At 39.5% G+C, this 288358-nt stretch overlaps 11 protein-coding genes across 14 annotated transcripts in view; 7 read left to right on the forward strand and 4 right to left on the reverse strand.

The window, feature by feature from the left end:
• The window catches only part of LOC137589134 (copine-8), a 72757-nt gene extending 10367 nt beyond the window's left edge, over positions 1-62390 (reverse strand). Inside the window, exons 1-17 of the mRNA XM_068306645.1 lie at positions 61943-62390; positions 43652-43692; positions 41445-41491; positions 40020-40123; positions 36698-36737; positions 32134-32210; positions 19655-19718; positions 19286-19389; positions 18535-18639; positions 14550-14591; positions 13194-13269; positions 10933-10986; positions 10631-10692; positions 3822-3868; positions 3097-3278; positions 2777-2904; positions 550-652 (exon numbers count right to left, since the gene is read on the reverse strand). Of these exons, the coding sequence (XP_068162746.1) occupies positions 550-652; positions 2777-2904; positions 3097-3278; positions 3822-3868; positions 10631-10692; positions 10933-10986; positions 13194-13269; positions 14550-14591; positions 18535-18639; positions 19286-19389; positions 19655-19718; positions 32134-32210; positions 36698-36737; positions 40020-40123; positions 41445-41491; positions 43652-43692; positions 61943-62043 (1377 nt within the window). The 5' untranslated portion in view covers positions 62044-62390. The remainder of the gene's footprint in view (positions 1-549; positions 653-2776; positions 2905-3096; positions 3279-3821; positions 3869-10630; positions 10693-10932; positions 10987-13193; positions 13270-14549; positions 14592-18534; positions 18640-19285; positions 19390-19654; positions 19719-32133; positions 32211-36697; positions 36738-40019; positions 40124-41444; positions 41492-43651; positions 43693-61942) is intronic.
• Positions 62391-68594: 6204 nt separating this feature from the next.
• On the reverse strand, positions 68595-98663 carry LOC137589311 (kinesin-like protein KIF21A). Of its 3 annotated transcripts, XM_068306966.1 has the most exons (37): positions 98355-98663; positions 86522-86744; positions 85018-85200; positions 84467-84616; positions 83989-84123; positions 83742-83906; positions 83258-83373; positions 82813-83008; positions 82483-82672; positions 81960-82023; positions 81567-81770; positions 80777-80827; positions 80037-80097; positions 79841-79952; positions 79573-79761; positions 79292-79491; positions 79078-79185; positions 78824-78892; positions 78600-78745; positions 78363-78507; positions 77988-78182; positions 76398-76499; positions 75660-75825; positions 75405-75425; positions 74725-74782; positions 74087-74141; positions 73665-73879; positions 73415-73588; positions 73050-73082; positions 72817-72953; positions 72649-72733; positions 72458-72547; positions 72210-72368; positions 72016-72133; positions 71760-71930; positions 71453-71652; positions 68595-71349 (listed from the first exon to the last, which is right to left on the reverse strand). In XM_068306966.1, exons 1-37 carry the CDS (start codon positions 98396-98398, stop codon positions 71292-71294), a joined length of 4788 nt encoding a protein of 1595 aa, XP_068163067.1. In that variant the 5' UTR covers positions 98399-98663; the 3' UTR covers positions 68595-71291. The 3 variants fall into 3 exon arrangements, with proteins under 3 accessions (XP_068163067.1, XP_068163069.1, XP_068163068.1); XM_068306968.1 differs by lacking the exon at positions 80777-80827; XM_068306967.1 differs by lacking the exon at positions 75405-75425.
• Positions 98664-99889: 1226 nt separating this feature from the next.
• On the reverse strand, positions 99890-113956 carry LOC137589424 (ATP-binding cassette sub-family D member 2-like). 2 transcript variants are annotated; one of them, XR_011034174.1, is made up of 11 exons: positions 112762-113956; positions 112164-112344; positions 111613-111734; positions 108980-109139; positions 108418-108512; positions 107855-108000; positions 105599-105744; positions 104222-104306; positions 103497-103622; positions 102119-103412; positions 99890-101296 (listed from the first exon to the last, which is right to left on the reverse strand). XR_011034174.1 is itself a non-coding variant. In XM_068307193.1 (10 exons), exons 1-10 carry the CDS (start codon positions 113704-113706, stop codon positions 103208-103210), a joined length of 2211 nt encoding a protein of 736 aa, XP_068163294.1. In that variant the 5' UTR covers positions 113707-113956; the 3' UTR covers positions 99890-103207. The 2 variants fall into 2 exon arrangements, 1 of the variants encoding a protein (XP_068163294.1); XM_068307193.1 differs by having other exon boundaries at positions 99890-103412.
• A 796-nt stretch (positions 113957-114752) lies between these two features.
• On the forward strand, positions 114753-119838 carry LOC137589650 (uncharacterized). The gene is made up of 10 exons (XM_068307513.1): positions 114753-114946; positions 115039-115096; positions 115193-115489; positions 116049-116176; positions 116246-116394; positions 116470-116542; positions 116617-116650; positions 116877-116904; positions 117006-117100; positions 117352-119838. Exons 1-10 carry the CDS (start codon positions 114753-114755, stop codon positions 117922-117924), a joined length of 1629 nt encoding a protein of 542 aa, XP_068163614.1. The 3' UTR covers positions 117925-119838.
• Positions 119839-121044: 1206 nt separating this feature from the next.
• On the reverse strand, positions 121045-170974 carry LOC137589426 (proton myo-inositol cotransporter). Its single transcript, XM_068307194.1, has 10 exons — positions 170193-170974; positions 161105-161264; positions 159642-159844; positions 139638-139746; positions 126426-126589; positions 126221-126341; positions 123410-123535; positions 123153-123271; positions 122693-122845; positions 121045-121436 (listed from the first exon to the last, which is right to left on the reverse strand). Exons 1-10 carry the CDS (start codon positions 170758-170760, stop codon positions 121210-121212), a joined length of 1950 nt encoding a protein of 649 aa, XP_068163295.1. The 5' UTR covers positions 170761-170974; the 3' UTR covers positions 121045-121209.
• A 4200-nt stretch (positions 170975-175174) lies between these two features.
• Positions 175175-191365, forward strand: LOC137589651 (mucin-6). Its single transcript, XM_068307514.1, has 45 exons — positions 175175-175223; positions 176306-176531; positions 177069-177198; positions 177424-177487; positions 177772-177854; positions 177971-178166; positions 178270-178395; positions 178489-178609; positions 178943-179078; positions 179160-179237; positions 179328-179397; positions 179506-179643; positions 179734-179883; positions 180070-180164; positions 180257-180389; positions 180643-180886; positions 181044-181084; positions 181224-181312; positions 181495-181649; positions 181740-181878; positions 182176-182280; positions 182584-182778; positions 182962-183034; positions 183116-183285; positions 183507-183663; positions 183851-183961; positions 184195-184336; positions 184472-184504; positions 184848-184903; positions 184945-185445; positions 186530-186724; positions 186822-187025; positions 187187-187428; positions 187704-187890; positions 188216-188444; positions 188701-188867; positions 188985-189054; positions 189154-189263; positions 189378-189409; positions 189488-189638; positions 189737-189774; positions 190255-190362; positions 190531-190570; positions 190805-190913; positions 191026-191365. Exons 1-45 carry the CDS (start codon positions 175175-175177, stop codon positions 191192-191194), a joined length of 6057 nt encoding a protein of 2018 aa, XP_068163615.1. The 3' UTR covers positions 191195-191365.
• Positions 191366-192366: 1001 nt separating this feature from the next.
• Positions 192367-204921, forward strand: LOC137589406 (solute carrier organic anion transporter family member 1C1-like). The gene is made up of 15 exons (XM_068307155.1): positions 192367-192409; positions 193526-193631; positions 194922-195063; positions 195564-195696; positions 196819-196943; positions 197088-197234; positions 197625-197723; positions 198082-198348; positions 199032-199196; positions 200550-200745; positions 200867-201032; positions 201729-201913; positions 202774-202838; positions 202979-203096; positions 203285-204921. The coding sequence occupies exons 2-15, from the start codon at positions 193581-193583 to the stop codon at positions 203496-203498; spliced, it is 2073 nt and encodes a 690-aa protein (XP_068163256.1). The 5' UTR covers positions 192367-192409; positions 193526-193580; the 3' UTR covers positions 203499-204921.
• Positions 204922-206385: 1464 nt separating this feature from the next.
• On the forward strand, positions 206386-222144 carry LOC137589180 (solute carrier organic anion transporter family member 1C1-like). The gene is made up of 15 exons (XM_068306745.1): positions 206386-206558; positions 210696-210842; positions 212195-212336; positions 212494-212626; positions 212712-212839; positions 214097-214243; positions 214703-214801; positions 215340-215561; positions 215711-215875; positions 218500-218695; positions 218809-218974; positions 219721-219905; positions 220009-220073; positions 220311-220428; positions 220572-222144. The coding sequence occupies exons 2-15, from the start codon at positions 210744-210746 to the stop codon at positions 221092-221094; spliced, it is 2388 nt and encodes a 795-aa protein (XP_068162846.1). The 5' UTR covers positions 206386-206558; positions 210696-210743; the 3' UTR covers positions 221095-222144.
• A 3452-nt stretch (positions 222145-225596) lies between these two features.
• On the forward strand, positions 225597-226525 carry LOC137589617 (calcitonin gene-related peptide 2). Its single transcript, XM_068307474.1, has 3 exons — positions 225597-225676; positions 226109-226249; positions 226351-226525. Exons 1-3 carry the CDS (start codon positions 225597-225599, stop codon positions 226523-226525), a joined length of 396 nt encoding a protein of 131 aa, XP_068163575.1.
• A 4026-nt stretch (positions 226526-230551) lies between these two features.
• Positions 230552-237637, forward strand: pyroxd1 (pyridine nucleotide-disulphide oxidoreductase domain 1). Its single transcript, XM_068306977.1, has 13 exons — positions 230552-230855; positions 230954-231034; positions 231177-231296; positions 231573-231701; positions 232454-232527; positions 232724-232920; positions 233038-233135; positions 233926-234028; positions 234122-234237; positions 234698-234820; positions 235548-235685; positions 235869-235958; positions 236374-237637. Exons 1-13 carry the CDS (start codon positions 230778-230780, stop codon positions 236530-236532), a joined length of 1506 nt encoding a protein of 501 aa, XP_068163078.1. The 5' UTR covers positions 230552-230777; the 3' UTR covers positions 236533-237637.
• Positions 237638-238412: 775 nt separating this feature from the next.
• Positions 238413-252228, forward strand: etnk1 (ethanolamine kinase 1). Its single transcript, XM_068307578.1, has 8 exons — positions 238413-238911; positions 240008-240267; positions 240764-240904; positions 242708-242850; positions 247284-247367; positions 247454-247614; positions 248374-248447; positions 248854-252228. Exons 1-8 carry the CDS (start codon positions 238765-238767, stop codon positions 248924-248926), a joined length of 1083 nt encoding a protein of 360 aa, XP_068163679.1. The 5' UTR covers positions 238413-238764; the 3' UTR covers positions 248927-252228.
• Positions 252229-288358: the final 36130 nt, after the last annotated feature.

A 288358-nucleotide genomic window follows, 5' to 3' on the forward strand; every position in this document is an offset into this window, starting at 1 on the left:
GTGATCATACAAAGATGCTGGTAATAAAGTTGCATGCACATTTTGAATCATGTTTATTGCTATATTTGGAAAAAAACAACTGTTTTTTTTGTGATAGTCGTATCATTTTATTGTGTTGTATTACGTCCATGAAATTATAGTCAGATGCTCAACCAGTCCGTGGCGCAAAAAAGATTGTGGACCACTGCATTGTGGTACTACAGTATTTTATTCCATTTATATGTTGTTCTTTTGTCCTCTTATTGTTTCTGGTCACTCTTAAGGAATAACACTTTCTTATTTAGAGTAGTAATTAATTAACCTCAAATGGCTATTATAGATTAAAATTTAATAAATAACGACTTACATATAATTCAGCTTACAAACAATCTCTTGGAACTATTTGTGTTTGTAGGTTGAGGACTACCTGCATCAAGCTCCTGGAGCTAAGCACAAATCACCTATTTAAATCTTCATTGCCCAGTCAGTGAGATTTCATTTCCCAGTTGAGTCGAGTGTGTGAATCCTAGTATCCCCCCAGGTGCTAACAGCTACAGTGAACACACTTACATTGACAATAGACTCTTTAGCCTGGGCCATGTCTGAGATGACGCCGTCCGTGATGATGAGGAGCACAAAGTACTGGGAGCCATCCTTCACAGAAGCTGCATACCTATGTGAAAAAAACAAACACCAAAAAATATTTTATCAATCTATTTCTGTGTTGTTATCCTGTTGTTTACTATAATAATAATTCATTACATGAGAGGTTAATAGGTATTTCAATCTTTTGCTCTACTTTTAAGTTAAGTTGGTGAAGCCTGTTGAAGAAGTACACATTCTCATCTACTTGAATGTTTTCCCTTCTCACTGAATCAATGTTCCTTACCTCCCACTCTGGAGGATTTTTCTGTCATATATTTCTATCTATATGGAGATATGGAAATATCAAATAGATTCTCAGCTCAGTACAGCTTTCAATTGCTCTTGATGTTAAGTATGACCTTTTACTGTCATGTGAATCATGAACTTTGTTCATGATATTTACTTAACTTATTTTAATCACTTCAGCTTCTGCTATAGCTCACATATCTGCAACAGAAGTTTAGATCTGGCTGTATGTCTGCCTCCTCCTCACAAAAGATAGTTGACATTTTTAGGCCCAGTGTTTGGAATTTGGGATTATGAGGTAAAAATTAAATATAATTGTTTATTAAGATTTTGTTAATCCATAATAACATGAAAATAAGAAATGGTATGATTTCGGTGCCAGAGAATGACCCTTTTACAACTACAGAGGGAACAAGTCATCTTTCATGGAACCTGCCATGTCACACCTCCATGTTTCTACAGCAGTTAAACATGGACACTACACTACATCTAACTGTAGTTCAAGAGACAGTATACTTAACGGGTACTGTAAGGGACACTAAAGAATGGTTTATTAAAATGGTTGCAGTCTATATCTACAAAGCTAGATGCCGCTATATTCTATAAACTCACAACGCGCAGAGAGATGGTGGTGAAACGCAAACCGGGGAGGAGAAGGTAAGTGAATAGTTAGTAAGAAGCATAAAGAAATAACACAAAATACAAAAGAGAAAGGTTAGCTCCTAATAAAATATGAGGGTAGCAGATACACAAATGTTTCAAAGGAACACGCTCAGCACAGATTCAGTAAATCATCTTGTAAATGGAGCACCTCGATGAGAGGCTTCACTTGAGCGCTCGAATGAATAGTTACTTAATGTCTTTGATATTTCAAAACTTCCATGTAGATTTCTTGCAGCATAAATTATGTTCTCAATGACTCAATATGTAAACAAACATGCAATCAGCTGCCTGCTACTTTCTGTGTTTGTTTCTCCAGTTTTTTCTCTCTCCTTCAGAGTCTTACGGTAGCTACCTGGCAACACTCGCAGCAGGGAGCTTATTACAGAAAACCTGAGAACACCTGCCGACTGTCACTCGCAGACAGAAATGTACTTAGTGTTCTTATCTCATATGATATGTTCATCATAGAAAGAGTAAATGCAATTGTAGGTGTTAATCAGTGTATATATTGTAAACAACATTAGGAAAGCTGATCAAAAGGAAGCAATACAGGGGAGGAAATAAGTATTTGATCCCCTGCTGATTTTCAGAAGTTTTCATACTTAGAAATAAATGAACAATCCTTGATTTTTATGGCAGCTTTATTTTAACAGCAATAGAGAGAGAATATAAAAAAATTAAAGAAAATTAAATGAAAATAAAAATAAAAATTTCTTTGCTTTCCAAGAACGGAAATAATTATTCGACCCCCAAACAGAAGATGATTTAATACTTAGTGTCAAAAGCCTTGTCGGTAAACACGGCAGTCAGATGTTTCTTGTAGTTGCTAACTAGGTTGGCCCATTCCAGATGTTGGAGTGTCACAGAGTCTGTGGACAGGTGGCTTTTTATGCAGGTGACAATTTCGGACATGTGTCTCTAATACAGGTAATGACTTCAATGAGGGGAGCCAAAATTGTTCATTGTTGGTAGGGGATCAAATATTTATTTCAATCAATGAAATGCAGTGTTTTTAAAAAAAATGTGATTTTCAAGATTTTCTTTTTGATATTCTAACTCCCACTGTTAAAATAAAACTACCACAGAAATCATAGACTGTTTCATTATTCATCTGTGTGAAAACTTGCAGAATCAGTGGGGGATCAAATGCTTATTTTCTCCACTGTAACTGTAAGAACAGGTTGAGTACATTTAAAGAAGGCAGCAAAAAATGTATACGTTAAGCTCTTGTGTATGTGCTTACCTGGCCACGTGATTGATGACAGGGGAGAAGTTGGTGGGTCCGTACAGCTGAACTGACTTCAGACTGTTGTAGTAGGCTTCCATCACACCATCAATACCTGTACAGTATGGGTTCTGGGGGTTCCCATTCTACAGAGCAGAGTGGGATCAGGGAGGGGAGGATCAATAATATATATGATTAATTTTCCATACTATGAGGTTGAGTTAAAAATTGATGCTAGTTTTTATTAGTGAGAATATCAGTTTGAGTTTGGGTCACCCAATGGAGCAGATGGGTGGTTTAAACATCTCTATGTTTTATTCGTCTTTTATTCGTCATACCAGCGCAAATTCGTGGGAGACGCGTCCGTCTGGTGGCAGCTTAGCTCCGAACCCCAGAGCAGGAAACATTTTATCGCTGTCGTAGTCCTGAATGATTTCTCCTACTGCCTTCAGGGCCATGGCGTAGGCATTCAGCTGGTAGGGACTCATGTAGTGGAGTGATGTGGGCTGGGCTGGGTTACCTTTATATGACAAGAGAGTGAAACACCGTCAAAAAGTTTAGCCTGAAATTAATTACTTTTTTTTTCTTCTCATAATCAGTTCTTCAGTAATTCAACACTAGTGGCACCAACCAACATACATAGTTCTCCTGAGGTTTTGTGCATTATGTTAGGGAAACTAAATTGATAGATATCCTTTTAACCTAACAGTAATAATTCTGATCTTCATGTACATTGCACTGAGATACGTACAACCTCTATCACCACTGATGCTGTATTTTAGTTAACTGCACAAGTTTTTTGTGAGAGCTTCTAATATAAAATTAGAAGTCAATATTTAGCATTCCTAGCCAGTGCTCGTCCTGCATGTACCAAATTCAAGGATTGATGGATAACACAGTCCGTAATCACAGCCTTCAGAGCACTCAGCTATGACTGCCAGGTGTGGTGAAGAAGGTTATTAGGTAACTTTTGATACCCCATCTGCATATGTTTGATTAAATGTTCCCAAGGCACTCTGTGTATTTTTCAGTGCGTGCGCATTCAAAGTGTGTGTTGACTCACCATTTGAAGCTGTGAAATCAATGGCTACGGTGAAGTTAATTTGGGTGCTGAAAAGACAAAAGTAGATAAAATATTCATTAATCAACTATCATTTTCTTCTCGCTCTTTTCTTTCTCAAGCAAACACAAACACACATTTGAGAACCAATAAGAATCAATCAGAAGAAATTAACTGCAGACACAATCAGGTTTAAGTGGTTAGTGATTGACAGTGCCAAAAAACCCCCCAACTTCTCCTGTCTAGTGCTGGGCCTTCACATCAAATATGCATTAATGGCACTGCTCTGGGACAGGTCGGTGCTTTTACATGGAGCACATTTGCGGTCTGTTGATGTGCATGTGACATTAACATGTGAGTTGTATGAAAATAAATTAAAACCATCAGAAAACTTAAATCAATGGGCAAAAGCCATGCTTGTGGCTCTATGAAGTTGTACTGTGGGTCAATGGTGTTTTGAGCTATACGCTTATGTTAATTACCTTTAAAATCTTATTTTATTATACTAACATTGGCTAATTACTACTAAGTGTAAATAAATGTGGGATAAATAATACTCTGACATTATTAAAGCAGAGTATGAAATGTCAAGAGATCAGCAAAGCTCATATGATTGATCCTTAAACAAACCCATAAATGTGTGCAAAAAATAAAATACTCCATGAACTGCCATGCAAATAGTTATTGAGGTATTAACCAAAGAATGTCAACCTGGGTCAAACTGAAGGAAATGTCTTGGGTTTAAACAAATGGGAACAATGATGTCTATAGCAACAACAACATTCTATTGGTAAATATTTATCTGTTCTATAGAATGAGGGAAAACTTGCTACAGGAAAATTTCAAGGCATCTTATAAAATTTCAAAGAAAGCAACTGAATAATAATCAAACAAAAACATTCAGGACTAGAGTGGCGGATCAACTGACATTTCAGGTCTTTATATACTCCAAATGTTGATAATTTCTAATAACATTTAAAAAACAGCCTGAAAATAAAGAAAAGCTCTTCTGTATAATGATAAAATCTAAATACATCATTCATGTTGCATATGTCAATCACTAAGATGATGAAAAAGTGGCATCATCAAGGAGAGATGAAAAAAGACAATACACCACACCACCAAGGATGGGATTGAGTCACATCTGGCTCCATCAAAACATTTCCTGATTTGTTAACCTGATAGGAAAAAGACGTGGTTAGGTGAGATGCTGGCCGGTCACAGCTGTTTCAAACCAATCCTCACCCCCACTGCCACACAAAAATGCACACAAAAGTCTTTCAATGTACTATATTGTCAAACAGCAGGAAGCTCATCATCTTTGTCACCTTGGCGACAGCATATGAAGTGCAGAAACTGGGACAGAATAGAATGGAGAGACAGGGGTGGAACATTAACTTGAAGACATCCCTTAGACAATATCAGATAATTCAGAATATAAGGCTGTTCTCAACAGTTAAAAAGCAGTGAAAGCAATTTTAACTATGTTTTAAGTTTAATGATACAAGCCCAATAATTTTGTGGTTATAAGGTGTTTCATATCCTTACAAAATGAAAATCTTAAGAAAATACCAGGAAATAAGATTTTCTGGGGCACAGCTGCAAGGACAAGAGACCCAGAAGAGGAGATCAGAGTGACTTCTGTGTTGCTGCTCTAAGTTGTCACATACAAGATTTAGCAATCAAGTGTAAATTATGCATGCCATCTTTTTTTCTCTAAACCATATAACTCTCTGTCATGCACGCAAACAACATATAAAAGAGAAGAACTCCAATAGCGTGATTGCAAAAGCAAGGCTGGAGAAAGGAACTTGAAGCAGATAGCAACAAAGGAGAGAAGCTGAGAAATAGAGTGAGCCGTTGTGAATAAACACTACAGTGTCAGAACAAAAAGTAACAATGATCACACCATATCAGTAATATGATATGCAATTACAGACGTGAATGACATCACTTAGTGCACTGTGTAATGGGGCCATTGCTATCATTAGGAAATTTCTCTGAAAGTCAGTGTCTTACAAAGTGAACATCACTTCAAAAAGTCCTTTTAACTCCAAACAAAGACAAACTTACACTAGATTCTTGATTGTTATACTGTCAAATCTATAATGAAATTAGCTGATGCTCGTAAACTATTACGCATAAAACAAACTATTATAAGTTGTGAATTAAAAAAATTAAATAAAACGTTAAATGGTTTGTTAAACAAGAACAGAAGATATTATACTGACTGCTACTACTGCTGAGTATACTAGATATTATATCATGTGTAGATATTGCCTTTTGTTCATACTTTTGCTTAATTTTGAGCAAAAACAATTTATATACGTATATTATGAATTTGTTTCTATGATGTGTGTCCTGATAGAGAATTTAATTTGTTTCCGCGGACGTAAAAAGTGAAGCAAAACCAAATTTCAGAATACCTTCAGGATAATGAAGGAACAATATAGAATAAAAAACAACAGACAAAAATAAGCACTGACTGAATTCCTATTGGGTCTAACATTGAATACTTTTCAATACTGATTAGTATTGTAGATTCCTATATTAAATACATAGAAGTTGCCACAAACCGCCTGAGAAATAAAATGAGATCTGCAGAAAGGCAGCAAAATGTCCTGGAAGGACTGATAAGGGATTTTCCGTAGCAGCGGTCTAAACCATAACATCACATGGCTGAGCTTCAGCAGAGGGATGTATGATGTGAACTTATCCAGCCTTAAAAACCAAACCTTATCCTGCCGAGTCCTGAAGGTACAGGAATTTATCATAGTCCAGTTTTAAAAGGATTTAACACATTTTGCAGGTAGTCCTTCTTTACTTTTGGCAGTATCTAATTAATGTGGTAACAGTTGCATACAGGCTACAATGAAGTCCACTTAATTTGACTTGACAGCAAATTTCATTAATTTCATTTTATTCTACTAATTTCAGGTTAACACAGATAATTCCTATTCATGCTTCAGAAAAATGTTTAACAAATTAAAAACATAAATATTGCCTTTTAAAATGTTTGAATGAAATAAGATTAAATTGAAGCACCTCTAGCCGACAGTAAACCTGTCGGCTAGAGGTATACAAAGTATACTTCTCTGTACAAAAATCAAGAGGTGACCTTCACTTTGCTTGGTGGATATTGTACATGGGTCTTTAATGTGAGTCTGGTATCCACTCAGGCTTAATTTATGACATATATAATTACATATGCACTCTCTACTGCGTGTTAGTCTGACTTTTCAGGCAAAACTACTTTATCTGGGCAAGTGACCTCAGAGCTTGAAGACAAAACAACAAATGCAATGTGCTGTAGATTTGTGTTAAAAGAATATGACTGCACATTGTGAAGCGTGTGTCTAAGCCTGTGTACGAATTTCGAAGATATAATATTATATTTCAAGTAAAGGAGCAAGTGTCACTTATCATCCGTAACTGTCAAACCCATAGTGACACAGCTAGATACAGATATGCCTAAACTCCCTGCAGCATGGAGGTTTCTAGACCATGAATGAAAAGATCTTCAGCTCAAATTAGGTGATATTCTCAAGGCATGGCAACTTTTGGTAGAGTAAAGATCTTGAACACAATTTGAATCCATTTTTACCTTAACAAAATCCATTAGCGAATAAAGTGGAACCCAACAATAAAAAGATAAAATAAAAAATGCCATCCTCTACAGAGCAGCTTCAATTCTCCATTGTGTAATTTTGCGAAGACCAGTGATATTGAATATGCCGTTAATTATACTATTATTATATAACTGTAACTCCATTAAAAAATGTTGACCCCCAAACCACCCGCAGTGAAACCTTCTTAAAATATTTCTCTGTATTTAACAGCAGTCCAAAAATGAAGATACCTACAAAAAAGTTTATGTTTAAGTAGTTATGATTTGCTATGGCCTCTTTGGTGTTCTGATTTGTTTTAACAAATACTGATCTACTGTAAACTTGAGATTGTTAATTGTGCATCCATTTTCTGTCTGTTTGTGTGTTCTTGTAAGAATATTGGGCCAATATCCTGTCTATTAAGCGGGGGCACCCAGCCCCCCATCATAAGCTAGTTTCCTAGGGATGACCCTTTCACACATCAAATTACTGAAACATCTGTATGCAGCATAAACTGTATTATAATTGTGATGTGTTAAATAGGTACTTTGATATTGGCCTCATTGTTAGTTTATAGAAACAGAATATTTACTCAAGAACTGGCGAGACACGTTGTCTGTCAATTTTCTTATTGAAACAAGACAAATCTTAAAATTGTTGACTAGAAGTCCCCTCTTCTCTAATATGGAGCTGCCAGAGGGAAACATGCATGAACACACTCAGCGGCCTAAAAAAGCCATCTAAGGTTGTGCAATGTGACCTCTCCTGATGACATGACAGCAGATGTTGCTGGTTGGATGGAGCCCATCTGGCCAGAGGAGAGAGGAGAAGAGGTGAACAGCTCATACCTGCTTGAGTCAAATTTAGCTTATTATGCTGTTTTTAATACATTATGTAAAATAAAATGTATGTCCTTATAAAAGATGATTCCCCCCCCCCCCAAATTTTATTTCTCTGCTTCTCTATTTAATGACAACCTCTCAGAAACATTTCGATTCAAGCAGAGATCCCGATCATTTCTATTCTGGTTTCAATACTCAATTCACAAACCAAAACAAGGGGAAACAATATGTGTCAGCCTGAGTGACAGGACTGCCTTCAGAGGCGTATCTCAAAATGAAAGATATAGCCGACAATTCCTCATTTTTATCCTCATGTTCATAAATAGAGGCATCTTTGTTGAAATCCATGGGTGGTACTAATCCTTTTTCACAGTCAGTGAAAAGAGTAAGGACAGTGATGCTCTTGGATGAGATGGAAGCTTCTCAAATCAGTCATTTATGTTAATGCTGCCAGCAGATCATGTTCCTAATTAGGTCCAAATGAACAATTAGTTGATTGGGTTGAAGCGGCAAAAAGAGCTGTCAATCAGAAGATAAGAGAGCAGTGAGGAGGAGACAAGAAGGGAGGAGAGCGAAGAAGAAATGCCAGGAAATGGAGTGTGATGACTGGCAAACAATACAAAAATATCTCGACAAAAAGATTGACGCGCACAAGAGATTTGAAGGAAATGCAGTAATATTAAGGAGGTTATGTATGCATGGGTGTGGTTTTTCTGTGTGTGGGAGTGCATGCTTTAGTGTGTCTGCACACAAGTAAACTGTCTGCCCATTACGCAACAAAAATAGGTGTAACTCCATCATTACAGTGCATTTAGGTTTCAAACCTTCAGACAGTGCTTGCCACGTTTACCAAAACAACTGTGTAACAGTACTTGGGTCATACCCCCCAAAAAGCAAAAAAGAACAAAAAAAACCCTGCCTTTTCCTAAGTTTGAAATCTCGTTCTGACTGGGAACAGTTCAATGTGCACGGAGTCTCAAAGTTGGGAATTCTCCATTAGCAGCCAGTGATGGAGCATGGAAGCATATGCCAGTGCATGTGAGAAAAATACACACAGCATTTCAAAGCCAGATCTCACACATGCTGTCATTCTAATGGGCTCCACTGCAAATTGATCACGCAGAGCGCACAACTATTACATATATATGCACTAGTATATGAAGACGAAGGCTCGGCCGTCACACTGTGTTCTGCTTCGTTTTCATCTCCTTAACCATATACAGTAACTCCATCCAGCACTTAAATACGATATACACAAAGTGCATTCCATAATACCCTGTGGATCAATAGCATATTGATCTGTCTGCACAGTCATGAAGCAATTTTTGAGAGAGTTGAAGTTGTGAATAAAAAAAAAAAAAAGAGCCTCACACATTTTCTTTCTTCAGAATTTCAAAAACAAATGTTTTTCACGGATGTTAACATTTACATAACTACATGAACATTATTGAGTTGTCAAGTAAAGAATTCAATCCTTAATCCTGTCTGTAGTGAAGACACTGCCCCACAATGATCCCCTGCTCCATACTATATTTGTCTGTTGTTTCATGGCCTGATAGCTGATAGCAGTTTTACTGTGGAGGTTTTCAGTGTATCATGGTTAGAAGTTAAAGCACTTAAAATATTACTGGAGAAAGAGAAGACAGTTCAGTAAGTGATTGTGATAAGAAGAAAGTCTTGTTTTTGACTGTGTTTGTCAAAAGCACTGAATGTTGCTATGGAGTCCTGACTTTTACCTTGAAAGAACCCTTTAAATGCCACTTGACTCTACAGGATAACAATTGAGAATATCAGATACAGGGGCAGCAGGAACTCAGAAATACAAGAAGTTAGAGGAATATTTTTTCCCCAAAGGTGAACACATATTCTCCCCTGACAGTCACTGCTTCTGTGAGTCTAATGAAGCCAGAGTGTGTAGGCGAGGAGTCGCACCATGCCTGGTTGCACATACTCAACCCTCACGAGCAACATGCTTACACAAGCACTTATACACACACATATATTAGGACACATGACTGCACATGGTATGGGCGAGTGGCAGAACACAATATAAGATTACACCCAAGGCCAGACACACAAAGACTCTTCAGGGTCTAAGCCCTGAGTCCTTGACTGCAGGTCAGCCCATCTGTCAGTCTCTTTTCCTCCACCTTCCACTGCTGCTCCCTCACATACAGTACGAATGGGTACTCCTCCATTTGATTGGCTCACATAGAGATACTATTATCTTTGGTGTATTGGAGACATGGAGTCATGATGGGTTGTTATCGAGGCATGGACCAGCGCACACAGCATCTCACTTCTCATTTAAGGACTAAAAACTCAATCCCCCAGTGTGTTCAATGAATGGTCATCCACTTACCCTCCTTTGATGTAGTCCAGGAAAGTGACTTCAATGTCCACCAAGAATGACAGCAGCGTAACCTAAGTGGTCAGACAACAGCGAGCTTTGTCAGTTCTTGTACAGGGAGTTTGAAGTGTCACCTCTAACGGATGAAAATACAATTGACTCTCTGGTACAACAGATCCTGTTTTATTGACTAAATACTTCGCAGCATGAAACAGCTACTGATCTGAATCTACTTGAGTATAATAGTGCACTTCAAACATAGTCCATACAATGATAACTACACTGTCACATTAGATTTTTGATTATTTCCTCACCGTTCCAGAGTTTATGTATTTCTTTCTCTTTGCTTTCTTCTTTGGATTTATCACCTAAAAAAGACAAAGATAAATAAGTTACTTTATTCATTTTGACTTTAAATCAATATTTTTTATCTGCATTGAATACTGTTGGATTTTAATAAACAGTTCTGGACCAATGCCACATAGATATAGTCTAAGAAGAATGAATGCATCACTAGCAAACAGTATTTACACATCCCACAGAAATGTGCTATTTGAAGAAATTCAGTTTAATATTCACTCTCCTTAAAGCTTTAGGGTCTGTCTGGTCTCCTACTTAAGAAAATACCAAATGATAGTTTCTACATTTAAGTAGTGATGGTACTATTTAATAAAGATATTGATAATATCCACAGGATGTTTTTTAATTTCTAATTTATTCCTGAAATCAAACTTTTTGTACTTCTTAAAACATCAACAAATGTGTTGAAACTGATGTTGAGTTCATTAACACTCTATGTCACCCAATACTAAAACAAATTAATCTGCACAATATAGAGTATCCAGAATACATAGAAAACAGAATCATTAAATGTTTGAATGACAATAGTTTCGCAAAAGTGAAATTGGATTCAGTTTGAAAAATATCAACAATAATCTAACTGTGAGGACAAACGGAACCTGAAATTTATACATCTGTGGTTACCAAATCATACGCAGGGTAGTTATTACACCTCTCTCTCAGTCTCCATCATAAAATGCTCCTCCAATATATCTCAACACTAAACCTTCTCCTCAGACACCTTGTGTCTGAGGAGAAGGTGTCATATCTTGAAATGCATTCAAGATATGAATGCATTTAAAAGCTTGACTTGTTACTTGAGTCATTTGTGTACAGACTAGAGAAGAAACCTTGTTCTGTTGTGACCCTCAATTAATTTTGTCTCCTGTGGTACGACCTGAGGCTGTTAAACATAGAATTGCGTCTGTGATGTTGAGAGCAGCCAAAGACAGACCTGAAACTCCTTTTGAATTCCAAACACTGCACTAGAATTTTATGGTCTGAATAAATTGGGGCAAGGTCAAACGAACCCCAGGGAAACAACACACAAATGTGTGGATTTATGTTTCTCCTTGGTTCACATTGCAAAAAGTACACACAAGGACACCGTGGCCTCTGGAGGGCCAATGAATGTAATGTGAATGTCTAATGTCGGTGTAACACAAACTCACACTTACACACACAAACCAAGACCCTTTAGCAATACAAAGCCATCTAATCTCTTACTGCTTGAGGGAGAACAAGGGTCAAGGAACAGTCCAAATGACTGTGTGCGTGTGTGCATGCAGTTGTACGGTTTGTGTCTCTCATATACTTGACCACGTGCCTCTCTGTACACCTCTGCATGGGCACTTTTGAATACTTTCAAGGCAAAACAGCTGTTTAAAATGAGCCTATTCTCCATGTGGAATTCTCTCATCCAAAACTGCATGACATCTATCTATCTATCTATCTATCTATCTATCTATCTATCTATCTATCTATCTATCTATCTATCTATCTATCTATCTATCTATCTATCTATCTATCTATCTGTCTATCTGTCTATCTGTCTATCTGTCTATCTGTCTGTCTGTCTGTCTATCTAACTGATGGTCAAACTAAGGTAGAAATACACATATTATCTTCTTTGAGGCTCTAAAAGAAGTTGTGTGAAACTTCTTTTCACACAACTTCTTTTCAGACTTTAACTTCAATGATGAGACGTGAGTCAGTCTGTAGTGGCTAAAAAAAAAGTCTGGGGGTGTGGAAAGAGATAGACTTGAGATAGCTGATCTCAAGTGAATATATATCATTTTTATTTATATAAAGAAATACAATTATATTATGATGATGATTATTATTATAGAAATACAGTATTATTTTTAAAATTTTCATTTGACATTGCATCATTAATTGATATTTCAATTTACTACTGATGGATAAGTGTAGATTTTGAATAGTGGCAGTTAACAAAAAATGATGAAAAATGGAGAACTTGCTCCAAACTTATTGTAGTAGCTTCACACTGACTGTGTGTATGCATCCAGTCAGTTGGCTGGCTTGCTGTTGTGGACCCTTCTTTGCCCCAGTGTCATGCCAGTGATTAACGTGACAGGTTTCTGTTTCTCCCTGTGTTGTCCTACTGTTGTTAGCAGTGGACTAACTGTGTGAGGACCTGCCCACTGTCTAGACTGGAGAGTATTTAACAAACACTTTAACACACAAGCACACACACAGCTACACACAAACTCACCTCATAGACGTTAAACTGGCTCTGTCCTCTGGAGAGTTCTCTATAGCTGGTGCTGAATTCTCCAATAAAGTCATGGCTACAGAATGTGAACATGGCCAAAGAGAGTACATTAAAAACTTTATGATTGATGTCCAATTTGTCATTTAATTCATACAAAAGCATTCGTATGTTACTTTAAAAGACAATCATAATGATGAAGTACACCGTTAGTTATTGAAAAGAGAGAAAAGAAGACACCCAACATTTTAACGATCACACAGAAAAAGAGAAAAATCAACCCTGTTAAACCAAATTTTTCTCAATCCTATTGAAGAGCATTAAATCTAAATGTAACTGTGTCCTTCTATTCAGACTGATACAGATTAAATGATAAAGAGTAAAAAATAGTGAGCAACTCCCTGTTCAACTACAGCTTGACAGATGACTCTCCTTTTTGTCTAATGGCAGCCAATATCCAGATTCATCGTTAAGCAGTCATTCTGTGATGGTGCAGCACCCAGGTTCCTTACCTACTGGTAATATAGACCAGTGTTATTTAAGTGTTTCCACAGCAAGTTAACATATGCTGAACGTCAATGTAATCAAGATAAGAAATGATAAGGAAAAGAAATGCTGCACATTTGTTTGTCATAATTGCGGTAATCATTTCATACTGATTCATATCTCTACAATCACTAAAAAATGACTCCACGAACAAGGCAGGTTATCAGAAATGTTTTGTTATAATGATTATTGTTTTCACTGAATTAAATTGATGTTTCGACAGAAAGCCAATTCTAGAAGAAGTTCAAAAGAAGGTTCTTCATGTGTGAGACAAAGATAATCTGATAAAGGGAAATCTGTGCGGAATAAAACTCCACTGGTGTGAAAACTTAGTATTTATGAAAGGTGTCTGAAAAGTTATAATAAGGAATATGTTTTAAACTTATATAACTACTGGTAAAACAGTGTAAAAAGAATTCATGTTACAGAGTCATTTCTAATGAATGTACAGTTACGTATAGTTGACTGCCTGCACGGTCAATACTTTAGTATTTAAAGCTCTGATGCTACTCTACAGGATTGATTCGCTTGAAGAATATGTGTTTCTTTGCTATTGTCACATGAACCTCGCTAGTTTTTATGTATTATCAAGTAATTAACACAAGCAAAAGAGGCTTTCACACACATACACACACACTCTCTCACACATGCACTCATGACAAACCACATCATGCATCTCTATCAATTCAAACAAATTTCGTACTTAATGCCAATAGCTGAAAATGCAATATATTATGATGTACTTTTCTCTTTTAAAGGACTGTTCATATACGCCATAATTAGATAATCTGGTGGATAAAATAGAGGAATTACCTGCCATCTCTGTCCCAGTCATACACTTCCACCTTCATTGTTCTGTTGAGAGAAGCAAAAGATGAATATGAGGATTACAAACTAAGAAATTGCTGTCATTTGTCTCGTAGTCATTACTCGTTCACTCACTATCCGGTTTTACATCCACTGGCCACAACCCTGGGTTGGATATTGCATTATAGACTACGGTACGCCAACAATAAAATCTTGCTAATTCTTCTGAGGTCTGCCTGGATGTCTACAGCTTTCGATTTTTAGGCGGCACATGATTGATTATATGATTTATGATTGAAGTGCTTCGCTGAATATGGCCAAACCAAGGAAGTTGGCGACGCAGAAGAGTTGATTCAAGGTCAATGAGACCAAGAATCTCTCAGGACAGCTGTGCTTATACCTTTGTCTGGTTTTATGTGGCAGATCCGCCGCACCATGGCCTTAACATTTCTTTCTAGTCTACTGAAGTCACTACCTTCACTGGAAAACATTCACTAACATACAGCATTGCACTTTTTACACAACTGTCATATACTCTTCTACGATTTGACAGGGACAGGCTTCTACTCGTCTGGACTGAAAGAATTTATCTAAACTTGCCCCAAGCACATCTTGTTCTTGTGGTAGTTGCTGATACACAGCAACCACCAGGAGTCAGGGTATTCCCCAAATAGAAGATTAAATCAAGCAGTGACTGCCAAATGCCTAGTGTTCATAAGGTCTTTAAAGGGCAGATTGTTACCTACTACACCTTACGCTGGGATCAGCAGCAATCTTCCCTTTGATGCCATTACACCTCTAGTGTACCCAGTGAGAACAGCCTGTACAAAATATGGGATTGCTATCCACGCCACCATGACAGACACCACAAGGATAATTCTCACAGTCTTTCAGAGAGTCTACCACAGCACTTTTATCAATACTGTCTTGATTTCCGCCACCCCAACACAAAATGGTGTATGACAGCACAATGGAGACTACTGACTGATAAAACATGAGAAGGAGCTAAGGACAGATGTTGAAGGAGGCCAGCCTCCTCAGGAAGTACGTCCTGCTCTGCCTCTTCTTGCACACACAGTCCGAGTTGAGTGACCAGTCCAGTCTGCTGTCTAGCTGCAGTCCCAGGTACTTATAGTTACCTACCACCTCCACCTCACTGCCCTCGATGATCACTGGCTGTGGAGAGGGGGGTGTCCGCCGGAAATCCAGCACCATCTCCTTCGTCTTGGAGACGTTGAGCTGGAGCTGTTTTCTATCTATCTCCTTTCTTCTACTGCATAGCTCAAAGTCTCATCCCATCACAATGTTTCCTTTGTCAAAGCACCAGTCTATTTGCTCTTACCAACATTGGTTTTCCGGTACCTTCAACAGATTTAACTTTTAACATGTGCAATGTTTCTTCAACAGGGTCCTCCACTGGCTTCTTTAATAACAGTTCCTTGTCTACCTTCTTCTGGAATTTTGCCAGGATTTTAGGATCACAATGATTCCAAATACATTATTTTTTCATTAAGATCTTGCATTGATGATGGTGGAATCTGACTGCTGGGCAAGCCATCTCCACCACATCCAAAGATTCTCAAAGGGGTTAAGGTCTGGACTCTGTGGCGTCCACTTCATGTGTGAAAATGATGCCTCATGCTTCCTGAACCAGTCTTTCACAATTTCAGCCCAATGAATCCTGGTATTGTCATATTTGAATATGCCTGTACCATCGGGGAAGAAAAAAACATCCACTGATGGAATAACCTGACCATTCAGTATATTCAAGTAGTCAGCTGACCTCATTCTTTGAACACATGCTGTTGCTGAAACAAGACCAGACCTGACCTGACGGGTCATATTCCAAGATGACAATGCCAGGTTTCATTGGGCTGAAATTGTAAAAGACTGGTTCAGGGAGCATGAGAAACCGTTTTCATAGATGGATTGGCCGCCACAGAGTCCAGATCTTAAATCCATCGACAATCTTTGGGAGGTGCTGGAGATTCTTTTGCCCAGTGCTCAGACTCTACCATTATCAATGCAAGATCTGGATGAAAAAATGCATATGCATGACTGGATGGAAATAAATATTGCAGTACCTTATTGAAACAATGTTAGGGAATGCATGCTTTAATCAAAGCTCAAAGGCAGTCCAACAAAATATGGGAATGTGTGACTTTTTTTGGTGTCAACTTTTTTTTTGGCCAGGCATTGTATTTCCACATCAGTCATAAATCTGAGATGACTACTTTTGGTCAAAATGTAATCTACCTGAGTGGAGCTTTCACCAGACTTGTAGCTGACCAGATGGGACTTTCTCTACTTGAAAAGAGTGTAGCTCATTGGCTACGGAGAATTCTAATATCCTTTCACCTTCAAGGCTTGACTCACAGTGATCTTAATAACACAAATTCTGTCTGAGATTGATGTTCAACACATCCTCAACCCCCTTTTCAGCTAGGAGGATATTTACACCCTTTTTCATTAAAAGTTTGAAAAGAGTTTCATTCTTCAGCCTTCCGCTGAACTATTTTGTAGCTGTTTATTTCATAAAACCTCAGCTAAATCTGCACTTTTCCACCCTCCTCTTCTTTCAACACGAGTGGAGATGGAAAAGTAAGCATTAATGACATGATAAGATAGAACTTTATTAATCCCGAAGGAAATTCTGGAAATGCGGGCCTTAATGGGCCTTAGAGCTTCTTAGAGACTCACATGACAGCCACTGAATCAATAAATGTCAGCAGCGGGAAAGATGCTGGATGATGTTAATGGGACACAATGAGGATGAATATGTCCCCTGGTTTGCACAAAAAGATTTTCCTAAAGAGGAACCACTATGAGCAGAGGTGCATGAATGAGAGTATTATATGTGTTTATGTGCTTCCATCTTATTAAGTCATTGTTATGACACATCTCAGCAGGAAACTCCCCAGCACTCTGGGCTCTGATGATGTGTCAGGAAATTGGTAATGATTTCACTAGTTAATCTCCAAGTGCTGTACTGTCTTATGTTCATTCAGTTTTTGCAAATACCTAAAAGTGTGGATGTGAGTGTGTGTGCGTGTGTGTGTGTGTGTGTGTCTGCACACAGGACAATCGCAGAACCTATAAGACACAGTTCTCTATTGTTTGCCAGTTTGAGCTCCTTCTTATCTCTTCTCCCAGGTTGCAGAGGGACCGGCTCGGTGCATGAGTGTGTGTTTGTATGTGTATTGTATGTGGATTTCACCCATACTCCCATATTGATAAGAACTGTGTGGGTCAACTCCCATAATAAGCTTATTGGGCCAAACTTCAAATCTATACTGCTGTCAGCAGGCTTCGCTTAACTAAAAGCTCGTAGTCCACTTCTTTTCTCACAATGGAGTTGACATCGACACAACAGATGAACATGTGACATGAGACAAGCACTTATTATCTAAACTTGTCCTCTACATTTAATCGCCATGTACTCCACAAGGGGGCTTTCAGTGATATAAAATCCCGTACACAGCCACCCATACAATTTATAGTAACATTAGACAAATAAATAAAGCTGGAGATAGATATTCATTTGGTCTTCATTTTATAACACTTCCTGAAAAAAAAAAATCCAAAATACCCCCCCAAAACTAAGACAGCGGTCTCTCGTTGTGTCAGAGGATATATACTATAGACGTTAGGAGTACTGAAGGACAGCATGTTCTCGATACAGTTAAGCTTAATGAACACTTCCTAGAGCTCTCAATGTTTTGCTACTTGATGTTAACTGTTGTTCAAGTTAACTGAGATACTTACTTAAAATAAAACACAGTAATCAAGCTTGAAGTGGTGTGTCACACTTTTGATTACAAGGAAGTGCATCAGCGCGTCATTCACATAAGCGTGGTGGAATACCTCAGTGATTTAAAGCTTGGCTTAGCCTCTACATGCCCTCGAGGAAAAAAATTAAGTCGGTAGAGGTAAAAATGTAAAAAACCAGCGAGGGGGTGTGACATAAATCTGCATAAGGAATTATACTGACCGATCATAGTCTCCGTTGCAAAGAGCCCGCACAGGGATCTTAAAAGCCTGCCACACTGGGTTCAATGTATTCTTCACCACTTCTGTCTTGTGACAGATGGTAAACCTGAAGAGTGGCAAAGGGAACATGTGGAGAAACAAATACAAACAAACAAAAAACAATTCATAGATTTAAGGTGCACGTAGTATTTCAACTGCATGAGGAAGTTAGACTACTATCCTAACATACACAAACACGCTACAAAGTGGTGATTTCATCACTGTCTTTGTTGGCATGCGGCCTTGGTATCTTCTACCCTCAGAGCATAAGGCCTTATCTGGCCTCACACAGGAGAATATGAAAAAAGTTCATGGAATTGATCTCACGCTCACTCACTCACACACACTCACACACACACGCACGCACGCACGCACGCACGCACGCACACACACACACACACACACACACACACACACACACACACACACACACACACACACACACACACACACACACACACACACACACACGCACGCACACACACACTTTACTCCACTTGTTCAATGTTTGCTGCTTCTACTCAGATCATAACCAAAAACACTTCCATATGAACTGCACAAATGCCTAAATATGTGGCTTTTGATCTGAGTAATCTGAGTAAAATCAATGAGCCAATTTCCTCTAGATGCAGGACAGGACTAAAAGTGAACATGAAAGAGAATAAGAAAATGGAGGGTGAGTGAAGAGAAAGGGGAGGGCAGGTGGAACTCACGTTCCATCCTCGTTGCTCCTGTAGAAGACAAGGAACGGGTCTGACTTTCCAAAGAAATCCTTTTTGTCCAGTTTGTTCCCACAGAACTGCATCATTACAGATTCCTAATGAGACAGATGAAAATTTCCAATGAGACAGAAAAAAAAGACACAAACAGACACAAGAAACATGCAACCTGTGCATATATTTGCAACCTGTTTTATATTTATCAAGTGAAACGGTCAACAAATAAGGAAAATCTTTAGTATGTTTTAAATATACTTGAGGTTTTTGTTTTTAAAACCCATAAACACTCAAGATTTAAATTCATATTCAAATGTGAGATATAGAACATAGACAGAGAACGAAATAAAGGCAGAAAGAACTCACCCTGCAGTTGTTCAGTTCCTCAGCTTTCACTATGATGGTCCCACATTTCTTCCCTGGGATGCCTCTGAATAGACAACACAACAGAGCAAAGGCTAAGAGACCACCAGCAAATCATACTTGCATGACCACATTATTAACTGTGGTTGTGGTCTACTAATCCAGCCCAAAGGTGAAACGGATATGGAGGAAAAATCCCAAGACATCTCTAATTGCTGAGCTGTGAATACTAAGAGGGATGATTTATAAGTCCCTGCCCAATAGTATAAAGAGATGAGGTGATAACTTTCAAAAAAAGAATTACATGGCAGTACAATCTGAGAAAATGGGCAGTATCAGCTTTTTCTACAAAGGCTGACCACAAGTAAATATTGAGCACTTGCCCATAGCAAGCTGAGATCAGCTCGAGCATAACCCCTGGCCAGCAATGTGGATAAACTGCTGAAGACAAGATGAAATGTTAAGCAACATTTTGGGGCAAAGTTCCCTTGGAATTCTACTCTCGCCTAAAATTCTTTTGGTCCAAGAAACGGCTTCTACACACAGCAAACCCTGCATGAGTGAAATCTGAAACTAATCACAACCACTAGTTTCAGGATGTAGCTATATATTGTGTAATAGCCTTGGTTGTTGCCTCACAGATGCTCTGATCTGGTCTTTGTGTATGTTGTATAAAGAGATCAGTAAAGAAACAAAAAATAGGAATCAACACTTTAATTTTTCATTTGTGTTTGTGTATTTTGTGTTTGAGCCTGTTTCTGTTGAATTTAACACACCAAACAGATCTAATGAATGGGATTGTGTTGGCAAATCTTAATTATTGGTCATTCGTTAATTGCAACATCTATTTTATTCAGGTATTCACAAATGGAGATTTCAATGAATCAAGTAATGAACAAAAGTTGCAACTGATGCAAGTTGTGGATGTTTCCCTGTCCAGTATACTGGAGGTATGGAAGGTACTGAGGACTCTGACTAACATTTTATGAAATTCAACAGATCAGTGTTGAGAAGTCATCCTTAACTGTGAACAACATGTTGCAAGACCTAGTGGAAATATTTATGCACACACTACAATTGGACTCTGATCAGGAAAAACCATCATGGAAAGTTTTACGACAAACCACTTTGAAACAACAAACTGTGGAGCATGAGGTGTAGATGTTTGTGTTTGCAGGTGTGGGTGTGTTTAGGAGAAAAACGTTCTCCTGTTGGTCAGGAAATACGTATGATGTGCCTTTTAATAGTGATTTGTTTATGTACGTGTGCTTCACTAACTGGGTCGTGGGAACTGGTGAGGGTGGGGATGTGTGTGGTGTCAGCACTTTTTCTCAATCACCCTCAGACTCCTGAAAGAGAACTCAATGCCATCACACATCAACAGAAACACTGGGAGTTAGTCTCCATTATTACTCTCCTTTTAATGAAGTCTATTTCACATGTTTATGTTGTTCAGGTAAAATCACACTCTTAAAAGGCGTCTCATACTTTTCTTATCTGAAAATCTTTTCAAAATTGGTACACAGCCAAATCTTTACTTAAGCCCACATAAATGTTTTGGATGCAAACACAAGACTGATTATTCAATAAAAACATGGCTGATATGGGTGAAAATTGCAGCTTTTTTACACACTGTTCAGGCACAGTGCAGCATTTATGTTACCACACTCATTTGGAGCTGTTGTATTCCAAATATATTCTAATATTGAGTCTTCTTTTATGGGAGCATATGTGTCTTTAGCTGCTATATATTTTACTGTTTCATAAGTAACTTCTGCTAATAAGCTGAGGATGCAGTGAATTATCAGTCCTTTTCCCCTAGAAACAGCAGCTAATGTGGCCAGAAATACGTTTCATTAAATCTTTCAGAATGAAACTGAATATTTCTTGTTGTAGAATCAAAGCAATGATGTAAAAGATGCTAAAATGCTCTGTAGATCTGAGGAGTAGAAAGGTCAAATCTCATTTGGTGTAAATGAGAATCTACACCAACATACAGCCGAAGGATACTGTTGGTAACCTTCATTATCATTTGCAATTCTATAATAGTCACTACATGTGATCTCTTTCACTCAATGTAAACATGCATTTAAGTCAATGATTCTGTGAAAGCTTCAATTTATTTCTATTGGTCTGTATCACAACATACAGTGATAACAGTTTACACTTTATTTTACACTACATGTCACATTATAGTGATGTAATAAAAGGAGACCAAGACACATCTAAAAAAAAACAAGTGAGAAAATATGTTATGGTCTGATGAAACAAACATTGAATTATTAGGCCATAATTCCAAAAGGCATGTGTGGCGCAAAAACAGCGCCAAAAGAATACCATACCCACAGTGAAGCATGGTTACAACAGCATCAAGCTTTGAGGCTGTTTTTATTCCATTTGAACTGGGTTCTTAGTCATGGTAGAGGAAATTATAAACATGGACAAAATCTTCAGACTTTGGCTAGAAAGTTATAGATGAAAAAAGTGTACTTTCAAATCAACAAAAAAAATGAATTTAAAAAAATCGCTTCAGCAGGAAAACAACATTATGGAATCGTCCAGCTAGAGTCCAGACCTGAATCTGATTGAAAATTTGTGGGTTAACCTGGAAAGAGGTGTACACAGGAGGCCCACTCACAATATAACAGATTTGGCGTATTTTTACATAGAAGATTATGTGAACATTGCCAAGTCAAGACATGCCACGTTGATTGCTTCCCAAAAAGTCTGTAATAAAATGAAAAAAAAAAAAGCTTCTATTATTTAGTAATTTAAGGGTGTGCACGCTTATGCAAGCACATTATTTTAGTTTTTTATTTTTTACTTCTTCACCCTCAAAAACATATTAAAAGGTGGGAAAAGTTCGGAAATAAAAAAGAAAATAACAAAAAAACCTTCTTCTTTTTTTGCATCACAAAAACCTGGCATTTTAACAGGGGTGTGAGACCTTTTGTATCCACTGTAAAAATGTTAAAAAGACGGCTTAATTTCTTTTTCCACTTTGCAGTTTGTATACTGTGGGTAAAAACAGTGTATTATTTGTTTCAACACATCCTGTGCTTACACAGACAGTGATGTAACTACAGGCAGTCCTCAACAAATGAACACAATTGGTCCCCAGAGGTTGTAAGTTCAATTTTTGGCGAGTCACTATTTATCAAACTGTTATCCCCCTAATCGCCATTTGAGATGATTTGAAGGCAATAATTACTTAAAATACGAAAGTACTATTCCCCAAGGCTTACCAGAAACAATTAAATGACATGAAAGAACACATAATGCAACAAAATACAGGTACAGGTCGTTCCAACTTAGGTCGATCACGATTATATGTCGGCTTGGAAAAAAACACACAGAAAAATAACAATCCCATTAACATCATTTCACTCAACTTAATGACTGTCTACCACAAATATTGGACTCTTTAACTCACTACAAAACCATCCAAAGCAAATAATATGATATTACTGTACAATAAATAAGAATTAAAACATATAATCATATTATGTACAGTTCCAGTATCTACTGTGAAGTGTCACTCGTGATTCATGAAATTGCTTTCAATTCAGATTAATTTGCAGTCAGATTTTGCTCTTCATAATTAAAACCTTGAGTAGAAGAAGAAGAAGAAGAAGAAAAAAACACTTAAAGAAACCCTTGATTAATTTTTTTTAAGCACATCCATTAACAAGAGTTAGGGTCAGCCGTTGATGTTGACAATCCATTCTATGGTTCTGTAGTATTTAGCTTAACTTAAGAGCGAAGGAAGAGGAGAAGGAGGGGGGAGTTATTGTTGGTCAGAGGCAAATTTGTCATCAGAGAGATGCTTACTACTAGAACCATCTGCACTCGCCTTTTCTTTATCAGCCATGCTAAATAGTATACATGGTCTGAAGATTGACGTTCTGATATGCTCACAGAGAAAACAACCAACAACAAGAGGGGAGAGGAGTGTTGGAGATGCATGAACGCAGCGGGCTCAGCAGGGGTTGTGGCAGAAAGGCAAACTGCAGTAGAATAATCGCATTCGTTATATCTCTGAATGTTCGTAAGTTGAGGACTACCTGAAGTGAGATTTCAATCCTTGGTGGTAAAAAGGAAGTAAGAAGTAAGTGGCAAATGGAAACTATCCATGTGTGGAAGAAGAGCAGGGTAACATAATTTGACACAACGTTTGAGAGGACTTGCAATCTGACAAAGGCGCCTGTGGTCTGATGAGCTCCACTCTGACAGACCCACCTGGCAGAAATCGATTCAGGCAGTCATTTAGAGAGCATAGAATTGGGATCGAGGACCTCTGCAGGAATATAATTTAGGCCTTTTTTTTTTTTTTAACAATTGCCCAAAGAAATCTTAGACTTATCAAAATGAAAATGATCCTGGAATTCATGATTTGGATTTAAGGACCTTTCTTTCTTTTCTTTTTAAAAGCAAACCATTCTATCTGGAATCAGATGATGAGATGAACAGCAATATAGCACCTTCAGAATAAGGAGACCATTTTTTTCCCAGTTATTTTTTATTCACCTTATTTCCTTTTACTTCTATGCAGAACACGGACGCTGGGCCAGATGATTCCTATGCATTAGTTAAGCTAATAAGGAAAATGTATTCTGAAGTAGGCTGACTGAATAATGAAAAATGAGGATAAAAAGACAGTAAAAGCAATAGAAAATAAGTCAGACTTTATCACCTGTCTACAATCAAAAATGCAGTCTGAGTTTTACAGAAACACACTGTGACAACATGCTGCTGTGAGCAAAGGTGCAGGAAACTGTCATTTGATTTCATGTGTGGGATTTCTGAAACAGTCCCAATAAATTGTATCACACCTTGACAGCCAAATTTCCCGTATCCCTGCTTTCTGGAGCGATTATAGAGTGGTCTTTGCAGAAAGCCATAAAATGACCATGAATGGTGGTCAGAGAGGGGTAACATAAATCCATATATCAAGACCATACTGTCTATTTTTGCACCACAAGGACCCAGCACAGAGTAAATATGTCATTCAAATTATCGTAGTATCTCCAGGTATTTTATCTGACTTGAAATATCAGTAATGTCCTCAAAGTCTCAGTAGAGATTCCAGCTGAGGTGTCAATGTGGACTATGCAGTAAATGACTTTTAGTAATAGACTCACTCTCCTTCTCTGTGGGTGATGTTTGGCATTAAGTATTTACACAGCTCTGCGTCTTTCCTATGCTGTAATGCAGGTGAAAAGGTTCAGAAAACATAGTTATATTCAAGTGTCCACACGGTGGTAAAGAAGAGGTTTTGAACACCACAAAAGCCTCTTCAGTTCACAAGTAAAGTTTTTGTCCTTGGTTCTTTGCCAAATTCTGATAATATCCACAATTTCTCAATGTCTTTTAAGAGCTCTCTAAAATTTCTAACACTCACCTTCCAGTGAGGACCTCCATTACACATTCTCTCTGCTTTTACTCCTTTTTACACCCTGGTCTACGACTCTACAATAACTACATTTAAACATTACACATTTAAACATTTTGACCGCTGAATGCTGAATGTTTAATCTTAATTATTGTTTGACTTAACTGAGAAACTTAATGGAATTAAAACAGTACGGTAATCTCTCGCTTGTTTGCGCTTCAAGATGCGTGGCTTCGCTACATGACGATTATAGATTGAAATTTAATTAATAACAACTTATAAACAATTCAGCTTATGGACAGCCTCTCAGAACCAATTGCATTTGTAGGCTGAGGAATACTAGTACTATTACTGTATTTCATAGTAGAGTATTACAATTCTTATTTATATGCTTACAAAACTGTCATTCATTTAATAAAACTATTCACTTTACGTGAAGCATTTTTAATTTGACATTGGCATCACTTCACAGCCGCCGGGATGAGAATTTAATGTAAACATTGGTCACATTAAATAGTTCAATTATATAGTTGTTAAAAAGCCTTTAATCTCATGTTAGAAAAACCTGAAGCAGAAGAACAACAAAAATCTTAATTTATTCATTCCACAATAGGATTATTTCTGCAGCACACATACAATGAATATAATTAGTTTCACACAAAAGCCTGGACACACAAACACACACACACACACACACACACACACACACACACACACACACACACACACACACACTGGACAGAGAATGATGGACTGATGGAAAGCCAAATGATGGTGCTATTTTCCAGCTACCAGCCCACTCTCCTTTCTCTGGTCCATGCTGGGCTTCAACCAGTCACTCTCCAGTCACCATGCTAAATGCCCTCTGTGGACTGAGCTACTGTCGCCCTTTGTCAAGATGTATCAAGGTTTGTTCATGGTCTCACCATGACAACAGCTTGTACGTCATGTTTTCCTCAGTATTTGATGCTGTTTACAGTCTTGGTACACCCATAAAAACAAAACAAAATTTTAATGAAATATAGAAAAATACCTAAATTACAGTAGTAGAAGAAGAAGAAGAAGAAGAAGAAGAAGAAGAAGTGCTAAAACTGAAATTTGTGACATATGTTAGTTATAACTTTAAAAAGTCTTTTTATGTGAAAAGGATTAAAAAAAACAAATGCATCTCAGTGATCTGTATCCCCAGAACTGTTTCTGTAGAGGAACTTCAGTACAACTTTTGGACCATGAGAAAGGAAAACACTGTAAAAACCCTGTTTGTGTTTTTGTTTGTCATTCAATCAGTTTCAATCAAACCAACTCACCTGAACAATATGAAAGGGGAAGCAGCAATACACACACACACACATGCACGCACGCAAGCATGCACACACACACACACACACACACGCACAAACACCAGAGATAAGCACCCAGAATCCCTGTTGGCATGACAACTCTGCCGAGCTGGGACCTCCACAGTAGGATATCGACTGGAATTCTTCCGCTCATTATTTCCTCAAACGCTTTCTCTCACTTCTATTTTTTAGAAAGTTGCGGTCATTATTCTGGCTGAGAGATCAGCCCTAAAACCATACGTGGGTGGTTTCCAACAGAAAGCGTAGTTACCGGATGAATAATGTATCTCACAGCTTTGCTTTGCCTTTGCATGCATGCACACATACAGACATGTTAAGATTAAAAGAAAAGAAAATGTACCATACAAGGTTTCTTTCCAAACTTTGCAGAGTAACTCATAAATCATAAGAAAATCAGATGTCTACCTTGGAAAAGAAAAATACTCATTCATCTTCTGGAAGAGGGGACGATCGTAGTCATTCGGTCTTCAGCTGCTTACCTGCAATTACAAGTCATGGATCCTGCCAGAGCCTATCCTAGCTGGCTACAGTCGAGAAGTGGGGTACACCCTGGATGAGATGGCAGCTCATTGTAGGGCCACGTGAAAGAAAACCATTCCAATCACACTCACACCTACCGACAATTACAATATAGCAAGCAACTCATCTAGATTTTATGTTATTGATGTTGGGAGGCAGCGGAAGAACCCACAAAGAATGTGGAAAAAATACTAACTTCACACAGAAAAACCCAGGTGGAAATGAACATTGGAGCTTCTTGATGTCGGGTTACCCACTGTGCAGCCCGGAAATATATTTTAAGTCGGTAGTTTTAATAATAAATTGAGAAAACAACATTCAAGATGCAAAAGATGACTGAAAACAGAGTTGTAAACTGTTATATTTGTATGCTTCGAAATGACAGTGAAGTGAGGGAACTTGATGAGTGTTTGGCATAAAGAGACAGTGTTTGAAATACCTAAAAATTTTATAAACACAAGTTCATTTCCACTCTCAGGAAAATTGCTCTTCTCTTTTTCGTTTATTCATGACATACAAAAGCACTCAGAAGTTGAAAAGTGCATCAAGAATATCTTATGTCTGTGTCTGTAATAGTGTGTGTGTGTGTGTGTGTGTGTGTGTGTGCGTGCGTGCGTGCGTGCGTGCGTGCGTGCGTGCGTGCGTGTGTGTGTGAGAGAGAGGAAAGACTGTGAATCCTTTAATCAAGACACATGGATCTGCAATCAGCGTCTGCTAGGAGAGGGGTAATTAAGTCTGGGCCACTTCTGGAACACACATATATGCAAAAATACAGCAGACAAACACACATCATTTTCATTATATCACACATGGAGGAAGAATACCTGGATGAGTTATCATTTATAATTATAAAAGCATGAGAATCAAGCTATTCTTGGTCATGCCCTGGTACTGACAGTCACAATTACACACTTTTACCCCTCTAAGAGGCACATATTCATAACTCTCTGTCACAAAAGGAACACTGACAACAAATCCATGAAACAGCAGAAGAGAAATTATTTGTTCTCTTTTTGCAAATCCTTACAATCAAGCTAGTATTCAAAGCTATCAGCCTTTGTGTGCAAATGTGTGTATACCGTACGTGTGTGCATGTGTGTGTTATGCCTTCTTGAAGAACTTGAAAAATTTTCTGAAGCACACAGCATTAGAGTCAACATTTACACATCTGAGGCAATGGATCTATACCTCTGGGTTGCTCTTTTTAGGGTGCCTCAAATATGGAAGTTTAGTTATTGTGGGTTTTTCATCAGAAGTTAAAGACCGTGCGGTTTTCCTCCATGGGGCTTACTGTTATAGGGTGAGTAATGGTGACATTTGGATGGAGCTCCAAGTAAAGCCACTGCTCCTTGGCATCTAAAGGAGCCAATGTAGTTGGTTTGGGAATCTGATTAAGATGTCTCCAAGGTACATCCAAATGGCAGGTATAGAACAGACCCACAAGAAAAATAAAAATGAATGAGTGGATGGATAAATTAAATCTCAAATCTTACTAAAAATAACAGTAGGATAGTCTGTTGACCTGTCCTGCTGGTCGCGTCGTCGAGACATGTGAGACATGTGACACCAGATGTACCTTCGTGATTGTCTGCCAGGAATCATTCATCACAGGATACAATACTTGTCATTTTTTGCTTCATGTCTTGGTCTTTTTCTGTCACACTCATGTAGACACAGACAGAACTGAGTGCCCACTGGCATTTGACTGAACAATGTAATTATCTGTAATTAGCACTCATTAAAATTGTTAAAGATCTCCCCTGTTGTGTCAAGCTGCAGGTGTGTGTCTGACAAAGTCTTTTATATATATATATATATATATATATATATATATATATATATATATATATATATATATATATATATATATATATATATATATATATATATATATATATATATATATACACACACACACACACACACACATAGATAAACACACATCCTCAGCATGACAGCGGCAGCACCAGCTGTGGCCTCTAGCCTTTGTCTTAATAGAAGTTGACAGCATATCTACGTATACATCAAATCATCTGTCCTGAACAAAGGATCCATAGATGTGACGTGGGAAATATGAATCCAATAAAAGATTGAGTCCTATTTTTAGCTGAATTTATTTCAGTAAAATGGTCTGAAATGTAACAAATAAATTCTCCCAGTCCCTCACTGCAAGCCTCATATTCTATATTCAACTTTGCTTAACTCAATATCCACTCACTGATGGGCAGGAGACATTTCATCCAGACTTTCTGTTTAACCGAGACATGGCAACAGCCGGACGACTTTTCACATCTGTACGAATCTATTCTGAGTGGGTTATTTTCCAGACATTAATGTAAACAAGCCAGTATATCCATTTCCCCCCAAAAATGCCAATTATAGTGCAGTGCAACTAATCTGTTTCTTCTCCTTTGTAATGCAATGTTTTGGCCTGTGCAACTTATAATACAGACAGACTTATAGTGCGGAAAGCATGGTATTCATTTCATTATTAGTAATGATGATTTCTTATTTATTCAATCCTATTAAGTTCAGGGAGCAAAGTTATCACTAGACCCAGGACAAAAAGGAACAAGTTTTAAATTTATTATAAGTAGCAGTATATCTTTCAAATCATGCTATTTTATTTTTTATTAACCTCAGAATTATGTATTTTAATATGTGGCCTCTGCAGAAAAGAATAACAGCAGCCTAAAGGAGCAGCAGTAGTGTTGTTAGTGCTGCTTTTACTAAATGACAAAGTATGTGCACTGAGTCCATTTGTTTATGTGCATGTGTGGAAGAGTGAAGAGGAGGGAGGGGTTTCCTGAGTAGCCCCTCGATGTGGAAAACATAACTTTGCACTTAAGACCAGTACAAGGTGCACATATCAGGATGTGCACATACACATACTGTACATGGATGGATAGCTGCTCTTCCCCTCTGAGTGGGAAACCTGCCACTGCAATCAACATGTTGACTGTTGTTCAAGTGTATGACAGTTCTGGTTTGAAATGAAGAGAACACACACACACACACGCACGCACGCACGCACGCACACACACACACACACACACGACCAGAGTACCAGGTTGTTGACAATATTCACTAAAGGGAAAATAGTTATTTCCCCCACCATCCTGTTGAGATCTCAATGTTCATTAAGTTTTCAAACGAACAAGACCGTTGGATTAAAACAATAAAATTGTAAGAAAGGAAGCCAAGTGGGCTTCAACTGTCAGAGCGAGACCAAACAATACAGCCCACATAAGCAGCATCAGAGATAAATGTCGATGGTGGTAACTCTTGATTGGGGCTCCTGATGAAATTTGTATAGCTGATTAACAATCATACTATACTGGAATCCGCCTCACTATACTTTACATACTATGAAAAACATTCACCTGATCTACTTCTACTTGTCATGTGAGTTCCTGGGGGTCCAGGTAAGTAATTTCTCGACTTTGGTGCAATTTAATTCTGGGACACGCACAAGTGGAAAGCAGTCTGTGCAGCAGCAGGGGTGCAGCTTCAAACCAAGCAACACCACGACAAATAGTGGAGGGCAGAATTGCTGCAGTTCAAGCAAGCCGTGACAAATGTGTACAGAAACAGAGAAGAAAAAAATGAAGCCAAATAAAAACTTGTACAAAAGACTGCTTCCTCATGCACAAACAATTAAATTGTTGTCTATTTTTTACTGATTTGTATTTACTAGGTACATTATCACAATATCCTCTCCTATCACAACATTTGTTACTGATGAAACTTCTGACATTTCACAACATTGGAGAAGATAGAGACGGATCTGTTTCCATGCAATAACATAGTATATATATATATGTGCTCTTCCTTCTGCTGCCGGATGTGGGATATGGCATTACTATGCATGATAATTTTAAGATCAATCTTAAACTATGAGCATTTTTCAAATGTTACATATGAAGTATTTACATTGCAGATCACACTGACAGCAAAGATCATAAATGGAAAATAATTAATCTTGAATTTATGTGTTCCTTTATGACTTAATTCACTTGAATCCTCAAATAAGTTAATTATATTCAAATAAGTATAATTGGGCTCACACCTTTATGAATGTACATGTGTGATGAAACACATGTACACAGAGAGATAGAGATGAAATCTGCATGTGTTACTGCAGAGAGCGGGCTGCCTGACAAGTCTGATGAACATTTCTATTATAAAGATCCACTGTGCTTGTATATGCAACACTACATGGAATATATTGAGTGTGGGGGAGTGTTGGTGTATGGTTATTAAAAACCGAAAGTATGCACTGTTTCACAGCTTAGAAACAGACGTTGAAAAACACGTGCTGTACTGCTCAGGGACTCCAATTAACAGGCTGCAGGTATCTTCCATATGGAGTTAAATCTATTCCGGTTTGAAAGCTCAATGCCTGACATTTCATACACATGCTAGATTCTCATCTGCTGAACTACAATTCTGGCTTAGTTAGCTTACATGAATTTGGTGTTTTGCCAATGGATATACTGGCTATCAAACTGCTTGTTAGCGAGTCCCCTGTTATTCTGTTACTGTACAATTCCGGTGGATTTACATTACATCACAATAACAGGGAAAGGCTTTGTGAGATGGTGAGGAGGAAGAATACTGTAAACTTCTTTCAAACAACTTCCCTCTTCTTCTATTGCATTAAAAATGTATACAAAAATATCAATGAATAATGATGGTAAGAACGATAAGTGGATATGCAAGTCTACTACAGCTAAATTATTTTTTTTAACTTGAAAATGACATTGAATGCCAGGTCCGGGAATTACAGTCAGTAATGGATTGGTTTATTTTTTAGATTGAAGAAATCTTGAGCTTTATGACTAAAATGTCATTCAAATATTTAGGAACTAAATAAGTGCTGAATTGCACGTTTTATTAATTTGTTTTAGGTATATATATTTTTTATTTGAACCAATTCATGTGACAGTTTGATTCTAGGGTTTCGCTTTTGTAATAAATTGCAAGCTGTTTAATTTCACACTCACCCTTCCCACTAAACACTAGCAAACAACAAAAATAATGCTCAACTCACCTTCATCAGAAAATCAAAAGATTTCCACAGAATTGCACATTACAATATAGAATATTTTTGACATCTCCAAAATTTGACTTATTGTTACCACTGATCAATATTGGTTGATTAATTAATTAAATATTGATACATTCTCAGCAATGGGAAAATAACTCACCCAAGAGGTTTCTCTAATCGACTGCCCAACGATCCAACCACCTCTCCAAGAGTACAGTAGACCTGGCCCAGAAAGTCCTGCAGAACGAGAGAAAGAGTGTAAGATTAAAGAAAACAAAGAAAAAAAACCATCTGTCTATTCAGGCAAACAAAATTAAAGTTACTAAAATGCAACAACAACTAAATAAATAAAGAACGAACAGAATAAATTATACCAAACTAAGAACCTCCAGGTTCTACACCGACAGATAACATCGGCAAGTAGATTAAGTCTTCCTCCCAAGAGCCCTCACACCTGCCCCACACTGCTCCCTAGCCACCTTTCTGTTAAATTAAATCTAAACCACATAATGAAACTTTATAGCTCACACTGACAGAAACAAAGAGGCGCTGAAAAAGCTACATACACAAAACAAAAGTGTGTGTTAGTCATGTAATCTAAATGTGTTTCACTGCAATGTGGCATTAATGGTCCCTATCAGCGTGATATAACAGCAATCAGGTTACTCAGTGTAAGAAATCAGCCTTACAAAAACAAATTTACTTTCACAAAAAAAACTGTAACTGATCCCTCTCCTTTAACTGTATGAAAACTATTTCAGAAACAGGTACTCTTTCACCGTGGGCTCACAGCTCAGACACTTTGTCAACAGTGGACAGGGTCTCCAACATCCGACAGGAGCAGCTCCAAGCAGCACTAACAAATGGGTTCTCTTTGCTCCATTGATTGGCCTCGTCTATTATTCTGCCACTACCTACTTTACATCAGGATGTCCAGATCCTTAATCTCATCATACACACAGTTGCTTGACATTAGTTTGTCCTAAACAAATTTCTTCTGGCCATAATGTGTGTGCTAAAGCGATATTTGTTTGCAGTTTTCATGATATTTTCCATAGTCTGTGATCTACATGCTGTGCAGTATAGTCACAAGTCACCTAGCAACACCAGCTTAAAGTCGATGGGAGAAGTGGCTGTGCGCAGCTTATGGCCAAATACATAACAGAGTGAGGACTTAACATGAAAAACATATTGTATGAGTTCCATTAAGGAACGCTCCTGAAAAATCTGTTTGATAGATCAGGATGAGATCTGTAGTTGAGGACTTCAGGGGGATTGTGAACAGATGGAGAGAGCTAGATATTATATATTAACAGTACAAAAATAGCACTTCTCCTGAGTTCCCATGCATGATTTTAGCCTGTAGTAGCATAGGATCTCTCAACACATTATTAGTTTAATGCAATTTTCAGATATAATGTCTCAGAATGCCAACCTCAATTTAGTAGGTTGTTATTTTTTTTCTTTTCACAGAACTGCAGTATCGATGACACATTAACATCATTAACAGTGGAATGCCAGGTTGCAGGCTTGTGGATAAACTAGCCTTCTGTTAACTTATTGCACTGTGTTTTGGTCATTTTATAGCAAGAACCTTTTTAGAAAAACTGAACATCCAGAATGATCCCAGGACCTTTGATTTAGCAATCTGAACTCACAGAGGTGGCGCTATTTATAAGTCGGGGGGGGGGGAAACTACTTAAAAGAAGTAAAATATAGTTTAAAAATTGTTTTCACTTGCCTTGCTGGAACTGTCTTTAAGAAATTAAGCAAACATGATTCAGGGGAAAGGCACTACCAGGACCTCAAAAGCTCACAAATTAACATGATGTCTTCAAGACATCAGGTGTTTTGTGACTCACAAACACAGCAACCCAAACTGTTTCCCCCCTGCTTCTGGTTTTTATGATAAGCTAAGGTAGCATCCTCTTGGGTAATATTCAAAGCTGGCTGTTTGCCGCTCTTTTACCGTCTTTGTGCCAAGCTCAATGAGTTATATAATGCTAATATTGCTTTATATTTACCATACAGGAACAAGGCTGTCATTTACAACTACCACCCTTAACTAAAGGTGAAATTAAAAGGCAAGTACTACACACTTACATGTGTTTCAGAAAACTCAAAAGAGATTTTCTACACATTTGGTTTGTCATGCATTTCTGAAACATTCAAACATCAAGATCAGAGAGATTACAGAGACGAATAAGACATGAGTGTGAACTCATACAAAAAACAAGGTATTTCTTCCCTACTGTCTAGATTGGTCCTTTAAATTCCATTTGCTCTCACATGGTTCCCAGATGTGCATGAAGGATACAGATCCCCTGGGAACACACCATCTAACAGAATTGCTCTCTGACCCCCATCCCCCTACTCCTACCCTCCTTCCCTTGCAACATGCCCCTCTCTTCTCATAGGAGATTATTGATTATAAGACAGACAGGCAGAGGAAAGACTGAGGGAGAGAAATGGAATATGGAAAAATCATGATAGAGGGAAAGTGAGAAAACAAGGCTCTGGCAAAGAAATAAAAATAAAAGGTGTGAGAATGCCTTTCGTAGGGGAAAAACAAGAATAAACAAAGACAAATGGATTAGAAATTTATATAAATTTCTGTATTGCAGATATGGTTGAGAGACAACACCACAACTTCAGAATGAGAAAGAATTTCTAAGGGTAGACTGAGAGGAACTAAACTTTGCTAAAAGCATTACTCACTGTAGTTTTCAATATACCTGGATTTAGCTTCATACAATTGCTGACAAATGAAAAAGTACCAACACTATCGGTGACATTCACTCATCTGTTTCAAAACAGAAAAGTGACTGATTAAAAAAGTAAAGCTCACTATAAATTATTGTAACATTTAGTGACCATAATATAGTCTAGTTTGTTACATTTTTTAGCAGCCATGATGATTTATTATCTACTAACGTACTGATTATTCAGCGCAAAACAAAGAAAGTCAAGTAAATGAAATATATATGGTTTGTGATTGAAGGTCATAACATAAACCCCATCAGATGGTGCTGCACTGAACTTAATGTGACTGTACTTATTGTAATGTTCCCTTTGTATTCCCGTGTAGTCTAATGCTACATAATGATGCTGTGCAGCAATTTGCCGTCATCAAGCATAAAGGCTAATAAAACCATCTTCTTGATATTCGACAACACAGGACCTGATAAAAATGTAGAAAAAACAAGCTCGTGTCTTGCATCTCTACACAGGTCCTCAATTACAACCCGTATAATTGTTCCCCCATGGGCATGAAACAGCACTATGAAAATTTGTCAGGAAAATATAAATGCAATTTTTCCCAATTTCCAGACAGCTGTTGGCAAAGTAAAGTTAATAAGAGTCACATAATAGGAAAACTGGGGACATGTGGCTATTATGGTCTGAACAGACTGCTTTTGTCTTTTCTATGTTTCAGTTTCACAAGATCATTACTACTCAGCTTACAGTGTTTTGTATGAAGTAGCAGTTGTTTATTCTTCTTGAACAGCAGATGAACATCACCCTAGGACACAAAACATGTCCAACTGCTGTTCTATCGCTGCAAATGAGTTCAACTCTGTAATCTACAAAGAAGACCTTACAAATACAAATAAATAAAGTGATCTTTAAAGCCACAGGTTACATATCTCCCATCTGCTACTGTTTTTGCAATAATTCAAAATGTTGCCACTTGTTCATGACACCGGGGGTGTCATGTGACAGTGTGTTTCTAAATGCAGAATAGAAACAGGAAGAACACAAACACAAGGTACATATTATATCTTGCTGATATCAACACTATCTTTGATGCTATTATGTTTTTATCTAATTATTTCATTTTTTTAATCCATCATTTCTCGTATTGCAGTACATTCCATGTAGTGTACAGTAAATTTCCTGGTCAGTATTGACCAGGATATCAATGAAAGCCAATCCAAAGGGGTCTCAGATATCACTGAAAGAACAATTAACTCAAAATACTGTAGCTGCACAAACTATTACAGACACAGACTTTCAATATACTGCACAGCTCAGTGAATTGTTACTTTCCATATTGTTACACGACAAGTGTTAAGTCAAAATGCAAACGTTAGACCCATGCACTGATTTTAGTACTCGGTGAGTTAAATAAGTAGATCAATTCCTTCCTGTTTTTAATCACTAACTGCTTCTCTACCATTTCAAAAACCAATATATTAGTGGTTCAAAGTGATTGACTGACAGACTGACAATATATGAAAACCAATGAAAGAATATTTCATTGGGCTTTAATATCTGGTTAAACACTCAAAGTAAAACCTTTGGAAGTAAAAACTGCCTCAGACTATCTGAACAGCCGTAGCCAGGACACAGATGTCGTCACTGTTTGTAGGCAAGGACAAAGTTATCACATTGTTGTTCCTAATTACCATCATGCTAATCACTGCTATTAATGTAAAAAAAAAAAAAGGCAGGGCAGGCTAGGGGAAATCCATGTTTAATTTCTAACTTGACTACAATCCATTTAGGGAAGTACTATCAGTGAAGATGACAAAACAGATTACTGTTATGATGCAGAAATCTGGATAATAATAATAATAATAATGACAGCATTACACAAATACTCACATACACCCACATAATGAAGTCTGTTCAAGTGTGCAGAGGCAAAAATAACTGAAAACATTTGTGCTTGCATAAGCACACAAAAAATGGAAGACACAATAGCAAGTTTTGGTACTCACATGCTTTGACAGGTTGGCGCTCTTTGAGTCAACATCATACCTACAGAAAGAAGAAAACTATGGTGAGGCTCAAAGCATCAGGAGGGAATAGAGGGTGACAGAAACTCAGCTGGGAACACAACACAGTGAGTGCATCAGTGGTGGGCCAAGCAATTTGTCACCAACGATTTCACTGAGGGTATTTCCCTTCAAAGCGTCACATGTTCAAAATAATCCTCCATTAAAATTACAGTACATGACCGGTAAATGGTCTAACTGGCAGTCATGCAAATGATGACCCTCGTTTTTTTTTCATTTATACATACAAATTGTAATATAGAATACAAAAGTAGAAAGGAGCCAGTACTCACACATGCAGTATCAATCAGTCTCAGTGTGTTATTTTGATTTTCGGTAGGCTACCATGTCATAGTTTGTGTACTTGAACGTTAATTGAAAATCCAAGTTCAGCTCTTGAAGAAGTACAATATTTTCAGGAATGATAAAATGTCTAGAAATGGCCTTTCCGGTGCAAACGCTACTCCAAAGAATGGACAGCAATCAGACGAGGCATTCACTGAGCAGTCTGAGGACATTTTACAGCTCAGGTCATTTCACCCACTAGTATAAATGGATTGCCCTTTTGCTGGGTAATATTTTCAGGGGGGCAGTGAGGAGCCGTTTAGTTTGTTTATAAGAGTGTTCAGGACAATGTTCATCCCAGCATGTGTAAGTGTGTGCATGGAATGGAATTTGTAATGGTTAAATATAATCATAGGATATTGTGTGGTGGCACAAGAGGACATTTAAGAGATCATTGAGGTAAGGAAGGTTCATACAAAATTACACTTTAAGAACTAAAGTAAATTCAATGACAATCCCAGAAATAGCTTTTGAGATTTTTCACTGTGAATTGGAAATTTTAACATCATGTAGGATCGTGGCGGCACGGTGGGTAACGCTGTTGCCTCACAGCAAGCGGGTTCCCTGTCCAGTCCCTTTGTGTGTAGAGTTTGTATGTTCTCCTCGTGTCTGTGTAGTGATTTTCTGTATATGTGTGGCCCTGCAATGTGCTGGCGATGCATCCCGGGTGTACCCCGCCTCCTGCCCATAGCCAGCTAAGTTAGGCTCCTGTGTAATCCGATTATCTATAAGCAGCTGAAGACAATAACAATCAAATACAATTACGATCATTTCGTCTTTAGTAAGATGAAGGAATTAATGAAATTGTCCGTCGCATGAATGGTTGTTTGTCTTTTGTGTGGCCTTGCAATGAGCTGGCATCTCATCTAGGGTGTACCCCATACTTGGCCTCTAAGCCAGCTCAGATAGTCTCCTGCTCACCTGTTACCCGCATTGTGGATAAGCGGCTGAAGATGCGAAAACTGCAAGGTAAGATTTATTATCTCAGGACTATTAATGCTAGTTATTTAACCATCATACAGGACAAAGTTCTTAGTGTCACCTTTTGCATGCTTTCATACTGTAAAAGAAATCACTGGAGGCAGTGTTGGTGTTAGGAATATATGTTAAATTACAAGTGTTGCAATTCATATTCGGGCAAAAAGCCATTATCTGCAGTCTTTTATTAGGTTCCACACTGACACTATTTCACACACATCCTATCTACATGGGCCTGAGGGAGAAAATATTCTTTCATCTGTCGATATGTCAGACTGTTACCCTCTGCAGGCCAGCAGTACTTCTATCTATGGCTGTTAAATATGAGATGAGCAGCAAGCTGTACCTGCACTCATTTGCAAAAACAAAAACACATTTACAGAAAAAGTACCTACAGGTTTTAGGGATGGACAAACTTAACTGAGAACCGCCATATATTTATTGCTACCATTAAAAAATACTTGAATAAATCTCTTACATGTTTTTTTACATTTACGCTTCAAGAGAAAGTCAAATAAATGTGCTGAGTAGAAACAAAGGGTTAAATGCTTCTCTGTCCCTGAAGGAAATCTGTTCATTCCTATATCATACCCACCATCCCCCGAAATGCTGGTTGTTATGGTTACCATCTCTAAACTGGACACACAGCCACAAACTCATCGCGCACAAGAACACGTCATTGTCACCATGGCCACACACAGTATGTGCGTGCATTCACCAATTTTGTTTTGGTCTTGGAGTCCATGTGGTCCTGCAACACATTCCCCATGAGATGACAATAAGAGACTCTGTTGTGCACAAGAACCAGATAAATACCAAAACACTAAGGGGTGGTACCACTACTGCAAGAGAAGGCATACAATCTTCCACCGATACATGGCTCCAAACAGGCAACTGCTGAAAATGAGCCAAACTTCACAAATTCATCGATGATCTAATGCTATTTTACACATTTCAGATTAGAGCTACACAAGTGGCACTAGGGTGGATCACTACTGTACATCTGCCATCAAAGCATAGAGCAGGAGTGAACTGTATATTAGGATGCATTTAATTCAAGTTTGGATAAGCATAATTTCAGTACAATATGGTGTGCAACTAGACCATAACCAGTGCCAATACTCGGATACAGAAAACCCTGGACACATAGATGGACGTGCCTCCATCTACACAAAATATTCTGTATCTACTTTGGTGGTTTAGTTGTGCCCCATAAGGACAAAAATCACAGTGATGGTTGTAAACAATGAAATAAAAAAAAAATTCATCTTCAATCACAGCATTGGCTTTACATAAATACACTCATTCAACTTCTGATAAAATACCATACATCACATGAGATGTAGTCTCCTCAGGGTTCCTGATGACGGTCAAATTGACATGATCTCATTATGTCAAATAGTTATATGTGTATAAGTGCACTCATGATGTTATTTGAATCATCAGAGTAAAACTTGCAAAACATCTCTTGAAAAATTTCCAAAACCCATAACCGGAAGAACATGCATTTAAATGCCAAGTAATTGATGGATCACAGCCTACTACTGGGAGTTATTTCCTATAAACAAAGCATTACACTTACTGGAAAATTCCATTGAACTTCCTTACTGACTCACCCCTACTCTCCCTCCAACAGGACGGTCAGATATCCAATGTGGAAAATTACTGCAAACCGTCATGTGACAAAGCATTCAATGCATGAGTCCATTATTTAAACACACACACACACACACACACAGTCTAAAAATGACTTATCTAGCGGTGACTTTTGCCACCTCCCCCAAGTTCTACTGAAGGCCTGCAGTTAAGGAACTAATAATGCGAAAAAATAGCCTTTTAGAAAACGTCTCTTACTGTTGGCGAATCAAACACTGTTTTACCATACCATAACATAATATTATTAGTATGATAATACCAAAGCACAAGAGTAGACATAACTTACAAGTCAAATCGGAGGTTCTGTCGCTCTTCAAAGAAGTAGTCCAAAATGAATTTCCGCACAAAATCTGGGTTTAGTGTGTTGTCAATCACCTCAGTTCTGCCAAACTAGACATTGAGAGAAATGAAAGATAATGAATAAAACAAATCAAAGACAAGATACAAATACTGTCTGAACTGCAACAATTAACTCAACAAATTTCTGCTTTGGGAAATGCTGAACCAGAAAACTTGACCCGACTCCTCCTTATTTATGAAGATATTCATGATGATGGGAAAAATTCTTGTCAGTCTGATATATTTACTGGTCACCAGAGCTCAAAAATCTTACTCTAATTATAGATTTTACAGTATTTTGAAAAGGTGCAATGACTGTCGAGAGTAAGTAATTACCGGGTTTTTTCCTGAGCAGCTCCATCAGCCCACAGCTTTAGACTAATCAATGCAAAGCAGCTGAAGTATCAAGTCAATGGGGGTCAAGCAAGCCCCCGGTTTGGCATTTAACTTAGCTTATTAATAATGCATGCGGATGATGGGCTACTAAGAATTGCAGGTGAATGACTGCAACTGATTGGGGCTTTGATTGGGCATTTGCCCCTTCATTTACATTTATTAATATTTATTACAGTGTAACACAAGAGATCGCAGCGGAGTCCAGTGTGAGTACACACATGCTGAGTTGTAAGTGCTGGTTTTGCCTACTGGAGTAAAATAAGTTTATTTTTTATTATTATATTAGATATTGTGGTAATGAACAGTTGATCAAATTAACCAAACTTTATATTACACACTTTTTATTATCTCACGATTTTTATCTTAATTGTCAAAATCAAAAGCATTAAATATTATGATGTCTATTTTGAGCGTCATAGCATTATGATTTTAGAAGAAACACTCAAAGATCCAGAGAACACAAGAAGTGAGAGTGACTAAAGAGTTCATGTCCTGTCAAGGTAGAAGACAATGCTTTAGAAAACCCAGGCTATCAGTTTACCTTCAAAATGTCCAAACATAATACAGCAGTCATGGAGCATACACAGCCAATCTTTCTTTTAAATAGTGTAATTGACCTCCAGGAAGTAGTCCATACCAGAACTAATGTCATCATCACTTCATTTTTAGGAAAAGGTAGTATCCTTGGATTTGCCACTCTCCCCAGGTGTCTGGTCCTTATTAACCTCCTTGTGTGATAAGACTGAGGTGAGTGGATGACCGTACGAAAGCCATAATTGTTAATTTTATCAGACAGGGTTGACTTTTTCATTACAAAAAACAGAAATACTACTAAAGTTAATAAATTTATACTTCTTAATCAGTCTGAGAGTGGACCTGGCATGGACCCAAAAGCTTCCACTCTGAATCTCTTCATCTATCTCTACTTGATACTCTCCAAATGGAGACGAAGTATTATTTTATAAGAGACACTCACCTCTCTCCACTCTTTGTTGCCCATGGCTTGTGTGTAGAGAACACAAACTGTGAAGAACAAAAGAGACATCAAAGATCATTAACCTTCAAATGCTATACCCCATTCTAATACCATTTATAATTACTGTACTATGCTTTTATTTTTAAATTTTGTTCACAAATTTCACATATGGTTTACATCCCTTCCATCAGACAGTGAAAGATTCAACTTAAGGCTATTATCCAATTTCCTGAAACAAGACAGTTTACTAAAAGGCAAATTACTGAGGTCACTCTTCACACACGTGTTTTTCTGGAAGCCTTTGACGAAATAAAATAAGAGAAAGTAAGGATACAATTTGCATGTGCACACTTGCATTGGATATATATATTAGAGGTCTATGAAACAAATGTGATATGTTGGGAAAACAACCATAAAAAGTTAAATGTGGGATTCTCAGCCTTAGTTAGTGAAGTGAAAAGCTTTACTCCCACCCCCCATTTTTAACAGAAAGCCTTATTTTAAATGTACAGCTCCAAGTACTTGTAAATTTCCTTTTTTTACTGTCCCTCTTGGTCTTTCTAGAGCCCTGTCAAGCAGCTTCACATCAGGATGCCGAAAACACTGTGCTCAGCATAATCAAGTGCTACTCAGCACAAGAGCATGCCAAAAGTACAGATAAAGCTTCAACTCCTTCCACCTCCTCCACCTCCTCCTCATCATCATCATGCTAATCACTGTCATCCTCATCATGAGGTTGATCATCACAAACATCATCATCCGCATCATCAGTTAATCTCTGCTATGGTAAATGTGCTGACATCCTAAGTTTTGCAAAGACAGTATCTGAACGTGTATTGGCGTGTTACAGATAACCTGAAATCATTCTAATTCCAACTTGAAACACAAAGCTCAAGACAGACTAGACAGGTGAGACCTCCTCTAGGTGTGACAACCATCATCACCTCTGAGTGAGGTTTACTGGATGCTTTCAGATGTCTTGATAGGAATACATTTCTATCTGTGCTTAGCTTGCAGATTGTCCCGGACAAGATGCTAGAGTCTTCAGTGGAAGTCCTTGAATGCATCACAGTCAACTCTGGTAATGTCTAGTAGCTGAGCATTTGGAGGATCTGGGGGGTTTAATGTCCTTTCATTTGCACACACCAAAGGAACACAGACAGAGAAGGAGGTTTCTACCAAAGGCACAGGAAACAGAAAATTGCCTCTTGGTCTGCCTGTCACACACACACGCACGCACACACACACACACACACACACACAGACAAACTAGAAAGGTAGGGAACCATTAAGCATCCCTATAGTGGTTGAATACTTATACAATGCCTGCATTTAACATCATAAACTTTCCAAAAGTTTCTTAAAGTTTTCAAATTTGCAGTTCCAGGTAGATTCCAGGTCAAAAAGTCTCATTTACAGTATTATTGTGAGTATTTGTGTTTGCAGTTGTGAAGAGAAGAGAATCGCCAGCCTTCTGTGAATCTATAGGGAAAAGCTTCTTAGCTCGCTGTGTGCATTAGTCAGACCTGCCCCCAGACACGCTCACACTTTTAGAGAAAATAAAACACTTACACCCATGAGGAGTGACTCAGCTACATACCGCAAAAGAAAAGAACTTTCTTCTGTCCCTAATTGATTTCTCACACCTTTGCACTCGATTTCTTCACCTTATATTCTAAATGTTACCTCCACCAACAGAGTTGTTTGTTTTCTTTGTTTGTCCGTCTGAAAGACATTTCAAAAAGTTGTAATACATGATTTCTGAGACCTGGCGAGCGACAAGCCTATGGCCAAGGATAGGTTTATTAGAGCCTGAGGGAGACTCAAGCTCTAGTAAAAAAAATCAAGAAAAATCAGGCCTATTCAGTCAACTAATATTTTAGAAAATGAATAATTTAGCGAGGATCTGTAACCAGGAGCCCCAAACAGACAATACAAAAAAATGATAGCAAGGACAGCTGACCCAGTTCCCCAGTTTGCTATTTCTACTTTAATTCTAATCATATTAATTATTCAAAAAACAACTGCATTGGTGGAGGTATGCACACTCTGAAACCTTTCTAGTTTGGCACTGACCATTTTTTGTGCCTCAGTTTTCCTCCCTCTTCCATTTTTTCCTCACCTTGTCTCAATCTCTCTAGTTATTACTTATTTAATATATTTATTTTCCACTAATGTTGGACAAACAGAAGGGTGGTGAACCTTACTTGGGTCTGATTTGGAGAAGGTGTCCATGTCCAACAGGTTTCTGTGGAGACACAAAAGGCAAAGTGGTTAGAAATACAATTCTCTCGAGAAGAGAAAAAAGTCTAAGTCTCACGCATGTGACGCTATTGCTGTTAAGAAACTATTCATGTAGAGTATTCATTCTGTTGGCCATGAATCTGCCCACTACAAGAACACTGTCTCAACAGGCTTATTTTTAGGTTAATGGTAAGCTATGAGCCTAAACTTAAAAAGACATGAAACAGTTAACTTTCTGTGCTGGCCACGATGATGAAGATGAAGATGATGAAGTTGGCCTACTTAGGCTTCAGGACCCTTAATAAGGTTAGATTACACAAACACGGCAAGACGATTAAGCTTCATGCTCATCAAATATCAAACAAATTGAACAGTTTGTTCTGATGTGAGACGTCATGTGGACTTTTCTGCTTCCCTGTCAACACATCATTTGCAGCCTTTCATCCGTCTGTTATCCACATCTCTTTGAACTTCTGAACAGGGACACAATGTACTTATGTGCATGGATCAACATCGAAAACTGAAGACCATTCAGGTCAGGATGAAAGTTAGAGCCAGCAATGTAGACTATAGACTACCTGTAACAAAACTCTGTCACAACCTGCCTGTTATTTCATTTTTATTTAACTATTGACAGTGTTGTCCCCCTGAGCCAAATGATGTATTGGGTCTCCTGGGGAATTGGTGCTCAGATTTAAGTAGGAACCAATGATGGATGAGGTTTCTGCCCGAAAATATGAACAGTTTTTTGACAGCTGAACACAGAACCCTGAATGTTTTGCCATTTGTCATGTCATTCTATTGTTCAGGTTAACTGAGAAACTTCAGAATAAAACAGGATAATGAAGCATAAGGTGTCGTGTCAGACTTTTGATTACAAAGACCTGCATCAGCGCATCACTCACGTAAGTGTGGTGGAATACCTCAGTGGAATAAATCTTGGCATAGCCTGTACACCCCCAAGGATTAAAGTAATTCAGCAGAGCTAGAGATGTAAAAGTTCCATTATGTACTACATTATGTACTGTATTTTATTGCATTATGTGCTGGGTTTTTTTGGCCTGTAACTGTTTATATTAAGTTGTGGGCTATTCCCACAATTTACCCCAACACCCCACCACACCCCACTCCACCCCCAAAATCACACCCTGCTTACACTGAGTCCAAATCAGTGAGTATGCATTCACTGGCCATCTTTCTCTCCTCCTCTTCCTCCTCTGTCAACTTTCAGCAAACAGTCAGAAGCACCTTGGTGCATTTGTGAGAAAATTAAATCACATTTTTCTTATCCTCAACATTCACACAGCAAACAAGTAATGTTTCACCATATTTCTATAAACTGTGTACTGAAATACATTTTCAGGGATGAATGTCTGCAAATTGTTCACACTAGTAGCCAGTTCATTTCAGGGAAGCCAATGGTAGGAATATAAAAAATAAGCCTTTCATAATGAAGGACACATTCTTGACGAGGATCGACTTGCTTTTTAACACAATTTTTCTCTATAAAAAAAACAAGTAACGCATTTTGACCTGCCCCTCAAAGAACCATAATTGACAACTGTACAGCAATAATTCAAGTGAGAAAAAAAAATATGGTTAGCATACATAAGATTATTTTTCTCACATGGTCAAGGATCATTTGGTTCATCAGCTTAAGTATTGATCAATCATCTCTCTCAGCAAACCTCTGGGTTTCATCTCATTTAACATTAAAGTAAAATTGAGAAAAATTAGGGTTCCTCAAGAGGAGGAAATTGGAAGACTATTAAAAATTAAAGGAAACGTTGGTAGTAATTCTGATTTCTGAATAATTACCATACATGAAATATAATGGTGATGACTTTGGCGCCAAATGGTTTAGAGAGAAGTTAATTCCTTAATTCCTCTACTCTTAATATGTAAGGGTAGAGGACTTACACTACACTCTCGATTCCATATCTTTTTACTGGTGTAATGAATTTTAATGTTTCTGGGTGTAGAAAAGAAGTTGAAATTTGTGCCCGTTAAGCTTTCATTTATGGATTTCGGCTTAGGTTAAATGATTCAGGTGAGTTACATGGGTGAGTATCTGCCAAAATTCTAAAGATACATGTGATTTACAGCAAGCCAATCATTACCTTTAAGTGGTTCGGCTGTGAGAATTCCCATGATGCCAAAAATCCTTTTAGCCAATTTCTTGTCAAAATGGAACGAGAAGAGGTGAATGGAATTAGGGCACCACTTTCAACATCTAACACCACTATGAATAAACCTGGACATCAAAGGATCAATTTTCATTCATTTTCTGGATTTCCACTTCAGAGAATGATGTGAGTCATGGCTCTCTTTCCCTTTTTTATCCATCACTGTTTTCATCCAGCAGCAGGCAGAGGAAAGCTAAAAGCTGTAATCCAAGTCAGAGAGAGGTCTGTATATATGTGTTGTTGGTCATTTTAGCGGCTAGTTTCCCAAATCAATCATTTTATGATGGTAGTGATTGATACATCTTTTGGGTTTAGGCATTTTGGTCAAATAAAAGACAATCTATAAAAGAGTTCCTGCTGGAAAACAAATATAGCTTATTGGCCATTAGGACAACTACAGTAGTTGAAAGCAAAGCAACAGATGAATTTTCTTTAAAAATACTGATTTCTCCAAAATATTTTCCAGAGGTTTTCAACTCTGACATGATCTCTTGCTTTCTCTTCCTCACAAAGCCCCACCTTTAGTGGCTCTATAGGATCTCTCTCTCTATCTGCTGCACGTCAAGGGAGCAGATATTGACAGTAATCACAATCTAACACTCCTCAATGCAACCCCCCGCCCCCCGGTGTTTCTCTCTGTCTTTCCACAGGCACTCATTCACCTATACAGCTTTTATGACTAATAACAATAAAGAAAAGAAGAACAGAGACAATGTCAGGTGAAAAGTCGAGGATTACGACACGTGAGACATATTTTTACCCAGAAGCATCAACATATTTATGTTTCACTAACTACGGTTCACTCTAAATGACTAAAATCACAGACAGATTTAGGTACCTGAAAGCATGTTAAATGCATTACCCATGTTCATTCGGGAAGCATGGTAATGTAGCCGCAGAAGAAGAAGATTAGGGAAGCTTGGCATTGGACAAGCACTCGTCTCTACAAAGAAGCATCAAGAACTGATTCTAATTACATCCTGCGAAGAGGCGATCTATTGTAATTGTCAGTGTTTGTGTGTTCGACTGTCCACCAAATATCTCCACAACTGTTGCAGATAGAAAGATGAAAGAAAAAGCACATTACTCAGGTGGCAAAAGGGCATGAAAATAAGATGATGACCTTGACCTTGAGAAACTAGGTCAAGGTCAAATTTTCACCTTTATACCTTTGTAGGTACACATCTCTGAAACCTGATTAGACATAATCACAAAACAACAAAAACATTTTCAGGAAGCCAGAGGCACAAAAATGTGATGATTACCTTTGGAAAACTAGGACAATGTCATACTCGATAGTACAATACAGAATTCATTGCTGCGACCATCATGAAAGTAGGTCAGGGTAAATTTTGAATTCAGGGGTGTTTTTCCCCCTTTTTAAACATGATTTTTCTATTTCCCTTTTTTTATCCTAGATCTTTATAGAGCCTGAATCAAAAACCACCAAAAACTGAACCAAAAACCAGAATCAGAATTAGAACCAATGCCCAACCCACCAGATCTTCTGGTTCCTTGCCCATATATAGAGAAAATCCACTACTGGTCTTCTCTATATATGGACTTTTTAAATCTTTTTATCACTCAACATTTTTGTTTCTCAGTTCTTCAGTGATGCTCAAAAGTTCTGACATCATGATCGATCTTGAAGATGCCCACAATCTATCTTTCAGGCAAACTGAACTGGGGCTGTTGCATTTAATGGCCTCTTACAGTACAAAAACACCAACAAATAGCCTACTATGTTGATTGCACATCACGTAGCTCTTCCTAAGGTGACTGAGCTATTCATATTTAACAGTTAAGTTAAAAAATAAGATAAAATTTATGCAATAAGACTTTTGACAAAGCTTATTTCCTATCTGTTAAAACCGTTCACGATGCTGTCACACACCGGGTCTCCTCCCAGCGGGCAGCCAGCATCAGTTCAGTTTACCATCCTGGTCATGTCTGTGATGGCTGTCAATCACAGTGACAAGAAGTGAAATATGACACCAAATGGACGGAAACACACACATGAGCTTGAGACACACCTCTGTGCATTTGCTCGATGGGGACCTGATAACAGCAGAGTGGGGATAGTAACCATAGCAACTGCTGGCAGTCATTTGGGGCCACTTGACTTGACTGACAGTTGTGCTTGCTTTTCCATCTGACTTGACAAGCAAGGGTTGTCATCTGTGCTGTGGTATTTGTGACACTCACCTTTCCACTACTTTCCTGAGTTTCTCCTTCCTAGCCACTCTACCTTTCCCTCCTTTCTGTTCTTCAATCCCATTTTCTTTTAATTTCCTCTTTCCCTCCTCTCCTCTTTATCCAACTCACTCTTTCCATTTCCCTCCATTACTCCTATTTTTAAATCAACAAAAGCATCCTATACTCCATCACAAATGTACTACAGAAATCAAAGACAAAACAATTACTTTACAGAAAGAAATATGTCAGGTGACAGAGTTGTTGAAGAGGAGAAGCTTTGTTTGGTTGTTTTAATCTATTTTCACATATGAACTCCGTTGGCCTTTTATTTATGGAGCACACAGCACAACATCATCTGTGTCCAAGGTACTAGCTCTATTACCCCACGAGGTTTAGGCGATGGGTAGGTTACCGAAAAATTCATTTAAAGTCTTAATTTTGCTTCTTACATGTGAGTGCGTCTGTGATGTCACCCAAAAGGGGGAAGCAATATACACTACAGGCAAGCAGAGAAGAGCACAAAGCCACTACGCTGCATGTAGCATCATCGTCCAGTCACTTGCTGTGAATTGCCTGATAATTCTCTCTGCACACATGGCTCCATGTTGGGAAGCCTTAAACCAGTTGATTCATTTGCGTTCTAACATAAAGCCAATCCTGTCATTGTCCGAAAAAGGTGGTATGGACTCTATCTGGAGTCCAGGTTTAGCAACAAGTAGAGAGAAAGACATAAACGGTGCTTTTTTGTATTGTTACAATGGCCTCCGCTGCTGCAGCAGATAACATTTATTACAGTTGCTAAGCTCTCATTTAATGAAGGAAGACGAAATGCTTTCATATCTACTTTCGACATCCAAATTATTACCTGTCATCATTTCAGGGTTTTTCCTCAATAGCTCTCACACTGTCAATAACTTCAAATTCAAAGGGCGTATAATGAAACTTTTTTATTTTGTGAATGTATTTTGGATGTACTCTGTATTGTTTGATCTGGAGGTGTTCCTTCAGGAAGGTTATTTATATGCTCTTTGTTCATTTTCATTCGTTCTTATTTATTTCTCTTTAGTTAATGCACACATTCAATTACATACGTTACATTTAACAGTTGTGCTGAAATGCAATTTTGAAATATTTGACTCATTTCCCCAAACTACTGTTCACAACAACTAAAGAAAAAAAATCTACGAGTGAAGTGGGATAATTGTTGGTGTTACAGATTCTACTGGATCGTTTTATTTCCACAGAGTAGTGAATACCAACAATTTTTAACTTATTAGTCCTCATTTACTGACAAATATGACATTTACATCATGAGACTTTCTCATTTAAATCAGGCCATGTCCTACCATGCTGCATCCACACATGCCATGTGTAGATGCATATTTCCCTTTGGTTTAGTTTGGTATATTTTGAGCCATCAGATGATTTTTAAATGTTTTCCATCCAGCCACATATTTTTTCAAACACGAATGAATGAATGGTTCTGGTCTGGCATTTCTCAAGCATTCAGCCGCTCCACCTCCAGCTGTTTCCTGTCCTGAGGTTTCTGCACTGATATGCTCTGTGCTCTGTTTACCATATTTCTTCTGCTTCACCCTTGCTCCTTCTATTCTACTCCACCAAAGATTTTCATACAACTTCAACGATTCTCTGCTCATTTCATCACATTATTCTGCTATACCTCTAAGTCCTCTCATTTGTTCTCCTGCCTCCTCTTACTTCCTTTTCTCAAGGGGAAAGGGGTTTTCTCAGTGAGAGCCAAGAGCACTCAGTCTTGTTCTGCCTTCTGTATGACATCTGTCTCACCTCACTCTCCCTCTCTTTTTATCCCTGTGTCTCTTCTCTCTCGCTCAGTGTGACCGTGACCCGAATTAGCTTTGTGGAGACTACACCACCTCACTGAACTAGATATGGTTACACACATGCAGATACAGGCGGAGAGCAACCAGTGTATGCTCGAATGATTTTCCAGTTCAGCTCACCCGGATGCCCACCATCAGATCTCTCAATCACACACAGACAAGAGAATGTAAGCCCATCCATGCCTCATGATAAGTGTAGGTTCAGTAATGCAGATCAACCAAAGCGGGATAAATACACTCGATCAGCTAGATAAAGAACCCACACACAGAAACACCGGCAAATACAATGTTGGGTGGAAAGCAGAGAGGCTATTTTTGATGTGGTGACTAATTTGAAATTAGAGTCTATGTGTGAGTGTAAACACCAGAAAAAGAAAGAAGAAAGAACGACACTCTGAGAAAGATGCAGTTCACTCTTTATACAATTTAATGGAATACTTCAGCGCATGAATGTCTGGTTGTAATTCAGAAGCAGGTCTACAAATAAATGGTTATAATTTCCTTACATTTATTGTGTTGCTGTTGGTACTGGAATTAGTGTGTCTATTTGTGTTTGAAAATGTTGGTCTCTGTTTTTGTTCAGGAACCATTACATTGCTGAAGATGTAACTTTAAACCTCCACAGTGTGAATTTAATTTCAGTTCAAGGATTAATAAAATACCAGCTGCACAAGAAGAATCCAACTACCTCTTTTTAAGTCCTCTAACTTACAGTCCATTTAAGACTTCCCCTTCTTCTCTCGACTATTCAGGTACTAGTTAGGAATGATCAATGATCTACACTTGCTTTTAAATTCCTCCCAAAGGTTAATAATTTCTCAGGAGACAAAGAAAAGGCAGTTCTGAAAAACTCATTTTGTCCTCACTACAGACCGGTAAATCCATGACGCCACAACAAGAAGACAGAAGCTACATGTTGCGTAGAGTAGAGATGATGCTGAGGGGGTCGGGCAGTACAAGCAAACCTGTCGCCTTACTCTCATTAAATGTTAATGCTAAAATTCTGTTTAATGGAGCTTTAAGTGCTTGTTATGCTGGTCTAACACACCTTATGCATTATGCAAAGCCTGTAAGGATCAGATCATAGATTAGTACAGGTTGAGTGATGGTTTCAGAAAGGAAAGCACTGTGATGATTTCCTCACTTAGTTGTTAAGACAATATTCGTGAAGTATAGAAAAATATTTGATTGAATTTGTGTTTTTGCATGTTGACATTTTTTCATATCATGGGCTCCAGTGTTTTTTTTTTTGTCACTGAATTGTAAACATTTATGAATAATGTTCCACTTCCTCTTTGCTTTACCTTCTCAGTATCACACGTACCACTGCATTGAGTGTGCCCTTAGCAACAGACCTGGAACGTTCTTGGAAACATGTAGCATGAGAGGAGAAAACTGAGCATGCTCACACGTTCTCAACAGATCACTGAGCACGGTGCTACAGGTACCTGCAGCGTTTGTTTTCTCTTATTTCTTTTTCACTGATGTTTTCTTCATCACGCCTTTCCTGATTTACCGATCCATCCAATCTGCTAGTGATGAAGCATGTTTGGGCAATCCTCTCTCACACACACTAAAGGAGGCCTCAGCAGCTTGGATTCTTCCTCTGCTCCTCCAAGAGAGCTGCCCTAATTCTTCTTGACAAGGGCTGGGAGAGCCAAGAGAACATCGCAGCGCGTGCACACCGACATACACACATACACACACACACACACAAACACACAAACACACACACACTGAATTATATACACACATGACCCTCCATTCACACAAAGCTATGCAGCGAAATACACATCCACCATGGAAAACACACGTCAACACATGCTGTGCTCATGGCATTTTACCTTTTTTACCTCCATCACTGCTTTCAGTGCGGTTAAGTCCAGCTCATCTATAGGTCCATCAACACGTTACAGGTCGCGTTGAGCTTGTGGGACTCTAGCTATTCATTACAGACAGAAGTCTAAGCTAAACTGTTTACAGAACAGAGAGTCAGGAGAAATATGTTTGTAATCTTAAACTTCCATGTCAGTGTTAGTAGATAGTAAATGGAACTTTTTATTTCAACCATTATTTTACCAGGTAAGATCAGAGCAACTTGTTATTTACAATAATGATCTGGCAACACTTATAAAGCATCCGACGCAGATTGGCAGACAGCGAGTGTGTAACAAAATTGTGCTGTTTTGTTTTGAAAAGAAAAAGGAAGGGAGGAATTTGTGCAATGTTTTGAACAGGATGCCAAGTGTGTGTTTTTGAATGTCAGAGAAATAAAGGGACGAAGCGTCTGCTCCAGGCCAACAGGCTTCGACATGAAAATGTGGGGAAACAGACGGAGGAGGAGGAGGAAGGATCGCCAGAGGAATTCCAACAGCCTCTGTGCTATGTGACTGGGATGGAGATGACTTCATTAGGCCAGCCACTTTTCTACATCCTTCTGTCTCTGTCTGCCAGTCAATTGGCCTGTGAAGGTGATTTACTACATGTCAAATAATATTACCTTTCAAATAGTCTAAAATTTGAATTACAGTGACAATCTGAGACCTTCTGGGAAACAGTTCAGGACAATACAGAAATAGCCTATTTCTATCTCCAAATCACATGCAAGTCGTAAAGGGAGTGAAAATAAAACGTGACCACGTTTACTTGTGTATGCCACACTGGTACTGAAAATGTCATCAGCTCTGACTGATGGGAGGCAGAGCTGCACAAATATCTCAGGATGTGCATGTATGAGTGTGTAGATGATTTTAAACGTGTGCATATACAGTGTCTGTTATGAACGTGACTGCATGTGTCAACCTGCATGCAGTCCTTCAGCTGAATTGCTCCCTGAGGCTTTCTGTTGTACATCTAAGTTGTTATTGATGGATTCATTTGCTATTAAGACCTGGGCAAATTCTCAGACAGCCCATTGACCAGAGGTCTTAATGTCCGTTTGACCCTGAGGTCAACAGGTCTCATCGTCCATTCATTCCAGGAATATTCTAAAAATACCCTGTCATGTCTTTATGACTCATGTACAAAAACATTTTCACAATAAAGCATCAAATCTTTTGTTGAGATTTTGAAGAAACCGATTAAACGTGTTTGCTCTAGTGGAGCTCTGTTGGTGAGAGCTGCTTTATAGAAGCTCTTAAGAGGCTGAAGGTCTCTCTTTCTTTGAGTCATGCACTCTTCATATTCAGCAGAGTAATTAGAATGAAGGATGAAACAAATTGGTGGCATTACCCATGGTGGTGTGTTTTTCTGAAGTATTTACATTTTATTTATTTTTGTTTGTTGTCATCTTTAATAATTCCAAAATTAACAATGGACAGAGTATTCTTTTATAGTTTCAAGTTCTTCTGGCTGAAATCTAAGGCAGCTCAGTGTTTACCGTCTTGTCAAAAGTTCCACTCAGCCATCCTCTTCAAAGACTATCATTGATTAGACAGGGCAGCACAGGGACAGTTCATGGTCACAAGCATTGGGGAAATCATTCATCAATTTAACTGACATGAGCAAGTTTATGTTGATTAAATGTTTCAATGAATGCGATTTGTGCGTGCGTGCGAGTGTGTGTGTCCTTGAGTCCATGCTTGCATGTTCAAATAACATCACTGCTATCTAACCTTGAGAGTAAGGTACAAGTGTAAACCTATTACTCCTCCACTTAATTCTTTTCCTTGTAGAAGTAGAGAGATGCGCAGGTTTGTGTGTGTGTAGTAGTAGAGAGATGCGCAGGTTTGTGTGTGTGTGTGTGTGTGTGTGTGTGTGTGTGTGTGTGTGTGTGTGTGTGTGTGTGTGTGTGTGTGTGTGTGTGTGTGGCTCCTGATTTTACCAAAGGATAACTCCCATTCTGCTTCTCCTTCAGATTGCTACAAATGAATTTTCTTACCACAGCCATAGAGCTTGATGTATAGAATGGAGGCATTCTATCAGTGTGTAGTTTGCATGATTAATGTCCCTGAAAAATGCAAATTGTATAGTGGAATTACACACAAACACATAGATATTGTGGCAAAGTGCACATACCATCTGGTGACTTATGTATAAACCCACCTGGAGAGAGAGAATAACAGCAGGACAAGGGTCGATAGTAATTTCCTTCAAATGTAGTAATTTCCTCCAAGTGCATAAATCTCTACTGACCAGACTAGAAAACGCCTAAACTTGATTACACAAAACAACTGCCTTTACCACACACACACACACACACACACACACACACACACACACACACACAAACACACACACACACACACACACACACACACACACACACACACACACACACACACACACACACACACACAAAAGCTCAAATATGCACATGAATGTACTGACACAGCCAAAATAACACACCCAGCCTCACACACAGGCAGTTAGTGTAAGGAGACAAGACAAATACTTCAATTCATGGTGACTCAAAAAGGGTTTCTTCAATATTGATTGCCTCTCTGATTGCCAGCACTGATGCGTTTCCATCCAAAATCATTTGCCCTCCCTGCTGTTCAGAACCACAGGTAAACAGACAGTAAAAGTTAGGGGCCATCATCACTGCGCAAACATCCTTTTGTTGTTTTTGCTGTCATTGAACGAGTGCACAGTAAGCCTTCCCTTCAAAGTGACGGTTGTCAGTGTTGTCTTCAATAAGATAACTATTATGTGAGTTCTATGGGGCCAAAAATGTCAACCAATCACTTCCTATTGACAGAGTGGGAGTGAGTGACCCGAAAATAGATAGTAGCCCAAGCAGCGAAGGCTGGAGGGCTTCGACCCTAACGCTTAGAACAAAAACCAAGACTGTATGTGGTGGCTGCATTAAAGAGAAACGGCAACAGTGGGGTTTAAAGAATACTTACACGAAAAACATTACCAGTACCTTGTCTTTCCATTATCAGAACATTGGCTGACTGCAAATGCACATGAAAATGATAAATATTAAGGACAAAATAATTATGTATATATAAGAAATCCTTTGTCATTCATTTCTCGTTATTTGAGCTCTTTCATACGTCTTAAACAACAAAGACCTCAACTTTGTTTCCAAGTCAATATGGAGAATAAAGTACATAACAGTCGATTGAAATATCAATACGACTTTTAAGGCCTTGTTTCAACGATTTAAATGCACTCTACAATATTATCTAACATTTCAGAATACTCTGCATGAAGGGATGCAGTTCTGAGAGAAACAGAGGAAATTTGTGGTAAAATATTTCCATTTAAATGTTTGTCATCAAAGATCCATTCTCAACTGTAGCTATTTGGAAATGGCACAAAAAAACAGAACATGGAAAAACTCGTATATAAGTCATGAAATTTGAACGAGCCATGGAGTTTTTTGAATTAAACAAAACTTTATACATATCAACTAAAATATAAACACTGCATGATCTGACAGGATGTAAATAGACGTATACTCTTAATGCACTGGATTGGTTGGTGATGAAGAGCTGAACAGTTTGTTGAGGTAAAAAATCAGTAAAGCCAGAAAATGACATAACTAGATTTAAGTACCGGTAGTACAATTTTCCTCCTTCCTTGAAGCATTTGTCCTACATTTTACATTCACTAATCAATGGTGACGCCAGCCGGATTAAAACCCAATGAGTTTGTCCCAGTGACGTGTATAAATAAGGCGTATCAATTCGATTACTCAGTAGAAACGCAGCTGGTAGTGTAAAATCATATGCAAATGTTAAGCCAACCTAAAGGGTCTTTACATGTGCTTGTGGTCACATTATGTTCAACATTAATATAACAGCAGCTGAAGGGCAACAACGGTGCTTTTAAAATGAAGAGAGGAACAAGCTGTCAACCGACCCTCTGGGAGTCGTTCTCCAGGTACAACCATCAATATGTACCTGCCAACACGTAGTGAGAACCATGCCACCAAATGAGCTCATTAGAAATTAGACAAAGGCCAGGGTTTCCACCTGGAAAAAGAACACGAGCAACCTCTTGAACACCATGACAAGCATGTGATTACCATGACTGCTGATCTACCATGTAAGCTACTGAGGAGGCCATGCCAGAAAAATACACACAGGACTCCACAGATCGCTGAGGACAAGCTCTTATGATACTGGGCCAAAGCAGACTATAAACTTTGCCCTGAAGTATTTCATGGACTAAGAACAAACAGAACAACAACGATTTGTTGTCTCAAAGAGATCAGCTTCTGATTGGTGCATGTCAGGGGTAACCTACTTACTTCTGACATGGCGATACCAAAATCTGTGGGAATACTTGTAGCTTGATGTCCATATAATGACATGATTTTTTGAGTGGATTGATTAAAACCACAGCATGTGCATGTGTCAGTCTTCAAATTTACACAATTATGACCTCATTTTCAAATTTGGCATTTTATCAACAAGCCCTTACAGATCAGTCAGGAACTATTTTCATTTAATTTTATATATACTGTATGTGTGTATATATATATATATATATATATATATATATATATATATATATATATATATATATATATATATATATATATATATATATATATATATATATATATATATATGCATGATAATTAAGACTTCTTGAATTTTTTGCTATTAATTTGTTTAGAGTAATAACATGATACTGCACATGGGATATATCAGATGCAAGACTATCATACTTGCCTTTACAATGGAAGAACACACATGTAAGAGCAAGCTAGCCCTAACTTACATAAAAGCATTTGTTGCACCACAACCAATACCGTGTGGTACCCTTGGATTCTTTTACAATGCCCTTTTTTACAGTGCCTTCTTTTATAATCCCTCCCACCCTCCGGCAGTGGAGAAAAAGTAAACAGAAGACGCAGTTGTCAGTGTCAACATTTGGGATGATTGCTGACGGTGCTGGGATACATGTAAGAGAGACCACAAAGAAAACGAGTGAAAAACAGACATGGAAAGTTACTGTATGTCAAGCAGTCTAGAAGTAGAAGTTATGGGGAGTAATGGAAAATTTTCAATTACTGTCTCCACAGAAGAATACTGTCTTTCACGTTTGTGTCTCATTCATTAACACTGCCCACTTCCTATTTTTTATGATTATTACCCATATAGGTAATACAGAGACAATAAAAAATTTTAAGTCTTAATCTGAAACAATTACGACTTGAAAAAAAAAACTCAGACGGGCAAGGGTCCAAGTAGAAGAGCAGACCAAGGCAAACAATGTCAACAAAGAAGAGGCAACACTCCAAAGTCCAAGAAACAGGAAAGGTCAGAGAAAAAGTGCAAAAAAAACCCCCCAGAAAAACAAATAAAAGTTTGAACAGTTAGACAAAGTGTTCAAACATGAACGTTGAGGAGGAAGTAAAGTAAATACTGATAAAATACCAGAGATAAACACACTCAGAAAACAGTCAAAATTACATATCCTGTTCAAAAACATTACAACGTTTGATTGTTTTTCTCCATCCAATCGATGTACAAAACAAACCTCCAAATTTGCTGAACTGTTTAAACAATTCAAATGAATAATCCAGTGCACTACAATTTTTAATTTGGCCAGGCATCTGATGCTAATCTTAACCTTTGAATATTTTTAACATCTAGTTCAGGCACATTTTTGTCTGTAGAAAAACAGAAAGACACCCAGATACAGACACGTAACACAAATAAAAGCGAGGACTAAACTGCAACACCTGATAAAGACTTACACACACTACACACAGGCATCAGCCTACATCTGTTTCTCAACAGTTTGCAGTGTTTCAGTGGACAGTGTTTATGTGTGTGTGTGTGTGTGTGTGCGTGCGTGCGTGCGTGTGTGTGTGTGACAGTTTGTGTGCTCACCTGATCGATGACTAAAATAGAATATTTGAGCTTAAGGCCATTCACAGCCCAGTCCCCTGGTGCCAGTTAAGTGCATCAGAGAGTAATTTATTCTTCTGTGACCATGAGTGTGGGATAGGAATGGTTTGTGTGTACAGTCATTCATGTATGTACTACTCTAAAGAATGCGTGCTTTTGTAATGTGGGAAGGACAGCGTTGCTAGCGTATTGATCCTAGCTGATACCTCAGGCTCTGCCATCGATCCATAAAGTGTATCCATCTCCCTGCTGCGTCTGATCAAAGCTCTGATTCCAGTGCCATATGGTATCAGAGTAATATGTGTATTACACTCTCTTGCTCTTTTACTGCCCTGTTCTCTCTCATTTAATAATTATAGCACCATTTAAATAAGTGGCTGTTTTAAAAAGGATAAATAATTGTGAATATTAAATTAATTGTGAGATTGTTATGTGACTATGACACTTGTTTGCCTGTTTCAGTTTTTATCAGAAACAAGTTAGAACTTCTTGAAACCTTGTTTCAATAACATTTTCATAAACTACACGGCCTTGTCCTCTTTTTTTTATCCTCCCTTTGAATGCTGTGACAATCACTGACACAATATTGTAATCCAAATGATCTAACTAAGTGACAGTTCATTCATATTGCTCTCTATTAAGTCATTGTCTCCTCACTGATATTTCTCATTACGACACCTTTTACACACAAGCATTTGTCAAAGCGGAAACCATGGCGACACTGTACATATGTTATTGTGAACATTTAAAAAAGCAAAGAAACATGCACAAATGCACAATGTACATGCTGTTGGCTCAGACAATGTTACAACACACACACACACACACACACACACACACACACACACACACACACACACACACACACACACACCTGGCCATAACCATGGCATTTCCACTCTACCTCAGGTTGAGAGGTGGGAGGACAGCAACCAAAACACACACTCCCCTGGGGGGGATGAGGAGCCAGGTGACTCAGACATTAGCAAACCCTGCCAAACCTGTTCATGTATTGTGCTGCAAGATGACATGGTTTCTCTGTTACTAAGGAGATGGTATTGAAATCTCCTGAGAATACAGTAACTGCAGTAACCAAGGGATGGAGGCAGGTTGGGGAATAGCTCACTGATGGCTGGTAATACGGCATTAACCTCACACAAAGACACACATTTTTATATGGGTAAACCAAACGCATCAAGGCAAACTATTTAATTTCCAATCATAGTGAGCTTGGATAAGCTGCCATGTAACCCATTAATGGATTCGGATAAGTGCAGGAAGATAAATGAATGCATGAAATTATAAATGTAATCAGTGGACTGCATAACTCCACCAAGATCCAAAAGTCCCCCTTAATTAAATTAAAAGAATTCAAATTTCAACAAGACATGCTCCATCAAAGTGACTGCCCTCAAGGTTCTCCTCGCTATTTGGATATACTCCAAAAATCAAATGCTTCCTTTTTTTGGGCACATGCTTTCCCCTTCAGAAAGTGTGATATAAATCTTTCAACTGGTTTATCAATAATTAACAAACATTCTGGCAAAAGCTCTGTCATGCATTACAGTCTGACATGGTGGTCAGGGGAACAGGTGCTCCACAGACAACTGCCCTGTCTCCCTTCCTGTTCACCCTATACATACACAAAACCCACTTTCAGTGCAGGTCTGAGCTGTGCCACCTGCAAAAGTTCTCAGATGACACAGAAGTTTTACGGTTTATAAGGGGCAGACAGGAAAGGCAGTACGCAGGTGGATGGATTTGTGGAGTGGGTGGGGATGGAATCACCTGCTTCTCTCTTTGGAGACTAAAAAGACGGCTGTCATCTTTCTCCTGATTCAAGGAGGAAAAAGAGAGCTTTACAGCCCCTTTTCATTCTGGGGGGAGGCAGTGAAGACAGTTGGACGTGATCATCGAAAATGGACTGAACTAGGAGTCCAACGGATTGACAGTGCACACAACAAAGGGGGGTGAGCAGACTGTTCTTCCTGCTGAAGCTCAGGTCCTTCTACAAACTGAGAGCTGGCTCCATAATTGCCTGTTAACAGGAGACAGTCAGGGCAGTGGTGGGGAGGACACTGAACAAACTGTTGTCCATCATGGACAACAAGCTCCACTCTCTCTACCAGCCTGGACAAACAGCAGAGCTCTTTCTCAGCTATGCTGACACAAAACCATTTCAGGAAGTCTTCCCGGGCAAACATTAACTAATGAACTAATCACCTGTCTAACTCACTAATAACTGTCCCTCTATCTATCTATCTACTCTTATTTCAGACAGCCATTCATCAGCAACTCCATGGTTTTATTCTAATTTTGCCTTTTTATGAGCTAAATTCATGAGTCAGAGTTAAAAAGTAACATTTTATTCAGTACTCAATTATTCAGTACTCTTAAACAAGCAAATGGAAAACAGAATATCTCAAATAAGTCTTGTGATATTTCTTTGAGGGCACTGATTGAATTTCCTAGGAATAAAAATTTCAACTCGAGTGTTATTGGTGAATATAAGAAAAACCTTTTTTTTTTCTCTTTTGAATAAACTTTCAGCTTTCGACTGCAGAGCAAAGTCAAAGAAATTACCGTAAAGGTTTCCTTGCCTGAAAAGGATTAAGTACAATGATGACATGCCATCAAAATGATCTCAATCCTTCACAATGATGTGCAGAGGGACAGTGTGAGAGGGAGAAACAACATGACAAACATGTTAAGTGCATAAGATAATTTCACTTTCTTATTTGTCCAAACCCTGAAATGGAACATGTTTTCCCAGATTCAAAAATTTTCCCAAACCTAACAGGATGTTTTCTGCTCAGCATTTGAAACCCTTGCCAATACCGATTAACAAATCATCACAGGTATTGGCTCACTGAGCAGTCTCCAAGGAGAAACATGTCAGCACTGAAACCAGCTCAATGAATTCCATTGTGTCTTTTAACAATATATTCCCTGAAAAGATCTGTCAAGATTTGGTGTGCTGTTTATTGTTAAAAAGAAACCTGTGACAATATAATAAGTTTATGTTTTTATTGTATTTATATAATACACATTTAAAGTCTTTTACCACAGCATAATCTATAAAATAATTGTGACTGAGGTGTCAAACTTTGCAGGTCTCCCTTGCAGGAGGGTAAAATCAGCTTGTGTGTGACCTGTGAGGTTTACTGCATGCTTCTGTGGGTCACACTGGGTGAAATAACCCACGCTGCATTCCTCACCCTTTGCATATGCAGAGGAGGAATCCCCCCCCTCTCTCCTTGAATGAGGAATAAAGACCTCTTTCAAACAGCTAAATACACCCCAGCCTTGTCCCCCTGCCTCCTGCGTCTGCTGCAATCAAGAAAACCAGACAAATACGCACCAGCCATAACCGTGCGTAAAGATTTTTCCACGCCTTGTTACGCGTTTTAATTAAGAAGCGAAGCCTCTCTCTTGACAAGCAGACACCGAAGTGTCAGCTGTCAAACATTAACATGACGGAAACCTCTCCAGAGGACAACACCCGGTCGTGAGATTACGCGTTACCGTGCGCATTTGCGCGTGGATTTCTGCGCTTTATACAACATCAAATCAACACGCAACATGGTTTTATATCCAATCCTCCACTTATAACCAAGTTGTTTTGATTGTATTTCCAGTGGGATCACCATGTTGCACTCATATCTGGTATCTAAGTGTGTATATATGGAACGTCGTGTTCGTAAGAACCAGAAATGACATATTTACTGTAAACGCGTTAACGCGGTAAAGCCAACCAGCAGGACGAGTTTGAAATGACTTCACGGGGTTTGAACAGTCACAAGACGGATTTCATAGTTGCATAATCGCATAGCTATACACCCACTTTGCTGTAGCAGTGTTGTGTTATTGTGAAGTCATTATGAAAGCTCGTTTTAACGCGTCAAGCGGAGTAAAAGTGACACAGTGACACCACAGCGCTTTAACTTATCCAGCGTTACTCGTAAGCAGAAGGAACACAACGCTGATACTACTGCGGGCTGTAGTTGAGGTGACGTGGGGATATTTTTCCGATGGTATTCTCGATCATCACCAAAAAAAACCACACACACTTGAAGTAAAACAGAAACTTCCACGGAGTTTAGGGTGGGCTACAGGTGCCTTCCAGCTGCTGCCTTTTTTTTTTACCCTTTACCCTGCCAGACTATAAACAGGTAAAAATAGACACACGCTCCTACCTGCAGGACACGGTGATTTCAACTTTGGTGGCCGGAACAGAAGGGTTGAGTGGGTCGAGATCGCCTACCGACGACGCCATGTTTCTGAAACTGTTATTCATCCTGTCAGGAGAGGGTTTTTTTTTTTTTCTTTTCCTTTTCACTCGTGGTCCAGCCCCCTTTTTTTGTGAACGGAGAAAAGAGGACAGAGGAAAAACTGTGCGCGCCTCTTCGGAGAGAAGTGGAGCAAAGGTGCTGGAGAGGGAGAGAGAGGAGCTGGGAACGTGATGTCACTCTCTCTTTCTCCTCCTCTGTGCAGCTCTGTGTGTGTGTGTGTGTCTGTGTGTGTGTGTCTCCATTCCATCTCCCTTCACTCCTTTTTCTTTATGTCATCTCCTTCCCCCCTCTTTCTGTCCGTCTCTCACTCTTTCAGTCGTTTTCAGTTCAGTTGACTTCAGTGCATTTATAATTCAGCGCCTCCGATTTAGTGGCATGGAAGCAACTACAATGATATAATCATCAAGAAAATAGAAGGAATGTCTTGAAATCTCTCTCTCTCTCTCTCTCTCTCTCTCTTTCTCTCTGTGTGTGTGTGTGTGTGTCTGTGTGTGTGTGTGTGTGTGTGTTGGGCACACACCCATTTCCCCTTCCCTGTATACACTCATTCACATCAGTTCAGTTCAATTCTGAGAGGGTTTCTGGCAGGAAACACTCATTTATTCCTTGGACAGATTCACTCCTTAAAGAGCCAAAGAGGCGACAATTTGTGAGCCTGGCTGATTTTAAACATTTTGTTTTGCTCATCTCTTGCCCCCCCCACCCCCACCCCCATACAATGAAGAGCACATCTATCTTCACAGTTATCCATGAGCTAGTTCTTTTTGCAAACAACTGTAGATATAAAGTGAATTCAGTGTACTGTACACACAAATTTGATGTGGGTGATGTGAATGATAAATAAAAACAAAATAAAATACAAATATTTGCATTGTTTGCATCTTTGCAGGACTTGAAAATCTTAAACTTGTAGAATACATCCACATGATGTTGTGTACAGCTTATACAGCACTGAGATTTCCCAGACATGACATATGGAGACATAAGTAGGGCATTGATGCATATATCCTCTTCTCCACTCATTTGTTGCCATTATTTTCAGAATCAGCATTATTGGCCAAGTTTGTGCAAATAAACAAAGAATTCGACTCCTGTTGTGACGTTCACACAATTAAAGGAAAACAAAAAGTTGCCACACATTCGATGTGACGACATTCATAGCAGATCACTCTGGATAAACTTGCTCATTTTGGTTTCTTATTGTAATCCAGTCCATCCATCCATGTGCAGCACATCCAGTTCCACTGCTGCACAAATTTGTGGTGTCAGAGATTATTAGTACTCTCACTGTTCGGGTTTGTGTAGAAAAGCTAATAAGTCCTTGTATTTATTCTCTCCTCTGACTCTCCATGATACAAGGATAAGCATCTGAATTGATCAACAGAGAGGAAGACCTTCTGCTGACAGAGAATACAATGACATGATGAATGTGATGGGATAAAGAGGAGAGTGGCATTATGAGGACATGTGTGTGTGTGTGTGTGTGTGTGTGTGTGTGTGTGTGTGTGTGTGTGTATGATTTGAAAAGACACGTACAGTATATTGAACTGTTTGTATCTTTCTTTGAAGAGGTTATCAGAAGGTGTCATCCATCCGAACAAATGCCACAGTCATGTGACAATGATGGGATATTTGCTCATATAACGGTGTTCATAAATGACATCATGTCTGCTCCATGTTTCTAATCCAGCTTGTCAGTCAGTGTGTGCAGTAGCTATATTTAGAATTATAGTTTACCGGTAAAACACTGAGTAATGCTTAGTCATTTAAAAATTTCCATGACTCTTGTTATGTAAACATGATGCTCACACACGCACACATATACACACACGCACACACACACACACACACACACACACACACACGCACACACACACACACACACACACACACACTGACAAAATGATTCAGTCAATGCTGTGAGGATGGTCATGCCCATTAATCATAATCCTGCGAGTGAATTCCAAAATATGCATAAAAATGAAGCAATTTGTTAGTATTGAAAGGCAGTGAATTATTAAACATGGCCTCAATGTTATCCCATTTGTCTACGTAGAACATACCTATACATGGTGTAGTTGTAGCATTAATGTGTTTGTATATATCAGGTAAAAAGGCTTTTGATGCACACATTTTACTTCAGCTGAAGTTTAAAAAATGTTCTTCATCTCACTTCAGATGTAATGGACCACTGCATTAACTTTTTCACATCATGAACAAAATGATAATCTGGGATCAAGGCAAGTAGATCCACATCTTCAGGCACTTAATAAACATCCAAGTTTTAAAATATATGCTTTAGATGAGAAAAAAACCCCATCATCATAGGACTCATTTGTATTTGGGAGCTTTTCTAATTCACATCACGTGATCCAGAGTTTGACTGCATGAACAGAGCTTTCCCAGCTGTCATAGAAATGTAAATGCTATAATTTCCATTTCAAAAGCACAGGTTGGGAGTTCTTATTGCGCTTTTGACACTACAGTTGACTGATGAAGCAAGGTGTAGGGGAAAGTAACTTTCTCTTTTGTGGTTTATGTCCATTTGGACTGAGATTCATTCATTCAAAGAGCTACAGTGGAGGAAGTGGAAAAAAACCCCTGATCCAGATACTGAGTATATGCAAGCTTAAGACTTCGTACTTGGTAAATATGGTGCATCTGAGGGTTGCATATTGCTTATGCATTTTTGTGATGCTTTTTTAATTAGTGTTACCATGTTCACCATCTTATATTGATGAGTTAGCTTGCGAACATTTTATATTTAGAACTAAGCAGAAAGTAAAGTTTGGGCCGAGGGAAAATGTCTTTAATTATGCAGGGATTGGGCATGGCTATCTTAAAGCCCATCTTGCATTGAAAATCAGATCACCTCATCAGTTCTTTTATGAGTACAATCAAAGAGAGGAGCTTTAAGTGCTTGAATTACTGTGCACAAACAGTGGAATCTGTGCTATGTGTAATGACAGTTTAATGTGGATGGTTAAAAAAAAATCTGATTGCGTCAATAGTTCTGTTCTGCTAGAATGACTAAAAAATCTCTGCAATGTTAGTTACAGATGTAGTCTAGGTCTAATGATGAGAATGACCTTTTGGTTTAAATAAATGAGCCAGGCCTTATTTGGAACAGTATATTTAACAGGAGTGTAGTCCAGGGAAATACTAACAAAATGTGCACCTACTATTATCTCTGAGCTCACGTCTAAATTAATTTTTGCAGTTATGGCCCAGATTAGCTTTAATTTCTACTGTTCACATTCACTACTCAGGGCTACTACACGCGGTTCAAGTGGACAGCTCTCAGTGTTTAACAGTCATTCATCTGATGCTGGCCTGAACTCCTCTTTTTGTCAATGTATACGAGAGCACACACTTTATCCAGTCTCTATGACGGCTACTATCAGCTGTGTGGCTCTTCATCACTCCCTCTACAGACACACACAATTACCTCATTGATATTATCCAAAGATGACCCCACCACAAACAAACTCCAGATGATCCAGTAAATAAAACACAGATGTCACATATTCAGAAGGCACTACTCTCTTTTCTCATGCTAAAATGCTCTCGATACGTTATTAAAAATGTTGCTCTTCCCAGTCTGTTTTGCTTGATAGTTGAGATCCGCCTAGAGGTGACAAGGTTGATTTCTGTAACAGCATCCGGAGAGCGAGCGGCAGTATCACGGCTCATCAGCTCTGGTCATAAAGCAGCAGCGCTGGTATTTTTAGCCAAAGGATTCAGGAGGCTCAGAGATAGGAAGCCGGGGTGGTGAATATTGACCCTGTCCTCCTGAGCCTCATTGCTGCTCAGATAAACGTCCTTAACTACCATTTGGCCGTCTCTGCCTGTTGCCCCGCACACCTTACCTTTCCCCTTTCCTTGCTTCTGTTTATATCAACCCCATCTTCCACAAATCCTGCCATTGTTTGGCTGTCCAAATAATGAAATGCAGTTTATGTGGCGTTTTTTTTTCATACCACAAGTCGAAACTTGGTGCAAATGATTCCTCTTTTTATTTCAGGACACCATTTGATGGTGAAAAAGTGAAATACATAGTGAAACTTCTCAAATGCACCAATGACTTAACAATGACCCTCACAAAGATGGATGAATAAATGAATAAATCCCATCCAATATAACATAGGAATTACCCCGTATTGAGTTTAATCCCAAATTAAATAAAAAATATCTGCAGCTGCTCAAACCACATCATTCACACATACTGAAATGGGAAAAAGAAGCATCCGGTGAGTTTAATCAATATATTCACTGAGTGAATTAGAAGAGGATAGAGGATACATTATCCAGCTCATCATAGCTAACGCTACAATTAAACCGAAAGTAAAGCTCAGGCTCAGTCTGTGAGAAGCCATTGATTTCTAGAGAAACCAGGTCGTCTTGCTTGTGCAGTAATGCCCCAGAAATATGTGAAGCATTCACTTGTGACAGATAGTAATCATTCTGTGACGCCAGACAGAACGGCCAAACCTTTTGTAGAACAGGAGGGTTTTTTTATTTTCTTCAGAAATGGTTTGGGATTTTGAGATTCATTGACCTGTCATTGTTAAAAGTACAGCTGTCAGTAACTTAACAAATGGTTGTTCAAGTTCCTTCCATAGCTGATTTTTCTTATTTTCAAGTCACCTTATGTCACAAAAAGAGGCATGTTTCTACACTAGGGGACACTAGATTCATGATAGTTAGGGAGTCACAATGAAGTGATTGTTCTATATGTTACAAAATTTAAATGCCACTCTCATGTTAGGAATAGATGCTACAATTTACTAGCTACAATGAGATAACCCTGCAGATAAAAAAACCCAAAACTTTCCATGGTTATAAGATGTTAATTCTGACACAAGCAGAATAATGTGGTCTTTTGTCAAGGCCGTGCTTCCATTGCTGAGAGTTACATGATTTACAAACTGAAACTAGTTTTTAAAGCCAGTTGCCTGGCAGGTTGCCAGGCAGGGTGATGAACTGTCTATGATGTGTAATCTGTCAGCAGGAGCCACGTTAACTGTAGGATGACAAAACAAACAGGCTAAATAATGTCAACCTGTAGGGCAAGAACCACTGTAGGTCTTCTTCACTCATGTCAGCTGGACAGAAACGTTCATAATATGATTTATGTTCCGCTTAATGAAATATATAATTATTATTACGTATTATTACGTATTATTATTATTATTATTATTATTATTATTATTATTATTATTATTATTATTATTATTATTATTATTATTATTATTATTATTATTATCATCATCATCATTCAGATTATTTTATATTTGCAGTCACCATGTGATCTGGAGAGACGTTTTTGTAGACATTATCATGCCTGTAAATCCACTGGGAATAGCTCCAGCAACCCCTGTGACCCATAAAAGTGGAAGAAGAAAAATGAATGAATGAATTGATTATCTTCGTGGGACTGCGTGATGACACAGTGGGTAGTGCTGTTACCTCACAGCAAGAAGGTTCCAGGTTCGATTCTTTTCTGTGTGGAGTTTGTATGTTCTCCCTTTGTCTCCGTGGGTTCTCTCCGGGTTCTCCAGCTTGCTCTCATCTCTAAAAATATACAGCTTAGGTGAGTTGGTCACACTAAATTGTTCTTAGATATGACTGTGTTCTCTTGTCTTTTGCATGACCCCACGATTGAGCTGGCATGTCATCCTGGGTGTACCCCACGTTTTGCCTGTTGCCAGCTGGGATATGCTCCAGTGGACTGGTGACCCGCAAGCTGGATAGGCGGCTGTAGGTGAGATGATTACGATCATCTCATCCACAAGAAAATGGATGTATGATAAAAAAAGGATTAAGATTCAGTCATAGCATATCAAAGTCACACATCGAAATCTCTTCTCAACTGTTTCCAGAAGCATCGTTTAGATACTGTTAATGTTTAATAAGAGAATCCTGTCATGTTGAAAACAGGGGAAATCATGTTCATGTTCTGAAAACTTGTAAAAGAATAATAAAAGCTTACAGCAAGGATGAGCCACGCTGATATCCAGTTCTCTTAATATGAAATAATCACATTTCAAGCAGAGCAGAGAAAGCAAGTAAAGTTCGACACATCAGGATGTATGAGGCAGTCATGAGTCAAGACTCCACTCCTGCGAGGCCAATTAACACTCCGCTGCTTTTGGTACAGCTGAACATTAAATATTGATCCTTCCATCACTGTTCGCATTAATTTGTGTCTTCAGGGGGAGTTTCTTATTCCTTTTTCACCTCTCTCCATCTCTGTCTGTACCAGCTGTGCCAGGGTAAATCATTTAATACAATCTTTCTGACTTAAGCTGAATTAAGGAGGGAATTTAAACAGCTGCAGAGAACTGATTGAGTGTGAACTACTTATGTTATATGCAATACATTATAGTGATGTGTTATTACGAGCTTGGCTACAGATCTCCTTTACCCTCCTTTTGTTTTTGTTTTTTTAACTAAAAAAAAACTATTTGGAGGTGACCACAGTGTTCCAAACACAAAACTTGAAATAGATAACCAAACCGCCTGTAGGGGTTTTTATTGAGCATTTAATGTCATCACAGCATCAGTTCATGTTTTATTAAGCAGAGAAATCGTGTCAGTTTCCAGAATTTTAAACGTGACCTGTGATTACACATTAGTGCCACCATGTGGTCGTGAGTCATTTATACACGAACGAGAAAAACAAAACAAAAACTAAGACCATTTCTGATTTTAAAATTTATTGTAACACTAAATGTCATACTTCAATCACTCAAAAATATACACAAGAAAATCAGCAGGAAGAAAACAAGTTATGTTTACACACGACAGCATTTACATCCAAATTAAAAAAAAATAAAATAAAAAAAAAAGAAACAGCAAAATGATTCAGTTAGGATAATTAAGAGTTTAAGCAGCCTATCTGATTAATATCAACTGGGGATAATTATAGCCCACATTATTTATTTTATGTGAGTATTTATTATGCAACCCAATGGGGCATAAACACTGAATTTAATTAAGTCTCAAATAGACACAGTTGATTCAATCTTGTAGATACTGCATTTGATTTTTCAGTGCAATTTATTTACTCCCATTCCTATTAGCATAGCTAGCAATGTCTACCTCCAATATCCAATGCAGCAGCAGCAGTATGACAATATTTTTAATAGATGCTAATGATTCAAGGAGTTCACAATAACACAATTTCCAGAAAGCGATTTTACCGTCGCTTCTCACAGCTTAGGATTTATTACAGGCACTGATAATGCAGCTCTGATCACTGATAATCCATCCCATATGTCCCATGCCGTTTTTCCACTACGACACTGTAATATCAGAGGCATTTGATGGGAAAGACTTGAAAAACTCTGATTGATAAAGAAGACAGCAAAGTCAACAATTTAACTAATAAATAAATAAACAGTAGCATTTTATGAACACCTGTGAAAGACTGAATGTTGTTTCATGTAAACTGCAGCCGATGTGCAGTTTACAGACACTAAGACAGCAGAGGTTTTACAGTAATGTGCAGTAAGAACGACATGAGAGCTTATCACAGTGCTTGAATTGATTAAAAAAAAAAAAACCCCATACACATAGACACATGTTTCAGGACATATTTCATGACCGAGGGATTAAAAGGTGCTTGATTCCCTAAACATAAAGGAATCATATCAATGCAGCTGGCTCAACTCAGCCAAAGACTCACTCAAAGCTGGCGGACAGCTTGGGAAATTAAATACTTGGTGGGTAATCTTTTCACTGGAAGATTCAAAATCCTGGAAGTTATAAATATTAGTTTAAGTACTGTGGGTCAGGGAAGTCTGAGATGAAAATCTTGACAGTGCAGTGGAAGCACTAAGTAGAAGAAACTTGAACACCACTTAAGGCTATAAATGCTTGGAAACTATCAATAAAACTATCATTTTGAAAATACTGAAACCAGACCAGCTGCTCTTTGTGTTGACAGCACATCATTATTAGAACTATTAAAAGAACAGCTCACAAAAAATGATGTAATTCTTATCTACTGTCTCTCATACCCACAGAGCCAGGTGAATTTTTTCTTACTGGAGTTTTGCAGGTAAAACTGTGGGATGCAGACCAACTGTGCAATGCTATTCTGCAGCAGATTCTTTTTTTCACTTTACGTTACGTTGACAGGAGAGTGAGTATACCGTGACTGAATTTTTTATTTTTGGAGAACTGATCCTTTAAAGCTGTTGGAGACAGCGCCTCACAGGTAAAACTGGGCTTAACTCCAGAATCGACTGCATGGCAAAGACGCAAGCTATAGATTTTATTTTTACTGCCAACCAAATGATTATACCACAGAAGTTACAAAACAAACATTTAATAAAATGCTGAAAACTGCTAGGTAGCTCTGGCTAGCTGGTAAAAATGAATTTTTTCATTTGTTTTAGTTCCGTTCTTCATGTAAAATTGGAGCAGTTGGGCTTTTGATCAGTTTGTATCGGAGGAAATAAATATAATCCCAGGTTTACTAGTCGTGCCAAAAACTAGCTTGATCTAGAATTACTGCCAGTGTTAAGCTTTTTAAATAATATGTTTAATGTATTAAATTATAGATTAATTAATTACTAGGAGGAAAACATCAGCTGGAGGTGGGGTGTCAAAAGAGGACGTCTGTTTTATTTGGAGAGGAAGTGAGATGCTGAGGAGTTTGGCAGTACCAGCTAGAAAAGGAGATTTGCAGTTTGAGGTTTGTTTTTTTTGGTCCTTTGGTTACAGAGAACACACACACACATACATACATACATACACACACACACACACACACACACACACACACACACACACCTACAGAGCAAAGACACAACATGTGCGCACAGACTCACACTTATTTCTGGTGGGGCAGACGTCTCCATATCAAACAGATTTTTTTCTCAGCTGCAGGTAAAATTCTCTTTATGCATAGACGCTATTCAGAAGTCTGTATTCTGAGTTTGATTTTTTCTGATTTGTTTTGCCATTGTGAGAGATGTTGTCCACTGCAGCATTAGTGTGTGGGACTCAGCTGGAGCCTGTGAGCCACCCCCACCTCCAGCCTTAAATAAAAGACACTCAGCTCTCAGTCCCTTCTCATCAGACTTCTTTAGAAATGATCCCCATCAGTGGTGTTGAGATCCATGCCTTCAGGGCTCCTATCTGACACAAGTCACGGGTGTAGCTGCCTCATACGTGATTCACTCTGATTGGCTAAAGGCCAGAGGACGACACTCAGGTTCAGGTCGGTTTGTTGATTCGGGTATCAGAGGGTTCCTTCCTCCTGAGATCTTTTGGTTTCCCAAATCTTGACCGTTCTGTCACTGCCGGAAATACACAGGAAAATAGTCAGGACTGCGTTCACAACTATGAGACTGCACCATGCTGTAAAGTAATATCATTAGATGAGCATGTTGTGGGACTGACTCAGAGGCAGTGAACAGTTGGCTGCTGTTGGTGGCGAGGCTGTTGATGGGGCTGTCATGTCCCTGGACCTCGCCGAGGGGCGCTAGTGAGTCGGAGTGCCAGAGGCGCAGCAGCCCTCCTCTGCATCCGCTGAGCAGCATCGACGAGCCTGGTACCACACCCAGGGCGCTGACCCAGCCTGAGTGGGCGTTGGCAGATTGCTGAGAAACACAACCGCTAGAGGTTATTCTTTATGACAGCCTGTACTGTCATTTTATGCAAATTAAGTCAAGGAAGAAAATCATGTGCAAAACAAAACCATGTGCACCTGTTGCAGTTGTTTCCTAGTCAAATCCCATTTCTTGATGCAGTAGTCTCTGGAGCCACTGTAGAAAACATCTCCGTGGATGAATAGAGACTCCACGCCATCCTGATGGGCGGGTTCAAACGTGTGGTGGGAGGGGACGCTACCCTGAGCTCCTTCGGCAACCTCAAACATCTAAAGAAACAGAGTTTATTGGATACACACTACAAGAGGAATTTAGTAAAACATGTGTGTGTGTATGTGTGTGTGTGTGTCCTACTTTAACATGATGGTCCTTGGAGCCTGTGAGTACAATATCCTGTGAGTTACCTAATCTGTCAACAGTTAGGCACATGACAGGCCCTAAATGACCAGTCAGCTTCCCTGTGGACACAAACCTAGAAAAAAAATAGTCAAATATTAACTGTATTCCTTGTGAAAGATTTGCATAACTTCAAAAACTTTTTAGCTTACTTGCGGAGGTCCCACATGCGCACAGCGTTGCCAGCAGCAGCATAGAGGAAGGAGCCGGAAGGGCTGAGAGCGATCTGGTTGATGGGACTCTCTCCTGGTGGGATGGACAAACTCCTGGCAGAGGAGCAGACGTCTCCTGAACCCACCTGACCCGATGACCTGGCATTAACCGAAAGCACAAAGTCCTCGGTGTTATTCACACAAAATGTTACAGTGCAAATATGCTGGAAGAAGTCAGGATGACTTACGTGAGCGTGCGGATGCATTTTGCAGCGTCTCTTATGTCCCACACTTTGATGTAAGCAGTGGAAACAGTGAAGACGAGACTAGAAGTGTATCTGAAATACAACAAGAACAGCCATCAAAGCCTCCTCTGTTACAACAACTAATGCTATTATCATTACTACTTTTAACTCCTACTACAGCTGTGTACTCGTACCTGACTGACACAACACTGCTGGGATGATCTGCCAGAGACATGATCTCCTGACCCGTCACCAAATTCCACACTTTGCATGTTCGGTCTGAAAAAACACACATGGAGCAAATCTTTAAAAAAAACCACAACTTTTTTTCAGCAATATGTTGATTGTGTTTCAGTTCTTACCTTTGGATCCCGTGAAGAGCAGATCATCCGTGGCGTCGACGCAGAGAACAGGTTTGGTGTGACCCTCGGCTACGTAGACGCACTGAAGTCTGGCCACAGGGTTGTTCTTAAGGGCCGTCACGGGGTTGATCACACCTCTACAGGACACATCGTAAAATGTTAGGTTTTTAAAGAAGAGTCCCAATTTAAATTGTAGACCCAAGATAAATTAAGAGATGGGATGGGACTGTCACCTGTGGCCTTCAAATACAGGTGATTCCTCCAACCTGGTTAAAAAAACATGAAGAATAGATCCGAAAATAAGATTTTATTTTGGGCTTAGGAAAGCATTACTAACTACAATTAATAAGAAAAAACCTTCAAATTACTTAAATATTTATTGCACTGGATGTTGTGGGTGAAGTGCAAGAGACATTGACGTCCACGTGACTGTTGTTTCTGTAAAATCTGTTTAGTCTTAGAACACTTTGGTTGAGTGCTGTTATAATTACCTATCAGCATCTGCATATTTACAATCTTGTCACGGGCTTTCAGCTAAAAAGGATTTTCAAGTTGATGGAAAACGTGAAGCATCATTATGGACGACCTTTGCACTTACAGTGATTTGTAGTCGCTGCCTCTGGTTTTAGCGTCTCCTGTGCTAAGCAGGGGTATGTGCATGGGGGCTGGGATGTGTGTCGCCATGGGTCCTTTCTCTTGCACCCTCCTTCGGTTGAGGGGCGACCGCTCCAGCAGCCTGCTCTCAGTCCCTGTAGGTGACCTGGATCCAGATCTACAGAGAGTAAGAGTGGTAAAGCGTGGCCTGAATATTTTTAGAAAACAGACAAATACGTTTTTTTGGTGCTTACATGCTCGCCGGCCTGGGCGACAGAGCAGATGGAGAGACAGTCTGCTCGCGGTTAGGGGTTTGACCAAATGTGACACCCTGCATGTCTCCTGGCCCTTCTAGGTGCTCTGAGAGGGGCTGCAGTGGGGCGCAGAAGTCTCCAGTGGGGGATTCACAGGACAGATCCCCACTGCTGGCGTACAGCAGCTCCATCTGGGTGGCAGTTCGCCTGCGAGCCTGAGGAAAAACACAAGTTAGAGTCATTATTGAGCAAAGTCCTCCATAAATGGACCAGTTCGATATCATTCCAAGGCCACTATGAGTCATCGGTTATTATAAATGTACAGAAAACATTTGCTTTTTGTTTTTATTGTGACTACAGTGTATTGGTTAAAGAGCAAAAGCCTCTCCTAGTATCAGAACACCTGATGCTCAGTACAGTACCTTACTTCTCGGCCTGGATTCACCGCATAACTTCATCAGGTCTGATGCCAGTGAACTGAAACAGAGTTACCACCATCACATGCTGACATATTCACGTTAAGCGGGTATTATACGTACCAGGTTATGCTGGGATGCTAACATTTTCAGACAGACTGTATTAGTTTCATGTGTATTTGATCATCAACCAAACATCTGTAGAACTTAAAACACTGACCTAATGATGACAATGATACAGGAATACACAATGGAAGACAGAATGACTGATGTTACTAAAACATTTAAATGACTAGATGAATAGAATGTTAACTCTAAACTTCATTTAGCAATATTTCCTAATATGATTGTTGCATTTATCGGTTCTGGTTTAATGTCTCCTCTGGAGTTGTGAATGCTGGTTTGACCTGATATGATCATCTTGACTACTGGTCATCTTGACTATAATCATCATGACAGTGTTATTAAGGAATTGCTGACCACAGATGCAAGCCTGAAGGACAGGTCCCATTCTTTTAAAGATCTATTTGTACAGGCAATCTTATTACAGTATTTCACCATTTGGGATCTGTTTCTTCTTCACTTGAGCTGAAAAATACATATTCATAAACAGAAGATCACAGGTCAGAGAACGGTGTATTTACCTGCCCTCCATGGCTGGACTGGGGCTGGACTCGTCGCTACTGCTGTCATCTCCGTTCTCTGTGACGTGACAGATACTCATCAATGTATATAATAAAGATTAAGACCATCTATTAACACACTGTAAACCAAGTATTACTGCACAACAGGTATGGCTCCTGCAGATCATAACAAGGTCAGGGGTCACCATGTTTAGTTCAGGATGAAGGGTCACTGAGGTGTCATTAGTGGAGACTATTATCTGCCCTGTTTAAAGGAAGACTGGACAGGAAGACACAAACACAGAAATGCACAGACAGTGCTGCACACACAACACTTGAGCTTTGGATTCTGGTGCCACACATTTAGCTTCAGCGATAAGTTTGTGCATTTCATGAAGATTTACACCAGCTGGTTAGTTTTTTTAAAAGGATGACAGGATGACGAGTAGATGCACGCTGCAAGATTTCTGGAAGTAGTTTCTAAATATCAACAAAAGGATTTAATACATGAAATATGAAACCATATGAGGGTTACTCTACACCTCTTAAGTTATAGAGCAAAAAAATGAAAATATTATTTTGAACTTTCTGTTAATTTCCACATTTTTCTTTAACTGGAGGAACATTTTGGGTAAATCTTGTAGCATGCATGCACCATTTACCATCCAACACAGCCAGGTTGCTATGCATCTCATACTCACCTGGTGACAGGTAACCTAACTCTGAGTTCACAACGACACAACAAACAGAAATAAGACATTTGAATCAAACCCAAATATGAGAAAAGGTGAATGTTTGTTTTACACGCCTGCTTTTTGTTTCGTGATTCGTGCTTTGGATAAATAGATCCTTCAGCACTGAGGCATGCAAAATAAACTGTAGCCAGAAATGATGATTAGAATGAGGTGATTGCACTTGAGACGTTGCGGTCAGCAAGGTGGTGGCGTATCACCCACCTTGCAGGGCGCTGCCCAGCAGGGCGTCCAGCTCCGGGTTGATCTCAGCTTTCTCCTTCAGCATGTGGAACAGCAGCTGGTTCTGGGTGGCGCTGTTGATCTCCGTCTGCTTTAACCTGCCCTCCATCACCTTCAGCTGGGAGTCCTTCTGCGACGCCTGCAGGCCCTGATGACCACACAGCAGGAAACTCTGTTCTTTCAGTGCATGCACACATCCAACAAACAGCTCTGTGTGCTATTATTGGTGTTGTCATTAATTCTGCTTCTTCATTTGTTCTTTGCTTGTGGGTTGAATGTTCCTCATTGGACCAATTAGGTTTCATCAAATCTAATCTTGTCTAATCAAACTAAACATAATACAATCAAGTTCCTCCATTTACCGTCTCATACAGTTAATTATATTACATTATTAGATTCTAATTCTTATAAAGGAGATATGTTTATATAAGAAAGACCAAAATGAACAAACAAAATGTTGGCTTAAAAACAATTCCACAAAAACTTGAAATTGTTACAAATATAATCAGAAATTTAGAAAGAAATTTTCATGTTATCTTGTGTTTGATACAAATAGATTTTAGTTGATGATAATTATTATACCAAATGATCAACGATAAACCTTCTCACTGGGATATAAATAACGAAAAGAGGACAGGAAATTTGATTTTACTGTCGTCAGAGCAGCAAAGGAAAATAATATGACCTGAATAACATGATATCAGCGGGGATAGTCGGTACCTTATTGATGGCCAACGTCATGAAATGGTCCAGAAGGAAGCGGGCTTCTGATAAATTACAAGAACTGATCACTGCTGCCACATCCACCGTGTCTCCTTCCTCCTGCGGCACAGAATAGTAACAATAAAGTGGCATCATGGACGCAGTGTTATGTAGGGCCAGAGAAGAAAATTGATATTGATGTCATATTTGTCTGTTCGATATGAGACGGCCATCAGATCATCTGAGTATAAACACAGGGGGAGACAGATGGTTGTTCTGTCAGCAGATAAATAATATCTGCATTGCTAAAGCTCCAAAGGTTATTTTAGTATTTATATCCAGTATCTGCTGAATAACTGAGCTGCTGAAGTATGCTCATTATGATGTTGATCCTGAGAGAAACATGTAAATACATTTATATATTTAAATACATTTATACACTGGATGGATCTCATTTTGCAAATACTAAAACCTTCAGTAACCAGACGATACAGTAGTTCCCAGGATTAACAACATTAATAAAATCAATCTAACAATAGAAAAAAAGCTAAAATAAGGCTGAAAATAAAAGACGGTATTACTTAATAATGATTGATATTAAATCATATTAAAGTTAAGAAAATGAAGTAAAAGGGAACATTTTGAATTTGATGAAATTTTCCCTCCTTCCAAACATGTTATATACTAAATGATTTTTATGTTCTTGGTGAGGGTAAAGGTGGAGTGTTAGTTTAGTGTATCGTTTCAACTCCCACAATAAAGATGTCAGTTTTGGTTTAATCTCTTGTGGCTTTCTGATGGATCTTCCTGTTTACATAGAAGAATCCTTTTTGATTGGGACGCAGCTTCAGCATCTCCTGAGAACACGACTAAATGCTAATTAATACCTACGTTTTTAAGGTACTATGTACTAGCAGTGAATCTGAACTCAGATCTACTGCATCAGTTTTTGCGTGTTTTATGTTTTTTAACAACCAGCAGCATCAGACACTGCTCACCTAGCAGCCATTATATCGCTACTGTAAGAACCTATTAATGAGCCACCAGCGGCTGGTGATGTCACCACTGATACATTTGGCACCAGCAGCAGCCACAGGAGCAAGTAAACATCTGACACAATTCATCTCCATCATTTCTCCCTCTTTCTATTACAGCTGTAAAGTCAACAATAGCTCATTAAAAATGAGTGACAATGCAGCATCAACTCATGAAGCTACGAGGAGCAAAAAAAAAAAAACTCCTCAGATTTACAAATGCACTTAGAAAAAATATTTACAGACTCCCGCTGGAGCTACTTGGTGTTGGTGTTTTATAGAGCTGTTGTTACCGAACTAATGAGCCCCTGAAGCTTAAATTTCTAATTAAAACTAAAGAAATGGGATCTGTGGAACTGTCAGTGGTGCTGACCTTTGCAATTATTTCCTATTTCCATGAGGGCTACAGTCCAGTACAGATATGAAGTATTTAATGAGGAGGTGAGCCACCGCCTTGTGTACCACAAAGACTGAGTTCTTTAAAACTCTACCATATAATTTGGCTTAGTTTCCAGATACATATCCTTTCTGTACCTTCATTTATTAACAATTACTACCATATTAAACACTTCACCTTAGCTTCTTCCATCTGCATGATGTTGGCCTGACAGTCGGTGATGCTGTCGTTGATGTAGTCGATGTTGGCACTGAGAGATTCCAGCTCCTCGTTCAGGGAGGACAGGGAGCGGTCGGCGTCGGCGCCCTCGGTGGCCATCTTTTCCCTCTTTCTGGAAACCCGTTCTCTCCTCCTAGTGAGCTCCTCACGTTGCTGAGGAAGTTTAGGGGGAGGAAATTGAGAGAATGCGTCAAAGAAGGCAGGATTACATCATTTAAGGAGTGTGGGATATACACGTTTAAATTTCATAATTTGTATTGTAATTTGTATTTGCTAATGTAGTTTTTTTTTCTTTTTCTGGGGTGTATATTTTTTAAAAATCCAATTCCTTACCTTCATCAGCCGGTTCATATCCGTCTCCATGTTAGCGATGGTCATCCTCTGCATGATGATGTCTGTGATGCGTCTTTCCAGCGACTGCCATTTGACCCTAGCTGACCTGCTGAAGTAGACCCTCTCCATCCGTACTGGTGAGCTCCTGAGGAGAAACCCGTCACCATGTCAGACTTTTTAAAGCGCACATTCTTTACATATGGCCCACCTTGATAAGCATCAAAACAGATGCTGCACCTGGCTCCGTTGCTTGGGGATGCTCCAGAGGCGTGCGTCCTCCCCAGGGCCGCCCTGTGTGGAGTCTCCTGGAGAGTTTCAGGTAGGCTCGCCTTCCTGCTCGCCTTCCCAGACACGGGCCTCACCTGCCGCCTCAGAGCTGTCACCTGATACAGTTCACACCAGAGATTTAGCATATCAGAGCGGAGCAAAAGTGGACGCAAACTCCCCTGGTCGTCTCAGACCTCTTCATTCTTTCTGCGAAGGATGAGCTCCTGTTGTCGTTTCTGGGCCTCCATCTGCTTCAGCTGGTGCTGGAATAACAAATGAATATCATCATCGGTAAATAAAGGACCATATCTTTTTTTTTTAGAAAAGATGAAAACATATCCACTTTTGAATTTACATAACTTTAAGAGCATGACGTCTGACAGGTCAAATATTTTTGATGTATTTAAAACCTTTGTCAGAATAAACTCTGTTTTCATCTCTCTTCTACCTCAGCTCTACGCTGGTCCTTCTTCAGAGACGCAATCTCCCTGTTCCTCCTGCACTCCGCTGCTCGGTTTCTCTCCTGCTGCTCCTTCATTTGACGCATTAGCGCCACCTGGAGGAGGCATACAAAAATAGCAAGGGAAAATCAGCACTTAAACGTGAGAGTGAAGGACATTAAAAAAAACCCATACTCACAGACACACACCCTACGTCTTTACCTTGGTTTTCTTCATCTCAGTCACATCCAGCTGGAGCTTCTTGAGCTGCTTCTCATACTGCGACTGATTCTTCAGCAGGCGAGCGTGCTCCTTCTGAGCCGATTGGAGCTTCTGCAACTCTTTGTTCATGGAACTCAGCTTCCTCTCATACTCCACTTTGACCCTCTTGGCCTTTTCCTCAGTGCCCGACTCCACTGAGCCTGGAGGAGAGAGAAGAATATGGTCAAAGTATAGCTTTAAAGTTTATATGATCTGATCTGTTTCAGAGTCCAGCGTCTCACCCATGTTATGCAGCACTCTGTCCCTCTCCAGCTGTGTGTCCTTTATCTTGTTCTGCAGCATCATCAGCTTCTGTTCATACTGCTGTTTGAGAGTGTGCAGACGCCGCTGGCTGTTCTCCAGCTCATCTATCAGCTTTTGCTTGATGGCGATCTCACAAGTGATGTTGGCCAGGTCGGCCTGGACGTTTTCTGCAACATAAAAAGCACACCGTTAGATCCCGATTCCTCTTCTGTTTAACTGCCAGCTATGACTTTGTTAAAGAGGTACCTTTCTCTTCCAGCTCCTCAGAGTCTGAGTCTTCAGATATCTCATCTCCCACTATGTCAAAGTCCTCCTCCTCTCCATCTGCGTCTTCACCTTCCTCATGGTCGCTTCCCTCCTGAAACATGGATATCAGAAGAATACACTCTAAGAAAGGTGTGACAGTATTTAAAGAGCAATCGAACGACGGACATTCACCTACCGCCTCCGCCTCATCGTTGACTCGTTCCTGCTCATTGTCTGGAACTTCCTCTTTAATAACACTGAAAGAAGAAAAAACTGTGAGCCAGTTCTTGTATGTCTTCAAGGTTGGGTTAGACATGCATGCAAAAGATCATTTCATCAGACCAGGAGTAGAGATGGAATCAATGATTAATGGATAATTTCACTGTGATTGCATGAGGAGGCAGCAGTGATGATGACGCTGGGAAAGACTGATGATAATTAGATCAAGGTTACACTTGGTACAATCCACTCCACGTTACATACTGATTTATTCAAAGGGCTCCCACACACCACTAAGATTTGTTGACCAGATTCTACAACATGCACGCGTATAAAATGTTTTTTTTTTTGTTTGCATCAAAGGAATTTTCTCAACTCAACCAATTTATTTTAAGGATAAAAACACGGGTTCATTTGGAATCTGATCAACATCTTTTTGTGTGCAGCAAAGAGGAACAAAACAGACCAGACTAAGGGTTAAGTGGAAAAGGTAAGAGCTGGTTAAATATCTGCTTCCCTCCAGGAGTGTAAACCACCTGTGGGTGCAGAAGAAGTTAGAGTTTAGTTACACTGGAAAGCAGAAAGGGAGATTTAGGTTTGGACCGAGATTAAGAATAAACTGAAATCTGGTCAATTACTAGGTGCATTTTGATTTTTGCACTCTGGTAATTGAAACTATTTCAGATTTGATCCAATCCGGGATGGGATGTTGCAAACCTGACGTGTTCAACTGCCGTGTGGAGGTGATTGTCTTCATATCGCCTTAGTCTTCCCAGAGAGAGGTGATGGAAGATTGGAGGTGAGGATGGTAAGATGTGGAGGATTGGGGGGGGGGGCAGCAGCGGGAGGGAATGTTAGAAGACAGAGTGACAGAGCAGCGACAAAGGTCAGGTAAGAGAGTCCCACACAAGATATGTGTTCAGAATCTGAACTGAGCTGATCACAAATGACATTTATTCCTTTTTAATGTGCAGATTCACGGAAGGCTCTCACAGGCATATTTATATCAAGATTTGTACTGAAAATAAAAAATAAAGAATACAGAAGACTGATTGATAAACTATGAAAAAGAGGTGAGGTATTATTTATATTTAAATTTACGGTATATTTATATTTGTTTCTACAGGATTACAAAAAAAATACTTAATGACTTTTGATGAGACTTCTTTTCTTTTGCTTTAATATAACGATATACAGTATTGTTGAAATTAGGATTTAATCATTCAAAAGGGTCTATGGGATTTTGGTGGAGGTAAACACTTAATGCATGCCGTCTTAGTTGACATGTATCTGTACACGGATGTACAGTAGATGTATGTTTACCACTTAGATCAGTGTACTACAGCATATTAGAAAAACCAACGTCACCTTGCCCACAACACTAACAGTTCCTCACTGATAAATTCCAGGATTATGATGTTCGATAGAGGTATATTTCTAAGACAGTTCAAAAATAAAAGAAGCAAATACACAAAGTAACTTCAGAGCAGCAAATCTCACACCATACCTCCTCTTTTTCTTCTTCTCCTTCTTCTTGAGCTTCTCCAGGTCTCTCTTGGCCATCTCGATGACATCTGTAGCCTCCTTCTCGGGAGCAAGGAGGGCAGGAGAGAAGGAGGAAGGGCCGCCGTAAAGTGAGGAGCGCGTGGAGGCCCGGGACAGACTCTTCCTGAGATTCTCACTCACGGCCTCACTTTCCAGAAGTTTAGCTCTGAGACAGAGAAGGGGAATGTCACAATAGTCACATGTGGACAAGGGATGAAAGATTTTAACAGATATCAGTGAGATCTTATTTCTGTGAATAATTACATAACTAACTGGTTGCAGTTATGTTTGGTTTAATCTGGATTACTAACATATTCAAATTAATTAAAAATCAAATAATCTAGGCAGCTCATACCTTAGCTCTTCAATTTCTTTGATGTAGTTTTGAATCAAGTTCCCGATCTCTTCACTGCCTTCACCTACAGACAAAATAATTTTGAATATCAGGCTCTTGTTGACTTGACAGGAGAAGTGGGGCTTAAGACGAGGAATATTTAGACATTTGAAGTTTGAAATAATCTGACATATTTTAAATAAAAGCCCGTCTGAATTTATTGTAGCTGTAGATTTCATTTATGCTTGTTAAGCTTGTTCAGACAGAGTATTGGGTACAATATTAATCTTTATTATCTGCATCAAAATGATTGTGCTAGTTCATCATTCAAACTAAATACTGACAATTATGTTCTAATTAAAAACATTTATTCTAGGAATTTAACAGATAAGAAAAAAATAACAGACAGAAGTAAACAACAAATACATTTACAATAAAATAGCTGTATGTATGTGAAAAAGTGTGTATCAACATCCAATATTTTTGTCAAAAAAATTAACGTAGATGAGTACGCTGACCAGACAGACCCTACCCCAGTGCTCACCTGCTCTAGCCAACACCTGGTTGGCCTGGTCACTGAGGATCTGAGTGAGTCTGGCTCTCTGAGCATCGATGGTCTCCTGCATGGCCTTCACTCTCACCCTCAGGTTGTTGTTCTCCGTCTGCAGCATGGAGTTCTCATGGACCAAGTCATTGATGCCCTCCATGCCATCTTCACCCACCATACGCTTCCCCTGAGGGAGATTAATGAAACAGAATATGTTTCCACTCAAATCCCCAGCAGCTGTTTTCTCTTTTGTTCTCTCACTCCATGTTCCAGCCTCCCTCCTCTACCTCCCATCGTACTTTCCCTCCTCACTCTCCAACTTCTCACCGTCTTGTACTCCATCAGCTCCATCTGTAGTCGTGCTATCTCTGTCCTCAGGGCGCTGATCTGCTGGCTTGCCTTGTCCTGGTTCACCACCACCTTGTTCTTAATGTTTCGGGCTCTGTTGGCGTACTTCAAAGTGTTCAAGGTCTCCATGAAGTCTCGATCTGATGGGCTGATGCAGGCGATCATCACTGTTTGACTGCAGAATACAAAGCATGAAAATGGTTCGTTAAAAGAGTGAATTTCCAGGCTTCTATGTGCTTTATATGGAATGTTTTTTCACTCTATAAACATTTTAGTTTAAATCTTAAAATAACATTTCTCTAAGACATTAAAAATGCTTTTTAATAATTCATGTAGATTGAAAACTCAAAAGGCTGCAGCCTACCTATACCAATATGAAACATTCAATCTTCATATTTATTATTTAAGGTCCATCCACACAAACCTGTTGCCACCTAGTGAGTCTTGTAACAACCGGGTCAGTTTGGAGTCTCTGTAAGGCACATGAGTGGAGCGCTTACTCCTGTCTCCCAGAGCACTGATGACGTTTCCCAGAGCAAGCTGTGGAAATTCAAGGGTTAAAAACAATGTCATCACGCGCTGAATTAAAAAAACAACAACAACCCCAAAACAATAGTATTAATGAGTGAGGATCTAAATTATGTTAGTGAAAGAAAGCTGGGATGATGTTAATTTTATGGCCACCAGGGGTCTCCCTCGCTCCACCATCCATTGTTGAACGTTTCTATGTGTCACTGAAGAATAAACTGAAGATTTACTGCTTTATATCATCCTCCAAATAAATAAAAATGACACAGTGAGGGAGTTACTGGGTTAGGGTTAATTGCATGACTACAACCTGTGATGAGACCACACTGAGTGATTCATAACATCCACCACAGACTCAGACAGGCTCTCAGCTTCCTCACCAGCCCACAGTTGATTGAGATGCCCTCCTTAGCCCTGTCTCCTGTCGCGCCGGTTCTCTTCAGTCTCTCAGAACCAGCTAGATCCACAAAGTGGAACTTGGCTGTCAGTGTTTCAAACTCGTTGATCTCTGAGTTGTTCGCTAAACGGTTGTCTGTTGAGTTATCCTGGAAGGGAAAGCACAGGAAATACAAATGAGGGAACATATATTGCAATACATGCTGCAGTATAAAAGACAGCACTGCTTACGTTGTTATCTGGGGAGCAGACTCGAACTTGGCACAGATGGATGGTGAAGATGGCATGGGAACGGGAACTCTGGACGTTCATCTGGGTGCTGGCGGTGGTACGAGACAGAGCACCCATTTTCAGACACTGAATCATCTGTTAGAGCAGAAGTGGAGAGACAGTTGGTGGAAAGCAGAGAGGAATAAAAGACCAAAAAAGACATGCATGATAAACAGAAATTCTTATGTTTCGCAAACTGCTGCTAAACAGCAATCAACTAGAAATTTACGCAAATAAAATCATCAGAAGAAAGGTCAAAAAAAGGGAATTCCAATTTCTGATCCAAAATAAAAAAGTAAATATTCAGTTGCTTCTTAGATTTAATTTCTAGTTCTAAAAACATTTCTGGAGCATTGCATCGTCCCACATTTGTAAAATACGGGACAAATGTTGTGATTTGTACGTAATGAGTGCTTTCAGGACATTTGAGGGTACTGACCTCAGCAGCAGACGTGACGGTGCGGGTGGTGACCCCAACTGTGTAGATGCCTCCATTTGCATCCTCGTGAATTTTGATGTTGGATCTCTGCTTCCTGGCATCAATGTCTCGCGTCGAGTCGAACAAATCCAACACCTCCTCGTTGTACAACTAGTAAGAGCGTTAAAGAAGGTATTTTGGAACACGTAGTCATTTTTATTTCTTTTCTCAGCTGCTTCCTCCCCACCTGTTAGCTGTCACTTGTTGTCAGTTAAAAATAAATCCAGGAGCTGACGGAGAGTCAGACTAATGACAATTTAATGGCCGCAGGGTAATCTGGATGCTTTCACAACTTACCACCACAACACCCTTACTGACCTCTGACCTCCTGCTGTCTGCACGCTTGAGCTTCATCTAACTAATGGACCTTGAGTGAACTGGATGTTTTCAGTTCAGAGTTTTGGACTGACTGCCAATAAATGCACCTCATTTTGAAAAGAAATCATATTTTTGGCTCTGTGAGAGATAATAATTTTGTCTGCCTCTGTGTGTGTGAGTGTGTGTTTCTGTACCTCTAGGAACTGTGCGTTGATCTTGAATTCAGGAACAGGCCTGCCCAGCTCAGTGGCAGCCTGTCTGCGCTCCTCAATCCCTCTGAACAGGTGGTTGACGGCTCGGGGAATAATACCCAGCTCGTCCTCTCCTATGTTGACATCAAAGCCTGTTCCCATGGTGTACGTCTTTCCTGAACCCGTCTGCACGTGGGGTAGAACACAAAGTCTTCAGTTATAAAAAATAAAAAAAGAATATAAGTCTATTTCATTGTGAGACTGAATGTGTTCTCTAAACTCTAATCATATATGTCAGGTTTGCTAGCCAAACCATAAAACACTGTGGGGCTAAGGGTTGGGACGCAGCTCTGAGAAACAGAAGGGGGGGGGGGGTGTCAAAGGGCATGGGGCAGTTTCCCTGGTGACAAAAAGAGGAATGCGACATTGAGCTAAAATTCATGCGTCATGACTCTTTCTGTCAAACTCCACTGAAAAACACCGTGACAGGAGTGTGTGTCCGTCTGTGTGTTACTGTGTGATGACCACACCTGTAGTTACCAGTTGCACATTTACATACACTATGTATGCATTTGCATGTGTGGCCTCTAACGCACACTGTGAAAGGCTCTCTGACAAGAACACAACAGCTTCAGTAACAAAGTGAAGACAGTGAATGGAGGCATTAAGAAGATGGAAAGTTGAGCTGCTTTTGTTAACAGACAGCGTGCCGGCTGCAGAGAGACACCGAGAGGCTGAGCTGCTGAAAAGGCATCAGTAACAGCGCCAGAATAACACCAATAAAATATTCTGCATTTTTATTCTGCTGGTATACCTTGAAAAAGAAACAGGGCAGTCTCAAAACAGGAGTTACACACTTAAATGGAAACACAGCACGAGACGGAGCTATCTGGAGGTCAAGTCATAATGATCTTTTCCTCGTGGAACATTGATCATGTTGTGTGCAGTTAATATAATTTGGTCTATTCATTTGAATGAAACAACAAAAATATGTCTACAATCTATGTGGTTTGTAGATTCATTGCTGCTGTGCGTTTTCTATATTTATTAATTTCTACATTAAAATATCATTAAAGAGATCCTTTCGTAAATGTACTTTTTTGCCTTATTTTCTGTATACGTGTGTTTAAGATAAACCTGCAGCTGTTTATTTAGCTTAGCCTGTTTCGGCTCTGGTGTCAAGTGAGGCATTCTGTTCACACTCTCCATTGATCCTCAATTGAACCCCCTTTCCACCCCTCGCTATCTCAGAGTCAATACAAAGCTGTGGTGTTGATTGTACTGTACATCAGCTGATTATCAACTGATACCAGCCGCTGAGGCCTGTAAGCTCCTGCTTTCCTACATTATATAATTGTAATAAAATTAAATAGAATCAGATTTGTATCACATGCTGCTGTAGATCAACCCTTAAGCAAAGTTACAATGTCAGCAAATAGGAATGTATCTGCATATCCTGCAACTGCGCTGACTGAAAACTATACAAGAGAAACGTCTGTGAACCGACCTGTCCGTATGCAAAGATGGTGGCATTGTAGCCCTCAAAGCAGCCGTCAATCAGTCTCTCAGTACAGTGGTGGTATATGGTTTCCTGCTGGGTGTCCATGTCAAAGACGTGGTCGTAGGTGAAGGCCTTGTCCTTGCCCAGGACCACCTGTGGCTCCCCGGGCATCACAAAGGTGCAGATGTGACAACCCTCGATCTTCTCTTTGGCCAGCTGAGGACGAATCCTGGTTGACAGAAAGATACAAAAAAGGTGTGACTATTAGTTGTCCACAGTTAACTTGGGTTTACGACGGGAAAGACAAGAAACCTGTTGTGAACTAGCAGATTAAAGCATATAAGGCATTTAATGTCTGACCCAGTCAGGACAGCCCATAACTCTGCTAGAGCCAGCAGTCGTCTTTCTGAATTTGTAAAATATGGTGGTTCTGAATATTAAGAAGATCTGCAATACATTATACACACTTATAAAAGACATCTGGCAATGTGACAGGAGGTGAAAATAAAACCCTGCACTCATCCTCCATTTGGTTCCATCAAAAAATTTAATGGTATAATCTGACCAAAGACACACTCCATTCAGAAGTTATTACAAAATCCTGCTGCTTAACAAATGAATCATCAACCAAGCAACCAGACAATCAAACAACCAAGCAACCAACAAATCAATAAATCCATCAATCAAGGTTTAGTTTAGTTTTTGGCCATTTAATCCTTATTTATATTTATTAGCATCTGACTCCGACTCTTTATTTTCTTCCTACCAAGCTGAGGTTTATGATGCAATTGGAGTAATGGGATTATATCTGTCCAAAAATTTGATGGTTAAAATTCCAGTCATGGAGTTTCTCTTTTTTAATTGATGACAATACAGTCTACGGACAAAAAGAGGGACAAACATTTCTTCATCATAGTTTTCATTATATCGACACTACTGTGCAAGAGGTCATGTGTCAAATATGATTCCAAGAAAAACTTTCCACGTCTTTAGAAATTCATGAGAACTTTCCAGATTTCAATGTCCGTGGAATGTTTGTTGAAAATTATAACTTACTTGAACTTATTTTCTCTCTCTCTGTCTCTGTGTGTGTGTGTGTGTGTGTGTGTGTGTGTGTGTGTGTGTGTGTGTGTGTGTGTGTGTGTGTGTGTGTGTGTGTGTGTGTGTGTGTTTTGCGTGTTTCTATGACAAACAGTGCCAGCACACTCTCCATCCAACATCACACAGTACAGTGACCCAACTGTTCAGAGGAGAGAGAGAGAGAGACAGCTCTGGGTAAACAGCCCCACCCTGGAATTCATTAAGGAATAAGTTTGCTTTAGCTCAAATATACTCAGTTATTGCATCATTTCCTCCATCATGAACCCCGTCTCTCATCACTGAACTCACTGTCCACCTGGAGGGGAATTAGAAATATCGGATGCAGTTGAAGGACATGTTTACCCTCTGGGGGCAGAAAAACATTAGAAATACTTCTAGCTCGGAAAGAAAAATATTTGAGATTACAGATCATTCCTGCTGGGAAACTTAATTTCAGAAATGAAAAAATCAATCAATCCATGGCTTATAAGTCAAAAATGAACCCATATAAATCAGAACCTACAAAAGAAATACTGAACAGGACACCTGAGAAGCTCACAGTCGGGTGACTATAAATGGCTGCTATTGTCGCTCTGCCGGCTGGCATTACCTGAGTGTGTGGAAGAAGCCCTTTGCAATACAGCGTGTACTCAGCATACAACGTACACATTTACATTTACTGTTTGTGTACTTTTAGATTTACATTCATGACAGTCCATGGAACTCCTGGATGGTCTGAAAGAATAGATAGACTGTGTGTGTGTGTGTGATTCCAGCTATTGGGCAGACTCTGTCTGGGATTACATCCCTGATGAGAAAAGACAACAGAACCAGTGGGGGGAGTAGTGGATGTCGGCTGGAGCAGGAACACGTCCTACCAGCAGTAACTGTACACCTGCAGGGCATTATGAAGGCAGCTTTGTGTTATGGACAAATGTAATGTGTAGGTGCCACAGGTTATATAATAAATGGACATTTTCATCATTCATGGACAGGCACATTGATGCTGCATCTGGAAATGAGGAATGAAGGAGAAGCAAATCATTGTAGTTGAGGTTGTCAAACCAAAACAACGACCTGAAAGTCACTAAAACCTCAGCAGAGCTAATTGGAGTTGTATGATAATTTCTTTTTCCCTGATAGGAATATTGGTGTTAAACTTGATGATAAGTCGGCTGTTTGTAAATGCCTTTCTGGCTCAATCTCTCTGCTTACATCTGACATTATAACTCCATTCTTAACCATAAATTCATTTGTACTGGTAAATAAATAAATGATATACATTTGGGTCTGGGAACTGCAGCTCTCAGCACTGTGCCCTAATTAATCACCAATTTAAAGGCTATCTATCATTAAAGTATGAGAGGAGTATTTAAATATATTACGGTCATCAGGTAAGAAAAAAATATCAAAAATCAATACGTGTTGTGATCTTTCCTCTGCTAATTTCACTTTAAGTACCAAAAGAAAGAACTCAGTTCAGTTATGACACATTTCAAGTTAATATTACACATTTCAAGTTTCCATATTTTCATGTCAAAGTGACGTATTCCACATTCAAAAGCTCTCATTAGGTTCTAACACCACCTTCGTGAAGACATTTTGATTTGTGATTTGATATGAATTAAAAATCAATGATTAATTTACCTGGACCTTGTCAACATAAATACATTAAAAAAATTGCAGGACTTTAAATATTACAAAAGTGTTCATTAATCCAGACATAAATAGATATTGTTCTAGGAAAGACTGACGTAACGCAGTGTTTAGGTCACCTGAGCTGACTCAGATTTAATGGTAGGATGGTTTGGGGCATTACAGGAGGGAATCTGCATTAATCCTTTCGGCTATCTTGTCTAAACCTGACAGAGAGCCATTACTGCAATCCTGAGTAACAATGAAGGCACTCACTGCCGCTGACGGAAAGGGCATAAAGTCACTGGTTTATTGTTCACGTCAGAATGAACAACTGTAAAAAGATATGGACCTCAGAAAAAGTGAAGGCATAGCGTTGAGTAATTCCGGTTCATCCTGCAGGGCAAAGAAACAGGCCTGTATAATAACTATAGCCCCATTTAGAAGAAACGCCCGGTCTTTCTGATTGTGTGTATCTGAAGTCTGATGCAGGGGTTGTTTTGTGTAGTTCCACGACATCCCCAGGATCCCCCATACAAGGAGGACACAGAGTGAATTACAAAAACCGACTGTTAAGATAGAAAGAGAACATTAAGCGGGGAAAAAAATGGATGTAATGGTTCCAGCCAGAATAAAACCCTGATGTCCTCACAGTCTGTCCAGTCAAACAGTCTGTTTATCTGCCTGATGATGTTAGACGAAAATCACGAGGCTCATGTCTACAGAATTCTTCCATCAATTTCTTTTCTCTAAAAGACAAAGGTACTACCCCCACACATCTTATTTATTATATTATCATTATATGCATCGTTTTCGGGATGTGTTTGCATTCAAATGCTGAGCAGTGCAGTTAACTGTGACAAAGTACAATTTAGGTGAGAGACGCGTCCTGCTGGTGTATGATTAGGGTGACTAACTTTGGCGATGATTATAATCTGGCAGGCATCACTCCCTGGTTCACGCCCAAACACTCTTTTCTCCAGGATGAATAAAGGCTGTCGTTTAGCGTGGTGGAGTTTTACTGAGCTAATCCACCTTCTAGAGTGACACGCTGGCTCTTCACAGGCTGCTGCAGCAGGAAATTTAACTCCACCACTGCCAAAATGTGTGTAAACACACACACACTCATAAAGAAATATACCTGAATACATTCAAGCATTTGTATTCAATAACACTGTGTATAAGCGAGCAGTTAAAAAATTAAAAAGTGGGTAGTTACGTAATTTGATTGTCCTGATAATCACTGCTGATATTACTCCTGCTACTTTTTTGGTGAAATGTTCCTCTTGTATATTAAATGTAGCTTTTAAAAAAATCAATATTATGATTACCTTATGTAAAAGGTGAAAAATACCCCTTCCTTTCACACACACGCACGCACGCACGCACGCACGCACACACACACACACACACACACACACACACACACACACGCACACACACACAAACACACACAGAGGGGCTTTGTAAGCTTCTCCCCATGTGACAAATCCAGTTAGGCTCCTGCTCTCAGTCTCATTACTGTGATTACACTGATGGCCTGAGAAACGGTCGACGCTCCTGCTGCACACAAACCGCGCTTCAAACTCTGACTTCGTCTGCCTTCACCTTTTATTCTAGATCTGATCTCATGGTTGTTCTCCTTAGCGTCCTGCATCCTCATCATATTTAACATAAACACGCTCCCGTATGATTATTTATCAATCAATGTATTGTTTGTATTTAAATTGTAATTTGGATTTTATTCTCTTTTCTTGATTTGGATTTGACTCCCTATCTGGAATGGAGTGTTATATTTCAATCAAATAAAAACTACATTATTATATACATAGAAATCCTCGTTTAAATATTCATATAAAAATACACTTATATATTATCACTATCGCTTTTTTAATTTTTAATTTTGAATATATTGACCAAAATATTTATTTATAGCATTATACTTATTAAGCATCGTTCTGATCTAATAAATTACATGACAATGTGAGAAAACAACGAATAAGATGTAATAAATAAGATATTCTGGTAAAATTAAAATAGCTGATCAATAGTTTAGCAGCATCAATTTATCAAGAGAATGACTCTGTTTATCTTCTTGATAAACTGAGTTATCATAAAATAGCTGATGACTCAGTTTATCAAGAGGATGCTGATAATCTTATATTTCTTGAAACACAACAAATGAAATCACATCCTGACGTGAGTCTTCCTGACAGTAAGCCAATGAGATCAGTCCCATGAGATGCAGCAGTTCATGCCGCATCATCACTGACTCAGAGAACAAAAGCTTGATTCCTTATTCTGTCTATACCAAATCTAACCCTCGTTCATTTTTTTCTTAAGACGGCGTTAACAGCTGACTAAGCCAGTAGAAAAAGAAAGGAACATTTTTGACTACAGGGCAAGAAACAACAAGACTGTTTTTTCCATATTTCACACTGCTACCAGCACACTGACTCATTGCCTAACCTCCTCATGCACCGTGAAATATTTTTGGATCTTGCACTCTGTAGAAATATTTAGAATGAGTTTGAAAAAGACCATATGATTGATGAACTTGCAGACAGATTTCAATTTCTTTTTAAAAAGTACCTTAAATTTGTTTTGTTGAATCAGTGATATCAACAGGACAATGAAATTAGAGATGCAGGCAAGATGTAGTTATATACTATGATATTATGAATGCATGGCAATAACAATTAAAGGACCAATTCACCCAGTTCAGAGGCCGAAATGAACACAAACACAAATTAAACTGAACACGAATTAAACACGTATAAGGTAAACTGTGAGCTAACAGCTAATACCCGTACAATAGTAGACAAATAAGCAGATAATATAGAACATCCCCCCGGCTTCAATCTACGGATGCCCAGTCTTGTGACTCCCGACATGTAGTCATACAACATCTATAAAATTAGGTCTGGGATGATTTGCTTCTCTTTCAGTTTGAAACTACGAACACACACTGATGGTGATTCAGAATTATCTCCTAAAATGAACAGTCCAGCTCTGCCACACATTTTCATCTACATTTTCTTTGTTAGATAATGTTTTCATGGAATTTGCATTTCAGTATCAAACCTAGAGTAATAAGTGAGATTATAATAAGTACTGTCCTTAATACTTTTCTCTTGAATGCAGTTGGTGATCTGAACAAAACTTCAATCACAACTGACTCTAAGCAACGGAGGAATGTGGTTTGATGAAGATGTGAGTAGCCTGCAGTCCTCTGAAGTACCTTTACACCAGAAGACCCCACTGCAACACACACACACACACACACACGCACACACACAAACACACGCACGCACGCACGCACGCACAACTTGTTTTAGTGAGTTGCCAGGTCTTCTGTTTTTACAGGCCCTTGTCAGGACCCATAACCCGAGTCTCTGCTGCTCATGTTTCTGAGACATGAGAATGGCAAACACTTCAATTTTAAGAACACACACACGTGTACACGCACACACACGTCACTTTTCAACAACCAGCCTCCATACTGGTGCTGTCGATGATCAACCACTGTGAGGCACTGTAGTGAGTATAACTGAATCAGGTCCACTGGTGAGCTTCAGATGCATCAGCTGTGAGCCCAGAAATACTGAAGACACAACCTGATGCTGCTAAACTATTGATCACGAGACAATAACAGGTGTAAATTAACTTGATCAGGTGTGATGACATCCAATTTTTAACTGACAAAAGTAAAAAATTCCAATCATTGCTGAATTCCTGCAGATTCTAGTACAACAACATTAGGTTAAACTAACACAGAGACAGACAGACACTCTCTCTCTCTCTCTCTCTCTCTCTCTGTCTCTCTCTCTCACACACACACACACACACACACACACGCACACACACACACACACGCACGCCGCTGTAAGCTATCTAGGAGGGCTACAGTTCTTCTAGTCAGAGGACAGTGTAAATAAAAGCTTCATTCTGCTCTTCTGAACACACCGTGGGGGACATTAGAGTACCACCACTTAAAGAACACCCTCATGCCCATCACCATGACTTACTACAGAACTCGATGCACAAATGCACACACAAAAGGAAGTTATTTTAAAAACACACAGAACAGATTCAGCAGGAGCATTTGTCAGTCTGTTTGTCTTTGTGTGTATAGTAGCTTGTATAACATGTGATCACAGTTTAATGGTCGCCCAGAGGAAGAAGATGAAGAACAACACTCAGAAATGATGGAGGGATGGAAATAAAAAGAGGGATGTTTAATTTAATTTTAAAAAGGCCACAATGCATGACTGCTGCTGTAACTAACTACAGCTGAGCAGCACTTTGTGTCTTTCCTTTGTCACTAAAATGTTCTTGACATCAAGAACAAATTCATTACATCACTTTGTAAGTATGGCGCTGTGTGCAAAAGGAAGTATTCACGCATTCTTGTATTTTCTGTTGAATTTCCTTCATAAGGACAACTCTATTCAGAATTACCATGTTTATCATGAATTGCTCTTAGAGAGGATTATCTTTTATTTTTTTTAACTAGGAGGGATCCTTCATATTTTGGGATTGGGAAGAAAAACTTTCACAGTTACTGAAAGAAAAGGCAAAGACCTTGAATCTGTTTATTCTGTCAGTGTAACAAAAGTTAGGTAGTGATGTCACAGTGGGCATTTTGGAAATTCAGCAGAAATAAAATGGAAAAGGGTGGGAACAGAGGGAAGGAAAGAGAGTAAAACACACTGCTGACTCAGGCGTTCAGTTTCCTCCTCTCTTCTACTAGATGGGTGACATCTACATTCATAGAAATATCACCATACAGCCGACAAGCTTTGAAAAGACTCCAAGGTTACCATAGTGGCAGCTAAAACAGGCTCTAAGGGGAATTTAAGCTGGGTCACCGATCACAGCTCTAACTGTTTCCTGGGTCAAAGGTGAGTCAGCAGGAGGAAGGGAGAGGGTGGAGAATGCTGGCTGTCGCCCTGATTGGCAGACAGAACCAGTGTTTAAATACATGCACACACACATGCATGCACACACACACACTGCATAACGTAAATGTTCCTGATATTCATTAAAAAACATGTTTAAATAAACGGAATAAGAAAAAGCTTGTTCAAACATACAGTGGCGCAAATGATTTTTTCATTAATTTATAAAAGTCCTTCTATTAGAGCTTTCCCTGCATTAACAGAGGTTATTGAATATCTCAGTAACTATACTATCACATGACAGCAGCTGGCAGATGGCTTGCAGCTCATTTTTCTTTGTGTACCAGTTCACTTGAGTTGGTTCATGAATATTTACCAGGAATATGCGTGGATGGACACGGGTTTATGCATGAACACTCATATGAGCACACATGAAGCTTTTGTAATATTTGGCAGCAGGCGCACACACAGCCTTTGGCCTCAAACGTAATCCTCAAAGGTCAAGGGGGCGAGACAAGAGTCTGACAGTTAGGAAGAGCCAATAAGAGTTAGGACAACAGTGGGAATGAAGTTGGTTCAGTCAAATGTGAAGTTCCTAGTTAATTTTAAGATGTTTTTAAGAATGTGGTAATATTTTCAAATTTATCTGTGAAAAATTTCAGTCATTCGGGTTATGGTGTCGCAAAAATATAAATATAAAAAATATAATATTAATTTAAGTCTCGGATGGCCAGAGCTACCTTTATATTACATTGCAGGCTATGAAGACAGATATGAACACACTAAGAAGTATACAGCTTCTGCTATTATGGGGTGTCTAAAATTTAATTTAGAAAAGGTCTGAAATAGTGTAGGGTCACAGGAATTGTGGAAGTTGTTAAAGAAAATATAATTTTATATTAGTATAAAATTATTATCAACACACACTGATGCTGAATCATTCATGTTTTTATTTATTATTATTACTACTATTATTATTATTACTATTATTATTATTATTATTCAGTTACACAGCCTTTCATGGGATGCTCTGATGCAGAACATTCCTTCCAGCTTTCCATTTTTAATGTAACTCATGTAACTAAAGCGGAAAAGCTAAATCTGACAGTATGAAACCTGAGTCGGTTCATTTTTGGCAACACTTGCTGAATAATTAAGGCTGCACATCAAGAATATTGACATACAAATCACTCAATTAGCTCTTGAGACAATGCTGGTCCAAACACAAACTTCTTGGATCAATAGTTAACTTCCTCTAATGATTTTATGCTAAATATAGCATAAGATAAACATTCACACAGAGGAAGAATGTTACATAAGAAGAGACATCAGGAATTTGAAATGTACACACAGTGACACAGGATAACAAAGAAAACATAGTTTGTTGGATCCTTCAACAATGTGTGACTGAAGTGGCTCATCTGTCGTCTGTCAGGCATGAAAAGCTTCAAAACGGGGCACAGATCATGAATCTACCTTTTCCTGAATGTTACAGAGGATCCATCAAGGGGTAAGTACACTTCTAAAGAAAAAAAAAACTTTTAAGCGACATCATTTTTCCAATAATAAATCAAAAATGACAAAATGTCCCTAACAAACCGTCCCTCTATTTAGGTTCATACCTCTTCCTGCGTGTTCCGCCTAAAACTTAAAAAAAGAGACGATGAAGACGTTTGTCATCGCTCTGGACCTGTCGGGGTAGAGGATTAAAAACTCGCTCACAGACAATATTAACCTCACAGGCTGAGGCAGGTACTGGCTGATGACACACAACTACACAACCATACACACACACACACACACACACACACACACACACACACACACACACACACACACACACACACACACACACACACGCAAAACTAAGTAAACCATTACATGCTTGGAGGAGTCAGACAGTTGACGCATTTGAGACATTGGAAATGTTTCAGGTTGGACAAAACTTTTAAGGGTAAAACTAATTATAATGTTGCCATGGTGATAACCTGCAGTGAAAAAAATTAAACAGATTTGTTTAAAAGGATGAACTTACAGATTTAATTGCTGACCTACAGTGAATATAATACATTCAACTTTTAGTTAATCATTACATCATTTTCTGAAACAAATGTTGTCAACAAACCAAAAGGCTTATTGTTGCGAATTTACTAATATTATGGTATGTTAGGGTGTCCTCACCACATAATAAAAGCGGGCTCAATCTGACTGCTTTGTTAATACAGTAAATTTAAAAGTTGTCTAATCCATTCCAGTTGTTTTCGAGCCTGTGTTCGTGTTGTTTCCACTGTAAACACAAGACGTGCGACTCACTGACAGACACACAAATCCAGTGCTTCACAAATATCTGAAGAGTTCAGGAGATCATCCCTTTAGAGTTGCTGTGGCTGAATCTTTACCAACAACACATTCAGCTACCTTTTGAATTGTAATCCAATAATTACACTCATGTTATTCCTCTTTTTGGTGTTCAGCTGTTCCTGTGGGACCTATCTGATCCTTTAGCTACTAAATGTTCCAGTGTGTTCACAAACCAACCAGCCTGGTGTTGATTCGCTTATCTGGGGGGGGGGGGGTCATGTTCATGGAAATCAGCCCACATGCCAAAAGTCTGAAGCTAAGGTGAAACCAGGGTTATGATCATAACTAAGGGAACTTTTTTGTGGACCATCGAATGCGTAAATATAATGAATATTACAAATTGATGATAAAGCTTGATGATAATTACACTTGTTACTACATCGTATTGATTATCCATCAGCCTACATGAGGCTGCATTCATGCTGTTGACCCATGGAAATAAAGCAGGCTTGTATTTCAAGAAGAAAATAATAATAGACTGATAATAGATAATGGACTGTAAAACAGGAAGATTAAAGAGATTTCAACTAAGGTCTGGGTAGTTTCAGAAACAGGAAGTGGATCCACTGAACTTGTATGTGTGTAAATCATATTAGTGACAAAGCATTTTTAAGTACCGCAGGTGAAACTCTTTATTCTGCTGATTCAATGCGCAGGTTAGTCTTGTCCAACAATCTATACGTAATTTCAGCCTATAGCAGCTCTGCTGACTGAGAATAATTATCATTAAATTCAAAAGCTGACTGAGTGCATAGAGAGAAAGAAAAGCACAAGTCTGGATGAGAGAATACACCAGTGAATAGTCGACTGACCTGAACATCAATAGGACTAAAGGTGGAAACTCGACTAGCAAACAAGACGACAGAACTCTCCAAATAATTAATGAAGCTGGAGCTTTCTAAGAAGATACAACAGCAGGTAGTTTCCACTCAAAGACACCAACACACACCTTACTGTAGTTGGATTTTTATTATTATCAATAGCTTGTGTAAATACACAAGAGGTTAGGTGTTCATTTGTGTAATGTGGAACTTAAGGTATTTGAGGCAGCAAATTTGTGTCTATATTTTATAATGATATTTATATTCAAGTCCCTGCTGATTGTCGGTGAGGGAGCTCGACTGAGTTGACTCAATAAACAGAGTTCTGGGTCAAAGTCTGACTGAACAATGACAGCACAGGCAGAAAGACGAGACACTCGAGAAGGAGTAACTTTTGTCCCACACAGTCGCCAATCCAGTTCATATAACACACACACACACACACACACACTGAGAAACCCGGACATAAATTGTGACTGTCTGCTGCCTAAGTGACTAAAAGGATTGGCCAACAGGACGAAGATCAGATCACAACCATACTGGGACATTTAAAGAAATGTGACAGGAGAGAAAACAAATGGATCACAAATGATCAACATTTATGTGTGTGAAAAGTATTGTATCCTGAACATAAATGTCAGCCTCAGGAGACCCACACTGTTAGGGATGAGCTGCAGACTGCTCCTAATCCCCCCACAGCTCAGGTCCCCATTCATAAATCCACGACACTACATGTACATACAGTGCAGGTATTAACAAAAGAGGCTCATGTAATGGTCTATAGTTGAAGCTTATCGCTTTGGTATGGAGGAGGACGTGAGCACTTTCAAAATAAAAGCTTTTTTAGAAGGTATTATGTGAAAATGCAAATATGGTGAAGAAGAAGACATGCATTAACAGGCAGTAGTAGATGGACGTGACTTTTACAAACGAATTCATGTGTGAGGTGAAAGGATAGCAGTGAAGGGGGGGTAAAAGCAGGAGCAGGACGTTGGTGCTGGTAGCAGGTGTGACCCAGGCGCATCATGACTGCATCCTTACCTCAGCGCGACGCGCACGGAGCTCTCATCCGGCCCGCTGCCCATGCTTCCTCCGGAGGGGAATCCAGACAGGTATAAAAATAGCTGCTTTCCCTTTTTCTTGATCCTCTTACGAGACAAGAGAAAGCCGCCTCGCCCCCCCCCCCTTCTCTCTCTCCTTTCACCTCCAAGAAAAGCGTCTTTATGTCGAACTCTCACCACCTCCTCCTCTTCGGCCTCTTGGAGATCAGTGTAGCCATGAGATCGATCAGCTCCCGGAGATCTGATTCACTCGGTGGCTGCAGGCGGAGGAACTGGCGGTGGGCAGCATCGTCCGGAACTGGCGGTGGGCAGCATCGTCCGCTGTTCGCCCTCCTAGGCAGAGATCGGTGCGTTTGTTTGAGGGAGCAGGGATCAGTCGGCGTGCAGGCTCCACAGTGGTGACGTCACCAGACTCCTCCCACTGACCGGAACCAATACAGAAATGAAACAAAAACAAACATGATACTGTAATAATAATAACAATAATAATAATGATGATGATAATAATAATAATAATAATAATAATGATAATAATAATATCTTTAGTTTTATACTGCAATGCCTCTTCGTTTCCCTGTTGAACTGTTTAATGTTGTTATACCGGTGTGGTGTACCTATTATAAAAAAAACACGCATCCATACAACACTAAATAATCACACAATACAGTATACTGTACTATATTAGTTTACCGAGGAATTAAACTTTATATTCTGTATGCAATATTTCGGTATTTATATACTGTATTAATAAAGACAAACACTAGATTTCTTTGTTCTGCTCGGCTTGCTTTTCTATTGCCGTGTAATTTTGTCTCAATATTACTTTAATGTTGCTATTCCAAAGTCTTTATATTTACTTTTGTTGATGACTTCAATACTATCTCTATTCGTTCGTGTTATTTCTTTGCAGATGAATCCCCCATCCGGGCATCAATTTAATATCTACAAAGAAATGGTAAAACATACATTTGAACATGCACTCATGTAAATTATGAACAAATAATTAAATCAGTCATGACAAGCATTGTATGTCCTACTAGTTAATACAGTGTACAGTACTTAAATGATAACTAGATGACATGCTTGAGGGCTGTGCAAGGTGTGTTCCGACGCAGCTATGCTTCCATCTAGTGGTCATTTTGTATCATTACATTGACTGACTCCAGTCACCTGCATGCCCAGAAGTAGACGGTGAACAGTAACACAACCAGCAGACTGCAGCCAAGGAACATTCAGGATCACATGTAGCGCTTTCAGGCAGATTTCTGCTGAGAACTGGGCCTTGTCTGTCCACCACAGCGAAGAGTTGGGGGGAAACTGGTTATTTTAATAATCAGATACTTCAGCCACACCAGCATGACATTCATTTTTCAACGATAAGGAATAAAATTGTAACCAAAACCAGTAGTTTAAGCCATTCAAAAAAAATATCTGAAAGTATAGAAATTGATAATGATTTAAATCCAAGGATAAACATGAATAATAAATCCAATGCTCGTTTTCTGAGGTTGCACTGTATTTATTTACAAGAAAATGTATCTTCATCTTTCAACATAAAGTAACGTTAGCACATACCTTTTGATCAGATACCTTTTTTTGTAATTGTACCCCTATTTACTGTGTGCTTAAAAATACAGATTCCTACACATGCTCAATGAGACCCCAATAAATTAAATCTGGACTATTGTCTCGAGAATTCTAAACAATTTTTTTTATATATATTGGAGTTGCAACTTAAAATAAGCTCTTTTATGAGTTTTTTGTGCAGGTACTAACAATGATAAGCCACCCTGATTTTAAGGGAGAATTATTACACATTGCATCTGCAGTCCAGGACAGTCTAAATAATATCTCAAAAACTTCTTAGTGCTCACTCCTCTCTTGTATATCATACTGTCATTGATGCTGTCACAATTTTTAAATTGACTGTCTGAGACCACTTCAATAACATGATTCAAGCTTCATTCCACATATTCCCCATTAGCCTAGTTCACTACTTAAAAAAAAAAAAATTAAAAACCACAATGTGGCTCCACTAAAACAATCATACATGGAGTGTCAGTATTTTTTTTATAAACACAAGAATAAAGTGATCAATTACCAACAAAAAAGGAGACATTTATGACCTGATTACATGTGTTCATTGTCTTCATAATCATCAGAGATGCTTATTCACACATAACATTTACATTCAATCTCTAACTTACAAAGAGGTGAGAGAAATCAAAACTGTCAGTATCAAAGTTGAGTCAGAAAGGATGTCATTACAGCGCAAGGCAGGAAACATGGAGATCAGCAGGCAGCTAAAGGTCAAGCTAAGCAATCTGACAGGGATTGTTCAGGGGATAAGAAATGATGAGGCGGCGTTTTAAAAAGAAAGTAAGAAAGGATGGTAAATAACATGTAGTTAGTTTAGATTCCAGCCATAGACAAAAATAGGCAGAAAACACTGTTAACCCTGCCGTAATAATTGGACCACATGGGGGTAGCAGAAACAAGCTAATGGTAGATAACTAACGTCTCAGCAATCTGTGGCCCATTTCCATTAATTTGCTGCTGTTGGAATCCAATATTCACTCCATTCAACATTCTGGTGTTTGCCAACTCCATGGTAAAAAAAAATAAAAATCACGAGCTATGTAAACTGAACAGAGATAATTATTCCCACAGAGACCAACAGGACTCACTGGAGATGAAGTGTTACAAATTGTTCACCATAGCAGGGTTCACTACTATGGAAATGGCACCATGTCACCGATCACCCCCCCCCCAGTAAAGGTCTTAGTATGTTGTTAATTAGTGATTCTGAGGTCATGCCTATAAATTTCAGGTCCTGTCTGATCTTCAGCTGATCTCGTGATCCTGTGTCGCTCACCAGACTCTGTGTCATTCAGCGGCTCTCTGGCCTCCTGTCAACAGAGGCTGATGGAACAGACCAGAAACAAAACTTTAAAGTACATCACAGAGCATTCCAGCTACTATTCCTTTCCAAAGCATTTTCATTTCAATGTTTAAAAAATCTGTTGTCACATTTTTTAGGGAACAAAAAAAAATTTTTTTTTTCCGTGAGCCATCATCCTGAGGAGAACAGGGCTACATCCAAATAGTTACTTTCTTCACATGAACACTAAAATCCAAAGAGGTTTTAAAAGTCACAATGGAAGCAAAGCTGCTGCACTTACTGGATGCCAACCCAGCTAACAAGGCCTGAGGGAGTTGCTTAATATTGACAAGTAGACTCAGCCTTTTACGGAACTTCCAGAATAAATTTTGTAAGGCAGATGCAGTTATACATCTAAAACCCATATGCATGAAACATTGAATATGAGGTGATTCAAGGAACGTTTCTTTTTCTTACAACAACATAAAATAATGCAAATGTTTCTGGGCGTTTTTGTTTTTTTTTTGCTTTTCAAACTGAGTGATGATGTGTTTTGCTTAAAGAGCCCGAGGACGATTGAATCTATGGAACTAAAAAAAAAAAAAAAACAGTTTCTGACTGTGAATTTACAACAAGAACGGCTAACTTCTCCCCCCAGGTGTGCTTCTCAGCACATCTGGGTGGCAAAAATCCAGAATTGTTTTTTCCTGATTCTTTGTACAGCGCAGGGTAAACACACACACACACACACACTGATCTGAACCACATACTGACAGTTCAAAAGCAGCCACCACAGATCTCAGAACCAGTGCATGTTTTTCACAAGAACAAAATGTTGTCGATGCTGATAAACAAATCCTTACGTTTCACAGTATCATAACTCCAGATAAGTTGCTGGTAACAAACATGGAGGCTTGATGAGGTAAAGCAGTCCCGCTCATTTCATTCCTGTATACAGTCCCAATGCTCATCAGTTCAAGAAGCCACCATGGAGCGTCTATGATCTAAGAACACAACACTACATGGATGAAATAGAAACCAAAAAGGCCTTATAAATTAAAACACAACTTCACGTGTAAAATAATTAGAATGTACACACACCTCATGGTGTTATAAGATAATTATTTTCCACTTCAGGAAGATGAGAAATAAAAGCTCTGAGCAAACTATTTCTCACATCTATCGAACGTACAGATTCCCATTTGACTGAATGGACATCACCGTCCATTTACCCCTATTGACTTTGTTCAAACAAGTTTGAGAAGATTTTCAAACTAATATCAGAGCCCAGATTGGCTTTTTTTTCTTTGTAATTCATCACAAAAATCTGTAACTCAACTAACATCAGTGATTGAAGGATCGAAGGGGGGCTAAGATGAGGTTAAAAATAAAGATTATACTGTGGATACACAAACAAAGGCAAACTCTGACATCCTCAAAAATAGTCTCAAAACTTACAGGTCACGTTAGTGCCATTAAAAATTGAAATCTACTGTTAAAGCATGATTTGCAAAACCCAGTGGGTGTGGAATACTGCTCTGGACATGATTTAGTGGTTTTTCCATCAGAGGGTATCCAGCTAAGATGCAGCTATTGTCTAATTTCTGTCATGACAAACAGAGGGAGCCTCTAAAACCTAAAAGTAAAGTGCTAAGAGACGAACAGATGAAACTGATGTGTGAAAACAATTCAAATCAATGCAGTCGATGTGTGTAAACTTCTCTGCTTGAACAGGGTAAACGACAGAGTAAAAAAGAGGAAGCCAGGAGGAAGAGGAGGAGGACGTGTCAGCTGGCATCAAAAGCCCCCCCCCCCAGCTTTAAATCTACACAAAGAATAAAAAAATCTAGGTTTAAAAATAATACTAGCAACCCCCTCTCCTCCTCCTTCATTTCTTTTGCTTTTTGTCTCCTTTTTCTTTTCGCTCCTTGAGTTCTCCTCTTCCTCCTCCCTCACGCCTCAGTTGTTTTGAGGACTGAATCATCTCCCAGGATCTTGCAGAGCTCGTTGAGGCGATGCTGCATCTCAGGAATGCCGGCCAGCTGGGACTCCAGCCGCTGCTTCTCCTCGGTGAGGGAGAGGCGGGTCGCCGTGTCCAGCTGCTCGAAACGCCAGCCCCCCTCCCCGTCGAACTGCAGCAGGTGGGTGTGGTACTTCCTGGAAGAAGGGAGTCACATTCATTTGGGATAAAAAAGTAAGAAAACTATTTTCAAAAACACAAGAAGTATTTCAGCATCTCACCACAAGGAGGGTCTGTGAGTGATGGAGAGCAGAGAGATGCTGGCGTCCTTAGCAGCCTGGAAAATCTTTCCCTCCACGTCGATGCTCACAGCACTGGTGCACTCATCCAGCAGAGCGTATTTAGGCCTGAAGAAGTCATGAGATAAATGTTTTCATATCTAACCACCGGGTCACAAATGAGATTAGGTGTTTAGGAAAATCCCTTATATGGAACCTGGAGAACGCATGGCTAAAAAGGAAACCGAGTCAGAGAGATGAGACACCGTCAGAGCTCTACTGAACCGACATTTATCAGTTTGAGTCGTCTTCTAACAGACACCCAGCAAAATTATCTAGAGCAGCGGTGCTGTTGTGAAAAAGTTAAATAATCAGCTCTTTACTAAGAAATGTTGGCATATCAATACTAAACTTGCTTAGAGATCTTTTTAAATCCCTCTTCCATTAGCGTACTGTTTGTATTTTTGTTCATATCTTTTGTTTGATGAGTAAAGCAGTGTTAATGTTTGTTGTTTTATTGCAATTAAATCAATTTCTTTTACAGAAATAAATAAAAATAAGTTTGGACATTGATATGCAAACATTTCTTAATAAAGAGCTGATTATTTAATAGGGTGTCCTAACTTTTTTCATATGACTGTATCTCTATAAGAGCAGCAAACGAATTGGAGCGTGTTTTCTAAGGCTCCTGTGTCACATGTCGGTGTAACAACGCTGCTCCTTCTTACTTGTGGTAGAACATACGCGCCATGCCCATCCTCTGCTTCTCGCCTCCCGACAGCACGTCCTTCCAGTCCAGCTCAGCATCCCAGCCTGAAGGCAGAAGAACAAACACACCCAGATCAACACTCAGCAAGACAGAAAAGAGGCGCATGCAGACAGACAGACAGACTGACAGTTTTCCGGGTGACATTTTCCTTTGTCGTTATGGATCCCTGAGTGAATGAACGTGACCTTAGTGGTGCGAACGACAACTTTCTCAACATTCTCACACAGAGCAGTCGATCATGAATTACAGCCCTGAGCTTCCTGCAGCAGTTGATTCCCAACAATAGGCCTGTTTATTTGGCAGTGGTAAGAGGGCGGCTGCCAACAAACCACCGATCCAAGTTTAGGCAATAATACTAGTCATAATCGAGTGCACAGGATCAAATGTTTGGCTAACTGACACTCTAAACCAGCCAAACTGTCAGCTGGAATTTGGGAGTGCAAATTTTGCAGATATTTAAATCATTTGAAAATTATCAAATTATTTTGTTTATCTAATCATTTGTTTGGGGCGGCACGGTGGCGCAGTGGTTAGCGCTGCTGCCTCACAACACGGCGGACCCGGGTTCGAGTCCCGCTCTGTGCGGAGTTCGCATGCTCTCCCCGTGTCTGCGTGGGCTCTCTCCGGGTTCTCCGGCTTCCTCCCACCTCCAAAAGCATGCGCTTCAGGTTGATTGGCCAGTCCCAAATTGACCATAGGAGTGTGTGTGTGTGTGAATGGTTGTTTGTTTGTTTCTATGTGGCTCCGCGGTACACTGGCGTCGTGCCCGGAGTGTCCCCCGCCTCACGCCCTGAGACTGCCAGGATAGGCACTGGCTACCCCGCGACCTGCGTTAGCGGATTCAGCGGGTTGGAAAATGAATGAATGAATGAATAATCATTTGTTTGACTAAAAATTGTTACTGCTTTTCTCTGATGGTTGCTTTGTCTTATTCTAGGTTAGGGTTATTTTGTTAGTTGATTAATTGGTCATTTATATTCAACTAATAATTATGTTTTCCAGTTGTTTTTTAAAACTGATGGTTATTTATACACATTTTATATGTATTTACTTATTTTTGGTCCAGGAAATTGTTGTTTTTGCTCAATCATTCTCTCAGTTTTCAAAATCAGAATCAGGTTTAACATCAAAGTCCATTGAATATCCTCATCTCATCATCCTGGAAGGATGTAGATGGATTGGTGGTCCAGGTCTTTGACTGATGGGCTTATTTTGTGCAAGTGTCTGGTGATTTTATCCAATTTAATAATATTGATGTCATAGTTTATGATTAAGTTATTTTTGGGTCCTCTTCTCACTTTAACACACCCGTAACTTGTTCTTACTACTGTCTTACCTCCTTCTCTGGTGACAATGTGTTTGAGGTTGACTATATCCAATATGGCATCCAGGTCCTTGTCACTGAGGTCTCTGGCAGACATATCCTCCGCAGAGTCGGGGTAGATCACCTGGTCCCGCAGCGAACCCATAGACATGTATGGCCTGGAGAAAACACACAGACATAGAAACACACAGACACACACCCGTTTACCCACTTTATTGACCCTATGTTTCATGAAGTGCCCTGGATCATTAACAAAGAGGTTTTGTTTGTACAAACACAAACATCTTAAACACACTTCAGTCTTGAATGAGAAAGATATCCATTGTGTTTGTGCTGCTTCTTCATAATGTGTGGGTTTGTGTTACTGCTGCCAGCTGGATGTCTCATCGTCAGTATAAAATATTCACCACTCTGCAGGAGGTAGCTGAGTCTGAGGCTTTTGGGTACGATTACACTTGACAGTACGTCAAATCATCCATGTGTCTTCAACAGATGTCAAACTCTCACCACCACATCCTGGTATTTGCAGCTGGGATTATTTTCATCATCAGTGGATCCACGAATTTATGCATTTATCAACCAGCACTCATTCTCCTGTCCAAAATCCAATTCTATTTATTGACGTGATCGTGTGAGATGTGTTGAAGATTTGACTAATGAAATACCTTGTTTAGCATGTCACATTTTAATGATTAATATGAATTTCTACAAAAAGAAAAAAAAAAGATGGCATTTGAAACGCACATGAAGGGTGACACTTGTATGGCAAAAGACTTCATGAAACAGAGGAAAATGTTTCTGAATAAGAATCAAACACTTAAGGAGGGTTCTGTTCTGATCTGTCTGCAGGTCCGTGAAATGTAAACATCATTTTATTCCAAAAAAATCCACATTAATACTTAAATATTATAATTCCAGTGACCTTTGAACACCTGGAACAACTAATGGAGTGTGTTTGGATGACACACGTCTCAAAAATGCTCAACTTACTGGGAGATTTTTGTAATCATTTCAAACCTCGTCTGGGTGGTAAATATTTCACCACAGCCAGAGCTCTGGTTTCCCATTGGCTGCCACACACACACACACACACACACACACACACACACACACACACACACACACACACACACACACACACACACACACACACACACACACACACACACACACACACACACACACACACACACACACACACACACACACACACACACACACACACACACACACACACACACACACACACACACACACACACACACACACACACACACACACACACACACACACACACACACACACACACACACACACACACACACACACACACACACACACACACACACACACACACACACACACACACACACACACACACACACACACACACACACACACACACACACACACACACACACACACACACACACACACACACACACACACACACACACACACACACACACACACACACACACACACACACACACACACACACACACACACACACACACACACACACACACACACACACACACACACACACACACACACACACACACACACACACACACACACACACACACACACACACACACACACACACACACACACACACACACACACACACACACACACACACACACACACACACACACACACACACACACACACACACACACACACACACACACACACACACACACACACACACACACACACACACACACACACACACACACACACACACACACACACACACACACACACACACACACACACACACACACACACACACACACACACACACACACACACACACACACACACACACACACACACACACACACACACACACACACACACACACACACACACACACACACACACACACACACACACACACACACACACACACACACACACACACACACACACACACACACACACACACACACACACACACACACACACACACACACACACACACACACACACACACACACACACACACACACACACACACACACACACACACACACACACACACACACACACACACACACACACACACACACACACACACACACACACACACACACACACACACACACACACACACACACACACACACACACACACAGTTCCAGTTACAATGACTTAGGTGGATTACCCTACTTGTGGGGTTCACCTGCATAATGATCACAATGTTTTAGAACAAGTGTGTTAGTGTGTATCGGCGTGTTTGTGTGTGTGTGTGTGTACCTCTGAGGGATGTAGAACATATGCTGAGGAGAGGGTTTGTGCAGACGGCCCCCGTAGACCGGCCACAGGCCGCTGAGGATCCTGAACAGAGAGCTTTTCCCACATCCGTTAGGCCCTGTGATCAATAAATGCATGTTCTCCTCCACCTGCAACACAGACAATGTAACCAACCCCTTTAGCTTCAGTACAGATGAAATGCTATTTATAATGTCATTCAAGTCCTGGAGGGGTTAGAAGACATCGAGATTATCAATTAGAAAACATCAAGATTGTCAAACAACTTCCACCTCTCACTGCCAGGTGAATCGCTCTAACTTTGTGTTTCTAAATATGGTGGTTTTCACTGGCAGTGATGTGTTTTATATCACACGTTGATCAGTTTGGCAAAGCTGAAGGGCAACCATGGTAATGGAGTAGAATGCAGCAACTAGGACGTTCATACATGATGCAATGCAAACTGATTCTTCCTAACAGTTACCAGCGCAACGTCAGCGGAGTAAAACAGAGATTAAAGGAAAAACCAGATCACAAACCAATATCCAAAAAGCACAGAGCCGTCTCACCTTAAAGTTCAGACAGGACACAACCACATCCCCGTTCGGAGTAATAATTGGGACATTTTCGCACACGATACCATTTTCCACATCTATCACCTCACCTGAAAGAGAAAAAGGATCAGCAAAGTAAGGCAGTGTATGGGAGCAAATCTGAGGATTAGGTGTGAGGCATCAGTGTGAGGGGTTGCACACAAGGATTTTTTAAAATTGACTGTGACCTTTGACCTTGATATTGATAGTGCCATGTTGGCGATCAAGGAATTTATTATGCTCGGCAAGGTTCAGCCAGATTTTGTTGAATTTAGACAAAAAAGATCAAGTCAGTGTGGCTGTCCTTAAAAATAACTTATCCTTCAACAAAGTGCTGCTGCTTGCTTTTCATTAAGGGTGAAGACTATGAGACAACTCAGGAAAAACGTGACCCAGATGTGACACTGAATTGGGACCAAACAACTACAGCACCAAGTGTGTTCCAGAGAATGGAAGAAGAAATATGAATATCCAGAGGTAGGTTCGTACAGACAGACGGACGGACCTTTTAGAGGTTTGTACAGACAAACAGACCCACCCTTTATCTCCAGCGGTCCGTCGATGTGCATCTCAGGCTTGCTCTTCTTCTCCGCTGCTGCACTCGATAGGGAGGAGCGCTTGTAGACGCCCCTCTGGACGTCCTCAAACACCACAAACATGTTGTGGACCCGTGCGGTGTACCCCGCCAGCTCTGTGACCTATTCCACCAAACACACACAGGGGTCAAAGGTCAAAACTGGGTAAAGACGAAGTAGAGACACACCCAGCCTGAAGGACGGCCTGAAAGCACGACGGCTCGATCACAGCTACCACCATCATGGGGGAGGAGGAATACTCACCAGATTAACAACAACATATTGTGTGGAGTGTGTGGAAACTAGTTTCAGACTAAACACTGCAGTGGTTAGTCATGAATAAATGTAATTGTAAACTGGTGTGGTGGGTGTAATTTTAGATTAAATTTAGAGGATGAATCATCAGATTATGATGAACAACTAAAGTAAAGCATTGAGGGATTCAGGAAACATCACTTTATAAGCAGCTGGAGAATCTTGTGCAGTAAAATGTAGAGCCTCAAGGACAGATGAGGATAAAATAAGCCTGTCGCTTTGGCTTCAGCGATGCACCCTGCAGGGAGACCATGCAGACTATTAACACAGCTTGATTAGATTAAACACCAGTTCAGGGAATTCATGGACATCATGTGAAGATTCAAAGAAATGCAACATGCTCACAGACGGAGATGCTCAAATGAACTGAGGTATTTCAACAGCAGACGACTGGAAAAGTTTGTGTTGAAAGAGCTTCAGCATTTTATTCTGGGAGGATCAGTCATTTTAATGTATGAACCCTCAGTAGATCAAATCTATCAATGGGGAACCTCCCATTGATAGATTTTGTGAGACAAAACTGATAACGCACCTTCATCATCACCATTTTCAACACATTTTTCTGTGTTTCACTTGGATAGTGTCCGAAGTAAAAATAAAGTGGTAAAAATTTGTCTACCATGAAATACAATTTCAAACTTTGAATGAAACTTTTCTTCACAATTCACAATTTTTAGAAAAGTTCTCTGTAAAAAGTTAGAACACTGAGAATGATGAGAGTCAAAGTACATTTTGACACTTTTCTAACTTTTATTTTAAAAAACAATTTCTAGAAAGTTTGATGAAGACATTGTCTCAGAAATCCAGATGTGAAAATGGTGTAAGGAAAGAGAGAGAGACGAAGAGAGCGAGAGAGAGAAAGAGAGATAGACATCAACAGATGGAGGATTATTCACAGGGAGAATAAGCCCAGAGAGGAGGAGGTCTGGACAGCTGAACTCCCTGCTGGTTGACCTGCAGTGACACTGAAGTGACAACAGATTTAATGTTGAAGCCATGATGCCTATAAAAGTTGTTTTTTAGCTGCCCTTAACTTAATGATTCAATCTAATGTGTTCTGACTCCTAACAGAGGGCAAACTTCACCCAGCTGTCATCGTAAAAGCTGTTGAATGAACGATCTGCGTTAAATCCTGGTCTCATGCTGAATATTGATCCATGTTTCTGAAGCACCGAATTTTTATGTAAATACTGTTTTTTTTTTTCCAAAGCTACAGACCCCCCCCCCCAAAAAAAAAAAATCACACACACAAAACTAACAGGAAGTGCTAGATCACTGATGGAGACAGAACAAGACGCTGATGAATAAAAGGAAAAAACAGATGAGTAACAAACTGACACAAGCTGGGACTTGTCACAGTTCCACCTGACCAGCAGCATGCACACACACACGCACACACACACACACTATATACTTACTCCTATAATAAATAGGTACAGTATTGTAGGTGTGATCAGGGAATACTGAGGAATGTTCTGTGTGGCTGCTGGACCTCTAGGCCTTGCATGCAGCAACACGCAATAACAACACTGCTGACATGATGTGACTCAGTCATTTCCCTCAATGTTTCATTGGTGCTGGTTCAAGTGTTAGAAAACTTTACAGCAGTTTCAGTTTTTGTGTAACTGTATTACGGGGCTTGTTAGCATCTGACCCCGGACGTCTCCCTTATGTTCATTTAATTCAAGCGTTGTCATTTGAAATTTTATAGGAAGATTCCCACAAAAAGATGACCGAACCAGCAGCTCACGCTTATTTAATAGTTGTAATTCCAACTGTACAGAAAACGGTTTCACCACAAATGCGCTGCAGCCAAATCTTCTTACGGTCCTCAAAAAGCAGTCAGAGAGAGAGAGAGGGAGAAAGAGGGTGTAAAATGGGTCTCGATTATTTTCAGGGGATTAAACTGTGATGAGGGATCTGGGATTTGGCCCTCGGTGAACAGGGTCTTACATTCACCGACTTCTTTCTTAAAAACTCAGGCAAAGAGCGCTTCATGTGGAGGAGAACAGACGTCAATCAGTGAGTCGATGCTTCCCTCCCACCTACCTGCTGGAGCACTTTTCCAATCAAACCTAAGCCAATAAAATTTTCACCAACACTTGCGAATATCTAAAACTGCAGCCTGCATGAACCAGTTTGGAATAACACACACTAATATGGATGATGCATTTCTTTATAGACAGTTTGTGTGACGCAGAAGTGCTCTGTCAAAACATAACATTTATGAGAGGATTCTACTTAAAAAGTGACGAGGCAACCGTGGTTACAACCCCCTCACCTCTTTGTAGGAACACATGATCCTCTCAATGGCGTCGGCTCCTGAGGCCAAGAGGTTCCTGGCGGTGGTGAACGCCTCCGTCCTCTCGCTCACCATCACCTGTGTGTGCCCGTCCGCCGTTTCTGGAGTGTGAAAATGCAACGAACGTGAGAGGCAGCAAACTGACTGAAGAAATGTTTGCATTGAATACACATCACGCTGTGGAGACAAACTCACTTACAACTTGTGAGCATCACAATGGAATGGAAATAAGCTTTTAACCTATTTGCACAGACATTGAAAAATTAGCGTAGTAGTAACGCAGAGAAGAAAACAGTGGGTTGATTTTGTTAAAATGTTTGTCTGGGAAGCAGCAATTCCTTCACACATGGTAATTAGTCACCATGAGAAGAAGGAGCAGTAGTCCTTTAGAGATGTTAATGACCCTCATGTGCATATGTTTAAGAAGGAGAATGGTAATGAGGTTGATGTGACAACATGTCCAAACAGAACTAGTGCCATCAGAATTTGGAGGATCTGTAGAGGAAACAATTTGTGGCCTCCTTCCTTACCGTTGTCAGCAAAACCAGTAGCTGTGATGATGGGCACCGCCACCATGACCAGCCCACAGCTGCTCCACACATACTTCATGAGGAACTGCTCGATCATGATGTACCAGAGGCGTTTGGAGAGGATCAGGTTCATCTGATCCGCCAGAGCCCGGTAACACTTTTGCAGCTGACGCATCTCCACCTGGAAGGAATGGACCAGAGAGAGAAGATGTGACCTCTGATTATTCCAAAGAAGGAATATAAAATGATGTTGTTTTTTAATTGAACACCATATACAGTGTTTTCTGCAATATAAGGCGCACTGGGCTATAGGGCGCACCTTATAATGAACGGCCTATTCTAAAACTTTTTTCATATATATATAAGGCACACTGATTATAAGGTGTAGCTGATTATAAGGCACACCTTCAATGAATGGCCTATTTTAAAAATATTTTCATATATAAGGCGCACTGGATTATAAGGCACACTGTCAGTTTTTGAGAAAATTAAAGGCTTTTAGGTGCGTCTTATAGTGCGGAAAATACTGTAATCACCTGTACTATTGTTCTTACTGTGTGAGACATAATAAAGAGCTTTATTGCCCCTCTCTACATACCTTATGCCCCCGGTAGAAGGCTATCTCTTCAGCGTTTGCAATGATCCTGGAGTGCACATAGCGCAGGTAGCCCTTCCTGTGCGCCTCCTCAGCCACCAGCTTCCCAAATTTGGGGGAACACGCACGGAGGACCTTAGCCGTGGCGAAGACCACCAGCCCGGCCAGCATGGTGGGTCCGGAGGCGTTTGCTCCCCTGGACCTGGCGGTGTGGATGAGGGTGTAGGCAGTGAGCATCACGTCCAGGATGGGTTTGGTGAGGTTGGAGTACAAGTGGGCCACAGACTGGGAAAACATCATGACGTCCTCCGTGAGGGACTGGTCGGGGTTGGTGAGCCTCCCGTCCATGTTGCTGACTTTGTAGTAGGTCTGATCGGTGAAGTAGGTCCGGTAGGCATGGTTCACCAGCCGGGTGCGGAAGGCCAGAGCCAGCTTGCACTCCAGATACCTGATGGCGCTGTTGACGAACGTGGCCGGGATGGCAATGAGGAGCCATTTGATCAACTGGATGATGAAGCGCTTGGGTTTTTTCTCCACGATCGTTTTAACGATCTTACCATCCAAGCCGGCGACGTAAATAGACAAAAACGTCCGCGACACCAGCGCCACGGAGTGCAGGCAGAGCAAACACAGCTCCCTGGACACCAGCTTGGGAAACAGGATTCTACCAAGTTCCAGGATCTGCTTGAAAAACTCCGCGTTAACCCCCGGAGATGCCTTCTTGAAATCCACACATTCTATTTGTGTTTTTATCAAACAAGTGGAACCATTTGTAGGCTTTGCATCCCGTCGATTATTCCTGGGATGTTCTTTCTTGCCGAGATGCTTACAGATGATGGGGTACAGCGTTTTCACACTGTAAGCTGCAACTGCAAGAAATACGGCTTGCTTCGCCGCAGCCGTGCGGTCCCATTTCACTTTGGACGCCGCATCGAGGATGTTGGACATTTTTCAGTGGTTAGTCGTCTCTACTGGTAATAATTACAACACCCATCCCCCAAACCACACTCACCGCGTCGACAGAAAAGAGAGGAAGACTTCTGATGGTTGTATTGATGTGACGCCAGACCTATATGTACCGCTACATCCTTCTCTTTTCTGTATCAGAGTCAAGCACGCGTAGATAACATCGAGTTAGCTTCCTGTTACAGTTGTCGAATTCACACCGCACTAAAACCGGATGTACAGATCGATTCGGGGTATGCTTTTATTTTGTTAACGATCGTTCCTAACGTCCTGGCTTTAGCGCGCGTATTTCCGCTTTCCGTAGTTGTGACGACACTTATCTCCGCCCTACGCATCGCAACGGCTTTTCCATTGGTCGCACCCCCACCGAAAGCTGATTGGTTACGCGAAATTTATCTTACTGTAAATTATGGCATCATTTAAATTTCTGTTTCGTCCAAAATATGTTACATATCTTAATGTTAAATATCTAGAACAAATTTCAGCCTTTTTAAAAATTTATAAAACTATATTTCTATATATGGTAACTTTTCTAAGTGGCGCGTGAGGATAATAAATATCCCCCGCGCGCGTTCAAACATTAAACGACAATTTTATTTATTGCGATAAAGTTATCGATAACTATGTAGTGATTATTGTTGTTTTCACATCATTTTGACACAAATCTAAACCTCTATCCTGCCGCCGCTGAAAATGAATTGGGTGGGGGGTTCAAGGTAAGAGAATAGACGATGTTTTGTCTAATTACTGACGTGCTAATGCTGGCGTTAGCATAAACGTAACAACTCTTCACAGGAACAGGTTTGTGCTGAAGAACGATGCCAAAAGGCAGAGGGTGAGGCAGTTCAGAGAACCAACTCCACTTTACAAGACAAATATTACCTATAGTCGTCTTTACATATATCGAGTTAAATTTACTGGTGTTCCATCTTTTCCCCTAGGAATTCTTTGACAAGAAAAAAATGCAACAAAGATTTAAAAAATTCGGAATTGCTCCCACATCTCCTCAAAGCGGTAGTTGTGGCAGCATGGACCTGGTGACTTTATTCATTGTGAACCAAATTGCGGCTAAGAAAAATAATAGAGCAGATCCTCCTAAAGTGGCGGTGCTCGGCAGCTCTAAAGGGGGATTAAAGCAAAAGCGGAGTGGGCCTCTGGTTCTCCCCATGAGCCCCTGCTCTCCATCACAACTGAGTTTTGTTGAGAGCCAGCCTCTGTGCAGGTAGAGATGGTTTGTTTAGACACCAAGAGTCACAACCAGAATAATAATCACATGTAAATGTGCCACTCATTCTTATATCGATTTTAATCTAGTGAGCAAGACACAAGAAGGAGGAAACACATTATTCCTCAAGGGTTTAAGTGGCGACAGGTTAGTCACATTTTGACCTCATTTTTAGGAAAAAAATATATACATTTTTATTCTGAGATCTTCTTGCTGTCAGTCACCATACATTTGTTCCCCAAGCTGTCACCAGTGCTGGAGTCAGCGTTCTCAGACAACAGTGCGTCTGACTACCTGCCATCCATAGCTGACCCTGTCAGCCCCTTCTCCTCCACCTCACCAGCTCCATCAGGACAAGGTGGTGTTGCAAATATTTTATGGCACGCACTGTCATCATTTAAATTAGAGGATGTTAACTACAGTTTTATCGTCTCCTCAGGTATGTTTCCCCTGCAGCTGAATTTCCAGCAGATAAGTCAGACACAGCTGCATCCCCAGTGTTTCCCTCCTCTCTGGGATGCTGGATCGGCGCAAACCATGGTAGAGAGAAAAAAAACATTTTTAGTATTTCTCTTTTCAGCCTAGAATTGACGTTACATTTTGTTGTCAAAACAGGTTTTCATACTTTTAGTTTAACAATTTCAACCAACCAAAGTCACACTTTACATTTTGCCTTTAAATGATTTTGATGATTTGTTTTGGTTAAAGGTGTTGTTGTTGTTTTTTTAACTTAAAGAATGCATATCTGAAGTGAAACAAAGAGCAAACAGCCATGTTTTCAACCTTATCAGCAATTCACAATTCACAAATTTACCGAATAATTAGAATAACTACGGATATAATATCAAATAGCAGTTCTAACTGTAAATCTAAACCTGTACATTATTTTTCAAGATTATATTAAATCATTGATTAATAAATTGCAGTGTGTCCTAGTATATAAATTTTGTATTATGTAGGAAACAATGCAATTTTTGGAATCGATAGTTTAACTACTGCACAGCGGTAACAGTGAGCTTCCATGACGATCCAGGCAGTAAAATACGACCGTTCCTTTCCAATTATGATGTAACTTTAATAACCAAGAACATTTTGCTAGTTTCAGCCTTTTTCTCAGCCGAGAGACATGACAGACGGGACATCCTGGTCCTGCGGCTCAAACCTGATCCTTCAACCACCAGAGACTTCCACTGCAACCGGAGCCCTGTTTGGAAGTCCAGCACCAGAGTGAGTCCAGCACCAGAGTTCTACATTTTCTATTTCTGAAGAAACCAATAAACCTTTCGACATTCAAAGCCCACATGTGTTAGGGGACCATGCAAGACACGAAGAGACTTTCTTTTTCAATCAACCAGAAGACAGAGAAGACAACCAGATAGAAGCAGACCATCAGACTGAGGATGACGTTTTTAGGGGTCTCACTGATGAAGAATGTGAAAGAGAAGGTGAATACTGCTTCAAACATCTGTACACCATCCCAGTGACGTTTTTCATTAGATTAACATTATGTTTGATTTCAGCTTTAAATTTTGGGAGAAGAAAGTTAAAGATATATCTGAACGATGAAAGAGCAGTCAGACCGTCAACACCACAGTATGTGTCAGTGAGTAAAATATTATCAAATGCTTATTTGATTTTTAAAATGAGTTTTATTTATTTTTGATCAGAGCTGTCCCTGACTCACTGTGTGTTGGAATGAAGGTAGGCTACCGAGTACAAAAGATACTGTGTTAAATGAGCATTTTATTACCATCAAGTGGTGGAGTTGGAAACTGCAGTGGAAATACCTGTATCTGTGTGAAGTCAGTCATCATGAGCTGTTGTAAAGAGCTTTGTACAATTTTGCATTTATTCTGATAGTAGGTATGTGGGAGTGGACAGTGCAGCTTCAGTCTTACATACTGTTTTGGTTTTGTTTTTTTTACAGTTGTCCAACTGCTCTGATGTGAACTTTTGTAAGTGTCTTAAGGCTCTCCCATTAAGCTCCCCATGTGTTATGCAAATGCTGGCAAACAGACAGTGAACTGAATAGACATGTTTTTTTAAAATTCCACAGCATGCCTTGAACCCAACAATTGCCCCCTAAATTGCTGTGACTATTCGCCAAGTCACTCTAGTAGAACAGGTTACCTCAGTTCAGACTCAAGCAATGTAAGTCAACTTGAACCAACAGTGGAGTTTACAGATTACTAATAATATTTTCAGGATATTTCATTAAGTTTGATTAACCTCACAGTGTAAGTTAAACATCTCTTTTGACCTTAGTAAACATACTTGTCAGAAATAATTATCAATATTAATGGGTGCTAGGCACAAGTTTCTTTTCCTAAAATACTGGATTACTATGAATTCAATATGTAATTCAAGCCTTGTCTTGTTTCCCATTTCTGTCTGTATTTTAGGATGAAGATCACTCTCAGGCAAGTGTCCATGCCTGTTGTGCGGATGTCCTCAGCCCAAACCTTGGCTCACAAGGGAATTCACAACAAAGGCAAACTCAGCCAAGTCCTCTCTCCCCACCTCTAAAACACACAATGAGTATCAGAGATGACCATAGAGTCATGGAGAACACGGTCTTCCCATATAATGACATCAGAAATAACAGCCAACAAGACAGAAGCCACTCTGACATGCAGAGATCAGAGCCATGCAAATGTCAGAGGACATCCAGCCAATCTCAAGATGTAGGAACTCAAACTGCAGACACCCCCCCGACTCAAATGTGTGACGCCTCCACTCAGTGCTGCTTTGTTGGAGACGGTGCCACTGAAGCCACTGGGTTTAACTTGTTCCCACCACCCACTGATGTGTTGGTACAGTATCCATCCACAGGGAGGCAGACTGACACTGCTGCTCGGATAAATAGAACAAAGTTTACAACCAGGAATGGTTCTGTACAAAACAGCAGCTTTGTCTGCAAAGTCCCAAACAACACCGATGGCATTGATCCCACAGACCCATTAACCCGCCTGTAGATGCTCTGAGCATGAGGAATGTCAGAGGTAAATTATCAGAATGAAAGTGAAAATTAATATTCCACTGAAACAGCAACAGTGAATGCATGTATTTAGCTGACTAAAATGTTTTCTACTCTTATTTTTGATGTCAGAGAGGGAAGAGAGAGGGCAACAAGAAAATGGCCGACTTGTTCGAAGAAGTGAGTGAGGAGGTCACATCTGTCATACGAGTTAGCAGACGCTCACAAGAAGCAGAAACAATTCAAGAAAAACACAACCCAGTAGGGTACATAAGGAAGAATGGATGCATTATTACCGCATGAAAAAAAACATGACTGTTCTGTGCATGTTTTTTTTAAAATTCAGATTATTACTGAGTCGTTTGTTTTAATAATAGAAATATAAAACATACTGTTTCTGTTCTCGGTACCACAACAGAGTCAAATAAAGCCCCAAACTGCTCCACTGATTCAGAAGTTTATTTCTTTCGCCATGTACACGTTCAAGTGTTAAGATTTCATGAAGATATTTATCTTTTGTAGAATATAAACTGTAGTAAAACATTTAGCTCAAACAATCAAATATACAACACTCTTTAATAGAATTTTTGTATTTATTCATAAACTTTAGAAACAGCCAGTTCACATTGAAGAAAAAAAAGTATCACTACAAATGCACAACAAATGTCCCCACTGTTTTAGTAGACAGTGTTAACACGAGAAGATGTCAACAGCTCAACACCACATCAATGAGGTGCAGCTTGAAACAATCATGTCAAATACTTGGTTGACACAAATTTCATTACACAATCTGTTCAGGAGCTTCCTCTGTGTGTTTAAACGTTCAGGACAAAACGACTTCATGTGGTATTAACACATCCTGAATCAAATGACAACTGAAGTTGTAAAACAATATCCTTCGTGAGCCAAACGAGTCTCCTGTGAATGAAAAGGTCAAACCTTTTTAATTTTTTTAGGAGACTAAGGTTAAAATTTTAATATTTACCAATTCATACTGAGAACAGATTGCTCTGAATCTGTAATTGTTGGATCAATCCGTCTTCAAAAAACATGTTGGCTGTTGAATTACTCTACATTATTTTGTCTATGTGTTTTCCATTGTTTCTGATCATTTTCAGAAGAAGACAAGAAAATTTAACATTTATTTTGGAGCATTATTTAAAATTACTCCATCATCATTTATGTATTTCAAGTAGAGTTAAAATAAAAGATGGCGCAAGATGAATATGAGTGGAAATCTGTGACTGCAGCATGCTTTGGAAAATGCTCAGCTGTTAAAACAAAATGATTTGTACATACTGGGCCGAAATCACACTTTTACGCTGCTTAGGGTAAATCCACATTTACATTATAAAAGTTTACTTAAAGGATGGTTCTAGTTTCTCCTCATGTTGGTGCTGTCTCATTTATCATTTGTAAGAGTAATATGGTATTAATTATACTGATTTCTGTTATCATCTGTATGTAGATGTGACATCTAGACAATACCATAATAACACAATACTCAATGCAAATACTTCATTCAACATTGGTGGCTCACTAAGATGTCAGTACATTGTGCCATGGAATTTGATGAACAGCTTCGTATTTGAAAAGGTTATTAAAAAGAGGTAATATATATTATTATTTCATAATGTGTCAAAAACAATTGCTTTCACTTGGATTGGTCTGCTGTGAAAAAAAATGTTCACTGGAGACAGTAACCTACGTTTGTTACACAAAGTCATTCAGTAGTCTACTGTCACACAGGTTTTACTACTCATATAGGTAAATGTATTTAGTAAGGTGTCATCTCAGACAGTTTTACAAGGTTTAAACTCAGCATCACCAATTATGTTAAATCCTACTGTGACTTTTAACATGAGAAACACATAACTGACATACTCTGACATTTGTACATAAGGCTTTGGAGGAAGACAGAAATCAAAATACATGAAAATAGTAAAATAAAATTATATTCATCAAAGGTGAAATGCACATATGTACAAAAATGAAAACATATGTATATCATGTCATGATATGATATAGTGCATGATTAATAATCACAATAATAATCAGCAATGCATGTGGGTTAAAGCAGAGGGACAGAATGTGAGGCTGTGCTCTCCACAGAAATGTTAAATCCTGCAGATTGTAGACCTAGGTTAAGCAACAGGATTGAAAAATAAACATTTTCAACACATTTTAAGATTGCTGCATTGCTGAATGAGAATTATTAATTAAGATTATAAAAAGAAACCATCAAAACAGAACTTAAATTCCTCCTCAGTGCTACTTGAATTTGTCGAGGCACCAACTGACAATACAAGTTTTCTAAAGCTGGGACAACATACTGTACATCTCTGGTGTTTGCTTCTCATAAAAAATATCACAAACAACCACAAACTAAGACAGTCACCCAATGAGGAACGGACATCTGTGTGCTATGCTACAAGCTCAAATGACATTAATTGAGAAGTAAATGTACAGAAAGGCATAATGGTACCATAGATCAACGGTAGATTATAACTGCTGTTACCTTAATGGATGCTCTCCTTGAACCTGGTTTTTAAGCCCACATTTACTGTAACATCTTGAGTGGACATTCGCATAATGCTGTAAGTTCAGTGATGTTCAATTTTTATATGATATGTAAACACATATGAATTAAAGAATTTATCAGAAATTGTACAAAATATGAGGAATACTTTTGTGATACTCAGCTGAAGCACATCATTATCCTCAATGAACTCGACGAGAGAAGTGTTCCTTATATTTTGTACAGAGGGTGTGTGTTTTCAACATTCATGTCTCGTGTACAAACATGAAAACATTTTCTAAAAATGTTTTCATGTTCTTAATGGATGATTTACCCTTTCTGAAAGCAAAGGTTCTCCAGCGGATATTTTGATTCATTATAGCGTCACAATTATATTAATAATTCTCATTTAATTTCTGGTGATCAGAGGAACCAAAAGATTTCTGATCATATATCTATTGAGATATTTGTGATGCATGGTGGAAAGTTCTGCATCCAATAAAAAAGGTTTTACTCCAGAATTGGCATCAGCTTGGCATCCTGCCAGCTGCTACAGCTATGTCTTTAATTTGGGATTGATGATTGATTGACTGATGAAAGAAAAATTCTTTATAATGGTTTCATAACCAGGGCAACCAGTGGCACCTCAGCTCAGGAACAAAAAACAAACAAACAGGCAAACAGACAGACCCAACCTCTGTACCTCTGGTTTCATGCAGAGGTGAACGAAACACCTAGAGCACATTGCAGACACCCAGGCTCTGCCTAGTCTACGTCAGATGCGTCATTGTCTGATAGGTGGTAGTTTGAACCTTTTACTCGGATGTACTCGACCTGCCGTCCCTCGTCAGAATCAGAGGCTCCGCAGGAACAAAGCTGGTTTTCAAACAGCGCTTCAATCTCCTCTAGACGCCGGCCTTTGGTCTCAGGCAGGCAGCCGTAGATGAAGAAGAAACCCAGCAAAGCCAGGCTGGAGTAGAGGAAAAACGCTCCTGGAGAGAGGGAACAAAGGAACTCTTAACACCCACAAACACAGGAACATGCTGTTGAGAGCCATGTTACTTTTAATAAATGTGTCTGCTTGTTCTCATCCATCAATACAGAAAGAAACTGGTTTGCTAATACTGGATGCCTACAGAGTTGTTCTGATGTATAAGTGTACTTAGAAGCAACATGTCCTCATCAGAATGACACGACAGCATGGTTAACACACATCCAGGAACAAGCCTTCACTTACATATTCAGTAGATATCATGTGGATATATATTTTGCTATATTTAAATCCTCTCTGTCAAAGCAGAATGACATTTAGAGGCCATAACCAAGTGTGCATCATGTTTAAAAACCATTATCATTTCCTTGATAACAACATTGTGTTTTCCATTATTGGTAAATTACTCTTATAAATCGGATGGAGAAGTTAAATCAATCATTAAACTACTGCATCTCACCCAAGATGGATCGATCGCTTCTCACACAAAGGTCACTTCCTTCCTGTCTAAGGAGAAACCTGCTGTAAACTGAGGAGGCACGGAGGAGGTCATAAAATAAATATATCTCAGGGTATCAATCCGTTTCTCCCGCCTTGCTGGGCTTGATGTGAGGTAGAAATTCATGTTACATAAGATATGTGGAGGGGGTTGTATAATGATGGAGAGAATTAGATGAAGGCTGACAGCATTAAGGGGTGGTAATAACTGTTCCTGACAGGGGTTACGAACACCCGAGCTAAGTTTGACTTGGCTTATGAGAAAGAAAATCATGCTAGAGATGCTCTACTTTGTCTCCTGCAAATAAAAATAAAAAAATCAATGGTAACGCAGTAACACATGAGTTTTTGAGATCTCTACATCATAACTGCGTTTTTTCCTCCAAATACTGATACAGTATATATAATTAAAATATTTGCAAATTAAAATATTTGCAAATTAAAACTCATACACTGTATATATGCTGCATATACAGTATACTGTATATACACTGTACACACACACACACACACACACACACACACACACACACACACACACACACACACACACACACACACACACACACACACACACACACACACACACACACACACACACACATACACACACATAAATATACATATATATTTTCTATATATAATGTTTTACAAATTCTAAACACTCAAAAAATTAGATTTTTCCTGGCACTTATTTCACTGCTGAAGCTTTATGGGGGTAAGTGACTTGGTCAAAGTTCAGCATCCAATAATACTGACCGTAGTAGGTGAAGTACTGAGCCAGGTGAAGGAAGGTGAGAGACACCAGGACATTGAAGGTCCAGTTGACTCCAGCGGCGCAGGCGTTGCCTGTGCTCCTCGCCCACAAGGGGTAGATCTCTGAGTTGATGGTCCATGGCATGGGACCCATCCCTGAAGAGATAGACATGGGCTTGTTTTATGAGGTGTATGAGGGATATAGAAACGTACTGTAATTATAATCAACAAAATTCATCTGGGTATCTGGCCTAACAACCCAAAACTGCAAATGAGGACATTTTATGTGAAGTTCTTTATTGGTTAAATTTGCATACGCCACCTTTTCAACTGAGTAGCTCTGCCCACGGCTTATGATCTACCTCATAGATCTCTGAGCTGAATAAATTCAACAGGATTTGAAGGAAAAGTTGAAAATGTTTCACCCCAAAGAAGCTTCTTCAGTTCAGTTTTGATTTCTTACCCGGGGCAAAAGCAGCCAGGTAGAGCACCAGACCTAGTAAGACCAGCCAGGAGTAGAAGGTTGGGCAGTAGTTGTAGGCCCAGTAGGTCTGATCCCTCATCAGGCTGGAGTTTGAACATCTAGAAGGATAATACTCACTCATAAGTTTCTGAGTGCCCAGAACACTAAACGCTTTTATTGTAATATTGCGTTCTTTCACAACTGTCAACTCATTCTTGCATCCGGAAGACACACTCATACAGCATCCTGTGACTCACCTCCCCCATGCAGCTTTCTCAGTGGAGGCCTTATTGACTGGAACACAGGAGGAGGTGAGGAGCACGGAGGCATTTTCACGGTAGCAGAAACCACATCCAGGATCAAGCATGCATGGCTCACACAACCTGCAAGTCGAAAGGCAGCCACAACAGTCATTAGCTATAATTTCATTGAGCATTTTTTTTTGTGTGGCCTTCTGTAGAATACTGACAACAAACATATTTCATCAGTTGACACGGCGATGCACACAATTCAAGCCATGATGGGACTGTAGCATAAAAAAAGCATTCCGTCCCTAATAATCCCTATTCTCTATTTGAGATTTTGCTCATTATCCAAATGAAATAAATGGATGGCTGTTCAACTGCCAACAGGAAATTACTCATCAAAAACTTTTATCATCATTACACAATTATTCTTTCTTATCTCTCTGTTAGGTCTTTATTAAAAGAACATCTGGTCATGTACTATAATGACTTATGAGGTTAGTCGTCCATATGAAAGAAGAGTTAAAGCACGGCCTTTGGGACAAATTAAATTGTCACAGGAGCACACTATGTTGTCCTTGCTGCATCATCAGGTTTGCTGCTCCGATCTATTCTATTTTTATCGCCTGTAGAGTCCCTGTATGTGATCTACCTTACTCTGATTACATATAAAGGTCAGCTAGGCTAAATAAACCAGGTAACACAGAGAGACCAAAAATAACATTAAGTGTTCGTCTAGAGAACAACTCAAGAAGAAGAAGACAGGCTGGACTGGAGCACACACGCACACACACGCACACACACACACACACACACACACACACACACACACACACACACACACACACACACACACACACACACACACACACACACACACACACACACACACACACACACACACACACACACACACACACACACACACACCGTGCAATTAAGAGGAGAGATGGCACAGCAAAGAGCAGCTCAGAGCGCCCTGGGAGCAGCTTGTGGGGTTGGTGCCTTGCTCAAGGGCACCTAGGCAGCACTCAAGAGGAAAACTGACACCTCTCCAGCTACGAGTTCACACTCCATACTTTTGTACAAACTGGTATTGAACTGACAACACCAGTCCCCAAGCCATGTCCTGGAGCTACTGCTGCCCTTATTAAATTCTGACGTCTAAAAATTGTAATATAAATATACATACATTTAAAAACACACATATAAAATAAAAAATATCTACTTTGGCTCATTGATTGGCTTTTACTATTATTATTTTTAATTCCAGTAGGAATGAAGACATTTTCAAACAACTCCAGGAGCTCACATGACTTTCATTCACCATCTTGACTGACTAGTAACATCTGCTAGCAGCAGTTGACATTTTTTCATTCATTCTTTTTCTTACAACTTTTTATCCTGTGTCGAGAATCTATCACAGGTTACATGTGAACAAGTAAGCAGGTCACCACAGGGCCAACACACAGAGAGAGACAAACAATCCTTCTCCCTCATTCATTCACGTGGGGTCAATTTGGAGTCACCACTTTGCCTCTAGTGCATGTTTTCAGTGGCAGGAGGAAACTGGAGATCCGAGAGGGAAGCCATGCAGACATGGCGAGAACATTTTATCTTGCAAAATCAATAGTCGCCAGCTAGAAATCAAGACCCTGCTCGTGGCTAAATTTGTCTGAAAAAGAAAAAAAAATGTTAGATTTTATCAACTAATGACATCACTGTAAATTGACATAATCAAAGAGCCATTCAAGTTGACATCACTTCCCAGAAAAGAGACTTCCAGTCGTATCCCGCTGGCGACGCCTTAAGAATCCACCAATAAATGGGACGCCCATTCCACAATTGAGCGTGAGATGCCTGCGGTGGCTCTGCTGCTCTTATGATGCTGCCGCGGTCAGTGATGGGATGTGTGGGCTCATCCAGCATAAAGTGAACTCAATGAAGCCACAGTAGTGTGGTAAAAGCACTCATCTCTTCAGATTACCTCTGTGTGTGAGTACGTGTGTGTTCAGTTCGTGGGTGGTGGGTGATGACTCCATTTAGTATTGTTTTTGCTGTGATGATGAAAGACCGTCGTTACACACGATTTTCATCCGACGCCGGTTTAAGTGAGAGTAAATTGGGACATAGTGGCGTCTGATCTCTGGCTTAGACAAAGCTTCTACGTGTACTTGTCTTTTGCTGACAACTTAGACAAATAATGAATTGTTATTTTATTCCGATGGTTCAGAAGAAAAAAATTATACAGACATCTCTACCGTGTTGTTTATATTCTGAGTCTTAATTAGATGTAATAAACATGCTGACTGTTTAAAGAGCTCAAATCTGTCATTTAGACTCAGAAATCAGAATCCTGATATCTTTCAAATACGGAGCTTTTATTAATGTATGTGCAAAAACCTAAAATTTTCAAAACAGATATAATTTAAGGAGGTTTTCAGTGCCTGAATTTTTTTTTATTTGAGTGTGCACTCCTGCACTCAGGTTTGATTTTCTGACAAAATATTGGGTGCTTTTACAAATAGCAGAAGTGGCTTTGCCATAATTTTCTCTGCAGAATGAGACCAAATAACACTTAATATCAATCCTTGTGCAGATCTAAAGGAGTGCTCTTTATACCCTTTTGCACTTGCCTGGAGAGTATCTAAATATACATCTCCAATACATGCAGCTCAATCCTCAGAAGACATCTGAATGTTGAAATATTCTATATTTAAATATTGTAAACCTATTTTTATTGTAATGGTCATTGTTTCATAACAGAAAATCCAGTCTTCCACCAGATGTGGATTTGCAGCAAACTCAACTCTAGATACTCACTGGTATTTAGAGCAGGTAGCATTGGCCATCGATGGGTCTGTTGGGTGGAAGTTGACAGGAGGACTATGCTGAGCAGACATCAGAAAACCAATGGCCAGCAGACTCAAACTCAAGAATGTACCTGTTGAAAATGACACATTCAACATGAATGAAATGCCATCCTTTAGACACGATGGACTGACACAGACATTGTGTAAAAACGTACCAATGATACTCCCCAAGGTGAGCTTCCTGCGCCCAACTCTCTCCACCAGCCACACACCCAGCAGGGTAAACAGGAAGTTGGTGAGGGTGGTGAGTCCAGCAAGCCAGATTGCCAGCCTGTCATCCCTGACTCCTGACATCTGAAGGATGGTGGCACTGTAGTACCTATAGCATGCATAGAGGGAAGAAAAGAATGAGTAATTTAAAGAGTCCAGTTGTAAAGACCGATTCTAATTTATTCAATCCGACTCTGATGTTTGTAGTTCTGTTGATCTTTTGCAAGTGTTTATCAATTTATTAAAAAATACATTTAGGGTCACTATGTTAATTAAAGGCATAGCTGTTTACACTCAGCTGATAGGGAGGTAATGAATTTCAAATTGGGTGACAATGGGAATATGACAAAGGGGTGACGCTTTCAGACCAATTGGACATTGATTTGCAGCACCACTTCTCTTAAGTTTAACTTTCAAGAACACAACCATACCATGAAGTAATCACTTATAGTATGTTAATAATGTCCATCCATTTTAATGAAATAGATGAACATTATTAACATAAGTGCTAAATAAAAAGTTGGTTGAATAAAAAGTTTTGGTGTTTGCTGCTTTCCCATTTGGACTTTTTATGCTAATGTAATCTGGTGGTGGCTTCAAGCACAGACAAAAAACAAAGCCAATAAATTTACATACCGAAAGGTTGAAGTATAGCTTAAACAACTTTGGTACTAAAATAAGAAAGTGAAAACAATTTCGCAATAATCCATTTAATGGTGTATAATGCAGTCAAATACTATTACCAATAACATTCAAGTTGCAGTAATCAGAAGTTACTGCTATCTCAAAAGCTGCAGTAATATATATATATATATATATATATATATATATATATATATATATATATATATACACACACACACCCTCAAAACAACATCCTTAAAAATGAATATATGAGATAATTAACATAGACCACCTCCAACCCTAACCACAAGTTCTCTTCTTAAGAAGCCACTGATCATCCTCCCATCACGTCCTCCATGCTGGAGTGTCACTCATCTGGATACTGATCAGCTAAAAATAGTCGCTCACCAGTCACTGTCGATGGCTCGTCCTTTCCCTTCCTGTCTGATCTCGCTAAGTATCATTATACCCTGGAACCATATAGCTGTGTATAGATTATCTCCAATAATCACAAACAAGACTCTAAACTGTTGTCAACAATACAGACACCTGCGTGGGGTCCATTTCTCACCTCAGATGATTTGCTTCAACCCACAATGGAGGGAACAAACATGAACAAATGCCCATTAACACATACACCTGCTCTGCTCGAGGGGCCATTGCAGAAATGATCAGTTTGAATAAGTGGAAAACTGCATACTCTAATCTGGAGAGGTGTTTTTATACTCATGCAAGCTGCAGTGTTGAAAATTCCGTAGAGAATGCAACACAATTACAGAGGAGGAAATGCTCATTAAAAATAATGAGTGTCCAGCATTGTTAGCTTCTCTTTCTAGGCAGAATCAGCTTCCTGTTTTTCATCCATGCAAATGAATTATCTCTCCAAATAAAATATGTTTGAGGGATTCCTTTGAGAACTCTTCTGTCATTGTTATTCAGTCTGACCAAACAGAAGGAGAGGGCATCAAGTTATCAGCCTGCAGATTTGTAGGTAATCACAGTTACAGCCATGCCATTTGCACACTTGTTAAATGAAGACACACACATGACGACACACTAAAAAACATACAAATCTGGGTAATGGTGGTTTTTATGAACAGCAGCAGCAGGAGTAAAATCATTGTTTCTGTCATCAGCAGTGTAGCCAGCAGGGTTGCATATCCAGCCTCTAGAAATGAGGCCACTGTTTTTTGACCACTGTACAGACATGTTTCTTAAAAACATCGAAAAAACAATCAGATTTTGAAAGCCCTCTCTGATGAATGTCACTGCGCACGCCTCCTATGAAAACAGTTATTTAACAAGTGTTTATTTGAAATTCATGTTAGACAGAATAGAGAAGACGACACAAAATATTAATGTGCCCAGTTAATTATTCAATGTAGTAGTAACAGAAAGGTTTAGTTATTAAACTTTCTACTATTTGCTTGTATTATTTCTGCTGAGTTGATAATGGTAGACTTATAGAAAAGTGATATGTTTATGTTTTCAAAGGGTGCCTGAGCAAACCACGCATATCAGCTGACTTCCAGCAAAAAAATAAATCTACTTTCTAACTGCTGTATGACTAAGACTGCTTCATTCCTTTACCAATACATCAGTATTATCTTCAAGGTAACTTTATGTATCATCTGATGATGTGACAAGTGATGTTGGGATTGGACCAAATAACAGTTGCACAAGTGTCCTTCAGACTAAAGTTACTTTTCACTAACACTCCATATATGAAATAACCCCATAATAAGAGCAACATGCACACACACACGCACGCATGCATTCACTCCCACACACACAGACACACACACAAAGCGACAGAGATGTGACATGCAGACACACCCACTGTGTTTCACACAAGAGCCCCCGCCAAGTGTTGCAGCAAAGCAAACAAGAGAAGGTGTGATCTGGCCTCCACCTCAGGCTAAAAATGGAAACATGGATCCACACTCCTGTCAGTCCTCGATTCCAAAGCCCTCATTCAACACGTTAAAGAAGGGAACGACAATGACATCAGCAGGGAGGCAGAGAGATGCAGCAGGACGAAAGAGGGGTAAAAAGAGGAGGTAGTGGTAACTGCAGGGAGAAAATAGGCTGAGAGAAAATATCACATTTCACACACTTCTTGCAGAGGTCACAGAGTTGTCAAATAGGCCAAGTTATTTACACCTATCAGCTAAAACTGGATTAACTCTAGTCCCCGTGAACAGGCTCCAGCCTATACCCCATGTTCCTCTTTTATTTTACAGATTACAGATATGTTTTTCTTCTCAACTCCGTCTTGTATGCGATCATTCGGCACTGTTTGGTCTCAATCACAGGGCTGGTGCCGAATAGATGACTCATGGCTGACATTTACTGGACCGTCTTGGAAGCTGTTAACTCCTAGGAGTTCACAACACGAGGTTTTAAAGGACAACATTTGTGTTTTGTGTTTTTTTTTTTTTAGCCCATTAGCCATGAACCACATACTTAACATTTCTGGTTACTACTACCCGAATATGTCACTACTTTGAGACCTTTTAGAAAGAGGCTGTTTTCTACTGGGTTTTTTTATCATGAGTCATTTAAATGGTCTAACCCTGTAAAGAGAGGAGGACATTTGTTCAAATGCTTCATGACTATATCAGACAGTTCTTTTTTTTCTTGTTTTTTTACAGACATAACAATTTATCGCATGCATTGAATTGGAAAAAAGTCAGTATTACAAAAGTTGTTTTTTACACAGAGGTGGAAAAGTTTCTGTTGGATGAAATAGGCTTCAAAGAGAATTGGAAACAGACTCAGCCAATACATGATGACATACATAAAGAGAGTGTGTGACTTCATTGTTCATCAGGCTTTCAGTGAAAAGATGAAAAACAGCTGACAAAAACATCAGCTCTGGGAGCGATGATGAGGAGACTGTGACCTTCCTGTAACTTATACACAAACCAAAGAGAAATTCCAAGTGTCCATCATATTTTTAAAATGCTTTTCCATAATGAAGGTGGACTGGTGCTCTTTATTACATCAGCTCACTGCCGACTTTTTTTTTGCAACGGTTCTGACACATGAGTTAAAACAAATACCAAAAAAAAGAGTATTTTCAGGCTGATTTTCTTGACACTTTGTAAAAATGTGACCTAACTTTGGATGGGAGCTTAATCAAGAAGAAAAGAAAAGACAGATACAATATTATGATATTTGGTTTGGACGGATTCAACATGAGTCTACCCATTTGTCCGGCATTCATGATCATTCTTGCAAACTTTGTACTGCTTTGTACTGCAAAAATAATGTGGCTATAATGCAAAGCTAAATATACACTTTAAAACACTGCTATCTAAATAAGTGCATTTTAATTGACTGATTTTGTTGTAAAATAAGGTTGTATTGTGTTTATGTGTGACCCCTGACACCGTATTAACTTTGAGCTACAGTTCCGCTGCTTAATTGTATTCTAGGTAATGAAATACAAATGTTAATGTGAATTATTTTTGTACCTCTTTCCATGAAATCAAAGATGGAAAACAAACAATAAGTGTGATATTCAAATGATTGGGTCAAACTCCCCAGAACCAAACAAAGTGTCCTGACTGATGGATCAGGTGGGGATGCTGCTGGAGCTGTTACTGATGAAGAATGACAACCCTCTATATGAGTGTGAGGGTGTGAAAGAGAATTAGAGGGAAGGCTTCCTTCCTTTAGAAGACAGAAATGCTCTAACAGAGTGCTACTTATTGATGGCATGCTAATCTAATTATGTAACTTAATAGTATGGATTTGGGGGTTGCTTCACTGTTCCCTTACAGTAATCTACTATAAGGCTACAGTGTGAGATGAGAAAATGGAATGAGTGGTGGGTGGGTGGAATCAAATCAAAGTCAAAATCAAAAGTGCATGAAATATGCATAGAATTAAGGTGAGAAGTAAACACCACTCAAATGTACATGAAAATATTTAAGACAAAATAAAAGAAATAATAAATGTAACAGTAAAACCTAGACCTGAGTAATTCACTGACTTAATAAAAGCTTTTGTTTTAAGGAGAGCGAGCGTTGCAGCAAAGCTGCAGTTCAGTTTGTTCCAGATATGTGAGGGTTGAAATCTCCATGTTTAGATTTGACTCTGGGGACAGGAAGTAGACCTGTCCCAGATAACCTGAGGGGTCTGGATGGTTCATAATGGAGCACCAGATCAGAATAGAGCAGCATTTCTTGTTGCTAGACGGGGAGTCAGCATGAGGTTCTGAGACCTGGACAGATGTGATCCGTTCTCGTTCTGCCTTCAGCAGCAGCGTTCGGAATCGATCTCATAGAGAGATCGGCGAACACGCCATTACAACGATCAGTTCAAATGAAGATAAACACCTGGACGGACCTTTTCAAATCCCGCGGAGGCATTTAATCCTTAATATGTTCGTAAGGCGATGTTGATAAAAGGAGAGGGATTAAGAAGTGAGTGAGAAGACGCTTGAAAGGTGAGACAAAGAAAGTATGGTTCAGAGAAAACCAAGGAGGGATGTAGTGCAGGTGTGAAAACCAGGACAAATTGACAGACAGGGAACAACTTAGCTGGGGAGAGAGAGCTAGAGACACGGGGAGATGGAGAGAGATGGGAGTCTTGTGGGACCTGGCCTATTTTTCAAATGAATGCATACAAATACAGAGCTGTGTCACGCTGCTGCTGCTCTAGTCTAGAGCAAAAAAAAACAAACGCTCGGCCAAATGAGTACACTGCACACACACACACACACACACACACACACACACACACACACACACACACACACACACACACACACACACACACACACACGCACACGCACACACGCGCATCTATTTAGCAGGTGTTTGTGATCATCAGCAGAAAAGGAGCTGTCCATCAGTGATCCATCAGTGATCCATCCACATCCTGTTGGTTTCGTCAGTTTAACCTACTGAAACCTATTTCTAAGGACTTGTGTGGGCGTCGACGGTTTGACTGGTATTTCCTTCGTTGAGCTTTGTGACACGAGATAAATGAAGTTCAAAGAGGATGCAGAAGACAGGGTCAGATGGAGGCAATTGATTCACTGTGGCGACCCCTGAAGGGAAAAGCCGAAAGGAAAAGAAGAAGAAGAATCTGGGTAGCTTAAATCTGTGCCACTGAAAAATAACAGCGCGTGGACAGCGCTAACCTTTGGGGAAAGGAAGAGCACTACAGTCTGAAATAAAGCGATCGTTTGTGTCTCAGCTCCATCCTCATCCCGGTGTGAACCGCTTCACAGATGAAGAGGCGTTTACAATGGTTCACAAAGAAGAGCAGGCAGTCATTGTGATTGACTAATAATTCACTGCTTTAAGTAACATCAACAAAGCACTCAAACATTTACCAGAAATTCATGTTTATTTGCATGATTTTACTCTAATTATAGTTTGGGTGGTCAATAGAGGTTTTTTTTTTTTTTTTATTGATGGTCAAAATAGAATTAAGGGCTCAAATGCCAGTACAGGGCTACAACAGATCATTCAGTCATGTCATTGTGTTTTGAATGAGTTTCCATATGTCGATACACATTTCTGTTTACATTACACCCATTGAAAACCTCACTCTATCTACAGAATAAATATGACTGATGCAACATCTTGCTGTGCATTAAGTGAGATTGAGGATAAGTGAGGTAAATATGAGGTGTACTTCTGTGTTTGAAGAGAGAGACAATTAGAATGTTTCTCATGAAGGGGATCTTGATGGCTTGGAGACAGCAGAGGAGGCTGGTGGAATTGAGGTGCACTTGGACACTTGAAACATACAGGCACACACAGGAAGACTTTAAAAAACATGTCTGATTCGGGCATTTTGCTCACCGTGGGGACCACAAACAATACACACACACACACAAACACACACAAACACACACACACACACATACTCCCTGCGGGCTTGCCAGCAGAGTGACCATGTAAACTGGTGTTTGTGATATTTCCAACGTGACATTTGTCTGCAGGACCATCTGAGACAACTAACGACAAAACATCCCACCGCCCACTGACAACCACCCATTACATAACAGAACACGAAACATATTTGGGGAAACACTTTCTTGTTTTAATTTGGAAGATTCAACACGTATAAGCCCATTAGATAATTTTGCCATTTCAGTTCTTGTGAAACAAATTTACATTGATGTCACACACATAAAATATGATATTATATGTTTTCATCCTTATTTACTGTACAGTAACATGATATTACGTGTTTTTAATAGTTTTCTTGTTATTTTAAGAGTCTAATACTTGTGGTGGACATATAAACCAACAATCAAGAATGACTTAACTTCAGTTTAACTGCAGTTTACAAAGAATATTTTGAAGATTTTTTTGCCATTTTCTGAAACCTTTTTAATTCTGCATCTAGTGGGCTTTAAATATAAATGATCACATATTGTTTCCTATTTTCTTATTAAACACCAGATTCTGCCTCATGAAGAACCTGGATACAGGAACACAGACCTTCAAACAACTTTACAAAATGTGCCAAAAAACAGGATAAAAAAAAAGAAAGATTTCAGGCTGTTTCTTCTATTGCTTTTTTCCTCAATATTTCTTGTCCCTTCTTCTGTCATCCTTTACAAATCAATCCTACCTGCCTGTACTCGACTGTTACACCTTCCTCCACCTCATCACCATCAATGTCATCTCTCCCCCTGCCCTCATCTTCCTTCCTACCTTATCCATCCCTTTTCCTTCCCTCTCCTGCTACGTTCATCTCTCTGCATCTTATTTCCTCTGATGCTTTGTCAACACAACCCGCGATGACGACACACACACACACACACGCACGCACGCACACACACACACACACACACACACACACACACGCACACTCACACAGCCGTCCCCACCAGGCTGCAGTGACATTTACATGCTAGATTATGTTGCTAATTGAATCAAAATGATCCAATGGCTAATGTATCTCATTTGACCCTCTGCTGTTTCTCAATTTTCTGCTTTCATGGGTGAACAACCGAGGCGAGCAGTTGGCTAATGGAGAAGAAAGAGGAAAAATGGAATGCCATCACAGAATGTCCCAATCTATTTGTGTAATCAGTCCACCTATCCATCCCTTCATCCGTTGTCAGACAGTCAAGTTGTGAGACGTTCAGGGACACGAAGTCGTGTGTGCAGAAAGACAAACAGAGCAGACAAAAAAAAAAACCCAGACACGTCTTTGGCTCCTGAGAGATGTGTTATTGACAAAAGCATCTCTCATCATGCAGGAATCTCTGACAAGCCACATTTGTGCTTTTGTGTGTGTGTGTGTGTGTGTGTGTGTGTGTGTGTGTGGTCTGTGTGGTGAAAGGCGGTTTTCATATGACCATATGACCAGAAAATGTGCTGACATTTGAGTTAAAATCAATCTGCAACAACAACACAACAGTGTGAAAATGTGCATATGATTCTGTAGTTTGCGTTCTGTGGACACAAAATAATTGTAAGATAGGGCGTAGACAACAAGCTCCTCAACCAATCTGACTGCTTGTTCTTGGGAATATGAATAGCAATTATCCTTTACACTCAACTTTTAGCAGAGTTAAGGACTTGGTGCTTATTGCTAATCAGTATACTTTGACATTCCTAGTAGAACATACTACAAATTAAACTCCTGCTGTGTTTAAATGACAGTGCATGTCATTGGTTGCACAATATTTGATTTGAGCATGATGTCGTGTGAATCATTTGCACCAGTCAGGATACACAATGTAGCAAGTAAGAGAAATTAGGTCAAATAGAATATGCCACGACTTTTATGTCGCTTAAATATACAAACAAGTCTCTTTTAATTGTTTAATAAATGTCAATTCATTTTTAATGCTCTCAAATCACCATGACTCATTGTCATGTTGATATAATCTAGTCTTTAGATATCACCAACATTTTAAAAAATGTCTAAAAAATGGAAACATAAAACATTTAGTTTCATGTTTCATCCTCCCTTATGTAAGACAGGAAAAGTTATTTTTGTTTGTTGCTCATGGATATTGAACTGCTGTGGAAGCGGAGCTACAGAGCACAGAAGAACACTCCTCCAGAGATAAATGTTGCATGGTGAATGATAACATCACATTATTTTATGTCAAATTTTTCATTAGGCTGCGGGGTTCCATTACATTAAAATGCCTAAAAGATTTCACAAAAATTCTTCACGCAGGAGAAAAATGCTAAAAAAATCTGAAATATTTTCTTTAATTTGAAAACAGGACCTTGGACTATTGAGCAGTGAGCAGCTTCATGACAATTGTGTCAGATTCAGGAGTGGCTTGACACTAGAAATTCAACACTTTTCCACTCCATTTCCTGGACATGTGTTTGGAAACTCTTGATACTCTGGCTCCAGCTTCCATATTACGGTGGGTTCTGGATAACTTTCAATCTCACTACATAATTATGGCACTGAATGTGAGTATAAAACAAGGAACAGGATGATCACACCACCCATGACACCACTGACAATTATGCTTTGTCACATTCCTGTTTCTGAAAGTCCTTCAGCCTCTCTGGAGCATCTCCCTATCTGAGCACCCCTCACCCAATTAAAAATGAAAAGGAACAGACAGATTTGCACTGAACGTTTGACCAAGGTCACACATTTTTGATGAATATTTTGAAAAAGAAAAATACAAACTCAATCAACAACTTTTTTTTAAATACGCAATAATAAAAATGCAGTAGAAAGCAAATTACAATTATCTGAAAGCACTAAAAGCCAACAAAATAAACTTCAAAAATCAAAAACACAAACAGAAATATTCGAGTCTTGTTTCATCATCTTTAGACAGCAGCCACATAATAAAATCCATTCACTGATGCCTTGATTGTATAAACTCAACACATTGCTGTGGAGTTCACTATGACATAACGGGAGTCCTTCCAATTACATTTGCTATTTAAAAAACTTGGATTCAGATAAACAAAAAGTTCTCAAAAGCAGCAACTGAGTCAGATCTGAAAGGGCAGATCTGTAGGAGCATGTTGGCAAACTTTACTGTGGAATTCACTATTAAATAAAACTCAGTCTTAACCCACTTCTCTTCCAAGCAGGCAGAAAGTCTCACCTCATGCTGAAACTATTATTTCAAGGTTCGCTAATGGGACGATTTCAAAACTAATGTGTGCTCAAATGTACTCTGAGTGTGAGTACAGTTTATTTAACAGAATAAAGCCGTAAACTCCATTAATACCATCCTGCAGAGTTCCCACCTTGACAGAGTAGACTGTTAGAGGAAAGAGTCAGGCAGCGTTTCTCCAGTCTTATTAGCATTTTCTTTTTTTTATTTAGCCAGACTTCCATCTCCTCTCGCTGCCCTTTTCCATCGTTCTCTGTGCCAGCTCGGCGGTCTAATCAGGGAAAGCAGCTGAGGACGGAGAGAGCGGCGCTTGTCTCTAAGCCCAGCTGATGCACTGACTCCCCAGACCTTCTCTATAGCTCACGAGCTAATAGGCAGGTGGTCAATAGACACGTTAGAAAAGTATTCAGAGTTTAGGAGCACAAAGGATGACTGACATCAATACTGGGGAATAAACAGAAAGCAGTCCAGAATGACTGGACATGAAGACCCATTAGAGGTGGGAAGAAATCATTGCTTCTTTTAAAGGAAAGGTAAATAAATAACTTCCACTCACTGTATTTTATTTGAAACATAGCTTTACATGTAATTAAATGTATTAAATGTATTAAATGTGGACATTTATGAAATAATACATATTTTAAATGTGAAGTTTACTGTATTTTGCATCTGCCTGGTCTCTACTATTGGCATTATGACGTCCCACGTGTGAAAGCATTAATCTGAATGTATTTGTATATATTTATCCTGTTTAATACATATAGTGTAAGACTATTTGAGTGGAATATCTTTAAGAGATTGCAACATGAGAAAAACTATTGCTTAAGACTTGTTCACGCTCACCACTGTGGAACTAACACATCCAGGTTTTACCAGGTTTTACCAATGATGCTCATTAAACCCAGACAGAGTCCCGTTGCTACATTTATGCATGTTTGCTAACAGGAATGATGTTTTTCATGAAGCCTTATTACATTTCATTAGTCACATCTGACAAAGTTGTTAACAGGATTATGCAAAAATTAATGCATGGAGTCAGGAAAAGAGCCCATTACATGTGATGTGAATTTGGATAAGGTGTTGTATCCCAGATATTTTTAAAAGCCTTCTTTCACATCACAAAACAAAACATTTGAAATAATTTTCTAACCATGCAAAGATAACTTAATCGATTTCCATGAAAACTTGTGTAGGGGTTGGGTGTGGGCCAGGAAAACTAAAGCTGAGTCAGATTTTTTGGCCTTGGCACAGATTTGTACTCTTTAGAGTATAATTATAATTGAATAGAATTAAACCTAGATGTGCCTGCTATTTTGAGTTGTTCCTGTGAGATTTAAAACAAATCTTGTGTTTTAACAACATGAAATTTAAGGAGCCAGCCAAAGTTTCTGTCCAAAATTCACTGTAGACACTGTAGATGTGCAGATTCTGACATTATTGATGCATCTCGAGCAGATTTGTATGAGTGGACCAGAAATGGCACAAAACAGACAGAATAATGTATTGTATCGGTCAAAAATTGATCATCAGCATGATAAGGTCACTAGTGTCACTTTTGATGAATGCAATCACCAACACATGAACTCACGGTGGGTGTTTTTGCAAACTAAAGGACAGTCAGATTTAGTCCAGATGCACATTTCACTGCTCTGCCACCGCTGACATATTTGAGATAAACTAACAGACAGACCTTTTTATAAAGGTTATTGCCAGAGAGACAAGTCTGAGAGACAAAAGGCTGGTAGGGACAGAGCAGTGATGGATGTACTTTATCCTCTCTGCTGTTCACACTGCTTGTATGAGATGAAGATGAATGCAGATGCAGATTAGATTTGTGATGAACCCAGAGTATCACCTGTTCTAACCACAGCTCACAGCATCTTCTTGTTTGCAAGAGGTGGGAGCAGCTGGAGGCAAATGCAAGAGACAACATTAAAAGCTGTTTATTGAATGCAAAAATAACTTGATACAGCTGCAGGAAAACTGAGCTGACAGCTCAGACTGAACTGCAAACGATCTTAAAATACAAACTGACATGACAATGGGATGAGGTCAAAGAGATGATTGGCTGGGGAACCAACAAACAAAAGAAACAAGAGGAGATGCTAGAAAAGCTGTTAATGCAGAGCAGGTGTTGACAAATTAACAACAGAGGAAAAAACACACACACACACACACACACACACACACTCACACACACACACACACACACACACACACACACACACACACACACACACACACACACACACACACACACACACACACACACACACACACACACACACACACACACACACACACACACTCTCACACACACACAATAAAACCAGAAAGACCAGTCAGAACCATGACCCTCTCCTCAGACACACCAATGCAAATGGTGCAGACGCATACACATATTCAGATGAGTGCACATCACACAGGTAGGCATATGCGCACACACACACGCACACACACACACACACACACACACACACACACACACACACACACACACACACACACACACACACACACACACACACACACACACACACACACACACACACACGGCATCACATTTCAGCCCTTTACCCCACCTGCATGTGGATTCGGATACAAACAAGGCCTCGCACTTATCCTATTGCTCTTGCTTTAGACGGTTGCTAAGCAACAGCACACATTCACAGATTGTTTACAGAGTCCGCAATATAGCTCATCTCAAAGGAGAGGTGAGACAGAGACATATGACACAATCTCGTCGGATGGAGAGATAAAACGAATGAAAGAGGAGAGGTGGTGCGTCCTTTCACCCGCAAGTGGGCAGCAATGTGATGATGCTGCTGGTCCCTGATGTATGATGCCTTATGAAATATGATAGATATGTTCTCTGATTCAATGCCGTGCCTGCGGACCAAACACATACATCTCTGTAATGTTTAAAAGATGTCAAGAGTCAGTGTTTTGTATCAACAATGTTTGAAAAAACCCCATGAAAGGAATAAAAAAACAATGTGATCTATTGAAACATCATCTAATCAGAGGAGACTCTGTAGTTTGATCATTAATTATTATTTATAAACTCTTATAGTCCTATATTTTAACTCATCTCTTATTTACTTGAGTTATTTTCTTTTGTACATATTGTATGAGCATTGCTAGAGGGAGCTTGAGACCAAGGTTTGTTTTTTTCCCCCTATAAAACTACTGCTTTCAATTTTTCAGGTACCCAAAATTGCTTTCATTAAAGAATATCAACTTCAAAAGGGAGTGGGTTGCCGCTAAATGCAGCTTTTTTTTCTGTCAGGAAAAAAATTCACTCTGCATAAATGATGAATAAAGATAGCGAGAATTACAGATTCTATACAGGCTTAAAAAATGTCAGTTGTCCTGGCCAAACTGGGGGGATAATTCAGATGTGTGCAGAGTGACGGAGGAGAACTCCGTGGTGGATGCTTTCACTCACATGACCGTGTTAATTCCAGAGAGCTGCTGGAACATCTGAAGACCGCAGCCCACGAGGAGGGCTCTCCGGGTTGGGGGGTAGGTGAGCATCCGCCAGATAACTGGGCCATCTGGAGACACCAGCAGAGGCACAGCAGAAGTTAATTTCAAACTCATCATGACTTTACTGTGAAAGGCAATAAGAGAGTTTAACTCCACAAAAAACATACCCATGATAAAAACACCCTGTGAAATGTATGGGTGACGCGGTGGAAGCTCATCAGTGTTGCAACAAAAGGTTCATCCTGTTTGATGTCTTATTTAATGGTTTAACGTGCGTCTACATGGGATGGAAGATGGAATCGATCCGAGGTTTCAGTGTCAAACTGAATCTCATTTTATCACAAACATTAGCATTAATACAGCGCGTCTCTTACATGTGGTGTAGTTGGTTTTGATCTTTCCATTTTATTAGAATATTCATCTAATGCTGGTAATGCTATGACAACCAGTGAACTATATTACCACACATTAGCCGTGTGAGCTTTAAATATGATCTGACCTCCAGAATCTTCTTAATGTAGCTCTGAACAAGTTAAAATCATAAATTGTTGCTTTAACAGTGAACAAGAATTAAATAAATAGGATATAATGAGCAGATTCTAAACTCCAAAGTTTAAATCATGATTAGTGACATTCAGGGAGAGACTTCTGCAGCCATTTGCCCCCCTTCTCAGCATTTGTGCGAAGGAAACTGATCGCACGAATCATCATCTGCATTTAAGATGCAGTTAAGAGTGTAAGCAATTTCACTGAATCATCAATAAATTCAGCAAACATATGAGTGCAGAGGTATTTTTATCATAATTGACTTTAAATGTGTGTGTGTGAGCCAGCTTAATGTGTCTTTCCGTCTCCATAGTGGAAGACCTAGAATTGCTTCACACCTCTGAGACATCAACTAACCGTCCTCCCGGCATTTCTTTACACCAGACACTCCAGACAGCTCCGAGGGTTTCACAGTGTCACTTTGACCTCCCTATCTCTCTGAATTAAGTCTGAAAAAGAAAGTTATCCATCCAATTATCACAGCTGCTGCTTCTTGTACTTTCCCAGATGGTGGGAATCTCAGTTTGTGATGAGACAAATATTTTTTGATGGCCAGTTTTGGACACTGTGGAGATCCAGACTGTGACCTCCAACACATACAGACAAACAGATCCTTCGAGAGGAGAAGACTTAATAGGATGAGAGAGCGACTGGACAGGCATGAAGCTGTGGGATGAAGAGGGAGACACACACACACTGTCAAAAGATCAGATAAACAAGCACACACACACACGCATTCAAATACACAGGTAAAACAAAGCACATGCAAACATACCATAAACTAGGATGTACCAGCCTGCACATGTAATCCCCCAACTTCCCCTGCCCAGCGCGTACACACACACACACACACACACACACGCATGCACGCACGCACGCACGCACACACACACACACACACACACACGCACGCACACACACACACACACACACACAGAAACTGATTGTGTGGGAGCAGCTGTGTGTGGGAGGACTTTGGACCAGTGAACATTTAAATTTTCTGTTTGACAAGCCGACCAGACACGGAGGAAGACTCCTCTGATGAGAAACACACTGAAGTCTCCCTGAGGAGGGTCTCCTTCAGACCCCTGAGACTTCCTCATCATCCATTCCATTCAGCGCCGACATGCATCTCGCTTTAAAAAAAAACATGCCTCAAACTTAAGAGACACAATTTTCACCACATGCTCTAAAGCAGTCAAAAAATTCTAGTCGATCTGTATCAACATATAAAGTAATATCTTAATATCTCACTATGAGTGTGAGTATATATGGAGAAGTTATGTCTACTAACTAAACCGAAACTTTTTCTTATTTCTAAGTCCTCTTCCTGTGACAGCAGACACACTACCTGACCTATCAGTAATGAAGACAGTAACTAGACAACAGTACACTAACCAGTCCTTATAACAATCCCTTCTCTGTGGCTGAAGCAAAGACCTTATTAAATTGAGGATGGTCTCCTTGATGGGTTTGAAAGAGAGGAGGAGGAGGAGGAAACATCCAATAACAATGTCTGTTTTTCCTTTTACATTCACATGAACACGACAAATTGTTCCACACATCCATAATATGAACAAAAGCAGTACATAGGTAAGCAATGTTATAAACATTCCTACTATTCCTACTCATTTGCTGTGAGTTTTCCAGACAATGACCTCTTCGGATAGACTTCTGAGAAGGTAGTACAGTTAAGTCTTGGGTAACAGATTTCAACATTTACGTTGACACTTGTTAGTAACTTAGCACACTAGGTATTGGAGAATTCAGAGTAATTGACCAATTTTGATACAATTACGGAATACAAATCATCACTCAGGGACCAAACTAGACTGTAGATTAAAAATCAGGATATGTATATATTATAATCTGTCCTAAATTGTGCTTATTCTAGGATAAATAATTTGATTAGAATGTCTGAGTTTATAAATATTTTTGAAAAACTTCACTGAAGAAATAATAATCATATTTAGGAGTCTGATAGAAATGAGTTCTAAGTATAAACTCATGTATGTCTCAAAGTCAAGTTTTAAGTTAAACCTCATGGTGAAGAGGAAATGGTTTATGGCCTCAGCCATCGCTATGGCAGCACCTGGTACAATGTGATTGGTTGATCACTGGAGACCAGAACACAGGTCTGATATATATATATATATATATATATATATATATATATATATATATATATATATATATATATATATATATATATATATATATATATATATATATATTCATATATATATATATATATATTCATATATATATTCATATATATATTCATATATATATTCATATTTATATATAAACATGGAAACAAAAGATTGGAAACATACATCATAGATGCACAACACATTTTCTCTGGGTTATCAATAAAAGCATTTGCCAGTCTTCAACAAGAATAAAATGTGAGTGTGAATGAACAGACTCGCACACGTGGCCTCATCTGTGCGCACAAACATACACACGATCGTCATTTCCTCAGCTGAGCCCGACCCAGCCGTAATTTAATCAGATAACATATTGAAAAGGAAGGAAAGCAGTGAAAAACAAGGTGAAAAGCTGCCGAGCCCCACAGTGATGCACTCTAACAGAACTGTAATGATTTCATGTCAATATTCCACAATGAGCTGTACCTTTTATTTAATTTATCCCTCTATTTTATTCAGTCTGTAGCGCAGTACCTCTATCACTATTAATCAGCCTACCTAGCAACCAAATAGAAGGAAATGCACAAATAAACATAGATGAACAGAAACTAAACTGGCATACCAGTTCTTGCGAAGGAAGAGTCACAGAATACACAGAACACACAATCCCACATGTAACAGCACAAAGCACACATGTCGAATCAATGCAAAGCCATGACTCGTTTCTTCCTTAAATCCAACTGCACAGGCTGTGATCATCCTCGGTCATCGCTATCCCCCGCTAATCCCTATTGATTTCAATGCTTATTAGCATTCATTCCTCAGCATTCCTTAAGACCATGATATGCCTTGTCTGGATGGAGAGCAGGGAAAGACCGGGATATGCTTTTTAATGAGAGCGAGGTCTCCCTTCCTCTTCCTCTCATCTCTTTGATATTAACTGAAGGGATATCCAATTACTGCCATTCCTCAGCTACTTGCTTTTGGGAAATACCTCACCTTCCCTTTGTGACATTCCACACAGCCAATTAGTGTGACCATTAGAAAAGCAAGTCTTGTCAGTTCCTTTTTTTTTTTCTTTTTCTCAAATTTGAACCTGTAACCTCAGGAATAAAAGCAGGACAGGAGGAGCAAAGATCTTACCAGGGATTAAGGAGTGCTGTTTCCCATATTTTGATTGGATCAAGCCATTTCTAAACCTGTGAAATGTACTTCTACACATGGATCAATGCACAGACAACAGTATGAACAGGGAGCATGCATGCAGAAAATTGGCCAATCAAGGAAACAAAAAGACAAATCAGGTCACCGAAGGCAGCACAGGAGGAATTATGAAGAAAGAAGTTTGTCAAGTCAAGAATAGCTTTTCTATTCATCCAGTCGTCGGTAAATGGCTGCAAGCAGGCTGCAATCAAGGGCTGAGGTCTTTACAAGCAGCCCCACTTCCCATCTCTAATTATCGCTCTCTCTTCTCCCCTTTCTTACCTCTCCTCCACTATCCAATCAGAGTGACACCTCAAAATAAACGTTAAGGAACAGAAGGTCAGGGCTACAGGTGAAGAGGAATTAGCTCTGCACAATTCAATCAATTACAAAGAATGTACTTGGTAATCATCTGTATCCAAAATTTTAATGTTACAACCAAGCCAAATATGAAGCCTCAGTTATTAGATAATTAACTCGATTAGCATGAAGGCTGGAAACAGGTACAGTAGCTTTGGCTGAGAGCTACTGCTTGGGCAGGACTGTTCCTTTCTTTGTATTACCCACCATTAGACTTCATTGTATAAAAGATAATTATGGTAACACAAATAGTGTTTTGATAGTTGTGCCACACATATGATCAGTATCAGTTCAAAAGATAGTTGAAATTTTCTTATTTTAATTGAATAAAGTTGGACATTGCATGTAAAGCAGTATTAAAAAGAAGTTATTTTTAAATACTACACTTTTTTTTTGAAGTCCCATCGGAGGAGGAGGGACTTTGTATCTCCATTTGTTAAAATGAACTCTCAACAAACCAACGGCAATTTAACAAATAACTAAATATAGTTCCTAATCTTGAATTGTTGCTTGAAAGCATCATCAACCATAATTAACAAATAAATCTGGGTAAGACACTATCATTCAAAAAAAAATCCCAGAACAAAGTTAACTGATTTTTCCTTTTTTTTCTTCCTATATATAGTTTTGAGTGGCAGTCGTTATTCAGATGTAATAAACATCATAGATGCTCACAATCTATATTAACTAATGATACAAAATCCTAATACAGTGGTATCTATACTTACGGAATTAATTGGTTCCGGAAGAAATTATGTAAGTAGAAAATTACGTAAGTAGAGACATTCGTAAGTAGAGGTATCACTGTATTTTGTTTTCTGGTGTTCAGGGAGAATTTCTGAGAATAACTCTGGACCTGCAGAGAGACAGCATTTTAATTAGAGCTGATCAAATCTGTCGGGGGCAAAGAGTCCTGTCTGTGAATGCAGGGCAGCAGCTGTGTTTATCTAAGGGCAGAGAGGGGTCAGCAGTTGCCAAGAGCTGAGCACCAGATGGATGGATGGACGGTCGGACAGATGGATGGATAGAGTCACACAGATGAATTGATGGACAAGTACAGAGCACAGTCACTGAACATAATCTTACTTATTATCAACATATAATAACAAGAACAACAAGAACAACACTACTACTATAAATAATGATATTCATAAAGTTTGTGATCTTCTTCTTGAAGCCTCTATGATCTCCAACTTTTTTAATAGTTAATTTCAGGATGTAATCTGGGGGAAGTAATTTCCTCTTTTAGTGCCAGTGCTGCAGAAAAATTAAAAAAACATGAGTAAATAAAGCAAGAGCTTCCCTCCAGACAAACAAAAGGCTTTATACAACTTTTTCCACATATGCACTATCTTCCAACTGGATATCACTTAATGGCAAGACAGGACAGAGAAAAGTTTTTTAATGAGATGTCAAGAGTTTTACCAGCACGGTTGTGTGGCTAGAATCTGAAATCTGACCGTATGCTCTTGTGATTATGAAGACAAGTATTTAAGTCAAAATATGAAACTTTCCCAAACATAACTGAGAGGTTTGTTTCTTCACTTTAACAGATATAGACAGCATTATACATTAACAACATATATGCCTCACATTAAAGATTTATACATAACACATCCATGATTTTAAATGTGTAATGCAAGCATGAATCTCACTGGTAGGGTCAATGCTGGCATCTAAAACCAATGGTATTCCCTTTATGTTGCAGACTGAGTTTAATATTAGAGCTCCAAGGAAACACAAACAACATTTACTGCATTTTGAAAGTGCAAGAAACTCACATTGGTGAAATTTATGAATGCTTCCATTGCAGCGTGTGAAAAATAAAATTCTTTATAATGAAAGTTTGAGTTTCTCCTTGGCTTGAAAAGTGAGACTGCTTGCTTATATAACCTGAAATCACACCAGCAGACACACAGTGCTACCTGAATTGGAGAGGACATGACACAGAGGCACATTCATTTTTAACTACAGATTTCAGCCGTTACACAGTAGTCAGCACAGACACACTATCACCAAATGTAAAGAGGTACAGCAAGAAAGTTTAAGGATAACTTGCACAGCCTTTTACTTTCTCAGTAGAAGCTATTTCTTAACTTGAGATGATAACTCAGGTCCACTTGAAAAAACATCCTACATGTTTCAATAAATGTCAGAAAAGAGTCACATAGATAGAAGCTGCTGGACACACAGCGAGCAGAGAGTTCAAACCCAGGATCTGCTTTCCTTCTGGGGACAAAAGTAAATTCTACCCATCGGGAATTATGTTTTGGCATATACTAAGGTTAACGTTAGGAAAATAAGGTTCAACAAGACATAGTTAGGATAATGCTCTAAGAAATAAATGAAAGTCAATGCAATATCCTGTGAAGAGATGGAAACATGATTCTGTATATGTGTGTGAGGGCGAGAAAGAGAAAGTGGAAGAGAAATACGGAATTGTCATAGCCTAAGGGAAACAGGCGGCATTACATGCACACTTACTATTGTGCAGAAGAATAGGACAGTTTGATGGACACACACACTCTGTGATACGCATTTTTAATAGCTCTATGACACATGGAAGATACAACAATAGGAAAAAAGAATGCATTTGAACCAAATCCACACGCAAATTGCACATTCACAAAGCATAGGTCTGTTATTTTTTGCTGTATTCCTTGGCATGTTGGGATTTTCTGTTGCAGCCTGAACCAACATCTTCAGAGACACAAATTCATCACCAGATTTTTAAATTGGGGACTTGCTTGCCTGTTCCTCCAAGATAAAGGTTGTTCTGGAAAAGTGAAAAGGTTTTCTTTTCACTATCCATCTATCCATGCAGGCACTGAAGGAGATTCATGATAGATCTGTCATCGCACAACTCTCCTCCTTCAATTATTAATAGTTAAGCTGCTTAAATGGGAACAGAGGAGTGGAGAAAGATGCTCTTTTGTTCAGTGTTTGTCACTGTTGCTTTTCCTGTTTATTCTGCAAAGTAATCACCGAGACTCATCAGTTCCAGGACTGCTGACACATGTTTTGGGGAGTTAGGAACTCCTCTAGCCTTTAGATTGTTATTTATTATCTTTTTCTGTGCACATTTTCTTAACAAAGGACAGTCTGAACCTACTGAGCAAGATAGATTCAGTTTAATTTCCTAGCTGGAGTTCTTTCAGCTTTAGGATATTAATCCTCAAAATGTCAAATTATACCTTCTCCTCTGGTTTCACTACTATATATGCAGGACCCTGTGTAGACATTTTGCCCATTTTTCCATTTTGACTGCTCATCATTTGCTAATTTGACGATATGTAATAATCAAAATCTACCAACTTTTAAAGCAGATCTCTATATGGACATCCCTCTAAACATTGCACAATAAATGCACCATGAAATATCTTTATTCTATCTCTATTCTTTCTTGTATTGTTTTATATACATACTTTGAAAAGAGAATACTGGATAAAATGGAACATGTTGAAAAACTGAAATATCAAAAGGAGTCACCATTTGGTTTGGTGAGGCCATTATTTATAAATTGTCCGATATTGATTGAAAAGATAAGACATTTACTTTATTTTAAGTTAGGAATAGGAAATTAAGAAAACATTACAGATGGAAGTATTGACCGATGGACGGACACACTAATGTTTATACACCCGGATCATTTTATATTTAGGGTTTAAAAATGATAGTTTGAAGCAGAAATTAATGCGGAAAGCCAATTACTGTGTTTGTTTACTACTTTTGCTGAGTTTTGAGATTTTCTGGGGATAAACGGGTTTGTGCTTTGACAGCGTTTATTTCTTCTTCTACTACTGCTATAAGCTAAAGCAGTGCTGGCAGTTTGGTCAATGAGATAATAAATGATGACGATTGAAAAAGAATGGCACAGTTGACTTTTTTTTATTTTGATACATGTTCATACTGGTGAGTTCCTTGTGATCTGTTGTTCATAAGTTGTTGACAGACACAAAGAGGGCTGGTCCATCGCATCAAAATACACAACTCTTAGAATGTTTAAATGTCTAAAATAAAAAAATTAAAAAAGCCAAATATGTTAGAAATGTAAACAGTAGGTCTAACCTATCTATGTAATAAATGAATATCACCAAACATGACACACAGGCAGAGTGGATGGCGACACCAGTGCTTCATAGAGACTTATTGGTAAAAGAGCATGGATGGTGACATGTGATCTGCATTTCAAAAGATACAGAGAAGATCACCCTCAAGCCCCCTGAGTTGTGATGTTAATCTAATTTGTTCTTTTCCCACAGATGAATATGTTGGTTTAACATGTTTTTAGACGAAAGGACTGTGTCGGTTTGTCTTCATCCATATGTAACCTGCTGTTGTTTCAAATGCCATAGTACCTTGATATGCTGCTTTAACTCAAGTAGACGTGCTCATGCATTTTACCGCACTGATGCATGAATTAAAGGTAGATAAATAAAAACTATAATCCTGAAAAAGTTCAGACAAACTGTAATATGTGGCTTATTTCCCCACAACTTTAACGACACAGCTGCAATCACAAATTTAGCAAAACATCACAAAAAAATGTGTGATAAGACACAAAAGGTTTCTCACTTTTGTTCTTGTCAAAACCTTTTTATACACTGTTTGTGTTACTCACTCCTAATGCTCTGAGTTATACTGATGCATTTAGGTATTGCTGATGTCAAACAATTCTATTATAGAATGGAAAGGCAGCGCTTTAAGTGTCCAGACAGCTTTGTTCAAAACAAAGAGAAGATAAAGTATAACCAACAAATCCATGTGTCTAATTTAATTCATTCAGCTTTTGTTGGGATGCAAAACAGATAGAAATAAGGAAAAGAGGAGAAGAAACACCAGACAAGTTTCTTTGATGGTATCTCCGAGTACTAGACGGTCTATTTAAATATGGCGAAAGGAAAAAAATGACTTAGAATGACAGCAATTATTTAAAATGATTTGCAATCAGAAGATAAAAACGCTGGACATCTGTTCGGCAAGAAGACATCACTAACACTTTTTAACACTTTTCTGTCATGATTAGATCTGATTGGGAACCTTGGAACCATAGTTGAAAAGACTTGGAACTAGCAACTGAGAACAAAAACCCATCAGGAAGCTAAGTGAGGCAATAAATCACATGTTAAGTAGGGTAATCCTTCCTTTTTGTGAAACCTACTAAACAGTGCACTTGTGGTCATTACAAGACTACGGTACTAAGTTTAGAGTACTTTCTTCTCTACGATGTCTCATTTCTAGCTTTGTGAATATAAAATATATATAAAATTTAAATGTAAATGTGTTTCCAAATTGGAAAGTTATTAGAAAGCTATTTGCAACTGTTTGAAGCAGAGATGTGTTTTCTGGAATCTCCTTTTAGTGATAGTGTTGATTAATAAAGAGGCTGAAACAGAAATAGAAAATAGTGATGTTTTGTATATTCAGACAGAACCCAGTTGGAAATGCTGGAATCAGGGCAATTAAAATAAAATTCTATCTCAGTTCTTGGAGCATTGCCATCTTCCTGGCTGTTTGCTGCACTTGAATCAGTACAGATGGAGTTTTCTCATGGTACATTTATGAATGTGCTATTATGCAGCACCTAGCTCACATAAAAATAAGAAGGGAATCTTTGCGGTTGCCTATGTTTGATTATGTTTCTTCTAAATGTGTAAATGCTTCAGGGTTCAAGAAAACCTTGCTAGAGACATTTACTGTGGTCTCATGGGGGATTCCGGGCTTCACCGGCGCTTTTACAAACTTGTGAGACACACAAAAGCAAACCTCATTCATCTATCCATTCCCTCCGGTGTGTAATAAAATCTCTAGAGGCATTTTGAGGTCTGCCGGTAATCAGTCTTCTGAGTTATTGAGATTCATGATTTAGCAGCTGCACACCTTTCCTCATGCAAATGACAAGGGTCTTACTTAGGGGTGTGTGTGCACATGCACGTACACACACACACACACACACACACACACACACACACACACACACACACACACACACACACACACACACACACACACACACACACACACACACACACACACACACACACACACACACACAAAGAGGCACATACAAAAATAAGGCTGGGTTAAAGAGGCTGGCTTACGGCAATCAGCAAACATAAACACGCTCATCTGAATAATTATAATTTTTCATTTCTCTATTTAAAACATCTTGGAATTATATTCAAGCAAACAACAACAGATGGTTCATATTATCGAACATTTGAGTCATAACAATTATTGTGCTTGTTAATTTCAGTCCCGGCACACTGTGGCCTCTGTATCCAAAGCAAACTAATTCCACAAGCCAATTTTAATTGCATAAGGAATCTCTGGGTGAGTCACATGCTCACTCTGGTCATTAAATGTGGAAACAAGAGCCCTGGAACTACATCTTCAGAAGAACGCTGCTGCATGTCGGAGTGACCGTCACTTCAAGATGAGGATTATTTTAATAATTTTAAAGGTTAAGATAAATCTACACACAATAGACTTCACTTTGTATCAGACTTGATGCTATGCAGGGAAAGGAAGATAGAAACAATCAACAGAATTTAAATCATACAATAAAACATGTTTAACACAAGGTAACAGTATTGATAAAAAATACAGACTGATTTCACCCAGACAATAGAACCTCATGTCCTTCATGGCTGCACTGATTATTTAAGAAAAGTAATATGCGCTGTAAAGTAAAACATCATATGAATACAGAGAATCCATGATATTATGCAGCAGCGGATTGATATGAATCACTAGCTCATTTTTGTTTGTGGACTTGAACTACAAAAGATGCAGATAGGAGTTTATTACCAGAATAAAGACTTAGATAATTCCCTAACCTCCTCTTGTTGCTTTCATCAGACATAACTTGTCTAGCTTTGTACCCTCTGATGTTTCTGCCTTCAGAAAACATTCCCAGTTGGGACTTTGGCTTAATTTTCTTCAACTGAACCCTGAAAACCCCACCACCAGCTCAGTGTTGTTCAAAGAAAGGACGACAAGGCTGCAAACATGTTATCTTCAATTGTCATGCATTGAAATATTTCTTAACATTACCCTTGAAGACAAATTTGACATAGAGTCAATATGTGGTTTTGGATGCACAAGAGGTGAAGAAAACCTGGGAATGAAAATCAGTGGAGCAGAAAGTATATTTATTGAAACGTAGATTTAATTTTTTTTTTGTTTGAAAGTGGAGCAGAAAAGCCAACTCGTTCATTTTGACCGATAAAGAAATCCATAAAAATGATTTTACAGATCATCATCTATAATTCAGAATAATGAAGAGTGTCCTTTGGCAACTTCAGACACTTTTTTCCCCTAAGTATGAAGCCCTGGTTTCATAAGAATTTCCTTGTGGATTCATGCAGACCCAAAGCAGCAGTGGAGTTTCACAAAGTGTTCAAATATCCTGAATTATTAATGATCAGGGGGAGAATTACGAATCAGGACTGCAATGGTTTTGGACTCTCAAACTCCCTCAGACATCTATCAGGTGTGTCTATGCCTGTGTGCTCATTTGAATAACTAGCAATTATAATGCCATAAAATTAATAATTTAGAGAAGCACTGCAGGAACACAAATGCACCACGCTTTTGTGGAGAGCTCACCCAGTGTACCATTCAATTATCTGCAAACAGATGGCTAAAAACAATCAGGAGCCAAACAGTATGTTAAAGTTTAGATTGAATTGCGTGAGAAATAATTCCAGGAAAATATATTTTTTTATAAACTGATATATGAGTACACAAATGAAACTTTCACTTATTTTCATACAGGTTGACTGATGTTCCGACTGTCAAGTAACCATACTTGAAATCTGTTGAAATTGCTTTTATAACTTTCAAATGAATTTATATTTATTCATTAAATCATCGCCACTCGTCTTGATTACTTGCTGCGTCTGTTTTGTTTGCTAAAATTTGTTATGCAATGCAGGGATTTTAGTTGGTAAATTGATGCATAAAAGCCTGACATTGAGACACTTCATTCAGTAACTTTCTTTAAAGGAACCTGGCGACAAGAGCTTGGCCACTAATAGAGAAATGTTAGTCCAACTCTGTCCATCCCCTCAGCTTCGCAAAACATTTTAGTGTCTTTAAGCTCATTGTTTTGATTCAGTCTTGCTGTTCATGACATAGTTTTAACTTATTTGCAAAATCTAATGCATTTATCATATAAATTTAACAACCACTAGTTATATTTTTGTACCTGTGGAAATTCGAATTCAAAAACTCAACACTACTGCTTTCAACCTATTACAGTTACCTACACAGATGTGTTTGACAGATGTTATTATTGCACGTAACACATTTCATTTGTTTTCTGGAACATTTAACAAATCGGATCTTTCCTTATACTCGACCACAGTTTTTGTCGCTTAACCTATCTACACCATTGTAGCTGGAGTCTGTGGTTTCTGTGGTTACAGTTATTCTTCTCATTAAGCCATTAAGTTTAAACTGTGTTTTACATCACCAAATGACAGAAAAGCACACTTTGCTACAAGCTGATGAATGCAGTGAAAACATTAACAACTAAACAGCAAAACATACTTGTCTGAAGAGGTGTCAGTGACCAAAAAACAGATCTAAAATAATAGAGCTAGAACTGGAAATATTGGAATATTTATGAAAAAAGAAACATGACAGTCGTAATCGGCAGAACTATCGATAGAAGAGAAGAAAACAGACAAGCAAACACAAACTACAAATATCACACACTCCATCACACGGATGAGTGTGTTTAGCCGAGGATTGAGGACATGGGCTACACTAAACAGTGTTTCACACAGCAGAGCCATAAAAACAAACACCGGCAACTTTTCTCCTATTTCAATATTTTTACAGCACTGATTTTAATTAAATTCTTAAGACACCAACAGGTGGTCTTTGTGAAAAATGTGCAGAACACTTTAGTGCTACAATCAAGTTCATCAGATTCAGCCTGTTATACAAGAAAGTTTTGTCTTTTGACACACCTGGACTGCTCTCCTTGCCTGAGAAATCACTGGAACCGAGTTAATGGAAGACGTTTTCTCCCAAGCAAACCCAACAACCTGCCTTTCAGATCCAATTCCCACTTTTAAAGATGCTTTATGGTTTCTTTGACAAACATTTTTATCTGCCACAGCGGAAGCCTATCCCAGCTGGCGTAGGGCGTGAGGCGGGGAACACTCTGGGCACGACGCCAATGCGCCACGGATCCACACAAATACAGACAACCATGCACACACACACTCACTCCTACTGGCAATTTGGGACCGGCCAATCAACCTGAAGCACATGTTTTTGGAGGTGGGAGGAAGCCGCATGTTCCCCCCACAGACACGGGGAGAACATGCAAACTCCGCACAGAGCGGGACTCGAACCAGGAACTGCCGAGTTGTGCGACTGTGTGTGACTGTGTGTGTGTGTGTGTGTGTGTGTGTGTGTGTGTGTGTGTGTGTGTGTGTGTGTGTGTGTGCATCTGTGTGTGTCTAGTATGGTTTGTGGGAGGTCGTCTATTGTTTTTAATTCTGTGAACCACTTTGCGTTACATATTCTTGCATGAAAAGCTCTTTATAGATAATTTTGATTTAATTTAATTTGATTTGAATGGTTATACTGGTGTTTAAGACAGCCAATGCACAATGACACCAGCCTTCATTCATTATGGGAACTCACTTTCAAAGGAGAAAACACTCATAAGACAGTTATTGGATGGTCTTTAAAAGGAACCTTTTGCTTGATAAAGAACAAATTGTTACCAAAAATAATTATCTAGCTAAACTTTAATAAAGGACAGGCTTCTTATGACTTTTATTGGCTTTGATTTAACTCAGGTTACTGTTGAAATTTAAAAAAAAACCCCATTACCCATAGCTCTGTGCTACAAAAGTGTCATGATGTGATAAAGTGATCTACTGCTGGATACTGTCTCCATTCCTCAGTGTCAAGCCACGACCTTTGTTCTTCCCAGGTTATGTCTGAGTCTGTTGTTATGAAGCCCTCCAAAGAAATCAATGTGTTCAATACGGCGCGGTATGAAGTTTCTCATGAAGAATGGCAACATAATGGCTGACAGAATTGGTTTGCCATATTGCGAAAGTATTGCTTCTCCATCATAATTGCTGCCCCAACACCTCCACTCTCCACTTCACTTTCTCTTCATCAGCATCCTCTCTTCCTGTCTCCTCTTCCTCCTCTTCTGGTACAGAAAAGATTGTAATCAGAGCTCATTGACTTGGGACCGTGATCAACAAATCGTCATCACACTTTTTGAGCACGTTTAAAAAGAAGATGAGGGTATTCAGGGTTTTTATATCCTTCCTTCCATTTTAGCCTGATGTTAAATAAATTCTTCTTCTATACAGGTCTATATTTTTTTTGGAAATAAACAAGCAATTCTGGATCTGAATAAAGGCCATCATCCTTTGATATGAAGTCATATATGACGTAACAAAACTGAGTTTCCTTTACTTAAATTAATGTTATTACTTGTTATAGAACGAAATTGAGATTGTGTTTTTATTCAGTAAAACATTTGCTGTGAGGTGAAATGTGTTTCTACTGTGAGAATGGTCTGACAGTAACTTGTGAAAACACCATGCCTCAAAAGATTTTCTTAAATTAGATACTCATTCGAATTGACAGGAGGTGAAGATGGGGCCTTGATATTTACATGAACGACTGTTCATTCTATAAAAATATGTTATAATCATCTTTTTGACTGCTGGGCCTTTCTTCACCTGTGGAAATGTGTGAGTGTGAAACAGACAGAGAGAAAGGTTGAATAGGATGATTATACAAACTATAATCACTGTTAAAGCTGAGGTGTGAGGAAAAGGGAAGCGAGAAGTGTTGTTTCCATGGAAACACTGACATGTCAGCAAAAGGGCACGGAGTGCCTTAGCTTTATCCAGGTGAGAACACACACATGCACACACACACACACACACACACACACACACACACACACACGCATGCACGCACGCACATACACACGCACATACGCACACACATGAAAAGGCTATAGGTACAGGTACATCTTTGCAGCAATCATGATCTACTGACCATCAGTTTGAAAGGCAAATCACAGTGGAGCTTTTCAAACCAAATGATCTTGAAGAGAATATGGCTAATTATGGGATGTGAAGACTAACCCTCCTAGGAGTATCCTCAGCTGCAGTCCAGTCTATCAGATTTTAATGAGTACTACACAGACAATCTGAACACTTTCTATTTTTTGAACTCACATCACAAAGTTTGCCTTTAATCATTTTATTTTTATTACACTAATGATTGAGACAAGCTGTCTGACAAAATATGTAGAAATATCTCAACTGTTCATCACGTCCAAAATTAGGACTTGGTTTTGCAGGACAAAATGTTTCTAATCATTTTTATGTTTCTTCATAGCAGATAAAGTATAATTATGACATTCAAAAGGGAATCTCTGGAGGTTATTCAGCACAGGTAAAGGCTTGTTGTGCTGCTTCCACTTTGATTTCTATCATCAGATTTTGACACACTAAGACATCCACGTCATGGTGAATTCAAGTATATATTGTAAAACCGAAATTTAAACATAAGTGGAAATAATTATTAATTAAATTGGCTTATTATATGTATGTGCTTTATTTCTTCCTCTTTCACCTGCTGCCAGCTGGTCAGCATGTTATCTTTACTGCTAAAAGGTCAATAAGTTAAAGTACAACTGACTTTGTATCCTGAATGGTTCCACTGTCACATCTACCTATCGGTCCTCTTCACTCACAGTTCATGAAAATGGACTCAGATTTAATTTTGTGGTGATTCCATTGGAGTCCTTCCTACTCAAGAGAGGCTCAGAGGCTTCTCCCGAAACTCATTTTTCATCAACACTTTTATTGTTCTCATTTATTTCCAGGCCTTTTTTATTACGATGCCGTGCCTCTACACCTCCTCTTCCTCCTTGCCCTCACCACGTCTCTGTGTACACAGTATGTGTCTGGTGTTCCTGTGTTTCTGTGTGTGGCTGATCCTGGATGTGGGGTTTGCAGGCGACACACCCGAGCCTCATCTGGTAATCAAGCTCCAGTTGAACTTAATCCTAAAGATCCAGAGGAGGACAAATGAAGCATATGCATGAAAGAACGGATGATACTCTGATAGAGCTTTGTTTCATTGCTGGAAATCTGCAGCATGTAGAGGATGAATATCAGGAATTCTGAAAAGAAAACATCTAAACATCTGTGAAGTGAAGGAAGGTGAATCTTGGGAGTCATCGGTCGTTCTAAAAAGGCGATAATCCCAAACAAACCTCAAATCCATCAAAGCTTGACTTTAGAAGATTTTCTGGGACACTCAAACCTGGCCAAATTCAACTGATTTAAATCACACAGAAAAGATTCTTCAGGAATGCTTCTGGAAGCTGGTGGCTGGATATGCATCAAATGTGCAGCAAGTCACAGCAGCAATAGGGTCTCTCTGTCCCTTCGTCTCTTTCTCTCTCTCCATGTCTTTCTCAAGGGTTGAACAATTTGTGACGATGGTGTATTTTGACAATAAACCTAATAAAGTAACAATAGTTTTACTTTTGCTCCATCCGGAATGCCTCGCCACACATCAAAAATCAGCTCTCGAGCCTCAGACCCTGCACTGCCAGACACTCTTCGACACCATCTACCTACCTAGTGTCTCCAGTTAGATGTCTGAGCCTTCTACTTTGCTTACTTAACATCTGCTCTTCATCCTTAACTATGTCAGTGTATCCAACTGCCTTTTTAGCCACCACAGAAAGCATCACAAAGCCCTCGAGAGCTGTTTCTGTAATCTTTACCTGAAAGGAGGTTTTACAGAATTAAGACCCAGTCGTAAGACAAACTCTGCCATCGACAGGATGGCATTATGTTCCTCAATCAATCAGGAATACATCTGATTTCACCTGACCTTGACAAAGCCAATCAGGAGACTCACTAACCAATTAAATAGTTTTCATCCTGTGAGTTTTTCCTCTTGTCAATTCTCTCTCCATCTGTCTGTCTGGTTGCTTGGCGGCAGCTGCTCTCCAACTTGTAGGGTAGCATGTAAATTGCAAACTTAATAGCAGTGCAGGCATGAAATTATGTCTCACAGATGGTGGTCGCACACTAAAAGATTCATTAACGCCAAACACTGTGCAGGTTTTCAACACACAGTTCTGCACCAGATCTTGAGATGGACTGCTTGAACTTTTTGACTACAAAAAGAAAAATAAAATCATTGCATTCGGATGACAGGACAAATTGGAAGAAAATTCAGTGCATCTGAAAGGTTAAATTAAATGGCTTAAATGATTTGGATTCCTCACTAGGATAGATGTAAGTTTCAAAAACCTTACCGTATCTGAGGTTCAGGTTTTCACCAATGACTATTTGGTAAGTTCTTTTTACAAGTTAACTTCTAAAGGTGTATTAAAGCAGATTTAGAGGTTTATGCCACTAAAGGCATCTACATTTTCAAATGTCTTAAATACTGCATGTTGTACTTTAAATTGAAAACATTTTTAACAATTACTTTTGGCTCACAATCTTTTAATACCCTTAGTTAACTAAAAGTGAACACTGCAAGAACAATTAAATGCACCTTGCATAAGTGACACTAATATATATAGCCTTGATCAGTACCCAGTGAATTTTCAATTCAAAGCCAGATCATAAGTGGGAATGCATGAGTTATGCTTTATAATTCAGCATTAACATGTCACAATATGGCTGTAATGTGTACAAGATAGTCTATGGACATTAACCACTGTAAAATGTTAATGCAAAATGACTTGTCATCGTCTCGATGGAATTCCTTTGTTAATTTTCAACGAATGTGCCGACAGCTTGCTGCTGATTCAACATTCATCTGAATCCATTGCAAGAAAAGAAGAATATTGTTTTCTGTTCGAGCGAACCAGAGTTACAGAGAAAAGCCACATGAAGTGAAACGACACTCTTAAACATTGCTTACATTTCACAGAGTATCAGAGTGTTGCCCACAGGCTACGAGATAACAAGGCAGCAGCGATAGGGGATTTCTTTCTGGGGCTCTTTTTCTACACTAACTGATGATTTACTGTGAGGAGAGACACTGAAATGAAAAGGACACTGATGGACACACACTGTGTTCCACAAGAGGGAGGCTGTTCTGTCTGTTAGTGTTTTTCTACATGGGTGTGTGGTGATGGTGATGATGTGTACTTGTGATACAGCTTTCTCTTCACTGCAGGCCAAGCGAACACAAGGGATCTATTGATGTTTTTGCTTGTCAAGGTTGATTAGTTGAAGGATTAATCCAATTTTCTCCCCTCTGCTCCTACTCTTCTACTTTCATCCCCCTCTTATTTTACAGTTCTCTCTGTTGTCTATTCTGTTTTATTGTTCTCTCATGTTGAGTAACTCTTCTTACCAATATTCTTGTCCCTTCTGAGCTCCCGTACACCTGAGAGCAAGATACAAGTGTCCCTTTGATTTTCACACATTATATGCATGGAAGTCATCTACTGTATGTTTCATTTGTCTGGACAGACCGGAGAGAGACTGAAAAGACTGGTGTGTTTTCAACTTGGTGTAGGTGAGGAGGCCTAAACTAAATCATTTTTTAATAGGTTGTCTCTTATAGTTGCTGCAATACTCGTGCATGGCATTGAGATATTATATATGATGAGAAGGCAGCATAAAAGAAACACCACAGAGATGTGCTATGAAATCTAAGAGTCAATCCACAATAAATGCACACCCCCAAGAACACCTCTCCATCACTCTTTAAAGAATACCTCAGCAAATTTCAGACGGAATATAAGGTTAAGGGTTGAATCAGACTGGAGAGTACTGCACAAGCAGCCTTAAGCAATAAACATGTGGAATGATTTTACAAGTGGTTTTATGCAGCAGCAGTATTAGCAAATACTGTCTATTAGGTAGCAACATTCATGAGGTCAAGCAGAGATCGGCTAATAGAATTATTAAAGATGAGAGAGAGAGTAATTTCTATCTGGTCTATCACATTAACTTTCTTCTTCTCTGTTTCGTTTCTTTGTTGACAAACAGCATGAATTCAGATGAAAATTATGCTTTTCTCATTACGAAAGCTTCAAAGTGTTATTGTTTGAATCAGAGAGATAGATGAACAGGACAGCATACACCAAAAGATTCTGTGGTGCACCTAGCTCATGAACGCTCTGACAGATCTCTCGTTTCCACACGAGAAAACATCACTCTTAAACAGACAGGATGTGCTTTGTATTTCTGGATGCAGACATCAGAGTCATTTTGAGATAGACAAAAGAGCTCCACGTGGAAACCGTTTTAGGAGACAATCAAGAGAAAAGATGAATCTTTTGTTGGCGGGTCGTTATCGTTGGCTTATGAGTTATCTGAATGCAGCAGAACAGCTAAATGACTTTGTACTTTTTTTCAAAAGCGGCTGCAGCATTAGGGCCCAGAGTTGCATCGCTTTCAGCTGGCAGGTGTTACTAATGTGAGCCCGATAGACATATTTCTATAACTCCCTTGGCTCCCATAGTGCTATACGCATCTCCTTTAGAGTAGCTCATTGACTGCTGACCAAAAAAAATGATGAATGACCTCAGAAAGAAACACCTCAGAAGTATTATCATCTTGTTAATCTTATTTTTTTCCTTACATCTTATTAACACTTTATTTTTGTAAAGTTGAATGCATACAACACAAAAAACTAATTTTGCTCCCCATTACCTCCTCCGGATTCCTCTTCATCAATGCTGTTCTTGATGCTGTCATACTCCTCATCTATGTTCTGGTTGCCCCGGATCTGGCTGAGAACGCGGCGAGCCTTCTGTGTAAGCCCGCGTTGGATTAACCAGCGAGGACTCTCTGGCAGGAAGAGAAATCCGATGAACTGCAGCACAGCAGGAAGCACTGAGAGACCTAACATGTACCTGGAGAGGAAGGAAGGGATACCTGACATGAGGAATCAAACTAAAATTACACATACAACCATACGTTGCTTAATTTTGTCATGCAAATGTGTATTCCTTCTGTTTTTAACAAAAATATGTCACCAAAAAGTCACACTCAGAACAGGTGGTCTGTAAGCAACATGATTTTATTGGTGGGGGATGGGTACACCCTGGACAAGTTGCCAGTTCATCATAGAGAGAAACAAACACAGGTAGAACGTACATACTCCGTATAGGAATGTCCCAGAGGGAATGGAACCCAGGACCTTCTTGCTATGAGGCAACAACATTACCCACTGCATCACAGAATGCCTATGATTTAATTTAATACATTTAAACACTGGGAAAACTGTCAAGGCCTTATGCTGTTGAGTTCAATATTTATAAATTTATGAATTCTAGCAAATGCCTCCAACTTTGACTAATAAAGTGAGATTACATGTAAAGTAAAACAGCAGTTATCAAACCAACAGAGTGAGAGTGTACGGCTGACACACTGTAATAAGACGTTATCAGACGTCATACATTCTCCTGATCTGTAAAAACCTGAACTCATTACAGCAGATACTATGGTGGCATACACTTTGTTTAATTCAGGTGAAGAGAAATAAAATTGACCTTAACCTCGCCCACATAAAACCACTGATATACTAGTTTGTCATTCTGAGATGCACAATGTCTTATGCAAAACAATAAAAGGGTAAAACAGATGAGAAAGAGGGAGGAAAAGATTGATAGTGATAATACGCTGTCGTTATATTTAGAGGTAGGGTTAGGGTTTCTTTTTATAAACATAAACGTCTGGAGACAGACAAGGCTTTTTCTCTGTTCTACAGACAATCGGACAACATTCATACCCTTAAGTCAATAAAAGTCCTGGAAAATCATGAGAGAATCACACCAATCTGGCCTTCAGAATCCCTCCCATCTCCATCAGAACCACAGCTGAAGCACTTTTGTGCAAAAAGGATGATTCTTATCGACAGAATCTTACATCCCATCCTATGAATGTGAGGCTGCATTGAGTGTGTCAGCGTGACTGAGGACAGTCACAAAGATAATCTACTGTTGGATTCAGTCTTATATAGTAGTGTGTCTGCTCTACCTGTGCATGTACTGACATTTGGTGTGAGGATCTGCGCCAGACCTGGAAATCCTTGCAGTCTTAGGAAGTTAGTGAATTTTTACAAAAATATTTATGTATTCAACATTTTTTTAAAAATATATTCTGTGTCTCACCTCCATCCATCGTGCTGCAGGTAGCTGAACGCGCCGTCGATGAGGCTGGCAGTGAACTGTCCACCGGTGATGAAGAGGGTGTTAACAGTAACCAGCTGCCCCCTGAGTTGGGGTGGAGAGGCCTCGGCGATGTAGACTGGAACCGTCATAGAGGCGATTCCTACATAACCAGGAGAGAGAGGGAGAGGAGATGGTTGGTGGGGACTTCTATTACCCAGAAGACATGTGCATGAAACAGTTGGTATTTGGATAAAAGTTAACTGTTGACATCTGAAGTCTTTGGACTGAGCTACATACAGTCACATCTAAATTGGGTAGAAATGTATAACATATGAACTAATCAAGGTTTATTTAACCAAAATCATTCCCAAAGATAAAATTTGAAGCAAAAGAAAATTGCAAGATTAGTGAAAAAGATCATGACCTGACTTCCAATGTCAATGGAACATTTTAGCATCTTCTACAACAATCTTTTGTTATACTTCGAACAACTGTTTTTGCTCATTTTTTGACAAGACACAGCATATAAACGATCTGGTTAAACTAAAGGGCATAACTGCTACAAGACAGGATATTTCCTTTAAGACTTAGTGGGGGCCAAAACGGAGCTGAAGTGAGATCAAATATCAGATGTAGTGCATATCCACTGCAGCAGATGGTGAGACACGCACCTTTAAATAAATGCCAGTAACATCTGTGTGTCTGCTTGGAGGTAATTGGTTATCCAACACAGCATCTTTACAGGGTCAAACTATGTCAGGTCTTTGTTAACAACTGTTCCATAAGACTACCGCTCCCTGTCTGAGTACATATGAGAGGAGATTCATAGTTTAAAAGCATTTTAAGCACATGTTGGATGCTATTCTCGATATGACCAATCAGAGGCCTTTTCTTAAAATGTGTGCTTTTGTTCACCATCATACTGTATTCATAGGAATCATAAGTGTTTTGCAGTTTTGCCACTCATTACAATGATTTCAATGATCTTTATATCAAACAAATAAGTTTGAGCTTTGAACTAAACAGGCAAGTATGAAAAGAACTAAAGAGACACAAACAAATGCTGCAGCATATATCAGTAATGGGACTTGCACTACTCTGATTTCTGGAAAGCATTAATTTACATACACACACACACACACACGCACGCACGCACGCACGCACGCACGCACGCACGCACACACACACACACACACACAGTGGGTGTGTGTTTGTCCAGGATGTCTCTGACGAGGTGCCATGAGACCACAGCTTTCTGCAGCTGGCTCCTGATAAGTTCTATTAATAGTCTGCCACTGCCTTCTACCCTCCCCTCTCCTCCCTTTCCTGCTGCCCTGCCCTCAACGGCCGCCATGACGACGTGGCTACCTGTTGCTATGACAACCACTTTCTGGGAGAGCAGCCGTGATGTCTCTGTGCAGGCACCACATTGTGGCAACTTTGGGAACCGGGAACTAGTAACAGAGAACAAAAAGGACTTCGTCTTCCTCCTTGAGGGAGTATGTAACACACTCCTTGACAATGGAAGGAATCAACAGTTAGTTTAGAGGCCGCTGTTACACCCAATCCCATCAGTCTTGTCTCTAGCATTTCCCCTTGATAGCACAAACATATCTTGAGCTTTTTGAGGCAAGCCTTTGTCTTAATTATAGCGTAAAAAATGATGATCATCTAATGACGGAAATACGAGATCCAGATCACCGCTCAAATTTAATCAGCTGCTCTTGGGCATGAAGGCTGTCTGCTCAGGCAAATTGAATCCATTCATAAGCTATTTTAGAAATAGTCTAGGGTATTTGTAGGTTAGGCGTTCATGTTCAGCTTCTGTGGCACCACTGAAAGGATTCTAAATACAATATGACCTTTTACAAAACATCTCCTTACCGGTTTCTTGATCATTTTAACATAGGAAAGATTTCCACATTGGTTTTACGTGAACATCTATTTTTAAGCAGCACCAGTTACTGTATAATCTATATTACAGGGAGGTAGAATCATGAGCCATGTCAGTCACACGTTTATTGTGATGTTTCTTATTCCATTGCATATCACACAAATACACCTACCACGATCAGCACCTGTTCATTTTTAACATCTGTTTCCACAAAAAGTACAACGGTGGGCATTTAGCCTGGAGCTTGTCTCGTAAAAATGTTCTGGTTTACATCATCTGACTCTTTAATATTCATTTGATTTATCAGTATTATTTTAAGTCCATGTCGTAGACCTTATTTTTTATTTTTTTGATGAGGGCTTGTGTCATGTCAGGACACAAGGGTTGCAAACATATAATTTCCATTGTAAAAAGGTTCAACCATTTCTTAAACCTATCATTTTCCTCACAAACACACTGTGGTGAAGACAGGATAGAAGAAGGATGACCTGCCCTTAACGTACAGTCTACAAACATACCCATGCTTTGAGCTTCAGGATTCATTTCTACTTCTAAAGCATTTTTTATTGCTTTCAGCGTGCTCTTCAGTTACTGGAGTTTACTTGGTTTTCCTATATTTACGTCTTATTTCTGCCCTAATGGTATAATTTGGATCATTCGACACAAGGTAGGTGTTAAGCAGACACTCTGAAAAAAGATCCTATAATCCATTCCATCGGATGGGGAGGCAGGCTTATAAGCCCCCCCCCCCCTCCAAATACAGCTACCTATTATCACACAACCCAAATTCAGGTCAACTGTATCATCTCCTTGGAAACTAGGCAAAGCGCAGTTCTGGAGTGCCTCAGGATGAAAGGCTTATAAATTTTTTGGTAAGTGGACTTTCTACTTTTGGACATATGCTATAACGGACTGCGGAGATCAGTCTAGCATGTTTGAAAAGTCTTTAATAATAAGTATGAAGTTGAATTCGAGATTTGAGTCGGTAGACAGAGCAGCAGGCAGATTTCATGGTAATCTCTGGAGTCGTTTATCAGTGGAGACAGAAACCACCACAAACCATGAAATTGTTTTTTGATTTATTTATTTTTAATCCAATAGCTACTATGTGTGTGTTTGAACAGTATGTTTTTTATCCTGCTTGCTTGACACCATACACACACAAAGAGTGAAGTATGCACAGATCTTAACTCACTTAATGCAGACAAGTCCTGGAGATCCTCATGCTAATACCTTAGTGAGTATTCATGTCATACAGCCTGAACCCTCCCTGCTCTGCTATCTCCATTCTTTTCACCAGCTTGTCAGACGAAGCCACACCTGCCGTGACAAAAAGCCCTTATGCCTGAGTGTGAGATGCTGCAGTTGATATTCATGTTATTACTGAGTATTGGATCATTTCTATTGAACTCTCTGGTGCAGGTGGAAAAATAGGCTGGAGTCCATTAAAGCTAATACCATTACAGACCATTAAAAAGGTCAAAATACCACCAGAAACAGGCTCTAGAGTCCATTTTCTTGATACTTATTGGACACTGGCTTTTAGGCTACACAGTTAAACTGCCAATTCTAATTGTATTAGCTTGACAAATATGTCATATTCCATCTTGATTGACTTGTGATTCTCTATTTGGACAATTTTTTTTTAACCAAATAGTAAAATTCCACTACTATATATGAAATAACATATGTTTAAGTTTCTAGCTGGCTCACCAAACAGCTAGCCTGATTATCTAACTGTTTGCCCCAAACTACATCTTCCATGCAGTTAGTAAAATGAGTTTATCCATATCCATTATCTGCTTCTGTTTAGTGTCAGTTCTTTTATTAGAAAAAAAAAAAAAGTAGTGGATTTTTGAATGCCTGAAAAAAGCAGCTTCAACATTTAGTATCCAGAGTTGCATTTTCCAAAATCAATCTACCAGACGTGGCGAGATGAACCTTTAACTACAATAGCTCATTTAGGACGGTTGTGTTTTCATCTTCCTCAGAAAATGACTGAACACACACAACGTTTCCATATTTCTCGTCTTGCTGGATTGGGGAACTCTTTGAAACTCGGTTTCAGTGTGTTGCCACTCTGGTAAATGGGCTCTACTTTCAGCACCACGGATAGTTCCCAGCCATGTCTTCTCCAAACAGACTCCTCTCTCTCTCTCTCTCTCTCTCTCTCTCTCTCTAAAGCCATCATCTGCTCAGACTCGGCCTCAAAGCAGTGCGGTACGCTCCAACAGAAGATCTGTCGGGTCCTGTGAAGCTGACTCTGGGCACCCTGAACAAAGCTCCTGCTGACTCTCTTGATCACAATATGATGCTTCATTTGGCCCTCCATTGCTGTGGCGTAGTAGAGACAGAACATGTTCTGGCACTAAGTAGCTCATTGTGACCGAGGAAGCAAATTAGAGGCTATTGGGAGATCCTTGAAAATGCAGCACGAGGAAAAAGAAAGCTCCCTGAGTTAAAGCTGTTGTTATTTTCAAATGGATAAGTGGTGTGAGGGGCGATTAAATTCAGTGGTACAAGCAGGAGAGGTTGTCCCCTTCCTTAATTAAATTCACTCAAGTGAGTCTAATTTCATGCCGCGTTTTGCAAAAACAGGTTTGTTTGTTAAGATGCAAATGAAAGAACAATATACTCTGCTGCAGGATGAAAAATGTGTGATCTTATGTTTTCAAAAAACAGAAAGTACGAATCTAAATCCATTAAAAAAAAATCATTTTCTGAAAACTTGACATTTTAGCGATGTGGTTTCCGCATTTCGAGCAGTAATAGGTGGGTAGAAACACCTTGTTAGAGCAACACGTATCCTCCACATAGTCAGGAAGAGAAAATGAACTTGATTATACAGAGAAAGTATTAATTATTGTGCCTCAAGGTAAGAATAAGCACTATGTAAATAGATTGCCTTCATCTGTGGTTTATATGGACAAAACTCTTTTGATTACTTGATTGATGGAGAATATAGAAGGAAAACATGACCATAAACACCATGTGGGAGCTACTGTGTGTGTCTGTGTGAGATTATGGATTATGAATAATAAGGGCTGTAGGTGTCAGAGCAGATTTCACTAGAAAAACAAAACATCTGCTGCTACTTTTTGCGGATTTTAACCACTATCAAATGTAGATATAAAGAAACTATTATTTTAGAAGGAGATGTTGAATATCAAAAATTACAGGGCAAATGTCACATGACACATAGAATGTACAATTAGGGAACATGGTTCACTTGTGTTGGAAAGCATTGTCTTCATGTGTGCGTCTGCAATCCAACTAAAGATTCCCACCAACTCAGCTTGTCTTGGAGGAAGACCAGATAATTCTGTGTGAGAAAATTAGGTAAAAGTCTTATTAAAAGGTGACATTAATATCTGACATTATGTCTAAATATCTAAAACTTTTAGATGAGTTGCATTAAATATTTTCATGGTAACTGGATCATAGGTCTACTTGTATGTGACTGCCTATCACAGTTCTCCCCAGCTCTATATGCCTTTGTAGCATCTTTCAGCTCAAAGTTTCTGTTTCACAGCCCATTTCTTTCTAGTTCTGTTCAATTCTCTCCATGGTTTTATCTCCAGTCAAAGTTTTAGTGGAACAAAAAAAAGGACCGTATTCAAATGCTCAGCGTTGAAGAGAAGAAAGACAAAACATTAGTGGCTAGCTGGGGGACATAGTGGAGCATTCAGAAGCTTAGCAGCCAGTTATTTCCCTCAGGAGCCGGTGCAGACTAAAACAAAGTGAATATTGGACTTACATTCATCAGGCTGCCAGAACTACAGCTCTAAATGAATGCTAATGTTTCCGTTTATCTGCAGGATATATAGAAGAACATCTGTTTGGTAAACAAGCACAGCCACACCGATGTTTAGGACAACCCCGTATATCAGAAAGACCAATATGGCGGTTGACGTTATCTCATTAAATGTATGTACTGTATGCTGGTTGACAAATGTGATCTAAATGACATGTGCAGACATGACAAATACATGCTTTAAAGCCATGCCGGTTTCACCAGCATCTTTTTTCAACTAAATTTCTTGGTCGCACAGGAAAAAACTCATTACAAATGAAAAATCCCATGCTTGAAATCCACAAAAGAGTTATTCCTTCAAGATAAAAAACATCCCATGACAAAGATCCACTGCAGGAGGAAAAGCCTTTCAATTGATTGGAATTACCAAGTCATGAAATAAATCATTGGCAGTTCTGACAGGCTGGTTCAATACTGTCTGTTTGCTCAGGCTAGCAGTGGTTCCTATCACACATTATGTGTAAACAAGCAAAGGTCAGAACAACCAGCCAGGAGCTGACAAACCAGAGGCTTCTGGGTAGGAATAAAAGGAGGAGAGTATCAGTGGTGCAGGTCCCATGACCTTCTTATATTCCAATTCAAAAACGTGAAGTAACTGCGGTCCTGACAGGTGTCGGTCATGTTGATGTGAGCATGCAGGTGACAGGCATGGTTGAAATAATTGCATACAATAAAAAAATCTTCCTTTATTAATGTCTCCGGGGTCTAATTTTGGATGTAGAATGTACTTGATTATCTTTCAGGGCTAGGCGGAGCATGCTTGTGTAATGAAGGTGTCTGTGTAGGAAAAGATTGTTCTGGCAGAGGGGGAGAAGATATGAAGCAACCACTTGCTGTATCACACCTAAATTCACCCTGGAGATCAGTTTGTGGTTGTATTAGCAACTAGTGGAAAGCTACAGCAGTTTCTGTTCTCTTCATTTCTCTCTGTTTGCTAAATGTTACCTGCTTGATTACTCTCAATAAACAACAAACAGTCATTACACAAAAATGTCTTGTGTACAATCCAGGTATAATTACGAACAATATGGTAATAATAAATAATAATTAAAGATGATTTCTGGTGATCTCCATAGTAAAGTTGTGACTGATGATGTCCTTGTACTCTTTGCAATTCAAAAGGACGAAAGCAATATTTCCAAAAATGCCACCTTTAGGCAATAATCACCCTACATTCATTTTCTTGTAGATGATTACAATCATTTCATCTACAGCCCTTTATCTGCATCAAAGGTAACTGATCTACTGGAGATTATCCCAGCAGGATATGAGCAAGCGGTGTGGTACACTCCAGATAAGACGCCAGCCCATCGTGGGGCCACATGAAAGACAAGCAACCACTGACACACCTACAGACAGTGATCAGTTCACCTAACCTGTGTGTTTTTGGAGGTGGGAGGAAGCCACAGAACCCGGAGAGAACAGACGTGGGGAGTATATAAAAAATCCACACAGAAAGGAATTAAACTCAGAACTCGCTACCATTTTGCCCAGAAAATATTAAGCGCTTTCGAATATTTTAGCAACACAAAAGAGCACATTCTGCTTTGAGTCCAATCGGCAACATTTTAATTAAAGTTATTTGAAGTGTAATCTGTTGATTATTTCCATGAATAGTTCTTCATTTTGGGAAAATTAAATGATGAACAAAGAGTCATCAAAGCATCACAGAATTGGATGCTTGGAATTGGATGGATTGATGAATTTAAGGAACTTGTTTGGTCAAAAAAGCCCCCCAAAAATTAATTAACAATGAAATGAAACCTAAGCAATTGATTTTCAGAGTTTTTTTGTTTTGTTTTTTTGTGTGTCTTTTTTACAAGCCATACTTATCAAATAAGTGACTGATTGTTCAGGCCTTCTGTGAATTTTAATTTTCTCTGTTGTGCTTGTCTTGCTCTGTATTTTTGGCGTTTTTTTTCTGTATTTATTTATTAGGAACCAGTTCAGTGAAAGGAGGTGAAAACTAGCTCATTGGTTATGAAAAGGAAATCACATCAAATGGTTTCAATATACTGTATGGGCTTTGCTTTAACAGAATGGTCACAAAAAATAGCAGTTGCAGAGAAATGACCTTTTTCCCATTTCCATGTAGTTTGAAACCAATAAATGTGATGTGTTCATTAACTCCAAATATAAAGCAGGTTGTCCACCTTATTGTAACTACATTGAGAGTGAGAGACAGTGAGAGAAACGCACCCAGTGATGTATCATCATTGCACAACTGGTCTTTGCTTAAGAAGTTTTGGAGTCAAAGGAAAAGCTCCCCAAGTTTTGGACTGGATTTTTTCCACACAGGACATATGAAGCATTTTAAGCTTCACATTGCAAGAATGAATCTCTGGGTTTGATTCACTTTTGTACAGAAAAATCAACAACAGGATTTTCCATCATTCTCCTAATTATGTTAGGATTTATTAATGCATCATGTGACAGGAACCAGAATCAATGAGCACAAGAATCTTTAGGCATGGTGCTAAAAGAAGATGACACGCAGAACTATTCACTGCGTATGTTTGACGAAACGTTAATCTTTTCTCAGTGCTTTACGGAGGTCTTCTATTCCTCCATCTATCTCTCAGCAGAACTCTTAAAAAAGACGGCGGACTGGACCCATGAATGTGTGCGCTCAGCCAGGAAAGCCCATTTTAACATCCCTTTCCACAGAGACTGTGACTCGTGTAACAGGCACGTCTCGTGTAATAGCATGCAAAGAGCAGAGGAAAGATAGAGGGCTAATTGAAGAGAAGAGAAAGCAGCAGGTGAAAATATTCATGCAGTGGGGGGGGGGGAGTAGGGTAAGGCAATTTATTTCATTAAAGCAATATTCTTGACATCTAAAGCTTCCTGTTTGATTGCTCCCTTCATCCTGGTTTCCTGTGGGCATGCTGTGGAGATGTTCCCATCTTCTTCTTTTTTTTTTAAGAATTTGTTTTCCTTCATCACTTAATGTTACCCGACTGAACTTAATAATGATGATGGTGATAATAACAGTAAAGACAGCAAGATGTCTAAGTGAGCAAACAGAGGGCCAAACTGTGTAATTAGAAGCTGTGAGTAATTACAAACGTGGAGCCGGAGGCAGGAAGAGGACAGGCAGCAGCAAACCAACAACCATTCAGCCAGAGGAAGAGGGACCCATCATCTGACCGTGACCTCTGAACTCTCTCATGTAGAGCAAATGTTTAAGCGTGGGAATAAATATTAATGCTCGGATGAGATAATTTCACAAGTTTTCAGGTTTGAGCTACTTTTTCCACCTCAGTGGAAAAAGTAAGAACTTAAAGCATGTTGTACCCAGCATGTGCTTGCATTGTTTATTTACCCCCACAACATTCCCATGAAAACAAACAGGGACCCATGTTGGCCCCAAGTCTTACCAAGCCCAACTCCAACGATGAGCCTCCCCGCCAGGAGAGCCTCTTTACCCGGAGCGGTGCTGAGCACGATGCCCCCGACGGTGAAGAAGAAGCTGGCCAGCAGGATGCACACCCTGCGCCCGAACAGCCCGTTGAGGAAGGCGCCCAGCAGCGCAGACAGGGCGGCCGTGGCCACAGTACTAGAGATGAGCACCTCCTGCCACAGGGCGCTCAGGTCCAGCTCCCTCTTCAGCAGGAGCATCGCCCCGGAGATCACCCCGGTGTCGTACCCGAACAAGAAGCCTCCCAGGGCGGAGAACGCAGCCAGGACGTAGACGAATCCGGGCGTGACATCCTGCTGGAACTGCTTGCGGGCAGCCCTTTCCAGGTCCACGGTGGATGAGGAGGGTTCTGTCGGTGCGCCCGCGGAGGAAGCCGCGGCGGAGGCGCCCTGGCTGCTGATGCTGGCGCTGGATGGAACCTTGATGAGACTCCGCTCTCCTCCATCCTTCACTTTCCTCCACCGCTCGCCCATCAGGTTGCTCATACTACGGAGATTGTAGTCATGGTCGCCCTGCTTTCGCGACATATGGGAAACACCACACAGGACAAGGCTGCTGAGTTAGATCTGATGCTTCCCCCCCCCAAAAAAAAAAAAAAAAAAAAAAAAAAGGAAAACAGACTCCCACACCCACTTTAACTAATTTACTCCCCCTCCCAGTTTGGAGCGATCCAAAAACCCACTCCTAAATATAACTGTTACATAAAGTTGCTCCCCAGCCTTGCGTGTGTCTGTTGATCGCATCCCCCGTGGTCCTGATGAGAGAAAGTGAAGCTGAGTAGGGAGGAAAGGTAAGATAGACGGAGTGATGTGGAGCAGTTCGTCACTACCAGCGTCGGTGTGACGCAAAGAAATACTGTTTTGGAAACGTGATACTCATGTGAGGACTTAATCTGGTACAATCTAATAATAAGGGGGAAAAAAACATTCTATTCTAGAAATTGAAATATCTCAGGTAAAATTATCGAACTCAATCAAAGAAAATAAAATTATGTCATGCAGGTATTTATAGTGAATATGATGGAGCAGTCAATTCATGGTAATTTATAAGAAACAATGATTATACTGTTTATCATTTTCTCTATAGGTGTAACGGAAAGCTCTATCAGAGTGTGTTCAAAATGTCAATACTTAATAATATAGATATATAATAACCATAAGTTTCAAACGTTGAAATAAATGCGCACACATTTTGCTGAACAACACGCTGCTTCGGTCATAATAGAAACCGGCTGCCCCCTGCAGGACAACCCGATGTATTGCATGGAGAAAAAAATAATGACGATCTTCAGGGGACAAAAATTGTACAAATCTGTTTATGGAGGTTCATTGTGGGGTGTTTTTTTTTTTCCGCACAGTATTGACCGCTGATGTAACAGAAGCATATTCCTGCCTTGCCATAAAAACCAAAGGAAGGAATATTATGTTGCTGTATACTATGTTATAATATTAAAAATACAGTATTACAGTGTGGTAATGATAAATAATTATATATTGAACGCAAAAAGAATACAGTATGATTCATTATCTGATGAAATTTCCTTAAAAAAAGGTAGAAAGTGATGAAACGTCAATCTGTCAGTGTTGTGGAGCAGCAAAGAGGATTAACACAGCTGATTTTACAGTGTCACAGCATTACAGCTGCCTTCTCGCATAATTCACACATACTGATCTGGCACCGCTGAAGGACGCTACACCTTCTACTGCGAAGCCAGCTGTTGTTTGGTCATTATTATACGCACTGGGTGCTAATGCAATCACACATATACTGTATGTGTCACAAGTATTTATTTTCATTTTCATTTTTATTTTATTGATTGTTTGACTTAGAAGATGCCAAAATTAGTGACAATCCACAGAAAATTTCAAATTCCATGTTTTATAAAAAACCTCACATAAGGTTAAATTTCATTCAAAAAACAATTTTAAAAAATCATATATTGATTTATTATAATTTTATACAACAAGTCAGGCTTGTTTTGCTAACAGAAAGAAAAAAAAATGATGGTGATTGAGAGATGTAGACTAAAGGTGAAATAATCTGTAAATTCGAAAGCATTGCTATACTATCAAATTGTACTCAACATTACTGGATAAATACACTCACCAGTGTCAGGTGGAGTATTATGATTAGTGCTGTTATTAATCTGTTTTAATTAATCTGTTTTATGTCACTTCAGGAGCTGCAATGATACCCAAATATAATGTTTTTATTTGATCCTGAAAAATGCCTAGAGTGATAAATAAACTGACCCCGTGATGTCCCTTTTCTCTTTTTTTCAGAACTCTTTTACGCACTCATTGGCCACCTTCACCGTTATTGATCCATCTTAGAACACAGAACAAGGATGTGTGTGAACATGTTGTGTGGATGCAGCCTGGAGAGACGACATGGTTGTAAATGCATTCGAGAGTTGAAGGAGATCGATAAATGGAGAGTGGCGTCACAGAGTGGAGAGTGGACACGTTCAGAAAAAGAATGGTGATCTCAGTCCATTAGCGAGGGAGGGCAGGGATGTGACGTGTTTCTTGTGTGTGTGTGTGCGTGTGTTTTTTTGTGTGTGTGTGTGTGTGTGTGTGTGTGTGTGTGTGTGTGTATGTATAAACTACTAACCCTGTATACAGGATAGTAGTTTCTATTGATTTGAAAACCTGTGATATCTCTACCAGGAAAATTAACACTGCAACTCCTGCTGATTCAGCATGTTGGAGGTGAAGTCTGGGCGGTGCTCCTTCAGTCAATGCATCCAGCCTTTGATGACTTGGTATGGTTAGGATTCGGGTTTGGATTAGGATTAGGATTAGGTTTATTATTAGGGTTAGCATTAGAATTAAGGTTAGGGTTAGGGTTATGGTTAGCTTCCTTTGCCCTGATGCAACTAACATCATTCAAATGATGAGAAACCAGATGATGAAAAATCAAAGAAAACCTCACAGAATAATCACTAATCACGTCCTCTGAATATTCTATAGCATGTTATCAATTCCCTTTTTAATTAATTAGCATCCACAAATCCCTCATCAGCATGAATTGTTGGTTTTTATATCTTGAATAGATTTACTGATGAATACTGATGAGTTAACAAGAACAAGAACAACAACCAAGGCAATCAGGGACTGCAACATCCCGCGACACCCCTGAATGCAAAATTTTACCCTGTCCTACTTTCATAGATCAAAGCAGTAGCTTTGATCTATATTCTTGCTCACACTGGCCTTCTTTCTTGTCTTTTTTATCCGGTTCCTGAGTGTAAAAACTTGACCTAGTTTTTTCAAGGTCAAAGTCATCCTCTCATTTACATCCCCTTTGCCGCCCCAGTAATGTGCTTTTTATTTCATCTTTTTATCCAAAGATATTTAGTGGACTGACGGACAGACAGACGGACAAACACACAAACAGTGACAATTACAATACATCCCCTTAGCGAGACGTAACAATTGTAGTAAAATAGGAGCACTTTCCATAGAAATGCAGCTCAAGGTGCTTCACAACAAAGAAACAACATAAAATAGAGATTTGAAAGAAATGCAAAATCAATAATGATAGCAAAAGTGAAGATTAAAACAGGGGAAATATCTGGGTCAAATGCAAATGAAAATTAAATACGGACTAATAGTTTTTTCCTGAATGATTTTGGGAACTTCCAATAAACCAGCAGCAGTTTTCTTGGAGTCAGTGAGCGAAACAACCACTCAAATCACGATTGACAATAGATGAAGTACACGGTCTCCTGTAAGGCTTTTTAATGACACAAGAACATTTCGCCCCTTAACTAAATCTCCATAATCAACTTCAACTGTGCTATCAAACAAATCACCACAAAGAATATCTAGAGCACGATAAACGCAAACCAAAATCATTTCATGGGGTGCTCTTAGGTTCTAAGTTACAGGCAAAAACAAGAGGTTTATGTGAACATGATCCTCCTGCTGCGAAAACAGGAATGAGTTCTGAGATGCTGAGTGTGAAGAGGAAATGAACAGAGGAAACAACTGGATTGTTTTGTAGCATGCGGTGCCACAACACATCTAGAACACGGCTGGTCAATAAAATGAAATTCAAAGGCCATGATTCGGGTCAGCTGAGGGAATACAAGTGAAAACAATTGCTGTGAAACGGACATTGACACAATACTGATGATTATTTATCACTGCTAAAGCTCCTCAACTATAACTCAGCTTGAATAGAGACTTGAGACAGTTTTAAAACCTCTTAATCCTTTTAAACTATTGAGTCTGAACCCAAAGTTTAATCTCTGCCTGAAAGAGATTCTGGTTGACTGCTGAGCACGTCTTCAAACTTCATGTGGAACTTCCCCTTAGCTCTCAAAGAGAAAAAAAAATCCAACTACATCCTGGTTCATGCACCCTAGACTCATTTATTCCTTGTCCTCTTGTCATGCATTTAGCAAGAGGGGATTGTATCGATCACCATATTTGCCCAGAGTAAGCATTGGTTCACAATAGAGCACTTAATGTTTAACTAGTTATGTATGAGTTTAGGGGCCGGGATGGAAACAAGTTTGTTTCTGTCAGAATATTTGTGATTGTTGGGAATTAAAGAAGGGACTCAAGTTTCAAACTCGAGCGTGGGTTTTAATGTGGATTCCATTTCTTTTACACACTCACAATTTCCCACGGGAGTTCATGTCAGATGGATTATTGTAATGCCGCACAATAGATCAGATTGAGTTTTCTACTTCCTGGTATTATCACTGATGGAAGCCAGGGTTTGTGTGTGTGTGTGTGTGTGTGTGTGTGTGTGTGTCTGGAGAGGTGTGATCGGAGCATGTAACAATCATATAGGCGTGTGTGTGCGTGTGTGTGTGTGTGTGTATGTGTGTGTGTGTGTGTGTGTGTGACACGGCATATATAAGCATGCGTTGGACTGTTTCTGCACTTCCTCCTGGCTGCACCTGCTCACTGGGGGGCATCAGACAGCATGATTTCACTGCAATGGATGCTGGCCATCTGTTTCTCCTTCTTCTCAGGTACTATGACATCACTCAAATCATCACTTGGACACAATTCAAACATAAAAGCAACTAAAGTCTGAATTTCATCATTTGAAAATATATTCATTTGTTTTTCTAAAGAGTAAATGTGGCGATGGCAGTAATATCATAAGATCACATCAATCAAATCCAGTTGCAGAAATTATAATTTTAACAGCTGGAATATTCTATAGTTGTTTTTCATGATTATATCTTAGTATTCATGTCTTTTGAAAATTTTTAATTTCAGAAATTAGATGAGTGAAAGATACGTTCATTACTTCAGATGGACTGGAGTTATGAAGAAAATAACAGAATTAGGGGCACATTGAGTTGTGGAAAAAGTTCCGTTCACAGTCGATAACTGTACTTAAATATAAATTTGAGGTAGTTGCATTTATTTGAGCATCTCCATTTGTTCTTTGTTAAAACGTTCAAAAATAAATCCTTAGTTTACTCCCCTACATTTACCGAACAGATTTATTTAGCTGTTTGCAAACATAAAAGAAAGTTAATTCCTTCATTTATTCATCTTCCACCGCTGTGGCGGGTTGCGGGGAGCTTGAGCCTATCCCAGCTGACTTGAAGGTGTGAGGGGGAAACTCCAGACATGACGCCAGTGCAACACGGAGCTTAAAAACACAACAAATAATAATTGTAATAAGATAGACAAATACACAACCAGCACTAAAATACCTTTACAGTCAATCAAGTGAAAATATCTGAAATAACACAATTTATGACTTTCTTTATTTGTTACTAGTTATTTATTTAGTTAGTTATTTATTTGTAAATCATTAAAATTTTTGTTTCCATTTATGTCAAATTTAATTTCTGTTCTAGTTTTAGGGACAGGAGAGTCGCTGACAACAACAGAAGCTCAGACATGTGAGTAAGCCTGTAGTCTGGATCATTTTACTGATGATCTAATAAAAACTGATAATATAATGTATTCAATAAAGTGTTCAATAGTGCAAAAATGTGTAAATTGGTTTCATTTTTCGGGATAAAATTGCAAACATAATTCAAAATTGTTGGTTACTTTTCTGACTTTTTGAGTTGTGGCCTCAATCATTCAGACACTTGCAAGACCTTTGGAAGTGGGATCATCCAGCCTTTCAACGGGTCCGGTTTCTATGTGCGGTCAAACTGCATGTTCACCCTCACTCGATTCACCCACAACCGGGTGGAATGTGTCATTATTGTACGGCGAGGGAACAATGGGCTGCTGGTCCAAGTTGAGATCATCATCAACAAAGTCAAGACTGTTCTGGAGGAAGGAAGAATCCTGGTGGAGAAAAATAGGTTTGGGCTCAACCATTTATCTAAACCAACACTACCATGTGGTTATACGGGAGTGTCACAAAATGAAATTCTATTATTTGCAGAAGTTATAGGTTTTGTCAATGTCAGTGGTGCTAGATTATTATTGGTCTTGATATTACTTGTCTTGATTCTGACACACGGGGCATCTTTAATGGATGTAGAGTGGCTGGGGGGAAGGGAGCGGTTTGATAATTAAAAAAAACCCCCACAACTAAAATCATGGAAATTAATATACTTATTAGGAGTCTAAATAAATAAATAAATAAATAAATAAATAAATAAATAAATAAATAAATAAATAAATAAATAAAACATACATACATAAATCACTAAATATAAGGAAAAGAAAAAAAGAAAGAAAATAGAGAAATAAAATTACCAAGTTTGCTGTTTGAATTGTGAATTGCTTTCTAAAAATGTGATTACAAGTATTTATTTTCTTAAAGTATATTTTGTTTAAATTATGCGTTTATTTGTGGCAATTATCTTAATGTCTGAAAACTTATTTGCTGGCAGTGTGTCCCTTCCATACGACCACACCTACCAGCACATCTTTCATTATGGCCTCTACACCAAACTGAGGAGCTCTGTGCTCCCTCTGTCCGTCACCTGGCACAACGTCCCTGGAGGCATTGACACTCTGTGGGTGAGTGGACATCAGTGCTGCATGTCCTGACAACCAAGTCAAGTCCGCCCCAAATCTCAACAAAAGCTTTGACATTTTTCAAATTGAGAAAAAGAAGTGCACACAAACAACAACACACAAACACACATTATGCAGGTGCAACATTGTAATTGAAACCATTCGTTGCTAGTTTAGTGCTGAAGAGAAATCATCCATCAGCTGATGCTGTTAACACTCTGTTCTAAGGTGGAGCTGGACCAGGAGCTGAGCTCCGACTTGACTGGACTGTGTGGGAAGCTTAACATCTCAGGTATAATACTGAAATGATTAAAATTAAAGACCGCAGGATTCCTGCATTTTCATCTGTATTTTATTTTTTAGTTATAGACACAGTAGGAGTTGAACTTGGAGTTACTAAGCTAACCAAAACAAAACTCAAGTAAAATCTTTGTAAAGCTGATGCAGAAGAGGCCTTCATGATCCTTGAATATCGTCAGTATTTTGTTGCTGATTATAAGAATTAATTTTATTACACAAACTTTGATGTTTTTTGTTAACAGTATTTTCTAATAATATATATTTTTATGAACTCAGCCAGCGGCCAGCAACTGATCATGAAAAGTGAGCTTCCTGACGAAACGTGCCAAACCCTGGATCCTGCAACTGCTGTGAATACGGTCAGTTCACAGTTATTATGATGAGTCATTAAAAAGAAAAACAGAAGATATAGTATTAAATAAATTAACACCACAATACTCCTTATTATTCATGTTGTTCTCCGATAAATTTGTAGGTATGCAGATCCTTCTTGTCATTCACCTTGGATTGTCTGCAAGCCAGGACGCTTCATTACCTCCAACTCTGTGAGGCGAACATTTACAGATACGAAACAAGCAAGTATGTTAGCTGTGCTTTCTTCAAAGAAGTGGTCGAGATGTGCGGAGACAAGAGCTATGTGCAGGCCATATGGAGATCGGTGACCGAATGTGGTAGGAGCTCTTTAAAACTGATGTTAAAGCTTTCGAATGAGCTCAAATGTTTGTTTGTCTTGTTTGAAGAATGATTTGTGATTGTTTCTGTGGGTCAACGCAGAGAAACCGATTTGTCCAGGAGAACTGGTTTATGTAGAGAAGGGAGCAGCTTTTGTTCCCAGCTGCTCCAACCTGAACCCCAGATTATCCAGCGGGGATCTTATCAGTTCCTGCGTCTGTCCAACAGGTGAGTTAAGTTTTTCACTCATCCGTTTCTCTTCTTCCACCTTCAGCATATAAGAGCTGAGTCTCATCATCATTGTCTGACTACTCGTTTTAGAGAAGGTGCTCAATGATCACGTGGATGGATTCCACTGTGTCGATGCGTCCAGCTGCCCCTGTGTGTTCTCTGGCAAGAGCTATGCAGCTGGAGACATTCGTAGCACCAAGTGTCAGTTATGGTAAGTGGGCAATGCATGTAAGTTTATCAGTGACAACAAATGTAAAAAAAAAAACCTCAATTCTTACCGTGTGGAATAGTCTGATCATGTACAATACACATTGTGCACGGGACAGATAGGTGGAGCGGCAAACAGGCCAGACAAACACATCATTCCGGTCAAATTAAATCATTGGTTGGGTTTATTACAGGCCTCTAATAGCATATCATATGTTGTTTTTTAGCCATTTAAAGTATTGAAATATGTCAGTAGTGTTAGAGGCTTTTCTACACATGAAAAACTAATTCAAAAATAATTTTCCTGTGCTTTAAATTTCACCATTTTTTGTCACAGTATGTGCGACAGCGGGAAATGGCACTGTTCAGAAAACGTCTGTCCCACCAGATGCCTCATCGAAGGGCAGTTTGTGACATCATTTGATGGCAAACAGTATGTGGTACCTGGTAAATGTGCATATGTTGCCTCACAGGTGAATATTTCCCCTTTATCCTGACATTTATCACCATCCTGTGTCATCTTTGGTAATGCTAACACTGTTTTTAATTCTCAGGGCTCAAACTGGACGATAACAATTCAGTTTTTCAAAAATGCACTTTCCCTTAAAACTGTCATTCTTCAACTTTTTCAGGTATAACCAGTCTCTTGTTGTTTAATTTAAAATGATTTTATAACAAACAAGTAAGACTGTTAAGACTTTACTTCTGTGTTGGATTTAAAGGAAACTTACACGTTCTCACACAACACGGTTAAAATTGGAGAAGATGAGATCACTGAGCTCCATGAGTCTGGTAAAAAAAAAAAATCTGAAGAATTCTTGTCAATGGAATTTATTTAATGTGAATATACTTGACTGAAAATACAGTTTTTATAAATCATTGACCTTTATCACGCTTCAGAACACGCTCTGGTCTTCTGGCAGTCCTCCATGTACGTCCAGGTCCACACATCCATCGGTATGAAGCTCCAGGTCCAGATGTCTCCTGAAATCCAGCTGTACATCACCCCACTCACAAACCACAGCGGTTTGATCTCAGGTAAGGAACAAAGGTTAATATATCTCCAGATCTAGAGTGACGTTTTTCCGCTATTGTTTGACTTGTGATTACAGACAATTTGTCTTTCAGGTCTATGTGGAAACAACAATAATGACACTACGGACGACTTCACCAGCAGCTCTGGGATCGTGGAGAACTCGGCTCAGCCTTTCGCTCTGTCCTGGAGTGTGGACACTTGTACAGTCAACATACCAAGCACCTGCATCAGCACAGACAATGGTATCAGTTAACACACTGCATGTACATGTGTAAATGTTTAAAATAAATACGCTTCATATTGGGGCTGAAATATAATTTTATTATTCTTATTAAAAAACACTGGAAATTTGATTATCTGTGATTCAAATAGAATGAAGAAGGAACAATTCCAATCATAATTCACTAGTTTAACTTCTGTTTTTACAGAAATTTTTGCTGATGAAATGTGTTCTGTGCTGAATGACCCACGTGGGATATTTGCAAAGTGTCACGCTCACATTCCATCTGATTACTACCACACAGTAAGAATAATTTTAGACCATACCAAGTCCTGATATTAAACCATGCCTTTTGATACGTCAGCGATCATTCAGGTTCTGATTTCTCCCTCCAGGCCTGCATTCAGAGAACATGTAACTGTGGCAGCGTTCTACAGCAGTGTCTGTGTGTTGCTCTGGGTAGCTATGCCAAAGCCTGTGCCAGTCTGGGTGTTGAAGTGGGAGACTGGAGGACAGCTACCAACTGCAGTGAGTTTAAATTTGATATATATCCAAGTTTCCTGTCTGCGTCCTCCAATTTCAACTTGTCACATTGTCATATTGATTATGTTTCTGTTATCATAATTGCACAGTTCTGATTTATAGTATATTAAAAAAATCGTAAAATTAAAAGCTTTTATGAACAGATTACACATTGAATCTCGAAAATGCTGCATGTCAATACAAATATCAATACTCATTTAAAAACTGGTGATATCTCGCACATAATGTTTTGTTGCAGCTGTGAAGTGTCAGAAGAATCAAGTATTCTCTTACAATGTACAAGCCTGCAACAGCACGTGCCGTTCATTGTCTGGCCCTGACCCCCGCTGTGGGCTGGGCGATGCCCCTGTGGAGGGCTGTGGTTGTCCGGAGGGAACTCACTTGAACCAGGGGCACACCTGTACCCCAAAGACAGAGTGTGTTTGTCACTACTATGGTGGTACGATACCACCAGGATCTTTTGCTGTCGATGGACGAAACTGGTAAATTGATTATGTGACTATTTATATTAATCGAAAATATCTATTACAATAAAATTTATGTTAAGATTCTACTTTTGGTACCTATCATCCACTAATACATTACCAGTGCTGTGATTGTGTTCAGTTACAGTCATGTTGTATCTCAAACCTTTTACAGCATCTGTGAGAATGGAGAGCTGAAATGTTCAGACGATTGTGGTAAATACATCTTCTTTCCAATCAAACTCATAGTAACGTCATGTTTATCATTCATTGTCTTTTCTATTTTTAAAAAAATTGCCTGACATATAATTGATTCACTAACAACTTAATCAAGTAATTAACTAATATGCTGCAGGCTGCAGAAATGGGAAGGTTTGTGTTCATTGTGGAGAAACCCCAATGAACACAGCTCAGAAAACCTGTGACAGTCTCAGTAAACCAATGGTAGGTCAATTGATTTTGGTGTGATGACTTGCGAACAACTACTTCGTATATCTGTCCTTATATTTTCAAATAAATGTTACATCACTTGCATCCCCCATCCAATCTAAAGGTTGGACGGTACGCGTTGTTGTGGTGGGTCAAATGTATCCTTGTATTTAAAAGATTTTAATTGTGAATTCCAGGTCACCAGTATGACCTGTGATAGTGGCTGCTACTGCCCACATAACCAGTATGAGGATCACCATGGAAACTGTGTGCTTATGGATAACTGCACATGCGTGTACAGTGGGGAAATATTTAATGCAGGACAGCACGTTAGAACCAACTGCAAAACCTGGTAACACTTATATTAGTGAAGCTTTCCTGTTTAATTATTCAACAAGCTAACAAAGATACAATACTAACAGAGTTGTACCCTGTTGAATAGTGTCTGTGGTCAGGGTCAGTGGCACTGCACGGACGAGCCTTGTCCTGGGACATGCCAGGTATATGGAAATGGACAGTACCAGAGCTTTGACTCCAAATGGTACCGCTTTGATGGACACTGTCAGTACACGCTTGTAGAGGTAAGAACAAACGGGAAAGTGGGAATGAAATCCTATTTTTATTTAGTTTTATAGGTTTCAGTTAATTTGATTCAGTTGACATGGTCCGTCATAACCAGGACTTTTTAAAAATAAAAAAATTAATACTTTTTTGGAAGACGTTATCCCTTCTCTTGCCTCAATTTCCTGTCTGTCTCTTCACCTATCACTATGAAACAAGAGGAAAATTGGTCCCCAAAACTCCATCTATAAATTGTAGGTTGTAGTTTGTCACATTTTAATTGCACCATGTTTCTAATTCTGATCATTTTACTCCAGGATGACTGTGGAAAGAGAAACGGCAGCTTCTCCATCAGAGTGGAGACTGTGCCCTGCTGTGATGAGGCTCTTACCTGCTCTCGTGCCATCGTCCTTGACCTGCAGGTGGATGCTCCTTCTGTGATTCACATTATTATTCACGGAGAAAACAAAAGTTATATTCTCCACCTAATTTCCTCATTTTCATTTGTTTTATTTAAATTTAACCTTTATTTAACCAGGTAAGTCAACTGAGAACCAATTCTTGTTGGCCATAACGACCTTTATAATGTTTATTCTTTAAAAGTTACACATCACTCGTATCATCCATTTAATTTTATTGCAGATAAACTAGTAAAATCTGGTAACTTGTTCAACAACAATCAAAAATAATCTCATGCAATATTTGAACCTTTTATGTCATAAAAGGGTGCAGTTACTCTGACACTGAGCGACATGAAGGTGACCCAACGGCGCCATGACGGCTGGACTGTACAGGCTGACCCACTTTACTCCGTCCACACAGTGGGGCTCTACATTATCGTCTCGGTGCCGAGCAGAGGAATAACTCTCATTTGGGACAAACATACTCGCATTACCGTAGAACTGCATTCCCACTGGAGGGTGAGTGAAATGGAGGTTAATCATGTAATGTAAAATAAAAAATAAATCATTAAATATAAAGTAAAAGCATTTGAATTCATCGATAGATTCTTTTTTCCATTATGTCAACCGCTTCTACAATTTGTGTGAAATTTTGCCAAATTTTCAAACATTCTAAATGTATTTTAACAATCTATCATTCAGAACCAGGTTTGTGGCCTTTGTGGAAATTTTGACTCCAGTGAGATGAATGACCTGCAGATAAGTGGCTCAGAAGGTAAACAGGCTTTCCCCTGGTTTTATGAGCAGTAATCACTCAATCATGACGGTCAAAGTTAACCCTATAATGTATTTTTAGTGGTGTCCAGTCCACTGGCATTTGGTAACAGTTGGAAAATCACCACACCTCCATGCACTGATGTGACTACTGAGATATTTCCTTGTGAACGCAACTCATACTGCTCAGCTTGGGCCCAACGACGCTGCTTGATCCTCACGGGAGACATGTTCAAAGACTGCCACTTAAAAGTATGCATTTCATTATAATGCTCCTAACAACCGCGATACACACACACACACACACACACACACACACACACACACACACACACACACACACACACACACACACACACACACACACACACACACACACACACACACACACACACACGTATACGCACACATTCATTTTTTTATATATGTATTTTTTTATGAATCATTGATTTTGGGTACCCTGCTCTGGCCAGGTGGACCCCCAGCCCTACTACCATGCCTGTGTGCAGGAGTCCTGCTCTTGTGAGTTTGAGGGGAAGTTCCTGGGTTTCTGCACTGCTGTGGCAGCCTACGCAGAGGCCTGCAGTGATCAGGATGTTTGCATCAATTGGAGAACGCCTGATTTGTGTCGTAAGTTACAACATGTTTCTCCCTCACCAACATTTCTTTGAACTAAATCCTTAAATAATGGATAAGGGATTTTTACTGAACTCACCTATTCTATGCTCTTCTAAATATATCATGTCTTGTTCAAAGTTACTTTCATATGAATAATATCTTTCATAAAGAATAACTGAGGCTGTTATTATTTAACCAGCGGTCTATTGTGACTACTACAATGAGCAGGGACAGTGTACCTGGCACTATGATGCCTGTGGTGAGATGCTAACCTGCAGCGAACGCAACTACTTCCCTCACAAACTAGAAGGTAACTTTCAGACTTTCTTAAATGGATATATAATAACCAAAGGAATTTTGTATTGACACACACTCAGTTGTTTAGTGTAATTTGAAAAGTGTCAATAATAATGTTTTAATGCCACTTTTCAGATTTTGTGTATGTCTAGTTACAGCTGCAAGAAAAGTTGTAACACTCTGACTTATTCTGCCTGAAACCACTAAAACTCTTTAAATAAAGGTGATGTTTGTGTTTTGGAAAAGGTTGCTACCCCAGATGTTCAAAGGAGACACCATACTATGATGAAAACACTGGTGAATGCACAAAATTGAAAAACTGTACATGTTATTTTAATGAGACTATCATTCACCCTTCGGCAGTGGTGCTTATTCAGTCTATTGAATGGTAAGTTGGACTATTTAATCTTTGTAAATTATATACATACTGTGGGGTAACAATAATGTTCTAATATGAGTATTCCCTCCCTTATTGTCATATTGAAAACTGGATATTTCTTTCTGTCTTACTCATTTTTGTCAGTCGCTGTAAAGATGGAAGGATCAGTTGTCGTGAGTATGAATTGTATTAATTTATCATAGCATGTACTGTGTCATGTATTTTTAAGCAGAGGGAAAAAATTGGAAATACATTTTAGAATGCAGTTTATTTACAGAAAGCCAATTCCACTTCTAATTCCAACAGCGCTGCTACCTACAATAACACCCTCCACATCTGTAACGACAGTCTCATCTTCAACCATCTCTACTTCAACAATTTCTACCACCACGTCACTGACAACTATGAGAAGTTCAACTACACCAACAACTACAACCACCTCCACACCAGCAACTACAACAACTACAACCACCTCCACACCAACAACTTCAACCACCTCTACACCAGAAACAACAACAAGTACAACCACCTCTACACCAACAACTTCAACCACCTCTACACCAGAAACAACAACAAGTACAACCACCTCTACACCAACAACTTCAACCACCTCTACACCAGAAACAACAACAAGTACAACCACCTCTACACCAACAACTTCAACCACCTCTACACCAGAAACAACAACAAGTACAACCACCTCTACACCAACAACTTCAACCACCTCTACACCAGAAACAACAACAAGTACAATCACCTCTACATCAACAACTTCAACCGCCTCCACACCAACAACTACAAGTACAACCACCTCTACACCAACAACTTCAACCACCTCTATACCAGAAACAACACGCGCAACCACCTCTACACCAACAACTTCAACCACCTCTACACCAGAAACAACAAGTACAACCACCTCTACACCAACAACTTCAACCACCTCTACACCAGAAACAACAAGTACAACCACCTCTACACCAACAACTTCAACCGCCTCCACACTAACAACTACAACAACTACAACCACCTCTACACCAACAACTTCAACCACTTCTACACCAGAAACAACAAGTACAGCCACCTCTACACCAACAACTTCAACCGCCTCCACACCAGCAACTACAACAACTTCAACAACCACTGAAACAACAGTGCCTTCAGCCACTTCTAAACCAACAAATACACCAACAGCTACAACTTCAAATACAGCTGAAACAATAGTTCCTTCATCCTCCTCAGAACCAACAACTACAACCACCTCTACACCACCAACAATGTCAGCTACCACTGAAACATTGGTGACTTTAACTGCCTCCACATTAACAATGACAACAACTTCAACTACTACTCAGACAACAGAGCCTGCATCTACCTCTAAATTAACAGATACGGCAACTTCAGCTACCACTGAAACAGCAGAGCCCTCATCCACCTCTAAAACAACAACTCAACCAACAGCTACAACCACTGTAACTACTACTGAAACAATAGTGCCCTTATCCACCTCTAACCCCACAACTACACCAACAAATACAATCATTTCAACTGCTACTGAAACAACTGTGCCTTCAACTACCTCTACACTGACAACTATAAATGCCGCAACAACACCACCTATGACCTCTCCACCAATTACCAATGTCTCAACCACAGTTGAAAACTGGGCAAATATGGTGTCCACCATCTCTACAGAAATGAGTAAAGCTAGCACTGCAAACTCAGCAACGCCTTCAAATGAGACTGACAGATCAGTAATCACGACTGCCATACCCACATCATCCACTATTGAAACCACCACCACCCCTTCAATCACTGCATCCCCAACAGTGATAACTGAAAGCACAGAATCTACGAAAGTACAGACATCAGAGTTTACTACAACAGTGTCACCTAGCACTGTGCTCAGCACCTTGTACACAACCCCCAGTACTTTATTCACCAACAATTCAGCATGGACAACAGAGAATACAGAGAGAGCCATATCAACAGACACCTTCACAACTCAATCAACATCAAGATATACAGAGACAACATCACAATTACCACAGACAACTATCTCAGGTTCGACTGAAAGTACTGTAACAGAAGCTTCCACTATTACATTTACCTCGTCTTTGCATTTGACCACTCAACCTACTACCACCTCCATACATGCAACATCTCATGCAGTGACGTCTAAACTTCCATTGACGCCATCAGAAACACATACTACTGAGATATCCACAAATGAAGGATTTACCATAGCATCATCTGCCACTGATCTGACAACCACTGACACATCCGTCACAACAACAGCGACAGAGAAACCATACTCAGTAGCTACCACCCAAGAGACCACTGAATTCATCCAAACGGAAACACCACTCACCTCGACAGCTCCCTCCATCCCTCAAAGTATGTTTTCTGCATTTTTTCAATCACTTTCTCAAAATGTTTTTTCTTAAACTAAACAATTAATTTCTCTGTTCTATGCTTGTTGTCCTGACAAAAGCACGGTGTGAGTGCAAAGACCTGAAGAGTAAAAAAAGTTGGAGCTGTGGTGAAGCATGGACGGAGGACTGCTTCCATAAGACTTGTAGAAATAACACAATAGAGCTGACCCCAGTGGTTTGTCCCGTGTCTGCAATTCCAATCTGCCCCAGAAATCAAGTTGCAAAAGTCTCAGATGGATGCTGCGAAACTTGGAAGTGCGATTGTACGTTTATTCATATCTCTGCTGCTTTCATTTATTCCTCTGCATTTACTGTACATCCTTTTGTCTTTAATATGTATTTTTAGTGAAAAGTTAAGGAATCACCAGTATTATTACAAGTTTTGTAGTTACATGCCTTTTGTTCTTTCTCATACTGTCTCTAGGTCGCTGTGAGATATATGGGGATCCCCATTACATCACTTTCCAAGGTCTAGCCTTTGATTTCCTGGAGGATTGCACCTACATTTTGGTGGAGGAGCAGTCACCACGTCATCATCTGACCATTGTTGTGGACAACTATGACTGTGTACCAGGTCTTGATGGCTCCTGTGCTAAAGGCATAATCTTGATTTATCAGAACAATATAGCGAGACTGAATATCATCCCGCAACTGTTTACAGTGCAGGTAGGATAAACATTCTTCAATGTAATCATAGTATGTCATATTACCATGCAGCCAGTATGTTGGTTATTTGCCTTCATACAATCTGATAAATATGTTATGTGATATGACAATTTGCACTATAAAAAAGCTTAAAACGAAGATTGCAGATTAAAGATCTCTTTATTAGTCCCCTGTAGGGGAATTTATGCCCCAAGAAGCTACAAGAATTAAAATTCTACCATACTCTCTTGAGAAAATAAGTTGATTATATACCGTATGTTTCTAATCTACTCAAGGCCACCCTGAACAACGTGACAATAGTGCCACCATATGAGGAGAAGGGGTGGCGGTTTGAGACTACGGGGTACATTGTGACCATCACTCTCCCAGAGATCCGCTCTCATGTTTCCCTAAGTCCAGGTTGGACCCTGGTGGTCAGCCTAGCCATGGAGCACTTCCACAACAACACACAAGGACAATGTGGTGGGTAACGGATTGAAAGACATGCTGAAGTGCAGCCTGTATAATATTCCTGAGGACTAATTTCTCTGAGTTATGAGTGAGTCAAAAAGGTTAATGGATGCTGGGTTTGTATAAAAATGTGACATTTTGGCATAAATTGGGTCAGTATTTAATTTGTGTACTTTAGTGGTTGAGGTTTGCAGATACAGTATTTGAGGTAAATAATGCAAAGTTGGGGGTTTGGCCGATTTAATTCACAGCTTTGAATGGATGTGAGTCAGTTTATTTAGAAAGTACTGTCTATGTTGTCGAGTTTTCAGATGAGTGTAGGTCATCTTCTCTCCAGGTGTATGTGGTGTTGGATCATGTGTTCGTAAAGGAGGACAGCTGGAGGATGATAGCTGCTGTGAAAAGACGGCTTATGACTGGTTGTATTCTGACACATTGAAGCCAGCCTGCTTTTCTGCACCAAGAAATGTACCTTGTCACCATTTAAACACTCCAACACCAACCAGCATAACTACTACCACCACTTCCTGCCCTGCAAGTTCACTATGCAAGCTGCTGGACCACCCGTAAGCTCTACATGCACATCCTATGAAGGAGTTGATAGTAGAAATGAGGTGTTTGCTGACAAATTGTAATGTATAACAATAAATACAGGCAGATTGCAATGTCTTTTATTCTTTAGTATGCCTATTTTTCTGTTTTTTGTTGGTGTTTTTTTATTTTGATGCTGTGTGGTGATGACAGCATTGGCCAACAGTCTCCCTTGTTTTGAGTTGCTGTTTGTGATTTGTTCTGTAACTCGTTTCTTTACTGTTTCCTCAGAGTGTTTTCGAATTGCAGCCGGTATGTGAATCTGATCCAGCAAAGGAAGAATTGTGAGTATGATTCCTGCAGGAATGGCATTTGTTCTTCACTGGAGCAAGCTGCTGATGAATGCAAGAAAGCTGGTTTCTGCATTGACTGGAGAAAATTCTCAAATGGAAGCTGTGGTGTGTACCTTCAAAATGTTCCTGTCTCGTGTCAATATCTGCAATTCTTGTGTGTTATATAATGCTTTGGTTGAAACAATAAATTCTTCCTTAAAGCTTTACTTGTTCATGTTTCAGGTGTATTATGTCCAAAGGGACAGGTTTACCAGGAGTGTCCTGGAAAACTGGATGACTTCTGCAATGGAGGGTTTGTGAAATTTGCCAAATAATTTCCTCACACTTGTTATGACATTAATCTCTCTTCTTTGATTTTCATCATTTCTTGTTCTCCTTTTATTTTACACAGAGTGCTCTACCCAGGGGCCTCCCTCGAGGACAATAGTACAGGTTGTTTTTGTCCCAGTGGTCAGTTCAAAGCAGGAAATCACTCCAACATCTGTGTGTCTGACTGTTCCTGTGAGTAACCTGATCAGTAAAAGTTGACACTTGCAACTTACTCGTCTTGTTTTACAAATCAGAATACATATTCTCTATGCATAATACACATTGTTTGCTTTTTTTGTCCGTCAGATTGCAAAGGACCACGTGGTGAGCCAAGACGAGTAAGTATCTCTGCATCGAAAGTAACTCTGAGCCAAGAGGGGCTTCTTGATTTTAAAATATACTTGTATTTATTCCAGCCTGGAGAGGTGTGGGAGTCCAACTGTTACATGTGTACATGTAATAAGCAAACCTTAACAGAGGAGTGTGTTCCAAAACCTCCTGTGATACCAACCTGCAGCCCCAATGCTGTATTAATAAACTCATCTTGCTGTGGTGACCAGATTTGTGGTATGTGTCACTCTTCATTTTATGAGGTGATACTTTCTGTTCAGTTTGCTGTTACTGCATGCAGATAGTCACTGACCATCTCCTGTTTTACTTTTCAGTTGATAAGACATGCATTCACAATGGCAAAACATTCAAGGTATGCTGTTTAAAAAGCTTCAACTTGAAACTTGCTATGCATTGGTCCACAATATTTTGCTGATGTGATCTAAAAACAAATCTGCAAAATATTGCAGGGATTAAACCCTGAGTTTAAAGCTCAGGGATTGAATGTTGAATAATACAGATGAAAACTGAAATGAGAGATGATGCCCAAAAATAAGTAAGTTTTGAGTATGATGGATTTGGGTTTGAAGGGTTTGATTTTGATGCAAAATAGTGCAACAAAACCTTTCTTCCTACCAACACTTTACCATTTCAACCTGTTGACTTTACAGTCTGATGCTGACTAGGAGATAAAACAGGTGATGCCATCAGTCAGTTTAACTCAAAATGAGATTTCCCTCAATAGTTTCATTTTATTGAGAATTCTTGGTCTGAATTAGGGTTCAGGAATAGGCCTTTTGGGGTGATTATTGAATGAATCATTGTGCTATTTTGTGTCTTTTCTTGTGATTAGGTTGGAGACAAATGGAACGACACCTCTTATCCCTGCACATCATTTAGTTGCGGCATTGAGGGCATTCAGACTGAAACTAAAGTCTGTCCCAAAGAACACTGTGAGGAGGTAAAGACTTATTATCATCAAGCACAAATAAGAAGGCTTAAACATTATGACAAGAAAATTTAAAAACAATTAAAGTAATTAACAATTAGATTCTGATAAACTAGAACCAAAAATTAGAACAGTATTGAACCCATCTTACTGCTACTGTTTATTTTATGTTTATACCAGGAGGGTAGAATATGGGATGATCGACGCTGCTGCTTTACATGTAAGTAAAATGTAAAATCAGTGAATTAGTAAGATAATTTACTGCTAACTTTCATATTTACTGCTAACTTTTAAGTTTTTTCTTTAGTTTGAAAAATTCAGAATTTTCAGTTTCCACAGTTTAATTATTGAAAGTTAACTAATGTTACACTGAGAGGAAAACGCATCCAATCATTGCCAGTGTTTTGCTCACACTGATCACCTCACCTGCTGTATCTGTTTCCTGTGTCTCCAGGTAAAACAGACTGTTCTCCTCAGACGACCAGCATCAACATGACTGTAGACAGCTGTACCAGCGTTGTGAGGGTGCCCCTGTGTCACGGCCATTGTGTGTCTGAGCCCAGGTGAGAGGCATAAAGTGGAACCATTAATCAACAGTTTATCATGATTATGATGAAAATAATTCATGCAAACCTCGACCTCTCCTCTCTTCTTTATCGCTGTTCACCACCACAGGATTGCATTATTTGGTAACCTGCAGGTGGAGCATAAACACCAATGCTGTAAGGAGAGGAGTTCAGAGAGGAGGCCGATCACCCTGCAGTGCTCAGACCACACAACCAGACAATACACCTACAACCATATCACTAGCTGTGAGTGCAGAGCCTGCCTTATACTGCGCTGAAAAAACCCAAACACTTACAGCCCAGATGGGAGCCAAGAACACAGATTTTAATACATGCTTTAGATTTTAGAATCAACATCTCATGGATTGAAATTGAATGGATTATAATGCTACAGTGTTTTAAATGAATGGGATGGAATAAGTGTTGTCCTATGATTGTAAATCTATTTTTTAATTCTCTGCATTTGAAGAAATTACAAGATAAATAAAATGAATCATGTCTTAATCATGTATTTGTGTATTATGAATATAAAGCTGGGGTTACACCGACTGCTTCACACCTTTTCAGCCCAGGTCCCGAAATAATCTGATCAATCACATCTCCATGTCAATAACACAACTTCAGAAATGAGTGGTCGTCATCATCTACGTTGTGGTAGTTATTAGAAATAGTGCTTTTTATCACTTCAGTTTCAAATTTCAAATTACAATATATTTATGTCAGTTGATAAAATAGAAGCTGTATTTCATCCTACTTTCTATGGAAAAAGAATTCCAACAAAAATTTAAACATCAACAATTTCATTGCTTTGGTTGCTGCTGAGGGTTTTTTTTTTCTCAACATGTAAGTGACGTTTAATAATCCAATCATCCTTTATAAACTGTATCAGGTGATGTGTTTTATTCAGCCATTTAAACACAAAGAGAAGGCCATTGTTAAGAGCTATCAATAGGACAGGAAGACTTTGATCAGGTCTAGGAAACGCCCGTCTTTACAAAAACTGATTTTCTCCACGAGAGGAAAACACTTCTCTCTTTGAAAACAGCAAACTAACAGAAACAGCCGGCTTGTAAAATAAGCCTCGTCCAGCTTCACGCTGCTGCTGTTTGTTGTGGGTTCAAAAGGAAGGATAGTCGTAAGCTTATGATGTTCACAGAGGAGGATGTATTAATGTGTACAGACTGTGTGTGTTTGCATTCAGTGAACCTCTGAACCGGTGCTGGCCCGACATGGATACCATGTTACCCAACCACAGTGGTCATGTTTGGGCTGGGGTTTGTGTGTGAGTGTGTTTGGAAGGGAAGGAGGGCCACTGACATGATCAACAAGTGCACATGAATGGCTGGGTTACTGATTACAGGCAATGTTATAGATTGTTTCTGATAAGAGTCTTGCTTTGAGCACAAAGTCCTGCCAAGTACAGTGACTTAAAACTTCTTCAGCTGCTTTGCCTCATCCTTCCCATCATTTGTAGGACCTCTGCTACCTCTCAGGTAAATACCTTTCTTCTTTTTTTGACTGCTTGATGAAGTGAGGAGATTTTTTTTTAAAATCGTCGATTATCTTTCTATTGCGATCAGAAAAGAAATTAACAAAGAAAACAAAACAAAATTAAGATCCTTCAAAATGAATGTGGCAGCATGCATGCAGACTGGCCTGTGCAATACATGCTTTCTTACAAAGAAGGCACCTGTGCAGAATGCAGGGAGAAATACGGATGTCCTTGGAAAAGGCTTTTTCTGGATAGCAGCATATGTTGTTCAAAATCCTGTTTGTTTCTCAGCATTGGTGGGGCTTTTTGAATATTTCTTAGTATCCAAGACCCATGTCCTGGATACTAATCTCCTCATACCATCACAGGTTCCAACCTTAGAATGTTGTGCTGGAGGCAATCTGGATGGTCCTTTTCCTCTTTAGGTCAGAGGATATGACGTCCAGGAATATTTTAAAATTGGAGCGATCAGACTACAGGACACCCAGTCCATCTCAGAAGATCTTGATCAGTGAATTTAGAGGCAATGGTATTCACAATTATCTTAATCTGAATTTTTAAATTCAGGATTGAAACATGTTCAGGAAACATTACTTTCCGAGTCATTCCTGAGCCTGTGTTGTAATGTCCTTCTTCAAATGACATTGCAATTACAGTGACATCTGCTAGATCAAAGGTCATGGGTACACCATGTTCATATTTGGCCTTGCCCCATGCATGCTGAAATTTCTCTGGATTCTGGTGTGGATGATGAAGTGTTCTTTTGGACTACATGCAAATCTTGCCTGTGGAAAACATTAAATAGACACATACAGCCTGTTTTAATCCCCAAGGCTTTAAATGCAACAGCCAGCCAGAGGCCTTTTTTTCCAGTGTGTTTCTATTGTGAAGTAGCGTAATGGGCAACAATAACATTGTCAAAGTTTTTACTGTTTAAATGTCAAAAAGTGTGAGTAAGTTATTGCCCCTTGCCCCACTTTTAACGCAATGGTTTTTCCTTTTGTGGTGGTGGTAATTTTTTTAAATAAAATTTTGACATTTTAATAAAAAAAAATTTGATAAATCCTGAAAGGAATATAATTTAGGATATAATCCTGAACTGTGTTTGTGTTTGTAGCTTGATTTCTGTAGGTCCTTTGTTGGTGTGTTTTCTGCTACCTCTCTGCAGCATCATGAGTGTAGAGTCCAAAAAATCATGTGACGCCCGGTGGTCCAAGCTCAAGGTCGGTGAAATGTTACCCTTTCCCTGCATGACGAAGCATATCAAGGAGCAGCCCTCAGTGCATCATGTCCAATTTTATTGTTATATTGTTATTAATATAATTTATTATTACATTTAGATCTATTTCTTTGATCACAAATAACACAAGACTGGGATTGGCCAAGCTATAAAATTTCCTCATAAAGCAACTCTATTGGCATAAATTTATTTTAGCACAACATTTTAATCTCAGCTTTATCTTTGACCGACAAAAGCTACACCTCATAATGTAGTAAAAAGCAAAGCATTAACCAAAAAAAATCCTGCTTTTTCTCTGGTACAGATAAACCTTTGAGACTTTGACACCAAATCAGACCATGAAAACTGTCTGAATGGGAACAAAGCCGTTTAAAGGGTCATTAACAGGCTCGTTCGTCACAGACAAACACATAACAAAAGCGATAATGTCAGTGTTACATGATCCTTTAAGTGTTATACACAGTGGTAGACCTATGGATTCCATGAAAAGGTAATTACATTGGTTTACTTTAACTTTATGACATTCCTCCTGATAGCAGACTAATCTTATAAGTAAGTGGGACATTATTGTTTGTCCGTAGCTGATAACACTGGTATAATATTGAGTAAAGGGTCTTGGTCACTCTAGTGCTGAATTAAGAACATATAAGTTAATGAAGCTGAACTCTGAATGAACCTTTTTTTTCATTTGCTGGGTGTGAAAGAAAGAAAGTAATTATAGTGACAGTTGTCTGTGACCTACATTTGTACAGTTGTACTCCCTTTCAATTTTTAACACTCTTTGTGTTGAAGACATTATGAAAATGTCACCGGATATTGTTTTATTTAATTCCCAGAACCAAAACATCAATAACGATTTTTTTTTAACTTGACCTCCATATATTTTTAAGATATAACAAAGCAAAAGCTTCAATGAAATATTATCTGCGCTCAACATGATGTGGACAAGAAAATACAAATATTTCCATTGTAACCAATCAGGAACCAGTGAATGAAAATGCAGGAATCACTTGTAAAGTATTGTAGAACTTATAAACAAATGTAATAATTCAGTTTTTTGCAGTTCTTGTGAAAAGTACACTTTATGCTTTATGCTTTGTGTCAAAATAAGCCTTGTTAAAAAGGCCTTTCATTATATTACTGGAACTCCTTACAAGTAGATTAATCCTTTCTCATTGTCTGACCTGAAGCTGATAAAATTGAACAAAAGATTTGGTAATTGTTCTAGTTTTGCAAAAGAATCTGATATCGTTTTGTGTTTGTGTGTTTCCAGCTTTTTCTGGCTTCTCTGGCTTTTGCATATTTTGCAAAAGCCTTTGGAGGAGCCTATATGAAAAGCTCCATAACACAGATAGAGAGGCGCTTCGATATTCCCAGCTCCCTCACTGGGGTTATAGATGGTGGCTTTGAGATGGGTATGTTTGATTTCTTCATATTTATGGACTTACATGTTTTAGTGATAAATAATGTATGAGTAATAATAGAATTATGTTCAACACAAAGGCACCAGTCCCGCTTACTTCCAAAAAAAACTTTTTTTAGTTAACCAGCATAGCTAGATTAGCATAAATAACATAGTCTGAAGTCATCCATAGCGTATATTAGGATTTGTTTTTTTAAATTCATGCAAAAAGTTTATGAGACTCGTGAAACGACAACATAACGTTTCTACGTCTCCTACTGGGAGTATAAAATACATAAGATGTGAGAAGAGAGGTTCAGCGGTGATGGTAAGCTAGTCATCCTCTTGTCCAGTGTTGATGTTAAACATCTACTAATTCTAGCTTTGACACCAGATGTGAGAGTAGTGACTGACTGAACTACTTCAACACAGCACATGTGTGTTTTTTTTCCAAATTGTAAACCAGTATTTAATCCCTGGTGCATTCCTTAATCCCATTTCATCTCCTTTCAGGCAACCTGTTGGTCATAGCCTTTGTGAGCTACTTCGGTGCCAAGCTCCATCGTCCCAGGCTAATCGGTATTGGTTGTGTGATCATGGCGATTGGAGCCTTCGTCATAGCCCTGCCTCACTTCCTCCAGGGACTGTAAATACAGTTTATTTTATATTCTCTATAGTTTCTATGCTGTACAATCCTGCTGTAATACAAATCACATGACATAGAATCAAATGAGGAGACATGTAAAGACAATGTATTTGACTCTGTACATTCTACTCCATGTGTTTTACCATACGTATTCTACGTAAAATGAAACCACAGATTTCAGGAATAGAACAAGACTGGTGAAGAACCCAAAGCACGATAGACTAGCAGGCGGGTCATGTTTCAAAAGGTTTAATCAGGCAGGCAGGGTTCAGGTATCAGGTAGTCAGCCCAAGAGGCAGACAAATCAGACAAATGACAGGCAAACAGGCAGAATCCAGAAATCAGACAGGGTCAGGCATGAAGCAGTCAAAACCAGGGCAGACAGGTTCGACGAGGGTTGGCAACAGACAGGGTTCAGAAAACAGGCAGGATCACAACAGGGTCAAAAAACAGGCAAGATATACAGGCTGGAGAATCAGGGCGAACACTTAACAATCTGGCAGAGGACAAAGGGGTGAGCAGGATATATGAAGGTTAATGGCTGGTTAGGGGAGTGACAGCAGGTCAGTGAAGGGAAGGCAGGTGCAGGGGGATAGGATCTGAAATTATATGATATATTATTGAAATGAAGGCAAACAGGAACTATGAGACAAGAGGTGTGACAACAGAGGAGATCTGAGGTATAAAACATCAATAATATTTCAGTCATTTTAAACTTTGCCCGTGTTGCATTCCCTGACTGACATCTCTATGCACCCCTCAAATTCAGTTCACACCACAGTTTAGTACATATTCAACATGGAGCTCAAAGTAGACTAAGATCCTCAATTGAATAAACTCACATTTTTTGTGTGTAAATTACTTTCTGGAATTTATTAAACAAAATAGAGTTTGTGATGATTTTGTTAAAAAACACTTAATTTAGAGATAAGTAACACACGGCCCCACTACCACACAGACTGAGACAAGTGGGAGATAATGAGTGGTTATATATATAAACACCATCTATCTAGATATATAAGATATATTTTTCCTCTTTAGCTGTGCTCTTTAATTTTCAGGAAATCATCTCAGTACTTTTCCTTTTAAAACAGTCATAGGGAAATTGTCAATGTTTTCTAGGTATAAATATGAGACCACAGTGTCTCACAGCACGGCTTTTAACAGCAGTGAGACCATCCTGCCCTGCAAGTCTAACTACAGCCTGAGTGATGCAGAGGACAAGCCTGATATGAAGGTCAAAGCAGGTACTTTGCAAAATGTTCATTATAACATCACATGTAAGCTCTCTGAGCCTGAACTTTCAGTCACTTTACTGTTTTAGATATGAAACCAAATTGATGCATTGATAGAAGGAGTTGATGTGTTGAGTCCAGATTTTCCCCCTTTAGATTGTGAAAAGGTGGCTGGTTCATCTTTGTGGGTCTACGTCTTAATCGGAAACATGCTGCGTGGAATCGGAGAAACTCCCATCATGCCTCTGGGTGTGTCTTATCTGGATGACTTCTCCAGAGAAGAGAACACTCCGTTCTATTTGGGTTAGTCTTGATGAACTTCCTACCTGCATGTACCAGCATTTATTATGGTACCAAATCTTCAAAGAACAGTTCACTCATACATTGTATAATAAGACATTTCCTATAATGATGATGCAACGCCATATCCCAAAATTAATTTGGAAAGAACACCATTTACACTTGTTAAAGATGGAATATTAGTTCTAGCCTTCAAGCCAAAATCTTTCTCATATCCCCTGTCTGAAGGGAGCATGTAAACTTGAATTCCAGATTGTGTTTGTTTACGCTCCACGTTACATTGATAACATTTTTTTGACATTAGTGTCTCATCATTGGTTTGTTATAACTTTTCTGTGAGCCAATACCGTCTAAAATACACAACCTTTTTTTCCCTGTTTATTTACTCAACAGCTTGCATTCATACAGTTGGAATCCTGGGGCCTATGTTTGGGTTCATGCTCGGGTCCTACCTGGCCAAGATCTACGTAGATATTGGAGCTGTGGATTTAGGTATGGGACATCTGAAAGCACAAAACGTGTATTACTTCTCACCTTCTGTTGTTGTTTCTTACTGGTTAAATCAGAATTACCCCGGATGATTAGACAAATATTGAGCAATAGACTGTGCTACTATGTCCACATAACCCTTATGAAAAGTGTATTAATGACCTTTGGCTAAACAGTTAACCCTTCATCTGCTTGAACATACAAAACATGGAAATGTTGACAATCCCTGAAGAGGAGGATTGCATGCTCCCCTACTCCTGCTTAGGTCTAGACTGCTATGATGAAGCATGTTTGGCAACTGATGTGCTACAAACATAGCCTCCTCCATAATCTTTTATCTTTACTTATCTTGCTTCCTCAGATACCATCACCATCAACTATAAGGACTCCCGTTGGGTGGGGGCCTGGTGGCTAGGCTTTATAGTGACTGGCACCTTGGTTCTGTTGTCCAGTATCCCTTTCTGGTTCCTGCCCAAGTCTTTGCCCAAGCAAGGGGAAGAGGAGAGTCAGACTAAAAGTACAGAGCTGACCAGTATGTCAGAGCAAGATAATTTCCTACCAGAAGAAACCCAGAATCATGAGGACAAGGAGAAAGAGAAGCCAGTTACGTTGCAAGATATGGCTAAAGGTATTATCCAAGCTTTTTGACCTATCTTGACATAGAGCATTGTCAGAATGTTTGGTAAAATTACTTAACATCAAGAACAATAAGCAGTATAAAAACACACGCCATAAACTACTAATATGGCTAAAGGTTAAGCACTGATTATCCACTGTAGGCAACAGTTGTATGTCACTTTAGGACAGAGATATAATGATTGTTACCACATAACCCTTCTGAAAAGGCCCCGTCATTCATTTCAACACTAATATTGTCTCCAAAAGGACAATATGAAATTTTATAAGGCAAATAATTCCATAACAATGATGCAAACTATCCTCTGGAAGGTACACATTACTGCATATTCATCCTAGAATGATGGCAGAAGATATTATGTATCAAATCAAATCACCTTTATTTGTAAAGCCATTTTCATGCAAGAACATGGAACACAACATGCGTCACAGAATACACAATATGGAAACATGGCATGATGGTGAGGATGAAGAACTAAAAGGATCATTGTAATGAAATAAATACAGTCGAAAAATTAAACAGGAAATTAGAAAATAAAATAGAATGGATACGATACCAGTAATACATATACACAAAATACCATTTAACATTAATATCTTTATCATCTTTCATGTAAATGCATGTTATATATGTAAATATAGCATTATTGCTGTCTTTGTGCTTTATTTGAGCAGATTTCATTCCCTCTCTGAAGAGGCTTTTCAGCAACAGCATCTTCTCGCTGATGATCCTCACTTATCTGGTGTCCGTCAACGGCTTCATTGGCATGATCACCTTCAAGCCAAAGTTCATGGAGCAAATATTTGGACAGTCAGCTTCCAAAGCCATTTTCCTCATAGGTATGAAGCTCTAACTGACCTCAATATACTCTGTTTACTGAGCTTTGTAGACCAATGCATAGAAAACAATGATGTTATTGAAGGGAAGTGTGATTGTGAGAGATAAAGTCGACTTCATAGCCATAAATGACCCAGTACTGGCTTTCCCTTTGTGTAGATAGCACCTTGAGCTAAGATTAGAATAAATGACTATTTTATGACTGCTTACCAGTACAGCTAGAACTAAAATTGTTTGACTACAGACATTGTCAAGTCATTGTTCATTGCTCAACCATTATTATGACGTGTAGCATTACAGCAACAGCCTTAGTATGGTGAACAGAACTGCTCTATGGAAGAAAAAAACTTTGGATTTGAACACAACAAATAGAGGTCCTAAAGTTATTAGGTTGATTAATTCAGGCAAAATGTCCTTAACTAGTCTGTAAATGAACCGCAGTAAACAATGAAAATGAATCCAGTTATTTACTTATGTCAATTCAACTAGGAGGACTGTTGTTTCTTCAGAAAACAAATTATGATATGGTGGTTGTTGTAATACTTGACAAGTGAACTAGTGCATGAATTTGCAAATGAATGGACAAATCATCCAAAATCATTAACATCAGGGGAACATGGTAAATGTTTAAAATAGAGTGTATACCTTAAGGTTTACCACCCACAACTTCTGCTGTCGAAATTGAGTTGACACAAGAAAATTTTTATTGACAACTAAAATAAGATAACTAACCTCCCTAAAATTGTCTCACTGGATTTAGATGATTCACAAAATTCATTAAATTGAATTGAAATGATCAGAAATTTGCTGATCAGCGGGAAATTGCCATCTGTGCAGTATTTGGTTGCTGTTGTCAGTTGAAAGTATTAAGTTAGGTTTTTTGAAATAATTGCAAAGGCTTTAAAAGTTTAAAATGGTGAAAATGATGTCTGTTACATGCAGAATATTGTCTGTGTAAGTTCTCAGTCAACCATGTTGAGGTAAATCAAGGAGAGCAAAAATTATACAACTGGACTTACTCCAGGCTTCTTCAGTTGTCAGAACTGAAGAAGCCTCTTCGATGAAAGGTGAAATGTCTTCAACCAGACATGAGCAAGTTCTCTTGATCTTTTTCTGCTCTTCACATATAATGTTATAAGGTAAGGTTATTGAGTTAATTTTTCAGAGTGGTTGGTGAACAGCTGAAGAACGAAACGTGCTGTCAGAATATTAAAGTCATCATAAAGGTGTCTCGTAAATGCCCTGATGAATGAACAACTAGTTGTTGGTGCAACATATTCTCTTCATGGTGTCATATTGTCATTGGTGTATTCACTGATTCATTCTTTTACCAATTCATTAATATATCCATTCAGGTATACTGAACCTCCCAGCAGTTGCTTTAGGCATCATCACTGGTGGTTTCTTACTAAAGCGTTTCAAGCTGGGAGTCATTGGAGCAGCCAGGGTGGCAATGACCGCCTCTATTTGCTCCTGCATACTGCTGTTTGTTCAGGCTTTCCTCAACTGTGACAATGCAGAGGTGGCTGGTCTCACCATCACATATCAGGGGTAATTACAGAATTTAAAACATCTTATTTTTATTGTTATTAAGAATTCTTCCCATAGAAATAATAGCATATCTCACTGGACTGGGGTCCCACATTCTTATATGTCTATTCATGTCCATAAGGGTTCCTCAAGTGTCCTACAACCACCAGACTTTACTGTCAGAGTGTAATATGGGCTGCTCCTGCTCAAAGAAGCACTGGGACCCAGTATGTGCCTACAATGGAATGACCTATGCCTCACCATGCCTGGCTGGCTGTCACAGCTCCACCGGCACTGGCAAGGACACAGTAAGGCATCAATATTTCTTTATACCAATAGATAAGATTGAACAGATGGTGAAATCAAAATCAAAAAAGCTCAAAGCCAAGCGTTTAACTCCAGAAGAAGAGAATGAGACTCATCATGTAAATATTGCAGCTAGAGTTGTTTACCCAAACTAACTCCTAGACTGGGCTGACAATGGCCACAGCCAGTCTAGAGAACAGCATAAAATGGTATAAATGGTTTGAAGTCTATCAATTAATAGATGCATGAGGTAAAGTATGAGTCAACACTCTGTAAAACCGTATGTCACTTCAGTAAGTATATTTTCAGTGGAATGACTAGATATGAATGCACAAAATGTGCCAAAAAGGTACAGAGAAAAAAACCTCTTTCTAGCATGTTTGAAAAGAGTTGATGGTTATAAATGTATCCATAGTTATTTTTATAATCTAAATCAATGAGTTTAAGTCGCTGGTGACTTTTCTGCAGGCTTTTGTAAGAGCTTGACTGAGTGTCAAAGGCTGATTCAAAATATCAACACGTTGGATTAAAGACATTCCGTACGTATTCAAAACTCTGCTTCAAGTTTCAGAGGTTGAGACATGAGATTTAATTAAATGTTAGTCATTGAGCTTTATTTGTGGTAGAAATACCTAAAATAGTAAATAAAGCCCACATTCACAGTCAATTATTCTCACCTCTGTCTTCTTCTTCTTCAGATGTTTCATAACTGTTCCTGTGCTGGCGAGATGTTGGCCCCAGGAATGAACATGTCTGCGGTGCTGGGACAGTGCCCGAGGAAGAGTGACTGTGACCGCATCTTCAAAGTTTACATGGCTTTGTCTGCACTGGGGTCATTCATTTCAGCCTGCGGGGGAACACCAGGATACATCGTACTGCTGAGGTCAGACACACTCAGACTTTAATTTCTGGGTTTTTTAATGGCCTGCGGTGTCTTTTTCATAATTTACACATGCAGTGGGAATGGGAACCTTGTGTTAACATTATTGGCACTAACACAGAACCTGATGTACAAAACTAACGCAGTCTAAATGAAACATGAGAGAGGTAAGACTTGAGTATTGTATATTGGTCGCTGTCTGTATTTTCTCTACAGTGAGGAAAATGTAGGGGTTTTACATCCTGTAATGGATGCAGATTCAGTCACTTCTATCTCAGTCAGATTACTGGTTTTGCCTCGACTTTTTATGACACAGGGAGCAGGGGAAGTTGACTTCAATAGTTTGTGAGGAACTTTCAGTGTGTAGCTCTGAGCCAGGTCGTTACCATACACCGCTACTGTAACCTGAACACGACCCCCCCCCCCCACATACACACACACACACCTGATTAAAACAGAGCTAACTACTTAGCCAAATGCTAGCTGACTTGAACAGTTTGTGAGGAACTTTCAGTGTGTAGCTCTGAGCACGGACATTACCGCACAATGCTACCGTAGCCTGAACGAACTCCCCCTTGGGGACATGTCAACCAATCAATATCTTCAATCACAGAGAGCCGTTTGTGATGTCACAAATACCACTCTAGCAAAATCTGACTGTTTTGATTCGATCTGGGCCATGAATTCCTAAAACTCCAAATATTTATTGATGCAGGAAGCGTTTGTTTCCCAGATTCTAGGAGTTGGTCGGGTTAGGGAGGACCACTGTTTATATGTGGAGATCTAAACTTATGACTTTCATAATAGGACCTTTATTATTGCTGATGAGTTACAATATACTTCTATGCGGGCTAATGTTGCAGGTCCATACAGCAAGACCTCAAAGCTCTGGCGTTGGGAATGCAAACACTGATAGTAAGAACTCTGGGTAAGTACTGAAAATATGTTTTTGTATGTCATTGCATAAGTGCATAGAACCATGTTTACAAAGACAGTCTTGGTGAATGCACTGACGGTTTTTGTTTTGTTTTGTTTTTTATTTAAATGTGTGTGACTGCGTGCATTTAGGTGGGATACCTCCTCCAATATATTTTGGGGCGCTGATTGATCGAACCTGTTTGAAGTGGGGGACAAAGCAGTGTGGAGGTGTTGGAGCATGTCGGCTGTATGATGCCAATGCCTTTAGGTACTGGATAACTTCTCATCAGATAGAAACAGAGAGAGAGAGAGAGAGAGAGAGAGAGAGAGAGAGAGAGAGAGAGAGAGAGAAAGAGAGAGAGAGAGAGAGAGAGAGAGAGGCTGAAAAAGTAATACATGTAAAAGTAAACACATAATTGATGAATGTAACCCTTTTCTGATGTATTTTACTTGCAGAATGACATTTATGGGGTTGATTACCGGACTCTACATATTGTCCAACACACTGTGGGGATTCCTTTACTGCAGAATTGTCAAGAGACAGAAGAAGTTAACACTGAGGAAGCAGGCCAATGAAAATGGAGTGGAGGGGAACCATCAGACCAATGGACATGCCAAGATCAGCATTGCCAAAAACAAAGATGATACAGACACAGAGAGCACCATATGAGTCTTGAGATTTTAGTATATAAATCTTGAGGAATTGTTCAATGCAAACACAGATAGCCATTGTCAAGTGTTGGACTGAATCCATATGGAATTGTGTATTGTCAGCACACTTGGACTTACACTCATTTGCCATAAGATACAGTGTGTAAACCTCAGCTATTCTACGGCGAGAGCTTACTTTTATTAGGAACAATCAAATGACATTAAATGAAATGCAATACTCATCTTTACAGTAAATTGTAGTACTTAGAGGTCATAGTTGTATTCATGCCTCAAAACAATGAAAAAAATAATGTGAACATCTAAATAGGTAAAATTTATGACGCTGTTCTCCTAGGTGCCATTTCAGTATGACGACTCAGAAGTTCAGAACAAAATTTATCAAATATCTGATGCACGTTGTGTCCATTATTTATACTTGAATAGCATTATGTCAAGTAAGTATGTGTAGGGCAAAAAGTGTATTCAGTATTTGCTCAATATGTACATTGTATAGTTTCAAATGTGTAATGTTAATGACCTGAGATGCAGAAGCATTATGTTGTTGTTCAGTGACAGTGATAGTCAGCCTACCTCATTGTCTTTGCTAAATAAATTGTAATGAAGACAAAAAGGGAGACTAAGGTTTAAGTTTATATTGTGTTAAACCTAACCAATCAAACTGAAAAGCTTCACTTTTCACAGTAATGAGGAGAAAATCACTCTGCAATTCCTTAAGAAATAAGAAGAAACTAAGATTTTTTTTTAATGACAATAGAGGGTCCAACTGGGACAGGCACATATTTGAATTCCTAAATGTAGAGTTGCTGCAGAACAGAATTTGCTTCTTCACTGATAATCAGAGGATGTGTATTCACTGACAGAATACACACTTACTCCAGCCACTGAAAGTAGCGGAACATTTCTACAATTAATTGAATTCATTTGCAATAACAATAGATTCACTTAAACTATAGGCCCTTGAAGCCATATGACAATACTGTTCAACTTCAGTGTTTCTTTTAGAAACTCCAATAGCATTCTGTTTCATTTAACAGACTTGCTTCCAATCTCTGTTCTATTAGTAATAAACCAGCAGCATTTGTCATGCCTTACTATCTTCCTGTTTGACGAAGTGCACACTCTATGTTACATAAATTTTTCCAAACCTTGAGTCATAAATGGTCATCTGAACTACTAAAATTTATTTGGATGAAGCTCATTGTTGGATAGCATTATTAATTGATTGATAGCAGAGTAAATATTAACAGAATTAAACTCAAACCTTATTTTATTACTTTTAATGTAGATAAATATACAGCATAAATTAACAATCATGATTATCGATAACAACCCTGTATATTGAATTTGATATGCTTATATTGTGTCATGTTTTTTTCTTCTTTTCTTTAATGTTCTTTTCTTTTTTAAACAGTTTTGTTGATTCTCCATGCATTGTACATTATTAAATACAATTTTGCTGTCAACGAATTCAAGTGGCAGGGTTTCCATGTATGTCTCACAACACAGAAAATCAGCTTTGCTCTGTTACCGATGGCTCATATGACTTTGTAACCAGTTAGTGACTTTAGAACAGTTATGCTTAAGCAGTTTTGATTTTGAGCATCTTTCCCTCATTCTTTTGATTTATCTGCTTTGGTTAAGCCTCATCATTGTCGTAGTATTTGGTCAGCCTCTCTGTGCAATTACACTGCACATGATTCAAAAGTTAAAGTAGCCAGTGAACTATTGGAATATAAAGTAGCTAAAGATTTTATTATTATTATCCACAGAAAAAAAAAATCAGAATATAGAAATATGAACCTGAATTACATTTTGATGTAGTTATAGAAATTTGTGTTTATAGCATGTCATTCTAAGTCTTAGAAAACAGTCTTTAAAACGTGTTTTGCTCTTGTCTTAGAAAGTAAGACATTATCCAGACATGGAGAAAAGTCAATGGCACCAACGAAACGTCAATCATTAGCAACTTGATTATCTAATGAAATATTCTCAGACGTTATTGGATCAAAGGCAAATGTCATTATCTATTACTGATCTTACTTATTGCTTAAGTGGGCAGCACGTTGTAGCATTCATTCCATCCAGGTGAGAGGAGTGTACATCCCAGATGAGGCGCCAGCTATTCGTGGGGCACTTTTTATTCCCTGTCATTTAATTTTATTCAACATCATAGTGTTCAAAAACCTGTCAGATTGTGCAATGTCTCATTTCACCAGCAGGCTGTACTCAAAACACAGTGTATCCATCATTAGTGTCTCACTACTATTTGTTCAAACCAAACCCAGTCAGACAGGGAGTATTTATAATTTATAACAAAACAATGCTTACATTTCTTTTCAACTATGACTACCTGAGTTTTAAATTGAAGTACAAGCCACCATATTTAACACATAAAAATATGTTTTCGTGTCTTCATGTAAAAATGTAAAAAAAAAAAAAAAAGGTTTGAAACAGTTGTGCCAAATGCAAGAGAAAATGGTGAACACACCTTCATTGTGCAGGAATGTCAGGGCTTTAATCTTTATCCGTGGAATTTGTGAGGGGCCAAGGCTGATTATATGACCTGCTGACTGTTGGTCTGGACCCCCCCTTCCACCAGTCACTGGGCTATTAAAGGATTCCCTGACAGCCCAACACTGTGATACAGTATTAAAATGGATACACTATTCCATGTTAGACTGAGAACATTTTTAGGTTTGTGTTCAATGCTGTTTTGTATGAAGTAGATTTATTAAATTAAATTTCTAAATTTCTTTTTATTTGAGAATTTTCCCTATAATGGAAAAGTCAACTGGTCTGGTTTGGAGTTATTAATTTGCTCCCTTCCACCTCCCCCTGTTCACTTATTGCTGTTCTCCACCCGGTCAGGCTGGTATGTGTGCAGAATAAAAATGTGGAAGGCCTTTTGTCCCACTGGTAATGAGCCACGTCTCTGCTCTGAGACTGGAGGATAGGAGTTTGAGGGCATCAGATTTTACCTCCTCTCGGTTGGAAGAGAGGCACGTGGCTGCTTGAAGAGGAGCAGAGAAGAAAGGAGAGACTCCAATCATCTGGAAAGGTATTTTCGCAAACTTTCTCAATACTTATGAGACAGTTTTAGTCCTATCAGCTTCTCTAAATATATATAAAATTCAAATATTTTAAATAGTTAAGCTTTGGTTTTCTTTCAAACCCAAAACAAGAGACAAGTTTTAGTAAAAGTTCTGTAAAACAAGGATTACGTAGCAGGAAAACAGGGAACAAGCAGACAGAGAGTGGAAGGGTGTCATTCTGCAACTCATACAACAGGTGTAGCTGTATGGACTGGGAAAGCTGGCAGTGATGATTTGAGAATGGTGGCGAAGCATTAGTAGTGAAACAATACAGGAGATATACTCTAGTATACAGTAGATACTCTTCAACATCAAGAGTCCATACTATTATAGCAGGTGGAGCAATTTGTCTGAGTGCAGGGGAAACCATGGTTTGTATGCTCGAACTGATGAGTGACTGTTGTCAGGTGAGGAGACGAGGGAGGGAGGGAACAGACAAGTGAGAAAACTAGGAGGTTAGAGTCACATGATATCACAGTCATGATTCTTGTCATTGGTTTGTCTATGGTAAGTCCTGGAGGAGGGAGTCACCTCATAATAGGGTCGTCATTGATGGCCCAGGGGGAAAACGGAGGCATAATAGGCTGCAGGAGGTAGAAACAAGGTATGCCGAAGTACTGTAATCAACCAAACAACTTTTATTTGTATAGCACTTAGTCACATCAGCAGACATTTCAAAGTGCTTTAACAGAAAGAGAAACCCAACAATGAGTTTCAGGACCAAAAGGCCTGGTGACAGTCGATGTGCTCGGCAGAGTAAAAGAACAGACAGGTTCTTAAGTTTACAAGCAGTTGCTTAGACCTCTCAAATGGCTCCATTCCTCCTGAACTACACCCACTCAACCTTGGGGTTCAAGAAACACAAGTAGAATTGGAGGTAACCGCATGTGAGAGGCTGCAAGTCATATGATATCTCTGATGTTGGTTGTTTTTGGAATGTTAATGAAGGCCATTGTGTCACATCCTAGATTTGAACCAGATTAGTCTCAGTGAAGAAGCCAAGCCAAGAAAACTCATGGAGTTTGACTTAATAAATGCAATACTAGCATTGCATGTTGTAAGCAGGATTATGGGGCTCATGAGAGGGACTACAAATAACTCACTGGGGCCCAGAGCAGACACAAGTCATGAGGAATGATAAAAACTGTTATACTGCTACAGCCAATGTGTGGATTATGGAACTTGAGCCAAGGAACAAAGAAAAAAACAGGTGAGTGAATTACCAAAAAATATGTTACGCTGAAGATTTGACATCAGTGGTCTGGGTTAAATTGTTGAAAAGAGACTCTATGATCCAGCTTTCAAGTACCCTTGCGAAGCCTAAATCAGCAACTAATGACAGAATTTTTTGCAGTGCAGGAGCTAATTATTTGAAAATAGCATAAAATACTAACAAATTATCAAAATATGTTTTATATATTGTCACGTTAACGGAACAAAGAAATTGAGGAATCTAATTGACAACTTAATAAAAATAAAAAGGCAAAACTCCTTTAAGCAAAACTTCATCTCATCCACAATTAGAATTCTAGAGTCAATAGCACATTAAGCAGCAAAAGATTCCTGACAAACAGGATTATCACGTCTGCATTTTCCTTGCCCTGAGCAGTGCAATCAATCCCTCATCAACTGTCTAACTGCAATCAGTATACAAACAAATTAAATGATCTATTAAAACCTTTGCATGTGAGTTGCTGAGGCTCCAAAGAAGCATTTTTTGGTACAATTTATTGAAGCAACATGTTCAATGTAAATAATTTAATTTCTACGCTCTACTGCAACAGAGCAAAACCACTGGAAAATGCTGATGCAAAAATTATTAATTAATTAATTACATACTGTATTTCATAAACACAGAAAGAGATAACTGCTTGGTGCTCTCCCGCATAGTAATCTGGGTTAAGAATGACTGGGGATTCATGATTTCTGGAAGATGGGGCTGGAGCAGGATGGGCAGAGGAGTTGACCGACAAATGTAGTGTCTGCGCTGAGCTAGCAGAGTGAAGGTAAGGTGAAGGAAAGCTGCAGACACCACCCTGTTGACAGACAGGGAAGGGAGGAGACAACTAAAGAGGGGCTAAGAGAGAAAACCATCAAAATCAATAGAAGAGGAGTCATGACCAGAACCACATTAAGATTTTGAGGAATTCTTCTGATGAGATCAGAGGCCTGTACCATAAAGCTGGATCACGGCTTAGTGAGATAACTTCAGGTTTAACCCTGGCTTTCTACCATAAAGGTGGCTTACTTACTTACTAAAAAAAAAAAAAAAAACAATTTCCTCCGGGATTAATAAAGTATCCATCTATCTATCAATCAATCAATCAATCTATCTATCTATCTATCTATCTATCTATCTATCTATCTATCTATCTATCTATCTATCTATCTATCTATCTATCTATCTATCTATCTATCTATCTATCTATCTATCTATCTATCTATCTATCTATCTATCTATCTATCTATCTTAGCACTTTAATGTACATGGTTCACAATAAGTTAGAGATTATTATAGACTCATTTTTTGGGTATTAAATATTACACTAATGGAATTGGTGTTTCGTCTCATTCACTATATAAACTTTTATTTATGTCAGTACAATTCAGACCAAATAGGAAAGCAGTCACATAAATAACAATAACAATAACGTATTGTTGATTTTTTTGGCTGAAAAGCCTCTGCCTGAGTACATCGCCTCTGTCCGGAGGATGCAGCAGACCAGCGGCCAGGTAGGGGGAGGAGCTAAAGGTGTGCCTGAGCCACTCAGGCAGAGACCCAGAGAGTAGGGGGGGGGGCGCTGGGCGAGAGAGAGGGGTGCGCTCTGTTGGCACAGAGAAGCGGCGCTTTGAGGAAATTGGTGGAGGATGAAAAGTATCGATCACAGGACAATAGTATCGATCCGATCAAAGTACTCTACTTGCTTAGTACAGCAAATATCGATATTTGGATCGATCCGCCCACCCCTAGCGATTGGTCGCATGAAGCCAACCCTTTTTGTGTGAGCGCGCACAGATCTACAGTGGACAAGCCTGAATTGAATTAGTGAGTTGATAGCCGGCTTTATGGTACCCAAAATCCGGAGTGCGGATGTCTCGGTAAGTGAAGGCAGTTAAGTAGGAGGAAGCCCGGCTAGGTTAATCAAGCTTTATGGTACAGGCCTCAGGACTTGTTGACACTGAAAGAATTCAATCTTAAGGAAATTACCTTTGAAAACCTGTTAGATTTTGTTAATCTATTCCACGTTTTCTGCATATATGTATTAAGCTTTTCAGAAAGGTCAAAGAAGTTGTCATTAGAAACTCTGATAATGGATTCATCCTGCATTTCCTGATATTTATTGCTCTGAGAGGATTATAAGGGGAAGATGCTGGCAGACTGTACTGGGTAGCCCAAGGGTTACTTTGTTGATTGACGGTCGACATATTCACACACGCAACACTGGACTGGCAGGTCTGGTTTTTCACTTCAAAACTACAAAATAAATAAGTGTTAAAATGTTTGTAGAACTCAAATCTGTAAAGAGATTGCTGTATACTTTCTCTTTGTATATGCATACATGTAGGGATGCGGCCTTTGTAATCTGGCCCGCCAAACTTATTTAAAATTCATTCATTTATGAAATAAATTCAGTTTTGAAATTTTTGTTTTATATTAAACCTTGCATATGTATGCTTTGCTGACTTTTAAAGGCCAAAACCTGTTATATAATGATTTTTTTTTTTTTTGTGTCATTTGCATTAGTACAAATAAAGACTCCATCCATCTGCTCCTCAGCAGGCCCACTTGACAAATATAAGAACTCTCTGTGGCAGTCACAATGTTTTCCCATTCCCGGTGTAGCCTCTCTTAGGAATTTGCCTCTTTCCAATATTTATGCAAAGCTAGGCTTACCAACAATACTCGTAGCACAGAGTGAGAGTGGCCTCCCGCCAGTTCATATAAGCTGTTTTCACATTAAAACAGCTTATGTGAACTGTTTTAATGTGAAAAGTTTTAAAGAATTACAAAAAGTGAAACTTGTCAAATGTTTTATCCTTCTATTTTTTTAACCTTCTGCCTTTTATTGTCTATCATATGTGTGTATCTGTATTTCTCGTAGTGATTGGAGGGCTGGAAGGTAACCAGGCAGTCAAAGTTTGACGTTGGCATGGAGGACACAGAAGACAGAACCAGAATGACCAGTCAGCAGCCTCTGTGTTACCCTGACCAGAAGAGCAGAAAATGCCCTGGCATCTCAACTCTCAAAGTACTGTTATTTTTACTCAAGACTTCTGTTTACATGAAATTCTTTTTTAAACGCCTTAATCTAATTTTAAGCATATCATTTGCTAATGTGTTTGAAATTGCTTTGAATAAAAGGGTAGTAATGCCATCTCCTGATTGCAAAAGGTAAAACTTCAATTCAGTCATATAGATCACAGATAAAGAAAGGCTAGTTGTACTTTCTTAAATTAACAACTAAGGAAGAAATAACACTAAAATAAAGAATAAAACAATGTTTAAAATAATAAAAATAATAAAATCTTGATGAAAAATAAGTCATTAATTTGATTCATATCAGTCTCCTGTCATTCTCTCTGGATAGATGCTTCACTTCAGCGTATGAAGAATCGAGTCAAGAGCTGAGTTCACGTTGTTTTCAAGAATCGTGGTTTTCCATATTTCAATGTTTAGTTACGTTTACCATCATTTCAGTGTCGGCCTGATTGCAGCACTACATTACTATGCAGAGTAAATGGAACATTTCTCCAAAAATATATCTGTACAACATTATCTTCCGTGATGCTTTTGTCTTGGGTCTTCCTTGAAGTTGGTAAATATTGAGTTTAAAAGTAATTTTATTTTTTAAAAATTAACCAATTAAATAGGAGACTAAAATACTTATATCAAAAGCATAACATATTATAGGTGTTCTGTTTTCTTCCGCAATTGCTTGTGTCAAAAATATTGCATTAATTCTCAACCTTTATTTCAAAGAAGACACTAAACTAGAGTGAAAGAAATTGATTTTACTCTTTGCCATCAAATATTGGTGTGCTTATTAGATTATGTATCGTTTTATATGCTCTAAATAAATTTGAAAATAAGTTTGCAGGAGAACTGCCGTAATCCCCAGAGGGAATACATGTAGTAATGAAGTCACCGCAGAACACTGGCGGGAAAAAAATAAATGTCAGGAACACTAATATGCAGGAGGGTGAAGCTGTTCTATGCAGGGAATTGTAAACTTTATGTATCTTCCAAACTGGTTTGAGAATAATTTACATTAATAAAATGGTGTGGAAGAATTATTATTAGAATGGCGAAAACTTAACGTTCATGATGTATCAGCTGTAAACATTTTGGCAGTACAGACATTAATGAACATTATGGAGTATTTAGTTGCCCCAGGGACGTGGTGGAGACCAATTATGACGATAAAAAAACAAGAGACTGATTGAAATAAACACTCACTCCATTTGAAGATATGTAAATAACACACATTTTGAAAACATCTTTTGTAATCAACAACCCAATAAAGGACGTTATGTTGATGCTTTTAAAAATTGCCAGATTTAAATTGCTGCTCACAAAACATTTGCTACCATGTTTTTCCAGATGTTTATTGTGGCGCTGTCCTTCGCCTATTTTTCCAAGGCACTGACGGGAGCCTACATGAAGAGCACTATCACTCAGATCGAGAGGCGTTTTGATCTCCCCAGCACACATGTTGGACTCATAGATGGCAGTTTTGAGATGGGTACCAGCAATAGTTTGATTAAACCATCATAATTTGCACATTTAATCATGTCTTACATTGGCGTCTGCGGACTTTGATAATCTTAGCTGTTGATTCTCAAAAAGTTACGTAATTTTTTTTTCCTCTGTTTATTTGCTTTTTCTGTTTTTTGAGGCAGGCAACTTGTTGTTTCTCGCTGTGGTCAGCCATTTTGGGGCCAAATTTCATCGACCCAGACTTATTGCTGTAGGCTGTTTCATCATGGCTGTAGGGGCCTTACTCACTGGCCTGACACATTTCTTCATGGGACGGTATACATAACCGAATGCCTCATTTTACATTAAAAGAAAGTCACATGTAAATGGATTAATCCCTGGGCTGTTGTGGTTTTCACAGCTACAAGTACGGCACAGTCGCTCAGGTTTTCAAGAATGACAGCTTGAATATTGGTCCATGTGTGGATCCTTTGAAAAAAGAGCATGTACCGGAAATTCAGAAACTGCCCATTGTGGAAGATAATGCAGGTAAGAAAGAATGACCAAAGAACTTCACTGATATATCATGAATTTGAAGTCCTTTCATTTAAATCTGCCATAAAGTCTTGAACATAACGTACTTTCACAGGACAAATGTAGCCAACAGTCCTATGCTGATTCTTGCTAACGTTAACAGTCGGTATAGGAGGTACCTTATACTGTGTGAGGGAACACTGTCTCATCAGCAACACCAGCACATCTTGCTGGCGCTTTTTCAACCATCCCTGGAATGCACTGATCCTAATCTGACCTTCAGACTCACTCACCTACTGTGCCACATATAACTGCACAGCCACTGATATTATTAACCCCAAAGTTACACCACATGAATGGCTGAAAACTTCAGTAATTTTGAAGCACAGTCTTCTAAATTAGGGCAAATCCCCCCCATGTCTGTGACCACAACTGCACAGAAACATAGCATTCATAACCCCATTTCAGCAGCACAATAAATAGTCTGTATGTGGGCTGTCGGGTACAATGAGAGCCAAAAGAAATCATAAAGAGAAATGCAAAAGAAGAATATGTGGGAGAATCAGATGTGACATCAGTAAGGAAGCAGACATTGGTAAAATTTATTGTAATAGTTTCAGTTTGGACTCGTCGGTCCGTGTATTCTTCCCTGTTTTCTTCTCTATTTCATTCTGCCTTGAAGAGCAGACCCTGTTCCAGTCAATTCCAGTTTTCTGATGGGCTTCAGCTGGAATGTTATGTCCATTTTTCTATTGTTGAGCCATAATTAATTTGTCTTCCCTTAGAGATATTTTACTCTGCCACAGAAAGCAATGCATTGATCCTGTTGAGTTATTCTGAAGGGATTTATTGAGAAACACCATATTGAAGTCACCTACAGTGCAGTGGTACACAATCTTCAAGCCACATCCTATTGAAATTGAATGAACACCACATTGTGCTCATAAATTTGGTTTCCAGGCAGTCCGCACAACAGAGATAGCAGACTTCATTTTCTCAATAATGTGTGATGGAGGGTTCATTTCAAAGTTATGTTTCTTTTTCTAACTGATGTGTTGATTCTAGGGAACAGCAATCCAGAGCATACAAAACATTTTTAAAAAATTTAAGATGTATACTAAAATATAATGTTTGTTTTTTTAATTTAAGGAACGTTTAATTACTCCGTTTTTTAAACGTAACCTGCTATAAAGCAATATCTGTGAAAATGCTTATTTATGAGACTGTTGCAAAATGAGTATTGTGCATTCTTCTTGTGTGTGTCTCATGGAGCCTGTCTGAAAGAGTACGGGTCCAACATGTGGATCTACGTGTTTCTCGGAAATGCTCTTCGGGGGATTGGAGAAACCCCAGTCACACCTCTGGGCATCTCTTACATCGATGATTTTGCTAAAGCAGAAAACTCTCCCTTCTACATTGGTATGATATCACTGTTCACTATACTTTGTGTGTAGATCTAATGTCATATGATGGCGGGTAATGTGAGTGAAAAAATTTTCCCGTCCTTCTACAATTTTTAAGAATAATTTAATCCAACAATGATGTTTCAATAATATATGTGTCTGGTTATTAACATATCACAAGCTTATCCCCTACAGTAATAAATTAATGGCAGTTTGTGCTGAGATGTATGTTTCACATGTGCCTTCAGCCTTGCACCTGTCATCCTGATTTTCCATGTCCAGCTGCGGTCTTGTGTCTCCATGCTTATATCTACTATGTGCAGCTAATGGAAGGCCTTTAATTCAGCGAGTTTTCTACAACGTTAGATACTTTCTTGTAATCAGTCAAATGGGTTATCTGATGTGCGTGTCTGTTTAGCCTGTACTGTCAGAGTACCTTTCATCAACTTGAGCACAATCATTTCATGACTCACAGCTTGTCTCCAGACTATTTCACTCCTGGGCCCCATATTGGGTTTCCTCCTTGGGTCCTATTGTGCCAGGCTATATGTCGACATTGGGTATGTTGACTTGGGTGAGTATGATGCGTTTGTTTTGGAACTATCATCTGATATGGTGAGTCTTCATCTGAACTTGAACGCTCCTGATTTCAGTTGACAAAAGTGTGAAAGGAGATGTCTGGTCTCATCTGTTCTGGTCTGAAATCAGTGACTAATCTGTACACTCAAAGGCTCTTTTTACGCCTGAGATTCATGGACTGAAGAGGCCAATACGTATTTATCTTTGCTGTTCATGACACAATAACATAGAGGCAGGATGTGCATTTTACAGGACACGTCTTTGAGGACTTTTCTGAATGACCCTTGGAGGACTGGTCTTAAGTCTCATAGATAGGTTTGGTTAAATCAAGAATGCATTTGTTAAACAAATGGAATTAGTTGTGACTATTCCCCCATCCTGGATAATTAAAATGCAATTAAGATTGCTGCTTCCAAACAAAACCTCCTGGTTTTACAAAGACAAGACCAAGTGTCATGCAATGAAAGTATAACCAACGCACATTAGCCTTCCTGCGTCTGCCTTGTGCTCACCAAGAAACTTCTGTCATCCAGACAAATTGACCATCACCTCTCAAGACGCCCGCTGGGTCGGTGCCTGGTGGTTGGGCTTCCTGGTTTCTTCCGCCCTCCTGTTTGTCTGCAGCATTCCCTTCTGGTTTCTGCCCCGCTCCTTGCCACAGAGCGAGGGAATCGAACCCAGACACGAGATCCTGGATGTGACGGAGAATTCCCTCAGCAGCAGTCACAATGTGAAGCTAACTGACATCGCAAAAGGTTCAGACAATCATCTTGTTAAAGAAAGACAGCTCATACTCCATCGCTTTTTCAATTCAAATTTGCATATTATGTGTAGATTTCTAATATTTTATCAAAATTTTGCAGGTTCGTGGTCATTGTTATTTTACGGGCTGTTCCTTTCATAGGATTTCTTCCCTCACTGAAGCGTCTGTTGGAAACTCCTGCCTACTTCTTCCTCCTCTGTGGGAGCATTCTGAAGTTCAACTCTTTCATTGGGCTTTTCACCTTCAAAGCCAAATACATGGAACAACAATTTGGACAATCTGCATCCCGAGCCAACTTCCTCATAGGTATAAAACTAATCCCAGTAAAAAAGCTGCAATATGTGAAAAACTTAAATAGACAGATTAGTTCCTCTTTATAGTAAGGCTACAGCTGAATATCAGAAAATGGTACCGTTGACTTATTCCTCACAATGTTTTGAGTCTGAACGAAATATTTGTCTCTATCGCAGATAGTGGGAAAACTTTTTTATCATTACAAACTTTATTCAAGGAAAATGTGTGATTCACTAGAGTACATATTAGTGTACATAATCTAATTTTATAATTTTCTGCCAAATCAGAATTAGGCTTGATTCAAATCAAAGTCAAACAAAAGTCAAACTTTCTTTATTTGTCATTATACACACAGAGATGGTACAACGAAATTTCATGGCGCAGCTACAGTTGTCTGCAGACAGCTTTATCAAAATAGCAAGTTTATGAACAAGTTATTGTCTGATGACGACAAATATATTTTGTTACCGTGTACAAAAAATGTACTTGAGCCTTTGAGATAATCGGTCACCTAAAATGCAGACCTGCACATGAGAGCAGAAATGCTTTGGAAAAATAATGAAAAGGTAAATTGTTTAGATTTACATTTCTATCAGTGTGTTTCAATTTTCATACGTACTTCAAATAAATTTCCGATCCACATTGTCTTAAGTGCATTCACCAGCAGAAGGATTTGTGAATAAAACACTCCGCTTTACTGACCGCATTTACAGTATATCACCAGGCTGAAGTCACTCATTTTGAAATTATCACCTGAATGTGACACAAATCAAATTTTTCAGGCTTCTGTGAGCACAAAAATCTAACTTTATGAAATCAGATTGGAGTCACTTTCTTATGTGGTCCATGTGGTCTTTCTTATGTGGTCCACATGTATTGGGTTTGGTCTCATGCGACATGGTTGAGAAGTTAAATCAGTTCAGTTTTATAGTATAGCACCAGCTAGAGAAAGGAAAAACCTGTTATAGAACCCAACGTGTCCCACATAAGCAAGCACTTTAGAAGCTGAGGCAAGAAAAAAACAACTATTAAAACCTTTAACAGGCAGAAACCTTGGGCAGAACCCCAGACTAATAGTGGGTAACCATCTGAAGAAAGAAAGGGTGAAAAAGACAGCGTTAGAAAGACAAAGATACTGTAATAGCAGAGCGGGAGAGACTGATTGGGGGAAGTCGAGAACAGATGGAGAGAGAGGTTTCCTGGTAGTCTAGGCCAATGGCAGCATAGCTATTGGATAGATTAAATCTACACTTTATTTAGAAGGAAAGTCTTCTGTCTACTTTTGAACGTGGAGTTGGTGTCTGCCTCAAAAACCCAAAGAGAAAGCCGGTTCCACAATAAAAGGGCTTAATAACTGAAAGCCCCCCCCCCCCCCCCAAGTCTGCTTATAGAAATATTTGGAACCACGAGCAAATCCGGTTCTAATGGGGCAATGAGCTTTTACAGAACTTGTATGGGTCTCGCATTAACATTCGCACTGAAAACACTGTCCTCATCTGCCACCATAACGTTGTTACATTTAAAAAAAGACTTTTGTTTTCATATTCAAAATTTCAAACAGATTTAACAAAAGCAATATAAAACTAGTGTGTCAATACTTCAGATACTGGAATGCAGAATTAGATTACCTTTAGGCATTGGCAGGAAACCGGTCTCTATCTCGGTTTTATGCTAATGTAAATTAATTGCCTCCTGTCTGTAGATATCAAGCTTGTCAGCTAATTCAAACATAAAAATAAACAAGCCAGTCAAAGACTGCAACATCGCAACAGCCCTGAATTCAAAATTGTACCCTGACCTGCTTTCACCTAATTTGCCCAGAATTTTGCATCCAAAATGAAACCAAAGTGATAAGTTGACATTGAAATAGTTTTCCAAAGGTGAAGCTCAACACATTTTTGTGCCTCTGGCTTCCTGAAAATGTTGATTTTTGTTTTTGTGATTACATCTCATCAGGTTTCAGAGATGTGTACCTAAAGGGTATAAAAGTGAGAATTTGACCTTGACCTAGATTTTCAAGTACAAGGCTGTGATCTAATTTTTATCCCCTTGCCTCCCTGAATATAACGCCTTTTGTTTCGTCTTTCTAATCCAGTTCCTGAGATATGTGGGGAAAATGTACAAAAGTTGAAATATGACCTTGATCTAGTTTTCTCAAGGTCATCATCTTCATCCCATTTGCCGCCTGAGTAATGTGCTTTTTCTTTCATCTTTCTATCTGCAAAGGTAGTGAAGAAGAAGAAATTTGGTGGACGAACAAACACACACTGACACTTACAATGCATCACCACTTTGCAGGAGATGAATATTTACAAGCAGAATGTCACAGTGGTGAAAGTGAAAGACTTTTAAAGTACTTCACACAAGCCTGTTTGATTATATTCAAATAAAGCACCTGTAGATGATTCATATTCTGTGAAAATGTTAAGGTTAATTATAAGTTATCCATGAGTGGGCATTAGTGAAGTACATTTCCAGCCAGAACTTGAATTGCTAGTGAAGATGTGTCATGACAGAATAACATCTCTCCAAATGTCACTTCACAGCTTTGAGAGCTATAAAAGAACGTTGACTCTGCTGATGAGAGATGCTCTCTTGTAACAAGGGCTCTCCTCACCCCTTTGTTTTTCCTGTAGGTGTGTTGAACTTGCCAGCAGTGGCTGTGGGGATCTTCCTTGGAGGGCTGCTGATGAAGAGGTATAAATTAAGTGTGGTGTCAGGGGCTCAGCTGTGCTTTGCCACATCCTTCATGTCGTACCTCCTCCTCCTGCTGCAGTTTGGCACCAAGTGTGACAACATTCCTGTGGCTGGGCTAACCATTTCATATAATGGGTGAGTACAGAAATGTTCCAAGTGCTGGATATTCTTTAACAAACTAAAGAGATGTGATGTAGAAAGTCACAACTTGCACCTAATCTGAAGGATAAACCCTATTCTCTGTGCAGGACACAGAGTGTGTCATACAAAGAGGATATGCTCTTCTCAGAGTGTAACAGAGACTGCTCGTGTTCGGCAGAGGAATGGGACCCTGTGTGCTCGGACAGCGGCATCACCTACGTCTCTCCTTGCATGGCTGGCTGCATCAGCTCCAGTGGATACGGCAAGAACACTGTAGGCCATTCAGATTATTAGTTATTGACTATTAGGTCTGACAAAGACAAAGACTTGAGTCCTAGAAAGGGTCTCACAAATTCAGACAGTTATCTGTCACTTATATATGACTGATTACAACCAGGAAATTCCCAAATCATCTCATTTAGGAAAACCACCAGAATTTAATTGTACCAACTTAACAGTCGTATGGAGCAGCTCACACAGGAACATTTCTCTGTAGCCACACCTCTACTTTTCTCTGGAGGAGGGAATTTAGTCACCACCAGAGAGAAATGAGACCATTAAATCCTTTCATTTCTCTCTTCTTGCCCTGGTCTTTTATTTGTTACATCAGTGGGTAGATCATTTGCTATATTTGTTTCACTTATATATTTGGTCACATTTGTCCCATCACTATATAATTTATTCTCACTTATTCCAATTGTCTTCTGTGACCATTTATCAAAATTAATTCATCTACAATGTCAAAATAAAAAAAAGGAAAATACCAGGCTTAAAGTTGATTAATTACAGTATTTTCCGAAATATAAGGCGCACTGGATTATAAAACACATCTTCAATGAATGGTCTATTTTAAAACTTTTTTCATACATAAGGTACATTGGATTATGAGAAATTGAAAAAATTAAAGGCTTTTAGGTGCACCTTGTAGTGCGGAAAATATTATAATCATAAGTAAAACTTAGATCTAAATGGTAAACCACCAAATTCACCCTACAGTGCAGTTTCTCATTCTTTTCCAGGTCTTCCTCAACTGCAGCTGTGTGTCTACATCCTTCCCAGCAGGCAACAGTCTGTCCGTGAAGCTGGGGCAGTGTCCTCACGCCAAAGACTGCAGTCGGAGTTTCACCTCTTACATGGCTGTCTCTGTTCTCAGCTCCTTCATCAGCGCTCTGGGAACCACGCCTGGCTACATGATCATCATACGGTCTGTATCCCTTAATTATGATGTCATGTATACATATTTGTGATGTTTGACAAGACGGCAAAAAAATGCATTTAAAGGCACTAACTGCCCAACTTTTTTGCAGATGCATCTCACCAGAGCTAAAATCCCTTGCGGTGGGAATGCACACCTTGGTAGTTAGGGCACTCGGTAAGCATCAGTACTTCCATTTTCAAGTAACTTTTTTAAACTTCTTAATTTTGACGACAGTTTCTGAAAGGTCCCAAAGCTATACCAACCCATCAGCTAAAACATCTCTTTTTGTCTCACTTGCTTACATATGTTTGTACTAGTTTGGAATGTGACAGGAAACATGACTTAATAAGACAAAACACATCTGATAAATGCCCTAATAGTGTATATATTTGAACAATATTTTATCTGAAGGAGGAATCCCTGCACCCATATATTTTGGAGCTTTGATTGACACAACATGCCTGAAGTGGTCGATCAAGACGTGTGGCGGACGGGGGGCATGCCGCATTTATGACTCTACTATGTACAGGTATGTCATGGAGGTCAACATGTGGAAATCAAATGCGAAAACAACGTTGCTCTTCTTTACATAATGAAAATATGACAATTATAACATTATAATAATCTCTGTGCTTTTTCTGCATTTTGTGCATCTCTTGTGTCCATTTTCAGGATCATCTTCCTCGGTCTAATCACATGTCTTAGTGGTTGTTCATATTTCTTCATGATTGCAGTCATCCTCTTCCTCAGACGACAGTTTCAGAAACCAGAGCGAGAAACAGAGATGGAGAACATGAAAACTGAACTTCAGGCACCATCAAATCCCATTGAGAACCACTCAAGCATCCCTCAACCTCCTAAACTCATGCAGTGTATTCCAAAAGGTTGTGTGAGGACCACAACAGAATGTGAGGAGGGAGGGGAGGCTCAAGGCACACAGCAGCTCCCCCAAGACATCTCCACAAATAACACAGAGGAGAGGAAGCAGCTGAAATCGCTCACAGAAGCCACTGTTGAGTTTACTCCTCTATCAAAGGAAGAGGGATTGAAGGAGCTGGATGAGCAGAAAACAAAGAAGGAGGTGGAAGCTGAAAAAGATGAATGCTGTGAGGAGCCCAGTGCACACTTGGAAGAAGAGAAGCTGGAGAATCAGACAGATAAGAATGTATTAGATAAAGAAAGTGATGGGCGATAAAACAAAGACCAACAGGAGTCGGTCTAGAAATTTTACTAGAATCTATTTACTGCTGGTTGCAGACAGAAACCAGAAAAGCCTAAATACTTGCCATTATTTTTTGGGTTTTTTTTACATGTGAAATTATTCTTGAACCCTGTCTGCCCTGCTGAACTTATTTAAATAAAAATATCTGGTTGGAATAGTGATGCTTCTGGATGAAGACGCCCATCACTGCTCCTGGTGTCCTTGATGCAGCTGTGGATATAGAATGAACTGAACTTTTCTATGGTGGAAGACTTCTCATGTGCAACATTATTCTAACAGTGTAATGAATTACTATCAGGATGAATTCATGTTTCTGGCCAAACAAAGTGTAAATACACTGTAATTCTTTTCTTTCTATTGATGGGATATAGAAATAGTGTGAGATGCGGTAATGTCACGTTTGCAGAAGTTTTGATTTTGTATTGCCTCAATTCAGATAATGTAGCATGTATCTTAGCAAACATTAACATTTACTCAATCTCCCACATTTATGAATTTGATCCCTGCTCTACGCTCACAGAAGGTTTTCTCTTGTATTGCAGGATCTAAAATTTGATTCTTAGTCGACATTCCTAAGCTGAGTGACTCAATTTCTGCTCTAATGGGATACAGATTAGATTGTTTCAGCAAAGTGTGAACACAGAAATCCAATCTTTTTCAGTGTGATCTGGGTCACATATGTGGTCCATTAGAGCAGTCACACATCTGATCCATGGCCATATGATATGAATGTGAATGAGCAGGTTTTAGCATATGCATATGGGCTGAGTGCTCACTGCCAGTGCACGAAAACAAAGAGTGAGGAGAGATGACAACAATGAGGCAAATCAGATGTGAAGTGTGTGTCATCAGTGTCCATGTGCCTGTTTATGTGAACAAATTAATAATGTCATGCTATGGACAGAAACCCTGAAAAAATGATGTTCCTATATTCCTCACCAGCGGTTAATGAGCTGAAAGTGCAAATTGAGAACATGTATGTCACATGTATGCGTTTGTTAATTAAATATGCCTTGATTAATTTTTTTTTTTGCCCACTAAGGTGTTGTGCAACAAGTTTTTGATTCATTGCTGACTCATTATCACCTTTCAGAGTTGATGGAGAAACGATCCTGCAGTGTGCTTTGAGCAGACATTGAACAATATTTTCATTGAATTACAATTACGTACATTCATTTACATTCAATTTGGGAGACATGATTCTGGTCAAGAATCTGGTTTGAATTCCAACATCTGAGGGAAGATATCATTTTCCTTTCCTTGTGGTCATGTACTTTGCACTTACTAGGGTTCTTGTAAAACAACTACATGCTATATATACATGTATATATATATATACATTATACAATTTCCTCCGGGATTAATAAAGTATCTATCTATATAGGGACATTTTTTAAAAAAAGGACATTTGTGAATCTGCAGCCCATAAAGTGGTTTAGTCAGAAAAATCCTAGAAACTTAATTTAGGTGATGAATCTTTTTGTTCCCCCATTGAACCATTAGATTAGAATGAAAATGTTTATTGCAGCAGCTTCAAATTTTAGTAAAAAATGAAAACAAAATTGAAGATGAATTTGATTTCTCTTTTCATGCTTTTCTCAAATAGTTTGTGGGTCCATCAGGGGGAAAAAAACACAATCTATGCTGGCTTGATGCTGTGCTCCTCCAGCTCTGCAGAGACATTGCATTTAAATTATCCGTCATTTAACCCATTATCAGAAGATTTTCAATTGTGTGTTTCGATCTCTCTTATTTCAGTTACTGGAGCGGTAGTAAAACCACGTGGGCTAATCTTGTGTATTTCAGACTTCAAGCCACGACATAAGGGAGCATGTTCAAAGAAATAAGATTTTTTTAAAAAAGAACATCTTATTCCTGAGATAAGTTAGACTCGGGCATCTTTATGTCAAAAGAAGGAAGAGTTTCACCATCTGGCTCCTCACCATTATTGCAGTAATCTAAACGACAAGAGAAGAGACGTGTTTCCCCAGACTGCAGCTTATAAAAATAGAATTAAAATCCCTCACATACCACCCACCTCTCTTTATTCTCTCCCTTACACTTCGATTGTCTGTTTTTCACTCTTTCTTTCAAGTTCTAATCATTTATAAGGTCATTATTTAAATCTGCATGTGTTTTTATCAGCTTTCGTATGCAGTTGTAATGGAAAAGAATTGCATTATCAGGCTTGGACATATCCTGTTGGGAATGGCCAGATGACGTTTTACATTAAGATATTGCCTCCATTAGTTGTTGGACCTCCTCCCTGGGGAGGTGTTCCGGGCATGCCCTACCAGGAGTTGACCTTGAGGAAGACCTAGGACACACAGGAGGATCCATATCTCCGGGCTGGCCTGGGAACGCCTCGGGATCCCCCCGGAGGAGCTGGAGTAGGTGTCTGGGGAGAAGGACGTATGGGTATCCCTCCTGAGACTGTTGCCCCTGTGACCCGGCCCCGGATAAGCGGTTGAAGATAGATGGATGGATGTTTAAAGAAGTGGAAACAATATTCATGTCAAATTAACAGGAGAGGATGAATGAAAATGAGGCTGAACAAACCTGTTCAACTATGGTAAAGTAAAAATAAAATAATGAATAAAACTACAAAATCACTGTTGACATCAATAGTTCTTCTTCTCCTTATGGCTTTACCCTTCAGGGGTCGCCACAGTGAATCAGTTGCCTCCATCTCACAGAAAAAATGGAGAGACAAAAAATATAACTACATGAACTCTAGGCACTCATGAATATGAGTGAGCTACTCGCAAAAGGTATTTCCACCTGTAGGGTTGCTATTGTAAGTAAACACACAGTAATTTGATTGATCATGTGAAAACATTTATTTTAGCACCTTGTCATTTACAGAATAAAAATATATATTCATGTGATACACCTCGAAACTGCTCACCCAGGTCAAGATCTGGTGAAGCGTTAAACTCAAGTTTAACTTCACTAATTAGTACCTCCTCAGTTGTTTGTGACACATCCCATCAAAATAATGAGACGCTGTTCATTATTAATGATAATTCATCTCAACATATATTATTCATGATTGAAGAGGCCCAAAGGGAGGCAGCAGGGTCAGAGTTTGGTGACCTGAAACTTCATTATGTGTCGGAAGGTACATAGGGCGACAGCTTCCTTTTCCCTGGTGTGGGTCTATGGCGGGTCAGTCCCATCACAGATGCTGATGAGAACTGTGACGGAGGTGATGATGAGGATGGTGACGTACAAAGATGTGCGTGTGTGTGTTTGGGCTTTTAATATGTGTATGTCTGAAAAATTAGCATTTTTTGGCATGTGCACCGGTTTCAGAGTGCACATGAAGGCACTTTGGAGTGTATGTATGACCTATACCTTCCTGTACTTTCCTACACCCCCATACACCCCACCTCCTCCCTTGCTTCCCCCTATTCGGTGTAAATGAAAATGCAGGACTATATTTGGAGAGAGCTGATGTCACAAGTGGTTTGAGAGATGAGCCTATAACTGTTGAGTTGCTTTGTGTGACAGCCTGACAAACCCTGGGCTGCTCCAGTGACAGACTGGGATCTACTGGCTTACCGGCAAACACAATACAGAGTAAGTCCTTTCACTTTCTTACAGGCTTGGTTTGTATGAGTGGAGCTACAGGATCCAGACAGTGTTTTTAGTTTGTATAAGGTATTTTACTCGGAGGTTTTGTGGTCTGTTTTCTTTTTTTTTCCTTTAAAATTGTTGTTAAAACAAACAAAAAAATGTATATTTTAATTTATGAGACAGAAATCATTCAAAGACACCAAATATGATGACACTGCAGGAGCAGTTATGATGTTATATTTAATGTGAGGAAGCAGTAAAAGTTATTTTTATGAATGCATTCTGAGTCAAGTAAAAGGAAATAGAAAACATTCATTAGGTTTGAAATAATTACTCGATGAAAAATCATGTTTAAACAACAGGGTCAATTATTCTTTGGTGAGGATTTATTACTTTTCTTTGTATTAAGGGACAACAGATTGAATATCTTTGGAAATACAAAACAAGAAAATTTTAGATATCAACTCTGCTTCTGATAATTAATTAATAAAGTAAGTTAATTGTAAAAGTATTCAGAAATAATCATTTATACATTTTATAATCTTACAATAGGGACAAAGATGTATTTGAGTGTCGTTATTTACATAATTTAATACTTGTTTGGTGCTGGTGAATTATTGTCATTTAAATTACATTGTACATTGTATAGAATTAGTATTGCTCTCATGAAAGGTGAATGAAATGTTTTGGGGGTTTTTTACATTTTTGTCTTTTAATGTGTACATAATTTAACACATTTCTCTTCTGATGTCCACTCATCTTATCTCTGCTAACAATAAAGGTTAATTACAACAAATGAAACAAATTCTGAATTACCTGGTTTGCCTTTGTCTTCTGTAACAATGAATCACACTTTGCTGCAGCTGCTTTATCCATCCAAGTTATCATCCTACACTATGAATCACCTGAGGTTGCCTGTGCTTCTCCTGCTGTTGCTTGTGTTGCTGCGCTGTGTCACCACCGCCCCAACATACAGGTAAGTCTGTATAACTTGCAGACCAATTAGTCAATTGTATGTTGAGGCAAGAATACCTATTTGTCAGTGTAAAATTCAGCAGAATGTAAATAGCAGTGAACTGTTTTACTTCACTGAAACACTAATCGTATGAGATCAAACATCGGTTTAAGTGATAATTGTTTTAACAGGCAAGTGAGGAGATTAACCCACTGGGGAAGCAGGTGGATGTTGTGTGATAAGAAGGGTTGCAATGTTCTTTCTGAGGAGCAGCAGGGCACTGATGACTCTCTTGAGGGGGAGACAATCATGCACCTCTTTGTGGAAGGCTTTACTGTGCATCCTCTGGGTGCTTATAACCACTTCTTCTTGATCTTGGGCTTAGTGGATGTTTGATAGATATCATTTGCTATTGGTATGCAACTCTTTGACACTTTTCTCTCTGTAATTTAGGTACTTCAGTCCCAGTTCATCAAGCGAGCAGGAAAATAGTCTCCCTGACAGCGACGGCTGGTTAGCTCCTGGTATAATCTCCAATCCATTCCTCAGCCTTGTTGCCACACGACCTCAGAGGGGACTAACTGCAATGAACAAGTAATAGCCTTTACATAAACATCCCACTATATTAAATCAACATTATGTGAAAATCATCTTATTGGTAAGTTATCTGTTTGTATCCATCTCTGCATCCACAGTCATCATATAGAGAAGAGGAAGTGCAACACAGCCACCTGCGTCACTCAAAGGCTAGCAGACTTCCTGGTGCGCTCCAGTAATACTATAGGAACCGTCTATGCACCCACCAACGTGGGATCTTCCACCTACGGCAAGAGGGACCTACTGCAGCCTCCTGTCTACCTGTCTCTCTAGTACCAACCCCCAGAAGTCTGATGATATAACATCACGTATACATCTTATGTAAAAATGATAGTGAGAAAGACATTCATAGTGATGACACTGCTGATGATGACTATTAGAGTATAAGTTTTATTGTTTATTTCATAACTTTAAGAAACAGTGCCTTTAATTTAAAACCATCTAAGTCAATGTGTGTGTGTTTTTTTTTCTTCTGGCTTTGTAAATGTTGTGGTTTTGTTAATGTTAATGAAATACATCAAATAAATGAATAAAAGTAAATGTGTAAAGCCATTCCTTACATTTTCTTGTAGGAATGATGATTGCAATCCTCTCGCCTGCATCCTACATTGTTTGTTGGAGCCAATTCCAACCGACTTCGGGTGAACGGTGGGATAAACCCCGAATATAATGCCAGCTCATCTCTGGGCCACACGAAAGTTAAAAAAAAAACAACACACTCACACAATTTGGTGTTATCGGTTCACCTAATGCTTGATTTTGGAGGTGAGAAGAAGCTGAAGAATCAATAGTGAACCACGCAAACAGGGGGAGAACATACAAACTGCACAGAAAGCAATTGAATGAAACCTTCTTGCTGTGAGGCTAACATGCATCAGTAAATGCAACTTATTGGTTTTGATAATGAAATCTTTACAATATATTTTAAAAAAGTTCAATTTATTGCATATCTGCTCCATGCAGGAGCTCCACTGTGGGCTATTACCATTTCTTCAACTAGCTCTCTTAGCCTACCACATACACACAACTAAATATAAATAAGCAGAAAGAACAATGTTCTACTAGCTCTCATTTTTTTCTTCCATTTCCCACAAAACCTATCCACCAGTGAGGAATGTGTACTGTAATTCCTATAATATTCTGTATGTGTGCTTCCTAATGGATTGATACACTTGAAAAATAATAGCAAGTTATTATAGTGTGGGCAACAGACTGGACACCAGGAGGGATGACGGTACAGTCCAGGATTCTTTTTTTTGATTTTGTAGTAAATTTCACCAACCATATATAGACTATCAGACTGAGTTTGATTAAACTCAGTAGGTGGATTAGGCATATAGAAAGAAAGGACACATTAAATTTTGTGGCTCCAGGTCAAAGGGCAGAATCGTGATTCCCTGAACCTTTCTGAGCATTGCAAGAGTTTTTGGGATTAGATTTTTTTAGTCAATGACACATTCTCTATGTAACGGATAACCAAGACACTGGATGCAATGATGGAGCCCAAAAAATTAATCCATACAATTTTTAGTACTTTCAAGGAATAATTAAATTTTTACACTTAACAAACCTTGATGACAGCCATCTTTTTAAAAAACAACAACAACAAAAAATATTAATAACATAAAAACCAATAATAATTTAAAAAAAAAACCCAATACATTAAATATTCCCGGACATTAGACTATGGACCTCCCTTTTTTTCTCTCTCCTAGGACAAGGTTAGATATGTAACAGGTTATTTATTACATCTTTCATCACTTGACACCTAAAAACCTCCAATTAAATATGTCTAACTTCAATTAGAGTCTTGCACTCACCACATGCATTGGTGAGAATTTTTAGAAAATGAATAAGATCAAATTCTTGATAAACTACTAATTACATTAGCTTTAATCAAGCAAAATCTCATTTGTCCGGATTCATTATCAAACATTAATGATAAAAATGTGAGAATTAATTATAGGTTTAAGTTTTCATGGACATTGAGTTATAATATGGGGGTCAGGAGGTTTCTGATGACATTACGGGGTGAATGAGGACCTCATCTGGGGGTTATTGGTGGTATGAGGTGAGAACTAGTCAATATTAGCATGTCTGATGTTGCATGTATTTTTTCATTGTCTTTTTTTCGTATTTGTTTGTTTATTTGCATATGAAGAATTATTTGTTAATTTTGCATTTTACAAAACTGTATACTAGGATCAATTCCTTCTATGGTGGATAGTAAAAAGGTATGCATGCATTATGTTTCACTGCACTGTATTGTGTAGTGACTAACGATTATTTTGATAGCAGAATGTTCAGCGAAACGATTCATTGCTCATCATATCTTTGCATATATGTGTACATCCAATTAATGGAAACCCTCAGAGGTTAGTCTCCAATGAATACACTTAATGAACTGTGATGTTAGATTTCAATCTGTGGTGTCAGTTTCCCTTTACAAATCTCAATTTAACTCCTGGATTCAGGAACTGAACTCTAAATATCTGCTTCAATTAATGGATTCACATTTTTACACTTTTGGATTGTAATAAAGATTGCTTCACATCAGATTTGCATACATTTAGTGCATTAATTTCAAATATTTCTTCAAATATATTTGTATGACAGAAAATTTAATACAATTGAGTAGAATAAATAAAAAGAAATAAAAGTGATCGCAGCACACTATTCCACGTTGTCAGATATTTTCCTCCCGCCGGGGTTATTCAGGGTAACATTATGAAAATCAAGAGGGGACTGATGACGCACAGCATTAACCCATGTTTGATAACTGGTAACCTGATCATCCTAGACAGCGACAGAGATTCACCAATGCCTGTTTAACGCCAACATAAAAGGTTTTTCAAAAATACAACAAGTACCAGCTTTTACAAGTGAATCCAATAACAGTGCAGTCATCATCCTCCAAATATCCTGGCAGTGAATGGGGTCATATCAAGGTATGGCGATTAGTTTATGTATAATCATAAATTGCTGTGCTTCAGCTTTTACTGAGTGGTGAGTTGTTTGTCACCGCATGAATAACAGTTGATGGATGTTTTGATGGAATCTCAATTCTGATTCACGGCCTGTTGACCACACTTATCTGTGACATTTACGATGACACCATGGTCCAAATGTAAAAATACAAGAGACTTTCTCTATCTGCTGCTAACCTCAAAAGTTAGGGTGGAGTGATTCACAATTTGTTTGTTTTTCTAAGTCAGGAAATAGAAAACAAATACGTCAATTTATGATCTAAATATTGTCTGATGCAATGGTAATGCCATGCTTATACTGTCAAATGCTATTCAAACATTCTGATGCTGCACCAAACTCCATCAACATATGTATACAAATTCATTCAATTTGACAGCAGATTTTTGTATTTTGATTCATATCCTGTTGAAACATTATCAAAATTACATTCTATTACATAAAGAATTCACTCATCTTTTCAACAATTAATGATCTAGAAACATTTTGTTAATATTTCAGTTAGGACAATTTCATATTGTACAAAATCCCTCAGTCGATAGCATTGTTAACATGAATACAGGTATATAGTTGACTGTTATATCTAAAAATGTAATTCCACAAACCAAATTGTGCATTATGTATAATTAGCTGGAATAAAAAAGGCAGATAAACATTGAACAATCGCCTGACTATGGAGCTGGATGAGTTTTACGGTGGTCAGTGCATGAAGTGGATAAACATTGCTTTAAATACTGTAGTGCATCAGAGTTGCCAAAGTGCTACCCTATAAACCCTTTTTCTCACAAACACATTAGACATGTTCGTTACGAGACATTTAGGCAAACCTCACTGGTATATATGCATGATTTGAGGTCATTTTTGCCCTGGAGTGTCTTTTACTTTATTGATCCCCTGAATGGTAAAATCTTTGCATCTGATCCATCCTTGAGTAGCAGTGAACAACCCTTACGCTGGAATTAAGTATCCCATTCAAGGATATATAGGCATGTAGACTCAAAAGAGTAGGGTGCAAACCATTTCCTAAAATTTGACTTCACCTGATTGCATAATTAAACAAGCATATGTCTGGGCGAACATCAGGTCTAGTTAGAATAGGGCAAGTGGATTGAAATATGATGGGGTTGCAAAATCACTGATGATTGGTGGTGTTCTCATTTATTTCAGGTCCCTTCAAGTCTGATCTAAGCTTTGTAGTCGTGTAAATGCAAACATTTAGTTGGACATGCATTTAAACTTCAGTTTAGACGAAACGCGCTAGGAAAACCCCTCCTGCTTGCCGTACTAAAATGTAAATACGGAAGTTACGTTTCTTTCGAGCTCTTTTAGGTATGAAGAAGCTGGGATCAGTAGCTAGCACAAGAAATTTCTAGGAAATCTATTATATTTATGAACGATTAGTTAAATTAACGTTCACGAGTCCGAAAAACAAACCCCGTCAGATTCACCGTTTGACTTTATCTCCGATGCATTTGTTTCAAAATGCGAAGGAGTGAGTGTTAGCTACAAACTGCTAGCATATCAGTCTTATAAGCATAAGATGGAAGAAAAGAAAGAGAAAACATTTAGTTTTGTAATCGTGGGAGGTGGAATCGCGGGTGTGACTTGTGTTGAGCAGGTGAAGATGAATAAATAGGTTATGTTCACACAGAAAATTGCTCAAGTAGGACACAGTTTTGCTGCTGTCGTGTACTTAACATCCACCTTTATTGACAGCTATCATCTCAGATTCCCTGCGCTGAAGTGGCTTTGATTACAGCAGGTCCCCATATCAAGGCAGTAACCAACTATAAACAGGTCAGGATGATGATGATGACTAAGATGAAGTTGTATACCCTAACGACAAGCAGTGATTAAAAGTATACCTGCACTCAATGCTGAGAATGTCACGTATTAAAAAAAAAAGAAGAAGTTTATATTGGTCTGTTCTCTCTCTAAGGTGTCCAAGATACTGGAAGAGTTCGACGTTGAGGAGCGACCATCTAGTGTTTTGGAGGAGAAATATTCCAATCTGACTGTGATCCACTCTTCTGTCAAATCACTTCACACACAATCACATGTCAGTAGTTTTTTTTTGTAGATTATGAATGATAGGGATACACTAGTTGTACATGTTTGCTATGTTCATACAGCATATTTGGTATGCTGGATTTTATTATTGACTATCACCTGCTAATTCCTGAATCACAGCCCAACCAAGGCTTTATGAGAATATTATCTGTGTACTGTCGCCACCTTGTGGGAATATCAGTGCAGCAAGAACATTGACTTGAAGTTTTTGTTCATCAGACTCAATTGTGATTTGAAAATTTCCTATTTTTATGATCGTCCTTAGTATGTGGAAACTGCAGATGGTCGTGTTTTTGGTTATGAGAAGCTGTGTATATGCAGTGGTGGACGACCTAAGCTTCTAACGCAAGACAACCCTCATGTACTGGGGATACGGGACACAGACAGTGCCCAGGTACAACCCCACATCTCTGGGATTTATATTGTTACGGACATGCATTTTATAAATTTACAGAAGACACTGAAATAATATAAATGACTTCTTTAGTAGGATACATGCAAGAGAAAATATAGGACCTACTGTATTTTCTGACACTTTTGTGAATAACTTGAAAAGTATGCAATTTATGTAAAAATGTGTACAATTTGATGTAGATCCAGATTAGAATCACAATATATCAAATAAAATATATATTTGCAATTCACATTTTTGAGTAATACAGAAAACAGTAGGAGCAGTTTCTATGTCACTGTGAAATGATGGGAAATGGAGCTAAAAAATCTCTATCCATCTTCCATTTGTTAGATGTGAGGCTTTTTTAAAAAACATTTTCATCAATTTAACAAAAATCGCACCAATTTCCATAAAACTTTCTGGAGGTTTGGGCCCTGAGCAAACTAAACTAATAATCAGGATTATTTTGGCATTCTTCCTTTTCTTGTCAGCTGTTAAGATACCGTCTCAATGTCACTGCACTGGATCTTGGCACTGTGAACAAAAATATCTTCAAGTAACAAATGTGGCAGCTACATTATATTTTTGTATTTGTTTAAAAATGAAGGCAATAGCAGAGTAAATATAGAACTCCTGATTTTAAATAAGTGAATTGTTTAGAATTGTCCGGGGAATCTATGAACAGTCATTATGGTTGAACTTGAAGCATTTCATCCTGTGATTAAAGCTTGTTAACGTTCTTTGTGCCTCAGGAGTTTCGGAAGCGGTTATCCGAAGCAAAAAGAATAGTTGTCGTTGGAAATGGAGGGATTGCCCTGGAATTAGTGTAAGTAAAAGAAAAAATATTAACAAGGTGTGCCAGTATTTAGGAAATTGCGTGATTGTTTTAATTCATGTAACCCATCGTTTTCTGTCATATTTGAATTGTCCTCTTGAAACCGATCAAACTGATTCTTTTACATGTTGCTGTGATTAGCTGCTCCATCTGTTCCTTCCATGCTCTTGTGACACATTCCTCATAGATACGAGGTGGAGGGCTGTGAGGTGATCTGGGCTGTGAAGGACAAAGCTATTGGAAACACCTTCTTTGACGTTGGCGCAGCACAATTCCTCATTCCATCCCTGGAAGTTGACAAGCCGGAACGACCTGCTCCCTGTAAGAGACTCCGCTATACGACGGAGGATTCAACACCTGAGGGGTCCCAGACATTCACAGCAGGTCTTATTTAAATGCATTTTCTTATGCTACACTAGATTCTGTGCTGAGATCCTAATCATTCATTTTTTAAAATTAAAATAATTGCTCATTTTCCTTTGTATGTTTGTGAATGTCCAGAGAGAAATTCACGGGGCTGTGGTTCTGGTACTACAGAGGCTGGCAGCGCCCTTGGCCCAGACTGGCATGCAGATATACTTTTACGAGGAGCAGAGCAGGTGAGATTTCATAGTTACTAGTTACTACAGAATGGTTCCTAAGTGATGGAGGTTGACTTACAAAAAAGGATGCACCAATCTGCCTTTTTTGCTTTGTGTTAAATAAGTTTTACACCTTTGTGTTTAAAGTGTGTGTGGTTCATTGGAAGCTGCACTGTGACCTCAGGCAGTATGAGTTAGCCCTTTCTTGCTGGCTCATTGGATGTGCATGAACTCTATAGTTTAACTGTTCAGAACAGGAACAACAGTGATGTGATATGTAAATAATTTGAAGTTGAAAGGAAAGAAATTGTCCAGCTACCAAGGATAGTCCTTTGTGAATGTGGCTTCTGCAACACGTATTGAGCACTAATCAGATTAAAGTAATAGACAAATATTATGGCCTAATGTTCAAAATTAAAACAACTTTAGCTCTCTCTCCTCACACTCATGTAACATGTAGGAATGAAATCTAAACGCATGACTAGTAATTTGCATTACACCAAATGAAGATAAATCACAATAGTTGAACAAAATGATTTGACCAACAAACTGCCATAATGATTTAAGCATCATTACAAACACAACACCATAGTGTAGGTAGAAGAAAACTAACAAGTAATTGAATACCATATTAGCACATTGTCTCACCAACGCCTTATTTTGCTCATTTATTCAGTATCAGACTGTTAATGACGTTAGTGTCTGTTCATCTTTTCTAGGGGATGACATAACCTTTACAAATATGCATGTATTCATTTTGACATTCTCTTGTGTTACACCTGTCCCCTCCTCTCTTCTTCCTGCTCAGGTGTCCCGCAGAGTTTCATTGGAGTACCAGTGTGAGGTGGAAAAGATCTTCACCTCAGATGAGCTCCTAACTTCCCCAAAGCAAACACTCAGCACTGAAAATGGTGAGAACTAGGTGTGCTGCGTAGATTTGACTGATCCTTGTTCCCTTGTTTTTCCTCTAACTTTCAATTCCTCAAACCATTCTGTCCTCTCAGGAGGATCTTGGCCAGTTTACGTTCAGCTGACCAATGGCAAAACATTTGGCTGTGACTTTGTCGTCAGTGCCACCGGTGTTGTGCCAAACACTGAGCCATTTCTCCATGGCAACAATGTAAGTAATTAAGTACTAATCTCTGTTGTGCTTCAGAGTCTTTTGACTTGACCAGCACCACAAATTTGATTTACTATGAGGTCTGCCTTTTTGTAAACTGATGGGCTACTACAGCCATGTAAATCTAAAGAAATGGGAAAATCAGTTGGTAACATTTATAATACATCTTCCTGCTGACTAAGTAATGAAATATATTTTTTAATTATCCCAGATCAACTGTCCATGTTGGTTATCAGAAAAACAATCTAGCAGCAGTTAGCTATTAAAGCCTTCAGAGGTCACTAAATCACAGATATGCTTTTCTAAGTTGTTTTAAGCTGGAATTCCCCACAGTCGCATCATTAAAATGGGTAGAAGTTTGTTACTTTGATTTTAATATTTATTTCCCTTTAAGTATAGTGAATTAATCATACATTGGTCCTTAAAAGTGATAACTTGTTTTTTGGCCTTGTGTGTTTAGTTTGCCCTGGCAGACGATGGTGGCCTGCAGGTCAATGAGCACATGAGGACATCAGAGCCAGACGTTTATGCTGCAGGAGATGTTTGCACTGCATGCTGGGAGGTCAGCCCACTGTGGCAGCAGGTACACTGATTGACAAAGTGTTGCATCAGACAGAAGGACTTTTTTTCTTTAGAACAGCATCCAGTAGTTGTAGGGATTGTAGCTAATTATTTGCCTTCAGACAAAATGAGGTTATGTTCCACATTAGAGCAAAGATTCTCTGAATCGTTAAACCCAAAATATGGTGTGACCCAGTTTGGTTTGAGTCAAAGACAACATCTCCATGAGTATTTTGTAGAGACTCAAATGTTTCTGTAATCATTCATCAACCACACTCAGTGGAAACATTGTACTTAAGTTAATGAGTTTGTCTTTGTGCCCCCCACAAATAAGGGAGGCATGTATAGTTACCATTGTCCCCTAATAGAGCCTACCTACCTCAGTAAGTCCATGAGTGTTATGATGATGGTGTGGTTTACCCACATCTCCCCGCAAACCAGTGGACAAAATTCTTTGAAAGTTCACACATGCTTTCTCTAAACCTGTAATTTGTACATAACTGGCTCCTCCACTTTGCTTTTTTGTTTGGTTTTCTTTTTTCTTCTTTTTAGATTTGTCGTCACTTTGAAACTGTGTCAACTACTATGTCTGTTTGCTATTTTTCTGCTAAGATACAGATTATTAGGGTCTGTCCACATTAGGACAAATTGTGTTTTTCAAGTTGTGAGGACATCTTTGTCATCTGATGCTCATTTTCTAGATGAAGTGACGCACAATAGTATTTGTGTTTCTTGTGTGTTTTGCTCAGATGCGGTTGTGGACACAGGCCCGTCAGATGGGTTGGTACGCCGGCCGCTGCATGGCGGCACACATCCAGTCAGAACCAATCGAGCTGGACTTCTGTTTCGAACTCTTCTCACACATTACTAAATTCTTCAACTACAAGGTGCGTTTCATTTCACCACAGGAGAGTGAAGTTATTTAAGTGCTAAACAACATGTTAATCATCTATGATGTAAAGTTTTCCATTACTTCCTTTAAATGATGTTTCAGATTGCAGCTCAGCGTCCTCTCCTCTGTACCTCATGGTTCATTTGCATTGTTAAACAGTTTCCTGGTCATTCTACAGGTGGTCCTGCTGGGGAAGTATAATGGGCAGGGGCTGGGGACCGATTGTGAGCTACTGGTGCGCTGCACCAAAGGCCAAGAGTATGTCAAGGTAATATTCAAAGAACAGCCATGTGGCAATATTCCTGTGTGCCATTGTATCTGGTGTTTTTAACAGTTAATCATTTATCAACAGTGATACACTTACGTAAGGGACATTTTCTTCATATGATATCTGACAAATCTATTTTTTATAATCAGCATCTAAGTATCAATTTTGTTTCGTGATAGTCATTTTGCCATTTGAATGCTTTCAGCTCTATGAAGGGAGCCACTGTTTTTCTTGCTGGTTCAGGGCCTAAGGCAAAAAGAAAAAAACAGATCAGTTGATTATTTGTTCTAGATAAAACGCCCAAACATTTGATAGCTTCAGAGTTTGGTCCTTGTGTGTCATCATTTATTCACTTCAGGAGATACTGTGGCTTCTCGCTTCATTTTCACACATGACCCTTGTTATAATGTTCCAGGTTGTCCTCAGGGGAGGACGGATGGTGGGAGCGGTGCTGATTGGGGAAACAGATCTGGAGGAGACATTTGAGAACCTGATTCTCAATCAGATGGATTTGACGCCATATGGAGAGGAGTTGCTCAATCCCAACATCGACATAGAAGACTACTTTGATTAAATGCAATTGGAGTCATTCACTGACACGTTGAAAAAAACACAAACAAACTCATAAGTCATTCAAGGCCGATGACACCAATGACAGAATTATCATTCAAGATTATTCTTTCATGGTTTCTTTAAAGATGTGTGAATAAGAAGCAATAATCTTATTATGCTCTTGTATATTTAAAAATATATTATTCCTTTGAAATTACTTATTCTCAAAAATCAAGTGCCCTTAATGAATAATAAATATTTGTCTGTAAACATTTCATACAGAATATTCAGCAGAACGTTCTGTTGATATAAAGACATTACATGTGTTAAGTGCTTCAAATAAAAAGAAACAACATAATGTGAGAAAAAATTACACTTGACAGAATACAAAAAACCCCTACATTTAAAAAGAACTGCAAAAAGCACAAGACAATGCAAAAGGAAAAGGTGAAAGCTTTTTAAGTATAGAGCTGGCTCTGACATCTGTAGGTAGTGTGTCCCATAGATTTGAGGAAAAAACTGACAAAACCTTCATGTTTCTGGTGGTTTTTGTGATCTCTTTTTCGTGATGCTGAATAACTAACAATGGAGCGTACAATGCAGCTAGGTACCAGCCCAAATTAGTAATTTAAATATACAGTGTGTGTATAAAAGTTATGTTTTTCATAAAGTTGTGGCATAAATTCAATGAATTTAAATTCTCCAGTGACACAAATCTGATAAAACCAGTGTGAAATTGACACACTTTCCCTCTGACTGGGACATACATGACAATAAGAAAAAAATCTTTTTGTCACTTTATTCTCATTGTGAAACTTGATGAAATGTCTCCTAGAGCAGGAAATACGGCTCCTCGTCTGCCTCGGCAAACATTATAACAATAGATTTTCAGGCTTGCACAATGCCATCAATTGTTCGTACCATGGATGTTTTGCTGCTGGGCATTTGCAACTTCAAAATGTCCTAAAAAAATTGTGTTTCTTATAAATCTTCGATGTATAAGTAATGATCTTCACAAAGAGAATGGAAATGCCTCAAGAAAGTGAACCCTGTGTTCCGCTCACAAACCTGTATGTTTGGGTTGTTGTTTTTTTTAGTGTTTTGGGGTCAGTAGTTCACAACAACCCACCTTCACACTTAGATTTATTGCTCACACTTAAAAAAAAAAGGTTGATACATTAACCACTTCAGTCATTATGCGATGATTAAAGATTAACATGTATGACAACAAAACATAATAATCTGACAAGTAGTGAGGAATAAATGGGGACATGTTTTTACAACTATAAAGAAAAATTGTTAGGCTTCAAAACAGACTAAAAAAATAAGGGCAATGTCCATGAAGAAGCTACTGATAAAATCTCCTTTCCTCAGATGACCCTTGGAAATTCAGCTCCAGTGGAATTGCCCCCTGGCTTTCAAGAAATGACTAGTTACACTGGGAAGTCTCCCCAAATGTAAGCGTGCTGTGTCAAGATAACATTCGTGTGCCTTTTCTTTTCATGTTACTATGTCCCAGTACAGTATACTACTTTGCAACATAACATATGTACGTAAAGCTTACTGACTTGACCTCTTTAATGAAAGGTCTCAAACTGAGTGTTTCCACAATCCACATGTTTTGTTTTTTCCTAAAATGTCCTTCCTACGTCTGCTGGTATGCCGTTCTAATATTTCCAACACACATTTGACAGAGAGCTCATTCAACCGTATCACGGAAGTGACGTACAGCTTCATGGCGCGATTTCTTTTCATGTGTTCCGCCTTGCCCCACCCTACTGTGCTCTGATTGGCTAAGGAAAGATTTTCTTGTAAAAAAAACAAAAAAAACCTTATATGTATGCACGAAGAACTACCAAGTTGAATTCCAAACGGATAATTTCACGTTTTGTGTCTACTTTACACTTTTTATTTCTAAATTTGAACGTTTGCTTCACATTTACTTTACCTTTTCTATTCTGTCGCCGTTGCATAAGTAGTTAATACCAATGTAAAAAGCTGTGTTGAATGATTAAGCTCCGCCTCCGGTAGACCCTGACGGAAGGATCACGCGCTCCTAGTGAGTCATTCAGCGCATCGCGTGAACATATTCTCCTCGAACGGGTGAGGTTTTTCAGAGACGTTGCTACACACCGACCACGCAGGACCTTAATACCGGCTGCTGAACATTCATCTCAATATATTGCGAAATTTGCTACGGCGTACAGCAGTCCTGAACAGATTTCAAATTATTTCAAGAAATAAAGATTCAGGCATGGCAAATTACATTCATGTACCCGACGAGGCTCCCGCTGTGCCCAAAATAGACGTGACAGTTGACGAGAGCGACTACAGATCCGGTGCACTGAAGTTGATTAAGGAGCTGAGACCCAACTGGAAGCCGTCTGAAGTCAAAGTGAAGGTGTGGTTTCATCTATTCGAATCATTCAATGGAAACTGTTTCTTATGGCATGTATTTTTACTCTGTACAATTTTAAGTTGGACAAAATAGCCAAAACATATATTAGCTAGCTAGGTGGTCCTCCATTAATGGGTCTTGTCAGCCAATATTCAATTATTCAGAGGACAAGATAGAGCCTGCATTTCAATATTACAAATATGCAGCTAATACGTCAATGCCATCGAATAGTTGTTGACATTTATAAACACTGGATTAATTCAAATGCAACTCTTGGGAAATATTTACTCGTTAAAATACTGTTCGCCTTTGCTAATACCATATGCGTCAGCAGTGGGAGTTTTCCTTGTAGCGTAGCACGCAGCGCGGCCCCGTTACTGCAGGTTACATTGAAGGCGTGGACGTAGATGCTGGTTGTGAATGTCACGTAAGACGCGAGCTAATTTATCTAGGAGATACAGTAGATGTGCTGGGGAAAAAAAACCCCGTATCATTTTAGCGCAGGAGTTTCACCTTTACTGTACCATACTTCAGGTGACTTTGTAAAAGCATTCTCTCGAACAGGGCTTGTTTCGTAACGGGGCTAGCAGTAAGGGAACATTGTCTCCTGTCTATACGTTGAAAATTCCCAGAACGTGACAAACTTTCCTCTAAACGGGTGGGGGGCGTGGCTCCTCTCCGTAAACAGGATGGGGGTTGGTCACATGATCACATCGCTTACGTTCGGCAATGAGTGAAATGCGGGAACTCAGCAGATGCCTAGCATTGCGTCCTGATGAAAATTGAAATTCCTGGCAGTCATGTTATTGTCACGCAATCCAATATAGAATGAACAACTTGTCTGTTGGCACAATGCCGTCACTTCACAAAAATGTTCAGACAAGGTTCATTTAAAAAAAAAAAATGAAGGCAATCTTGGCTTAAAATCAGCTTCTCTTTGAATTCTCAGGTTTTATGCAGTATTTTGATCAATATACGTCAGGTATAGTGCTTGAAATGTATACTGCAGAGTATTGTCCTCTATGTAAGCCTAGATTTTTGAAGTATCAGTCCAATTCACAATTTTTACATCCCTTCTTTCCTTTTTTTGTTTCTGCAGTTTTTCACAGATGGAATAACCAATAAGTTGCTGGGCTGCTATGTGGGTGCAGTCATGCAGGATGTGGTCCTGGTCCGTATTTATGGCAATAAAACTGAGCTGTTAGTTGACCGGGAAAATGAGGTGAAAAGTTTCAGGGTACTACATGCACACCGCTGCGCACCGCACCTTTACTGTACCTTCAACAATGGCCTGTGTTACGAATTCCTTCAAGGAACTGCGCTGGAGCCTGAGGACATTCGCAGCCAGCCTGTTTTCAGGTAAACAATGTGCTACCCCGTGGTATGTCATGTGGAGGGGTTGACATTGGAAGCTATTGACAGTCAAATTGGCTTTAATAGTTAAATGCATTTTATGGCATGTATTAGAGAAAAAGGGTTGAGATGGAAGAGCTTTTTTTTCCTTTCTTGCCACAGTCCTTGCTTTCATTTTCTTTTTTCACAAAATGGACGCAGTTCCACTGCTGTTATTTCCATTACAAACGTCACATTGTCCGCATGGAGTGGCTGTCCCAGTCGTGGGTTTAAAAATAAGGGTTAAGCGAAAATGTTTCAACCAACTGAAGCTGAACTTCTTTAAACGAGTCGTAAGCAGTTTGCAGAGTTTGTCGAAGTTTAAAACTAAAGCAGTTTTAAATTTCCCCACTGTGGGACTATAAAGGGTTATCTTAACTTTGCAGTAGTTTTGGAGCCCAGTTGCATATTGCAGCATTCTGCTCAAATTCAGATTATCCCATTTTTCTCTTTTATCTTGCAGGCTCATTGCCAGGCAGCTGGCCAAATATCATGCCATCCATGCCCACAACGGCTGGGTACCACAGTCTGATCTGTGGCTGAAGATGGGCAAGTACTTTGCGCTAATTCCCAAGAGCTTTGAGGATGCTGAGAAGAATGCAAGGTGAGGTCAGGTAGAGGAAGTAAATTTGTAAATTTCCCAGTTTGGGATCGATAAAGTATGTCTTATTTTAGGATTTTAAAAAAGTGAAATCAATCCTCTGGTGGGACTGATTTGACTTTCTTTTAGCTCTTTAATCCCACAAGTTTTACATTGGTTGTTAAAGATGGAACCACACAAGGAGTGAACCATTTCACTTCTTCTCATCTCTGTTAAACAGCGTGTGATTAGATATGGTAATGTGGTGTGTTGTCATTAAACATTTTAATTATCTGTCAGACTGTTCATCTGAGGACTGTTTAAAGGTGTGGTTGAAATTATAACCCCGTATCACATAATTTGTTATTTGGTGTGGAGCAAATAACATCAAACGTGGCATTTAAAGGTTGCCTTCATTGCTTTTTTGATAATCATTGATCAATGAAGTAATTATTTTATAGCCAAGTAAAAACAACCTGCCTGACTTTTCAAGTTAAATAAAAAATCCTGTTATACACTTTAGTGGATATTGTTGGTAATGAAGAACAAGTAAGGCTTTCAATAAATAGTTTGAATAGTTTGTATAAACTGTTAGGCCTTTTAAAGTGATCTGATTACTCTGATATCACTGCATGTAACTATAATGAATGCCTTTTTTATCAGTGAGTCACAGATGTTTGCAGAAGCCATGTGTGCGGTGGACCATAAAAATATTTATCACCTGTGCTGTTCAGATGTTAAGGAAGTCATGGAAGTCAAGGAATTTGTAACCTCTACACGTTTGACTTATCTTTACAACTACAGCATTCCCAAGAGACGGCATAAGCTAGTGAAAGATAACGACTGTCGTAATTCATAAGTAGGAAAATATTCAGCTTTCATAAACTGGAAGAAACTCTGGTTTTATTTGGAACATAACTATTTTGTATTCTTTTGAGTGTCATTGTGACATAAGTGTCCCTCCTTTAAGTTTGTGTAATTAATGTTTTTTTGAAAAGAACAAATATATTCATCTGTTTTATCACTCAAAACAAATCCAAATCAAAGTGACTTTGTAGACATTTGATTCACATAGAGGCAACCTAAATATTAACATGGTAATAAAAACAAAACAAAACACCAGGACTTTACAGGGCTTTTTGTTTGTGTTGAAAATAATTATTCAATGTTTGTATCTCAAATTTAATTCTGATTCTTTGAAAAAGTATTTGTTCATCGTTGTGACTATCAGTTACAACAGATGCTGGAGCTATGACTACAAATTAGATAGATATAGGATGGATGGATGGATAAATACTGTATTAATCCTGAAGGAAATTACATCAAACATTAAATCCATAAAACAAATCAATTGGAGAAAAGGGTTTTCTTAAAACTTTAAAAGGACTTGACCCAGACTTTTACATGGTCTTCAGGTTTTTTTTTTTACCATTAATGAAACAACCAATCAAGTTGAGATGATACAATGGAAAATATTTTCTATAATGGACCCGTATCTAGCAGACAGGAAATGTGGTTTGAATAAGCAATAGTGACGACTTGAGTAAAGTCGTGTGATCTGTTGTTCTCATATGGTTTCAGTTGACCTTCAAAAATTCTCCATTTATTGAAACAAATTTTTCAAACACGTACTCAGTTTGGTAACATTTAGTTGTTATCAGACACAGCCTTTGTTTTCTGGGAACTATGTTGCACATTGTTATAATTATGAAACAAATAATAAAATAATATGGCATATTTTTCTTTCTGTTCCTGTGTCACCCCTATTTCCTGCTATACATGAATATACATGTTTGGTAGTCACCTTCTCTGACTCTGCGCCCTCAGGTTGAGGACAGAGGTTCCCAACCCGCTGTGCCTCCGAGAAGAGCTGGTGTGGCTTCAGCAGAGCTTGTCTGTGTTGGGCTCCCCAGTGGTTCTGTGCCACAACGACTTGCTCTGCAAAAACATCATCTATAACCAGGAGGCAGGTGAGTATAAACCACACAAGTGTAGTCATAGACATTACTGTGTGACTGAATTGTGTTGTAGTGTGAACGGCATTGGTGCCTGCACTCAGGTAGGAATCCCATTAAGTGCACTTCTTCAAGGTTAGTCACATGCTTCACTCAGTGTCAGTGTTTGCATGTGGTGCAGGTGTAGAATTAGAACGGTCAGAAAAGACACTCCCGTTATCTGGATACTCTGTTTTGTTCTACAGGGAATCCTTATCTGGACTGGATGAATGCAGCACAAACACAAAATGGTGTGTTGAGGGTGGGGCAAAATTATGTGCATCTGTCTTCAGTTAATTTGGACTGTTTGCAAAGCAGACATCTGAATCAAAGCAGTAAAAACACAGTGAACTTAAGAAGTCCCATGATGGTTTAGTTCCATTAAGGTTCCAGCATGCAAAAAAAAAGCAGAATGCCCTCTATTCTTGTAGGTGAAATGCAGCAGTCGTAAATACACCTGTGAGTTTCCTGCCAAGCCACAACATTTGCTGTACAGTCCATTATGAGTTAAAGTTAAAGCAACTCATCTGTTCCTGATTTTAGTTTTCCTGGGCTTCAGTTTCTCATTCCATTTAAACCCAGAGAGCACTCCCATTTTTTAACAAGGACCAGAGGCCTTGTTCAGAAGTGAAAAACGAAGCTGTTTCCAATTCGGCTTTTTTTTTTTCTCTCTTCTAAATGACGTCTGATCTGCCGTTCTAATTCTGTGATGCATACCTGGAACATAACCCAGCCTGAACAAACAATGCCATTCCATCAGTTTTATTGACAGCGCTCAGCTTTAGTAGTGTTCCACAGTTTCATGGATTGAATGTGAAGCAGCATGTCCTCATGCAAACTTATTAGTGCTGAGCAACTTTAATAATATTGGTCAATGAGATTGTGCCAGTCAGTGAAACTGTTGAGAGATTTGCAAATAAGTCTTCTGCAGATTCATTGTCTTTGTAAAGGGGAGAGAAGGGATTATAACGTGGGTGGGAGGATTCAGGATTTTTCTTTTTTTAATGTATGTGGGAGGTGGGTGGGGTGAGCTGTTAGCCCCCTCGTCAGTTCGTGGCGAGGGGCGGGGCCCTTCTCACAGCTCCTTGTGTCTAGCCTTTCTCCCCTAGGATGACAGCTGAGGCTGTGGCTGCCCTGCGCCGCCCTGCCGTGGGAGGCAATGGAGAGAGAGAGAAAGAGAGAGAGAGGGAGAGAGACAAACCTCACGAACACTCTGCCCTGAGGGCCGTCGTGTAGTCTGCCCACTGCTCAGGCTAATCGGGATGAGTTCATGGCAGCAGTAGGAGCCACGTACCTACCCATTACCCTCCAGTGTTACTCGCTCCCCTCCCCCAGCTGTCCTCCTCACTTTAACTTGGCTACTTACGATGCTGGTCATCACACAACTGTTGTTATGGTTTGCTGTAAAGCTTCTTTACATCACTGCTCCTTTTTTTCCCCCACAACTGGGACTTTCACGGCATCAGTGGTCAGATCCTATCTGTGAAAGGATAAATCTGGTGATGTTCTGTGTTTTGTTTATCAGCCAGAACCATCTTGAATTAAACCTGTTTCAATATTACCATGATTATTTTGAAGTAGGCAGTGAGAGCCACATTGATTTTTGTTCAGATACATTATGATGAATGCACACAATGTAGTTTAGGAAGTACCGCATTCTGGTATAAATACTTCTAACGGCTCCAGTGCCGTAAGTAGACTGCAGTAAATCCTTTGTCTACTGAAACAGTGGCCAGCTGTTTTTGTTTGTTTAGCTATAAACATCTGTGACTTCTTAGATTTAAACGTTTGTCCCCAGAAGGAATGAATGGGTCCTTTGCTGAAAATTGAAAGACAGACGATCACTAGTTTTGATCTTTTCATGGGTTTAACTGATGTTAAGAATATAGAATATCATCGGATTTATCCTTGACAGCTAAACATGCTTCTGCAAAAAGTATTTTATTAAAAGATTTGAAATCTGCCACACAATTAGTTGAACCTTTATTTATGAAACTAATGCTTTTATTTCATTGGAACTGTGCAAGCATTAAGTTATGAAGCTCCCATAAGTGTTTATTTTGTCATATTCCAACGAGCAACATTCACCTGAGTGTTAAAATCTGTTCATGATGCATTTAAATATTTGTAGACTTGCAGAATCATGTTTCAGGCTCGAATTTATAAGGCTGACTCACTTTTTTTTTTGGAAATAATATTGATAAATGCCAGAAAAGTGATCCCTCAAGTGTAATCACACGTTTTAACAAAGCATTCCCATCAAGACCACACCTACTTATGTCAGTAGATCTGATACCTCAATAGTCTTGGGACTTAAAGTCATAATGACTTGATTTTTGGTCACACCCACTCAAACTGTCTTAAGTCATTGTTGGAATACACTCTGTCCCTTTCTCACTTTGCATTTGCAGCCTTTTGTTCGATTGAAAAGGCAGCGCAGGCATAAAGTCTGAAAATCTATCATGCTGCTACCATCACCTCTGCACTTCTGTTGCTGTTGTCGTTGGAACCACTTGTCTGCCAAAAGCAACAACAGAGGCTTCCTGCATCGGGAAAAAAAGGGGAACATTTTCTTTTAGCAGTTTTTTTTAACGTTAAAAGTTTAACGTTTACACTTTAATAAAAAACAAAAGCCGTATTGTCTTTGTTGCCCAGCTTCCAACAGGCTGCTAGTTTTCTTGCCTCTTATTTTCCCCAGATGTTGGCAAAGACAAAACAAAAACAAAAAACTACGCTCATTGTAATCAGTCACAGGAGCCATAAAATGTGCCACTCAGCAGCCAACAGGAAACCTCTCAACAGTTCTGTCATTTGCAGAAGCAGCAGAGGTGTCACGCGATTGGGTTTGCAGCAGACCAATAGGAAGGGACCTTTGGAGGGGAGTGTTGCGAGAAGTGAAGTTGAGGTTGCATGCGTGAGAGGGTAAAGAAAAGTAATAGGAGTTTGGCTGCAGGGCCTGATGTTTCGACACTGTGCGTTGGAGCAAGAATGGATAAAAGACATGTCAGTGAGAGAGTGAGCATGTGTGAAAGATGTGTTTGCCCCAACCTTTTCATCTGCTGCACAGGGGGGGCTATAGCCACTGCCTGGAGGTGTTCAGTTGTGTCCCGCTAGGACCCACCCGCTGGCTGGTAACCCACCTCAAAGTGTCTTTCTCTGTAGTCCAGCACCACCTCAGAGACTTATGTTCCACATGTTAGAGCAAAGACAAAAACCCAAGGCTTGAATAAACCAAGAGATTTAAGAGAAGAGACTTTGAAGTATAATTTATTCTTTTTCTAAATTCCATTGTTTATTCATGTCTTTCAAATAATGGGCTTGTAAGTACGGGTTTGTAATTTGAGATCAAGCACATAATGACTGAATTCTTCCCCCTTTGTTCATTGTTAATACTTCACACTGTATTTTCAGTGGCCCATAAAAGCGATAGACACGTCACAACACTGTTTGAGCTGTCCTCTTTATACATAAGTCATTAAAAAAAGACGCTTTTCAGATTTAAACGTATTTAACGACTTAAGTCATCGAAGCCAGTAGTGCAGAGCTTTCTCAAACGACTTATCATTTTTCAAGCGGGCGTGTCCATGAGGTTTAGTTTGCTGTCACCCCCAGACTCTCTGCAGCAGCAGCACTTTAACAGCATCTATCGAACTTGGCTGCAGGACATTTGCTTTGGCAGCCCACAGTGCTTTTCCGCAGATCACTTTCGTGCCTTATGGTGTTTTGCCATCTTCCACCCTTTGTCCATCTGTTTTCTTTTTCCCTCTCTTCCCGTTTCTTCTATAGATTGTATCTTTGACTCTATTCTGTGCATGTGTCTTAAACAAAGCCAGATGTAGTCATTATTTTCCCCTCTAAAAATTTGAATGCGTGCCATTTGTGGAATAGGGATTTCATCTTCAGCTAATGTGTCCCAGATGTTTGTGCTCTTATAGAAGACTTACGTAACCCAGTTATGAGCGTATCTGATCCAATATAACAGATTATATATAGTCATTTTTCTTTTCATGTCTTTGGTTTAACTGATCAGAACAACAACAGAAAGCATATACTTCTTGTCTGCAAACTCTGATTTCCTTACATATTAACAACATGAATATATTCATCACAAGTAGCATTGTAGTGCATGTGTAGGGAGTATTTTCACATGACTTTTAGTCGACATATTTCTCTTTGTTGCATTTTTCGTGCTGGTGTCTCCCGCTACAGTCTTGCTTTTCTCAAAATGCAAACCCTTACTCCTCGCTCCACAATCGGCTAACCAGCCATCCTGTCCAGTCAGACAGGGAAAAAAAGTAACAGTCTGAAAAAAGCCTTGACATCCTCAATATTCAAAGGGAAAAGACAACATAATCATTTTCTCTCAGCCTCCCGTTCCTCTGTCTAAACAACACTGCTTCTCTTTCCAGGAAATGTAAAGTTCATTGACTATGAGTATGCTGGGTACAATTACCAAGCCTATGACATTGGGAACCATTTCAACGAGTTTGCTGGTGAGTTAAACCGGTTTTGCATATAGAAAGGTGTGCGTGTGTTGAAAGTTTAATCATGAGTGTTAAATGTGTGTGTTTTGCTGCAGGCCTGAACGAGGTGGATTACAGCCACTACCCAGACCGGGCCTTTCAGCTGCAGTGGCTGCGCTCATACCTGGAGGCCTATAATGAGTATAAAGGCCAGAGAGCCGACGTGACCGACAGAGAGGTGGAGGTCATTTATGTCCAGGTCAACCGATTTGCCTTGGTAAGTGTTTGAATTGCAAATGTGGTTTGAACACATAGATTCTAAAGAGACCTACAATGAAGTCAATTTAAAGCCCCTTGTGGTGACTATGATTGGCTGACAGCAAAGTCATATGTTTAATACAGCTAAAAGATTTTTCCAATCATTTGTGGAAGTAAATAAAGAAGAATATTCAGATAGCAATCTAGAAATAGCCCATCGTTGTTCCCTGGAGTGTTCAGGTCGTAACATCCGTACTACTTTTAATCTGATTATGAAAATATGAGTTATATTTGATCCTCTGGTGAATGTTGAAGGATAACTAACCCTCATTTCACTCTCAGTGAGACGTTTCCTGTAACAGGTAAAATGAAGCGATGAAAGCCGAACACCTGTCGAGCTCTGTGTGTGTGTGTGTGTGTGTGTATTTCCAGGCGTGCTGCCATGTGTACAATTAGTACACAGTATTGAGTGATGTGGGTTATGAAACGTGCAGCTACCTGCACTAAAATGAGAGAGGGCTGTTTGTGATGTGCTTGCTGGTAAGGCCACCATATGGGAGTCGGCTTAATGACAACCGCTAACCCTTGTGAGGCTGAGCGCTGTCCCCTGAGCCCCGGGCTGTCTTGTTTATCATCAAGGAGAAATGAGGAGGAGGGAGCTACTAGGAGTTTCCACAAGTGTTGGCGTGATCTGTGTCAGCTAATTAGAAATGACATTTACTTTTGCATTGACAAAACGCTGATCTTTTTTGTTTTGTTTCTTTTTTTCTTTTTGCAGGCGTCTCATTTCTTCTGGGGTCTCTGGGCTTTGATTCAGGCAAAGTTCTCCACCATCGACTTTGACTTCTTGGGGTACGTCCAGCTTGGAATAAACACATTTCTGCAGCGTTAATGTCAGCGTTTCATTTGAGTAGATATCATCGTAAGTCATCCAGTTGTAAAAGTATAGTAACAAGTCAAGGTTAAGAATGCTTACAGAAATTGTATGCTATCATGGGAAGTACCAAACTCACATTAGGAAGACCAACACAATCCTGAGGTTATGATTAAACTCTATCGTGTACTGTTGACCTCCGAGATGTTTGATTGTGTGCAGCGACACCAAGACAGGAGATTTCATTGACCTCAAATCTACGAACAAGTCGGTCAAGGAGTACAAGTCACTGAAGAAGACTTCACTCCACTACCCAGCTCAACTGTCATGCTACGAACATTGTCTTTTCGCTGACTGCTCCTCTCTGTTTGTGTTCGTAATCAGATATGCGGTCCTGCGGTTCAACCAGTACTTCAAGATGAAATCTGAGGTGGCTGCCCTGAACCTACCAGAATAAAAGACCTTCTTTATCTTCACTTCTTCCTGCTGTCCCTCCCTTCCAACTCTGCGCTTCACATGACGACAGCAGAGCGTCCTCTTGGGGCTAAATGTAGGCTCGAGCTGGACTGAGTCTGTCCTTTTTTAGTGCAGACGGGGTCCCCTCTACATGTCCTGAGCTCTGTAGATTGAATAGACCGCAAACCAAATCCAACATCTGATTTCACACCTTGTTTACCAAGAAGGAGCTCGAGACACATGCACTGTGGATGTGAGTCACAGGAAGCCCACATAACTCGATTTATTGTGGTCATCTCAAGTTATTCTGCTACCCAGGCAGCATCACATATGTTTATTTGCTTCCCTATAAATACATCATAATCCCCTGTTTCACAACCAATATATGGTAACCCCCAACATAAGTGACCTGAGTACCGATCTGGAGATGCCTTCCTTTTAAGCACATAGTAGTTCTAGGTTAATGACAGCATTTATGACTATATGAAAGCAACACAAAGCCTGCTTTGGTTGCTAAGGAACCAATATGAAATTAGCAAAAGAAGAAGCATGTAAAAGTCTTTGTGGTATGAACGCACAAAAAAAAGTTCACAAGGCCTCCCCCATGACTCCTTCCCAGCCTTATTTACTCCACCAGCGTGTGTGTGTGTGTGTGTGGGTGGTGGACCAGAGCCATGCTTCCATTGTTCCTTATGGTTTGGTAAGGGTATGTCTTGTGGTTTTTCTGGGCTGATGGTAGAATCATTGAATTGTAGGTAAGGATCTCATGTCTGCGTTTAACTTCTTGGAGTGCGATAAGTGAATGCTAGGGCGGCACGGTGGTGCAGTGGGTGGCGCTGTCGCCGCACAACAACGTGCGTTTGGGTTCGAGTCCCACTCTGTGGAGTTTGCATGTTCTCCCAGTGTCTGCGTGGGTTCTTTCCGGGTTCTCCGACTTCCTTCCACCTCCAAAAACATGGGCTTCAGGTTAATTGGCCATTCCAAATTGCCCGTTGTGTGTAAGTGTGTGTGTGTGGTTGTATCAGTGTAGCTCCGCGGTGCACTGGCATCGCACCCCGAGTTTGCCCCGCCTCATGCTGTAAGACAAGCTGGGATAGGCTCCAGCTCCCCATGACCCGCACAAGCGGATGAAGCGGTCAGAAAATGAATGAATGAACACTACGCAGCCTTTTGAACCGAGGGACATGATCACTGTTCTATGTTTCTAGTTTGCATTGGCTGTCTTTTTTTTTTTTTTGTTAAATCATAACGTGGATAGGCCTTCATTTCTTCAAACATTCCGCTTTGGTAATGCTAGACAATGAAATATTTTAGTTCACATGATAAGTCACTAGTTTTGGGGGGTTAATCACATGGATTGTGTGCTGAACGAGACAGGACCAAACAGTTACATCATCTGTTTCATGTCATGTGAAAATTGAGAATCTTCTTTCATATTCCGTAATGCTGCTCTTCACTCCTAATGAACCAAGAACTGACCATTTTATTCAGTTGTACGCAAGGTTTTCTTAGCTCTTTGTTACGTGACCTTGCTAACTATCACAGCGACTGTTTATTGACATTCTTGGTGTGGAGCATTCAATGTTGAGACGAAGTTCTGTTGAAAGTTTGTAGGGAAGAGGTTGAAAGTTAAGTTGGTTCAAGTTGCTCTCGTGGACTGAAATTCTTGGTGGGACCTGAGGAGCAAGGGCGCCACCTTCTGGAGGAAAAAAAAAAGTCTTCCCTTTTGAGTTTCTGGGACTCACCATTGACCATTATTTGCGATGTTCCTGTTCCTGATCCATAGCAGGCCCCTGTAAAACTGAAACAACATCATCTCAGTTGCTGTAAAAAGCCTATACCAAAGTGCTTGCAATTAGCTTTTAGCATGTACATACCGCACACTGTATCATCTTCCATGTAGCACAAAGAGCATTAGACTGACAGTTAAATACCTTTTATACTTATTTAAATGGAAATGTTTGAGAGTGGTGTTGGACGGTGTGTGAATGTTTGCTGATGCATCGACAGGTGCCTTTTGGGTAAATGTAGCACATGCCAGAAGAGCTCTTGATTTTCTTCCTCCTGAGCAAAAAAATACGTCAGATGCGACCAAGCAGTTTTGCTCAGGTGATGTCTAGCAATGAGTAGTCCCTGAAGTTTTAGCATCAGGCTGGTGTAACGACTGTAAAGGCCACTAGGTGTCCCACGTCACTCAGCAGCCTGTCCCACTGAGCCTATAAATGGGAGTGTGACAGCACGGCAGTCCATCCAAATAGCTCTAATGCATTCTATAACATTTCACGACAGCTTTGCTATTCATCTAAATTTTAATATCACAATACAGTCAGACTGCAGCCTCTTGAAACTTCAGTAAAGACATCTGTAGCTCGATTTCAAGTGTGAATAATAACCTCACATCCGAGTTCTCCACTAAATGTTCCAGCAACTTTTCAATGAAAGCTTTGTTAAGGAACAAAGGAGTTGTGTCTCCTATAATACTAACGCAAAGAGGGTTAGCTCTGCATTGACCGATGATGCAGTGACTGTAATAAAAAATAAGACAGAAAGAGGATGTTGTTGAAAGTATTACAGCGTGTCCGAACCTTTAAACCCCATTTTTCTGCACCGGATCTGTCATGATATGGGTGCCTTTTAGTGCTCAGTAGAAGAGCGACACCATGTGGCCAACGTTCACTTCTGAATACTCAGTTGTAAGTCTATGGAAGATGACTAGACACCCACAGTCCTGAAGTTCAGTGTTTTGTTTTTTTTCATACTGTTCAACTAAGTTCAATGGATTAATTACAAAGTTGAAATGTAAACCTTGGTACATTGGCTGTTAAAATGTGAAAACATGTTTCATAAAATGTGTATTGAATGGTAATATGTTGTTGGTTGCAGGTTTCGGTTGTACAGTCAGACCATGTTTACACAAGGTGCGCACAAAAAAATAAAGTTTTTACACTTGACCCCAAAATATTTCATGTGAGAAACATTTCCAACAGGATTTATTTCTCATTCAGAAACTGTCAATCATCTCAACACTGCTAATATTTTAATTCTTTATGGTTTTGAGTTTCATATGTAACATTGAAAAATGTCTGCCCTCATATCCCTAAACATTTATCAAAAATGTTAATATGTACAGGAAACAAATGTAATATCGATGTGTGTGAATGAATGTACATAGTGGGCTCTTTAATTTTTATTTTCTAGAAATTACATTAAAGTTTATAGTTGCCTTGGATAAGCTAAGAGCATAAATTTAAAAAAAAAAAGACATTTTCAATACTGTGAAAAAATAAAGTATATTTACTCTGATCTCTCCATCTCATCTGTTCATCTCACCCCTTTAGATGTTTATCCCATAATTATCTTTTTTCTGGTATCTTGGTCCACTCCAAAAATATAGAAGGCCTTTCCAGCTGCACACACCCAAAAACCTTCCTGAAAACCACACTATGAAGTGGTTAGCAAATATGTAAATGATACAAAAACAAGCAGAGACATTACGCCCTTGCTTGAGATCGCTGCAATAAGAATTTAGTTAAGGTGTGGGTGCAGTCTGCTCGACTTGTGCAAGTGGTCACAAATAAATACCTTAAATTCATTCTCCTTGAATTGATCTGTCACAGATCTGAGCCATTACAAAGCAGCCATGTCAGCACTGTCTCATTTCAGCTGACAGCAAGTAGCACCAAATTTTAAACACTTGTCAGCAAAAATCTGTGTCAAAAAATATAGCATTATTGTAGGAGATGTAGGATGTGAGCTCATCAGCAGAGAGGATAAAAACAGTAAGCTGTGGGAGCTGATAATAAACCCACCATCACAGGTTAGTGGTGTTTTAATCTCATCCTGTCCACTGTTACAGAAGGCCTGTACTTCACTGGATGTGATACCACAGAAGGCCACAAGATGGCAGTAGACACCCTTGGAAGAAAGTACAGTCTTCTAACCTGACAGCGCTCACACACAGTGAAAAATCACGGAAAAGTGAACATTTTATTTATGACATTAATACATATCATAGATTTCTCATGATAACAGCGATATAAGAAAATTAGAATAAATGACGGTTGATTGGCCGGTCCCAAATTGCCCGTAGGAGAGTGTGTGTGTGTGTGTGTGCATGGTTGTCTGTCCTTGTGTGTGGCTCCAGGCGGTGCACTGGCGTCGTGCCCGGAGTGTCCCCCGCCTCACGCCCTATGCCAGCTGAGATAGGCTCCAGCTCCCCGTGACCCGCTACGGCGGATGAAGAATGAATGAATGAATGACATAGAAAACATCACATTCAAATACCCTCAGACTCTGACACTGAGGCATTGGCTGGTTCACCTTGTGGACAACCAAACTGGGTTGCCTGATAAAATAAGTGACCAGTAATTTATTTAAAAGGAGCTGTTGAGTTTGGGTCATAATGACAGATGAGACACTGTAAAGTCTGTTGGTCAGGAAAAAACTTCTATGATGAGAAAAAATTATGTCGTAATTTGCTATATATTGCCGTTAGTAAATGAGCAGCAAGACACAATTTACAACAACGCAGTTATAATTTTTCCACCTCAAGAGTTAAATTAGAAACATTTACATCTCACACTCCAAAAATGTAAGAAAAGGCTTTTGCGTGCCATTCTCCGGAAGCAAATCAAGCCCGCCTTTCATTCCCCTAATATGAGCACTGTCTTATACAGTTGAACAATTACATCCAACTCGCTGGCTGTAATTCAATTAACTTCCTCCCCCTGGCTTCATCCACCCATATAATACACACATTAATTAACAGCAGAATCCAATATCGGCTGTTCTGCGCCTCCACTTATTTTCATTTACCATAAAAAGGTCAGAGCAGCCACTTCCAGCTGAAGACAATTGGTGTTATAATGGATTACACTTGTACATCACCAGAGCTCAGTGTGTGTGTGTGTGTGTGTGTGTGTGTGTGTGTGTGTGTGTGTGTGTGGTGGTGGGGGCTAAGTAGAGAAATAAGCCTGTTGGTAGTCAGAGGCGGAGGAAGGAAGTGCTGACACAGCTGTGATGCACATCCATCACAGTTGTCATAAAGCTTTAAAAGCAAACTTCCCATGGAATTTTAGTAACATATGTTCGAAACAGGGAGAATAAAGTTAGATCTTAGATTTAATCCTCAGAGGGGAGAATCTTTCTCCACCTTCTCTACAGGTTTAATTACAGTAAAAGGTGACAAATATCTGCTGGGATGGGCTCCAGCAACCCCCGTGACCTGCAAAAGCAGAGGAAGTGGAAAGGAAAATGAATGAATGAATGAATGAATGAATGAATGAATATCATGACTCCTTCCACAAATTATTTCTTGTTGTTGGAGACGTAGATCACTTGTGTTCCATTCACATTAGAGCTGGAAGAAGGATGCTTTTAACACCTTTATAAACTGGTAATAAGTTGTTGGGGGACAAAAAATCCCTCCCCAATTCAAACATGCTTCAAGGTCAGAAAGACATTCATTCATTCATTCGTTCATTCGTTCACCTTCCACCGCTTCATCCGCTGTAGTGGGTCGCGGGGTGCTGTAGCCTATCCCAGCTGACTGAAGGCATGAGGCGGGGGAAACTCCAGGCAAAATGCTTTTACATCTAAACCTTATATTTAAACAGGTTAAATAAATGATGACTGGTAGAGATGATCAATCTTTTTATAACATTAAAAACAAAGAAGTGATCAAACATTTGAAAATACTAGAGAAGTTTTACGTAAGAAACCAAATCAAATTAGAAAAAAACTAATTATTTGTTTCATGTGCTCCAGTGAATCAGCTCAAGTTGATGGCTGTATTATCCTTGTGGACATTAAACTAAATGCATATTTGTGGTTTCCAACCAATGAACATTTAATGTGACTTTTAATAAAAGGACATTCAAACAGTACTGCATTCATTTTTAAAAAGTAAAATAGAAACTCAAATTTACATCAGTGTAGTTTCAGGGTTTCTATATGCATAATCAATGAAAAATATTCAGTTAGTTTGTGTTACTCTTTAGAAGTTTGTTGATAGATTTCCTGCTCATTTAAAATAAACCTCAGGAAGAAAAATAGATTCTAAATAATAATAATTGCTCTCTTTTAAGGTTTTTAAATGAGTGAAATGTAAAAAAAAAAAAAAATCAAACCTGCTTAGATCTTAGTGTGTCTTTTCTCTAGGATACAGGTGCATCTCAAAATATGAGATTTTCATGGAAAAGTTCATCACTTTATTCCAGTAAGGGAAAACATATATTCTAGACTTATTACATGAAAAATAAAACGCTTCAGACATTTAAAAAAATATATTTTAATAATTATTTCTTTCAACTAAAAAAAAAGAAGTAACATTTCAAATTTTAAGAATATTTCATGGTAAGTTGGAGTAAAGCCTTAGGAGAATTGTCAAGCAAAGTCGATTCAGGAACTACCTGGGCAGGACTGATCATTACTCAGTGGTCCAAAGTCTTCTTTCTAGGTCACATTAAATTATTTGTCTGAACGATACAGCACAGTCATATCACTGACCATGATGTGACTATACTGTATTGGTTGTCCAACTCCCCAGATCTGAACCCCATAGAAAAATCTGTGAGGTATTGTCAAGAGGAAGATGAGAGACTGAACAGATACAGGTGAGATGAAGGTCGCTATCAAAGCCACCGGGCCTTCCATGACACCTCAGCACCAGAACAGGATGGTAGCCTGTGTGTCATTGATGCAGTAATTCATTCAAAAGGGGAATCAAACAAGTATTGAGTGCATAAATAAACATTTTTTAGTTTATTTTTTCCCATATTTTATAAACCTGATCATCTTACATTTTAAGATACCAAATTTAATTTGATTTTCATGAGATATAAGAAACGATTCTGCATAAAAGACTTGAAATATTTTAATTTAATAAATGTAATAAATCTTCACTATTTGAATCAAATGAGGGGCACCTGCTCCACACTGCTCTGATCAGGGCCACATCTATGAGGGGGTCAGGGGGGGGGGGCCCTCAGTCATCCTATTAACATCCTATTCCTATAAGTCTCCACTGCAATCAAACAGACCAGCGAAGAGTAAAACAGAACAATTGCAGGGTGTGTGTGGAGGGTGGGGTCTCATTCTGTGCACCAACCTAATTACTAGAGGAGAGGGAAACAGTAATTAGCAGCAAGTCTCACCTCATTAATCACAAAGGACTCCTTCGCTCTATTTATATCTGATTAATGGCTTACTTAAGCAGGGAGAGATATTTATGCTCCTATTAATTGTGCGTCGCTTGTATCTGCTCTGCTCATTGCTGCTTGTCACACCCCCGACCAACACACACACACACACACAACAATGCAAACCCAGACAAACCGGCGTTTCTCCCGCCTCATCTCATTACAGGCTACTACTTACTGAGTTGCTCAGCCAAAGCTGGTAAAGACTATCATTTGTCTCATACCTGACTGGCATCTCAGTCATAATTAGCCTATTAGCCCGTATCCCCCTGTCTACCATTTCAACGCTGCAGGATGCCAGAATTTATTTATTTTTTTTGCCTCTTTTTGGGTAGTTTGAGGGTTTAACTTCACCAAAGTGGAAGTAAGGAATCGGCAGAATGTGGATCTTTGATTATGAAGTGGTTCAGCGTGTGCTATAAGGTGAATTTGTGCTGGCCTTGCCTTCTAATGTGTCCAACTCTTTGCTTGAAATAATTTAATCTACTCGTCTCTGTCTTTGCCACAGATTATTATTTAGGAACTTGCGATGGGAATGTATCACCTCAGAATGCCGTCTTTATTTGAAGGAATGAAGTCAGATGGGGCATCTGATAAAATCTTCTGCGCTGCGCTGAATATTTATGGTTCTGGCAGGATTGGTGAGTCTTTGAGGATACTGGAAACGTCTTCAGAAGAGTGACAAGTTGTGAGAAAATACCTGCCAGTTTTCCACATTTTGGCTTAAACTTATTTTTGAGAAAGTAGAAGCTTTTCTTTCACTTACAGAAAAAGGCGTATTTGACCAAAAGTCCAAACAGGAAGTGAGAATATGGGATCCGATGTCAAAATGGTAGTTTGTTCTGAAGTTTTTGGCAGGTGTTGTGGGAAATTGTCTTTGGCTTTAGAAAATTGTGTTAAAAAGAAGATATAAACAAGTAACAAGACAGGACAGAGCTGCAGGGATACTGTATCAACATACCAAATGATTTAAATATTAAAATAATATAATTTAAAGATCATACACTTCACACCTAACACTGTAATTGCATTTGGCAAAAAGGAGTAGCGCTATTCTTACATTGTGTTCATTCTAATAGCCCCTCTTTCACGTTTAAAGTGCTAAAAGCTTAGCTGCGGTGGTTATGTGATGCAAAATTGAAACAGTCACCTAAGAAATTGATCCACGTCTGTTGGGACACGACTACCCCCTAATCAGACACTGTTAGGGCAGATCTATAACCAGAACCCCCTTTCCCTTCCTACTGGGGAATCTGATAATCAGGTTTCTCCAAATGAAATTGTTCCCTAAGAAATGTTCCCTAAGAAAGTGTTTTGCACTGATCCGATGTCCCTTGGATATATTAGCTGCCATTGAAATCAAAAAGATGCGCTAAGCTCTGAAAAGTCAGGCCAATCTTGGTACTACTTAATATTTCTAATGTTTTCATAGTGAGCTGATCATCCACAGAATCATATGGTCAGTGCTATTTGTGACAAGAAAATGTGATCAAGTCCGTCCAAAACTTCCGGTGGAACGTTACGTCAGGTCGTTTCTGGAGGGCCACACAAAACCAGTTTTGTATCTCAGCGCCGTACGTTTGGTAGATGAAGAAAGGAGAGTTTCCATCAACATGAGGAGGAGTGAAGACAGACTAGATGTGTTCTCGGGGGTGAACTGTGTTTCTAAGGATGTAAAAGCCCTTATAGGAGAGGTTGGAGGTGAAGCTGACAGTTTGTATAGTGATATATCTCAGCCCACACCACACACCAGAGAATGAAGGCCTCTATCCCTGCCTGTCTGCTCATGGAGCTCAGAAAGAGACATGGACAAAAAGAAAAAAAATAAAATAGAAACATCTGTTAATAAATGAGCCTCTGATGGCAGCATTGTGTCAATGCTCCTTCTTTCCTCTCTCCTTCCTTCCTGCTATCTATCCTGCATTCCAGCACAGCTTTGGCGAGCTTCAGTGGTGGGAAGAGAGGCATAGTGGGAGAGGATCAAACAGCTAAACGAGGGGCTAAAGATACTGGGGGCAGATTAGCGCCACTTCCCACAATGCCGACAGCTGCTCATAACCACACTGGGCCTAAAGGTAGCTGCCGTCTGCTGCCCATAATACAATAGGAGGGGAGGATCAGCATGCGCGCTGGAAAACATGTGTTATCATCACAAAGGGATTGTCAGCTTCAAACGCCTTACATCCCTCCGCCATCCCTCAGGATCAAACAGGCTGTTGGCTGAGCGGTTAGCTCTCCAGTCTAGTCACATCCCTATTCTCCACTCCTCACTCTCCTTCCTTCGCTCTTTCTTTCTTTCTTTCTTTCTTTCTTTTTCGCCCCCTCTTTTCCTTTCTCCTCCTCAGCGGGGCCTAATCTCGGTCCCTGTTATCCTCAAAGCCATCGTTGTTCATAAAGCGCTCCTGACGACGCTGTCGGACAAATAATCGAGACAATCACTTTTGTGTGGAGTTTGTCTCTCTCTCCCTCCCCACCACCACCTCCCCATTCCCTCCCCTTTTAAATGATCAGCAACACAGGATCTTATTGTGGGGCTCTTTTTATATATCTCAAAGCAATACATTGTTTCCCCTGAATTCTCCGACAACCTCAGAGCCATACTCAGCATCATAAATAGAAGAACGTCTGAAAAAAAAAAGAAAGAAAAAAGATAGGGGAGCGCTTTGTTCCTCATTGTGATAGATGAACTCTCTAACTCAATCCAGAGGCTGGAGCTGAATGTATCTGCTGATATGAATGGTGTCACATTATGAGGCAACAATTACAAGAATTAGATGGGGATTGTGCACAGCAAGAAGAAGTCACACTAATCACATCCTCCAACACAGGAGATCTGTTCCATCCATTTCTCTTTTGTCTTTTCTCAGTTGGGAGTGATTTCCTACGCAACACAAATGTAAACACATAAAAATGAAGAAAGAGAAACAATGGCGACGTTATTACGCTCCAATCGTCTATAAATATGCTATTCGCACTCAACCGGGTGACATTTAAATGAACAATTTCCTCAGCGCAAGATCAGCTGAGGGATCGAATTTGCAGTTTATCCTCAATGAAAACATGCGTGTTATTATTATATGGCCTGTTTAAGCTTTAAATGTCATATTTCTGCTCTTTTTTTCTCCCTTCACACAGTCAATCATACATACAGGTCCAGTTTGACCCCAGAGAAATGCTGATGCAGCAGGTTTGGTCTGACCCCGACACACAGCACTTTACATTACTTGTGTTATTTCCACAGATGAATCTCTTTTTTGAGTGGGCATTCAAACATTTGGTATTTTAGAAACTATATTGCACAGATGGACACATTTAACAGATTAAATAAATGCAAATACATTTTTATTTAATCATCTTATCATTTCAAGACTCTTTTTCTTTTCCATTTTCATTTCTCCCCCCCTCCCACCACACATCCATCTATCCATGCATTCATACAGAGATATTTTAACATCTATACCATAAATCACTTTTGCACAAACAGCACTTTAACCTCACACCCAAATATTCAACCCTGACAGAAACGAGAGCTCTCGTCTAACAGTTTGGTTTATCTTCTTTTCGGTTTTTACAGTTGAATTAATTGCTCTTTAAAAAAGAAATAAAAAAATTATTAACAGGAGAAAAAGTTGTCCAGTAGAGATTTATCTAACACTTTTTTTTCCTTCAGTCTGTAGTAAAAACAGAAAAAAAAGGAAAAAAAAAAGTTTTGGCGAAAAATGTTGATGATTGGTGTCTCAATTTTCTTGCCAAACCACATAAAGTCTGTGATTGATGATATGTCTGATGTTGTGATTGAAGGTAACACCTTTTTTGTGAGAAAAAAAAAAAAAAAAAAGAAGAAGAGGAAGAAGAGATGAAGAGATGAAGAGCTGATTCCTCTTGAGACCTTTTTAGCTCCTGGTTTTCTGCTTTGTCCAGTAGATGCCAGCAGTGAACCATTTAAAATGTTCCATCCTGTCTCCCCCTACCCACCCACCCCCCACCCCCCCCCCCCCCCCACACACACACACACGCATAATTCGAGGGCACTCTGCACGGAGCTGCTCTGGAGTTGGAGATGGTACAGATGGCTGGCCTGAACGCAACACTTATCCAGACATTTCACTGTTCGCAGAATGATATCAAAGTCAACTCAAAATGGAGGCTGTGCCATTAACTTGAAACAAATTCTAACACTTCCAACAAAATTGTATTGTGAGGAAAGTCGCCGCAGATTTGGTCAGCGTTCAGCACAGATGTCCCCCCCACTCCTCCCCACCCCGTTCCCTCCTCCCCACCCCCGTGTGTGTGTGTGTGTGTGTGTGTGTGTTTGCCTTAAATAAAATCTAGTGCTCACATCCTCTTAAAAAATTCAGCTGTGGATTTTATGGGGGGGGGGGGTAAATGCTTACAGTTATAATGTTTTAATCCAGATTGCATTCAGACACATTTATTTATTGCAGAGCGTGTGAGTTTAAATTGTGCATCCAAAAAAAAAAAAAGAAAAAAAAAAAGGGCTGAATTCTGTGAAATGTGATGGAATGAGTGAAGCAGCGACATCTAGTTATTATTATCTAGTTATTATTATCATTTACATGCTCCTGTGCGTCAATTTCATAATTCCAGGGGGGGAGGCGGGGGGGGGGGGGGTGGTGAAAACGTTTTCCCTCTATTTTGATTTTTTTCCCCCGACCTTTCCCATCTGCACCACCTTCAGATCCAAAACATCAAATCTCCAACATGTAGGCAGTAATTTAAAGGTTACAGTGCAAACGTCATCGCATTTAATACACGTGGATTAAAATAACCCCACGGACTCCTTTCTCCAAAAATGTGTCCGTCGCTTTTCAAAAAAAAAAAAAGAAGAAAAAAGAAAAAAAAAGAAGTGTTTATTACATTTTGTTGCACTCGTAACCAAGGTTACGTTTATTTTATTTTTTACCATTTCAGCCTGAATGCCCTCTTTCTCCCAGTCATTCATGCGCTGCTTCCCACTCTGATCCGTGGGGGTCCCCCCTGCGCGTCACGTAACATCAACGCATTTTGGGAGCTGAATAGCCGTGACAACACCGGGGGTACCTGCAATTCTCACATCCACCACCCCACCCCCCCACACACACACATACACACACAAAAACATATTTGTCGCTCGTTTCAGAAGTGAAACTCACTCTGAGGTCATCCGTGTGCGTGTTTGGTGACCACAGTTTGCGCGCCAACAATAGGATATCTATGCCTATTTCTGGGAGGGCGGGGCTCCCGGGACCTGACCTCCCCTTGTGATTGGTTGGCTTGCTTTGCTGGGAGAAGTTTACTTTGGAGGGTGCTCTATGTTAGATTTTTCTCTTCCAATTAAATGTGGAATGCAGCTCTCTCGAAGGCCATTTGAAGTGTGCAGTGTTTGCATGCGTGTGTGTGTGTGTGTGTGTGTGTGTGTGTTTGTTTGTCTCCACACAGAGGTCTTTGAGCTGAGACGAGACAACATTCCGAGAGCAGGTAAGATGGGACCTGAACTTGTTGGGTTATTTTTCCACGCTGTCTTCTGTGTTCGTTCGATTCCGTCTACGTTTGCCACCGTGACCCTTAGGAGGAAGCGAGGAGGCTGGGATCGCCAGAGCAGATTATTTTGCGCAAAAATTTCTTCGTATTCTGCGAGGAATTACACTTTTTTTTTTTGTTTTTGCAAATGTTTGTGTGTGTGTGTGTGTGTGTGTGTGTGTGCAGCTCGTGAGTCATGCGGGGCTTCTGGCTCCGTGTTTACTGCTTGTCACAGGTGTCCTTTGTCTGGATGTGATTAGCGCCAGCCTCGAACTTCATGCACAGCAGAAAACACTCCGCACTTTCAAAGAGTCCGTTTTGGACAGAAGACTATTGTTGTGGGTGGCGAGTCAAAGGAAAACGTCACCGATTGCTGGGAACTTTGGTGTGCGGTGCAAACAGAAAAACAGAAAAACACAAATATTAGCACCCGGACTCAAATGTGAAAAGAGAGGTGGAAATAAAAGACAATTTGAACTTAATGAACATGCATTAGTGGCATAGAAGTGCTTTCATCAGACTCCTTTTCAAACGTGTTTTCACATCCCCTCAGATGCAACATCACAGCACCAGTGAATCTGACAGGGAGGAGAGAAAGTCTTTATTTAGACTCAAATGGGTCTCATCTGAAATAATGAATATGTCCTTGAGAAAAACAAAGAGCGCCACAAAAACGGGCTACTCTTCTACAGAGGCACCGGAGATGGCAGATAATTGTTTTCAAGTCTAGCACTGCTCTGTAAATGAGTTTGTTCTGCAGGCAACTAACTGTTTCTTTCCTTCCTTTCATTTCTCTCTCATTTTCACATATACATACATTTTTGATTTTCTTCTCTTTGCCTTTGTATCCTTGTTATCTGGCCTCCATATTTACCCTCTCCCTGGCTCTTGCATCGTCCTCTCTTTCACTTTTTCTCTTAATCTTTCTCCCCCTCTTTTCTCTCAGTTCTACATTCTTTGGAGAGGTGGCTTTTTTTTTCTTCTTTCTTTTTTTTACATCTTGGCTTTACTCGCTGTTCTCTTTCTTTGTTTCGTTTGCGCACTAGGTGACAACAGAAGAATTCTCTATGTCACTATGCGTTGTTCATGGCAAATAGTTTACCTTGACTTCAACAGATTAATCTGGCTGCAGTCCATTCTGCTCTAACTGTGCTCCATAGCAATTGAACATTCTCACAAAGCAGCAATGAATTCTGCTGTAAGCCATTGTGGACAGAAGCAGCTGTGACAGTTGTTCTTTCAGTCGGAATCAAATGATACTCAAGGAGTAGTTTTAAGGAGCCTCTCCCCTTCCTAATCTACAGATTTCTCCTTTAATTTATACAAGTAAGTTTTTACCTTTAAACAAACAGGTAAGGTAATAAAATAAGAAATTAGAAATATTACTGATTCATACATCCTTTCATAACGTTGTGACATTTTGATGGAGAACTAGAAAGGACATGCACAAAAGAAATCCTTCTTTTTGACAGTTGTGTTAAATTCTCCCAGGAGCGACCACTCAAGTTCAAAAGTATATAAAATGTAAAGATAAGAAAATAGAAGGAACCATGAAGGGACTTCAGGTCCCATTCAAAGGGGTTTTTCAATTTCATTCATTCATACATTCATTTTCTTTCGCTGTTGGGGGTCACGGTGAGCTGGAGCCTATCGCAGCTGACTGGGGACATGAGGAAGGGTATACTCTGGGTGTGACGCCAGTGCACCGCGGAGCCACATGCAGACAGACAAACACTCATGAATAAACACACCTACGGGTAATTTGGGACCGGCCACTTCACCAGAAGTGCATGTTTTTGGAGGTGGGAAGGAGCCGGAGAGCCTGGAGAGCACTGACGCAGACACCGGCGAATATGCAAACTCTGCACAGAGCGGGACTCGAACCAGCAACCACTTTACCATGCAGCGACAACACTACCCACTGCACCACCGTGCCGCCCCGTTTTGAAAGTTTTATTCATTAGTTTCTAAGTCTGTTGTTCCACCTGACAGCAGCAGAGATAGATCAATACCGAATGTGACGTCTGCGTCATAGGGAAAGGTGGTGTATTATGTGTGCACATTATAATCTAAAGATTTTAAAAGTCTCATTAATATCTTTTAATTGTGCTATTAAAAAGGAAGTCATTCCACCACATATGTCTTTCAAGGTCAGGCATGTGAGGTCAAGAGGTCACAGAGTGAAATCAAGCACTGTGTAACACTGAAGGTGTTGGTGATCTCCAATTAAGACCTCCAATCATTACTTGTCAAATTCAGCAACCAGGTTTACAGGAAGTGTTTTTAAAAAAAAAATCTATCTAAGTGTTCATACGAGGCATACAGGGAGGGGTGAGTGATAAAACCTTTATACAAGTACATTTTAAATGAATACGACTCACACAGGATTTCATAAAAAATGATATATTATCGAAGGTTAACATCTAATGTATGTTTTTGCCTTACATATATTTCATTCATGCATCGTAGGACATGAAAGACTTTAACCTCCTATTCACTGAAGGGTCAGTGTGGAGTGTGGAAACATTGTGGTTTCAAAGTTCACTAGAGATGGTAAAGTTGATAAAAACATCAATCTATATATTTGTGATAAAAGTTTTAATGGCCCAGCTGATGCTCTGGCAAACACCTGGAAAACTTTGTCGGTCATTAACTTTCAGGAAAAACTCCTTGAGGAAAAAAAATATGATGGGTCAAACAAGGTTATACTGACGGTATACTTTGATTGAAAATATAAATCAAACTCATGAAAGGAACACAGTTTGATTGACAAAGCAGCATAGTTGATGATTAAAATGTCTCCAGCCAAATAGGATTGATTACAGTTGGATTTCCAGAGGAGGAAGTTTTTGTTTAAAGTAGTAATACAGTATCTGATTTGTTTGTGAAGTCATTACAAGTCTCAAACCAGAGCAGAAGCAAACAAATATGAGGCCCTGAACATGTTCCAATAAACATGTTAAAATGAACAACTTGTGAGGAAGCGATTAGATCAGCAGCAGGATATCCTCTTAACAGATTACATCATAATCATATAATATAATAAAATATTCTCATAGTAAATACATGATGCATTTCTTCCAAGTTCTGCGTGGGGACTTTTAATAAATCAATCTGAAAAATTCTGGCAATGCCCAAAATAAGACTGCTTGAAATATTGAATCTAATTCTCAGTTTCCAGACAGTAGTTCTGTAGAGAAGAGAGGACTTCCTCCCTTCCTTCCTTTTCTCCTTCACTTCTTGTTCTCTAGGGTTTTCTATCCCCAGGGTACCACTCTGGGAAGCCCGCAGTCCCTTGAGAACCCTATTAAGCCCTCTCTGACTGGATAATAATGGCTTTCCAATGTCGCCTATTTAGACTGCAAGTTTCCATTAAATCTCACTGTGTCATTACAGTTCATATTCTTAATTATGCAGCAAATGTCCCCAAGGGAATATCATGGAGGCCACTACTCCACAATCTGTCCATATGGCACTTAATTAAAAGTTTTCTTAAGAATAAATTGCATTCAATTCAATTAAAACTGTAATGTCATACCGAAATAATGGGCAAAGCCTCCTACAACGTGGAGCTCAGAACACACACAAAAATATTTTTTCTTTTTTTTTGCAATGTTTGCAATGGGAAAAGTGCATATCTTCCTTCCAAAAAAGCCCTCTAGTAGAAAATATGCAAAAAGCAAATATCACCAAAGCCTCCTACATGCCACCGAGCCCCAGGCAACAAGCGCGCTTGAACACTCAAGCTATTTCTAGATTCCACTCTTGGAATTCACACCATGACAAATGAACCATTGGAGTTTGGAATTCCTATTTATCTGCGGCGCACAGAGGCACTTGATTTGGGGTGTGAAGAATAAAGGAATTATACGGACAAAGCACCAGACGACTTAAAGGATAAATGATAAAAAATAAATAAATAGATTGTGCGTGTGTTTTTCTCCTCTGAAGCCAGAGTTGTTTGTTCATCTGATGGAGGGCGTTTAGGTGGGCGTGTCCTTATCATCTGGATGCTTCTGATCTCGCCAAAGCAAGACCATTTCAAATAAGCGGCATCTGATATATTAAAACGTCCCGTGTCACAGATGTGCTTCCACCAGCCCTGCAGGATTATTTACAGGAAAAAAAAAGAAAAAAAGATGCTACTTTTGAGCAACAAATGCTCTTTCATTTCTTTTTCTCGACCAGCTTGACGCCGCAGTGAGTTCATCTCCGACGCACACCTCGAATAATCACGCTTTTGCTTCAGCCGGCAACTTCTTAACCTCCGCCTGCAGCTCCGAGCGCCATCTCGCACACGGGCGAGCATTGGTTGGGAGTGGAAGAGTCCATTTGGTAAAGTAGGCTGCTGTTCCCTGCACCCCATCTGTTGGGTGTGAGATGCTGACTTCATCTGTTGACGACGCGGCGGTGGCTAGGGAACCAGGGATGAGTTGATTTCCCTCTTTCGCTGGTTGAGCAGTGAAGGGCCCTAAAGCGTAAACAAAGTGTTTTTCTTGTTCTAAACACAGTCTTGGCTCAGCGCTGGCTTGGACTTGGCTGCCACGTGGGTGTGCGTTCATCTATGTGTGTGTGTGTGTGTGTGTGCTGCTCACTCAACCTCACTCTAAAGGCCTGTATGGTGCCTTCCATACAAACACCCCCCAACCAGCAGCCTACAGGTGATTAGAACACACAAACACGCTCAAAAGCACCACACCCACCCTTCGACAACCACACCCACACACATCCCTTACGGACGAGAACGCGCCACGCCGCGTCTGAGTAATCGCACCACTGAATGTCAACGCATTGACGGATACCTCTGAAAGGAAGCGCGCTTAAAAAGATAGAAAAGGTCGGGGGTCAGATCGTTTCATTCCAATCACTGCATGCTGGTATTTCTCATTTGCTGCCTACACACAAATCTTGTCACTCACAGAAAAAACAAAAAAAAACAACAACAGAGGGTTTGGAATCAATCACGCAATTACATTTTCACATAGTTTAGCCGCGTCAAAAAACAACTCTTTATCACTGCAACCATTCACCCTGATGTAACAAGGAAGGCTATTATAGGTGGAGTGGAGGTGGACGATGATAGATTGTCAGAGTTATGTGGCCTCGACCTGCTGTCTGCCCTCTGGAAATGTGTGTGTGTGTGTGTGTGTTTGTGTTTGTGTGCTTTAAAGAGATATCTGGGCAAAGCATTTATTTCAAATGGCCATAAGTATTTCAGCTGCTAAAGGTATAATTGATTTAACTTGCTGACCAGTGTGCAGCCGATGAAATGAAAACCAGAGGGAGGCTGAAAGAGTCTTCGTGAGAGACAGAAGAATGACAGCGAGAGAAAGGAGCATAAATGAATTTGTCCTTTTGCCTGCACAGCAGCCACCGCATACAATAACTCACAATGTGGACTATAGTGAAAACATTTGCTGTCAACAGCCAGTCTGTCTGTTCTAAGCCAGTCCAACAGATGTGTTCTCACCCAAAGACTTATGCAGCTGCTGCCGCTGCCGCTCCTGTGTGTGATTTCTGTTATATGTGTGTTAGCCTGCCTACGTGTGTGTGTGTGTGTACACGGCTGTGTTTACCCCCAGTTCAAGCAGGGTTTATGGGCATAACAGTATGTGTGCCTTCATAACTTTAAAAAAAAAAAAAAAGCATCATAAATAAACTGAAAAGCCCAAATGTGCTCTAGTTAGAGTTGATGTTGATTGGACTACCATATGAACACATTCTTGGACATTGTCCTGGTCCCCTGGGTGGACGCAGGCTCAGTTTGGATTGCTGGACTCTGGATCCTCTCTGCCCCGGGAGAAGCCTTCAAGGGACTGGGGGAGGGGGGGGGGGCATCCTGCGCCCCAGTTTAGCCTCTCATTCTGGTTCAGGGCACCTGGGTGGCTGCCCTAACCCCCAACACCCATCCGTCCACCCCCGGTGGCCAGGACCAAGCCGGCCTCCTTTGTGGAATGTGTGTTTCACCAGTATCCTAAAAGGTAGTCAAGTCAACAAAGATGCTCTTAACCTTTCACCAGGTTTATTTTATTTTATTTTTTTATACGATAATAATAAGAGATAATTTATTAGAAGTAAATATTACGCTATTTTAAGTAAGCTTAATCTTTATTCCCCCCCCAAAAATATGCTATTGGATGCAGTCGTCTATCCCTTCTCTTCTTTTTTTTGTCATAACCAAACTTCACACATGAACTGTAGAGAGATGTAGTCACTTTTACATTTGTTTCCATGGTATAAATTGTTTTAGGTGACAAATACCATGGTGGTCATATGCATCTCACAGGTAAACAATGCAGTTATTTTAAAAAAATTCACATAAACTGACCGATACAACAAAAAAGTCCAGATTACAAAATAATTCAGATGCAGTGTGAAGCGTAAATAACAACATTTACAAAATTAACTGTGTTAACTAACACTGATTCGTTAGTCCATGTTGGAATATCTTGTACACGTGTTCTGACCCTCATCCCAATATTTGTTTGGAAACTTTCCTTTGTTGCACTTTCATTTTCAATTATTTTATTTAACTGTTTACCTGAAAAATGTTCCAATCTGATGTCTTTGATCAATCTGCACCTGGAATATTATTTGTCTCTATTTTCTGCCTTAGATCAATGATTAATCAGTTATTCCCAGAAAGAATCAGATAAAATAAAATATACTTAGGCACCACTGTGGGACAGAATGATATATTTACACGACAGGACTTGACAGTGTCGAGAGACAAGGATTAATTCACAGTCGACTCACATTTTAAGTGTTGGCCCTCTCAGCAAACCCTTAAATACGAAGAACACAGACATCAAATCCACCCATCTGTTGCTGTTAGATCATTCACTCTGCTGTTATTGATCAGAACGCCACCATAAAGTGTGGGAAAAGAAGAAATTACAGCAGCCCTGAAGTTAAAGTTCAGCTAATCTGAATTTCACAGCCAAGAGAAGAATTACATTACTTTCTTTGAACAGTTTTTCATGTTTTCATTCAGAATAGAGTTGTTCTTTCCCCCCCGTGGGTGGATTTATTAATCCATATATGACATATAACTATAAATTATCTTACTCAGTCAAACTGATGAAGTCATATAATCAAGTGTTTCATAGGATTTTTATTACAGTTGGTTTTGTTGAGTTCAATCCATGACATAAACTTTAAAAACCTGTAAAAAGCAACTCCATGAAAAAACAAAAAACAAAAACCAACCAAAGGGAAAAAAATGTGATTAAAGTTTGTGGTGTGTTTTGCGCCGTGAATCATCTCCATAGGCGTCACATTATCACAAGGCAGGAAATGTGCTCCTGTCAACTCTGTGCTCTCTAGACGTGCACGGTGACACTGTTGCACTGAAAAAACTACACACACACACAGCACCCTTATGCATGTGTGTGTGCATATGCATGATTGACACACACACGCACGCATGCACGCATGCACGCACGCACGCACGCACGCACACACACACACACACACACACACACACACACACACACACACACACACACACCAGTCTTTCTTCTTGTCTCATTGGCAGGCTCATATCCCATCTGGTCTCCAGGGGGCGGACAGAGAGATACTTGTCATTGTGGAACATCTCTCTATAGACACACACACACACACACACACACACACACACACACACACACACACACACACACACACACACACACACACACACACACACACACACACACACACACACACACACACACACACACACACATCAATATAAAAACTCACCGACACACATACACTCCCCCCACACAAATGCAGCCCCAACACCCCCCCCCCAAAAAAAGTCCAGTTACATTCTTCTCTGTTAATTGACTGTCATTACAGCTGGAGAGATTAACTCCAGCCCAATCCCTGCTAGATAAAGACTACAGACACAGCGGCCAAACTGGGCTGGGATGACGGTTTGGTGGCGGTGGATGGAAGTGGGCGGAGGGGGTTAATACCACCGCATCTCCTATTTGTTATTGATATTTACAGGCTGTCTCGTCCCTCCCTGGTCGCCTCTGCCCCTCCTCTGCTCATCACCCATAGGGATTAGCGTTAATGGCAGGCTTACGGAGAAAGCGAGCCCCTGTCAAACCAATGTCCCCTCTTTGCCATCTCCCAGATTAGCTGACGCTTTGTGATGGGCCCCCTCTGCAAGACACAAGCCTCCAAGTGGAGGGGAAAGGAAGGAACTTTGTCTAAACTTCTCTTGAAGTGGTGAAAAAAGGAGCTTGAAGCAATGTTTTGTGTGTGTGTGTGTGTGTGTGTGTGTGTGTGTGTGTGTGTGTGTGTGTGTGTGTGTGTGTGTGTGTGTGTGTGTGTGTGTGTGTGTGTGTGTGCGGATCATGGGTATTAAAGCATGGTTGCAGCACATTTGAATTTTTAATACAAAATGATTGCAAAGGCTTAAAACAAATCATGGTGTCATTTTTTTCTCTCCCTACTTTCTAAAAAAGGGTGACACTCCGCCGCTGGAAGCTCTGGATTTAATAGATGCTGATTTGAACTAAAATGGATAAAGTGCTGTAAACCCGTTTCCACTATACTTTTCAAACGTGTGACATTTCAAAATAAAAGTTGGTGTCAGTAGAAGCTCCAGCTTATCAGCTATGTGACTTGCTGGAAAAATAAAAGGCAAGTTTCATTGTTGCAAAGTTTTTCTTTTTTCTCATCCCATCACTCTGATATTTCTTAAATTTTCTTTTTCCCCCCATTGGTCTATTTTCTACCAATTATAATTACAGCAAGGCTCCTTCTGGAATCTCTGTGAGAACAACAGTAAAGGTATAGGAGATGATTTGCAGATTTTTCTTCACAGCAGCTGGACTGTGTCTAATTAAGATATTGTGTTACTATGATCTCCTTAGAAACACTGTGATTATTCTGAGAATAATGGGAGCGCGTGTGTTTCACTAATTGGGTGTTTAGAGATACCATAGCTGACAGGAAGTTACCTATTGTTTTTAAATTGATCTAATTTAAATTGCGTGATAGAATCTTTTTCAGGTACTGTTTTTTTCTTCTCTTCTACCATTTTTGTATTTAGCATCATATAATCATTATATACCAGTACATATTTTTTATCTCAGCATGTAATATTCAAAGGAAAAAAAACATCCAGTATGAGAATTGTAGAATTACCACACACAAATGAAAATTAAGTCAAATTATATCAAATAAAGTAATACAAAATAAAATACAACATTATAAAATAAAATAAAATATTTGCTCTTTAACAACATTTTAGACAAGAATATACATATAACAACATAAAACATAAAATTCTCACAGACATATAATAAAAATCATATTCAGCATAAACAGACTTCAAGGGGAAGCCTGTCTCTTCCCAGCATCAGCAGCTTTAGGAAAAAGATGCGTCTTCTTTCTTGTTGCATTTTTGCCTAATTAATTACCAGCTAATTAATTTTTTTTTTATTTTTACATTTTTTAGATGTTTTATAGGTTGCTAACCTACGCCTAGTTATAACCTAGTTATATTTCCTATTGATAATCAGACACACTTCCTCAGGTAGACAGTGATCTTAATGGCACCTTTTAATTCATCTTTCTCTTCCTGTCTTCACCTGCTTCTCCGATCTCACCCGCCTTCAGTTTTCATTACATTTGAGTCTCTCTACCAGTAGCCTCCTCTTCTCTTCCGTTTCCTTCCCATGCACCTCCTTTCCCCTCCATCTCTCTCCATCCCATCCCTCTCCATCCCTCCATCCTGGCGTTGCCGATGACAGCCGTGCTCTCATGGCATCTGTCTCCTGCTCCCCAGCTTGTCTGTGTGTGATCAGCTCCTCTACAGCTCTCTTCCACACTTTATCTCGTCTTAGAGCTCCTTTTTTTTTTTTTTTTTTTTTTTTTCTTACAGACTGCGCTCAGCTACCTCGCTGCCAACTCACTGTCGCTGTTAACTCACATACCATCTTATGTATTGCCAAAGCAGATTGTGTTTGGAGGGCAAGCAATTAAGGGGGAGGCAAGCGCAAAACTGTAATGTAATTTTGGCTGCAATATTTACAGGGGATAAAGGAAAGGAAGGCAAAAAAAAAAATAAATAAAAAAAAGCCCAGAAGAGGACTTAAGAGGGTCGGACATAGCAGAGTCAACACCGTCAAGAATAATGATTTAGAGCTGAGATTTAGTGGGACGGAATCTGGCACTTTCCTAATTACAGGAGGCCAAATGTCAAGCCTGCTTGCTGTCAGCTTGGTGGCGGGTGGTGCTGCCTTCTTTCTGTCTCTCGTTATCAGTCCCTCCCTCTGTTTCTGTCTCTCTCTCTCTCTCTCTCCCTGTTCTGCAAGTTTCTGCATGTTTTATGAATCTCATTAAAAGTCATTAAAAGTATGGTGAGATTTTCACAGCCTCCGCTCCGATGCCCCTGTAGTCCTCTCTTTCTATCTGTCACACATCTGAGAAGGAGAGAAACTGAAAGACACATGACGGACGGAGGGAGACGGTAAAAGCTGATTTACAGCGAGAGAAGAAATTCAAGGTAAACAAGATGGAATAAAACTCCAGGGCAGGGTATCTAAGTGGATTAGATGGTAAGCATTACTGAAGCTAAAGGTCTTATTTTACAGACAGGTTGCATTATCACCACTCTTCTAGAAGAAACCTCTCTAATAAAATAACAGATTATAAGGATGTTTCTGACAATTTAGCCTATTTTGCGATCAACATCTTTCAGTCTGGCGTTCCTTTCACTGAAAACTATTCTGCATTCACAGCTCCCATTTTGCGAGGCCAGTTACCACAACAGTGGAAGTCAAGGTCTCTCTTGCGTCGCTGGGGTGGGAGAAACTCCGGATCCTGCTTACAAACCATTACAAAGACCTGCTGTTTTCTTTCGTTTTGGGGGGCAGGTTAGGTTGGGGTGAGAGGTTTCACCCTTGTGCACAAGATACATTTTTTAAGGCGTCTCAGAGAGGATGAATGGTGCTTCCATCCTATTCAGGAGAGACACGTGGATGGAGGGTTCAGAGGTGAGAACAGGCAATGTAAAGCAATGGTAAGTGATAAAAGAGTGCATGTGTGTGAGGGATGAAGAAAAGGATGGCGGACTAGCGCTAAAAGCTGTTGGTCTGACATATAGCCTTACAGCCGCTACACAGGGGTTCATGCTCCCAATTACTCCAGTTCAATAGACGGGCTGGAATCACTTTGACCCCTTGTGTTTGTGCTCTCCGGCTACAGTATCTCCTTCAGATGCACAAACACACATCCCCACCTACACACACTCAGCGAAAGCATCCTACACACTAATACACACAAAGCCCACATTGTTGCCGACTGTGTTGCTAATTGAAGGTGTAATGAATGTGAAAGGTTGCGGTACCTTAATGTTTATCGGCGAGGCGACTTGGCTCCTCTGAGGCGGTGAGGACAGGGCGGGTGGAGCGCCGTCCGGCCTTGGGCATCCTCGGTGTCCCCAGGGTAGTTTTGTGAAGGGGAATAGACGCAGAAAACGCCTGCCTGGGCAGAGGTGGGAAATGATTTGTAGAGGTTGTGGGGTCATCGTCAGAGGGGTAACATGTCAGTCAGAGGTAGGTGGGAGTTTAGAAAGTAGGGTAATTCAGGTGAAGGGATTGAGCTGGGGGATTATGAAAAGAAATCAAGCAGAGCAGTGGGGTGGGGTTTAAAAAAAGCAATAGTCGGTTGAGTGTAGTTGATACAACATATTGGAAAACAAAAAAACAGCAACAACAAAAAACAATACCTTAATGGACATATTTATTTTATTATTTATGGTAATTTAAACGTTTATGAACCCTCCCCATACTGATATTAAACCACCGTATATCTGTATTACCTTTCCCTCACTCTTATAGACTGTTGAAAGCACTCTTGTGTCTCGCTGCAGAGCGCTGCGTTCCGTCAGACTCGGAACGGGACTCACGGCGTGAAAGCCAAACGAACATGTACACACTCACATCTATGGGCAATTTGCACGTTCTTGGAGGTGGGAGAAAGGTGGATAACCCGTAGAGAACCCACACAAACACGGGGAGAACATGTAAACATGTAGGACCTTTTTTTAAAACTTTTATGAAATCACAATGACTTGATGTTTTATTTGTGTTCTGTAGTTAATAATGCATTTTAATACTAGACTGATGTCATTTTTTTCATGTAAAAGTCTTACAGGCCTCTTACTGACTCCTGATGGGGGAGGTCTTTTTTTCACTTCAAACTGATTTCAGGAGCAGAAGTAATCACTTGTAAAATCATTTTGACCCCGCATATAATTTAAAAAAAAAATTGTAGCCTAAAAAAATGAAATGATATATTTTCCCAAACAAGACACAGATGTAGGATGTAATTAGTCAGGCAGAGATCAGGGTCTGTTTGGGTTGTCTGAGGAGATGCCTGCCACGCTTCCATCACAACACTGTATGCACACATGCACATCCCTCAACCCCCAACCTCTAAGTGATGGCAAGAGGCAGAAGTGATGTGAGGAGAGGCGAGAAGTGGGAACGTGGAGGGGAACCCCTGCTGGGCACAAAGACATACACACATATATATATACAGTATACACACACACACACACACACACACACACACACACACACACACACACACACACACACACACACACACACACACACACACACACACACACACACACACACACACACACACACACACACACACACGTCTGACAGAGCCCTGCAGTCCCACCTTTGACACTAAGCTTCCAGAAGCAGGAACTCTGGCTCATCCTTGCTAACACAGACTGGCAGGTGAAGCTAAGCACCCTCTCTTTTCTCCTCCAGTCCTCTCCCTTCTCTGTCTGTCTCCTTCTGTTTTCTCCACCTCTATGTGCTCCTTTCTTTTGCTCACTTTCTCTCCTATTTCTGTTTCCTGCATCCATCTGTTTCTTTCTCTTACCCCCCCCCCCCCCACACACACACACTCAACTCCCACTTTGCCTTCCCTCTCCTCTCTTCCCTTCAGAGGCTGCAGGCTGGGGTTGAACTCATCTGTCAGGATCAGAAAGGGGCTGGAGTGATGGGAGACTCCTGTTTCAGGAAGATAAACAGCCAGCGCAGATCAAAATACTCTCCCTTTAACACACACGCACATGCATGCACACCTACATGCATGCACAAAGACACACACACACACACACACACACACACAGGTGTGCGGCAAAGTGATCCATCACGCAACGTCAGATTGAGGGTGTTAACTCCTTGTCAGCTTAGAAAAGGTGCAGCATCCTAATTCAGGAGGCACCTGGTTATTTACAAAGTTAATGATGGAACATTTGTGCTAAAACTTGTCCAGAGAACTCATGAGACGTGTGATTGACGTTGACCGAGAAAAGATCTTTAGAAAAGATGAACACGTATTTTTTTTTGTGTTTTTTTTTTTTGGACGAGACATAGAGACATCTGTATTCGCTTTTGACTGATATGTTGAGAGCGGCTGAATATCTAAAAAAACTAACTTCCTTCTCTATCTCTTTTTTTTTTTTTTTTTTTAAATTGCAGACGAGAGCTACTTCAACACTTGCCAAGATGACAACGGTTGCCCAAATGTTCTATTTGATGTTTTGAGCCTCAAGAGCAAGTGAGAGAGAAAGACTGATACAGAGAGGAGAGAGAGAGGGGGGGGGGAGACACCGAGGGGAAAACAGAGAAAATAAATGGCAATAAGAAGAGAGAGAGAGAGAGAGGGAGAAAGGCTAGACTGAAAGCAAATGAGAATGAGAAGGAGTGGAAAAGAACATTAGTTTGAGAGATGCCAAGTTCACTATCTGCCAGCCTGAGGTGTGTGCAGTCCCGGGTGAGGAGGGGTGAGGCAGTGGGTGTCAGGTATGTCTGTCTTTCTATCCTAGCAGTCCAACAAGAGCTCTTTTACTGCAGCTGCTGCTCGCCTGGGATAACAAATCATTCCCTACAGCGCCTTCTGGTAACCTCGTCATTCCCACTAATAACATTTGGAAGATGCTAAGCTTGTAAATTAGCGAATCTGGACCGAGGAGATATTATTTATGCTTGTCTCCCATCCTGAAAGACTTGTCTTGATGGGTAAATTGTGTTTAATTCTTGGAGGAAGACGTTTTTTTCTGCGCCCCAGCGTGAGATGAGATTAATCCCTTGACAACCTTTGCAGGCGCACTTTAAAAATTGCTCCCAAATGTCACCGCCGCCGCCGCCGCCGCCGCTGCCACCGCCGCTGCCACCGCCGAGATTTGCGGAGGGGTGGAAACAGGGGAAGAAACAAGCACCGTGTAGAAATGGGGACACATCCGACGCAGATGATCCCCCCCCCCGCCCTCCCTCACCTTATATGCACAAACACACACACATTCTTGAAATGCATTTTCTTTTGCTTTTAAGCATTCACAGAAAAAAAACACACACACACACACACAAACTCGAGGCACAAGCCATCGCCCGCCCACATACACAGACACACACACCTTGCACCCTCCTATAGATTATGTTCTTGTTACACTGACACACACACACACACACACACATACTGTGACAAATAAAACTGTATCACTTGAAACTGTTTGAGCAGTGACAGCAGACACACATTCACACACAGGAGCAGTTGTCCTAACACACTCACAACTCTTCCAGCCTGTTCCCCAGATTGCCTTTTACTAATTTGTTCCCTCCGAGTGAGAGTTTGTTTTTGATTTAATGTTTCTTTACGGCTCTTGGTGAAAACACTGTTTTACATTTATTTACCAAGATGACAGACATGTCCAGAGAGAGACCCTATTTCCCAGAGCTGCTTTTTGTTTTTGTTTTCTTATTTGCACATAAATCCACATAGTTGAACCCGAGCAGTCACAAAACACCTCTGGTCGTCCTCCTGGAGGCCCCAGGGGGCTTTCAGAGGCTCCTTATCCCAGCTTGAGCTCACCCTGGTGGGTCTCTCTGGACGGGTTGGGTGATGGGTCTTGGGCCCGGTTCAAACTTCCCTCCAGCTTCAAGATCAAATTCTCCGAGCGGGGGGCATGTGAAGCTGGGGTATCCCTTTTGTTAATGACCCTAAGAGTGGCGGACATACCGACTGTCAACACACATCTGCCTCCTCCTCTTCCTCCATCCCTCCCTTTGCTGGTGTTTGTTTCTCTCTGTGCGGTCTGAACGCCACGCTGTCACTCTTTCCTGGGTAGTTTGGGGGGTTTTCTCCCCCCTCATCCGATCCCAGTTTGCAGCTGGGAATCGGATGAGGGGGAACAGAGAGAGAAAGAGAGCGTAGGAGAAAAAAAAAAAGAAAGAATCATAATTAGATCGTAAATGCTCGAGGATCTTTGAGGACTTTAAAGGGCACAAATGAAACGATGGCCGAGTTCTGAGTGTTTGTGTTTACGCCTCTCTGTCTGTTGTTGTCCTTTTGCGTGCCTGCTTGTCATGTGCATCTATCTGCATGTAGGGTGTGTTGTGTATTATCATCATCAAAGGGGGGGGCAGGTGACCCCTCTTTCTACCAGCTTTGCAGCAGTGAAAACACTCCGAAGTTCATTTTCCACCGGAGTGTGAAGAGTTCAGCAGGAAGCTGTATCGTGACTGAAAACAATGAGCTTTAATGTGTTAAAAATGAGCTGTAAAGTGCTGTTGTTGTGCAAAGTTCCGCCGACATCTGACCGCTGCACTCAAACACAAAATGACACATGTGACTGTTTTCATGAAACAAGTCATTTCTGGTAATTACAGTTATTTGCGGCAGCCGTCCCCCACACACCAATTACACCCCGTCTGGGGCACTGCCGTGAGTGTGTGTGTGTGTGTGTGTGTGTGTGTGTGTGTGTCTCTGAGAGGGAGAAAAATAGCGGAAAGTTGAAAGCAAACAATTGTCACATGAAAACACTAAAACAAAATTTGATGAGACAATGATATTTTTCATCTGTCAGCTTCTCCCCCGTTCAACTTTCAGAAGCAGGAAGTTAACCTATGGCCTCCTGGCTGGTGAGGATTACTCCACTTCCTGTCCATTTGTCTGTTTCCAGGCCTCAGAACCTGCTCATTGTAACTGCATTTATTTTTAGAAGAACTTGATGAAATATGTTACATGATCAAAAAAAAAAAGAAAAAAAAAGGGGGGGTTTAAAGTTGTTTTTGCCACGCTGAAGAGATGTCATTAAACAGAACATAATCCATGAGCTGAATAACAAGCAGAAATGTTGGTTCTCTCCCCCCATCCTCTCTCCCTCTCTGTCCGTGTGACACGGCTACATAATGTCTGTCTGTCGCTGTCGGAACGTAGGCTGTGGATCTGGCAACACACTTTATGAACACACACATACACACGGAAAGAGCTGTCCTCTAGCACAGTAGTGTTTATTTATTGGAAGGGTTTAGAGCCGACATACTTGTGTCTGAATTGACAGCTTGTCTCAATAGTGAAGCTCACTGGACCTCGGCTTCATTGCAACACCGACTGACTGCCAGAGGAATGAAACCATCAGAGTGTTTAGAGCCGTTACCGATCACGGGTGACGTTCTCCCCTTAAGTGTGTTTACAAGGTGAGGGGAATTTATACGAATCAATCAAACATAAAAGTAGAAAGACTTTGGTAAACAGTCCTCAGTTATCATTTTCTAATCATTTGTATATTTGGAGGTTCTAGTGGGATGCTGCCTTCAAAAGATGCTCTAATACTACATTAATTAATACAGACTGGAAGAGGTTGTACACCTACCAGAGGGACTATTTACAACCTGGCAACTCAGAATTTGTTGTAAAAGGAGTGTTATGATTTGCGTCTATAACTGAAAAGTACTGTATAAAAAAAAGTATTTTCTTTCCAAAACCTTGTTATGCATAATTATCTAAAGGATGGACACCAAACAAACAAAAGTTTTTTCTCCCACAACTTGGCAACCCAAAGTTTTTAAATAAAATTACAGCGGCATTAGTTTTAACTTTGTTTTATCATTATTTGGGAGAATGTTGTAAAAACTCAAGACTTAGTGGAAGTGGAGATAAACTGAAAGAACTTACCACATGGTCCACCCTGATAATACATTTGATGGAAATCTGCCAATGGGGAAAATCTAAATTTCTTTGGAAAAATAAACAGACTAATCTACTTGAAATTCCTGTATTTTCCTTGAGTAAATGTGACTTTAAATGAATACATAAACTAGGATAGTCTCACCCTGTTCCATTTTTGTGAAGGTGCAGAATAAAAAGAAGCCAACAAAAAAACAACAAAAAGAAAACATGACAACACATTAATAATCTTTAGCCCTATTAATTGACGGTGATGCTACCATTTGGCTGTTCCATAATGTTGTGTTTGTGAACAAAAATCCTTACATTAACAGTGAGGATCACTTGCATGTTTAAGGTCTAACAGCACAACCAGAACATTTGATGGAGGTCTGATTGAGTTTTAAAGTAATTTCCAATCACAAAAACCCCCAAAACAAAACACTTTGGTATTCTCCCTGAGATAAACAGCACACACTTTATCTCAACTGGATGAAATGTTGGGGTTCCCTGCCTGGATTCTTGAGTTTCTCTGTGTTTTGACACCAGTAAAAATAGAGTTAAACAAACATGAAGTTTATTGACATCACACCAAGTCATTTCTGGGTAACAAATGAGAAAATACTCTTCTGGATGCTCCTGTAGCGCAACTTTAAAGCAGCTGTAAGTACACTTATTACTAAGATGACACTGTTCATTCAAACTACACAATATATGAGTTACCTATCATCCACATCTTGATAATATTTCTGGCTTAGGCTCATAAAATCTCTGTGATGTAACTTTAAACATTGATGCAAACATTGATTTAAGTATGACGGATGTTTAAAGCACTGCTGTATCAGACTGGGACTTCATTATGTCAGAGGAGTCAAGCAGCAGATCTCCAGTCCTTGGCTCTGACATCAGGCCAGTCCTCCAGTCCACCGACAGTGTTTATGGAGCTGTGCTTTGAGGGCAGTGTGGTCTCTCACTTGTCCCTGAAGCCTTGTAAAGATCCTCACCACAGGGCTGTTCAGCCACACTGAGCCCCGACCACAATACCAGAACTCACACATCTGTGGAGCAGCAGCACGTCTCGGCTCTGGATTTATGTCCGGGACACCGACGGGACTCGAGGAGGACTGGATGTCTGGCTTTGGTTTTTATCTCCGGCTCAGAGCAGTTGTTTTAGTTTTGCCGTACAATTTGTCTTGATTTAAAGCTTTTCTTCGAAGCCACTCATCATTTTTGGTGTCAGACCGGGTCAGAATCAAACTTTAATGTGCTTTTATTCAAAATCTTTAAATCACTAACACCCTAAAAATGGTATGTTTCTTCCATATCTATGGTGAAAAAGCATAAAAACTTTCCTTCTAATAAAGAACCATCATTGGCATTTTATTGTGGTAGCCATTATTTTGAAATCATTCCCTGGCGAAGCGATGATGTGAAAATAAATTACACAAAGATTGCGCATAATCGTTAGAATTTTCCTCTTTGATTAATGCAAGCAAAAGCTTTTCATTATCCATAAAGCATTTGGGCTACATAAAGCATCCATTTGAATTCATTTAAAGCAGTTCAGAATAGTGTGAATGAGATTGGATTGGAATTTTAATGAACATCAAATGCTCTGAACATTTTATTTCCCTGAATCACACGCACACACGCACACACACACCGGCCCTGTGTCCCAATGATGATAGGCAACACATGCCGTTTAAACAATCGCCCCAATCCCCCCTTATCTTCAGGAGTTATGGGCCTAAATCTACTCATAATACACAGCTCACTGAGGGTGTAATCCCCGGGAACATCAGGATAAACCCAGACTATATCCGCTACATGCAGACTAGTGGCCGGAGCCAGGGCCATTATGGCGGGAGAGAGGAAGAGGAGGAGGTGCACTGGTGATGGCTGCTAATGGGTTGTCTATGAATTCATATTAACAGGGAGCCATTAGGACACCTCCACCCAGGAAATCCCTCTGACCCTCAGGATGGAACAGCTGTCCAAAGTTTAAACTTTAAAACCGTCAATCCCTCTGCTGTCACGTCTCTTCCTGTCTCCCTCCACCCTGTCTCCCTCCACCCTGTCTTCCTCCACGCTGGTCTACCACTCCGCCACCGGCTTGTCCTCATTCGTCCCAATCAGAACAGTCTTAACCATTACTTACAAAACGCCCAAAGGCAGGGAGATGGAGCCAACTGGTCACATTCGGTCGCTATGAGAGGGGACGCCAAAAGTAGGGGAGAACAAATACGTGACGACAACCAAGATGGCAGTGTGTCTTTTGCGTAACCTTTCTCAACCTCTTCTCAAAACAACAACAAAAAAAAACAAAAAAAAGGAGAAAAAAAACACAAAGCCGACAAAATCAAGCTAATCCCAACTCTGATTCAAAGTCAACTGTCAGGGCTCATGGCCGTCTGCTGCACGGCTTCTGGCATCTGGAGAGCACGCCGGCCGGGGAAGTCCTTGTCATATTTAAAAAAATAAAATAAAAAAAAGTCTCGAGCCATGAGAGGAGTAAGTGGGCTTTTTAATCTTGGAGCAAAATGAAGTGACGGGGCGATCAAATTAAAAATGCAGACTTCATCCCCCCCCCCCCCATCTTTCTTTTCCCCCTTTCCCTGCTCTTTCCAAGGCCCGAGCGAGCCGCCAACATATCCGTCTTAGGAAATGAGGGGGGCGGGGGAATCCAGGGCCCCTGGGCTCCTTGGCTCCTTGGCTGGACAACAGTTTCCTGGCCTGAAGGGGTCACTGGTGGGCTGTCTGGGAAACTGGCAGCCACTGGGGCTGTTTTTCAGGGAGGAGTGGGGGGTATCTTGTGGCTGGTTGGCATGGAGTGAACACTGACAGTTTCCAAATAGCGTTGTTCCTGCCAGGGCCCGCTGAGCTCTTACACATTACGCTACTCACAGGGAGAGACCAGAGGCACCGGAGGCCTGGCGCTACGAAGCCCCTGACAGATTCATAAGAAAATGAGAGGGCGCCTTATTTACTCGGGGTGCTCCTCCTGTAATGTTTCACAACTCTCAATACTCCAAACAATTACATGGAGCAGCACGGGGTACGAAGTCTTATTCCTTGTAGAAAACAGACTTAAGCTTGTGGAAGACTTCAGCAGAACTTACTTGATCTCATTTATACTTTGTTCATTAAGTTAACTTTTTGTCTCATTTCATTTCTTTTTCAACGAGTAACCCCAAAATAGTTCTGTTGCCCGGAGTCCAACAATTTTATTATAGGGTCTTCATTTTTTTTTTTTGTTTGTTAAATGATTATTGAATATTTATCCCCAATCCTGTATATCTGAAGATATTGTTCAAAGACTCATGATATGATTTGTGGGATTAGATGTCAGTCAGAAGAAGACTGGATTAAGTGATCAAGCAGCTCAGGATCACATTTTCAGTTTATTCAACTTTTGTTTCTCAATTTAAGAAATATCATTAAATTAATTATAGGCCAATTAAAAAGATTCCCACAAAGGACAAAATGTCACACCACTATGTTCAGTTGTGATTGAGATCCAGATCATTATCCAGATCAGGGAGATAAGATTATAAGTGTTACGAGGTTCATGCAGATTCAAGGGGATTTTAGTTATGTCTAGATAAAAAAATGATATCCTGCTAATCAACGACGGCTGATCGATAAGATTACAGAATCCAGGGTAAAGAGTGTGCAAGCAGGTTGTGATCCAGATACGGCTCACATGTTCCTAGCGCGTCTAAACGGGCCCTATATTTATGCTGCGCACCCACACACATGCTTTCTAGTGACTGGGGGAAGATTAGAATGCAGATCGTGCAAGATCAACGCGGTTTGAAGGCGAATGATTCCAGCTTCGCTTTCATTCATGAAACCGTGTTTACATATTGAAATGTTAGGTGAGGCTGTAAACGCATCTCCTCTAATATTACCTGTCCAAAAAGGTAAAGATCCACGAAGCGTCCAACAGGAATTAATCACTGATCTGACAGCGACATTCTGAGAAGAAATATCGTATTGTTGCGTTCTTCTCCTCATCCTCAGTTTGTCGCTCTGTTGTGCTGAAATATGTGTTTGGATGGAAGCAGACGGCGTCTGATGATGTCTGGCTCTCGTCCTTTTCTTTGCCCTTTACAAAACACTTCTCAGTTCTGCCTTTGCTTACATTCTTTTTGACTAGAAGTTTCTTTCCTTTCACCACTGATGACTTTCTAGAGTCACTTTCCTGATCTTCCTCTCCACACTTCCACCCCGCTCTTAATCTGTCTCCACCTGTCTTCTGTGTCTTTTCTACTTTCTTATCCATAATTCTTCTTACATTGCTCATTCCTTTATCTGTTTATTTACTTCCCTCCTTTCGCCTCTTGCCTTTCAGTGTTCCTCATTCAACCCTCTTTACTCTTATTTATTTTACCTCTGTCCTGTCTTACTTGCTTTACTGTGTCCCCTTTTAATCCCCGTGTCTCCCTCATAAACCCTTTTTACCCATGTCCCTTTGCTTCTGAGCATTTCCATATCCCTGAGCTGATTCCCTTGTCCCCTCGCTTACAGCCTGTTGTATTCCCTCTCTCCTCTCATCCGTTTATCACTGGCCCTTGTTCTGTTAATCCCCAAGGGTTTTGTTTATTTGTGTTGGAGCTGCTTTTACAGCTTGCGACTGACCCCACCTATTTTCTCACCAGTCATTTGAACAGCAGGGCTGCTTTACAGCTATTCCATCAATTAACATACCATTAGCATAATATTTGCATGTGTGCATTAGGGTGTTGATGGGGAAAGAAAATAACAGTTTTACAGCTTCTTCTTTTTTTTCCTAGTCTCGAAAAATATATAGTTGATGGGATGACGTAAAAACACCCACAGGCGTCTTTATCTTACTTACTGCTGCTTGGTGAACGACATCGTGTTTGCTGTGAAAAGTTAGGGATCCTGTGTGATTGGCCCACCTACACGGTAACAGCTGTGATTATTACATCCCTCTTTTAGTTTGTGTCATCACCATGTTTTGACCAAACTATCACAGAGATGTCAGTCTTTTTGTCACTTTGTTATAAAATTTAATATGTGAAACAACAGTTATTCATCATTTATCCTGATTACTGGACTTTTTAAAATATCAGACACACACACACACACACTCACACAATAATACACACACACATACTGTATATAAATATACAGTGCGCCCTTGTTACTTGTGGTAAATGCACTCTATGAACAACACACAAAAACCAATTCTGCGATATAGCGACAAACTATTTATCTTATTATTTACGGCAATATAAACATTTAAGAACCCTCCCCATACTGATATTTAACCACTTTCTATCTGTATTACCTTTTCCCACACTCTTATTGAGTGTTTAAAGCACTTCAGTGTGTCACGGAAGTCTGAGATTCACGAAACGTAGCGCACTTCCGGATGCTGTCAGCCAATAGAACGCGCATACGATATCATGTGACTGCCCACAAAATATCTATGATGAGGTGAAGTCGCGCGTGTTGATGCGCGACTTCACCCCCACCCACACACACACACACACACACATTCATCTTACCATCTGGTTCTTCTGCCTTTTGCGGGGTCACGGAGGTTGCCGGAGATCAAAGTGGACATACAGGCGAGAGGCAAGGGACACCCTGGATGCGGTGCCGGTGCACCACAGAGCCACAAATATATATATACAGTATATATACATAATTTGATTTTCTTCATATAGATATATATGAAGAAAATAAAATAAAATATATATAACCTGAGTCAGGTCGCTGAGGTCAAAGGTGAAGAAAACAGGTGAGATAGAGGAATCATGAATGTGACCAAACAGAGTGCTTGTTGTGAATGAAAGGATAAAATAGGGAGACATCATTGAGAAGAAGATGAATAAATATGATCGGAACACATAAATAAAATAATAAATAAATAAATATACACGTTCTGATGGAGGCAGACTGGAATAGAGCGGTGGAAATAGGCCAGCCGAAGCCGATGACGGCGGTGAGTGTTGCGCTCAGAGAGCGGCGACTGAGCGGAGGGGCGACGTGTCAGCGGCACGCAGCCAGGTTCTCTGTCTTGATTGGGCATCAGCCCCGGGCCTCGCTGTTCTCCCGCGTGCCACGCCTGTCCCTCACACACCGCTGCTCTCAGATCTGTCACATTAAGGCCGTCGCTCAAACACTGACGGTGCTTTGTGATGGCTCGTCTTGCGTCGAGCTGATTACTTTGCTCATTGTAACCCGACTGAAGGAAGTGTTGGAATCTCACCCAGAGGTGAGGTTAATATCCGCTTGGTAATTAGCCATGTTTCCTTAAACTCACCCAATCATTTTGAGGATTTTCTGGAGCTGATAGCAGATACTTTGGGCTGAACAGAGTTTGTCAGGTTCCTGTCGGACAGGACAGCTGAGCTGTGCTGTCATTCTGATAATGAGATGTGTGCTTCCTGTAAACTGTCACACATTAATGTGTAAAAAGTCTTCACTTGTAGTACATCACAGAAACGTGAAGCAGCTGGGTGGCCTTCAGCCAAAATGAAAAATATATATATATTTAATGCACCATATGCTTGTATATGTATTTTACCTTGTATGTCAGCAGCTTGGATTTTAATGGTTTGAGTGGAGGCACTTTTAGATATGGGATTACTTTATGGACTCTTAAAACATCAACCACCTAACATAAAACGGCCACACACACGGCCTTGTTCTGATTTTTTTTTTTTGGCATTGTTTAGAATGAACAGAGAAGACGGAAGATAAAAAAACCCAAACGTTTATCTTTTAAGTGCTGTTGTGAAATCATCTTTATGAGACTTTTATGGTGGTCTTGTCCTGTTTTAATGATGCTGTGCATTTGTCTGCGTTAGTCAGTTACACAGGAATTAGCTGATGATAAAAAAATAGACTAAGATAAATGCATATTTGTAATTATATGTGTGTCTTGTGGACAAGATAAACTGTAAGATTCTATTTAGAGCTAGATAATTATACATTTTTCGAAGAAGCCATGATCAAAAAAATGTAATTACAAAATATTTTTAACCAAATTAAAGATTATTTTTTAATTTTGACGCATCAAAAACTGACTATTGAGGTTATATCGGTGTGATACCTGTCCTTTAAAACGTATTGCCTGATCAATTATACTTGCAGTTTAAACACAATTGGGGCTTTGTAAAATTATTTCAAAGCAAATTTGTCAATAAAAAAAAATTCAAATAACATGAATACAAATACAATCATATTTAATTCTGATATGGCTCATATTAATATTTAATTTCAGTCTGCAGTGTTCTGCATGTGTGTCCCGCCTCCTGGTTTGAGAACTGTGGGCTCACGCAGTAAAAATGCACTTATATATAATATCTAGCAGGCCTGTTGGCCCTGGCTGCTCTGCTGCACTCAGCTTTCTAACTGCTCTTGTCTCTGTATAATCCCCCCTCCTCATGAATACATTAACGCCGGAGCCTTAAACTCAGCTTAGCTGGCGGCTCAGCGTCACAGCACATCCTATTACCGACTTTAAATCATTAATGTGACATCGTTTTCACTCAATTTCCAAACACCCACGGTTGAAAACTGCGTATTTCACTGAGCTGGTGCAGAAAGAGGGGCCGTGCTCGAACAGTCACACAGTTGACTAAACGCACGCGTGCAAGAGGCGAGTGTATTTAGAAAAACACAACGTGCATGTGATTCACACCATTCACACCAAGTTCCTCTCTGAGGTATAAGGATTTGCACGAGCAGAACAAAAAAAAAAAAAAAAGTTAGATCATAATAAATGCTATAAAGATGTGCAGCAAAAATATGAGCCGACATTCAAATGTAAATCTGTAATAGTTTTCAATCTTTTGTCTAAACTATTGTGGCAGGGAGCGCCGGTGGATAATTGTGGTTTAAGCTGAGCTAACTCCTACAGTGCACCTTAGGGTGTGTGTGTGTGTATGTCGGTGTGTGTGTGTGTGTGTGTGTGATTTTAATCTGTGAGTCTAGCCACCAGTTCACTTCCTCCGGCATCTCATGTACTGCTGACAATAAAGGAAGAAGAAAAATCTGAATCCCGTCTTGCTCCTCAACTATTCACACATAAACCTTTTTCTCAGGTTTTTACCTCCAGGCCGGTTCTGAAAAATTCACAACGCCCGGAGAACAACTAAGTCCTTCACTTGCCACAGAAGCTGTGGATCTGCCCCCATTATGCCTCTTTATTGCATCAAAAGGGCTTTTTTGTGTAAAGCTATGGTAATTAGCAAACCACGTTAAAATCATCTCCTCTGAGTGCATTAAACTGTTTTTATGCACAAAAGCATCAGGAGCTGGCAGTGGGGGCTGATTGTTGGAACATATGGACACAGATGGGGACAGCGATTTAATGGTCACACTGAGTGGGGTTTTGTGTTTTTAACCCTTGAAAGTGGAGGCATGAACACCCGGAACATCCTTAAGCGAGCATCAATTAAAGATTTGCTTTTAAACTGTCGACAGGCGGCTGGCACCCGCCCCCACCCCCCCTGACAGGACGAGGAGATGTGGTCAGAGTACACAGCATTCTGGGGTTGTGGGTTTTTTTTTTTTTGATTTACACAAACACACACACACATTTCATCACTTCCCCCCCCCTTCCCTCCCGTGGCCCTTGTTATGCTTAATTAGGTTATCAGGTTGCTAACGGGCCGTGATTGGACCGCACGTCTCCCAGCTGGCCCTCTGATTGGAGGGGGCAAGTAGGTGGACTTAACATAATTAACATGCTGTTATGTAGATGATTGAATTGTTTGGCGACACACGTGCACCTACCGCTCAAACTCTGCAGAAATGCTTCAGACTTTTTTCGGGCCCATAATAAAACAATATGAAAACCTGAAGTCACTCAAACCCAGTTATTTATCTCTTCTAAAAAAAAAAAAAAAAAAAAAAAAAAAGTATGGAAGTAATTCCTGTTTATCCCCATTTTCCTGCATCTTTGAAACAGCAGCATATGGTGGTGTATACTTGTCTGCTTATGTGGGTATGAACTGTAAAGCCATTGTGTGAATGCATGTGTGGAAGAAAGAAGTGACCAGGACCAGCACAAGTTTTACCGAACACATTGCTGTCTTTATTAGAGCCTTGTCTGGCAGTAATACTGAAAAAAAAAGTGAACTTAGAACAGATGGTGGTGGCAGCCCACGGCTTTTTTTTTTTTTTCCTGTTTTTCTTTATTTCTTTGATATTTTTCTTCATTTTTTTTTGTGTGAGAGCGCTGCGACTCTTGCTTTTCTGTGGCATGGATAACATCAATAAAAGAGACAGTAGGGAGAGACAAAAGAAATATACAACTTATATTACACTGTGTTATGAACAAAATATAAATCTATAACTCTATGTTATATTTACATAATTATCTTTCTTGATTTTTCAAGTTGAGATGGTAAGATATTCTTTTTACTTGTAATAATTCTTACTTTGTTTTGAGCTCCACTCATGACTTTGATTGTCTTAAATAATATTATCATTTTCATTGTCTTGACTGTACGGGGGACAGACCTTGCCAGCAGGGATGATTGACACTTTAATGTCCCACCCACCCACTTCATACTCTAAAATGAATTGATTGACTTTGTCCCCTCACTCCAGCATCTGGGTGAACCCCGGTGTGACTATACAGCAAAAATTAAGACCCAGAGGCTCATTATGTGGCATGTTGTGAACATCTACAGCAACAATGTGGGGGTCACCATGTGGCAGCACACCTGAAGAGTAGTCATGGCTTCTGT

Source organism: Antennarius striatus, chromosome 22 (genome assembly GCF_040054535.1).
Source record: "Antennarius striatus isolate MH-2024 chromosome 22, ASM4005453v1, whole genome shotgun sequence".
Classification (NCBI taxonomy): domain Eukaryota; kingdom Metazoa; phylum Chordata; class Actinopteri; order Lophiiformes; family Antennariidae; genus Antennarius; species Antennarius striatus.

What these genes read in the sequence shown, in the direction of transcription:
- etnk1 (XM_068307578.1), top strand. Translation starts at nt 238,765, where the DNA reads ATGGCAAATTACATTCATGTACCCGACGAGGCTCCCGCTGTGCCCAAA. An exon ending in GATGCTGAGAAGAATGCAAG is followed by an intron (nt 240,905 to 242,707) that starts GTGAGGTCAGGT and finishes CTGCGCCCTCAG; the next exon opens with GTTGAGGACAGAGGTTCCCA. An exon ending in ATCGACTTTGACTTCTTGGG is followed by an intron (nt 248,448 to 248,853) that starts GTACGTCCAGCT and finishes GTTCGTAATCAG; the next exon opens with ATATGCGGTCCTGCGGTTCA.
- pyroxd1 (XM_068306977.1), top strand. Translation starts at nt 230,778, where the DNA reads ATGGAAGAAAAGAAAGAGAAAACATTTAGTTTTGTAATCGTGGGAGGT. An exon ending in CAGTAACCAACTATAAACAG is followed by an intron (nt 231,035 to 231,176) that starts GTCAGGATGATG and finishes TCTCTCTCTAAG; the next exon opens with GTGTCCAAGATACTGGAAGA. An exon ending in CATTTCTCCATGGCAACAAT is followed by an intron (nt 234,238 to 234,697) that starts GTAAGTAATTAA and finishes TTGTGTGTTTAG; the next exon opens with TTTGCCCTGGCAGACGATGG.
- LOC137589651 (XM_068307514.1), top strand. Translation starts at nt 175,175, where the DNA reads ATGATTTCACTGCAATGGATGCTGGCCATCTGTTTCTCCTTCTTCTCA. An exon ending in CACTGAGCTCCATGAGTCTG is followed by an intron (nt 179,398 to 179,505) that starts GTAAAAAAAAAA and finishes ATCACGCTTCAG; the next exon opens with AACACGCTCTGGTCTTCTGG. An exon ending in CTGTGTGTCTGACTGTTCCT is followed by an intron (nt 189,264 to 189,377) that starts GTGAGTAACCTG and finishes TTTGTCCGTCAG; the next exon opens with ATTGCAAAGGACCACGTGGT.
- LOC137589650 (XM_068307513.1), top strand. Translation starts at nt 114,753, where the DNA reads ATGGACCTGGTGACTTTATTCATTGTGAACCAAATTGCGGCTAAGAAA. An exon ending in CTGGATCGGCGCAAACCATG is followed by an intron (nt 115,490 to 116,048) that starts GTAGAGAGAAAA and finishes ACATTTTGCTAG; the next exon opens with TTTCAGCCTTTTTCTCAGCC. An exon ending in GTCAGACCGTCAACACCACA is followed by an intron (nt 116,543 to 116,616) that starts GTATGTGTCAGT and finishes ATTTTTGATCAG; the next exon opens with AGCTGTCCCTGACTCACTGT.
- LOC137589180 (XM_068306745.1), top strand. Translation starts at nt 210,744, where the DNA reads ATGGAGGACACAGAAGACAGAACCAGAATGACCAGTCAGCAGCCTCTG. An exon ending in AAACTCTCCCTTCTACATTG is followed by an intron (nt 214,244 to 214,702) that starts GTATGATATCAC and finishes CATGACTCACAG; the next exon opens with CTTGTCTCCAGACTATTTCA. An exon ending in CATTGGGTATGTTGACTTGG is followed by an intron (nt 214,802 to 215,339) that starts GTGAGTATGATG and finishes TCTGTCATCCAG; the next exon opens with ACAAATTGACCATCACCTCT.
- LOC137589426 (XM_068307194.1), bottom strand. Translation starts at nt 170,760, where the DNA reads ATGTCGCGAAAGCAGGGCGACCATGACTACAATCTCCGTAGTATGAGC. An exon ending in TGAAGAGGAATCCGGAGGAG is followed by an intron (nt 139,747 to 159,641) that starts GTAATGGGGAGC and finishes TGGTGTCTCCAG; the next exon opens with ATGGCCCAGTTATCTGGCGG. An exon ending in TCAGTACTTCACCTACTACG is followed by an intron (nt 121,437 to 122,692) that starts GTCAGTATTATT and finishes CCCTCTCTCCAG; the next exon opens with GAGCGTTTTTCCTCTACTCC.
- LOC137589311 (XM_068306966.1), bottom strand. Translation starts at nt 98,398, where the DNA reads ATGGGCAGCGGGCCGGATGAGAGCTCCGTGCGCGTCGCGCTGAG. An exon ending in GAGAAGAAGAAAAAGAGGAG is followed by an intron (nt 80,828 to 81,566) that starts GTATGGTGTGAG and finishes CTCTCTGGGAAG; the next exon opens with ACTAAGGCGATATGAAGACA. An exon ending in GCTGGGCAGCGCCCTGCAAG is followed by an intron (nt 75,426 to 75,659) that starts GTGGGTGATACG and finishes TTGTGAACTCAG; the next exon opens with AGTTAGGTTACCTGTCACCA.
- LOC137589617 (XM_068307474.1), top strand. Translation starts at nt 225,597, where the DNA reads ATGAATCACCTGAGGTTGCCTGTGCTTCTCCTGCTGTTGCTTGTGTTG. An exon ending in ACCACCGCCCCAACATACAG is followed by an intron (nt 225,677 to 226,108) that starts GTAAGTCTGTAT and finishes TCTGTAATTTAG; the next exon opens with GTACTTCAGTCCCAGTTCAT. An exon ending in GGACTAACTGCAATGAACAA is followed by an intron (nt 226,250 to 226,350) that starts GTAATAGCCTTT and finishes CTGCATCCACAG; the next exon opens with TCATCATATAGAGAAGAGGA.
- LOC137589424 (XM_068307193.1), bottom strand. Translation starts at nt 113,706, where the DNA reads ATGTCCAACATCCTCGATGCGGCGTCCAAAGTGAAATGGGACCGCACG. An exon ending in TACTGGTTTTGCTGACAACG is followed by an intron (nt 111,735 to 112,163) that starts GTAAGGAAGGAG and finishes TTCACACTCCAG; the next exon opens with AAACGGCGGACGGGCACACA. An exon ending in CATTGTCACCAGAGAAGGAG is followed by an intron (nt 104,307 to 105,598) that starts GTAAGACAGTAG and finishes TTCTGCCTTCAG; the next exon opens with GCTGGGATGCTGAGCTGGAC.
- LOC137589406 (XM_068307155.1), top strand. Translation starts at nt 193,581, where the DNA reads ATGAGTGTAGAGTCCAAAAAATCATGTGACGCCCGGTGGTCCAAGCTC. An exon ending in GAACACTCCGTTCTATTTGG is followed by an intron (nt 197,235 to 197,624) that starts GTTAGTCTTGAT and finishes TTTACTCAACAG; the next exon opens with CTTGCATTCATACAGTTGGA. An exon ending in CCGGCACTGGCAAGGACACA is followed by an intron (nt 201,033 to 201,728) that starts GTAAGGCATCAA and finishes CTTCTTCTTCAG; the next exon opens with ATGTTTCATAACTGTTCCTG.